The 282,995-nt window shown below is 38.1% G+C and overlaps 3 protein-coding genes across 4 annotated transcripts in view; 2 read left to right on the top strand and 1 right to left on the bottom strand.

The window, feature by feature from the left end:
• Positions 1–7,637: 7,637 nt before the first annotated feature.
• On the bottom strand, positions 7,638–23,074 carry TDRD6 (tudor domain containing 6). Its single transcript, XM_044003414.1, has 6 exons — positions 18,686–23,074; positions 16,810–18,310; positions 15,433–15,557; positions 14,794–14,883; positions 14,108–14,171; positions 7,638–7,768 (listed from the first exon to the last, which is right to left on the bottom strand). Exons 1-6 carry the CDS (start codon positions 23,072–23,074, stop codon positions 7,638–7,640), a joined length of 6,300 nt encoding a protein of 2,099 aa, XP_043859349.1.
• Positions 23,075–55,704: 32,630 nt separating this feature from the next.
• LOC122726734 (24-hydroxycholesterol 7-alpha-hydroxylase) lies at positions 55,705–176,878 on the top strand. 2 transcript variants are annotated; one of them, XM_043964641.1, is made up of 12 exons: positions 55,705–56,071; positions 65,490–65,625; positions 68,947–69,121; positions 85,885–86,034; positions 91,696–91,783; positions 100,443–100,550; positions 104,617–104,707; positions 136,282–136,415; positions 151,459–151,554; positions 152,497–152,585; positions 171,911–171,998; positions 175,202–176,878. In XM_043964641.1, the coding sequence occupies exons 1-12, from the start codon at positions 55,895–55,897 to the stop codon at positions 175,271–175,273; spliced, it is 1,404 nt and encodes a 467-aa protein (XP_043820576.1). In that variant the 5' UTR covers positions 55,705–55,894; the 3' UTR covers positions 175,274–176,878. The 2 variants fall into 2 exon arrangements, with proteins under 2 accessions (XP_043820576.1, XP_043820577.1); XM_043964642.1 differs by lacking the exons at positions 151,459–151,554; positions 152,497–152,585; positions 171,911–171,998; positions 175,202–176,878 and adding an exon at positions 144,192–144,317.
• An 80,034-nt stretch (positions 176,879–256,912) lies between these two features.
• The window catches only part of RCAN2 (regulator of calcineurin 2), a 373,669-nt gene continuing 347,586 nt past the window's right edge, over positions 256,913–282,995 (top strand). The window contains exon 1 of the mRNA XM_044001791.1: positions 256,913–257,266. The gene's annotated coding sequence lies outside the window, so the exon portion shown is untranslated. The remainder of the gene's footprint in view (positions 257,267–282,995) is intronic.

The raw sequence follows: 282,995 nt of genomic DNA, 5'->3' as shown, positions 1-282,995 counted from the left end.
CAGAGGGCAAAGGAACTGGGACTACAGCTAAGAATCATGTACCCAGCAAAACTGAGTATACTCTTTCAGAGAAAAAAGTGGGACTTCAATGAGAAAGAGGACTTTGGGGTATTTGTGATGAAAAGACCCTGGAGAAGCATAAAAAGGTAAATAAGAAAAAGAATTCATGAGGGATATTAAAAGATCAAACTGTTTACATTCCTACATGCAAAGATAATACTTTGAACTCATAAGAACTTTCTCAGTAAGGTATTCACAGAAGACACAGGTCTGAACTGAATATGAAGGGATGCTATCTGTAAAGCATTTATGTTTTGTTCTTTGTGGGGAAAATAGGGTGGGGTGTCTTGTATCTGGGACTGGATTTGGGCTTGGGGCCTCCTGGGTCCAGGGCTGGTGCTTTGTCCACTGTGCCACCTAACTAATCCATGATGGCATCTTTAAAATAGGGTTAAGGTGTAGGAGGAGTAGACTGGGGAAATAGGAAGGGGAGAGATAGCCTGGGGAGAGGTAGTTCACATGAAGGAAACAAGAAAAAAGCTTATAGAGGGGAGGAGAAGAGGGGGAAGGAGTGGGGGAGTGAGTGAACCTTAAGAACATCATAACTGGCTCAAAGAGGGAATAACATACATACCCAAGTAGGTATAGCAATGTATTTTTGCCCTGAGGGAGGGAAGGGAGATGGGGTGGGGAAGAGGGGAAGGATTGAAGGGCACATTTGGGGAGAGAGCAGTAAAAAGCAAGACACTTTTGAGGAAGGTGAAGATGTTCTTCATTACTGCACAAGTATGACATATTGAATTGCTTGATTTCATAGGGAGGGTTGAGGAGGGAGGGAGGAAACAAAAATTAGAATGCAGAGTTAGCTCAAAGACCTTAATCTCATCAGAGTGGGCTCAAGGAAGGAATAACATTCACACCCAATTGGTAGAAATAATCTATTTAACCCTACAGGAAAGTAGGAGGGGAAGAGGATGAGAAGAGACAGTTGAAAAGAGGGAGTGCAGAGTGGGGGAGGGGACAGTCAGGAAGGAATAGGCTAAAAGAAGATAGAAAATAGAGTATCATTGGAAGGGAATAGGATGCAGGAAAATAGTTATGATGATTGATTATAATGGCAAAATGTATGGTACCTACTTTGCTGGGCTAATATGAAGAAAAATCTTTGTCAAGTTTAAGGTACTATTTACAGGTTATGATGAACAGGATACTATCAGAAAAACCTGGAAAGACCCACATGAACTGAAGCAGAGTGAAATGTACTGTATACAAAATAACAGCAATAGTGTAAGATGATCTGTTGGGAAGCATGTGGTTATTTTCAGCAAGGCAATGATCCAGTATAACCCTGAAGGACTTATGAAAATTGCAGTCCATCTACAGAGAAAGAACTGAGTATCTGAAAACAGATGGGAACAATTTAAAAAAAATGTTTTTTGTTTTCAACAATTCCTTAATCTGAAGTTTTGTTTTTTGACTGTTTTCTCTCACAACCTAGCTGAGGGAATGTTTTCCATGACTACTCACATATAACTTATTTTGAATTGCTCGAGTTCTTGTGGATGGGGGGTGGGAAGGGAGGGAAGAAGAGAGGTTGGAACACAAAGTTTTAAAAAATGATGTCAAAATTTGTTTTTTACGTATATTTTGGAAAATAAAATTCTATTCATATAAAAAACAACCCTCTACCACTGCCACATTTTACAAATGAGGAAACACAATGAGAAAGGCTATTCTATCCAGATTTACACAAGTCGGAAGTATGTGAAGCCAGGACTTAAATGTGAATCTAATGTCCTTTATTCCCCAGGCTTTTACAAATGTTATTCTTCAACAAGGTATATTTCCATAGTCCTACAAGGACTATGTCAGAAAGTGACTGAAGGGGTCAGAGAATATAATTTTGTTTGTTATGTAAGAAATTGATGTGGTAAAGCAAAATGCAGTTTTAATGGTTCTTCTCCAACAAGGTATCTCCCAAGTACAAGTGAAAAATTATATAAAATTCCTTGATTAATTCAAGGACAGAGGGAACAAGCATTTAAGTGTTTTACAGATATTACCTCATTTGATCCTCACAACAAACCCAGGAGCCAGGTGCTGTTATCCCACTCCCCCCTCCACTTTACAGTTGAAGAGACTGAGACAGACAGAGGTTAAGTGATGTGCCTGGTATCAGTCAGCCAGGAAATTTTTATCATGCCACCTAGATGTCTCAATATCATCTCACTTAATATTCACAACAACCCTTGAAGGTAGGTAATATTATTATCCTCATCTGTGGCAGACAGAAGATAAATGACTTTCTCAGGGTCATATAGTTAGTTGGTATCTGAAGCAGGATTTGAATTCAGGTCTAATAGATTCTTCTATCTTCTAGGTTCTCTATCCACTGCAATACTTAGTTGATATAGTGGGATGTTGGAAACCAGTGTCCTGCGATTATTTAATGAGTCTGGGAGCCCTTCCCTATTCCTTTATTTAATCCATCCCATTTCTTTTACTCATTTTTTCCTTTTTTTTTGGCAGGGCAATGAGGGTTAAGTGACTTGCCCAGGGTCACACAGCTAGTAAGTGTCAAGTGTCTGAGGCCGCATTTGGACTTAGGTCCTCCTGAATCCAGGGCCAGTGCTTTATCCATTGTGTCACCTAGCTGCCCGCTCTTTTATTCTTTAAAATTTATTTTTAGCATTCTTTTCTTTTAAATTTTGAGTTCCAGATTTTCTCTCTCCCATCCTTTCCTCCACCCACTGAGAAAACAAACAGTATGATATCAATTATACATATGAAATCATGCAAAACATTTTCATATTACTCATGGCAAAATATATATGCTTCAATTTGTACTGAGTTCTTCAGTTTTCTCTATAGAGGTGGATAGCACTTTTAAAAAATCATGCAGCCTTTGGAACTGTCTTTGATCATTGTATTGATCAGATCAGCCAAGTCTCAAAATTGATCATCATTACATTTCTGTTACAATGCACAATGATCTCCTGATTCTTCTCACTTTGCTCTGCATCAGTTCTCTTAGGTATTGCAAAGGGTTTTTCGTTTGTTTGTTTGGTTTTTTCCTGAAACCACCTACCTCATCATTTCTTTTTTTTTCAGGGCAACAAATTTATTTGTTTTTATTTTTTATTGTTTATTATTTTTTCCAGCTACATGTAAGGGTAGATTTCAACATTCATTTTCATAAGATTTAGAGTACCAAATTTTTCTCTCTCCCTCCCTTTCCTCCCCCCTCCACAAGCCATCAACCAATCTGATATAGGTTTTATATGTACAATCCACAAATGCTCTTTTTTTTAGTTCTTTCCATGGGGGTGGATAGTATGCTTCATCATTAGTCCCTTGGGATTGCCTTGATCATTGTATTGCTGAGAGTAGTTAAGTCATTCACAATTGCTCATCAGACAATACTGCTGTCACTATGCACAATGTCCTCCCAGATCTGCTCACTTCACTATACATCAATTAATATAAATTGTTCCAGGTTTTTCTGGTATCATCCTGTTTGTCATTTCCTATAGCACAATACTATTCTATTACAATCATGTACCACAGCTTCTTCAGTCATTCCTCAGTTGATGGACATTATCTTGATTCCCAATTCTTAGTCATCACAAAGAGTTGCTATAAATATTTTTTGTACAATTTCCCCCCTTTTCTCTTTTTCAAAATTACTATTGTTAACAGTTTTCCTCCATCCTATTCCCTTTCCCATGATATTCATTTACTCTATTATCTATCTTCTTTCAGCCTGTCCTTCTTCAAAAGGGATTTGCTTCTGTATGTCCCCTCCCCAAATCTGTCCTCCCTTCTTTTGCCCCTCTCTCTTTATCCCCTTCCCCTCCTGTTTGCCCGCAGGGTTAGATGGATTACTCCACCCAATTAACACACAGACCCAATTGAGTGTGTAGGTTATTCCCTCCTTGAGCCAATTCTGATGAGATTGAGGTCTTTAAGATAATTCTGATGAGTGTAAATTTCATTTACTGCCCTGCTCTTCCCCCATTTCTTTCCCTACTCCATAAGTCCTTTCCTGTTTCTTTCATCTGGGATTTCACCCCATGCTACCTCTGCCCTTCCCTATCCCCCAGTGCATCCCCCTCACCCCTCAATTTTACTCTAAAGATGTCATCATGGGGCAGCTAGGTGACACAGTGGACAAAGCATCCACCCTGGACCCAGGGGGATCCCAGCCAAAACCCTGCCTCAGACACAAGACAATAACCCACTGCATGACCCCAAGTATGTCCCCCAACTCCAATTTTTCATGGTCCTCTAGGGTCTTGTATTTGAAAGTCAAATTTGCTATTCAGTTCAGGTCTTTTCATCACAAATACCTGAAAGTCCTCTTTTTCATTGAGGTCCCATTTTTCCTCTGAAATATTATGCTCAATTTTGCTGGATACGTGATTCTTGGTTATAATCCCAATTCCTTTGCCCTCTAGAATATCATATTCCATGCACTCCGGTCCTTTAATGTAGAAGCTGCTAGATCTTGTGCTATCCTGACTGGGGCTCCACAGTACTTGAATTCTTTATTTTTGGCAGCTTGCAATATTTTCTCCTTGACCTGAGAGCTCTGGAATTTGGCTATAAAATTCCTAGTAGTTTTCCTTTTGGGATCTCTTTAAGGAGGTGATCAGTAGATTCTTTCAATTTCTATTTTACCTTCTGCTGCTAGAATATAAGGGCAATTTTCCCCGACAATTTCTTGGAAGATGATGTCTAAACTCTTTCCTTGATCATGGTTTTCAGGTAGACCAATAATTTTCAAATTATCTCTCCTGGGTTTATGTTCCAGGTTCAGCATTTTTTCCAAGAAAATATGTCACATTGCCCTCTATTTTTTTATTCATTTGGATTTGCTTTATTGTATCTTGGTTTCTCATAAAGTCACTTGCTTCCATTTGTTCAATCCTAATTCTTAGGCAATTACTTTCATCAGAGAGCTTTTGTACCTCCTTTTCCATTTGGCCAATTTGGCTTTTCAAGCTGTTGACTTTTTTCTCATGGCTTTACTGCATCCCCTCATTTCTCTTTCCATTTTTTCCTCTACCTCTCTAACTTTATCTTTAAAGTCCTTTTTGAGCACCTCTATGGCCTGAGACCAATTCATATTTTTCTTGGAAGCTTTAGATATAGGAGCCCAGATGTTGACATCTTCCTCTGAGGGTGCACCTCAATCTTCCTCGTCACTAAAGAAACTTTTTATGGTCCTCACCTTTCTCGGTCTGCTCATCTTGCCTGTCTTTTATTTGACTTTTAGCTCCTTAAAAGTGGGGCACTGTTCCCAGGCTGCACTATCCCCAGCTTCAGAAGGTCCCAGGTGGTATTATTTAAGGAGCATCAGGTTCTTCACTCATCTGGCCTGTTCCTTGGTCTGTAGATGACCTCAGACCAAATTGCTAATCAAGCAGCTTTGTGTGTCGTGGTTGTCAGCTCCAATGAACCTGTGCCCCTCCCCCACCTGGGCCACTGCTCCTCAAGCCTACCTCCTGGTTCCCAGCAGGGGTGAAAAACCCAAGTTCTGCCTCAGTACCAGCATAGACCCCTGTAGTATCCCTTCTTCCAAGGGCTCAGTCTTCTCACCAAAATGTGAGCTTAGCTCCAGACAACATTGGAGCTGCAGCTCATTCAGAGGCTCAGGGGCGGGGGGGTCTCTTTCTCTGGTGAGGCCCTCCTAGGACTGGATTTGTGTCAGGGTGACTGTGGGTTTAGGCTCCACTCCTGTCTCAGCACATCAGTTCCCTCTTTCTGACCTTCAAAGCCATCCTTGTTTGGAAGATGATTTCAGCACATTCTTCTATGGATTTTTCTGTTCTAGGCATTGTCCTATGGCATTATTTGGATGTTTTTTGGAAAGATCGTGTCATGAGTTCGAGAGCTCAGTCCTTTCCTCCACCATTTTGGCTCTGCCCCCTCCCTCATCATTTCTTATTAGCATAATAGTACTCCATCAAAATCACGTGCCACAACTTGTTCAGTCATCCCCCAGTTGATGAGCATCCCTTTAATTTCCAATTCTTTGCCATCACAAAAAGAGCTCCTATAAATATTTTTGTAGATGTGGGTCCTTATTGCTCAATCAAAGGGGGTAGTTCCAAATTGTTCTCCAGAATGGTTGGACCAGTTCACAACTTTATCAACCATGTACTAGTCAATCTATTTTCTTCCCCATTTCCCTATATATTTGAGAAATAAGACTTCTATCAGAGAAACTTGCTGTAAAAGTTTTTAATATTACTTCATTGTCTATGGTACCTTTTAGCAAAATATAGTTTCCCTTATCATCTCTTTCAATTAGATCTATTTTTGCTTTGTCTGAGATCATGATTGCCATCCCTGCCCTCTTCATCTGAAGCATAATAGACTCTGATCCAGTCCTTCATTTCAACTCTGTGTGTCTTTCTGTCCCAAATGTGTCTCTTGTATACAATCCATTCTATCAGCTTATTTTATGGAGTAGCTCATCTCATTCACATACACAATTATTATCACTTACTGTGCATTAACTTCCACCCCATTTTCCTCTGTTTATAATCCTTTTTATCCTGTCCCTCCATGAGAGTCTCTTTTGTTTACAAGCATTGCCTCCCCAATAAGCACTCCCTTTTATCATCCTCCCCTCCATATCTCTTATTCCCTTCTCCTCCTATCTCCCTATTGGGCAAGATATATTTCTAAACCCAACTGAGTGTGTGTATATATACATACACATATAAATACATACTCGTTACTTGATGTCTCATAAAGTCTCTAGTTTCCACTTAACCAATTCTAATTTTTAAGGAATGATTTTCCTCAGTGAGCTTTTGTACCTCCTTTTCCCTTTGGCCTACTTTGCTTTTAAAGGAGTTCTTCAGTGAATTTTTGTGGTTTTTGTCCCATTAATCTAATTCTGTTTTTTAAGGTGTTATTTTCTTCCGTATTTTTTTGTGCCTCTTTTGCCAGGTTGTTAAGTCTTTCATAATTTTCTTGCATCACTCTCATTTCTTTTTCTGAGTTTTCCTCCACCACTCATCTCTTTAACCTGTCTTGGAGTTCTCGTTAGGCTTAGGTCCACTTAGCATTTCTCTATGAGGCTTTGTTAATAGCTATTTTCACATTGTTCTTTTCTTCTGAATTTTTTTCTTGATCTTTCCTGCCACCAGAGTAGTTTTTTATGGTCAAATCCTTTTTTGTTTTTATTTGATCATCATTTCCCCACCATATTTCTTGACTTTGAACTTTATGTTAAAGTTGAGCTCTGCTTATGGGGGTGGAGAGGAATTCTGTCATGCTTCAGGCTTTTTCATACTATTGTTTTCAGAGCTAATTCTAGGGATCTATGAGTTTTTAGTGCTTTCAAGGTGGTATTATCCTGGGAGAAGCATGGTCACTGCTTTCCTCATCTGTGTTCTAGTCTTTACCCAGATAAGGCCCCTGCTCTCCTGAAGCTGCAGGTCCTAGTGCTTCTCTTGGCCCTGAGACTAAGACCAGAGCTCCTACCTCCTTGTGACCAATCACAAGCATTCCTTTCTGCCCTGGAACTATGACCCAGAACTGCATTGGGTGCTAAAACTGTCAATCAGTGCTAGCTGCACCCATTGCCAGCAAAGAGTCCCCTGTAATCTCTTTCTAACCAGTTATCTAAAGCTGTCTTTAAGCTGCGAGCTCCCAAAGCTGCTGCTGTTGTTACTCTGGTGGTTGTCTCTAAGACCCACTGCTGGTGCTCCTAACACTCTGCACTTGTGCCCACCCGTGTTATAGACTGCTTCTATAGAAGCAAAGTCATTGTAGGTTGTAAAAATGTCTCCCTCTGATCTTTTGTTGGCATTGCTGCTCCAACATCTGATGCAAAGCATTATTTTAAAATTATTTGGAGGGAGATGTTGGGAGAGTTCAACTGGGTCTTGGCCTGTATTTTACCATTTTGGCTCCCTAATACCTTTTCTATTGTACCACCCTTTCAAGATCATTTGCTTTTGAAGACAACTTTTCAACATGTTTAAAATGCCCATTGATTCACTCGCATTAATTCTGGGGCCAACCAATAAATCATCTCCAAGAAAAATACTCAGTGCTCAGCAACTAGCAATGGGATTCTTCTTCTTCTTCTTCTTGGTGAGGCAATTGGGGTTACGTGACTTGCCCAGGGTCACACAGCTAGTAAGTGTTAAGTGTCTGAGGCCGGTTTTAAACTCAGGCCTCCTAAATCCAGGGCCAGTATTCTATCCACTGTGCTACCTATCTGCCCCTGCAATGGGATTTTTAAAAAAATCTATTCTAAAGAAACAAAGATTATTGTAAGCTGCTATTGCCTTTTAAAATCAATTGGTAATTTCCACTAGAAAGCACTTTACAAGTGAGAGTCAAAATGTAGTGGAACCTGTCTTTGTTTTGTGGGCTTAAGTATGAGCCTCTTTACATCTCCTCTGTTATAGTAGGTCTAAGGTACCTTTCTAGAAGTTCATGAAAACCATGGGGCATAACAAGATCCTAAATATTCACTTAAGTCAAAGGAAAATCACTTAATGTTAACTATCATATCCTAATTCTTAAAAGGTAATATATGCATAGTAAACCTAATTATTAACAAAATATGATTAACCCACCATAAAGCAGAAAGTCCAATTAATATTTCTGAGCTCCAGCTTGTGGTAAAAATTATTGGAGTTTAGCTGACTCATTTGGGAGGGGCCACACCTAGCCCACCCTGAAGTTACTTATGCTACTGAGGTCAGAAGGAGAAACTTCTCCATAGGCAGTTTTTGAAGGACCTCCCCTTTTGGCGGAGGAAGATTGAACGCTCACTGAGGGGAGGCTGAGTTGCTTCTGGAATGCTGGCTCTGGCTTCTTTCTCTTCTGCCCTTTTGGTGGTATGAGCAACTAACAGACTTCCAAGGTGTGGTGATTGAACACAATAGCCCTGCATTCCTTTTAATTAGCTTAATTGGAAATGAGCTAGGGATTGTATACACTTAGGTTAGAGCTAGGAGAATTTATCTGTATTTCTTTTTCCCTACTTCCTTATCTTTGATTTTTATTAATTTCACCTTTGTTGTTTAATTAATTACTAAGTAATAAAATCTGATCCTTTTGTGGAAAAGAAGCTGTAGGGCTCCTTTCTTATTGGCCTGGAAGAAATATCTAAAAGGGAAGTTTGGAGGGGAGGGAGCTTTGAACCTAGAGGTCCCTCATTATTTCTGGGACCCCAATATTTCGGCAAGTCACCCAATTAACTCTCCATATATTAAATATGACCTCTCCACAAGCTATATTACCATTTTGCCTGGAGCTTTCTCCTAATTACAAGTATATGTGTGACTAAAATGAATTTATACCTGGTAGGTGATCAGAGAGAATCACTATTCACTAAAGGGGACAGAGAAAGGCTTCTTGTAGATGGATATTTAAAGGAAGCCAGGAGATGGAGATGAGTGAGAAGAATCCAGAAATGGGGGAGAACCAAGAAGCAATGAGTCAGGAGATAGAGTGACTTGTGGAACAGGTGTAATGGATCATAAAGAAGGTGGGAGAGTATAAGGTTTAAAAAGACTGGATAGGTAGTGAACTCCTTTCTCTTCCATAGAATCACACCTAAGATCTAATGATCTTGAAGTTGTAGGGGCCCAAACCCCTGCTTCATTCACCACCTAGAGCCTCTCTGAACTTAACTAGACTGGCTCTTAACCTAGTCTATCAGTAGAAAAACCTTTCCAACTTGTTATGGCACCCAACTTGATGTCTAAATTTCAAGAAAGTCATTAGGGAATTGATTGCATGACAGAAGAAGCTGAGCAAAGGACTGCTCAACATTAAAGAAGGCACTCTATGAGCAAAACAGAATTGAAGTAGCTCAAAAGAAACAGGAGATGCACAATTTAGAGAATCCACAACAAATGTTCACATGGATTTCTGGGTCAGAGCCAAGATGGCAGATGAAAGGCAGTAAGCTCTCAGAACTCATGCCACACTCTCTTCAAAAAACCTCAAAATATTGCCATAGGACAATTCCTAGAGGCACAGAACCCACAAAAGAATGGGTTGAGACTATTTTCCAGCCAAAGATGGCTTTGAAGGTCAGCAGGAGGGGGCTGCTGTGCCAGGGCAGGAGTGGAAGCCAACCCCATGGTCATTGCTGACACAGATCCTGTCCCAGGTAGGCCTCACCAGAAAAAGAGACCCCCAGAGCCTCTGAATCAGCTGTAGCACTGGTGTCATCTGAAACTAAGTTCATAGTCTCGTGAGAGGGATCAGCAGTTGGCAGGGGAGGGGAGGGGATTACAGGGGTCTCTGTTGACACTGAGGTGAAATTTGGGTGTTTCACCCCTGCTGGGAACCAGGAAGTAGGCTTCAGTGGTGGTGGTCCAGGTGGGGGAGGGGAGCAGGCTTGTTGGAGCTAATAACCACAGCACACAAAATTTTGCTTCCTGGTTAATTAGCAACTTGGCCTGGGGTTATCTATGAACCAGAGAATAGGCCAGGCAAGTGACAGACCTCTATCCTTAAATACCACCTCAGACCCCCTGAAGCTTGGGACAGTACATCCTGGAAGTAGTGTCCCACTTTAAGAAGGAGTTAAAAATCAAGTAAAAGAGGGAAAAGATGAACAGACAAAAGAAAGATGTAGACCATGGAAGAGTTTCTTTAGTGTCAAGGAAGATCGAGATACACCCTCAGAAGAGGATAGCAATGTCAGGGCTCCTACAGCCAAAGCTTCCAAGAAAAATATGAATTGGTCTCAGGCCATAGAAGTGCTCAAAAAGTACTTTGAAGATAAAGTAAAAGAGGTAGAGGGAAAAGTAAGAGAGGTAGAGGAAAAAGTGGAAAGAGAAATGAGAGTGATGAAGGAGGGTCATTAAAAAAAAAAAAAGTCAACAGAGTGAAAAGCTAAATTAGCCAAATGGAAAAGGAGGTAGAAAAGCTCTCTGAAGAAAATCATTGCTTAAAAATTATGATTGAGCAAAGAGAAGCTAATGACTTTATGAGAAATCTACACACAATAAAGCAAATCCAAATGAAAAAAGAAAATAGAGGGCAATGTGAAATATCTCCTTAGAAAATCAGCTGAACCCAGAAAATAGACCCAGGAGAGATAATTTGAAAATTATTGGATTACCTGAAAATCATGATCAAGGAAAGAGTTTAGATATCATCTTCCAGGAAATTGTCAGGGGAAATTGCCCTGATATTCTAGAAGCAGAAGGTAAAACAGAAATTGAAAGAATCCACTGATCACATCCCAAAAAAGATGCCAAAATGAAAACTCCCAGGAAATATTATAGCCAAATTTCAGAGCTCCCAGGCCAAGGAGAAAATATTGCAAGTAGCAAGAAAGAAACAATTCAAGTACTGTGGAGCCACAGTCAGGATAGCACAAGATCTAGCAGCTTCTACATTAAAGGACCAGAGGGCATAGAATATCATATTCCAGCGGGCAAAGGAATTGGAATTACAACCAAGAATCATCTACCCAGCAAAACTGTTTATAATCTTTTAGGGGGGAAAATGGGACTTCAATGAAAAAGAGGACTTTCAGGCATTTGTGATGAAAAGACCTGAACTTAATGGAAAATTTTACTTTCAAATACAAGACCCTAGAGAAGCATAAAAAGGTAAACAGGAAAAAGAAATTTGGACAGAGGGCACAGGTGGGAATTGATTACGAAGGGATGATATCTGTAAAGCATTTACTTTTTGTTTATCTTTGTGTGTGTGTGTGTGTGTGTGTGTGTGTGTGTGTGTGTGTGTGTGTGTGGAGTGCTCAGAGTTGGGTGACATGCCCAGAGTTGAACAGTGGGTGAGTGTCTTATGACTGAGGCCGGATTTGGGCTTGGGTCCTCCTGGGTCCAGGGTGGGTGCTTTGTCTATTGTGTCACCTAGCTGCCCCATGATGACATCTTTGGGGTAAAATTGAGGGATGAGCAGACTGCACTGGGGGAGGGGGAAGGGGAGAGGTAGAATGGGGTAAAATCCCACATGAAAGGGGAAGCTAGGTGGCACAGTGGATAAAACACTGGCCAGTGCAATTGGGTGGAATAATCTAACCCTGAAGGAAAACAGGAGGGGGAGGGGATAAGAGGGAAGGGTGAAAGAAGGGAGGGCAGATTGGTGGAGGGGGCAGTCAGAAACAAATATACTTTGAGGAGGGATAGGGTGAAAGAAGATAGGTAATAGAGTAAATATCATGCGGAAGGGACTAGGATGGAGGGAAACAGTTAACAATAGAACTGTGAAAAAGAGAAAAGGAAAAAAGTTGTACAAAAAAATATTTATAGCAACTCTTTTTGGTGGCTAAGAATTACAAATCAAAGGAATGCCCATCAAATGGGGAGTGACTAAACAAGCTGTGGTATATGATTGTAAAAAAAATATTATTGTGCTATAAGAAATGACAAGCAGGATGATTTCAAAAAAACCTTGAAAGACTTATATGAATTGATGTATAATGAAGTGAGCAGAACCAGGAGAACATTGTGCACAATGACAACATTAGTGTTCTATGAGCAATTGTGAATGACTTAACTACTCTCAACAATACAATGATCCAAGACAATTCCAAAGGACTAATGATAAAGCATACTATCCACCTCCAGGGAAAGAACTTATATCGATTGACCACAGACTGAAGCATGCTATTTTGAGTGTTTTTTGTTTTTTTTTCCTTGAGTCTTTTTATATAAAATGACTCATATGGTAATGTTTTACATAAAAAAAAGTTCACATGGACTATTTATACCCGACCTGTGGTTGAACCTTCTGTGTTCATATTGATCTGATCAACCACAGTTGGACACACTGTAACTTGACTCTAACATAGTGATGTCATTTTGGTCCTCTTCAATAATGAAGGATAACAACCAACCAACAAAGCTTAGAGATTCTCAAGATTAGCATACCCAGAAGGAAAATTAGTAGCAAAGATACATTTAGCCTGGATGTAAAGAAAAACTTCCTAACAATCAGGTGCATTTTTTTTAATGCAACCTACATAATCACCATCTTTTAAGGGTAAATTTTATTCAGTCTTGTCATGTTATACATACTCAAACTCAAATGTGTGATTAATTATTTATTCACCAGAAAGGAAAGACAAAACTTTCAAACAAAGTAGAGCTATTACTAACAAATGAGACCCTTCTGAAGTAGTGAGCATCACATAATATACACAGGTCAAGTATAACATTTTTCTGTCATAAACATTTTCCCCCTAATTTATATACTATATTTACATATGTTCAGTTTTTTAATTTTGACTACTATGGAAAACACAAATATTCCACGTCAAAGGTAAGAACTGTTATTTAGATTTAAAGAGAGATGTTGCAAATTCTTTATTTACATGGATAGCACCACAAAATACCATAGATATGTTCAACCTGAGATTTGTTAGATTTTTTTAAAAATCATTTTCCAAAATGACAAGTTCTTGAGAATATGAACCCACAATTTTTCTGCCGATCTGAATCTTGTAAACAAGATGCCACACATTCAGGAACTATTTCATGATTTCTGGGCAACATCTAAGGCTCCACATTTAAATCACCTCCAGATCGTTTTTCTAAAACCAGAGGGGTAAAGCCTAAAGCTGAGAGAGCAGAAACAAAGAAAATATTATTTGTACAGATGCTGCTTCATTCAGATCAATAATAGGGACATATTATTTTAACTGCCAAAAATATACAGAACTGATGAATGTTGCATTTGCTTTTAATCTTTGTGGTAAGTTTGGGATGTGAGATAGATAAGGGTCATTAAGATTTATATAAATCTGTCATAGCTATGTCTTTTGAGAATAAACAAGCCAGAATACACAACATTTTTCCAAGGTCAACTACTCAAACTATCTATTCCTTGTTCTCAATCAACTTAATGTTCTATCTCATTTATGCTTAACATTACCAAAAGGAGGTAGACTAAATCAATCTATGAAATTAAAGGGAAAAGAAATCCAGTGGAACATGTACTTGGTTACTACTAAGCCATTTTGGCTAAAGCATTTAGTCTTTATTATTAAGACCAAGAAAACTAACCATTTTACCTTTTCCTTGGAGGCAAGAGTGATATCAGCTGTGTTTAAGACTACCACTCAAAATCTGTGTTTCAAAGTTACCTTTAATTGCAGTGTCATCTGTTGAGTTTAAGGAAAACTCTTTTTCCAATGTTTGATATACACCCTACCAAAAGAAAGTCCAAAGTTATTACCCACACCATCATATATGCAAATTGACTAATAAGATTTGAGGAGGAGGATGGTGTGGAGGGGGAGAAACAAGAAAAATAAAAGGATACAAAACACTTGATTGGATTTAAATGAATTTAAAGAAGGGTGTCCAACGTCTCAGTTTTCTAAATAAACACATAATTTCAATCTAGCAGAATTAAACTGAGTGCCTTTTTTGGTTTAGTTTTAAAGAATTATGATGGTGTTACATGGGGAGAACCATTTATCAAGACATAACTGATTTCAGGATGGTAGGGGAAGATTATTAAATAAAAGTATTACATCCATCTAAAAAAGTGAACTTTAAATTAATGGGTCAATGGAGGTTAGCCAAGTACACGCCCCAGATGAGGCAGACCTGTAAGGACACCCATATATACCCAAATAGGAAATACTAACAAATCTTCCCTATAAGATGATTGCCAAAATATGTTTCATATAGTCCCTTCACTCAATACTAAAGTTTTTTTTATATATGAAAACTGAAGCTTAAGAAAAGGAGAAAAACATGCTTTAATTTATTGATAAGATGCTCCCTGATAATCTTACAATAATCAAATTTTATAATTTCATACCTCAGATGGACTGTTATTCAATTTAGGTATTCCATTCCAGACATTTTCTGGGTTCACTATTTCTTCCATACCATTTGAAAGGTTCAAAACCTTAGAAAGATAATAATTAGCTTTTTCTTAGATGAGACTGTAACCCAAATGAAAATTTAAACAGATCTTATAATACCTAGATTTGATCAGATTCAAACTTTAAAGTATTTATTATTTGCTAATTCATAAGGAATTACCAATTTAATTAAACCTCCAATGTGTTATTAATGTAAAATAAACCATTTCAGAGAGGCTAATAGACTATACTCCAAGCAAAACAAATGAAATGCTCAAGGAAATTTTTTTAGTTGTATTTTTACCATTGTGTGGATATGGCAGACAGTATAAAAACCTTGGAAATTACTTTTTTCTTTTTTCTTTAGTAAGTTTAGCAAGTTTTCCATGCTTCTTCAATATTGGAGAAGAATACAATTAAAAGCAACTTTATTGCTAGAGCAACTTCTTAAAGTCATTTTAGGGTAGTTGTGCCTGAGAAATAAACAGCATCTTGTCTTATTTCTTGTATTATATAACAAAAGAAATTTTCTACTGCAATTTTTCTTAACACTCCAATAATTATTTGACCTGAAACACTTAAATCTAATTTACCTTGGTACCTTCATCGGCTATTTCCAAAATCTGGCATTCAGACCATGTGTTCCTTAGACTTGACCAGACAACACATTTCGAACCAATGGTGAATCCTTCTAGAGTATAGGTATTCTCAATTTGAGCTATAAAATTCAAAAAGAGTTAAGCTTTCTTGTCCATACTTTCCTTCCCAAATTCTTTAGATCCCAGATTTCCAAAGAATTTTCCAAAACTGTCTTTATTCCTTGGAGCTTTTTTTTTTTAATAGAATCAGTGAACTTTGTTTCTATCCCTCCATCTTCTTTTATTCTCCCATCAGCCATTGATACCTTTTCTTCATCTTTTGGTCACAATGGGAAAATTGTCACCAAAAAGCCAATCAGTGAATATACTTGAGTAGGCAGTATGATCTCAGACAAAGTAACCTCAGGACTTCAAAAATCCAAATGACAGTGAAAGTTAGATGCTTGCCATTTTCTATAATGATGCCACAACCCTAATCAGAACAGAAAATGGCAGATTATCTTAAAGGAAAAGATGAAGAGAGTTTTTATATTTCTGATTTTATAAGTCTTCTTTATAATTTTTTTGTATTTATCTTCTTTTATTCAGGACAAATTCTCTAAAATAATTTTGGGTTTTTTAAGTTATAAAGAAAACTAAAAACACAACAGTTTGGCATAATAGTCTTGTATCATAAAATGATAGTGAATGAGGAAAAATGTTTAAATTATCCTTGAATATAAAATGAGGCCATTAGAAATAAATATTTAGGATAGCATAACACTTGAGAAATTTTAAAATCACTGATTCAGGGAATTAAATCTCTGCCCACCAGTGCATAAATACTATAAGCAGTTTTAAAACATCTCTACAAGTAAGCATGACAAATATACATTCTGATATAAGATATTATATCAAGATACGGGAAGTTTATTTATTCTTTTTTTTTTTTTTTGCGAGGCAATGGGGGTTAAGTGACTTGTCCAGGGTCACACAGGTAGTAAGTATCAAGTGTCTGAGGCTGGATTTGAACTCAGGTACTCCTGAATCCAGAGCCGGTGCTTTAACCACTGCGCCATCTAGCTGCCCCCCCCCGGGGGGTTTAATCTTAACAAGACATTTTTAGAAATTAAGATAACTTCAGTTTTATAAAACTCTATAAGTTAACTAATAGATAGCTTAGATAAATCCTGCCCCCCCCAAGCTCAACCTTATAAATCTGCCATTTCTTTGTGTCTTCCACACAAAACAATTAAAAACAAAACAAATAAAAAGCTTTGAGATTCAGCATTTTCTAGTTTAAGAAATTCAGTCTCTGAAAGGATGAATTATATACATCACTAACTTTAACTTCAATTAAAAAAAATAGTGAGGAAGGGGAAAAAATCATACCTGAAGCATGGTCTGTTAAAGCATTCCCATGGTTTTCTTCTGACTTTATTTCTTCTTCAGGAAGCAAGTGAGTCAAAGATTCAGCAGCAAGTCTGTTTTTGAACTCTGTAAACACTTCTTTGTACAAATTATGGGCAGTCTCTGTTTTGGAATGTACTCTGCATCTGTCAAAGGGTTTTAGGTGATTTGGTTCTCCAGGGTCCTCTTGACAGAGAGTTTCCTGGGACTTCTGACTCGTCTTTGAAAAGGGGTGAGTCTCCTTTTCTAGGGACAGAGGTACTATTGGAGGTTCTAGTTCTAGCTGTTCTGATTTAGAATCATTTGAGAGCTGGATCGTAAACTGTTCCAGGGTCAGTTTTGAATCACATCCCTGGGAAAGCTGGGCCACTGGAGGTTCCGGGTCCAGCTCTTTTGCCTCCTCACCAGCTAGGGAAAGCTGTAATTCTATGGACTTTAGTTCCAAGAACTCTTTTGATTCTTCCAGTGAGAGGGGTACTTCGAGGGAATCCAGTTCTAACATTTCCTTGGTCTCAATTTGTGGCAGCAGAGTTTCTAGTCCTGTAATCAGGTTTTTGTTACTATCAAACTTGACCTTTTCAGCCAAAGAGCACTCTACCCTACTGTCTCCATTGTTGTCTTTGCTAGGCTGAACCACTGCAGGCACAAAAGGAGTTATGGCTTCACTTTCAAAAACAGGACTTGGCTTGGTTTCAATATGGTTTAAGCCATCGCTTACATGGAAAATATTTCCTTGTGGTTCCACATAGAGCAAGTCATCTTGTGCAACTTTGTTACGCTTACTTCCAGCATCAAGACTGAGTGGCATGGGAGTATCTGCTTCCCTCAGTTTGTTTTCACGTAAAGTCTTTGGGAATCCCTTATCAGTTGTATAGAACTGCTTGGAAAATTTCAGCATTTTCTCATTAAGGTTTTCACCTTCATACTTTAATTGAACCACTGCCAATGGTATATCACAGACATCCTTTTTGATCTCTAAAATAGTAAGATCTAAAACACCTTCTGTAGCTATTTCATAAAAATAGTCATTTTCTTCAAAAGAACATATACCTTCTAAAACATTATATCCTGACAGACAACAGGGAAAACACTGCATATTAGCATTCAGGAGGTCACCAGGTATATTCCAGAGGGCATTTCTGCCAAAATTTACAGCATTCCCAAAGTCCACAAGCCTGACCGACACAAGGTCTCCCTCCAGCATATCAGTAACAAGTCCCCTATAAAAACGTCCATCTTCACTGTATTTAACAATACAGGCCACACCTGACTGAATAATTGAAATGCAGTCCTCACAGACTGCTGCATGTTCTCCAGCAGCCTGTACCTGGGGGTCCAAGTAATCAAGGACTTTTGTATCAGCAAACTGACACCAAAAATACTCTGGTCCATCAATCACAGTAGCATAGACTTTTATCTTAGTTACTTCTGGAAGGTACCAGTTGAGCAATTTAAAATTTGTTTTGTCAGGATCTTTAAGGGACTGCTCAGGGGGAAGAGGGAGGGGAAGAAGAGGAGGAAATGAAGGGGGAGGGAGAGAGGGAAGGAGAGAGGGAGGGGCAGGGAGAGGGGGAAGGGGAGGGAGAGGGGGAGGCGATGGGAGAGAGGGAGGGAGAGGGGGAGGGGGAGGAGGAGGGAGAGGAGGAGGGGGAGGAGGAGGGGGAGGGAGAGAGGGAGGGAGAGGGGGAGGGGGAGGGGGAGGGAGAGGGACAGGAGGTGGGAGAGGGACAGGGGGAGGGAGAGAGAGAGGGAGAGAGAGAGGGAGAGAGAGAGGGAGAGGAAGAGGGAGAGGGAGAGGAAGAGGGAGAGGGGGAGGGGGAGGGTCTAATAGTGTCTCTGGATTGGTACCTGTATTTACCTGAGGAGAAGTTTCTACTTGTGATTTCGCACTATATATAAACTTGCTTATCATATCTTCTGATATTACACCCTGCTCATCTGTAAGCAAAACATCCCACTTATCTTCAGATTTCATGACAAATTCACAATTTATCTGAGCCTCACCTGTTCTCTCTGAAAAGTAAAGCTCCTGACATTGGTTTTCAGTCGGCAGGATATGAAGCCCACCCAGGGTACAGTGAATGCTCATCCCTGGAACTAAGGTGTTAACTTTCTGAAGCTTGCTTAGTTTGCTAACACTGACCACTGAAGTATTCCCATAGTCAATGAATTGTACAGTAACAAGGTCGCCAGCCTTCTCTTTGACTACAGCTCGATACTTTAAGTCATCCTCTGGAAAGACCGCACATATCAAGTCTCCCTTTTCCAGAGGCTGTCCAGCAAAACATTCACGTCTTATTTTATCATCATTTAATTTCTCTGAAATACTCGCAAGTTCATCCTCATCATCCGCTAATTGAATATAAAAGTCTGTTAGATCATTAATATGGGAAACATATACCTTCGTTTTAAAACCAGGTACAATACTCTTCTGAGGTAGATCACACAATTTAAGAGGTAAGTCCTTATTTCTCTCTAAGACTTGTGCAGAAGATCTGTGAACAAAATTCTCTCTTTTTTTATCAGGTGGGTGGAACACTTGATTATTTTGACTTCCCACAAATTCCTGATAATTAGTTAACAAGCCCATCTTGGTTGAACTTTGTAAGTTTTTTAATTCCTTACATGCTAAACTGATTTTAGGTTTGCATGATTCTCCCTGGATCTCTGATGTGCATAATTTGTTTGCTGTTTTGCTGGAATATCCAGCAAATAATTTCCTATTTTCACTTTTTACTTCTTTAAGGGTTTCAGCTGAAGAGAACAATTCTTCATTTTCTTTCTTTGGTCCTTTGTAACCTAGTAAACCCAACTTCTCATTTATTTTAGCATTAATCTGAATGCTACCATCATATAATTCAATAATCAACCTTCCATCGGGATCTTTTGCTACAACTAAAGCCTTCAGTGATTTGTCTAGTACAGCCTCTTCAAACCAACCTGCAATTTCTTTAGGAGTATTATCATAGACATCAGACAAAGAACATTTCACAGCTTGCATGGGCAAAAGTAAGAGATCATAGGCATCTCCTGGGATGGGAAGCAAGTCTTCATTTGTAACCACATGTACATTCCCAAAATCAACAAAGAAAACTTTGTTTGGTTCTTTGCCTGTAACTATTCCTCTATACCAATTCTGGTCACTATATTTTGCAAGGCACAAGATCCCAGGGCTTAATGAAGATGTTCTTGAATGTTGTAAGACTTTGCTTAATCGACAGATATCACTTGATAGCTGCTCTAGCACACTGGAGCTCCTTGCAAGCTGGCAATAAAAGGTCCAAGGTCCATCAACGTGTGTTACAAAAACAGCCTCTTCACTACCAATTTTGATATCATGTGTGGAATAATAGTAGGAATGGAGTTGCATGGAGGACGCTAGAGGTTTCTGAAGTCTAACTTGTCTTGCAAACCCAATCTCTGTTAGATAGCGGCAAGCACTTTGAAAAGGAGTTAGTAAATCCACCACATTAAATAGTTCTTTATTATTTATTGCTGCAAGGGCAAAAATCGTGCATTTCAACTCCAGATTATCTTCCCAGGCATTATCTACAAATTCTTTAAAAGCTCGAATTGCTCTTTCATCCCAAACAAAAGGATTTTGACCAGCAGGTTGAATTAAATTGTAAAGGCTGCACCTAAAAGCTTGAGCCTTTAACTTTAAAAATTCATCATTGATTGAATAGATATTCTTCATAGAGACTATCTCTTTATTTCCATAGTCAACAAATATTACTTTGGCATGGTCAGCAGAAGGGGTTCCACTAATAATCAAAGCTCTGGACCATTTTCCATTAATAGTACGCTTTGCCAAGCAAGCTGGACTGATTCCCTGGTATAGAGTGGCAGAATTCTTGCAAAATTCCTGAATTTTACCCATTAGGGTTCTGAGACCTTGCAGATTCCTGGTCAGTTGGCACCAGAAATATCCAGGGCTTTCAACATAAGACACTTTGACTTCTACTGTGCTCCCAACTTCTAACTGACCTTTACAGGGAGAGCCTGGCTTAATTTCCAAATAATTTTGTACCAGTGGAGAGTAGATAGGCATATTTCTAGTTTTCTCTGTTGTCTGCACAACTGATTCACCGAAAGAGCTTTTTGTAAAAATTATTCTGTCAGTCACAATCTCTGAAACTGGAGGCTTGTCATCTGTCTTTCCCCACTGTCCTACTCCAACTTTCCTGGCAGAAAATAGTCTGTTACCATCGACACTTAGTTGATTTGGAATTTGCCCTGTGGAGTGGGCAGGTGGCATCTCAAATTCTTGATATTTGGCATATCCAGCCTGGGCAATCAGTTTGCTTACATTTTCTTCCCCCATCCTTGATTCATCAAGAATTTCAATGACATACTGGCTATCCTGCTTATCGAGAACATGAATCACCAGCTCCTTGTGCAGCACTGTTTTTTTGAAATAAGAAATTGCTTCTCGGCTCCAACTTTCCCCTAGGGGCCAGATATCAGCTAGACAGCACTTCAGAGCCACTGCCGGGAGCTGTCTGAACTGGGGAAGCAGCATTTTTACATCATAGCAGCCCACTGTCTCTGTATTCCCCCGATCTACCATGTGCACCTCCACACTTTTGTCCCCTACCAATCTTGTGACTACAGCCCGAAAATACCCATGCTCTTTCCACTTGACGCAGCAGAGGTGATCGGGCACAGGTTGTAACGCTAACCCATCCAGCTTTCTCGATGAGTAGAAGTTACACATACTCCTCGTTAACTTGCCAAAGGGGCTGCTGTGTTTTCTCAATCTGATCCAAAACTCCGAGGGATCTTTAACAAATTCCACCTGTGCATCATAGAAAGAATTAGCCTTCAGGCGCACGGTTTTCAAGGTTGGGGGGGACAGGTCATCTTCCAACCCCTCCTCAGGTTCAGACTCCTCCTTCCCTTCCTCTTCTTCCAGACCCGGGCTCTGGAGAAGTCTGTCGGCCAGACAGCAGGATTGGACCCCGAAAGCACAGTTGAGATTAATCCCATCTTCTCCATATAAGGTTACATAATACACATGTTCAAAGGAACTATAAAATTCAATTTTGGCATTCACAGCCTGACCTAGGATCAGGGCCTTGAGGTCTCCTACTTGGGAACGAGACCAGCCTCGCCCACCATCCCAGAGTCCGTACAAGGCACAAGGATAAGTAACTACTGGCATCCGAAAATATTCAGGAAGCAAATATCTCAAACTACCACAGCTCACTAGCTCTTTCCTCCCATAGTCTACATGCAGAACTTGGGCACAGCGCTGCGGTCGAAAATTCTCCAGCAGTTGAGCGCGGTACCACTGTCCATCCAGGCCACAAGCAGCGCAAGGGGAGCCGGGCTTGTCGGGGCTCTCCTCCCTCTCCTCCCAGGTGCTGCTTCTCCCACTTTCGTCCCCGGTACCTGTTACCCGATAGGCATGGGCCATGCTGTCAGACAGACGGCGGATCTCCTGGGAAAGGCTGCGGAGCTGGCAGTGGATGCGGTGGGGGTGGCACACCTGGGTCACGACCACGGGCTCCGTGACGCCCAGCTGCAGCTGGGGGTAGAAGTAATCCAAGAGCTGGGGGGGCTCCTGCTTGGGCAAGGCCCTCGGGAGAAGCACCGAGGCCCCTGCTGCGTTGATGTAGCGCTTCAGTAAGGATCGGAAGAGGCTGTCAGGCACCTGTCGAGCCAGGCCCAGGTCCTGCATCTGCTGGAACACGGTGGGCACCTCCAGAAGCACTAGGCGCTGGGGAAGCAGCACATCCTGCACTCGGCCTTGTACCTCCTTGCCCTGCAGGTGGCCGAGGAAATCCATCGCGCTGCGGGACCACTGCTGGGGCTCCCCGCCACCACCTCCCCCGAGTGGGACGAGGCCAGTCAGCACGCAGCCCAGCACCTCTGACGGCAGGTGGAAGAACTCGTTGCGGCCGGGGGCCAGGGCTGCAGAGTTGGTCGTGACTGTGCGACCTTCGTCCAAGAGGAAGACCCGGCACTCTTGCGCCTGGCGGCTGACCACGCGGCAGCGATGCCAGCGGGGCCCCAGCTGCACGAGGCATAGCTCGCCAGGGCTGGCAGCCGGCATCGCCCGGGTACGGGCCGCCACCGCTGCCGCGGCCACCTGAATGTCATGGCCCAGCCGCACATACTCCTCTCGCCGGTCTCCCACCAGCCCCCACAGCTGCACAGGGATCACCTCCGGGTGCACGTCCACGAAGGAGACACGCAGCGTGATATGGGCGCCAGGGCTGGGCATGCCGGGTGTGGAGCACATGGTGAAGGCGGGAAGCAAAGGAAACGAGGCGGAGAAGCTGGAGAAGGAAGGTGAAGTAGGTGAGGGCTGAGAGGGAGGGCCTGAGGCAAGGACAGCAGCAGCCAACAGGAGTCACGGAACTGGGAGGCTGGCTTCTCCCCCAGAGGCTTCCCTCAATACTGGCAGCTACTGAACTCTGGTTGGAACACACGCAAAGTTGAGTCCTCTGATGACCAAGTGCCCTGGAAGAACGCGCTGCGAACCTCCACGGCCAGTGGGTGACCTAAAAGTCAAAGCAGAGAAAGGAAAACTTGTTTAAAAACCGACGGGGAACCGCTTCCCTCGCGCCTCACCTCACCTCACCTACTCCCCCGCGCCTGCCCCAGGTAGCCTTTTCGAGAGTCGCCCTCCTGAGCCCCGAGCCCCTAGCCCCCGAGGATGCCCACCTGTTGGAAACTGAACTGCTAGAATGCAGAGTAACCGCTGTGACCCCTGCGGCCCTTTATATAGTGCCCGAGCCTGGGCGTGAATGAGGACCCACTTCCGGTGAGCGCGTGTGCGAAGACCTGATTGGCCCGTGCGCGGGGTGGGGGAGGGGCGATGGCTGGAGAGCTAGATAGGGGGAAGGGAAGTGGAGAATGGAGTTCTGGGGAAGGCGGACTAGACCTGTGTGGTGGTGGTGGGTGGATACAGGCCTAGCGGCTATGGGGCGCTGAAGGCTTATGGGGTCGTCTGATTGAGGAATAACCCACCCAACGATGCACCACCAGCCTACAGAATTGTAGGATGGGCCCAGCACCAGCCATCAGAACATTTGGGTTCTGGTTGGGACTCGTAACTGGTAACCTGGGACAAGCTTTCACCTCTTTTGAGCATCAGTTTTATTATCTGTTAAGGTGGGGATGACAATTCAGTGCATGCAGGTGAACCTGGTTCTGAAAGGCAAGAACTGAAGCTGTGGCAGGTCCTACCAAACATTTGTTATTAAACATTAAGGGTCTGTTACTTGTCGGGCACTAACATATGTGCTAAGTCCTGGGGATACAAAGATTAAAAAGTCGAAATAGTCCCTGTCCTCAAGGAGCTTACATTCACCTAAACAAATACTTGTCGGGAAAGGCTTTTTTTTTTCCTTTCGAATACAGATCTGCACAGATTCAGTCTATTTCTGTTGCCTAGGGAACTGAGATAGAAATGGGGCAAATTTCAAGTCCAGGGGAGAAAAAAAAATGTCATCAAGAATAGGATTATAGGACATGGAGTTTGAAAAAGCCTTACAGGTGGTCATCTAGTCTAAATGTTTCATTTTTCAATGGAGGAAACTGATTTCACCAACAAGCTTTAAGTACCTTGCCCAAGCGTTTCATAGGTAGCCAAGATGTGAACAAGAGGACTACGGACCTCAAAAGTCATTTATTTAATCCAATTCTCCTTCAGCTAGGTGGCATAGTGGATAGAGTCCCGGGCCTGGAGTCAGGAATACTCATGGTGTCATGTTCAAATTTGGCCTCAGTTACTTATTAGCTGTGTGACCCTGAGCAAGTCACTTTACCCTGTTTGTCTTATATTTTTGCCAAGAAAACCCAGAATGGGGACACTTAGAGTCAATAAACTGAGTTCCAGAGTTGTTAAATGGCTTGTCATATGAGTAACAGAGTTTGGATTCCATCCCAAGTCCTATGACTCTAAACCCAGTGGTCTTTCCACCACAAAGTCTGGACACCTGTCAGTAGATTAATATTTTGACCGAAGCAGTTTATTCACAAAGATGTGAAGGGATTATTGTTGTTCAGTCATATCTGACTCTTTGTGACCTCACTGAGAAGTATATACAAAGCCTTCTAGTGCATGCTAAAATAGAAAAGTTGTCTTATCGTTGTTCAGTTGTTTTTCAGTTGTGTCTCACTCTTTGTGACCCCATTCAGAGTTTTCTTGGCAAAAATATTGGAGTGGTTTGCCATTCCCTTCTCCAGCTCATTCTATAGATGAGGAAGCTGAAGTAAACAGGGTTAAGTGTCTTGTCCAGAATCACACAGCTAGTGTCAGAGGTCAGATTTGAATTCAGGAAGATGAGTCTTTCTGACTCGAGGCCTAGTGCTTTATCCATTGCGTCACCAAGCTACCTACTTTTCAGGAATACTACTGTAATATTCTGTAAATATACCTGCATTTTATACACAATTAAATAGTAGCAGACTTAAATTTTCAGTGTGAACACTTACACTTTGGAAATTGGTAAATGCTTCAAATTAGGGCTTGATTTATTTTATTGATTATCTAGATTTTAAAAGTAAATGGAGAAAAATGTTATTAATGTAGATTAAAATTAAAGGTATATCATGGGCACATTTTTTCAGAGTTGGTTATTAAACATTTACCAGCATACCACTGGCTATGTATCATTAAGCTGGTAAATTCCTATTCAGTTTTGTATAAAATTGGGGAAAATTATAAAAGGGTACAGTTTGACTTCATAACAATTTAGCTTTTAACATTGATAAAAACTAATTAGAACACTACATGGCTTGGTAGATCATAACATTTCCTAAATTCCTATAGTAGGCCTTTCAGAAGTATGTGGAAATAGGGCAGCTAGTTGGCACAATGGATACAATACTGGCTCTGGAATCAGAAAGACCTGCTTTCAAATCTGGCTAGACACGTGAGACTTATTGGCTGTATGAGCCTGGGTAAGTCACTTAACCCAAATTGCTTCTTAAAAAAAGAAGTATGTAAAAACTGCATTTCCCATCTCTTCTCCCCAGTGTCAAAGTTGATTAATTGATTTGCTCATTCAGACATTTACTTATTCAGTTAGCATTTATTTAATGATTACCAGGTACAAACCATTCTGCTATACTCTGGGTTTTAGGGGAAAAGCTCCATTAGGTGTTACTATTGTGCTCAAGTAGCTTACTATCTAAGTGAGAATGTTAAAAAAATGTAATAATATGTGTAATATAATTATAAATATAATAATAAATGTAGTATAAATAATTGTAATAATAAAATGTATAATGTGAAAATATCATGAAAGAAGTCCAAACCAGGACTATGGGATTTCAGTTATTGACCTTGGACGGCCCTCAATTTGGGGATTAGATTTTGGGACCTGCATGCTAACCCGCCCCAACCCCTCCGATGCAGATTTTACTTGTAGAAGTATGATCAGGTAAGGATTTTTAGTGGATAATGTAAATTTCCAAAGAGGAATGACTGTTGAAAGATGAACACAGAACACTAAATATGAAATAGTAGTAGGGAATGACAAATATACGGACTCCTTAACCTGGACCTGTAAGTGGGAAGAAGAAGAGATTTCCACACTAGAGGGGTTTTCAAAGGTAGTTTTATGGGTCAAGGAGTAGAGGCAAGCAGGTAGAAGGAGCTCTTGTGAGAAAGGTAAAGAATATAAATAAGGGAGTTTGTTCACAATGGAAAGCAGAGAAGTGATGGGGATTGGAGGGTTAGACCTGATCTGGACAGGGATGAGGTGGAAGAACCCAGAGGGATCTAGTCAATGAGATATTTGTACCTATATGGCTGTTTGTAAATAACAATACTTGATGGATGAATAGATGAATCATTTAATTAATTAATTTAATGAGAAGGGGCAAGACTTTGAGAAGTAGGTTTGAGGGAAATGGATGGGTAATGGAGAGGTGGGATGAAAGAAGTTAAAAGAATTATTGAATAGGGTTAATTTTATTATTGTAAGAGTTTGCAGAACAAATCTGAGTTCCAAGTGGAATGTTAGCTAAGCCTTTAAAAATTTGTGTCTTTAGGTTTTGTACTAAGACATATATGTGTGTATGTATATACATATATACGCATGTTGAAAAGAATTGTTATTTGAGGTTTTTATGCCTCAGTGAGCACTGGCCTGGGGCTCTGCAAACTGCATGGTGCTCCACCCACTGGTTGTAGCCATTGCCAGGGCTCTGGCACCTCATGTCATCACCACTCCCCAATGCCTACATGGGCCTGGCAAAATTATAATGATTGGAAGCCTAGTGAGGGCAGTCATGTGACTGTCAGATCGGCCATCCCATTGGCTGGGGCTGTGTGGGGTGTTTCTAGGTTTGGGGGAGGAGAATTGGGCATTCTAGGTGAAAGCTGGAAAGCAACAGGCTTTCTGCTGCATATTTTCAGCTGATTCCTGGGTGGTGGTATTTTTTCAGGTATTATAATTTCCCTTTCCCCATTTTATTTCCTTTCCCTTGATCCTACTGATCCTGTTTGTATTTTGTTTTTTTAAAGTTCGTTCTTGTTAAAATAAATCTTGTTCTGTTTTGAGGGAGGCTGCTGATCTCCTTCCTTGCCCCAATATTGCGGCGAGCTGCTTAACTAGCACTTCCCAATTAAAAATTGGCCCCCACAATGTGTATATATATATATATATATATATATATATATATATATATATATATGAGCATATATATATGCTCTTAAAATATGTCATTGTTGTTAACAATAGCTAACTCTCTCTAGCTAAGTTTGGTAGTAAGGTAGTGCAGTGGATTGAGTGCTGTGATTCACAGTGCCTGGCATGTGGTAGTGCTTTTTTTTTCTCAGGGCAATGAGGGTTAAGTGACTTGCCCAGGGTCACAGAGCTAGTAAGTGTCAAGTGTCTGAGGCTATATTTGAACTCAGGTCCTCCTGAATCCAGGGCCGGTGCTTTATCCACTGCACCACCTAGCTGCCCCCAGTGGTAGGTGCTTAATAAATATTTATTGAATTGAGTCAGGAAGACCTGAACTCAAATCCTGACTCAGGTTAATAGTTGTCTTTTGTTTGAAAAGAAACAAAATGACATCACTATGATGGGATCAAGGTACGGTGTGTCTGACTGTGGCTGATCAGATCAATATGAGCCAGGAAGGCTCTACCACAGGTTGGGCACGAATAGTCCATGTGAATAATTGGAATGGAGATACCTCTAAATTTGTGCATCTCAAATTTCTTTCCAGCTACTGCAATTCTGCTTTGCTCCTAGAACACATTTTCTTTTATGCAGGCATGCCATCCTGGTTGGTCTCATGCCAGTGTCTCCCATGTCTTGATTCCAGAGTTCTTCAGAGAGACCTTGAGAGTGTCCTTGTATTACTTCTTCTGATCTTCATGGTCATCAATTGCTTTGTGTAAGTTCTCCATCATCTTTAGGCAAATGAACTTTTGGCATTCAAATAATGTGGCCAGACTATCAGAGTTGCACTCTCTGCCATAGAGTTTGAATGTTGGCAGTTTAGCCTAAGAAAGGACCTCAGTGTCTGGTAGCTTATCTTGCCAAGTGATCATCAGAATCTTCCCAAGACAATCCAAATGGAAGTTTCCTGGCATGGCACTGGTATACTCTCTGGGTTTCACAAGCATACAACAATGAGATCAGCACAATGCTTCTGAAGACCTTCAGTTTGGTAGGCAGCCCAATACCTCTTTTCTCCCACATTTTCCTTCTGAGCCTCCCAAAAGCTGAGCTAGCTCTGGCAATGTGTGCATCAACATGATCATCTATGTGTACATTTCTGAAATGTATACTGCCAAAGTAAATGATTATCCACAGCATTCAAAATTTCTCCATTTGCTGTAACCAATGGTTCCACATATGGATGGTGTGGAGCAGGCTGGTGGAGAGCCTGTTTTCTTGTTAATTGTCAGACCAAAATTAACATGAGACAAATGAAAACCCCAAGAGACAGAGTTACTGGGTAATTAATAATCAATTTATTAAGTAGGCTAGCTGGCAATCCATAAACTGATGGTGAGTGGATTCTTTTGGTAACCAAAGACAGCAAGGAAGACCTTGAAATGCAGTAATTATCTTTTTAATGAGGAAGTGTCATGGTTCTCTTTGAGAATGAAGAACAAACAACAACAACTACAACATGGTTCTTATCCATGGCCTTGCCATGATCTTCCTGAGAGGATTTACTCAAAGTGCCAGAGGACTTCCTCTGGGTCTTTTAAAATTTTGTAAATACTAGGACTCCATTATCCCTCACTGGCTCACCTTTTTGAGTCATAGTGTGTTTTTGAAGTGACCTCATGTCTTCTCTTGGGCACAAGTCACTACTGATAAAGTGTTGCTACAGTCCATTCAGTCCCACTTAATTTACTTCTACACAGCTGGTCATGTAAAGCGAGGAGAGGAATATATCCGGAAATGACAGGGTCTTAAAAACAAATGAAGGAAAGAGAGAGGAACTAAAAGAAAAAGAAAATCCAGCTGGAAGGCTTTACAGATCATCAGTACAACTCCATCATTAAGGAGAGTGTGAGAGTGATTGAGGAACTTGCTCCATTCACTTAGTGGGGGATGGTATAGATGAATTCATCTGATTCTCTCAAACATTGCAATTTTAGGAGATGTGGTGACACAATGAACAGAATGCTGCCCTTACAAGATTGGAAAATCTGTTTGTTTTAAATATCACATCAGGTATTACTGGATATGTAATCCTAGCAACCTTTCTTTATGAGATCAAAGAGACTGAGCTGGAAGGGACCTCAAAGGTCATTTGAGTCCAATCTCCTTATTTTACAAACGAACTAAGGTTGAGGATAGTTGTTACATGACACCCAGAGTCACACAACTGGCAAGTGTCTAAGGCAGGCTCTGGACTTAGGTTTTCCTGACACCAAGTCCAGTGCCCTAACCACTATGTTGAACTGCTCTCCCCCTCTATTTCCATATCTATAATACAGGACTGAAGCTGGATTTGAATTCAGGTCTTCCTGACTCCAGGCACAGTGTTTTATCCATTGAGTCATCTAGCTGCCCACTGTGAGATTCAAAATTGGATATATGAGCATTAAACTTCCCCTTTTAACGTTTCCCTTATAGATAGATAGATAGATAGATAGATAGATAGATAGATAGATAGATAGATAGATAGATAGAGATAGAGATAGAGATACAGATATATCCCAAGCCACTAAGAAAAAGAAGCCTCTGAGCTTTAATCTGTGAGGGATTAGTTTTTATTGCTTGGGAATTAGACAACAAAAGGTGATACCAATTAAGGAAATAGGGAAGTAGAAATACAAATGAATAATCTTAGATCTAAACTTAGTCTATTTTCCTTTATAAAACTCACCGAATCCCAAACTGCCCGCCAGGCTGAAAACCAGCACACCCATTGCTGAACACCAACTGCATGCGCTGCCACGACTAAGTTTTAAAAGCCAGAGAGAGCGAACTTTCATTCCTCCCTCAGTTTTAAGCTGGCGTCCGGAAGTTCATCTCGGTCTCCTCCCCAAAAGGGAGGTCCTTCAAAAGCGGCTTTAGTAGCATGCGCTCAACTCTCAAATGAATCAGCTAAAACTTCCGATATATATATCTCTTTACCACAAATAATTTACTACACCACACTTATTATCTATGTGACCTTGGGCAAGTCATTTAACCTGTTTGCTTGGGAGGCAGCTAGGTAGCTCAGTGAATAGAGCTCTGGGCCTAGAGTCAAGAAGATGAGTTCAAATTTGGCCTCAGATATTCACTAGCTGTGTCACTTAACCTCTATTTGTCTTCATCCATTGGAGGAGGAAGTGGCCAACCACTCCAGTATCTTCCATGTATGTTCCATGGGGTCACAAAGAATTGGACATGATTAAATGACTGAACAAATATAGGACTAATACTTCACACTGATCTCACAGGATTGTTGTGAGGATCCAATAAGACGATATCAAGTGAGATGTATGTTTGCTTCACAAATCCTAAAAGTCTATAAAAATGCCAGCTATCACCATTCTATATGTTCCATGGCTGACATGTTCATAAGTTGGTTTCCAGCTTTCTAGAGATGACTTCCTGTACTTACCTGGGTTGATCCCCATGTAAACCCACATTATCTCATAGAAGCATAGTTTTAGAAATGGCATGGACCTTGAAGGCCATCTAATACAGCCTCTTTATTTTATTATTAAGGAAACAGAGGCTCAGAGAAGGGAAAGGACTTGCTCAAGGTCACACAAGAAGAAAGCAAACAGAACCAGATTTTAAACCCAGGTCCCTCTAGCCCCAAATCCAGTGCTCTATGTACAATATCAGTCTACCTAGTCAAAAATGTGTAGTTTAAGACCCTACCGGAGTTGGCCATTGCTAGCATAGCTTTTAAAAATTTTATTTTTCCCAATTACATGTAAAAACAATTTTAACATTCTTTTTTTTCAGATTTTGAGTTTTGAATTCTCTCCCTTCTCTCCCCCTGCCACATTGAGAAGGCAGGCAATTTGATATAGGTTATACATGTGTAGTCATGTAAAACACATTTCCATGTAAGTCATGCTATGAAAGAAAACAGACAAAAACCCCAAAGTATCTTCAATCTGCATTCATGCTCTACCAGTTCTTTCTCTGGAGATGGACAGCACCATTCATATAAAGTCCTTCAGAATTGTCTTAAATTATTGTATTGAGAATAGCTATGTTATTCACAGTAGATCATCATACAATATTGCTCTTACTGTGTAGTGTATTCTCCTGGTTCTGCTCATTTTCACTTAAATCAGTTCATGTAAGTCCAGGTTTTTCTGAGAGCATCCTTCTTGTCATTTCTTATAACACAATAGTATTCCATCAAAATCATATATAACAGCTTGTTTAGCCATTCCCTAATTGATGGGCATCCCTTCAATTTCTAATTCTTTACCACCACTAAAAGAACTGCTATAAATATTTATGTACCTATAGGTTTTTTTTTCTTTTTAATCTCTTTAGGATACAGACCTAGTAGTGGTATTGCTTGATGATCAAAAAGTATACATAGCGTCACTATGGATCTTGTAGCATGTGTATGGTAATTGCTAAACTTCATGCCCTATTAAAATGACACACTGGGACAAGAGCAAGATTAACATAATAAAAACTGATATTTAGGGGGCAGCTAGGTGGTGAGTGGATAAAGCACCGACTCTGGATTCAGGAGGACCTGAGTTCAAATATGACCTCAAACACTTGACATGTACTAGCTGTGTGACCCTCATTGCCCCACAAAAACAAATAAACAAACAAAAACTTGTATTTAAAGAGAGAAAATGAACCTTGAACATGAGATAAACATCCAGCATTCTAATTTTGCACATAAAAGAACCTTAACCAATTTAAATATTTGACCTGATATATATTTGTGTATTATGTGTTATATGTATGTAGACATAGACACATATACATACAAATATGCATATACATACATATGTAAATATGCATATATATTATATCTTTATAAGCCGATCATTTTCCTCATATCATGAAATTAATCAGAACAAATCTTTTTTTTTTTTTTTGTGAGGCAATTAGGGTTAAGTGACTTGCCTAGGGTCACACAGCTAGTAAGTGTCAAGTGTCTGAGGCTGTATTTGAACTCAGGTCCTCCTGATTCCAGGGCCAGTGCTTTATCCACTGTACCACCTAGCTGCCCCTAAAGAAAAATTAATCTTAAACTCCAGGAAAGGAAAGAAGAAAAAGAAATACCCTAAATTCTAATTATAATATCACTATGAAGTGCCTTCCAGTTGTCCTATACATATGTTGTCAATCTGAGCTCTAGTAACCTAATGCTAGGTTATCAATCCAAAGACCTGGATTGGGATCTACTCTCTGACACTTACTTATGACCATGACCAGAGGATCACATAAGTTCTCTGAGCCTCATTCTCCTCTTCTGCAAAATGTGAGATTAGAACTATTTACACTGGTGAAAGTGCTTTCTAAATCTTGAAGGGCTTTAGGGAGAACTGTGGGTTATTATTTTATTCATTTCTGGATTTAATTAATTTTAAATACCAGGAAAAAAATGTAGTTCAGATAGAATGAAGGGGAATTTTAAAAGATCTAGAAGGTAAAAGGGAATACAGTTAAGATTCATACATAAAATAATTCAAATATGAGAAGTATAAAGTGGAAGAAAAACAATTTTTACTATTCACAGCCAAGATGGTAAAAAGCCAGATAGATATAGATTCAGAAATCCTTCACCTTGTACAGTCTGAATCAAGCAAGCAATTAAGTATTTATACAACAGTCCCCTAAAAAGAAAATAAGACTTTTTTTGCTGACGTTCTTCATCAGCAGGATAGAGTCCATGTAATGTAAATTAGAGAACCAACAACTCATAAATGAATGTACGGTTTTTATTTTTCTGCTCAATTCAAACAAATAATCTTTGAGAGAATGTCAATCTAGAATAATAATGGGACCTAGTAGAGTGAGCACTGGATTTAGACTCAGATGACCTGGATTCACATTCCCATCTTTGCTATTTATAATTTATGTTTCTATAAAGGCATAAATTTGTCTATAAATGTAAAATATAAATGTGACCCTGGGCAAATAACAAACTCTCTGGATCTCAGTTTTGTTGTGTGTAAAATGAACAAGTTGGTGCTGAAAATCCCTCCCAGCACTAAGTTATCTGTTCCTAGACAACTACATTTCTCCTTGGTCAAAGTCATACTCAAAATTGCCTATTCTGATTCTTGTCCATACAAACTTCCCTTAGTCCACTAACTACCTGATTAACATAGTGTTTTAGGTCTAAAAAAACCCCTATTTTGCTACTGTTTTTTTTTTTCTTTCAAAGAGCAGGTAGGTAAAATCAAAGTCTATACTTTATGTACCAACAAATATAGCACTCTGTAAATTACTAGGACAGGGTGCTAAAATAAAAAAAAAACAAAAAACAAAAAAACCTCACAACCCCTTAGAAACAAAAGATCGGGGCGGCTAGGTGGCGCAGTGGATAAAGCACCGGCCCTGGATTCAGGAGTACCTGAGTTCAAATCTGGTCTTAGACACTTGACACTTACTAGCTGTGTGACCCTGGGCAAGTCACTTAACCCCCATTGCCCTGCAAAAAAAAACAAAAAACAAAAAACAAACAAAAAAAGAAACAAAAGATCTCAGAGAACAACTAATATGTAGATAACATAAATTGGCATGTTTTCTCTAAAGCTAGGTAATTTCATGTTAAAAATTCCTGAGTTTAATATAATTTATCTCTATCAAAATAACTACATACTGAAAATAAGACTAAAAAGCAATATTTTTACAGATATTGGTATATACAGAGAATAATGACTTTCTACCAACCATCCTTTTTTTATCTGTTCGTTGATTGCTTTTGATGATGTCAGTTGGAGCTTTCAGAAGAGAAACCACTACTTCAGAACATATACTATAAGAATAAACAAGCAAAGTTGAATGAAAATATAATTTAAAAAGAAAACATAATTACAAAGGACATAGAAATCGGATACTTAGGAGAAAGAAACACAATGTGACCACGATACTGTAAATTGCCTCTATTTTGAATGTTATCTCTCAACCTTTAAATTAGACATTTGATTTCTTTTTCTGGATAACAACTTATTCTAAATGAATACAAAAGAATAGCATCAGCATTCTTTTGAAAAATCTGAGTTTTTCCCCATGGAAAAAGTATACACGTAAAAATGGTAGACAGATAACTTTGCTGTGTTTTATTTGAAAATTTTAAAAATGGTATATATTGTTTCACATGATAAGGTCATGGGCATGAGTAGCCTTCGAGTTTGAGAATTGTATTGGCAGATAGTTATTGCTTTTTTGTCTTTTAAAAAAGTTTCATTAATAACTTTTTTGATATTAGACTAATTTCTGAATATTTGCCATTGCCTTTAAAATTGGTTTTGCTCTATTGAATTCAATCACATGATACAGTGAAAAATGGTTAAAACTGGAAGAAAGGTGCTAAGAAGTCACATAACCAAGCTGACCAGGTAATTTTAAGATCAGGTTACCAAAATTCAATTGGGCACTCATTAGAGCAAGATTATCTTTTTATTCTTCCCTGCTTGATTTTATATGCAACTCCCCACAAAAGTTTTCTAAACTTCTTTCCTCCAGCTTTTTATAACTCCCCTCCCCAATCACTCTCAGCTGAGGATATCACCTCTTACTGTCCTAAGAAAATTGAGATAATTTGAAATGAGCTCTTCATCTCAATACTTCTTAAAATCATGCCCCTCCCTCCCACTCTCTTCTCCTTTCCCTCAGTCTCTGAGATTGAAATCACCTTTCTTGCTAAAGCCAACTCCTCTCCATGTGTCCTTGTTCTTATCCCTATCTTCTCCAGCACATTAAAATCTCAATCACCCCCTCTACTTGAATTTTCAACCCCTGCCTTGTCCTGATTCCTTCTCCATCACTTCCAAATATTCCCAAGTCTCTCCATCCTTCAGAATTGGGGGACTGGGGTGAGAGGACAGAAACTTTCACTAAAATCCTCAAGTTATAATCCTATCTTTCCTCCCTTTCTCAGAAAAATTCCTGGGGAACAATGTTCTTACATTTTCTGCCTTGACTAATTCCTCTCCTTTCATTCACTTTTTAACCCTTTACAGTTTCTTTCTGTCTCTCTGTCTCCCCTTCTTTCTTCTTTCTCTTCCTCTTCTTGTCCTTCCTCTCTCCTCCTCCTTTCCCCCCTCTCTCTAGACACATCTCTCTCTCACCTTCCCATTTTCTCTCTCCCCCTTCCCCCTCTTTTCTTCTTCTGTCTCTCCTCTCTCTCATTCCTCCTCTCCATCTGTCTTTTTTCTCCCCTTTTGTTTCCTTTTCTCTCCTCTCTCTCCTCACTTCTTTCTTGTTCTCTCTCTCTTTTCCCCTTTACTCTTTCCCTTCCTTCTTCCCCTTCTCTCTATATCCTTCTCACATCACTCCCTCTTCTTCTATTTCCCCTCTTTCTCCTCTTCCCTCTTCCCCCTCCTTCCATCTCCATCTTTTCCCTTTATGTCTCTTGTTTTCATCGTCGTTGTCATCAGCAGCAGCATAATCATCAACACCAGCATCATCTCTATGAAGATGACATCCAGGACCAGCCCCAGTCTCTTTAAGCTTCAATCTTAAATAATCAATTACCTATTGGGCATTTCAAATCGAATGTCCTAGAGACATCTCAGGCTCAAACATGCTCAAAATAGAACTCATCATCTTTCCCCATAATCCTCTCTTTTTGCAAACTTCCCCATCTCCTTCAATTGAATCATTATTTTTTTTCAGGCTGCCAAGTTTGTGACCTTGGTATTTTCGATGACTTATTCTCCCATACTCACATCAGCTAACAGATCTCAATTTCTATTCACTCAGTATCCCTTACCTTTTACTCCTTTTCTCTATTTACATAATACTTTAGTTCCAGACCTTATCACTTCTCACCCATACTGACATCTATCCAAACCCTCATGTATAGTCCTCATTTGAGACTCAGGTAGACCTTGCTGTAAGTGGCAAAGCTGGGACCCGAACCAAAATGTTTTCACTGTAGATTCATGGCTCTTCCAATTTCTGTGTTTCTATTCATTCCTCTTGAACCCTCCAATTACGCTAATACTGATGAAATGAAGGGAAGTGGTCAGTCACTGAATTAAATAGAGTTTGTGCAGAAGCCAAAAAGCTGATAGTATACCTAGAAGGTTTGAGAGATATAGTTGAAAGATGATGATATAAAGTGGATAAAGCACCAGCCCTGGAGTCAGGAGTACCTGAGTTCATATCTGGCCTCAGACACTTAACACTTACTAGCTGTGTGACCCTGGGCAAGTCACTTAACCCCAATTGCCTCACAAAAAACAAAAAACAAACAAACAAACAAAAAAGACGATGAGATAGAATTAGAATAGTAGCCATGTGATTGGAGAGGGGATATTGTGGAGGAAACATGTAACTGGAATTAAGATCTATAATTTCCTTTTACCATGGTGGTAAATGGGTCAGAGCTACATTATAGAAGAGTCTGAGTGCCAGGTACAATAGAGAGAAAGCAGTGGTCATCTCATAGAAATGAAACCTGATGCAGAAATTCTTAAACAGTCTTATCAACAACTGGACAAAAGAGGAATAAAAAGGGAATGTTTTTCCTTAGAAGTTATTTGAAAATGAGAGATAGGTCAAGTATTGGTGAAAATATGGTAGCATGGCACAGTATTTTGAAGCAGAATGGTCTAAGAGCCTGGTTGCCAACTTCTGGGCCATGGACTGTTGGAGGACTGGCCACAGAGTTTTTATAAAAGGGATACAAATCCAGTTGGAATGTCTGCATTTGTTGCATTGAAATCTAAACAGCAAAACAAGATAGATGATATGTGAGATGTAAGGTTGAAATTCTCATCACTTTAACCAGACTTCTGATCTCTGAAAGCTGCAAAACAACACCATACATAGAAGCTACAAAAATGAAGAAGCAAGTCTATTTTGTGTAGAGTGAATAGTTATGTCTCTGACATGTATGTTTTACTATTTTAAAATGCAGATAGATGCTGTTGTGATGAGCTTTTTGTTATTATGTATTTTCACAACCGATATACTAATAGTACAACTACAAATATTTTTGAACATTACAAATGGATCTTTATACTCAAAAAGCTTGGGAACCAAATGGGATAATGGAAACACTGTCAGGGAACAAGCAGACCGTGTACTGACTCAAGCTCTGCCACTAATAGGCTATTTGACCCTGGCTAAATCACTGAAGTTACCTAGACTTTGTAGCTTCCTATAAAATGAGGCAATTAGACTATATTTAGGCAGCTAGGTGACATTATGGATTTGGGGTCAGGAAGACTCAGAGACTTACTAGCTGTGTAACTCTGGGAAAGGCATTTAAAGGCATAATACACACCTGTCTCAATTCCCTCATCTGTAAAAAGGGGATGATAATAGTGCCTATCTCCCAGGGTTGTTGTGAAGATCAAATCAGATAATATCTGTAAAGCAATCAATACAACAATAATAATTATTATGTAATGTAATATATAACATATTAAAGTATAATTAATATATGACATGACATAACATAACATAATATAATAGGTCAATACTGGCTATTATATGACCTCTAAATTGTTTCCACAATCTAATTTGTCTTATATACCACCACCAGATACTGCTTCATAAAACACACTTCTGCTATTATCACTTTCCTTCCCATTGCCTATGAAATAAAGGTTAATTAAGTTCCTTAGTTTGCCATTCAGGCTTATTCCTAATGTAGTTCCAACCTATTTTCCACTATGATAAAGAGGAAATTACAGATCCTAACTCCAGCTACATGTTTCCTCCAACATCCCCCAACATCTGTCTCTTCTCCAATCACATGGCTATTCTTCTAGTTCTGTCCCTCATTACCTCTCAGCTGAACTAATGGAATATTACCATGTTTTCAGTTTCTTCCATGAGTTCCAAAATAAGTGTTCTAAGGAACAGGTATGACCATGCCACCAGTCTATTTAAGTATCTGTAGTTGTTCTTTAAGCACTTCTTGGATAAAATGACAACTCTTAAGCTTGGCTTAATGTTAGAGGCCTTTACAATGTGGCTCCAACCACCTTTCTAGAGTGTCTTTATTTCTCTTCTAGACAAATCAGGCCTACCTGATCCTCTCTGTCCCTGGTATTCCATATTCCTTCCCCATACTTTTACATAGACTATCTCCTTTACCATCTGGTAACTTCTTTGGGAAGCTTTCCCCAATACCCCAGCTCCCCAGTTGTTAGTGCTCCTTCACACTTCAAATTACCTTGTTTTCACTTATCTGTGTTCATAGTCTATCCTACCTCTTCCCTATGTCCTTACAGAAAAAAAGCTGTTGGAAGGCAAGTACTGTTTGACTTTTGTCTTTATACCTCCAACACTTAGCACAGGGCTTTTTCATGTAGTAAATATTTGATAAATGTTTGTTGAACTCAATTGAATTCTTAAATCCTAGTTATTTATTAAATATATGCTAGAGGGGCAGCTAGGTGGCACAGTGGATAAAGCACTGGTCCTGGATTCAGGAGGACCTGAATTCAAAATGTGGTCTCAGACACTTGACACTTATAAGCTGACCCTGGGCAAGTCACTCATTGTCCTCATTGTCCCACCAAAAACAAACAAACAAACAAACCCACAACAACAACAACAACAACAGAAAACCAAACCAAAACAAAACAAAACAAAAAAAGTATATGCTAGGCCAAGAAGATACAAAGACAAAAGCAAGTTCCTGAGGCCTCCAACATAGGCCATGTTACCCTTGGTAAATAACTTATCTTCTCAGTATCCAAAATAGCTCTCTAAGACAATATTGTCAATCTAGGGGTATCTCATCAGAGGCTCCCCAAAACAATGAAACTAAAAGTATGCTTTTTTAAAATGGAAGAAAAGTTAAAAGGAAATAGTATAAAAATCAGACTAAAATAAGTACCTTTCTAAGCCTTGAGTCAAAATATTGTCTTCAACTGATGTGTTCAAGAATAAGAAGTGCTTCACTGTATCATAAGTGGCTAAATCTGAAAGCACATCAAAAGAAAAAGTAAAAATGAGAATTAAGAGATTAAGAAAACTTTTAGATTTGTATTTTTAAACCATAAGGTTTTGACAATGGGTTTATTTTATCCAATCAAGCCCAAATAATATGAATTTATTAAAAAACACTTGTTGTTTTTATATGTCAGCCCCTGTGCTAAGCACTGGGGTTATAAAAAGAGGCAAAAGACAGTCCCTACCCTCAAGGCACTCACAATCTAATGGACAGAAAGGAAAAAAAAAAAAAAAGAAAACCAGTCCCTGCTCTCAGCATAATGGGGGAGACATCATGCAAACAGCTATGTATAAACAAGAAAAATATGGTATAAACTTTAGATTATCAACAAAAGGGAAGGCATTTGAATTAAGAGGGAAAGGGAAAGGCCTTTTGTAGATGGTGGGATTTTAGCTAGGATAGCAGGAGAAAATGAAATCAATTAATCCATGACTCCACTCACCATCCCTGACCAAAACATTTCTTACTGGCCAGGACTCTCTTATATGTGATTCCTTACACTTTTAGAAGGTAAGGTTTTTGAGAGAAGGGGTGGTTTTTGCTTTGCTATCTTTGTATCCACAGCTGTTTGGGCCTGGCCCAAAGTAATTACTTAACAAATGCTTTATCATTCATTTGTCTGTCTATCCATCCATTCATCCATCCATCCACTAAAAAAACAAATAATAGCACTTGTTTAAAATTATTTTAAATAAAATTCTTTTTGAAGCAACTAAGCCATGAAGATAGGTAAATAATTCCTTGAAGTATACTCCTAGGTACAATAACAATAGATCAGAGAAAGTGGAGAGACGCCTGCATTCCCTTTATTCAATATCAAGAAATAATTATCAATAAGTTCCAGAACTCTGGAAAATAACTACTGTGACTTTAATGTTTTAAAAATTTAAGATTTTTAATGAATTTATTTAGAAAGCAGTTATATAATACTTTGGGATTGGGTGGAGGGTGTTTTATTCTGTTTTAAAAGGCTACAGATCAATTCAATGACCAATCAAGATTCCAAAGAACGAGTGATGAATCATGCTACCTATCGTCTCACTGACAGACACAGAATGAGGCGTTTTCAGATACAGTCAATATAAGATTTTGGCTTGTTTGACAGTATATATGTAAATAAAGCTTTTTACTTTCTTCTTCTCAGTGCGGGGCAGGAGAAAGAGAGAGGGGAGCTAGGGATAGGGAAACCATAAAAAGAGGGTCATTAGAACATGTTTTTGAAATGTCCCAAAGAATAGAAGGAAGGACAAGAATAAAGCAGTATAGCTTTGAAAGTTATATGTTGAATATATTAGATACTTTAAAAGAAAGGCAAGCTCTCTGTAAATAGAGATTTTCAGTTTTATGTATAAGCCTTTTTTTCTGTTCTACATGTATAGATGGGGATGCTTAATTTAATTCATATATAAGTTCAAGATAAAGAATGGGGAAAAAATAAATTGCTAAAGAGGAAAAAAGGGTAAACTGTCTCCCTATATCTAGAACTAGCCACCTCACTTGGGAGCTCTAAGTAAATGCCATTACTAGATAGGATTTGGGTTTTCAAAGGGAAACTCATCTCTTCTCCTCCCCGATAGATCCTTCCCTCCTAACCTTTCTTCAGATTCCACCTAGTATTTTTTCCAAGTTATTCATGCACATACCTCACTTTCTAAGAAGGGTATGACCACAATGAGTCTCATGAATGATGAAGTTTAGACAAGAGGTCAATTTTCGAGACATCTCCCCTACACAAAATGCAATCACCCCTATTTATACAACATTGAGTATAGTGGAAAGACTGCTAAATTGGAAATCTTAGATCTTCCAACTCTAGAACAGCTAAGTTGCACAGTAGATAGAGTATTGGGCCTGGAGTCAATAAGACTCCTATTAGTGAGTTCAAATCTAACTTAAAAAACAAAAACAAAAAAAACAAAAACAAAAACAAGGGGCAGCTAGGTGGCGTAGTGGCTAAAGCAGTGGCCCTGGATTCAGGAGGACCTGAGTTCAAATTAGGCCTCAGACACTTGACACTTACTAGCTGTGTGACCCTGAGCAAGTCACCTAACCCCCATTGCCCCTGCAAAAAACCCAAAAAACAACAACAACAACAACAAACAAACAAACAAACAAAAAATCTAACTTAAGACACTTACTAGCTGTGTGACCCTGGGCAAGTCACTTAACCCTGCTTGCCTCAGTTCCCTCATCTGTAAAATTAGCTGGAAATGGAAATGACAAACCATTCTAACGTAGGAGGCAAAAAAGGGGTTAACAGAAAAACCTAAGACCCAAGCTCTAATTTTGATATGAGCTCTAAAAGGGATTCAGACCCGAGTTAATGGATAACTTAAAACTTGAGTCTTCATTAATACAAGTCAGGGCCTAGGTTCTTGTTACCCACATTAATCGGTACCCATAACAAGAACATAAAGAGGCAGGTCATAGAGATCTTAACTATAACAATGATACACAGACAAGGTATAGATATTCAAACTGATAAATGAAAATATTTTAAAACTAGACATGGGAATGAAAAAATGATGCACAGAAAAGGCCAAATTTGTCCCCAGATTCACCTTATCACATGTAAACCCCCAAAACACACCTCCACAGAAAAAGGTACCCGCCTCGGGGGTTGTCTTAAGCCCCTAGGAACTCCAAATTAGGATAGGCCCTCCCCTGTACCTCCCTAAGGTGAAGATTATTATAATGAATGGGACTGATATTCAATTTATCCATATATCCTGGGTGTGTGACCCTGGGCAAGTCATTTAAACCTCTCAGTGCTCTGGGCAACTCTCTAAGACTATAAGTTGCAGAGGAGGCATTGGCTGGGAGCTTCATATAGCAATGAAAATATAGGTCTTATCCCTATTTCTATTATAGCGATAATGACTTTGTTCTAATAATTTTAACAATTCTTTGAACATCTATGATTTGTGGCACTTTTATGTTACTCCGAAGTCCCCAAAGGCTGTGACTAATTTGTCATGATTTGCCCCTTCAAGCATATCTTTGTCTTGGTTCCCCTTTTGGTTGGATAAGTATTGTTCATGTTTTTTAATGTTAGTGCAAGCTCTGCAGTCTGAAAAAATTCCTTAGAATTATCTTTTTTTTTTTTTTGTGAGGCAGTTGGGGTTAAGTGACTTGCCTAGGGTCACACAGCTAGTAAGTGTCAAATGTCTGAGGTTAGATTTGAACTCAGGTCCTCCTGAATTCAGGACCAGTGCTTTATCCACTGTGCCACCTAGCTGCCCCCTTAGAATTATCTAGAAGCATTTTGGAAAGATAAAAAACCGTTAGATTTTCCTCATCAATTGGGATTCTTGGATGACGAAAGATAATCTATGCCAACAATATTACAAATCATTACTCAATACATGAATAAATATTAATTATTTGATATTAATAGATATATTTATATTAGATTTGATTACCAAATACAAAACAAATTTATTAGCTTCTACATACCTAATATGTCTAAAAACTTCAGGTGTTCCTCCTTGCCTAAGCTGTAGAAATCCTTCCTCTTGTATGATGCCCTTGGTTGTCTTTAGCATGCCCAGGTAGGGGGCACTCTTTTACATAAGGGACAAGCTTCTGGCATCTGGAGTCTAGTTTCTGTGAGATCCAGAGGAAAGGTTTCTAAAGAAAAATAAAACAAAAGAAAAAACACCTAAGACATTCTAAAAGGCATGTTAATACTAGATTATCATGCCAGATAATCAGAAAATAAGCAAGCTTTGATTACATCCAAATCAGTCTTAACAGATTTGGACCATTTATACTGAATTAAGTAATTTTTAATTAAAAAAAATAATGATGGATTCCAATCTAACCTCTGGGATCATTACTTGCATAGCAAGGTTTTATCCATGGTCGCTTGCTACATAAGAAGAAGAAGCCCTAATCTGGAGAATCTGGAGGAAATATCAGTCTTTTGAAACTGTAGGTAAGAAAACCTAACATAAAATGTATGAAACTAATCAACTATAGAAGTAACACTAACAAAGTTCGTAAATGTGTTGCTAATTAGACTAAGGTCTATCCCAATTCTCCCTCAAGGAAACAAGAGTGTTTCCCAAATCTCACTAATCTAAATGTAACTAATATAAGAAATTATAATCTTAGAAATGGTAACATTTAATAATAAAATGAAAAGACGAGGGTAGTAGTCTGTGTGGAGTTGGGGAGGGGACAAAAAAACAGTGAAAAAGTAAGACTTCAATAGGACTGTCTCTAACACTGTCCAGTGAAGGAATGTGATTTGATGTTAGATAGATAGATAGATAGATAGATAGATAGATAGATAGATAGATAGATAGATAGATAGATAGATAGATGGGGATAGGGATAGAGATGATAGAGATAGAGATAGGGAGATAGAAATATAGAGATATAGATAGATATAGGTTATCTTGGACACAGAAGAGCAAATTTTAATGAAAACAAGAATATTCAACTTCCTTTGTTCTAATTTTAGGTCATTAGATAGGGCCTTATCCTACTTCTGTCCCTCAATGTGTTAAAATTGATTATCTGAAATGGAAAATAATTTTGAGGTACAAAGTTTAAATTATGACTTAACACTAACAGTTGACAGGTTACCATTAAGTCAGATCAACCAGTCCCTCAGTAATTAGTGACAAAGGCTTGATTTACAGAGCTTATTTTTTGGGGGGGGGCAGGCAATGGGGGGTTAAAGTGACTTGCCCAGGGTCACACAGCTAGTAAGTGTCAAGCGTCTGAGGCCGGATTTGAACTCAGGTACTCCTGAATCGAGAGCTGGTGCTTTAACCACTGCACCATCTAGCTGCCCACCAGAGCTTATTTTTTATGACAGAAAAGAAGAATAAAAAAAATAGGGAGAAGATTCTGGAGAGGTGGTGGAGTAAGGCAGGAAACACCAGGCTCTCTAAAATTCTCCCACATGCATATTAAAAATACTGTCTCAAAGGGAATTTTGAGTGTCCGAAATAATTAAAAGTTGTGGTAATGCAGTTGTCCTACTAAGATAATTTGGGAGGACCTTAGAAAAACCTGACCTCCCTGGCCTGACTGAAGGGCAAACAGGCACTTCAGGCAGACTGATGAATCAACAAAAAACAAGCCTGGGGCCAGTCAGCAGGGCAGCAGGGCAGCAGAATTCACCCATAAAATGGATAGCAGGATGAATTAAAAATCATAATCTAATATGTTGTTTACAAGAAAACACAATTAAATGGGAGATACACACAGAATTAAAATAAGAGGATGGAGTAGAATGCATTTTGCTTCATCTGATATACAAAAAGGAGGAGCAGCAATTATGATTTCAGACAAAGTTAAAATATATTTAATTAGAAGAGATTGTGAGAGGGTAATGGAATTTGGGATGCCTAGAGGCCCTGTTGGAGAGGATGATATTGGGAATGATTGGATTGACTTTGCTGATTAACTCACTTAAAGTTGACTTGATTGAAACCACACCTACCTGAGAGCCTGGCCATCAGGGGGTGTGTTCTCTGAACTCTGACCTCAGCACATTCTTCTCATGGATCACCCTCAAGTCCAGTAAACCAATAGATTTAAATGATGCTAGCCAGTTAGCTTTGAGCAGTGTGAAAAGGCCGAGTCTACTCCAGACCTATAGGAAGTTTCCACTCTCGGGCTCTCAGACATGCCCGTGGAGAAGAACTTGGAGGAAAGAGCAGGCCAGGCTTAGCTCTAGCTAGATAGGCCTTTGCTTAACTTTCTGAGCCAAGTGTTCTCTCTTTACTAATATTTGGTATGCTTTAATAAATGCCTAATACCCAAAACTGGTGCTAAAGCTTCTAATTTATAAGTAACAAATATATTAGAAACCCGAGCTAATTTTCCCTAAACTTGGGACAGAAATAAGGCAACCACATGTAATTTTAAATGGCATCAGATAAACAGGAAAATTACACTGTGCCACCAATATTATTCAATATCATTTTAGAAATGCTAGCAATAAAAATAAAAGAAAAAAACAATTAAGGAATCAGAATGGGAAATGAGGTAATAAGATATCTCAGATGATTTGGAAAATCCTAAAGATTCAACTAAAAGTTAGTTTAAACAATTAATAACTTTAGTAAAGTAGTAGGATATAAAATAAACCCACATAGATCATCGGAATTTTTATACATGACCAACAAAACCCTGCAAGAAGAGATAGCTAGATGGAATAAACAATTGATAGAGAACACTGTGAAGTATAAAATGGAAAATTTCAATTACATGGAGTTAAAAAAGGTTTGTACAGATAAAACCAAGGTAGCTAAGATTGGAAGGAAAGTAGGAAATTGGGGGGAAATTTTTATAGACAGTCTTTCAAATAAAAGTCTCATTTCTCAACTATATAAACAACTTTGTCAAATTTATAAGACTATGAGTAGGGCAGCTAGATGGTGCAGTGGTTAAAGCACCGGCCCTGGATTCAGGAGTACCTGAGTTCAAATCCGGCCTCAGACACTTGACACTTACTAGCTGTGTGACCCTGGGCAAGTCACTTAACCCCCATTGCCTTAAAAAAAAAAAAAAGACTATGAGTCATTTCCCAATTGATAAACTAGTCAAAGGATATGAACGGTTTTTTGATGAATAAATCAAAACAATAGTTATATGAAAACATTCTTTAAATCATTATTGAGTAGAGAAATGCAAATTAAAACAATTTTGAGATATCATCTTATACGTATCAGATTGGCTAAAATGATAAATGCCCTTTGGAGCAGCTAGGTGGCACAGTGGATAAAGCACTGGCCCTGGATTCAGGCAGACCTGAGTTCAAATCCAGCCTCAGACACTTGACACTTACTAGCTGTGTGACCCTGGGCAAGTCACTTAACCCCCATTGCCTTAAAAAAAAAAAGACTATGAGTCATTTCCCAACTGATAAACTGGTCAAAGGATATGAACGGTTTTTTGATGAATAAATCAAAACAATAGTTATATGAAAACATTCTTTAAATCATTATTGAGTAGAGAAATGCAAATTAAAACAATTTTGAGATATCATCTTATACGTATCAGATTGGCTAAAATGATAAATGCCCTTTGGAGCAGCTAGGTGGCACAGTGGATAAAGCACTGGCCCTGGATTCAGGCAGACCTGAGTTCAAATCCAGCCTCAGATACTTGACACTTATTAGCTGTGTGACCCTGGACAAGTCACTTAACCCTCAATGCCCTACAAAAAACAAAAACAAAAAACAAAAAAAAACATGATAAATGTCCTTCAATTGGGAGTAGCTAAACAAGTTGTGTTATATGATTGTGATGGAATACTATTACACTATAAGAAATGATGAGCTGGTTCATTTTAGAAAAAAAAAAAACACATGGAAAGACTTGCATAAAACAATGAAAAGTGAAATCAGCAGTACCAGGAGAATAATGTACATAGTAACAGAAATATTGTCCTAAGAGCAATTTTGAATAACTAATTCATCTTGACTATCATAAATACTCAAACCAAACTAACTAAAAGGACCTATGAAGGAAGATGCTATCCACCTCCAGAGAAAGAATTGATAAAAAGAAGTATGGACAGTATGTTGTTGTTATTGGTTTTGTGTGTGTGTGTGTGTGTGTGTGTTTAGTTGTAGCCTTCTGTAAGGTGGGTTAGGGAGGGAAGGGAAAAAAAGTGCACAGCAGAGAACAAAAGAAAACTTAGGAGGAAGCACAGAAAAGCAGGATAGCTTTGACAACAATGTGTAGTATTTATTACATAGTGTTTTTTTTTAACATAAAGAGTGAAATGGGAATTCATGGTTTTATATTGAATCCTCTCTGTGTACATGGAAATGTTCTTTTTTTGTCTTTGCATTTAAGTTCAAAATACATAATTTTATTTTTAAAAAATAGGAAACTTGTTTTGAACATAATCCAATTGGACAGGATGGGTCATCTAACTAGTTTGCTTTTCCCAGACTTTCTTAACCCAAATTCAGACTCTTAACAACATTTAGCTGCCAAAGTGAGATTACCCCAGAAATCCTTCTCCAGCAGCTGATGCCTTTTGCAGATGGAAAGCTTACTTTAAAAGAGAACTTGTGGTTTATTGTTAGCAGCCATGTTCACCCCCTTCTCCCCATACTCCAGCTACCAAAAAAGAAAACCCAACCTTAGAAGATTATATTATTCAATTTATACTTAACCTCTAGCTCAAGGGATAAAAAGGAGCTTATCCTCTAAGACTGGAAAGGGGAACTTAATCCTTAGTCAACATCCTGCCCCTAATTTTTCCAGCTTACAGAAAAGGGAACTTAGCCTTTAAAAAGAGTCTTATAATCCTATGATTATTTTATTCCTACAAAGATATGTATTACTCTAAACTGCCTGCTACTAAATGATAAAGTCTTATCAATCTACCTATTCACTAAATCTATAGGTAACCTAGACTTAAGAGAATATCTATATTAGTCTACTCAGCTGTTACCTTTTCCTAAAGAAGGGAACTTAACCCTACAATCAAATTAAAAATAAATAAAAGTAATCTTCCTTTTCAAATGCATCTTGCCTGGACTACTATAGCAGCCTCTGTCAACTCACCTTCTCCATTGACGCAAATTTGATATTCCTAATGCATAGGTCTATACCTCTCCTATGTTCAAGCAGATTCTATGGTCCCCAATGACCTCTGGGATAAAATACAAACTCCTTTGCTATTTAAAGTCCTTCACGATCTGGCTCAAACCTATCTTTTCTAGACAGATTCCACAAAGCTCCTTCCCATTTAATCTAAGTTCTAGCCAAACTGGTCAATTTGTTGTTTCCAATTCATACTCCATTCTATACATTTCCCATATATACATTATAATAGTATTCCATCTCCTGTTTTCATGCCTTTATATAAGATCTTTCCCCATTCCTTCCTCCTCATCTCTGCCTCTTGGAATCCCTTAGCTCCATTTAAGGTTCAACTTCAGTGCTCCCTCCAGCACAAGTCCTTTCTTCATGCACACAACCTCCCCCTTCCATTCCTCCCCTTCCTTGTTAGTGTACTCCCCCTCTCCCAATATTATTTTGTATATAGTTTATTTCCTTATCTGTATATATATATATCTATATATTGTCTCCAGTAGAATGTAAACTACTGGCCTTTGTTTCCTTAGCACCGAATTTAAGGCATTACACATAGTAGGTGCTTGCTGAATTAAAATCATTATCTGATTTAGAATTTTATCTCATCATTTGGATTTACCTATCAAAGAATGCCCTCTGCAAATGTTTGATACTAGCCATCCTGAGAGATACTGGTTTTTTAGTTTATTTTTTTGACACAGAGAAGTGGTTTCCATTAGCATAGGGAACTCCTGGTGAGAATGACCTGGGGGTACTGAAAGGTTAAATGACTAGTCCAGAGTCACACAAGCAGTGGAAAAGACTTGAACACTGTCTTTTTCATCTCTGAGGACTTGATCTCTATTCACTACAACAGAGTACCTTTTCAGATAGTTTCCATAATTATTTCCTAACAGCATTTTGTGAATTTAGTTAAAAGGAATCAATTCCCCAAATAACCCCCTGGGTGAAGTGGTAACATTGATGTCCTGAACCTTCATGGTGGTCTGTGATGACATTATCAAGAGGTAATGCTATGTGCAGCCAAGCCTGAAAGTCATCCAGTACTGCTTTAACAGTGAAAGAACATATAAAAGATGACTAATTTGGGAATGTTTTACATAATTGAACATGTATGACCTATATCTGATTGCGTACTGCCTCAGTAAATGGAGAGGGTAGGGAAGAAAGGATAGATTTTGGAACTCAAAACTTTAAATAAAAATGTTTATTATTTTAAAAAACAGTGAAAAAACACCTAGAAAGTCTTATCCATTTAATTTTGATTCTTAGACTTGTGTCTAAAACCTAGGAGTACACCATTTGTAATTTGTATGGCCCTGTGTCCTGACTATACCATCCAAGACCTAACACATTACTCAATAAATGTCTGTTCTCAGTGATGAAGATGATAAAGTCCACAAATTGGAACAAAATTCATTGATGATGACATTTGCATTATTTCCTGACATATACTTTGGGAGATATGTTATTGAGATTACAGTCTGCTTCTTTCTTTGTGAAAATATTCTACTGACATTGTGCTAATAAGGCAAGACCCTGTTGCTTTCCCAGCCTTGATGACAGTTTTGTATTTATTCACTTTGCTTAGTTAGTTTCCTTAGTAATTGTTATGGGCCCAGGCCACCCCAGACATCAAAGAACCTTCTCCTTCAGAAACTAAACCAAAGGACAGACACACCTAAAGAGATAAGTGGAACCAGATCTGGACTGACCTGGCTCCTGGACCACCACCCTTCATTCCAGTCTCCCTCACCCCTGGGGAGATAAGATTAGGTGTGGCTGCTGCCTTTGTGGCATGAGGAGGAAAGAGATGGCTTGAGAGATCTGCAGCCACCCCTCACCGAATTCCCCTAGCCACCATCAGTGGGGGATGGTCCTCCCTCAATAAGGGAAATTTTTTGTTTCTCTTCTTGTTTCAGACTGGTCTTCCTTTTTCTTTTCTTTTTTTCTTTTTTTTTTTGGCCCTTTCTCTCCCTTCTACACATCAACAGAGGTTTTCTAGAGGGCTCTGCCCATGTTATGCTTTCATTCTCTGATATTTTAATCCATTCCTATGGCTTCAACTATGACCTCTATACAAATGATGACCTCTGAGGTTCCTTCTGCCCTAAATTCTATGAAGAGACAAATCAACACCTTAAGCAAAGGCCACCTTCCCAATCTCTAGTTTCATATTTCCAATTATTTGTTGGGTATCTACATCTGGTAAACTCATTGGCAAATAAATTTTCAACATGCTCCAAACTGAGCTATCTTTTCCTCAAATCAGTTCTTTTTTCCTTCTTTATTCTGGTTAAGGGTTCCACCATACTACTGGTTACCTACCTTTCAAATCTTGGAGCTATCTTTGATAGCTGGAGATACCATTTTTCTTACTCCTCTTGTTTGTACACCCAATTAGTTGCCAAAGTCCTAGTTATTTTCCTTCTGAAATATTTCTTGCACAAAACTGAGAGGAGGGAAGGAGGAAAGGAGAGGGGAAAGGAGAAAGAGGAGATAGAGAGGGAGAGAGGGAGAGAGAAAAAAAGGAGGGAGGGAGGGAAGGAGAGGGAGGGGGAGAAGAGGAGAGGGGAGGAAGGAGAGGGGAAGGATAAACAAGAAAGAAGATAGAAGAAAGGGAAAGGAGTGAGGAAAATAGGGAAACTAAGTGGTGGAGGAAGTCTTCTGTATGCTTTGAGGCATTAAAGTTTACACACCACAGCTTAGTAGGACTTCTGGTTTCCGGGGCATTATTTATTATCTACTGCCTTTATTAACTAAGTATATTCGGGTAGGTGGAGCTCTTTAGCCTTGGCAGGCAACCCGCCTAGGGGGAGGAAAACCCTGATTTTAAACCTCTGCTGCCTTGCAGCTATACCCAAATATGGGAAAATTCAGGAGTCGAGTCCCTTAGGCAGTTAGATGTTGGATATCACATCCCTCTGGCAACTCCTGCCATGGCACTGGGGCCAAACTGTATTGGCTCTGCCTCTCCTTTGGATCCACCAATGTCTCAGAGAGGGAAAACCTGCTGCATGGGCAACAACTTGTTTTCCATATTGATCTGCCCAGGCCAGCGCCCTGGAGAGGACACTCCAGCTACTCCTCATGGGGTAAATAAAACACAGGATGTGGCAGTTACCAGTTATAAGTCACTCAGGAGCTACGGCTCCTGTCAGACTGCACAGCCATGCTGTGGCCTGTGGCTCTAATGGGATAACCAAAGCAACTTATTTGGTGGCTACAGCAGTAGTGACCAGAATAATTATTAACTTGGGGCTTAGATGGAATCAAATTGAGGGCCCTAAATCTTCCTTAGGCACCTTGTATTTAGGCTCTCTCTATATTTATTTTCATCTTTTCACATTACTTTCTCCTCTTCCATTTTATTCTTTCAATCCGGTCTGAAAACAACAATCTTAGTGTTCATCTACATATTTCACTTTTTGATCTGGCTTCATATGCTTGTTTTAATTTAGTTTGGGGAATCTAAAAATATAGAATAACAATATTTCTCAACTAAGTATTCACATGAAAATGAATGATTCTATAGTGATGAGTCAGATGAAAATACATTATGCAAAAATATTTTTCCTAAAATGGAAAAAGAATTAAGTGAAGGCTAACACTAAAGTATCAGAATTGGGACTATGAATATAGGTTTTCAATGAAATAACTTAAAAAAACTATATTGAGGGGCAGCTAGGTGGCGCAGTGGATAGAGCACCGGCCCTGGATTCAGGAGTACCTGAGTTCAAATCCGGCCTCAGACACTTAACACTTACTAGCTGTGTGACCCTGGGCAAGTCACTTAACCCCAATTGCCCAGCCAAAACAACAACAACAAAAAAACTATATTGCTGGATAAATTTGCCTTAGCAAAGTAACATTCAGCCTATCACTGGCAAAACTAAGAACAAACTGACATTCGAAGAAGCTAAAGGTCCTGGGAGCATGCAAGGGACTCTTCTGAAGAGTATACAAGTACGGAGGTACAATCTGCTACACTGAAAGTACCTCGGATATACCTGTTCCTTCCTGAAACACTCATGACAGGACATGGATTCAATCCCTGTCCAGGGCTTTATGTTGCTGATGTCAGCCCTCTCATTTTATTCTATAGACACTCCTGCACTTGAGTTCATCTTAGATAAATTTTCTATAGAGAGTCATATAAAATTAGTAAATCTTGTTAGGTGTACCAACAGGAATTTTCAACAGTTATAACTTACACACATCACTTGGTGCCTGAAAAAAAGATTTATAAGGTCTCAGCACACATGAAATGCCAAAGTTTGGCAAGGTGGGTTTATTGTTAGGCTTTCCAGAAACAAGGAAGGTATGTTTTCAGAGGAAAAAGAAAAAAATAGGGATTTAGGTTCTATGGTTTCAAATAACATCAAATAGGTCCTTCAACCCTGGGGAAGTCTTTCAATAAATCTGTGCCTCTATTTCTTTATTTCAGGGATGGAAGTTCTGTTGTCCCCAAAAGTCTTCCACAGTATCAACATTTTCTGAGATTTTGCCACAAAGCTCAGGGTAAAAGCAAATTCATTACATAATAAATAATGGTTAAGGGAAGTGTGTGAATGAAGCAATAGAAGTACTCATAGTTGGCATAGTCAGAAAGGGAAGATAAATAAGTTGTTAAAGTTAGCAAATGAACATGAATGGACATGGAGTTATTTTGACACTTATTAGTGACACTTACTTAGATATCAAGACAACAGAGAAGCTAAAAAATAGACCATGGCCTGAACCAAGATGGTAACAAAAGAAGTCTTTCCTATATTGTGACACGTTTCTTTTTTAAAAAGTTGTGGAAGGGGCAGCTGGGTGGTACAGTGGATAGAGCATCGGCCCTGGAGTCAGGAGGACCTGAGTTCAAATCCAGCCTCAGACACTTGACACTTACTAGCTGTGTGACCTTGGGCAAGTTACTTAATTGCCCAATTGCCTCACCAAAAAAAAAAAAAATTGTGGGAAAGCAATTTGGGTTTAATGACTTGCCCAGGGCCACACAGCTAATAAGTGTCAAGTGTCCTAGGCCAGATTTGAACTTAGGTCTTCTTGACTCCAGAGTTGGTGCTTCATCCACTGCCACACCTAGCTGCCTCTAACACATTTCATACTTTCCCTAAACAAGTGGCATTTCATATGAGCCCAGTTTGTAAAAGAATCTTGAAAAAAAAAACAAATCAGAGGGACAACTATGGTTAGGTAATTCAGATTATTCCCTGGAACAGAAATCTAGGGAGCTAAAAATCAATATATGAACTCCTTTGATGGAAGTATAATGCCTAGTCAGCAAGAAAAATTAGCTAAAATTGGAAGGAATCAGATGAACCCATCTTTAAGACACCATGCTAACTAAATTTCCACTGCTACTCAACTGAATTTGTTCTTCATTGTTTCTTATATTATTTTCAAATCGTGAAAAATCATGCAAAAAAGAATAAATGACAACAAAAGTGAAAATAGTGTGCTTCAATCTGCATTCAGACTCCATAGTTCTTTTTCTGAATGTGGAGAGCATTTTCCACTATGAATCTTTTGGCATTGTCTTGGGTCATTGTACTGCTGAGAAGAGTTTTCTAACACAGTTGATCATCACACAATGTTGCTGATACTGTGTACAGTGTTCTCTTGGTTCTGCTCATTTCACTCAGCATCAATTCATGTGTTTCCAAGTTTTTCCTGAAATCCATCTGTTTTATCATTTTTTCTTTTTCTTTTTTTTTTGCAGGGCAATGAGGGTTAAGTGACTTGCCCAGGGTCACACAGTTAGTAAGTGTCAAGTGTTTGAGGCCAGATTTGAACTCAGGTCTGCCTGAATCCAGGGTGGGTGCTTTATCCACTGTGCCACCTAGCTACCCCTGCTTGTCATTTTTTACAGCATTCCATTTTACGGTATTCCATTATGTATTATATATTATATATGATATCTGTAGTATATATTCATATACTACAACTTGTTTAGCTATTCCAGAATTTCCAGGTCTTTGCCATACGGTGAATTTTCTGGTCTCTATTTTGGTCAAGCCCATTCCTGCCATACAAGAACCAGCCTTTAAACAATCTCAAAATTTGTCTTTATCACTTCTACTTCTATTTTTATTTTCTCATCCCTTTAGAGTCAATTGAACTATTCTAGGTCTCCTTTGGAAAGCAGTCAATAAAAACTAATTCACACTAAGATGTTTGTTGTGGTTTATTGTAAAAGCTGTTTCAAGTAAATCTAATTTTTAAAAGCAATCTCTATCAAAATGGCTATAGTTCAATATCAAAATTTTAGGACTGAAAGGAATCTTAAAGATCAAGTATGATCCTAGACCCTAACTGTCATAAGATCATAGAATCACAGATTTAGATTTGGAAGGCACTTTAGGGTCCATCTCCAACTTCGTCATTTTACACATAAGGCAAGTGACCTAGGGAGGCTAAGTAACAAATAGTATGTGGAAGACTTGGGATTTGAACTCTGGTCCCGACTGCGAATTCAATGCTCATAAAAGGAAATTAATTTGTTCTTCATCTCATAGTTAGCAGTAGAAGCCATATTCAAATTCAGATGACTTCAACCTTAGAGCTTTCTTCCTTTGCCTCTACTTCATAACAATGAGAACTGAAAGGGATCCCAGAAGTCACCTAGTTCAACACCCTCAATTTACCCAGGCAACTGAAGACTATAGAGCTTAAGTGACTTCCCCAAGGTAACACGGTAGTGTATAGTAGAGGCAGGTTCAGAACCTAAGTCCCCTAATTCTCTTTCTACAGTAAGCAGCCGGAAAATTGAAACTAGGGTCTTCTGATTCCTGGTCCCAATTAGAGAGCCACTATCTCTGAAAGATTCATAAGATTTAGAGCTGGAAGGGCCTTTCCATGTAATGGACTAGCCAGCCCCTTCGTAATACATACAAGAAAAGAGAAACCCAGAAAGGTTAACTGACTAGCTCCAGGGTACACCCACGCTGCCCAAAAGCGGCTGAACTGGAATTTGAACTCGTCTTTTTTGGCTCCAAAACCAGATCTCTTTCTAGCCACACCAAGAACAAGAAATGTTAATGCATCAGGTGGGTGTAGATATCTTTTAATCAAGCCCTGCATCCTTCCCCTCTATGGACTGGCGACAGAACCGTCCACCTCTCTTCTCCCTCTCTCCCGAGTAGTCCCCATCTCAACACCCCTGCGCTAGGCGAGGCCCAGGGAGGAGGGGAAGGAATTGAAGAACTATCTCGGTCCCGATAGCTGAGGAAAATAGCATGAATGTACTTGTGTGGGGCCATTTCTAAGAGAGGGTCAAAGTTCTCTCTTCCTCCACCTGGCGAGGCATTCAGCAGCAGGCCAAGTTTAAACCCAACCCTCCCTTCTCCTCTCCTCCCAGGCCGTCTTCCTTCCTTGACGGGGGCAGTCCTATCTCAACCAGTTAGCGGCCTAGTCGGAACCATCTCCCGCTAAGCTCGGCCCAACGATTCCCCTGGGGTAAGCCTGCCCGCCGGCCCACCCTCCCTGCTTGTCTGCCCTCTGCTCTTAGCTGGACCAGAGAGCCAGCCCAGGTGCTTCCAGCCCGCAGCAGGACGTATCAAAGCCGAGAGGCTACGGAACAGTAGACAAACACAGACGAGGAAACCCTCAGGGACTTCTGGGAAATGTAGTTTTCCCAACCCCGACCCTATACATTCCACTTCACGGCCTTTCAAGTCCAGCCTTCTGATTGGTCCGACAAACGTTCCTCTCCCACCCACCGCCCCCTCCCTTCTCCGAGGCTTCCCCTCACTCTAACTAGCCTGACTTCTTGTCAGTCTCCAAGGCAACGTGCTTTGAAAGTGCTCAAGCTGGGTACCAGCCAGCAAATTGGGCGACGCAAACTATCTTCCAATCATCAATAAAACGATTAAGACAAACACCACGACGACGGTCCTGCTGGTTACTGGACAGAAAAATGGAGATAGTTTTAATGTCTTTGGCCGTAATCCTGTGTTGCACCGCCTTTTATTTATTCCATCAACAAAGGAACCTTCACAGACCCCCTTGCATAAGTGGCTGGATTCCTTGGATTGGAGCTGGGTTGAAGTTTGGAAAAGCCCCTCTGGAATTTATAGAGCAAGCAAGAATCAAGGTAATGGGGAGTGGGAGTGGGAGGGAAGGTTGAAAAACAAGTTTTATTGCCCAAGTTTCTTCTTCTTTTTTCTATTTATCTAGGTAAATATTTTCTCATCTCCCCAATGGCAGTAGAATTTCTTGAAACCAGGGACTTTTCCTTCTTGGTTTTATATCTCTGCTTTCTACCACAATTCCTGATACATGGTGGATGCACAATATATGTTTGTAGAATAGAATTACATTTATTCTTTCTTCTTTCAGTCAAGATTGAGGGGATGCATGTGACATACTTTATATGTATATACAAATATACATATTTGATACTGTGCAGATGATTTGAGCCATAAATTGGACCAGAAAAAGTAAAAATGCAATAAAGATGTTCTAGGAAAAATCTTATCAGTAGTGTAATCATTACTGGTGACAGAATCAAGTATTATTATTTCGTAACCTTAGCTACATTGAGATTTCTTTGTTTAATTGCTTGGCTGGGGGGGGGGCAGTGCTAGTAAATATTTAACAGCCTGGCTCTCCAAAAAAAAAAAAAAAAGAGTTTAAAGGACACACTTTTATGTTTAATCTGCATTATTGACATTTTTCTCTATCACTTTCTTAAGGCTACACAATCAACAAAACCAAAAATTACCCTCTAGCTTGTAGCTTTGCTGCTTTTTTAGGTGTAAATGCTCACATTGAAATTTCGTCAGTTGGTTCTGAACTAGCTCCATACACCATTGTATGATTGTAGAAAATGAGGGAGGAAAAATATTGTCAAATGGAAGCTTTCACAGTTTTCAAAGGTTTGTTATTGCAAAATTTACCAATTATTTAATCTTTCCAACTTGACCAAATACTTTAGCCATTGTTTTATTCTCAAACTAAAATATCACAAATGAGTTAGTGAATTTCACAAATTTACTAAATGTTAGAGCACTGAGATACTTTAGAGAACATTTAACCCAACCTTCTCATTAATACTCCTAGTTTCAGAGGTTCTCTCTTGTACTAAAGAGGTAAGGTACACCGGAATTTCTCCTAAATCATTTGTGACTTATCTGCATCCCCAACCACCCAGTTGAAATGTGTCTGGCTTCTTTCAAAGGTGGCCATCAACTGTATTTTTTTAAAACGTGTCCTAAAATTGTTTTCCAAATTGAAAAAGCTAGTGTCTGTCAATTCTAGTATTCTGGAATTCAATGACCCTGCAGTACACATTCACCCTCTCTGTAGACTCATATTATCTCTACATCTTTGCCTTTTTGAGTTTAAACATTTTCAATTTTATTTAGGATGTTCTCATACCTAAATACCTCTATTTCTTTGATAATTTTAGTTACTCTTGTTTGCACATCTCCCAGAGTTATTCTGTCTTTCTTTGAAGTATGGTGTTCAGAACTAAACTCAGTATTCCAGTTACAGACTCAACTCCCTCTTACCCCATTTTTCAGGTAAAACAAAACTTTCTATTTTGTTTCTGATGTGCTTCATGATGATCCCAGTATTTGTTCGGGCTTTTGAGGTATTCGATTCAGTCATTTATTCAGCCCTTATGATGTACTAGGTATGAGGTGGAGAGATAGGAAGATGACATAAGACACTGATCCTGTCCTCCTGGAGAATACAGTGAGGGAATTAGTTGAGATGTGCCTGAGATGACAGGTTGGTAAGATGCAGGATGTGGAGGGTGATAAATTTCAGACTAAAGAGTGGACATTGAGTAGGTAAAAGGCAGTCACTGAGCGTTGTTGGTTTGAAAAAACAAAAACTAATGGAAGGGAGTTTGTTTTTTCAAATCCAACTACTGCTGTTTCTTCATCACAAAAGAATAGGAACACATTAGCTACTTTTCTTACATTATTCCAAATGGCTTATCAAAACTGGTTTACAGCTGCCAAAATATAAAATTCTGTCAGTGATGACTTTAAACTTCTTTAATCATATATATGTATGTGCATGTGCATGTACATGTGCATATGTATATATAAGCCTTTTAAATTATAGAATTGATAGCTAGAAAACACTTTAGAAATAATCTAATCAGGCCTTTCATATTGCCAATAAGAAAACTCCAGCCTATTTAAATGACTTTCTGACCAAGATATAATACAGTAGGATGCTAACCCCATCTTTTTCATCACTATGCCTCCTTTAATTTTCCCGAGGTCATATTAGGGTTTTTTTTTTATTGGTTTTTTTTTTTGGTTTGTTTTTGCAGCTAAGTTACAGCCTTGTAATCTATTACAATTCCTGAAGCTTTTTAGATGACTTGCTATCCATCCTTAGTTTTCCCCTAGTCAATAAATCAACCAATTAACAAGTACTTATTAAACAGCAACTATATGTGAAGGACTATGCCAGGCTCTGGCATAATGAATGAAATAATCTCTAAGGAGTTTACATTTTAATGGAGGAGACAGCAAGTACTGTACATATATAAGTCTTTCTGGAATAAATACAAAAAGAATAAATGCAAATAAATACAAGATGGTTAAATATAAAATCATTTGAGGTGGAATATCAGAAAAGGCTTTGTGTAGGATGAGGGGCAGCTAAGTGGCACAGTGGATGGAGTGCTGAGCCTGGAGTCAGGAAAACTTATCTTCCTGAATTCAAATCTTGTTTCAGACACTTCCTAGTTATGTGACCTAGCAAATCACCTAACTCTGTTTACCTTAGTTTCCTCATCTGTAAAATGAGCTGGAGAAGGAAATGTCAAATCAGTCCAGTATCTCTGCCAAGAAACCCCAAATGGGGTCACAAAGAGATAGACACAACTGAAACTATTGAACAACAAAAGAATATGGTGATCAAGTTGCATCTTGAAAGAAGAAAGAAATTCTGTGAGGAGGGAATACATTACAGGCATTGGGGACAGCCAATGCTAAGAGAGGAGATGGATTGTCCTGTGTAAGGAACAGAGAGAAGGCTAATTTTGCTGGATTTCTGAGTAAGGGGGTGAATATCTAATGAAGCTGGAAAGAGAAGTTGTGAAGGTACATTAAAAGTCAAGCAGAGGGGCAGCTAGGTGGCATAGTGGATAAAGCACCAGTCCTGGATTCAGGAGGACCTGAGTTCAAATATGGCCTCAGACACTTGACACTTACTAACTGTGTGACCCTGGGCAAGTCACTTAACCTTCATTGCCCTGCCCCCCCCCCAAAAAAAAAGTCAAGCAGAGTAGTTCATATTTTATTTCAGCAGCAACAGGAAGCTGTGGGAATTTACTGAGTGGTGGTGGTGGTGTTGGGAGTGGGGTTTGACAAAATCAAATTTGCACTCAAGTAAAATCAGCAGCTATAAGCATCATTGTGGAGGATGGCTTGAAGTGGGGCGAGACTTGAGTCAGGGAGAGCAATTATGAGGCCCCTGTTTCATTAATCTAGGCAAACAGTGATGAAGACCTGAGCTAAAGTGGTCACTGTATAAATACAAAAGGTATAAGATTCCAGAGATATTGTAGATGTAGCTATAACAAGTTTTGGCAATTAAATGGATATGTGGGATGGGAGAGAATGAGAAGGGTAGTGCAATGCTAATGTTATGAATCTGAGAGATAGAGTGGAATACTTGTTTACAAACACCCTTCAGAAAATTAGACCAGAACTCTTACCACTGCCCCTCCAAGTCTTAGACACTAGGCTTTTCATTGTAGCCTCACCTCTATGACCTCTTCAAACTCTAGCTGTAGCCCTATGATTCTGTGTTCATTTTAGCTTTCTAAAATGCCACATCAAATGTTAACAGACTCTTTTCAGACAAATTGTTACCTGGCTACCTGCCAGCTTCTGTTAACAATTTTTTATACTTATGTGTAATGTTGAATATTTATCAGAATTCTATTTTATCAGGTGAGATCCAGCTCCATGTTCCAGATTGTCAATATCTTTCTGAATCCTTACTATGTTGTCTAGTGTCTTAATTATCTGATCTAGCCTTGTGCCATCTACAAACGTGGTAAGCATGCCATCATTTCTTTATTGAAGTCATTAAGAAAAGTTTAATTTAAATAAACATTTAACAAATTACAAAGGACTAGGCACAGATTTGGCAGCTAGGTGGTGCAGTGTACAGAGTACTTAACTGAAGTCAGAAAGACTCATCTTCCTGAGTTCAAATCTGGCTTCCAGCACTTCCTAGCCATGTGAGTCTAGGCAAGTCACTTAACCCTGTTTGCCTCAGTTTCCTTATCTGTAAAATGAGCTGGAGAAGGAAATGGCAAACCACTCCAGTGTCTTTGCCAAGAAAACCCAAGTGGGGTCACAAAGAGTTAGACACTACTGAAATGACTAAAAAAAAAAAAGGCACAGATTTGTAAGGGACTCCATTGAAGACCTTGAAAGTTGATGTTGAATCATTAATAACTTCTTTTTGTGTCCAAACATTCAACCATAATTGAGTCTATGAACTAGCTCACATCTCTTTATCTTATCCACAAGTATAACATGAATAATTTTACTAAAGGCTAAGTGATATATAAATGCTAGGTATTATTATTTTAAAATTATGATTATTACTATTATTGTTATTTCTTTCCTGAATTCTAGTCCTACATTAAGAACTGCCTAATGGACATGTCTACTTGAATGTCCCATAGCTTTTGTAAAGATATATTTATTTCAATGATATAGTAAGAATCAACATACAAATGTTTTCCTCAAAACCTTAGGGGCCTTCTCTTACCTATATTCTGTTCTCTTGAGTAAGCTCAATTTGGCTCACTTCCTATGTAGTATTGGTCCCACCAATTGTACAACCAGTGGTGGCATCTCTGTTAGAACAGTCAGGTTTCATTGGGCTCCCTGGTCCTTATGGATTAGATGTTGTACTGGTTTTACTTTAGAATATCACTCTGCTCATCAGATAAGATGTTCTAATCTCTTTCACCTAAAACAAGAAGCACAGAGACCATAGGCCAAAACCCTTTCATCGGACCACATGGTCTTAGAGGAAAGGAGGCTCCACAGCTTATTTCCTTATAATATTGTCTCCTTCTAGATGCTGAGATCAGGGAGGCATAAAGGAATCAGAGAGCTGGTATCTCAAATTAAACTTGTCAACAATGTAACAACACGTCATCTCTTCACCTTCCCTTTTTCTGATAAGTCAGACACCCAGTCAGTAAACATTTTAAAAATGGTTACTATTTACCAGGCACTGTGCTAAGCACTTGGAATACAAAAGAAGAAAAAAGATAGCCCTAACTCTCCAGAAACTCAGTCTATTGAGGGAAAACAACACATTAACAAAACAAAACAAAAAATAAAAAGGGGGAAGGGAGAAGAGAGGATACCAGGAGATTGCTAAATTGTTTTTCCTAAATCCCAGGTCTGCTCATCACTCTGTTTTTTCCATAGCTTTCCTATCCTAAACTCCTCTAGAAATATAATCCAGTTCACAATCTAGCCTATTTTGTCCTTCTAGATTTATTTCTCTTTAGTGTTTGTCGCCGTCTATATTCCAGCCAAAATGATCTATTTTTTTCCCCATATATGGTATATTTCATGTCCTTTCTCCTTGTCTTTTCACAGGACTGGAATGCTGTATTTCCTCTTGTGATTCCTCCCTCCATTCAGGCTCAGTTTAAATTTATATTTGATAGGAGACATGTCTTGATCCTCTTGGGGAGGAAGAAGAGTTCAAAAGCACTTCCTCCAAGACAGTGGGAAGGGCAAGGCTTTTTATAGAGGATGGTGTGTGGGGGGAGGAGGGAAGGGGTGGGGTTATGTTTCTGGACTCTAGGGTTGAAGGTTACAGGTTTTGGGGTGGGGATAATCCTGTCCTCAGATTATTTCTGTCTCCTGGCTTCAGTCAGGTAGTAGCACATGTGGTTAACATTTGGCTTCCTGCAATCATTTTTCATGGGAAGAGCTTCCCAGGCCCTGTTGCATCTTTGATTTTGTTTCTCTTATGAAAAACCCCTTCTGATTGATTGGACCTAAGTCCATGCCATCTGCAAGGACTCTTTGCTTCTGTTTTTGTATCCAGGGTATACAGTAGGCATTTATTAAGTTCTCTTTGCATTAATTTCATGTCACAATTTTCTTTAACATAAGACTGCAGACTTAGAAATGGAAGGGACCTTAGAGACCATGTAGTACAACTCTCCTCCCCTGTCTCCTACCAAATTATAGTTGAAAAAAAAAAACCCAAGGTTTGGATAACTTAAGTGATTTACCTAAGGGTGCACTGGTAGCAAATAACAAAGCCAGGTTTACAGCCCAGGGCCTCCAGTGCCCTTTTCACTACATCTTCTTGGCCTGTTTTTTTCTGGGTTAGTTCATTCTTTCTGGGGAGCTGGAGCGGTTTGGGGAGTAAGGGGGTAGGAGTTGTTTTCTCTTTGTTCTGGGTATTACTTTTTTGTTTGCTTGTTTGTTTTCTGGGATTTATTACAAGAAGGCATGAGTTCTGTCAGACTTTTTTTTTGAAAGTGTCATGGGGCGCAGAGCACCCCAGAAGTTCTCTGGAGCACATCAAGGAACCTTCTCCTTGAGAAACTAAACCAGAGGACAGATAACGCCTAGAGAGATAAGATGAACCAAATCAGACTGAGCTAGTTTGGGATTCCTACCCTTCATTCTGGTCTCCCTTACCCTGGGGAGATAAATTTGGGTGTGGCTGCGGCCTTTGTGTTCTGAAGAGGGATCTGTAGCCATCCCTCACCTAATTCCTCTAGTTACTACCAGTGGGGGATGGTCCTCCACTCTTCACCCAATTCCCCCAGCTACCACCAGTGGGGGATGGTCCTCTCTCACTAAAGGAACTTTTCATGGGCAGATGGTCCACCTCCATCAGTCCTCTATAAAAGTACCTTCCAGTCTCCTGTTCGAGGAGATTTGGTACCTCTGAGCCATGTGCTTTGTGCCTGTCTCCCCATGAAAAGTCCAAGGATTTCTTTCATGGTTTCCCTCCCCCCACCCTTCCCTTCCCTTGCTCCTAAATAAACTATCACCTTATTCTAACTACTTTTGTGTGCAAGAGGGTGTAATTCTTTAAAGAGGAATTCCTAAGAACCCCAACTCCCACCAACCCATACCCCATTTCCCACCATATCAAAAGAAAAAAGGTCTTTATTAAGTGTTTCCTGTATACTAGGTACATATATTGAGATTCAGAGTTTTGTGCATAATCTTTTTTATGCTGCTTATATCCAGAAATATTTTGTTTTGGGCATTTGTCAGATTAAAAATATATGAAAATTACAAAATCCTTGTATGTTTTGATAGAGTTATTAGAAATTATTAGCAATTTTGAGTGAGATGAGCAGAACCAGGAGAACATTATACACAGTATCAACAACACTGTGTGTTGATCAACTGTGATAGACTTGACTCTTCTCAGCAATACAAGGGTCCAAGATAGTTCCAAAGGACTCATGACGGAAAATGCTCTCCAAATCCAGGAAAAAAAAAAAGAACTATGGAATCTAGATGCAGATTGAACCATATTATTTCTGTTTTTTTTTCTTTTCTTTTTTGAGGTTTTTTCCCTTTTGCTCTGATTCTTCTTTCACAGCATGACTAATGCAGAAATATGTTTAATGTGATTGTACATATATAACCTATATCAGATTGCTTGCTGTCTTGGGGAGGGGGGAGGGAAGGAAAGGAGGAAGGGAGAAAAATTCAAAACTAGAAATCTTATCAAAACAAATGTTGAAAATTATCCTTACATGTAACTGGAAAATAATAAAATACTTTTATGAAAAAAGAAATTATTAGCAATTTGAAGATGAAAATGAAGAATTAGGATTTGGGTTTTAAAGTATGTATATGTATATGCATATGTGTATGTATATATGTATATGCATATGTGAATGTGTATGTGTGTATATGTATATATATGTAGCTTGAGATTATTGAGTAAAGAAGTGGTTAAAAGGAAAGCTAATACTAATCAACCTGATAATATTAAACAAATATTTTTGACTTATTATTCAGTGAGTGGTGGGGAGGCAGATAGGCATATAAAGATGAATATAACTTTTCAGGCCTTCAAAGCAATTATTATAATCAGGTTTGGGAGATTTTATATATATATATATATATATATATATATATATATATATATATATATATATATATATATATATATATATATACATAAGCTTATGTACATATATACAGACACATATATTTATACAAATGTATATTCATAATACAAAATATAGTAATATAGATAACATCATATTATAATGATAAATCATGTCAGTATATGTTCTATATGTATTCATACACATATATATGCATGTACACATATATGTTTTGGAATCAAGTGCATGACATGGGAGACACTGGCAAGGGAGTGCCCAGAAAGACATGCTGCATCAAAGAAGGTGTTGTGCTATATGAGTGAAGCAGAATTGCAGTAGCTCAAAAGAAACATGAGATACACAAAGTTAGAGACATCTCTACTCCAAAATGTTCACATGCACTATTTGTGCCTGACCTGTGGTAGAGCCTCCCTCACTCATATTGGTCAGATCAGCCACAGTTGGACACACTATACCTTGTCTCCAACATAATGATGTCATTTTGGTCTTCTGAGAACAAAGGACAACAACCAGCCAATATGTTCTTACATAAGTATATGTACAATGAACTATAAAACAAATTAATAATTGATAAGTGCATATAAAAATTCATACATTCTGTTAAGGGGTCCCCTGAACTTGTCTTCTTAAGTTGCCATATTTTCCAGACACACTGGATCTGGAAGGCCCTGAATGTATCAAGGATGAAGCTCAGGGCAGCTAGGTGGCGCAGTGGATAGAGCACTATCCCTGGAGTCAGGAGTACCTGAGTTCAAATCCGGCCTCAGACACTTAACATTTACTAGCTGTGTGACCCTGGGCAAGTCACTTAACCCCAGTTGCCTCACTAAAAAACAAAAAACAAAACAAAAACAAAACAAAACAAAAAAAGGATGAAGCTCCCCCTGAGGTGCCATAATTTGTTATTTGTACCCCAAGATGGACTCTTAGTGTGTCCTTGGGAATCAACAGCTCCAGTTAGTCTGCACCAGATTGAGAAAGTCTTTGTGCAACTGGAACCCTTGTAGATAAACAGACTATTATCAAAGAGCATGATCTTAGAAAGAAGAGGAAAATTGTTCCGTGTGCAATCTAAGGTTGATTGTATCTTAATAATTTATCTTAGTAATGGTTAAGAGAGAATTAATTTGTTAATTAACTCATTTCAAAGTAACTGGTATACACTAACACAGTGATTTACATTTTATAATACAATTATTACTTGTCAAGATCTGCTTTAAATATATAATGAAATATAAAATAAATCAGAATTATTATTTCTATGGAACTGTGCTCTGACACAAAATCTTATGGGACATTTTAAAAAGACATACTTACAAAGTGAATATACTGATAAAATTTGTCTTTCATAAACTATGTTTATAATAAAATTTATTTCTTCCAGTATGGACCAGTATTTACAATTTTTGCTCTGGGTAATCGGATTACCTTTGTAACTGAGGAGGAGGGTTTTGATATATTTTTCAAGTCAAAAGAAATAAATTTTGAACATGCAGTGGAAGACCATGTTTATCGAACAGGTAAAGAATATTTTTTCCTACATTTCACTTGAAATAACAGTATTAAGTATTAGATCTCGTTTACTGTATGCATTGATGGTTGAGTAGTGAGTAATAGAATGATTTAGAGCTGCTCCCCCCCCCCCATGGCTTACTTGAAAGGGAGAATAGTGATAATATGTAACAACGTGAATTTAGATAGTACTTTAAGGTCTACAAAGTGCTTCTCTCGTAATAATTCTGTGAGGTAGATAGTACCTTGTTTTATAGTTGAAGAAACTCAAATTCAAGGAAATTGCCAAGTACCAAATCTAATAAGCATCAGAATCAGAGTTGGGACTTAAACTCAGGTAGATCAGTCATCAGTAAACATTGAGGAAGCACTTTCTATGTTAAAAGCATTTATTAAGTGCCTACTATGTGCCAAGAACAATGTTAAGGACTAGGGATACAAAGAAAGAGAAAAGACCATCTTTGCTCTCAAGGAGTTGACAGTCTAAAGGAGAGATGATGTGAAAACAACTATATACAAACAAGTTACATATATGTGTTGAATTTCTATCTAAAATAGAAAACTTCAGAGGCTTATTATTTCTGAAAGAAAATGATTTAATAGCAATGCCAGCAAATTACCATTAAATCAGGCCAACTAATTCCTCAGTGATTAGTGACAATTTGACAGGTTTACCATTTATCTTTATTTTAAAAAAAAGATAAATGGTAAACCTGATTCATGGGATTTTCAGAGAGGTAGGTAGATTTGTAATATTGGGCTTTCTGGGCATGTTGGGAAAATAACTGGGAATTTCTAGGGTAGGATAACTGCTAGATTCAATATTTTATTGTTTTAGAACTCATGACATCATTCTGTGAATTTTTTTTGAAAAGTATCTTTCAGTGGGCTCTTAAGGATTTCTTGGTGAGCTGATACCCACCCTCTTAGCTATCTGAAAAGGGTGATTTGACCTTTACTAAAAGTCCTGTGATATCTATCTTATGATTATTTTATTTTATTTCTATAAAGATATTTTAGGTTGACTCTAACTTGTCTACTATTAAATCTTTAAAAAATATTAATTCACTAAATCTATAGGTAATTTAGGCTCAAGGGAATATTTATGCTGGCTTAGTTCTTCTTAAGTAAAGGACACCTAATCCTAAAATAAATCAAAGGGATTACTATTAACCAATTTAGAAGCCCCACTTTTTATAGGATAAATTACAGATTTATCTATTAAATTGTAGACAGTAAGGGGGATCAGGAAAGGCTTCCTGTATAAGGGGGGATTTTAAACTAGGATTTTAAGGAAGCCAGATCATGGAGGGAAGGAGGGAGAGAATGCCGTGCATAGAAAGAGACAACCAGTAAAATACCCAGTCAAGAGATGGAGTTATCTTGTATCAAGAACAACAAAGAATCCACTGTCATGGGATCACGGAGTATGGTGGGAGTAAGGAGGTTTTAGATGTGAGAAGATTGAAAAGGTAGGAGGGGACCAGGTTATACAGGGTTTTGCATTACCAAACAGATGATTTTATATTTGATCTTGGAGGTTATATGGAGGGTGTGGGGTTTGTTGAGTAGAAAGGTTTTCTGGTGTTGATAATACTGAGCTACCTTTCAAGTGATTCCAGAATTATTTTGAATATAGTATTAGTTGATATAAGCAGACAGACTATATTGCCAACTATGCCAAATGTAAGGGGGTAATGCCCCAATTATGCTAGTTGTAGGGTGGCATACCCTCTGGGAGAATACTGAGAAAACAAAGAAAGAGGGGCTTGGTTATTAATAGGTTTTCTTGGGGTAAATTGAGTTAATTGGAGGAGTTTACTCATAAGAGGCTGGCTGTGCTAGGGAGCAGCTGGACAAAGTAACATCATGGATCCCCAAAAACAACCCCAGGCCAGGTCAGGTATTATATGGAAACAGAAGAAAGAAGGCCTAAAATAGCCCAGGGTCATGTGCAAATTTTCCATGGGATAGTTGGAGCTTCTTTTGCTGTCTACATTTACTCAAGGTAGTTTACAGTTTTTTTGGGGGGGGGAGGGATGTCATAGGTCATATTCCTACTCTGGCCTACCTCCATATATTGATTTTGCATAGAGTATTATTATAGTTTTGCTAGCCTTAAGCCAGCTCATATAGCGATGGAGAAACTTTTATTAAATCTGAATGCCAAGGCATGGGAATTGAAAGGGGCTTAGAAAATGTATTTTTTGTTTCTCTTAAATCACTATATTTGTTGTTTGCAGAAGTATCCTGTGGATTTTTTCCAATAGACCATCAGCAGGAAATATATTTAAAAATATTACTCCTATCTCCTTTATGTTTTTATCATTTATCTTTTGAAAAAATATCAATACAAGCATATCTCAGAGATATTGCAGGTTTGGTTCCAGACCATGGCAATAAAGTGATTATCACAATAAAGCAAGTTACACGAGTTTTTTGGTTTCCCCAGTGCATCTGAAAGTTATGCGTACACTATACAGTAGTCTATTAAGTGTGCAATAGTATCAAGTCTAAAAAAAAAACAATGTACATACCTTAATTTAAAAATACCAGATTGCTGAAAAATGCTAACCATTCCCCAGGGCACTCCCTTTGTTTGTAGTTTAAGGCTACTATACAAAGAGCTGTTATGAGTATTTTTGTACATATAAGTCCTTTCCCTATTTCTTGATCTCTTTGGGTATATGGGACCAATTCTGGTAGCACTAGCTCACAGGCCAGTTTAATTTTTTGGCATAGTTCCAAATTACTTTCCAGAATTGATGGACAAATTCATAGTTCTACCAACAGTGCATAGAATGTGCCTGTTTTCTCTCAGTTCCTCAATATTTGTTGTTTTCCTCTTTTGTTATCTATATTTATCTGATATATCTATATATAGATATATATGAGGTGAAACCTCATATTTCCCTTTAATTTCTTTTATTATTAGCAATTTGGAGGATTTTTTTCCCCACATGGTTGATGATAACTTGGATTTCTTCCTTTGGAAATTATCTGTTCATGTCTTTTGGGGGAATGCTTTTTAGTTCTATAAATTTGATTATTTAATTTCCTCATTTATTTTAGGTAAGATAATTTTATCAGATGTCTTTTATATATGACACCTACTGTATTTAATATGGTCCTAAACAAAGCATGGTTAGGAAGGTAAGTCTGATGTAAAAGCGATTATATGATACATTCCAAACATTTCTGCATTGTTTTCCAAATATTTAAAATACTGCTTTCTTCCTTACCATGGATAATCCAATTTTAACCATGGAACATATGTTTTATATGTTTAAAACAGACGTTTATGATTGAAAATAATGTTCTGTTTACAGTATCAGTTCCAAAGGACATCTTTTTACAATTCCATGGTCTATTATATGGTTTGATGAAAAACAAAATGAAGATTTCCCATCTACATCAGTTCAGTGAAAAGCTGGTAGAAGGATTACATGAACAACTGGAGAGTTTGGGCACTGATGGAAACAAGGATCTCTACAACTTAGTAAGGTAAATAAAGTAGTTTAATTCCCAGATTTTCTAGTTAAAAATAGGTTTTGGGGGCAGCTAGGTGGCACAGTGGATAGAGAACTGGCCCTAGAGTCAGGAGGACCTGAGTTCAAATCCAGCCTCAGACACTTAACATTTACTAGCTGTGTGACCCTAGGCAAGTCACTTAACCCTAATTGCTTCACCAAAAAAACCCCCAAAAAACCCCAAAAAACGAAACAAATAACAACAAAAAAAGCATAGATTTTTAAGTTTGATATTAAGAAAAACTTCTTTACTGTGACAAGTTGTTTACAGTTACCCATTCCACATTGTGACTTTTCCCCTTTTGGTTTTGATATATCACAGGTCAGCATAAGAAGTTAAATAGGAATTTTTTGAGAGTTTTGCAGAAGCTGCGGATGACACGGAAAAAGTTTAGAAGCACAGAAATGCATAAAATAGATGTATAGTATTGGATATCAACCCAAAGTTTATGATAGAGTACTGTAAAACCCTATAAAAGACAAAGAAAAAATTTAGACTTCTCTGGTAGGACGTGAAGGTCAAAAAATTTTACACAGATTTTCCAAATTGTGGGGCATCGTGCCACTAACGCCCATGCTGTGGAAGGAATATCTTTATGTTGGATATATTGGGTTTTTATTCATTCATTAACCTATGTTTATTACTTATTTATTCATATATTAATGTCTCTATTTTTATTTTACTTTAAAAGAATTAGTTGGGTTTTTTATGTTGTTGTTATATTTCTGGTTCCAAACTGTCTCCCTTCCTCCCTTCCCACCCCACACTAGAGAAGGCCATCATTTCTCTCTTTCTCTCTTTCTCTCTCTCTCTCTCTCTCTCTCTCTCTCTCTCTCTCTCTCTCTCTCTCACACACACACACACACACACACACACACACACACACACACACACACCTATTTATCAGTTCTTTCTCTGAAGGAGAATAGTATCTTCCTTTGTAGTTCCTTTGTAGCTGATTTGAATATAATACTCAGAATAACTTAGATGTTCACAGTAATTCTTCAAACAATAGTGCTGTTACTGTATACAATGTTCTCTTAGTTCTGCTCATTTCACTCTTCATTATTTCATGTAATTATTTTCTAAAACTAGCCAGCTCACCATTTCCTTTATTTAACTATTTTTATTTAGAATTGTTTTTCCCCCAAACCCCCAAATTTTAACATTTATTTTTTTATTTTTTATTTTTTTAGTGAGGCAATTGGGGTTAAGTGACTTGCCCAGGGTCACACAGCTAGTAAGTGTTAAGTGTCTGAGGCCGAATTTGAACTCAGGTACTCCTGAATTCAGGGCCGGTGCTTTATCCACTGCGCCACCTAGCTGCCCCTGTGCCACCTAGCTGCCCCTGCGCCACCTAACTGCCCCTTAACATTTATTTTTAAAACTTTGTGTTCCAAATTCTCTTCCTCCCTCATTCCTCATCCCCCTTAAGAACTCAAGCAATTCAGTATAAGTTATACATGTGTAATCATGCAAAACATTTCCACATTAGTCATGTTGTCAAAGAAAACAGACAAAAAAACTTTAGAAAAAGGAACTAACAAAAAACTTATGCTTCAATCTGTATTCAGATACTATCAATTCTTTCTCTGCAGATGGATTGCATTTTTTATAAGTCTTTCAGAGTTGTCTTGGATCATTGTATTACTGAAAATAATTAAGTCATTCATAGTAGATCGTCTTCCAATATTGCTTTTATTTTATATACAGTATATTTCACTTTGCATCAGCTCATAAAAAGTCTTTCCAGGTTTTTCTGATAGCATCCTGCTTATCATTTTTTATAATAAACTATATTTATGTAGTACTTTAAAGGGAGATTTTCTTACAATAAACCTATATGTTGATTATTGCAACAACAATAATAGATAACATTTATATAGTACCTTATACCTGACAGAGAATTTTCTTCACAATAGCTCAGAAAAGTAAGCACCATATGTTTTATCATCATCCTCATCATTCTCATCAACCTCCTCCTCCTCATCTTACATTGCTCTTGCCTCTGTTTCAAATTTTTTCATAGTTACTATTGATAACTGTGTTTCCCTCCATTCTATTCCCTCCCCATGATATTTACTCTATTTTCTATCTTCTTTCACCTTGTCCCTCCTCAAAACAGCTCACCATTTCTTTTTTTCTTTTTTTGTGGGGCAATGAGGATTAAGTGACTCGCTCAGGGTCACACAGCTAGTAAGTGTCAAGTGTCTGAGGCCACATTTGAACTCAGGTCCTCTTGAATTTAGGGCCGGTGCTTTATCTACTGTGCCACCTAGCTACCCCCTAGCTCAGCATTTCTTTATAGCACAATAGTATTACATCATATTTATTTACTTTGCAGGGAACTTCCCTAACTATAATTTATAGTAATAAAAAGATTGGATATAAACTTATTTATGCATTCATCATGAAGTGTAGCTACCCACAGCCCTCTAGAGGCTTGTCTTGATCCTAATATTTACTGACACGCATATCCAACTGAGAAATAGTTAGTTCTTCCTAGTTCTGCAAATTGGCAGGTCTTTCCCTCCCTCACTCCCCTTCTTTCTAATAGAACATTGCTATTGATATCTGCTTTACTAATGCACCAGTGTAGAATGAGAAAAACCCACGTAGCTATAAATCATAAATAAGCTAGATAACAATGTACTTGATATAATTTATTTGGTGCTCAGTGAATACTCCTCATGGATCCACCATTTATTCTGATTGTTTCTCTTGATTTACCCATTTTTCCTAAAGAAAAGAAGTCAGCAGACAAACCTGATTTATTTGCACATAGTAATTATTTTTTAATAATTACGATCTGATTCACTACCATCCTTATAGCTAAAATACAGTTCTCATAGACTCAATAGGATTTAGAGCAGAAAGGAAGATATAGAAAGTTAGAGACCAGCTTTTTCCAACTCACTCATTTTACAGATGTTTTTGGTGCCCTTCTCCAAATGAATCATTGAAGAGAAGAATTAATCAGCACCTTCTATTCACATTAGTTCTTACATTTAGTTTTGGCTGCACTCTGAAAGAGTGATTTATGATAAACTCACCACATCCAGGGTAAAAATAGGCCACAGACATAAAACTTAATTAATCTATAAGGTTTTGGAAGTATATTCTTTGTAGGCAGTAGAAGTCTCATGACAGGTGTACATAAAATGAGATGCTCAAGTCTGTGTCTTGAACTTGACAGAAATAAAAATACTGGACTTTCCCTTTTGGTGAATATATGAAGGCTTTATTACATTCTTGCAAGAATGGGCCTACACTATAAAGAAAAGTGGCTCACTTTGCCACAGCAAACTTATCTTTTTATCCCTAAATCTAACACAAAGTTCCTCCCCTCTTCGTTTCATTGGTTGAGGATTAAGAGGCATACAATCTTACCAGAACACCTCTACATATTTCCCCTTAACATGTCCCCCCTTCCATTACATATATCCCGTGTTTGAAAATGGTGGCAGTCTCTGCCTTTGGGGTGTTGGCAGTTAATATGCATAAGCTTATTAAGCAAGTGCAGTACAAGCTAGCTTTAACCTTTGGCATACTTGGACTAGCTAGACTACTGACTTTGAAGTTTCTCTTCTATATTTACTTTTAGTTGCCTGCAAGACTCTCTTTTAGCCTTGAGGTCCCTTTTTGCAATTCTCTTTTCCTACCCAGACTCCCTCACTTCTGAGATAACAGCATTTTTCTTGTGTAAAACTTTTTCTCTTTCTCTCAAATTGGATCTCTACCAGCTATCTAAGATTACAGAGGATTGTAGTCTTAATCAACCACAGGGGAAAGGGGAATGGAAGAGATTAGGAGTAATAGCTCTCCCAATTGTTATTGGAGAAGGGATGGACCAACCACAGTTACAGGGGACTGTTCATGATTCATGTTACCCACCTCTTAACAGAGAGAGAATGGGCTCAGGATACAGAATGAGACATGTATTTTTTTTTTTGGCAGGACAATGGGGTTAAGTGACTTGCCCAGGGTCACACAGCTAGTAAGTGTCAAGTGTCTGAGGCCAGATTTGAACTCAGGTCCTCCTGAATCCAGGGCCAGTGCTCTATCCACTGTGCCACCTAGCTGCCCTCCATAACCTTTTCTTTTAAAAGACTTCTTTCTTTGACATACATTAGGAATGTTTCTGTTTTTCTAGTTCCCAAGGATCCTACAGCAATAATCAGTTGAATGGTACGGTGAGAGTAGAATGGAAGCTTAGCCTTTATATTTCTGCTTAGTATGTAGAAATCTGTCATTTTAAGAACTAGAATGCTACCAGAAAAAAAAAAAAAGCCCAAAACTACTACACTTGTACTGATCTGAGCATTATCACAATTTTGGAGGCAGAAAGAGATCTTCCAACCCTTGAAGAGGTAAACTAGTGAAATTACATAAGTATGAAAAAAACAAAAACCATAGTTTGTATTCTTTATAGGAATGATGACATAGATAGAGATTGGGGTGGAAGGTGGGTAAAGGTGAGAGAGAACCTTTCACAAAGATTATAATAAGGAGGAAAAAAAGCCCTCTATTTAACAATATAGATACTATAATGTTTGTGTGTGTGTATTCTAGCAATCAATGTCAATTTATTTACAACTATGGAAGAAGTTTGATATTTAAAATTATAAAAATCCTAAATAGCAGGGCAGCTAGGTGGCACAGTGGATAAAGCACCAGCCCTGGATTCAGGAGGACCTGAGTTCAAATCCGACCTCAGACACTTGACACTTACTAGCTATGTGACCCTGGGCAACTCACTTAACCCTCATTGCCCCACCAAAAAAAAAAAAAAAAAGAAAAGAATTTTATCTCTGTCTTTCTTTGTATCCTGTATTGAGACCATTCTCATCATTCATTGAACATAGAGTATGTATTAGGTTATGGAAGCTTATGCCAAGAACTCTAACACCTAATGTATTCCTTTGGCCTACTTCCTTCTTACCCTTTCACTCTTCTCTGCCTCCCATCCCCACCTGCCTCAAGATTTATAGGCATCAACATAAAGCTGGGAGTTCCAACTGCCAGCTTCATGGGAATCAAGAGAACACTTCTTAGACTCATAGCTAGCTTACACTGTCCTTTGACTTTCAAATAGATGTTAACTAAGCTACTTACATGTTCTAGGGCCTTGAAGAAATGGAATTATTCCAAGCTGAATTCAGTTTGTCTTGATCTTTCCATTAAAAGGAAAGACATGACATTGAATTATGAGCATCTTCTGAATATGGATCAGGCTTATTTATAGGACTATCTGTTATCAGATAGGGAAGTCAAAAGTCTATCCTCTAATTTGGTCTTTAAGGGATGAGTTGAGTCATTTTAAGCTTATTGAATAATACCACTTTCTTTCCTTTCTTTTTCTCTTCTTTTCTCTTTCTTTCTTTCTTTCTTTCTTTTTTGCAGGCAGTGAGGGTTAAGTGACTTTCCTAGGGTCACACAGCTAGTAAGTGTCAAGTGTCTGAGAGCCAGATTTGAACTCAGGTCCTCCTGAATCCAGGGCCGGTGTTTTATCCACTGCGCCACCTAGCTGCCCAATAATACTATTTTCTAAACCAATATAATTCAGGACTCTATGATTATGGTAGTTGGAAAAGCCAAATAACTATCATAGCAATTAAATTTGTTCTCTAGGAAGACCTGACCACATTTTGAAAGTCACCTTTTTTTTTTTCCCTAAATTTTGGTGAAGCAGTTGGGGTTAAGTGACTTGCCCAGGGTCACACAGCTAGTAAGTGTTAAGTGTCTGAGGCCGGATTTGAACTCAGGTCCTCCTGAATCCAGGGCCGGTGCTTTATCCACTGTGCCACCTAGTTGACCCCTGAAAGTCACCTTCTTAAAGGATATAAATGGGAATTCTAAGTTTTGAAATTATGATTGAAGGTGGAAACCAGTTGAAATTACCTAAAATAATATATAATGACATTTGAAAAAAGAACTAAAAGTAAAGAAAGTTGTTAATATATTTAACAAATATTTTTATTGAAAATATTGAAATTATCATAAAAACTGAGAATAAAGAGTTCCATAATGATGATGATGATTGTTGTTATTATTTTTGCAGGGCAATGAGGGTTAAGTGACTTGCCCAGGGTCACCCAGATAGTAAGTGTCAAGTTGCTGAGGCGGGATTTGAACTGTGGTAAAATATGAAAGTTTTTAACAGTCGGTTAGGATAACTGAAAGACGCCAGTTTTTCAAGGACCACCCTTTTGGGGAGGAGATGAACAGTCCGCCTGCTGCGCATGTCAGACTGCCTGCCGGGTACAGTCCGCCTGCTGCGCATGTCAGACTGCCTGCCGGGTACAGTCCGCCTGCTGCGCATGTCAGACTGCCTGCCGGGTACAGTCCGCCTGCTGCGCATGTCAGACTGCCTGCCGGGTTTTTTGACTTCCGGGGTGGAGAGAACGGGAGTAGCCTTTTTTGCCGGCTTGGCGGGACTCCGGGCGGCGCGGCACAGACGGTCTGACTCACTCCAAAGGTGGCCTAAATCGGTTTGGTGAGTTTTTATAAGGAATATAGACTAAGCCTAGATTTAAGACGATTTGTACTGTATTTCTGTTTTCCTATCCTTCTAATCAACAACACCTTATATACAATAAAGGCTCTATCTAGAAAACCAGAAGCTTCTTCCATTTACTAGTCTGGGAGATGAATTAAGGGAAGGGTTAAGTAGGGGAGATTTATGATCTAATATCCAATTTTAAATCACACAGTTTGGCGACCCCGAAGGGACCTTAAGGACCCTCCCACCCTCCCTAGTTTGGCCATAAGCCGGCTAATTCGGTGGATTTTCCAAATACCACCCCCCCCCCCCCCCCGCGGACTTTCCCTTTGTCTAGTCTCCCTTAAAGACTTTAAGCCTCTAAAAGTCTTGCTTTAAACAGAAAAGCCAGCCCAGTTTAAAGGGCAAGATGCTCGAATATTCTACCATCCCTTTGATTTTTCTCATCGGAATGTATTGGGACAGCATAACATCCCGACTTAGAGGAATAGTTTACTCAATGGTCCTTCATAACATTATTGGTTTTTTCCTCATTCAGGCAGCAAAAAGTTTTTTGTATAATAGTATACGTGAGAATCTTTGGGAAAATACGTTTAATATAAGTAGAAATTTTATGCCTGCAATTGAAATACCTTTTAATACCACATCCATAGTTCATACGACTAAGGATTTTATTTTTTTTTGTTGTTTTTTTTTTGTTTTTGTTATTATCATTGTTTTTGTTATTATCATTGTTATGATGTGGGGGAAACTCTCACATATGGAGAGAGACCTCAAAATGGCTGTTTCTACTAGAGATGATCCAAATTCAGAATCAGATCAGCAGAAACTACTCCCTCTGCAGGAAGCTATAGAACATAGTAAGAAGGGAGTGCCAATTCAAGTCAGAAAATATAGCCCCTTTAGACCAAGTGACTTGAGCGCATGGAAATCAATCATCCCTAGTTTTGAGAAAAATCCAAACACTGTAATTTCACAGTTAAGGACTATATTTAATACATATCAACCCAGTTGGGCTGATGTTACTTGCCTTTTGGAAACTTTACTGTCCCCAACTGAGATTACAGATATTATCTCAGCAGGAAATGCCCTTGTTGCGAAAGGTAAGGCCGATGTGGAATGGCCTCTAAAGGATCCAGAGTGGAATTATAATGATGATAGGGATTTCCAAAGATTAAAAGATGCTAGAGAAACACTTCTGAAGGGAATGGAATCTTGCTCTAGAAAACCGGAAAACTGGCAGAAATTTTTAAGCCTACCTCAGGAGGCTAATGAAAGACCAAACAGATTTTATGATAGACTTTGTGAGGCCGCTAGACAGTACACCAGATTGGATCCAGTAGATTTAAGAGATTCCTGTATCATTCTCAACACATTTGTTTATAATTCACTGCCAGAAATACGCAGATACTTTCTGAAACAATGTCCAGACTGGAGAAATCTCTCAGTAGATAGAATTAAGGAACTTGCAAATTATGTCTTTGACTCACGTGAGGAAGATCCAGATCACCCTAAACAGAGCATTCTGGCACCAGCGATTCCTAGTCAGCCATGTGGACACCGGAACAAGGACACTAAGGTGTGTTGTTACTGTCGTAAGGAGGGGCATGAATTGAGAGAATGTAGGACTTGGAGAAGAAATTCTAATTCTAATTACAGGCGAAATCAAAATAGAAATAGATCTTTTTGGAGGAATACAGAAAGGCAGTACCAGAATAATGGTAACCAAGACCCCCCTCAGAAGAGGACACAGGAATGATGGTGTCTTGGGGAGGAATGGAACATAGATAATGAAAGCCATATATTCCCAGATCCAGATTTTTTGAATGCACTTGTGCCAGTCCATTCACCTCCCCAGAGTAATGAACCACATGTCACCTTAAAAGTGGGGGAGACTTATTATGATTGTCTGCTAGACACAGGAGCCTCTAAATCAGTATTAGTAAGCAAACCAGATGCTGGGTGTAGACCTGTAGGATTTTTGAATGTAGTGGGAGTCTCAGGAAAGAGCCAGAGAGTGGCAAAATTGAATCCTCGCATGGTATCTATGGGGCCCTTAACAGTGGAACATTCATTTTTACTCATGCCTGATGCCCCTGTAAATTTATTAGGTCGTGATCTCCTTTGCAAGCTTAGAGCAACCATATCTTGTGCTCCAGATGGGGCTGTCTCCTTACAATTGCCAGAGGATACTGTTCATTTATTACCAATTTTACTTACAGAAGCTCAAGGAACAGCAGGGGAGGTATCCAAAATCCCCTCTGACATTCCTGAGTCTTTATGGGCCTCATCCCCTAATGAGGTGGGGCTCCTTAAGTCTGCCATGCCTGTTACCTTTAAAGTTAAGGGGGGACCACCCCCCTCCATTCCACAGTATCCATTGTCTAGGGAAGCAATAGAAGGGATCACCCCTATAATTGAGGCTTTGAAAAGCCAGGGTATTATTATTCCATGTCATCACTCTCCATGCAATACTCCCATTTTGCCAGTTAAAAAACCCAAGCCTGGGCCAGATGGTAAACCTGTTTATCGTTTTGTGCAAGACCTTAGAGCGATTAATAATTATGTTATTCCTAGACATTCCATAGTTCCAAACCCGGCTACGATAATTTCATCGATTCCCTATGAATCTACATGTTTCACAGTGGTAGACCTTTGCTCTGCCTTTTTCTCCATACCAGTACATGAGGACTTCCAATATTTATTTGCTTTTACCTGGAAAAATAGACAGTGGACCTGGACTAGACTCCCACAGGGATTTGTAGACAGTCCCACATTATTTTCCCAAATTTTACAGCAGGATCTGGCCTCTATTACCTTTAAGGGCTCCATACTAGTACAATATGTTGATGACTTACTTTTGGCCTCTCCTAATGCTGAAATTTGTCAGGAAGATAGCCGTCACTTACTGCTGGAGCTGCACAAGAGAGGACACAAGGTTTCCAAGACAAAGGTACAATGGTGTTTGCCCCAGGTAGAATATTTAGGATTTATTTTGGCTGCTGGAACTCGCTCTGTCTCTTCTAAGAGAGTCCAGGCCATTCAACAACTCTCTGCCCCCACTACTAAGAGGCAGTTGAGAGCCATTCTGGGAGCAGCTGGGTACTGTAGACAATGGATACCCTCTTTTGGTGAAATTACTAAACCCCTCATAGCTCTTACAAAAAGTTCTGTTCCAGACAGTTTACAGTTGGATCCCCAGCATCTCTCAGCCATAAAAGAATTAAAACGGGCCTTGTTATCAGCACCTGCCCTAGGACTGCCAGATTATAGTAAGCCTTTCACTCTCTTTGTGCATGAACAAAGGGGGGTGGCTTCTGGAGTCCTGACTCAGTCACTGGGGCCTAACCAACGTCCTATAGCCTACTATTCAATTCAGCTGGACCCTGTAGCGGCTGGAGCGCCACCTTGCCTTAGAGCAGTGGCGGCCACAGCGCTTTTGGTAGAAAAAGCCTCTGATTTGGTCCTAGGTAACCCTCTAACTGTGCAATGCCCTCACGAAGTGGAGGCTCTCTTACTACGTCACAGGACACAAGCCTTTTCAGATCAAAGGCTGGCTAAGTATGAAATAACCCTGTTAGGTAATGAGAATATCACTTTAAAACGCTGCACAGTTCTTAATCCAGCAACACTACTCCCTAACTTACCATTCTCGGGGGAACCGTTGCATGACTGTGCTTCTTTAGTTGATATGGCTGAAAAACCCCGTGATGATCTTTTTGATACACCTTTAGAAAATCCTGATCTTGTCCTCTATACAGATGGTTCCTCATTTATGAGAGAGGGAACCCGTTTTACTGGAGCTGCTGTAGTTTCTGATTATGACACCCTCTGGGCAGCTTCTCTGCCTTCCCATTTTAGTGCACAGGCTGCTGAACTTGTGGCTCTTACACAGGCCTGTAATATAGCTAAAGATAAGAGTGCCACCATTTTTACTGACTCGAAATATGGCTTTGGCATATGCCACTTTATTGGTATGATTTGGCGTCAACGAGGCTTTCTAACATCCTCGGGCAAGGCTATTGCCAATGGGGACCTTATCAAGGACCTCTTAGATGCCCTAAAACTGCCTTCTTCCCTAGCCGTTGTACATTGCCCTGCCCACACAGGGAATAGTGATCCTGTTTCAAAGGGAAATGCACGAGCCGATTCTGCAGCCAAGCTTGCTGCATTAGAAGCTCCTGAACATGTATTTAACCTTTCACCTTCTGAGGATATTCCTTCCAACCTAACCTATGACGATTCTGAAGTAGAAAAGTGGAAAAAGAAATTTAAGGCGAAACAGATCAATGGCATCTGGGTGTCTCCGGAAGGTAAGCCATTTCTTCCCCGGAAATTCTACCACCAGGTATGCCTCTCTGTTCACAGAAAAGGCCATTTTGGTACACAAGGCATTGTAGACTCTATTAAGAGAACCTGGATAGCACCAGGTGTGACTAATACAGCATCTCGAATCTGCTCGGGCTGCTCCACATGTCAGTCTTATAATCAGTATGCTTTTAAGGTCAAAGCTTATGGAGGGCGTCCTCTAGCATATACACCTTTTGAGCACTTACAAATTGATTATATTACTATGCCAAAAGCAGGACATTATAAATTTTGCCTTGTTATAGTTGATCAGCTCACTCGGTGGGTGGAGGCCTTTCCCAGCCCCCGAGCCACAGCTGCCTTTGTTGCCAAAATTCTTCTTAAAGAGATAGTACCTCGTTTTGGCCCACCAGCCCGCATCGATTCTGACAAAGGCACACATTTCACTGATTCGATTTTATCCCAAATCTACTCTTTCTTGGGAGTGACTCCAAAATTCCACACGCCCTACCATCCACAAAGTTCAGGCCAAGTCGAACGTATGAATAAAGAGCTTAAGAGTATGATTGGCAAATTATGTACTGAAACCCATTTGAAATGGCCTGATGTTCTACCATTGGCATTATTCTATCTACGAAGTAGACCAAGAGGAGAACTTCATATATCTCCTTATGAAATGCTTTTTGGTCACCCTCCTATCCAAGCTAAAACTTTTTCCCCAGTTTATACATCACTGGTGGGAGGTGATACTTCTGTTGCTTCCTATATACAGGAATTACAGACCAGGCTACGTGAACTCCATGAGGCAGGAGCTGTGGTCCAGGCAGGACCATTAGACTTTTCATTGCATAACTTCAACCCAGGAGATAAAATATATGTAAAGAATTTTCAGAAAACCAGTGGAACTCAACCTGCCTGGGAAGGACCTTTTCAGGTATTATTGACAACTCCTACTGCCATTAAAATTGGTGAAAAAGACTCATGGATTCATTGCTCTCATATAAAGCCTGCACCATTCATAGGTGAAGAGATTTCAGATAGACCTGAGGTAGACGCTAAAGAGGTAAAAACCCTAAAGATAGCAACTGTTAAAGAGCAAAGAGAGTTCAGAGGAAAAAGGCAGTTCCCATTTAATAATCCCACTGATCAGTTAAATGCTTTGGGACTCAGTCTTCGTAAAGTATCAGGAGACGGAAATTGCCTTTTTAGGGCTTTAGCAGACCAGCTAGAAGGTCACTGTAGAAATCATCTCAGACACAGACAAGAAGCTGCTTCTTATATGATTAACCATAGACAAGAGTTTGAGTCTTTTATAGTAAATGACTCCCCTTTTGAAGAATATGTTGATGAATTAAAGAAATTTGGAAAGTGGGGAGGAAATGATACAATTGTAGCATTTGCTAAGCAGCATCAGCTGAATGTTGTGGTTCATCAATTAAATCAGCCTTTATTGAAAATCAGTGGCACAGACAAAACTGATGCTAGAGAACTCCACATTTTCTACCATAAAGAACATTATGACAGCATTAGGAAGATCAATGACAATTCAGAAACCCCTGCCACTTTGGCATGCAGAGAATTGGGGAACCAGTTAAAACAATGTGGCATACCCCAAACTCTAGCAGCTTAAATACCTTAAAATTTAACAAGCATTTCCTTCCACAGGCAAAAGCACTGAAGCACATGGCCTAGTTTTCTGGCCCACCTCAATTTCTCCCACCCTTTTCCCTACCCTATACCTATTTTTTTTTTTTTATCCTTTTTGCTTTTTGTTTTGTTTTGACTTTTGAAAGGCACTGAAAAGACCTGGAATTCACCACACCTTTAAATTCTTTAAGAGCACAAAAGGGTGCTTAGCGAATCTTTTGCCTTTTATTTTTGGTTTTTGGTTTTGCTTTTTTTTTTTTTTTTTTTACTTTTGTTTCTTTTGCTTTTCTTTAAAAACCCGATTTTGTAAACTAAGTGACTTTTCAAAGGCATTTTAAGTATATGCTATTGAATATTGAATCTTGCTTATTGAAGTCTTATTTCTTTTTGATGAATTAATCACCACTTTAAGTATCTGCTACTGTTATACTAGAGAATTCATGTATAAGATGATGTGGTCTAATTGCTAAAAGAAGATTATGTAATAATGTCTAAAAGAAGATTATGTAACAATGTCTAATATAATCAGCTATTTACATTCGTTTATTATTTATATGTCATTATACTCTGGGTATGGTTTGGAATTATTGTATATATCACTAATATATTCTCAGTTATGCAGCATAGCACACATTTTTACCATCATATTGTCTTTGGTGAAATTAATGAGATTTCAGAAATATGGAAACTTATCATTTCAGAGACTAACTTGCTGTGAACTCTGATGCAGGCCCTGGAGAGAATATATGTGCAACAAAAGGAGAGACAGGTATACATAAGTCCATGGTTTGCTTATGATGGTGACTATGTAGAGCACAATTACTAGGCACAGTCCAGTATTCATCCTCTCTCCCTCCTAATTTAACCTAATTTAACTGAACTTACTTATCTTTTTATCTCACTCAGTTGAATTCACCTGTGGCCTAGCACAATCACTGGCTGTCTCGGAACCATGAGATATGGTATGATAACCTTTCCATAACATTTTCAGGTGTCATGAACACATACTAAATTTGACTTTGATCCAGACACATGGTGGTAAAAAGTGTTACTGATTGCAAAATGCTATGCTAAGGTTTAGTAAAAAAAAAAAAAAATACAGCAATTCAAACAGTTAAAGAAGAAATCCAGCTTTCCAGACCAGAGTCCAGAATCCAGAATCCAGACCAGAGTCCAGAATCCAGTTTTCCAGACCAGAATCCAGTTTCCTCCTGATGATATCTTACCACTTCAAGAAGACAAGAGAACTCAGAGACTTTATATGAACTGTTTTGCTTTATTAGCTTTTACTATCTCCTTTCTGTTATATACTATCTGTAACATGTACTCTCTGCAGAGGCTCTCCCTTTGCAAGACTAATGTCAAAGCGTCGGTTCATGAGGAAAGAAAAAAATCGCCCCTCTGGACAAAACTTTCCTCTCTTCCTTTTCTGTATTGTTGTTCGCATATTATTAGTCAGCAGAAGTTATTATATTCTTTTTACTGTTCCATCAAGGAAACATTCCATTTCTTGAGGAAGCAAAGGGGGGAAATGTGGTAAAATATGAAAGTTTTTAACAGTCGGTTAGGATAACTGAAAGACGCCAGTTTTTCAAGGACCACCCTTTTGGGGAGGAGATGAACAGTCCGCCTGCTGCGCATGTCAGACTGCCTGCCGGGTACAGTCCGCCTGCTGCGCATGTCAGACTGCCTGCCGGGTACAGTCCGCCTGCTGCGCATGTCAGACTGCCTGCCGGGTTTTTTGACTTCCGGGGTGGAGAGAACGGGAGTAGCCTTTTTTGCCGGCTTGGCGGGACTCCGGGCGGCGCGGCACAGACGGTCTGACTCACTCCAAAGGTGGCCTAAATCGGTTTGGTGAGTTTTTATAAGGAATATAGACTAAGCCTAGATTTAAGACGATTTGTACTGTATTTCTGTTTTCCTATCCTTCTAATCAACAACACCTTATATACAATAAAGGCTCTATCTAGAAAACCAGAAGCTTCTTCCATTTACTAGTCTGGGAGATGAATTAAGGGAAGGGTTAAAAATCACACAGAACTTAGGTCCTCCTGAATCCAGGCCCAGTGCTTTATCCACTGTGCCACCTAGCTGCCCCCCCCCAAGATTATTTTTAACCATGTCTTGGGTTGGGATAAAAAGGTTAGAATTTAATTGCCAATATTTTGATTTTGGTTTTTTAGGCTTGAAAATGTCTCTTGCATCTACTTCCTCCTTTCTTCTGCTACCACCGTAGTTCAGGCCCCTATTAACTAAAGAGTGTGGGTAGAAGGTTTTATCCTTAGAGAGGAAAATGTTAAGCATACTTTCTCCTTTGGCACGAGAGAGAGAGAGAGAGAGAGAGAGAGAGAGAGAGAGAGAGAGAGAAGAGAGAACAGATGGTTGATGGTAATGATATGAATTTTGAAGACTAGGGAGAAGAATATAGACATGGTCTGTGTAAGAGTCTAAATCATCTGTTATAGTGTAGCATTGGGGAGCATGAATAGAAAGAAGGAAGAGGTTGAGATGAAAAGCCAAATATAAGGATTGTGGAACAGAAACCAGGATAGGGAAGGTGGCATATTCTGGGTTTAGAGTCAAATCGCTCTCTTTGCTATTTAGTTTCTTTGTGACCATAGGTAATTTACATAATGTGCCTGGCCTTGGTTTCCTCTATTAAATGAAGCACCTGGATAAGGTGATCTCTAAGATCTCTTCTAGCTTTCCATATGCGATCCTCAAAGATATATATTCAGTTATTTCAGTCATGTCTGACTCTTTGTGACCCTATTTGTTGTTTTCTTGGCAAAGATACTGGAGTGGTTTGCTATTTATTTCTCCAGCTCATTTTACAGATGAGGAAACTGAGGTGAACAGGGCTAAGTGACTTGCCCAAGGTCATACAGCTAATAAGTATCTGAGTCCAGATTTGAACTCAACAGGATGAATCTTCCTGATTCCAGGCCTGCCACTCTATCCATTGTAACACCTACCTGCCTTAGATGTGTGGTAGATACAATTCTAGCTTGGAAACTGATGAGTAAAGGAGAGATGGCCTAGCCACTTTACTGACACCGATGGGGCAAGCCCTCCTATTACTCTCTACAAAGGCAGAAATCATAGCCTCTCTTAGAGATGGGGTGGGCCCTATCTCAGGTAACAGATTTTGTTGTTCAGTCATGTCTAACTCTTCAGGACCCCATTTTAGGGTTTTCTTGGCAAAAATACTGAAGTAGTTTGCCATTTTCTTCTTCAGGTCATTTTATAGATGAGGAACTGAGCAAGTGACTTGCCCACAGTCACACAGCTACTGTCTGAAGGAGGATTTGAACTCAGGAAGGTTAAGTCTTCCTGACTCCAGTTCTGGCACTCTATCCATTTGTACCACCTAGTTACCATTGAAGCCCTTTTTTTCCAATGACTTTTTTATCCTCTAGTTCTAGGATATCAGGGCACTTCTTCCTGATAGTTTCCAGCAATATGGTGTCTAGACTCTTTTTTTTTTTTAATCATGGCTTTCAGGTAGTCCAGTAATTTTTAAATTATCTCTCCTAGATCTATTTTCCAGGCCAATTTTCTTTCTGATGAGGTATTTCACATAATTAAAGCCCTTTTACCTGAGTAAGAAAATGTTAAAGCTACTTGAGGGTGCTTTTCTCTCTCTGCAATTTGTTTTAGGTTTATTATTATTTATAAAAGAATAAAATTATTATAGTGCACATTCTTAATGCAAAGATAAGATTTTTTTTTTTGTCTTTTGGCCTAGAATAGCATTTTGTTTTCTAATAGATTATAAGCTTCTTGAAAGCAGGGGCCATTTCATTTTTGTCTTTCTGTCTTCTATTCTAGCTTAATGCCTAGCATATAGTTGGTGCTGAGAGAATAATAAATACTTATTCAGTAAATAATTGAAGAAATATTTGTTCATTGACTCCTTTGTTGCTTCACCTCAGTGGTCCCTTCCAAATCTGCAACCATGAACTTACTTACTTACTTACTTACTTACTTACTTACTTACTTACTTACTTACTTACTTACTTACTTACTTACTTATTTATTTATTTATTTATTTATTTATTTATTTATTTATTTATTTATTTATTTATTTATTTATTTTGGCAGGGCAGTGAGGGTTAAGTGACTTGACAAGGGTCAAACAGCTAGTAAGTGTTAAGTGTCTGAGGCAAGACTTGAACTAAGGTCTTCCTGAATCCAGGGCCAGTGCTTTATCCACAGCGCCACTTAGCTGCCCTCAACCATGAACTTATGATCCTATGGTTGCTTTTTTTTTTCCTAGGTCTACCCTGTATCCTGTCACTGTGGATATTATTTTTGGCAAAGGCTTATATCCAACAACCCAGAAGAAAATTCAAGAATTTCACGAACATTTTCAGAATTATGATGATGGTTTTCAATATGGGAGTCAGATACCAGAATGTTTCTTAAGGTAGAAAGTCATTTTATCTAATTCTTTCATGGACATAACTCTATTCACTTAGCCATACTAAGGAAAAAAATGAGGGCAGTGAAGAAAAACTTAGAAGCCATATAATATCAAAGACAAGATTTTAAGTGGGTAGAGAACAACAATATTTCCTTGTGATTTTTAACTTTGGGGTGCAAAGAGGAGATGACTATTATTTTTCTTATTTTGGTGAGGAAAGAAGGGGAATGGGATGTTAATATTTTGTTCTCTTTTTCTCCTCTTTGACTTGCGGTTCATTATCAGCTTTAGAGATAAGAATTCTATCATGCTTTGGTTACAGAGACCAACTATTGAAACAAGGAGAACCAGACATTGTCCTTACTCTTTTCTGGGAAATAAAGTGATACATGGGAATGGTAAATTATCTCTCACTGCTAGCTTAGGTTAATGGTTCATTGTTCTCACAAAATAAAGTAGATAAAAGAGAAAATGAAAATGTTTTGACAATTTCTGAATTCAAGACCATCAAGTTTCCTCCATTTCTCCTGTTTCTCTACCCCTAAAGAAAGTAAATATATGGGTTTTTTTCTCCATTAATTTATACAAGATTTTCTTCCCTTCACCTACACTTAGTAGTAGTTGGTCCTTTTGTAGTGGCGCTTGTTCTTGCCTAGTTTGCCAATTATTTTGTGATCTTTTGGAGAATCACAGGATTCAAAAATTTAAAAGCACCTCACCCACTGTGAATTTCAACTCCTATATAGAAGGTATCCCCAAACACCATATTTGAAAAGGGTCATCCAGTCTCTTCTTGAAGACCTCTAAGGAGAGGGAACCCACTACATCCTGAGGTAGCCCTCTTCTGGAGAGCTCAAATTATTAGGAGGGTTTTCTTGACATCAAGTCTAAATTGTCCTCTTGGCAAATTCTACCCATTACTTCTGGCTCCTCCTTTATTCTCCCCTCACCAGACCTCATCTGTAGTATTGAATTTGCATAATTCAAGGAGACTGACAGGCTGGGGAATGTCCTCAATGAGACAACAAGAATGGTAAAGAGTCTTAAATCATATGAAGGTAGGTTGAAGGAACTGGACATGTTTAGCCCAGGAAAGAGAAGACACAGTGGGAACATGATACCTCTCTTTTCAATAATTTGAAGGGCTGTCATGTAAAGGATGAATTAGGCTAGTTTGGTTTGGTTTCTAAAGAACAGAACCAGAAGGGATTGGATCGAATTTGCAAAGAGGGCAATTTAGGCTTAATTGATCATTTGGGATCTTTCAGAGGAGCACAGGATTAGTGATTTCTTTGGCCATTAATTTTAGCCCATATGCCAAAGGTATCCCCAATATGCTATACCCCCCCAAAGGTTATCTGGTTTTCTTGTTGGTGATTTGCAACCCAAGTTTGTATTAGCTTTTTTTTTTCTTTCTGCACTGCTGATTCACTCATATCGAACTTGCAGCACATTAAAATAGTCATATCTTTTTGAGAACAACTCCTTTCTATTCACATCTCCTCATCATATACACATGATGTTGACTTTTGTGCTTAAGAGCAGAACTTTATATTTATCTCTGTTTAAGTTCATCTAATTATTTTTTGCCCAGTCCTCTTAACAGAGGTATCAAACTCATAGCGGGGAGGCCTCGTGGTGCCCTCAAAATTCCTGAATGCAGATTAAATGAGACTGCAATGTAATTGAATAATGTCTAATAAGATAAATAAAACTACAGTAAAATATAGATTGGCTGATAGGTGGCACAGTGGATACAGTGCTGGGCCTGAAGTCAGGAAGACTCTTCTTTCTGAATTAAAATCTAGTCTCAGATACTTATTAGCTGTGTGACGGGCAAAGTCACTTAACCCTGTTTGCTTCAGTTCTTTATTTGTAAAATGAGCTAGAGAAGGAAGTGGCAAACCACTTCAGTATACCTGTCAAGAAAATTTCAAATAAGGTCACAAAGAGTCAAACATGACTGCAAAGATCTAAGGACAACAAAATCTAGGTAGTGCTAATTTGTGGTTTTCTGAGTCAATATGTTGTCGCCCAATATCTGTTTTTGCTTGAGTTTAACACAACTGCTCTAGAATGACAAAATCTTTTTAGATCCCTACTCTGTCATGTCGTCTATCTTATCCTCCTAGCTCTGTGTCATCTGCAAATTTGATGAATGTTCTATGTATTAAACGATTTTACCCAAGTATTTGATAAAAGTGTCAAACAGTTCAAGGCCAAACACAGATCCCTGGGGTCTGTTTGAAACCTTTCCACAGTGATAATGGCACCATTAACCACACTGTCCTTTGAGTCTGCTCATCCCACCAGGTCTGAATTCATCCAATTGTATTATCACCTGATCCATATCTTTTCATACAAATGTTAAAAGCTATTTCAGCCAAAGCTTCAGTAAAATCTTTGTGAATGGGATCTACAGAATTCCTCTCATCTACTGGCTTAATGGTTCTGTTTACAAACAAACAAACAAACAAAAACACCAAATGGGGTTAATCTGGCATGACTTGTTCTTGATGAAGTCATTCAGTCTCTGTGTAATCACCAGGTCCTTTTCTGCATGTCTACCAGCCATCTCTTTAATGGTCTGTTTTTGCATTTCCCCAGGAATGAGAGTCAAGTTCATTGACCTACAGATTATAGACCCAATTATCTTCCCTTTAAAAAAAATTAGGGAAGCATTCCCCCTTATCTGATCTCTTGTAAACACTTGTATTTCCCATCATTTTTCAGATATCACTGCAAGGGTCCTATCAATCACCTCTGCTATCTCTTTCAGGATCTTAAGATGTCATTCATCTGGGCGAGGGAATTTGAATCATCTATGGATGCTAGATTCTCTTTACCATATCCTTACTTATCTCACATATCAACTCCTTGTACATCAGGACACAGTTCATTTCTACTTTGCAGAGAAAAAAAAAGTAAAAATTAAGGTACTTCCCCTCATCTCTGTTTTAATTTATAATCCTATCCACCTAGAGCAAAGGGCTAACCTTTCTAGCATCCTCCTTCCTACACAAGTTAAAAACCTCTTTCCTGGGGCAGCTAGGTGATGCAGTGGATAAAGCACTGGCCTTGTATTCAGGAGGACCTGAGTTCAAATCCAGCCTCAGACACTTGACACTTTGGGCAAGTCACTTAACCCTCATTGCCCTACAAAAAACAGAACAAAACAAAACGAAAAAACTCTCTCCTTTTGATTGGTCTTAGGTTCCCTCTCCATCTTCAGTTCATTTCAAATTTGTATTCCTGACATTTTTTCACAAGACTCCTATTTTTTTTTTTTAAGTGAGGCAATTGGGGTTAAGTGACTTGCCCCAGGGTCACACAGCTAGTAAGTGTTAAGTGTCTGAGGCTGGATTTGAACTCAGGTCCTCCTGACTCCAGGGCCGGTGCTCTATCCACTGCACCACCTAGCTGCCCCCCTATTTATCTTGTTACCTACAAGATTAATCTTCAACCCTTCGTTTCCATCTCCTTCCTTCCTTCCTTCCTTCCTTCCTTCCTTCCTTCCTTCCTTCCTTCCTTCCTTCCTTCCTTCCTTCCTTCCTTCCTTCCTTCCTTCCTTCCTTTTTCTTGTAGGGCAATGAGGGTTAAGTGACTTGCCCAGGGTCACACAGTTAAGAAGTGTCAAGTGTCTGAGCCTAGATTTGAATCCAGGGTTGGTGCTTTATCCGCTGTACCACCTAGCTGCCCCCTCCATTTCTTTTAAAAATCTCAGTTGATTGGTGAGTTCCCTGTGTATCCACCTGAGACCAGACAAATCCTATTTTCCCTCCTCATTAGAATTTGTTCTTCTTTGTTCTTTCAGAATTTCATTCTTGAGAATCTCCTATCTGTTTTGGGCTGCTTTTCCCTGAAGCATGGGATGCCAGCTCTCTTTCCTCTGAACCCTTTGGAATCTGCTTTCCCCAAATCTAGGGTGGGACATTATGGACAGATTTCTTTTCCTTTCTTTTTTTTTTTTTTTTTAAGTGAGGCAATTGGGGTTAAGTGACTTGCCTAGGGTCACACAGCTAGTAAGTGTTAAGTGTCTGAGGCCAGATTTGAACTCAGGTACTCCTGACTCCAGGGCTGGTGCTCTATCCACTGTGCCACCTAGCTGCCCCTTCTTTTCCTTTCTTATCACAAACTCTAAGACAGAGTGGTCACTATCCTGTAGGGGTCCCATCATTTCCACCCTTATCACCAGTTCTTCTCTGGTATTGAGAATCAGTTCTGAAATGGAATGTCCCTTTGCCTATTCCTCCACCTTTTGAAGGATGAAATTTTCACTAAGGCAAGTCAAGCAGTTATTAACTGTTCTAACTGTCCTGCTTTTGGCTGAGAATTCCAGCAGATGTCTAGATAACTGAAGTTTCCCATGACTCTCACATCATGCCTCTGACCTGTGAGGGCCAAAATTGGATATCCTGAGAGCTATTTGGGTGACTTGCCTTAATATTGGGGTCCCGGAAATATGAGGAACCTTTTTTAAGGTTTAATCTCTCATCTGAATTATTCCTTTTAGATACTTCTCCCAGGCCAATAAGAAAGGAGCCTCTAAGCTTTAGTTCAAAAAAGGATCAGATTTTATTACTCAGGAATTGATTAAACAACAAAGGTGAGACAAATAAAAATCAAAGATAAGGAAATGGGAAAATAGACATACAGATAGCTGCTCTTAACTCTAAATTCAGCCTAAGCTGGTTCAAAGGAATTTAGGGTTTTCTGTAAGTAAACTCACCCAAGCTTAAACAGTCCGCCAGTCTGAGGTTGCTCATGCAGAGACAGCCGCTGCCTGAGACAGAGCAGGAACAAGCGCGCTGCCAGGACCACAGTCCCCAGCCAAAGAGACCATTCCCCGTTCCGGAAGTTCCAGAGAGCCTAGCCTACTGGAAGTGCCTCTCCTCCCTTCAGGTTGAGTTCAATCTCTCCTCCCCCAAAAGGGGAGGTTCTTTTTAGTAGCATATGTAATCTCAGGGTGGGCCAGGTGTGGTGGTCCCTCCCAAATGATTCAACTAAAACTTTCGATATTAATCTTTACCACAAATAATTTTTACCACAGTCCCAGGTTTCTGATTTGTTTTCCAAAATCCTTATCTATTTTCTTTTTCTGTCCTGGTGGCCTATAGTGTAGTCCATTGACAAAAATAACGTATTTCTTCCTTCTTCTTCCACTCAAATATTCTTTATTATGTGTTTTCACTCTGGTTCCTGGATTTCCTTATATGTGTATACCTTATTAACATACTTACCCTTTTACCTATCCTGTTTCTTTTGAAAAAGGCATACCTATCCATAGCCATGCTCTAGGCATGGGTTTCATCTCACTAAGTTTCAATGGTACCTACGAGATATAATGTAGACTCTTTCCCAAAAGTCAATGAGTGGAATTGGGCAGGAAACTTTGTAAGAACCTGTTTTCTTCATCAAAGTTATTCTTACAAGGACCTTAATGTTAATTTGCAAAACATACTAAGACAACATCATCCCTCCCCTTCCCTTTCTATTTATGAATGTTTGTGCAAATTCACGGAAGTCTAGCTTGATCTGAAAAAAGAACTCATGGAAATAACTTTCACAGCAATATAGCACCCTATTTTATGCTCTTTGATCATAGTGCTAGCTACATCAAAAGTGCCTTTCAAATAAATTTCTAACTACTCTTATCACCCATAGAAACTGGTCAAAATCCAAAAGGTGGCTTCTAAATCTCTTTGAACAAAGCATTCCTGATTTAGAGAGGGATACGACTTCAGATGATCTGGTAAGTGTTTTCAAGTCTTTGTTAAATATTAAATTTGGTTGAGATATGGATTTATTTTGGCATTTTCAATACTATATAACACATTTTTTAAACACTTTTATATACAAAGCATTGTATTAAGAACAATGAGACATAATGACTATGGGGGAAGTAAGGAAAAATGTTTATCAATAAGTATGATATTGGGCTCCAAGATCATCTCCTGCCTGACATTCTGTGATTTAAATGTATTCCTCTAGAACAATTGCAAAATGTCTTCATTACCCTCTAGTCTTTAAAGAAACCATTGAAAATGAATCAAGGGAATCTATAAAATTCAGTTTTATAGCAAAGATGGCTAGAAATAGGCTTTTCAAACTACTGTTTCCTGCTATTCCTTGGACAGCACCCTGGTGTGAAGAAAGTGAAATTTCCAATAGAGAGTCTTAATTATTCTCCTCTTCACCCAGAAGCAGATTATCCATTTTTTTTTTTTATAGCAGAAAGTTAAAGAAGAAGACAGATCATGGTAGCTACGTTGCTTATGAAGTTGGGAAAATTTTCTGTTTTATATCCACATGGGATTCGCCTAGTTTTATCTGGACCCCAAGTTTTATGCTAAGAACACAGGGAGAAATCCACACACATGGATATAATGTCAAAATTCACAGCCAAGACAGACATAGTTCTGGTTTCAATTGAGATTTCCCTAACTGTAAATTATCTCAGACTAATGTTCTTTTCTGCTTTGGAAGGGTTAGGGCATTACCAATCATTTGAAGTAGACAAAGACAAACTAGGTTTCAATTTGTCACAATGAAATAGGCATTTTTTGCACTTCTCACATTAAGTAATGGCACTGGTGCTTCTGTCTTCTATGAGGAAGACTGTGAAAGTCCCACTGTGATTTTTATGATTTGATTCCATTCAGAATTCATTATTACTTTGTGCAGGGTTCTGTCCTAATTGCTAAGGATGTAGGGAAAAAATAACACAGCACCTGCCCTCAAGGGACTTGGATTCTGCTGTGATGTTTATTGTAATTATCTTTGGAATTTGTTTTGTTTTGGGTCTGGCTGAAAATTTTGACAGGAAACAATCAATATGAAGATAATTCAGTCAATAGACTTAAGGATCAACAAAAAATAGAATTGATAAAATGGTGAATGAGCAAAAAGAGGGGGAAGGGCTGCTGAGGAAAATGGCCACCAACTAAGTTCTGCAGTTTTCTAGGCTCCAGATTATAACTACATCCAACCCTGATACCAAAGTATTGAACATGGACACGGAGCATGCTAAGGTTGTATGTGGGGTTATGGATGGAATTAAGGGGGTAAAAATGATAAAGGAATGGCCTTAATGATTCATTTTACAATTATGTTTTATTTCCCCATAGCTCCTCAAAACCTATATGAATGACACATGCCAATAAACATATTATTTTTTTCTACTCTTATTGGAAGAAATCTGCAGAAGTTTTTTTTTTAATGGAGATTAGTGTCAAAATCAAGAAAATCCATCAGAGTAAAATCTAAACATTCTGACTTGACTTCTGCTAATTTTCCTACTTAATTCTTTTAAATAGAAGTTCAGTTTGGGTCACCATAACACCTCACACTTCTATGACATTTTAAGATTTTTCAGAATGTCTAACATACATTATTTCATTCATTCTGAGGTAGGTATTGTTATTTTCACAGGACAGCTAGATGGTGCAGTGGATAGAATATCAGGCCTGAAGTAAGGAAGAGTCACATCCTCAGTTCAGATATAGCCTCAGACACTAGTTGTGTGTCCTTGGACAAGTCACTTAACCCTGTTTGTCTCAGTTTTCTCATCTTTAAAATGAGCAAGAGAAGGAAATGGCAAACCACTCCATGATCTTTACCAAGAAAACCCCAAATGGGGTTGTGGAGAGTTGGACATGATTAAAAAATGACTGCACAACAATACTATTATTATGCCCACTTAACAGATAGGGGAAACTGAGGATCATTTACTGAAGATTATACTTCAAGTAAGTATAACACTGGATTCAAACCCAACTCTTTTCTTTCTTTCTTTCTTTCTTTCTTTCTTTCTTTCTTTCTTTCTTTCTTTCTTTCTTTCTTTCTTTCTTTCTTTCTTTCTTTCTTTCTTTCTTTCCTTCCTTCCTTCCTTCCTTCCTTCCTTCCTTCCTTCCTTCCTTCCTTCCTTCCTTCCTTCCTTCCTTCCTTCCTTCCTTCCTTCCTTCCTACCTTCCTTCTTTGTTTCTTTCTTTTTTTTCTTTGTTTGTTTGTTTGTTTGTTTGTTTCTTTCTTTCTTTCTTTCTTGTGAACTCAGGTCCTCCTGAATCCAGGGCGATGCTTTATTCACTGAGCCACCTATCTGCCCCCCAACTCCTGTGATCTGTGCACCACTACCCCCAATTCCTGTGATCTGTGTACCATGCCACTGTTTCTCACATAGTGTTCTTATTACATTCTTATATATTATATATATAATTATTATATAAGAAATATGGCCAATCACCAGTTGGAAGCTGAAGAACTCTCTATTCCCATGTGAAAGCCTTTATTTTATGGCCCATTGTGCCTTAAAGACACAGTAAGTTGGAAGTAACCAAGCTCCTTTCCCTCTGCCATCTTTTGTCCCCAAGCTGACTACACCTTGCCTAGTCCTATAGCACTAAACATTCTAAAACTTTGATTTTTTTTCTTCATAGTATTACATTTTATGTATACAATTAGGTTAAAGTAGGCATTCTTGTTGAAGTAGCTCATAAGGTATCATCGATTAGATTAAAGAAATACTCCATCAGGAGCAGCTAGGTGGCACAGAGGATAAAGCACCGACCCTGGATTCAGGAGGACCTGAGTTCAAATCTGGCTTCAGACACTTGACACTTACTAGCTATGTGACCCTAGGCAAGTTACTTAACCCCAATTGCCTCACCAAAAAAAACAAGAAAGAAAGAAAGAAAAAGAAAGGAGTTGGGTTCGAATCTAGTGTTATACTTACTTGAAGTATAATCTTCAGTAAGTGATCCTCAGTTTCCCCTATCTGTCAAATGGGGATAATAATAGTATTGTTTTGCAGTCATTTTTTAATCATGTCCAACTCTCCACAACCCCATTTGGGGTTTTTTTGGTAAAGATTATGGAGTGGTTTGCCATTTCCTTCTCTTGCTCATTTTAAAGATGAGAAAAGGAGCAGGGAGGGAGACTGTATTTGTGTTTTCATTGGTATCTGAAATTCAAACTCATTCTCCTACAGGAAGTTGTCACCTTTTTTCTATAACTTCTATTCTTAGAATATTACCTGGGGCACTGAAAGGTTGGATGAGTTACCCAAGGCCACCCCATTAGTATCTCTGAGGCAAGACTTGAACCTAGGCTTTTAGTGACTCTAAGACTGGATCTCTATTGACTATATCATATTGCCTTTCTAAATTTTATTTTAAATAGAGATTAGATATAGCAAACAACTTAAGTTCTTGGAAATTTTAAAATTCATAGACTCAATGCAGATCCTGTATACTGCTCATTGAAGATCAAAGGTTTTAGCATTAAATTAAAAGGGACATCTAGAGATCATTTCATCCAGTCCCCTCATTTTACAGGAGAATAGGCAGGAGCCAAGAGAGGAGAAATTGTCCAAGGTCACTCATGTAGTAAGTGTTAGCATATTCAGAATTTGCAACCAGATCTTCAGACTCCAAATCCTATATTCTTTCCTTGAAACCAGAAGTTCTTAAACCTTTTGGCCTTGGGACCCCTTCAAACTCTTAAACATTATTGAAAACCCTGAAGAATTTTTCTATATATGGGTTAAAGCTATTGATAAGTTTAAAAATACCAATTTATTGATTTATTTAAAATTAGTAGTAATAAACCCATTATATATTAACATAAAATATTTATATGAAATAATAACTATTTTTCAAAACAAAAAATATTGGAGAGTAGTGACCATTGTTTTAAAATATTTTTGCAAAGTTCTTGATGTCTGGCTTAATAGTAGACAGTTGGCTTTTTAATCTCTGCTTCTACAATTCATTCTGTTGTTGTTTAGTCATTTCAATTGTATCTGACTCTTAGTGACCCCATTTGGGGTTTTCTTGGCAAAGATACTGGAGTGGTTTGCCATTTCTTTCTCCTACTCATTTGACAGATAAGAAAACTGAGGCAAACAGGGTAAAGTGACTTGCCCACGGTCACACAGCCAGTAAGTATCTGAGGCCAAATTTGAACTCAGGAAGATGTCTGACTCCAGGCCTAGCACTCTATTCACCATACCAAATAGTGGCCCCACAATCTGCTGTGATATATCATTTTGGTTGAAGTATGTAAAATAAGTAAAAAAAAATCCAGCCTCACTCAGATAACACTTGGAAAGGAAAAAAGGATCTTAATTGCCTTTCCCGAGAATTATTGATCATTTTCTTTGATACTACACTAAAACTCCCCAAGTGATAGTTCGTTAAGGTTAGTTGCAATGTGGACTCTGAATCTACATTAATGAATTTTTCTTTTCTTTTCTTTTCTTTTCTTTTCTTTTCTTTTCTTTTCTTTTCTTTTCTTTTCTTTTCTTTTCTTTTCTTTTCTTTTCTTTTCTTTTCTTTTCTTTTCTTTCCTTTCCTTTTCTTTCTTTCTTTCTTTCTTTCTTTCTTTCTTTCTTTCTTTCTTTCTTTCTTTCTTTCTTTCTTTCTTTCTTTCTTTCTTTCTTCCTTCCTTCCTTCCTTCCTTCCTTCCTTCCTTCCTTCCTTCCTTCCTTCCTTCCTTCCTTTCTTTCTTTCTTTCTTTCTTTCTTTCTTTCTTTCTGTGGGACAATAAGGGTTAAGTGACTTGCCCAGGGTCACACAGCTAGTAATTGTCAAGTGTCCGAGGCTGGATTTGAATGCAGGTCCTCCTGAATCCAGGGCACGTGCTTTATCCACTGTGCCACCTAGCGGCCCCCTTAGTGAATTTTTTTATTCCTTGCTACAATAAAATCCATTGGTCTATCCTGTATTCAAAATGGGTCTTTAACCCATGCCTGATGTTGTAACATCATTGATAATTTGGAAAATATTTGTTCAATGAGTTATGCAGATCTTACAAATGTTGACACGTTTCATTAAATAGTATCAAAATTTTCATTTGTTAGTGTGATTTTGTTTGAGTGTTAAGAAAAAATAGTATTGGGAAGCTGTCAGGCTTACAGTGTGGCTTACATAAGTTTTCCAAAATTCTAATTTTCACCTGAAAGCTCAAATTTCATTATTGGCAACAAATACTCTCATTTGTTTTTCTTTATGTGACAGGCTTACTTTGTTGATTTTAGAAAAAAAAATGTCTGCCAAATACCTGTCTGAATAATCATGATTTGTCTCTCACTTATTCTTTCAAGTAAAAATGGAAAAAGTGGTCAGTTCAGCTTTCAAGTCAGTCCCAGAGATGCTTTTCCTTAAGACAGCCATGTGCAGCTAACTGGCACCACCATGCACATAGTGCTGGGCCTAGAGTCAGGAAGAATTACAATCTTCCTGAGTTCAAATCTGGCCTTGGACACATACTAGCCGTGTGACCCTGGGCAAGTCACTTTGACCCTACTTGCCTCAATTTCCTGATTTGTAAAATGATCTAGGGAAGGAAATGGCAAACCACTCCAGTATCTTTGCCCAAGAAAACCCCAAATGGAATCATGAAGAGTTTGATATGACTAAAAAACAACTGAACAACAAGACAAACCTCTACTTCAGTATGCAGCAAAGGGCTTTGTATATACTCAGTTTGACGCACAGAATATGAAAAAGACAAATACTTAAGTGTTTAGATTTAATAAAAAGAATAATTTTTATTGCTTCATCAAGGATATTCTTAAGTGAAACTGGAATTTTTTTAAACAGCAAGTGGTCATGAAGAATACAATGATTACTAGTAGTCATGGGGACAGCTAGGTGGCACAGTGGATAGAGCTCCAGGCCTGGAATCAGGAAGACATGAGTTTAAATACAGCCTGTGATACTTACTAGCTGTGTGACCCTAGGCAAGTCACTTTACCCTATCTGCCTCTGTTTCCTCATCTGTAAAATAAGCCAGAGTAAAAAATGGCAAACCACTACAGTATCTTTGCTAAGAAAAATCCAAATGGGGTCATGGAAAGTCAAAAATGTTTGAAAACAACTAAACAACAAGTCATTTGTTTGGTACCCCTACCTTGATCCATGTGAAGGCACCAGTAGCTGTACCTACCATTGCTTTTACTCTGTCAGCACAAATGTCAATACAGTTGTTACAGGATACATAAAATAAAATATTCAACACTTTGAATATTTCAGTGCCACTTGTATGTATTGTCAGGCATTTCATGGAAAAGATCTTTGTTGGTGAGATTGTGTTGATACTAGACTAATACAAGCAAAACAGCGAGACTAGCCACATCTATAGATTCATCCATTTGTAAGACAAAAATGCAGTTCTGCCGACAAGATATTAACTCAATCTCCATGTTTGTAGCTAAGTTTTTAATTCACAAGTCATGTGGCCTATGGAAAATTCCACTGTACACTCATGAAAGAGAGTGAAAAAGTCAAATAGCATATTAATATTATTATGGAAATAGTTTCGACTTCACAGAACCCTTGATGAAAGGGTCTTAGGAACCCCAAAGTGTCCATGTACCACACTTTGAGAAGGACTGCTTTAAACCATGGTACTGTTCCACTTAATAACTTATGCAGGGTGTGTGTGTGTGTGTGTGTGTGTGTGTGTGTGTGTGTGTGTGTGCATATTAGTAATATAACCATCCATGAATACATTCAAATATATAAACGAAATTTTTTTTTAAATGAAAGAACTTTTGATTTGGAAACAGAGATATGGATTGATCTATCTCTGTGATGTTCAGTAAGTTTTAAACTTTATCTCTAAAATGAGATGATTTGGTTAGATAAGCTTTGTGTTCCTTTATAATTCTTTTTTTGGGGGGGGGGCAGGGGCAATGAGGGTTAAGTGACTTGCCCAGGGTCACACAGATAGTAAGTGTTAAGTGTCTGAGGCCTCATTTGAATTCAGGTCCTCCTGAATCCAGGGCGTGCCACCTAGCTGCTCTCCTTTACATTTCTTACTCTGTGATCCTACATGAAATTTCAAACTTGTTATTTGTACTTTGTTAAAAATTTTTAAGTACATATTTACTTTAACAAAATAGTAACATAATCATCCTCTTTGTCTTGTCTTTTCCAGATCTTTTTTCCTTCTATTAATTTTCCCAGATTTTTTAGCCTGTTTGATTGTTATACTCTCTATATATTGTTTTGTTTCTGCTTTCATGATTCTGCACCACTTCATATAAGTCATTCCATATTTCTTTATATTCATCATATTTTCCTTTTCTTGTGACACGGTAATGATCCATGGCATTAATACATTATACTTATTTAGCTATTTATCAATTATTAAAATGCACATGAGTTGTTTTCAGCATCTTTTCCGATGTTGTTGTTGCTATGATGAATCATGTTACTAGAAATTTTTCAGTACAAATAATCTCTGTTGGGGGCAGCTAGGTGGTGCAGTGGATAAAGCACCGGTCCTGGATTCAGGAGGACCTGAGTTCAAATTTGGTCTCAGACACTTGACACTTACTAGCTGTGTGACTCTGGGCAAGTCACTTAACCCTCATTGCCCTGCAAAAAACAAAACAAAAAACAAATAAGCTTTGTTTTCTTGTTAGTAAGACGCATAGGGTATAGTCCCAGCATCTAGTGGGATGACATGAATAGTTTTGTGAATGATTCATATTTGCATAAGATGTTGTGAAAAGAGTACAGAGTCAGGGGATATCTGGGTTGGACTCTGCCTTTAACATTTATTGACTTTGATTATAGCTGGTGCCTTTCCTTCCAAGGCTACCTTCCATCTACTCTGTCTTGTACATACCAATTTATATATGCTTTCTCTTCCCCTGTTAGAATGTAAGGTGTGGTTTTGCTTTTTTATTTGTATACTCAGCTTTTAGCACAGCATCTGTCGCATAATAGTCTTTAATAGACTCTTCTTGATTGATTGGTCATGGATAAGTCACATCCTCTCAGAATCTTTAGATTCCTCATCTGTAAAATGGTGATAATAAATCCTACCATTCCTGCCTCACGGTACTATTGTATTAAACGAGTTATTATATGCAAAATACTCTGGAAGCTGAAATTATGGCAAAAGTATAATCTATTAGAGTTATTGTTGGTAATAATAATTCATTTGAGACCAAGTGCATTTCTACATATAATGCCTGGATCTCTTGATCTCTATCATGAGGAGCTCTAGTGTTCCCAATCACTTTCACTTTTTGGTTTTATGATCTACTTCAGTAGAGTAACTTTAGTATATCATCTTGGAAAGAAACTTTCTGCCGAGCATAGCAGGCAACATTCAGGGTCAGCACAGCTTTTAGGACATTGCTGGGAATAGAGACACTGGCATAACATCCAAGTAGAGAGCCTGGGATGTTGGTAGGGACTGGGCTTTCTTTTTTATGTTTACCAGTTTGTTCCATGTTTTTTCCTGTCTGAGAAGAAAAAAACTGTGCCAATCATGCTTAGTAATAGTTTTTAAAATATGGTTTTTTGTGTGTCTTGAATGCTGAAGGTAATATGTACAGTTATTCAGTTTGCAGCAATCTTTGATATCTGAAGTTTTCATCTGTTTCTTTTGAACAGACAATGCTGCAATTGATTACCGGTGCCTTAAGGCAGGGAACAAAAGGACATAAGGCTCCCAGTTATGCTGTTTTAATGCTTTGGGCTTCTCTGTCTAATGCTATTCCTGTAAGTACATGTGTATATATGTATATATATATATATATATATATATATATGTGTGTGTGTGTGTGTGTGTGTGTGTGTATATATTTAAAGAATAATCATTTAGGGGGCAGCTGGGTGGAACAGTGGATAAAGCACCGGCCCTGGATTCAAGAGGACCTGAGTTCAAATCTGGATTCAGACACTTAACACTTACTAGCTGTGTGACTCTGGGCAAGTCACTTAACCCTCATTGTCCCCACCAAAAAAAAAAAAAGAATAATCATTTGTTGAATGAATGAACGAACATTTATTGTTGAAGTAAGAGAAATGTTTCTCCTCTTCCCACTCCACCTTGAATTTGCTGTCATCTTGCTTTACTTTTCTTCTTACCAATAGTTTTGGTTTATCAAAAAGGCTGCAACAACAAAACTCTTTTAGTTGCATAAGTAACAACAAACTATAGGGAAAGAGGGAGAAGGATCTGTGAGTAGGGGCTGATGAGAGAGGGGAGACAGACTATTCTCCTGTGTTTAATATGCAAATAGTACTTCCAAAATGCAAGGAACTGATGCTTCTTGCCAGAGAAATAACAATGATAACAACAACAATAACAACTGACACTTAAAAACCACTTACTATGTGCCAGGCATTGTGCTAAGCCCTTTATAATGATTATCTCATCTGATCCTTACAACAACTCCCAAAGGTAGATACTACTATTATCCCCATATTACAAATAATGAATTGAGACTGAGAGATGCTAAGTGACTCGCTTAGACTCATACAGCTGAATCCATATTTGAAGCAGGAATTGAGCTTAGATATTTCTGTTTTCAAGCTCAATACTCAATTCTGTATGCCCGCTAACTGCCTCAAAGTCCTTCAGACTGGATCCATGGGTCTTAGTTTCCTCATTTGTGAAATAATCATGGTGATCACTTAATCCCTTGCCAACTCTATATTTTTTTCTAATCCATAAAATGCATATAAAGACCCTTAATTATATTTTATCAGTTGCCTTAATTATCTGTAAAATTGCCTCTATTTCCCCACCTCTCACTTTGTATAAATAGGACCAATGCCCACTGTTCCCGGTCTTAGAATCCTGAAGAAAAAAGAATGTGGGAAAATACTCAGATGTCATTAATGCAGAACTTTTCCATGCGTCTCTTTAGATATGATCATAGAATAATAGCTGTTCCTCTTTTGACCACAGAGGGGAGTACTGGACTCAATTAAAATTGTATATTTCAGCCCCATAAAGGAAAAAAAAAAGTGCAACTCTGGATATCTTCATCTGAGCCTTTTCCAGAATGATTTCTCATGGAAATGAAGACCACTTCTGCCTTCCTAGATTATGCTTTCATTCCTCCTTTCATGAGGAATGTAAAAGACAAAACACTATATATATATATATATATATATATATATATATATATATATATATATATATATATATATAAATAGCTGATAAAGTTTTCAGAAGGTTTTTTGTTTTTGTTTTTTAAACACATAGCAAAAAAGAGCGCTGGACTTAACACTTGGAAAACCTGGATTTGAGCCTTACCTTCTGACACTTAGGCTAGATAGTCATAGGCATAATATAAACTCATAGTATTATAGTTATCATATGCCTTTGAGGACATCTAGCTCAACTTATGCTCGAACAGGAACCTTGACAACATTCCTGGCAAATGGTCATCCAGTCTGTATGTAAAGACCTCCCAATAAATAGAACTGACTGACTTCTGAGATACTTCTGGATGATTATGTTGTTAGGATGTTGTTCCTTAAATAAAACCAAAATTTTGCCCTCTGTATTTTATACTCAGTAGTCATAGCTCTATCCTCGGTGGCCAAGGAAAACAAGTAAAATCCCTCTTTCATGTAACCCTTTAACTACTTGAAGATGACAATATTGCCCTCCACCCCCAAGTCTTCTTTTCTCCAAACTAAGCACCCCCGGTTGTTTTAACCAATTCTCAATTGCCATACTTTAATGTCTCCTCATCAACTTTCTTATCTTCAGGATATAATTCTGCTTGTCAATGTCCTTCCTAAAATAAGGTACCTAAAACTGTATGCACTTCAGATATCTTATGATCATGGATAAATTCAGCAAGATTATGTTTTCCCTTATTCTAGATTTTGGGTAGGGGGAGGGCAATGGTCCAGACTTGTGATTTCATTGGGACAAAAAACTCCCAGGTGAGAAAATTTGGGGTGCCTATTCTGCAACTCGTGGTGTTAAAGAGTTAACACTGATTGAGCCCTTAAGTGACTTGCCCAGTAAGTTGGTTTTTGTCCTCCATTTTTGAAGAGGACCAATGACATCATGGGGTAATGTCTTGACTCCTGTGTGAACTGGATTTAAGGGAGGTATAGATGCACAAAGTTGTCAGCATCACTTTCCCTTACAGAGTCATTGAAGTCCCATGGCAAGACAAAAATCAGGATGACTGGTGAAGGCCCAGGATCTAGTGCATAATTTTGGCGTCTTTGATGTCTGACCAAGCTCTAAGTGTTTCACAGTGTCTGCTTCAGTTTCCTTCATGACTGTTGGAATAAATTGTCCTCATCTGTCCATTCTGCAAGGGGAAGTCTTCACAGGCTTTTAGTAGCCATCACCCTTACTCACCAACAGGTTTGAAGCCTGTTCATTACCCTCAACCTGGTTTAAACCATTTCCCAAGATGGTTTTACTTGGCCACTGTGCCTGCTGCACTTTCTTAGAGCCACAGGGGAGAGTTGGGTGTATCCAGTAGACACCAAAGGAGGAGTACATAGTCATTATTTTTCAGAGGAAAGACGTAAACATGGATTCTCCTTGACTCTGAGATCTGCTCTCTATCTACTGTCCCAACCTGGCTATTTCATTCAAGACACTCGGATTCTATTAATACAACTTAGGAGCCCCACACTTCCATGTCTCTTCCTGGTGTGGGGGCGACTCTGGTTCTTGAAGGCCATGGCAGGAGAATACATGTTTAGTCAGGTCGTACTAAGCTGGAAAGACTTTGTGTCCAGACCCAGTGACAAGCCATATTTCTTTCATCTGAGGATCAGCTTGGCTACATTCAGACATATTTTTAACTATTCTGAGTTTCAGTTTCTTCATCTGTGAAATGGGGATAATAGCTATAGCAGTCCATAAGTAAATGTGAGCCATTATATCTAAATACTATGATTATAACAAAGTATATCAATATAAATTATAACAAAGTATTATATAACATCATAATTTATATAAAGCATAACAAAGATTATAACAAAGTATATCATACACAATACTAATATTTTATCAAGGAAGAAGTTATAGTGGACATTAAAATTAAAATAAATAATCTTTCCAATTATAATAATAACATGCTGTGATGGTCATAGTTTTGGAAAAATATTGGGAAATTCCATTTTCAGGCCTTAAAAAATAGTGTAGTTTCTAGGGCATTATGTTAAAATGTGTTTGTGGTATCTGAAATATATGTGGTTTGTTAATTGTGTCTATATATTACATTTAAGCCTTGAAAAATAAGGTTTTTCCCCTCCAGAGTATGTTATATAACTATGTCTTATGATTTTCTATTTTTGAATGTGTAAGTTGTAGCCCATAGAATTTAAAGATTAAAGGGACCTTAGAAACCATCTAGTTCAACTTTCTCACTTTACAGAAGAGGAAACAAATATAAAGGGTTGAGTGACTTGGCTAAGGTCACACAGGGAATAAGTATAAGAGCCCAGAATTTGAAACAATGTTCTGTAACCCTAAATCTGATTCTCTTTCTACCATGATATGAATTTCTTCCATGGCTTATGGAAGCCATTCTTATTATTACTCCTAATATTAGAATATGTACTTTGTGGTACAATGGATAGATGGCTGGTCAGGAAGACCTGAGTTTGAATCTAACCCTAGACATTTTCTAGCTGTGTAAACCTAGGCAAATCACTTAACCTTAGTTTGCCTCAGTTTCCTCATATATAAAATGCTCTTAATAATAATAATGGTTCCATGCTGTATATTAAATCTCCCCCCGCAGTAGCCATAGCAATTTAAGTCTTCAACCTACTTTTTTTTTCTCTTTTTAAGGTTGCATATTGGACAATTGTTTTTGTTCTTTATCATCCTTCTATTTACAAGAATATTATGGAAGACATATCTTCTGTGTTTGGTGAAGCAGGTACAAAACTATAACTAGATAACAATTGAAGACTTGGTGGTTGGTGGTTTTTTAAAATCAACATTTTAATTTAGTTTTGAGTTCCAAATTCCTTATTCCCATAGCCTCAAATCAATGCCTAAGAAAATCTCCGTTCTTTACATGGCTCTGGTATGTAAGCCTAAGCCTGGGTTGGACACAATTGCCATTATATCAGTTTAAGAAAAGATATTTTAAGTTTAAATGATCAATTTATAAGTTCACGTTGGGAGTAAATGACAATTGCTTGGTTCACATTTGAAACAAAGTAACCTATGCTATGAAAACAATATATGACAAAGAGAGATGTGATGACCCAAATTATTCCTTAAAGAATTTCATTCAGATTATCTTTTAAAATTTTTTATTCATTTCTATTAATTAAAAATAAGAATTTATTGACTTATTGACTGAACTGTCCTTCTTGCTCTTCATACACAAAACTTCTTATGCAGAGTTTAGGCACTTCCTTTGACCATTCCCAAAATAGGGTATATGCTTCCTGCCCTCCTCACCTGCACCTCCCAGAATTCCTTGTTTCCTTCAAAACTGTTCTGGTGATGCAGTTTACCTGAGGCCTTTGCTAATTTCCCGTCTCATTTACCTTGTATTTTTAAATGTATTTTTCATATGTTTATTTATGCATATGTTGTGTTCCCCAATAGAATGTAAGCTCCTTGAGGGCTTGTATTCCCAATACTTAACACAGTGCCTGACACAGAGCCAAATTTAATAAGAGCCTGCTGATTAAGTATATATTACTTTACTAAATAACACTTTCTTTTTTGTTTTTTGTTTTTTTGGGTGTTTTTAGTGAGGCAATTGGGGTTAAGTGACTTGCCCAGGGTCACACAGCTAGTAAGTGTTAAGTGTCTGAGGCCGGATTTGAACTCAGGTACTCCTGACTCCAGGGCCGGTGCTCTATCCACTGCGCCACCTAGCTGCCCCTAAATAACACTTTTTTAAACCCTGGAGATGCAAAGATAACAAAGAAGCAATACCTGACCTAAAGGAACTTACATTCTATTGTGGAAGCAACATGTATGTACATCTATAAATATACATAAAATAGACACAAAGAATAAGGTAATTTGGAGGAGAGGCATTACAGTTGGAATGATTAAAGGGAGCATCTGAGCTGAGCTTTGAAGAGAGCTAGAAAATCTAAAAGGTAGAGGTGAGGAAGGAGCACATTCCAGGTATGGGGAACAGCCTGTGCAAAGGCATGGAGATGGGAGATGGAAGAGGCTTATGATTTATCAAGATCAACTGAAAAAAGGAAGTGACAAGATGATCTCTAAGGTTCATTCTTATAGTTTATAACTGACCTTAGGATTTAGAGCAGGAAGGGATCTTATGGATTAAGTTGCACCCCACTGTTTGACATAAGAAGAAATTGATGCCTAGAGAGCAGAAGTGATTTGCCTGAGATCATGGTGGAAGTAATTGGTAGTCATAATTCAAATACATTGTCTTGGTTGCTTTCCATTATACCACAGACTGGAGTGTGAAACAAGTGTACAGTCTTTGGGATAAAGGATATTCATTTTTTAGGTTGAATTAGATGCCATTTCTTCTAAATGAATGAAAAAAATTAAAGCATTTATTAAGTACCTGCTGTATGCCCAGCATTTTGTTAAACCCTGGCAATACAAATATCAAGGTAAATCAGTTCCAGCCCCTAGTGGGGGGCCCAGGGAAGAAAACTTTGGTCTGAGAGTTATAGTCATAGTGAGAGAAGCTATAGGGGAGTCAATTGACTTAATCCTACAATAGTAATACTAATTTTACAATGGTTCCCAGAGCAAGAAGTAGAAAGATGCCGTAGTGTTAAAGACCCACAATGAATGGCTGATTGGGATTTGAACCTTGGTCTGAGATCATATACATTTAATAAGTTTAGATGAGTTTTCATTTGCTAATTGAACAATATTAAAGGCTTTAAGATTACATAAGTATTTCATGTACATTATCACATTTAATGTTCACAAAAATCATGGTTGAATTCAAGAAATGGCTGGACTCCTTTTTTTTACAAGAGTGAGAAGGACTGCCAAGGATTCATGACTGTATTCCCACACTACACAACTATAGAAAGACTGCAAGAACTTTAAAGAAACTTCTGCAATCCTCAACCATGGGGGTTGGGAGGGGAAATTCTAGTTTCTGTTTATATGTTGTAAAGCTCCAAGGAGAAAAACAAAACTGGAAATATGAGAAATATTTCTCTCTTCTGGTTAGGTTTTTTTTTTTAGTCTATCATTCCCATCATCAAAAGAGGAGAAATAGGGGGCAGCTAGGTGGCACAGGGGATAAAGCACTGGCCCTGGATTCAGGAGGACCTGAGTTCAAATCCGGCCTCAGATAATTGACACTTACTAGCTATGTGACCTTGGGCAAGTCACTTAACCCTCATTGCCCTGCCCCCCCCCAAAAGAGGGGAAATAGAAAATAATGCTACTTCTAAAAGCCATTAGAATTTATTGCAAATAGAATTTATTATTGTCTTCCAGTCAGTGCATTGTGGGATTGGAGATCAATTTTTAAGAAGTTGTAAATATTTTTGCCCCTTCAATTATTGGATCTTAGAATTGAAGGAATAATAAAAAAGTTCAGATAAATTCCTAGATGGCAGATCTGCACCAGATTTTTAAGGGAAACTGAAGTGGTTGGGGTTATGCTCCTAATTTCTGGAGTGTAACTAACAATGTGAATGATAAGTGACGTGCTATGTCAGAGGCAATATGGGACTGGTCAGATGGCATGACTAAACTGGTATGCTAGTTCTTCATTTTGTAGGCTACATCTATCAAATACCTAGTCTATCAAATTCTTAGCTATCATCTGGGGGTGGGATAATTCTTGCTGAATTTATAATACATCATTTTATTATATAACAATAATATATGTATATGCATGTGTGTGTGGTTACATACACATCTACATGTATGTATATATTTATACATGTGTGGATATGTGTGGGTATATAAAATCGCTCCTGAAATTTCCTTTGGTTATAAATTGGTTGGTAGGTAGTTGGCTTTGCTATAAGATGTTAAACATTCAACTTGAATTTAATATGCTATCCTCTGAATGCTACTTTTTGGTAGATTAAGGAATAAGATCATTTAAAAATTTTATTTCTTTGCTATGAATGTTAAAGTGAAAATGTACTTTATCTTCTTCTTACCAATCTGAGCAATGAATATCAGTAACTTATTTTTATCTTTTTTTTGTGGGGCACTGAGGGTTAAGTGACTTGCCCTGGGTTACACAGTGAGTAAGTATCAAGTGTTTGAGGCTGCAATTGAACTCAGGTCCTCCTAAATACAGGACTGGTGCTTTATCCACTGCACCATCTAGCTGTCCCCAGTAAAATGTTTGTGTTTTTTTTTTTGGGGGGGGGGGGATGAGGCAGTGAGGGTTAAGTGACTTGCACAGGGTCACACAGCTAATAAGTGTCAAGTGTCTGAGGCCAGATTTGAACTCAGGTCCTCCTGAATCCAGGGCCGGTGTTTTATATACTGCTCCACCTAGCTGCCCCTCGGTAAATTATTTTTAAAGCTGCTATTTACATTTACTGGTGCCATGAATGTATAGCTTTAAAAAAAAAAAAGGTAGCAGGATTAAAAGTAGTCAGCAGAAGTTAAATAAACAAAAACAATTCACTTTCATAGCTTTTCCTTGGAAGGATGTTCTGGTTAGTAAATCATGTCAATATTTGTATATAGGCTTATATGCCATAGCTGATAGACCTAAAGTGGTGAGTATAGGAAAGGCCCCATAGGGGCTGCAAAATATATGACAATACTTCCCCCTCAGAGCTGTTGACAGGACAGTTAGAGTAAACACCATATATATATATATATATATATACATATATATATATATATACATATATATATATATATATATACATATATATATACACACACACACAGAGAGAGAATACATATATGTACACATATATGTGTGTATGTATATATGTATATATGTATGTGTACACACACAGATATATATTCTATAAAATCATCCTCTAACTTGAGATTTCTGGAAGCTGCAATGTTTTAGAAATAACAAAAGTTCCTACCCCACAAATGAGAGTTTGTCAATAAAAAGACTCATCCATAATCAGAATACTAAGATCACAAGCTTTCAGAATTGGTGGCAGAGTTAACAGTAACCAATGAACAACAAAATCTAGAAACTAAGTCTATGATGATAGCTTTGGAAATTGTGACTTTTTTCCCCCCAAAACGCACTTGCGGTTTTAAAGTGACCAGGAACATCCTGTGATCTGCAAATATAAAAGAAGGAGGAAAAAAACTTCAGTTATTTGAATTATAAACCACAATTTGAGAATCCATTCATTAACATCTGCATGCAAAGTACTGTGCTAGGTTCTAGGGAAGCCACAAGATATAAACCCAATGCAAACTATCCCCTGATGGAGCTTACAGTCTAAAGGGGGTTGACATTAGGTAGCTAGATGGTATGGTGCATAGAGCACTGGACCTAGTTTCTGGATTGTTCCCTCCTGAATTTCATGATGTCCAGAAACTCATCCTCCTGCAGGACAAAATCAACTCTGGAACTCATACTTCCTCAGTTTCCTATCCTCCTTCATCATTTCATCATATCCCTAGGCCAGATGCCCTTCCTCCAACCTTTCTGGGGCACCCACCCCCAACTTTCAACTTTTTTAATGGCTTGTCTTCCCACCTTATAATTGGAAGCTTCTTGAGGGCAGAGACCATCTTATGTCTTTCTTTGTATCCCCAGCACTTGGCACTATGCCTTGTGCATAGTAGGTAACACAGCAGATGATTATTGATTCTGACAAATTTTGTAAGACATTTTGAAAACCTTAAGGTGCTATATAAATATTAGTTATTATCATTAATTATTATCATCACAGATGACTCAAGCACCCATGTACGCATGCATGTATGATCCCATTAGTGGGGGTCTTCCTTCTTCTAATGCAGATCAGAATCCATCCATACCTTCCCATACTATGCTACCATTCTCCACTTCCTCTAATAAATTCACTCGAATGAGGTTCACTGAATATGTTGTCCATTGTTACTCCCTTATTATAGCAATAGCAGTGGTACATGTCTTTTCATCAGTTATCCCTTGCTCTCTCTATGGGACCAGCCCATCTTTTTCACTAATAGTTTTTCACTAATGATTAACTTGACACAAAACAGGAGGGAGCAAGGTGTATTGGAAAAAACAGTGGCTTAAAAGTGAGAGTTTCTACCACATAGACCAAGTCATGTCACCTCCTTTTCTGGAGATTCCTCATCTGTAAAATGAGAGAGTTGGACTGGATGACCTAGCTCTAAGGTCTCTTCCAGCTCTAAACCTATAATCATTCACCTTGCCCTTCGAAGGTTTCCCTTCCATAATGTCTATTTGCAGTGTTAAAGCTACCTCTTGGCCATCATGAACCTTTCTATTGCCCTTTATGCGAGCCTTGGTTTCAATACTTTGGAGATTATTGTTTTCTATGATTAACAGCTGGGGGTGTGATACTGAATATTTAACAACCAGCTCTGGGGAAAAATAGTCTGCATGACACACTTGTAAGTTTAACCTGCTTTATTAACATTTTCTCCATCAATTTCTTGAGTCTAGACAATCAACAAAATAAATCAAGCCCGTTTTTAGTATTTGCCATTTTCTGAGATATAAGTGCTTACACTGAAATTTTTTCACATTTTTCAATTTTATTTGTAATTTATGGAATAAAATAAGCATTTCCATAACATAGTATAATAAAAAGAGATGATTCCATGTGAAACTGCAAATCTATTATATGGGACTTATAATTTTTTTTAAATATATGAGAAATTTCTTTTTTTCCCTTTTTTCCTTTTTTCTTCCTTCCTCTCCCCCTGCCATAGAGATGACTACCATTAGACACAACAGGTGTGTCTAATGTGTCTATCTATATGTGTGTGCGTATACACACATGTGTGTGTTTGTATGTATATATATGTATATATACATATATATAATTATTCTATACATACTTCTATTTATTACTTCTTTCTGTGGATTCAGATAGTGTCTTTCTTAATATGTCTTTTAGGGTTAATTTGGATATTCACAAGTCAAAATATACAGTGTTCTCAATGTACACTGAAAATTGAACACTTGGCTCTCATGAGCCAGTATAAGCTGGCTCCAGTATTCCCCTGTACAGCCACATAACAGAACCGGTAGAACATTGTAATAAGAAGCTGGGATTTTGTTTCATGGAGCTGCTTGGACCATTAAAAGAGCTTCACTGTTTCCTAAAGACGATCCAGCCTACTCACCTGTTAATTTATGGAATGTGGGGAGCAGCGAGCAGCAATGCCAGTGAAAAAGGAGCAGGTCAGGGGTGAGAAAGGAACTAGATTTTGGATAGATTGAGTCTAAGGGTCCTGTGAGACAAGGGAAAGCTATCCTTTAGGCAATTTGAGATATAGGTCTATACTAAGTGATCGAGATGTTTATGACATTTATCCAGGAAGTCAGAAACGGCCCTGTCCTTAACAACACCTCTTGAGTCCTTTCACATTTTCTTAGGTGTTCTCTTTTGGTGCTAAGACCATGGTAGTCACTGGTTGCCAGAGCCTAAATTACATTATATCTCTGAATATACAAATTAATTGTGATCTGTACAGTTTAAAAAGGCATATGGTTTGGGAATTTTTGTTTGTTTGTTTGTTTGTTTGGTGGGGCAATGAGTGTTAGGGTCACACAGCTAGTAAGTGTCAGGTGTCTGAGGCCAGATTTGAACTCAGGTCTTCCTGAATCCAAGGCTGGTGCTTTATCCATTGCACCACCTAGCTGCCCCCCAGAAGGCATATGTTTTGAGACTATATTGACCCTTCCCCTCCCTGTACTTCCAACATTCCCCTTTCATGTTCCACAAGTTAGATTTTTATTTGTAGCAGTATTGTGTGTATAAATGTCTCTCAAATTGTTCCGCAGTTATCCTTTGTTGAGTTAGCAGAACCATAGCATATAACTCCTGATTAGTGTCTAGGGACCCTAAGCATTTCAGGTGTTACTTGCCTGTGCAGCTTAGAGCTAGTGAATCTAGCTAATTGGTGATGATTCCTTAAAGGGATATAGTACTTTTACCTCTGTAAAATTAACTTTGATTAGAGTGGGAAGGACATTTTGAGGGTCATTGAGCATAAAGGATGATTTAGTTTATTATGGATGGTTATATTTGAGAATTTGTAGGTACTTGCCATACAGGTTTTACCTTTAATTGGTAAGCCAGTCACGTATCACCTAGAATTCTGTTTCTGAAACAATCTGATAGCCAGAGGCATTTTATCATCTTCTTATATCATGAAGTGAATTATATACTCAGGTTAGGTTTTTACCTTTAAATATGTGCCAGTGCTATTTTTTCTTATTTAAAAAGATTCTGAACAAACATCAACAAAATAAATGCTGTTCTATAGAGTGGTGTTGTTTGTCCTTTCTTCTCGGAGAGGACCATGACATTGGGAGGTGATGTCATGACTTGCAGTGAATTGAATTAGGGTGGGCTGTGCCAAGTCACCAGCCTCACTCTTTCCTCCAGGTGGCAAGATATACAATCAGTTTGACTAGAGATGGCCCCTCATATAGAATATAACACAAAGAAAGATGTGCCTAAAACTACCCATCTCTATTATACACAGCTTTTCTTTTCTTTTTTGTATATAAAATAAATTTGACATTTTATTTTCAAAGCTGTCCTAGTGCCTGTGATTCCTTCTGGCCTTCCTTGTGTTCTCTTCTGTACATTTCAAAAATATGCTCCAGTGACTTTATTTTCTTTTTCTTTCCTCTTCTTTTTTTTCCAACCCTATACCTAGCTCCCTTATCCTTCATTATCTCCCTGCTCTCCCACCCCAATTGAAAACAAGAAAAAGGAAATCAAATAACTTCTAACAGATAACCTCATGCCCAGATTATTGCAGTGGGCTGCTGGTGGATCTGACTGCCCCAAGTTTCTCCCCACTCCAATCCATCTTCCTTTCAGAAGCCAAAATGATTTTTCCTAAAGTGCAAGCCTGACCATATCGCCCCAAGCTACTTATTAAACTCCATTTGTTCTCTGTTGCCTCCAGGATCAAATACAAAATCCTCTGTCATTCAAAGCCCTTCATAACCCAGTCCGCTCCTACATTCCCACTCTTCTTACACTTTACTCCCCACCACATCACATTGACCTCCTGGCTATTCATAAACAAGACACTGTGTCTCCAAACTGGACATTTTCTCTGGTTGTTCCTCATTCCAAGAATGATCTACCTCCTCATCTCTGCCTCTTGGCTTCTCTGACTTCAAGTCCCAACTGAAATCCCATATTTTACAGGAAGCCTTTCCATTCTCATGCCTCCCCCTCTTTTAATTATTTTCTATTTATCCCGTATCTGTCCTTGTTTGTTAATACTTGTTTGCTTGTTCTCTCCCCCATTAAATTGTGAACTCCTTATGAGCACTGACTGTCTTTTTTCCCCTTATTTATATCTCTGACACTTAGTACAGTGCCAGACACATAGTAGGCACTCACATGTTTATTTACTGACTCCTGTTTCTGTATCAGTTTATAAAAGTCTTCCCATGGTTCTTAGAAATCATTCCTTTTGTAATTTCTTATGGTTCAATAATATTCCTTTATATTCATATGTCAAAATTTGTTGTCATTCCCCAAATTGCACACCCTTAGCCTCTGGTTTTTTGCTATAATATGGGAAGCTGCTATAAATATTTTATATATTCAGTTTCTTTGATCTCTTTGGGGTATACATAGGCTTAATGTTGCTAGGTCAAAGCTTATGCCCAAGTTACTGACTTTGGGGGCGTATTTCCAAATTATTGTTTCTATAATGAATGGAATATTTCACAGCTCCACTAACAGTGCATTAATGTACTTGTTCTTTCCCCATAGCCCCTCCTAGCTTTTTAATTTTCTTTTAAAATTAATTTTAGCCAATCAGATGGGTATGAAGTCAAACCTTAGAATTATTTTGAGTTTTCATTTCTCTACTTATGAGTGATTTGGAGCATCTTTTCTAACGCTTTTTGATAGATTTAAAAACTGTCCCTTAAAAACTGCCTGTCCATACCCTTTGACTCTTTATCTATTGCCAATTCACTCTTATTCTTCTAAATATAAATCCATTTCTAGATATTTAGATCTTGATCAGAAAAACTTAGTGTCAACATTCCAACAATTAGCCATTTCTGTTCTGATTTTAGCTGTATTTATTTTGTTTGTTCAGTTGCCTTAACATTTTTCATAATCAAAATTTTCTATTTTAAATCCTAAAATCTTCTCTGTACCCTGTTTGGTCAAGAATCTTTCCTATTCATATGTTTTCCTATTTATCATTGCAAAAGGTGTCTCTTTCCCCATTTCTCTAATTTGTAACAGTCTTGTGTTCATTCAGAGCTTATTTTGGTAAATAAAAAAATGTTGGTCTAAACTAGTTTTGGGCAGACTGCTTTGTAATTTTTTAAGTGGTTAAAAGTTTTTTTTGTGAATAGTGAATCCATTCTCCAGGATTTGGGAGTCCATGAATTTAATAAATACTTTATTCATATGTTTGTTTGCTTCTGTATCCTGTGTACTTAATCCACTTATCTGTTTTTTTAATGTTCCAAATAGTTCTAATGATTGCTGCTTATTTACATAGTTTGAGATCTTTCCTGCTAAATTTCCTGCCTTCCCACTTCTTTTCATTATTTCTTTTGAGATTCTTGACCTTTTTTGTTCCAAATTAGTTTCTTTTCTTTTTTTAAAGTTAACTAACCAGTCAACAAGCATTTGTTATATGCTTAGATATGGGAATATAAAGAAAAGCGAAAAATTAAAAAAAAAAACATTCAGCCCTCAAGGCCACTGTAATGGAGGAAATAACATCTAATTAACTAAATGTAGAAGAGAGCAGAGGAAAGAAATCTGGGAAAAAAATAAGGCAGTGGCATTTTGGAGGGTTGAGGATGTGATCAGGAGAGGCCTCCTTCAGAAGTTGGAAATTTTGAAGAAAGCCAGAGGTACTAAAACATGGAAATGGGAGTGAAAGCATTAAGGGCATATGGGGACAGCCAGGGCAAAGCACAGGAAGAGATGAGTGTTTTGCTTGAGGAATTATGAGTAGTAAGTAGCCAGTACAGCTGGATTGGAGTGAGGGGAATAAGATATGAGAAGGCTGAAGAGATAAAAGGAGGCCTGGCCATTTGAGTCTTAAATTCCACAAAGAGTATGTTATATGTCAAGTTCATGTGGGGAGGGGGGCAGGAGATGGTCTCTAGAACTCATCAAACAGTGGAGGTGACAATGTCAGACCTATGGTTTAGAAAAAAATCGCCTTGGCAGCTGAATGGAAGATGAATTAGACTCAGGAGACTCGAGGCAAGGACACCTGTTAGAAGGCTATTGTGGCAGTATAATAAAGAAGGAGATAGATGAAAGATGCTGTAGAAATATGCACAGGATTTAGCAGTGGGTTTGATGTGGGATGAGTGAGAATGAGGAGTTAAGGATAACACCACAATAGTGAGTTTTGGTAACTGGGAAAAATTGGGAAAGATAATGAGTTCTGATTTGGACGTGTTGAGTTTGAAATGCCTACAGGATATCCACTTTGAGATGTCCAAGAGGCCATTGGAAATGCATGACTATAGCTCAACAAAGAGAGTAGGACTGTATATACAGGTCTGGGAATGATCTACATAGGAACACTATTGATCATTGTCAAGTGCTGCATCAAGGTCAAGGAGGGTTAGGATTAAGAAAAGGTCATTAGATTTGGTAGTTAAAAGATTGTTTTAAACTTTGATTTCAGTTGAACAGTGAAGTCAGAAGCCACATTGCATAGGGTTTAGAACTGAGTAAGAGGAAAAGAATTAGAGGCATTTATCATAACTGGTTTCTCAAAGAGTTTAGCCATGGAGGAGAGTAGAGATACAGGATGATCGCTAGCAGGAATAGTGGAATCAAATGAAATTTTTAAGGATGGGGGTGACATTGGGTATGTTTGTAAGTAGCAGAGCAAGAACCAGTAGGTAGAGATTGAAGTAGAGAAAGAAAGAGGATAGGGGGAAATGATAGTGTTTGATAACTTGCTCGAAAAGTAAGGAGGGAAAAGATCAAGGATACCGTAATGAGATTTACTTTGGCAAGGGGAAGGGCTGCTTCTTCATCTGAGCTTGGAGTGAAGGAAGAGATACTACAGGAAGATATCTGAATGATGTGAGGTGATGAAATGGGAAGCATGTGGAACTTTTGGTGAATGGTTTCATTTTTTTCAGTAAAGCATGAAACAAATTCCTCTGCTGAGGGGGTGGGGGTTGGGGTTGCTATGGGAAGTTTGAGGAGGTATGAGAAAGTTTGGAACCACAGGTGGGAAAAGTGGAAACGTTAACGAATTAAGCAGAAATAGAATATTAGCTTTGTTTCAGTGAAGGCCCAGTTGAAATTAAATAACATAATTTTTTAGTGAACCCAATTAACATGGTTTCGTGATTTCCTCCAAATCTATTCAGCAACACACGAATAATAGTGAAAGAGGGGGTTGTTGAGAGTAATCCAGAATTTGGCAGGCAAGGGGAGGGAATTGATAGTGGAGGAAAGTGTAGATGGAAAGTTGGAATGCTAAGAGGTTAGAGTCAGATAAAGGAATTCTGGAGTTGATGAAAATAGAAGTAGAACACTTGTGGGTGATGACACACCATCCTCTATGTAGCTGAGGAGGAGTGAAGAAGTAGGTTATGCAAATAGATTGAAGAACTTGGACATTAGCATTTTCTAGGGACGGTCAGTATGTATTTATGTATGGATGTTGAAGTCCTCTAATATTAGGGCAGTCAGTGGGGAGGAAAGATTGTGAGTCAGGCACTGAACCCATTGGGGGAGAAAGAATAATGTCCTGGGGGAGGGACGAGTGTCCATACACAACAGTGACCAGGATCTATCTGGGTTGATAAATTTCAATAACACAAACCTTAAAAGAGGAGAGGTTGCTTATAGAAGGTGTACGTGGGATGGTCTGGAAGTGGAAATGGGGAGCCAGAAATGTTTGAACTCAATGTGATATTAAACTCTTATAGATTTTCATTCTGATCTCATTCCACATCCCCTAGCACCAGATGCCTCATCCTCATCCCCCTCTCACTGCAGTTTCAACCTAACTCCACCCAGCACTTGCACTGTGCCCTCAAAACTCTCTTCATCTTCAAACTTTTCCTCTCCCACTTCTTTTTATCTATTAGCTCTTACTGAAACCTATTTTCTCCATGATAACAGCCTCCCTGACTATTCTTTCTACTACTGGTTGCCCCTTCAATTATTCTCTTCAATCCACTACTTGAGGTGAAGGAGTTGGAATGCTCCTTGCTCCCTATTGTCACTTCTAGGTTCTCCCCCTTCCTTCATCACTCAGTAATCTCTCTTTCTTTGAGGTCCATGTTATTCATATCTACCACTCACTCAAAATCTTGGTAGCTGCTGTCTGCAGACCCCCAGGCCACTCCTGTTCCTTTTTCTTTCTTTTTTTTTTTTTAGGCAGGGCAATGAGGGTCAAGTGACTTGCCCAGGGTCACACAGCTAGTTAAGTGTCAAGTGTCTGAGGCCGGATTTGAACTCAGGGAGTCCTGAATCCAGGGTCAGTGCTTTATCCACTGCACCACCTAGCTGCCCCCCTCCTGTTCCTTTTTCAATGAGTTCCATACCTGGTTAACAATTTTTCTCTCTTGTTCAATCCGTACCCTCATACTTGGAGACTTCAATGTATCGATTTTCCCTCAAATACCTACCACTAAATTCTTTAACCTACTCACCTCCCATTAGCCACACACAAAGATGGTCATACCTTTGACCTTGCCATCACCCACAAATGTATCATCTCTATTTTCAAGAATTCTGAAATCCCCATATGTGATCATAACCTAGTGGCTTTTCATCTCTCCCTCTGCCTTACCTTACAAAACCCTCCGTTTCACCTATGCCATGGCCTTTAACCCTGTGGGTAGCTAAAATTAGCCTCAGGAGCCCCTAATGGAGCCACCCCTCCCCCTCTGTTTCAGCTGTAGGGGCCTTGGAACTGGGCTAAGCGGAAACCCTGAGCCCCAGGCATGGCAGTAGCCCATGTGGGCGGCCCTGGGGCACACAGCAGGGTGGGGCATGGCTCCCTTGAGTCTGGTTGTGGTATGCATGACTCCCTCAAGCCCCCCCCCATCCCCCAGCTGTGGCCCTAGGGCTACCAACCAATTAGCTTGGTGGTTGTGGGCGGTCTGGTGCCAGGGTCTGGTGAGAAAGAAGGGTTTTATATTTAGGAGCAGGGTAGTGAAAGAGGGACGTAGTGGAGACTGAGAAAGAGGGGGTCAGTTGTTAGTGAAAGCGAGCATGGTAGGAGAAGAAGCAGAGGAGTGAAGCAGTGAAAGGAGAAGACTGAGAAAGAAGACTAAGAGGAGGCTAGTGAGAGAGGGCATGGCTGACGGTGAAAGGAGACTACTGGAGGAGAGAGGTGTGGCTGCAAGTGGTGGCAGCAGCAAGTAGCCACAGGCAAGAGGAGAGAGGAAAAATTCTGTCCAGAGAGAAAGTTAAAATGCAGTCAGGTTGTATATTTCTTTTCTTTGTATTTAACTCTAAGTTTATTTTCATAAATAAACCCTGTGCTTAAAGGATTAAAAAAAACAAAACAAACAAAAAAAACTTTTGCTTATCAGTCTGAGAGGCAGTGGGGGAAGGGGCAGGCCCTTACAGGTTGGGTCCCCTAAGGGGCTTAATGAACCTGGGGGATTTTTTTAAACCCCCAGGCAGATAGGAAGCTTAGACAGCTAATAGCAGTCAGATAGCCAGCCAGCCAGGAGTTCACAGATTAGCAAGCAGTTAATATAATTTTTACAACCCCCTGACTTCTTAACTTACCTTCTGCCATCTCTTTTATATTAGCTAATTTCTCCTCTTCTCCCCATCTTGACTCCTTGGTCCTCATTTCTTGAATCCCTAGCCCCCTTATTATATTGCCAATTATACCTAGTCAAGCCTCAGCTTTGGATCACTCCCACAATTTGCCATCTTCCCTCCTACATACATGCTATTGAGCATTCATACCGGATCTACTGTAAATTTATGTTACACAACTTCAACTGGGCCCTCGCTGCTGCTAGGTAGCTATATTTCCTCTATCATCTCACTATTACACTTTCTACAGCAGCTCTTCCAAATCTTTTCTTCCCTCCTTAACCCCTATGAGTCCCCCTTCCCCCACCTTTTTATCTGAGGACCTTGCCTCATATTTTACAGGAAGAAAAAATGAGGATGTTCACTGAACGCTTTCTTTTTTCCTCTCTTCCTCATCTCTTGTCACTCAGGTGCCTTCTGCCACTCTCTCCTCCTTCACCCTTGTCTCAAATGATGAAGTGGCCTTATTCCTTACCAGGGCTGACACTTCTACTTGCTTAAGTGATCCCATTGCATCTTGTCTTCTCCAAAAAATTGCCCTCCTCTATCATCTCCCCTCTTTCACTTACTTTCAGTGTCCCTGTCTTATGGCTAATTTCTTACTATTTATAAACATGCCCATATCTCTGCATCCTGAAAAAAAAAAAAACACCTTTCACTTCATCCTTCCCTCTCCACTATCATCCTATATTTCTTTTGCCTTTGTATCTAAACTCTTCCAAAAAAGATCATTTACAATAGGTGCCTCCACTTTTTTTTCTCTAGCTCTTTTGTTAAAAATTCAGCTTCTGACCTTATTATTTCACCAAAACTGCTCTCTCCAAAGTGACTACTGATCTCTTAGTTGCTAAATCCAATGGCCTTTTCTCAGTTCCCATTCTCCTTGACCTCTCTGTAGTTATTGATGTTGCTGATCACTCATTCCTCCATACTGTCTTCTCTCTAGTTTTTCAGGACAACATTCCCTCCTGGTTCTCCTCTAACCTATAGCCCTTCCTTTTATGTCTCTTGATGAATGCTCTTTTGATTTTTTAACACACACACACACACATATGCACATACATACACTTTGCTTTTTTTTGGAGTAAGAATGTGAATCTTTAAAAATTAAATTTTATTTTCAGATCCACATTCTATCCTTCCCATTTTTCTTCTTCCACTTGCCATCACTCTAATGCTAACTGAGAAAGATAAACAAAACCCATATTACAAATCTCAAAGTTACAAAGTCGAACAAAACAAATTCTTGCATTGGATATGTCTAAAAGAAGAGTCTCAGTCTGTCCTCTTGAGTCTATCTATCACTTCTCAGTTGGGGGTCACTTTGATTTTTTAACATATATATATATATATATATATATATATATATATACACATACATGTGATTTCCCTGATTTTCTCTTCTAATTAGGTCTATTTTTGCTTTTGCTTTGTCTGAGATCATGATTGCTGCTAACTGTATTTTTTACTTTAGCAAATATCTAATAGATTCTGCCCTAGCCCTGTGTGTACACATACATACACATGTATGCTATATATGTATACACATATATTAATTATTTATTTTTAGCATTGTTTTTCTTTTAAAATTTTGAGTTCCAAATTCTCCCCTACCCCTTCTAGCCTTCTCTCACCCACTGAGAAGGCAAGCAAAATTATATCAATAATACATATGAAATCATGTAAAATATTTTCATGGGAGCCATATAATAAAAAAGCAAGAAAAAGAAAGTCAGAGAATTATACTTCAGTTTGGACTCAGAGTTTGTCATCAGTTATCTCTTTTTGGAGGTAGATAACATTTTTTTTTTCACCATGACTCCTTTGGGATTATCTTGGATCTATTAAGGACTGTTAAGTGGATCCTCTGAAATTTTCTTTTTTGAGTTGCCATATTTTTCAGAAAGACTGGATTCAGAACATGCATGAAGCCCTGAGTGTGTCAAGGATGAAGCTCTCCCTGAGCTAAAATAATTTGCTGTTGTACCCCAAGCTGTGTGTCCTTGGGAGGCAAGACAGGTGCCAGCTGTCTGTGCCAGGCTGGGATACAGCTTGTATAGCTGGGGTCTTCCACATATAAAGGGACCTTCCAATCTTCATAGTTTAGCAGTTTCTAAGGGAAAAGAGCCTGACTTTTGCCATCTCCCTGCTTTTCCTTGTGGGAAGTGGTTTTGGTGTCCTACGCCTTTGATGCACTGTCTCCTTACCATGTTATGCCCCTTCCTAATATCCTCTCCTCCCTTTGCCATGCTAAATTTTTTTACATAAAAATATAAACTTCTATAAAAACTTCAAGCTCATTGGGTTCTCATGCATACTTATTTCTCTTGTAATGAACCTGGTTTTCACATATGTCTCATGACATTGTGATTGCCTGTTGACAGATCATTGTATTGATCAGAGTAGCCAAGTCTTTCACAGTTGATCATCATTACAACAATTCTGTTACTGTACACATTGATCTTCCTATCCTTCTCACTTCACTTTGCATCAGTTCATATAGGTCTTACTATGTTTTTTCTGAAACTATCCCCCTCATTATTTATTATAGCAAACAATCCGCCATCGCAATTTTATGTCACAGCTTCTTGAGCCATTGTCTAGTTGATGAGCATCCCCTCAATTTCCAATACTTTGCCACTGCCTAAAGAGCTACTATAAATATTTTTATGCATAAAAGCCCTTTTTCCTTTTCCTTTGATCTCTTTTGAGTACAGATCTATTAGTGGTCTTGCTGGACCAAAGGGTATACACAGTTTTATAACTCTTTGGACATAATTCCAAATTGTTCTTCAGAATGATTGGGCCAGTTTACAGATCCACTGATTGTTAATAGTCCACATGTTTTCTCTCATTCCTTCCAGCATTTATCATTTCCAAGAGGTGTGAGATGGTAACTCAAGTTGTTTTAATTTGCATTTCTCTAATCAATAGTGTTTTAGAACATTTTTCATATGACCATGGATAGCTTTCTTCTTTTGAGAAACTATTCACACACACATACATATAACCATTTATCAATTGGGAATGGCTCTTATTTTTTATAAATTCGACTCATTTCCCTCTATTTGGAAAATTAGGCATTTGTCAGAAATATTTTTCCTTAAATTTTTACTTTCCTTGTCTATAGTACCTTTTAGCAAAATGTGATTTCCCTGATTTTCTCTTCTAATTAGGTCTATTTTTGCTTTTGCTTTGTCTGAGATCATGATTGCTGCTAACTGTATTTTTTACTTTAGCAAATATCTAATAGATTCTTCCCTAGCCCTTTATTTTAACCCTGTGTGTATCTTTTTCTTTCAAGTATTACTTTTGCAAATAACCTATTATTGGATTCTGGCTCCTAATTCCTTCTGCTGTCTGCTTTCATTTCATAGGTAAGCTCTTTCCATTTACATTCAGTTGTTTATTTTTCTCCATCCTATTTTCTTCTGTTTATCCTTCTTTTTATCCTCTTCCTCCTAGAAGTCTGTTCTGCTTCTGATCACTACTTCCCTTAATCCACCCTCACTTTTATCAAACTTTTCCAATATCTCTTGTCCTTTCCCCCTCCTGTTTCCCTACTGGACAAGATAGATTTCTATACCTAACTGAGTATGTATATGTGTGTATATATATATATGTGTGTGTGTGTGTGTGTGTGTGTGTGTGTGTGTGTGTGTATGTATATGTATATGTATATATATGTGTGTGTATATGTGTATATATATATTCTTCCCTCTTAGAACCAATTCCCATGAAAGTAAAGTTCCACTCCAACCCCTCCATTTTTCTCTCCACTATAAAAGTTCTTCCTTACATATCTCTTTTATGTGAAGAAAATTCACCCATTCTACTACTTCCTTTCCCCTTCTTCCCATACTTTTGTTCTTTCTTCTTCATTTGTATTTTAGAGATCATCCCAACATAATTGACTCACACTTATGCCCTCTATGTAAACTCCTTTTAACTAACCTAATAATGATAAAGTCCTTAGGAATTATACATATCATATTCCCATATAGGCATGTAAACAGTTTAATTTTAGAGTCCCTTATGATTAGTCTTTCATGTTTACCACTTTATACTCCTCTTGAGTCTTGTGTTTGAATGTCAGGTTTTCTTTCAGCTCTGATCTTTTCTTTTTGTTTTTTAATCCATCTAGTTATTCATTCATTCATTCATTTATCTACTTATTCATTTATCAATTTATTTATTTATTCATTTATTTGTTTATTTTTGGCACTATGAAACTTATTCATTCATTTGTTTATTTATTTTATCATGAAAGTACTTTATTATTTTCCAGTTACATTCAGACAGCCTTCAACATTTGTTCTTATAAGATTTCTAATTCCAAATTTTCCTCCCTCCCTTTCTTCCCTCCCCCCTCCCCAAGACAGCCAGAAATCTGATATAGGTTATATGTGTGTAATCACATTAAACATATTTCTGCATTAGTCATGCTGTGAAAGAAGAATCAGAACAAAAGGGACAAACCTTAAAAGCAAAAAAAGTAGAAGCAGTATGGTTCAATCTGCATCTAGATTCCACGGTTGGTTTTTTTTTGGATGTGGAGAACATTTTCCATCATGAGTGCTTTGCTGCAGCTCTGACCTTTTCATCAGGAGTACTTGAAAGTCCTATTTCATTTAAATGACCATTTCCTCCCAAAGGATAACATTCAGTTTTGCTAGGTAGATTATTCTTGTATATAATCCTAGTTTATTTATGTTCAGGAATATATTCCAAGCCCTCTACTCCTTTAACATGGAAGCTGCTTTTTAGTAAAGCTCTAGGTTTGGTACCGCTAACCCAAAACTGGAGCTTTACTATAAAGCGGCAGTCATCAAAACTATCTGGTACTGGCTAAAAAATAGAGTGGTAGATCAATGGAATAGGCTAGGCTCAGGAAATGCAGTAGTAAATGACACTAGTAATGTAGTGTTTGATAAACCCAAAGACTCCAGCTTCTGGGATAGGAACTCAGTATTTGACAAAAACTGCTGGGAAAACTGGAAGATAGTATGGCAGAAATTAGGCATAGACCAACATCTTACACCTTATACTAAAATAAGGTCAAAATGGATACATGATTTAGACATAAGAGGTGATACCATAGGAAAATTAGGAGAGAAAGGAATAGTCTACCTATCAGATCTTTGGAAAGGAAAACAGTTTTTGACCAAACAAGAGATAGAGTATATTATAAAATGCAAAATGGATGATTTTGATTATATTAAATTAAAAAATTGTTGTACAAACAGAAGCAATGCATCCAAAATTAGAAGGGAGGCAGAAAGCTGGGAAACAATTTTTGAGGCCAGTACTTCTGATAAAGGCCTCATCTCTAAAATATATAGGGAATTAAATCAAATTTATAAGAATCCAAGTCATTCCCCAATTGAGAAATGGTCAAAGGATATGAACAGGCAGTTTTCTGATGAAGAAACCAAAGCTATCTATTCCCATATGAAAAAGTGCTCTAAATCTCTAATGATTAGAGAGATGCAAATTAAAACAACTCTGAGGTACCACCTGACACCTATCAGATTGGCTAAAATGACAAAAAAGGAAGATAATAAATGTTGGAGAAGCTGTGGGAAAATTGGAACACTAATCCATTGTTGGTGGAGCTGTGAACTGATCCAACCATTCTGGAGAGCAATTTGGAATTATGCCCAAAGGGTGATAAAGCTGTGCATACCCTTTGACCCAGCAATTCCAATTTTAGGTCTTTTTTCCAAAGAAATCATGGAAGGGGGAAAGGGACCCACATGTACAAAAATATTTATAGCTGCTCTTTACGTGGTAGCAAGGAACTGGAAGTTGAGGGGGTGCCCATCAATTGGGGAATGGCTGGACAAGTTGTGGTATATGAATACAATGGAATACTATTGTGCTGTAAGAAATGATGAGCAGGAGGAGTTCAGAGAAACCTGGAGGGTCTTATGTGAGCTAATGATGAGTGAGATGAGCAGAACCAGAAGAACACTGTACACAGTATCATCAACATTGAGTGTTGACCTACTGTGATGGACTATATTCTTCTCACCAGTGCAATGGTACAGAAGAGTTCCAGGGAACTCATGATAGAAGAGGATCTCCAAATCCAAGAAAAAAAAAAAACTGTGGAGTATAGATGCTGATTGAACCATACTATTTTTTTTTGTTTTGGGTGCTGTTTTTTTTTTTATTTTGAGGTTTTGCATCACTGCTCTGATTTTTTCTCTTGTAACATGATTAATGCAGAAATAGGATTAATGTTATTATGTGTGTATATGTGTGTGTATATATATATATCTATATGTATATGTATAGAGATATAGAGATATAACCTATATCAGATTACCTGCTGTCTAGGGGAGGGGGAAGGGAGGGGAAGGAGGGAGGGAGAAAAATCTGAAATTGTAAAGCTTGTATAAACAAAAGTTGAGAACTATCTTTACATGTAATGGAAAAAAAATACCTTATATGTAAAAAAACCAAACAAACAAAAAACAAAAACATGGAAGCTGCTAAGTCTTGTGGGATACTTACTTGTGAGCCTATGATATTTTAATTCTTTCTGGCTGCTTGTAATATTTCTCCTTGAACTGGGAGCTCTGAAATTTGACTATAATATTTCTGGGAGTTTTCATTTTTGGATCTCTTTCAGGAGACGATTGGTAGATTCGTTCAATTTTGGTTTTACTTTTAAGATCTAAGATACCAGGGCAGTTTTCCTTTATAATTTCTTGAAATATGATGTCTAGGTTCTTTTTTTCAAAATCATGGCTTTCAGGTAGTCCAACAATTTAAAAAATTACCTCTCCTTGATCTGTTTTCTAGGTGAATAGTTTTCCCTATGAGATATTTCACATTTTCTTCAATTTTTTTCCATCCTTTTGACTTTGTTTTATTGTTTCATGGAGTCATTAGGTTCTATTTGCCCAATTCTGATTTTTAAGGAATTATTTTCTTCAGTGAGCTTTTTTACCTCTTTTTTTCATTTGGTCTATTCTGCTTTTAGGGGAGTTCTTTTCTTCAATGAATTTTTGTGCTCCTTTATTAGGCTTCTTCTGTTGGTTTTTTTTAAGGTGTTATTTCTTCATTATTTTTATTCTTTTATACTCTATGCACTGGAATTATGACCCAGAATTACATTTGCCAGGTAATACCAGCTGCACCCAGTGCCAGCATACAGTCCCCTGTAATCTGTTTCTGACAAGTTGTCCAATCCCCTTAACTGTTTTTGCATCCACTTCTGAGGTCCATGACCTGTGTGCTGCTGTACTCTGAGCTGACTCCCACCCTGATGTTATAGATCCCTCTCGCCAACCCCTTCAGTTGACTTAAGCTGGAAAAATGTCTCACTCTGACCTTTTGTTGGCTTTGTTGCTACAAAATTTGATTTGAGGGGTTATTTTAAAGGTTTTTGGAGGGGAATTCTGGAAGAGATGAGATGGGTCTGTCATCTTGTCTCCACAGTTGGGATCCTCTTCTAGATCATTCACTCTAACAATAGCTATCCCCCAGAGTTCTTAGGCCCTTTTCTTTTATCCCTCTTTACCACTTCACTTGGTGAGCTCAACTCACTTGGATTTAATTGTCACTGTTTTCTGGATGTTTCTCAGATCTACCGATCTCCAGTTTCATATCTCTAACTGCCTTTCAGACATCTTGAATTAGATATCCAGTGGACATCTTAAACTATATATGTCCAAAGCAGAACTTATTATCTTTCCCTCTAAACCCTCCCTGTCTCCTACCTTCCCCATTACCATAGAGGGCAATGTTATCTTCCCAGTCCCTTGGGCTCACAATCTAGGAGTGCTGGATTCCTCACTATCTCTCATCCCTCCACATCCAATGTATTGTCAACACCTGCTGATTTTACCATTGCAATTTCTGTTATGCCACCTTCTCTTCTGACAGTGCCACTCCTCTAGTACTAGTTATCTTTATCTAGTCCTTGTTATCCTTCTCCTGGATTATTACAATAACTTGCTGAAGGGTCTGCCTGACTCAAGTCTCTTCCTACTCCAATCCCTCTTCCCTTTAGCCCTCAAAGTGATTTCCCGAAAATACAGGTCTGTTCATGTCACTCCCCTACTCAATAAACTCCAGTACCTTCTTACTGACTCCAGGAAAAAAATACAAAATGACACTGTCCTACTGGCTATACATGAAGAAGACACTTGATCTCTCAGCTCTGGGTGTTTTCTCTGACTGTTCCCCAACCTTTTGCCTGAAGACTTCTGTACATTTATTTTTTTATTCTACAGCTTTACTTAAACTATTAATTTTTTCAATTAATTTTGGACTATCATAGCATATCCAAAAAGTGATAGTTTTGTTTATTTCATTTCCCATGCTGATTGCCTTGCTTTCTTTTTTATTTTTCAAGTTGTTATAGCTAGAATTTCTTAAACCATATCAAATGGTAATGATTATAATGGACACCCTCACCTTATCCAAGATTTTACTGGAAAGGCAGCAGTATTCTTTTTAAAAGTAATTTTCAAGTAACCTTTGAGGGCTTGTTTTTTGTTTTTAGCCAGTTACAGAAGAGCCATTATTTCCATTAGTTGTGCCAGATTGAAGGATGATTGTTCACTATAGCTAATCTTCTTGTTTTATACTTTAGTCATAGTCATAGTACCTCATATATTAATTTTGTCATTATCGCCTATTGTACCAATAAGCCCTTTTTGCTAACAGCCACAATTGTAATTTATATGTGTATGTATTTATGTATGTGTGTATATGTATATATGTGCGTGTGTTTATGTGTTTTATTATACACTAATAAAGCAATCAGCATTTATTAAACACCTACTGCATGCCAAGTACTTTGCTTGAAGATGATAGTACAAAGAAAAAAACAAGAATCCCCACCCTGAAGGAATCAGCATTCTAAAAAGGAAGAAAATATATGTGTATGTGTGTGTGTATATATATGTGTGTGTGTATGTATATATAGAGACATACATGTATATGTATATACTAATGCTGTTGCCATCAAGCTTACCTTGTATTGGTTTGAACAAATACATATGTGTGTATGTGTACATGTATATACACGTGTATGTATGTGTGTTTATATATGCATACACGTATTTGTTTATAAAAATATATGTTTGTATGAATATTTATTCATATATTTATACATACACACATATTGGTTTATACAAATATATGTATTAATATGTTCATATATATGTTTATACATATATATGTATATATTCATACAAACCAATACAATATAATCTTTACAGGAACAGCATTAGTATATACATATATATACTGTGTATATATATATCTTATAACTTGTTGTACTACATATATATGTATTACTAACCATCTCTATAATGTGTATCAATGTAAATATGTGTATATGTATGAATATATATAGTATAAACCACATGTATCACATATATTATAATGTAAAAAGTAGGACTTGAGCTGAATCTTGAAGGAAGCCAGGGCTTCCAGGAGATAGACACGAGGAGGAAGAGTATTCCAGGCATGAGGCAAAGCCAGTGCCAAGGTACAGAGATGAGAGATTGAGTTTTCACAAATCTGAAGGGGAGAGACCTTGGATTTTAGTGTGACCCCATCCCTTACTAACTGTGTGATTTTAGGAAAAGTCACAACACCTCTGAGTTTCATTTTTCCTGTTTGTAAAATGGATGATAATACCTGCCCTCTCTACCTTAAAGCATTATTAAAAGGATCAAATGAGATGATATATTTTTTAAAAAGCTTTGAAAAACTGTCAAATGCTATACAAAGGTAAGGTATTATTTTTATAAGCTCTGATTATGAGAATTGTTCATAATATTCTAGGTGTGATATTTTTTATTATTCCTAATGCCACAGTCTCATTTTGTTTTCTACTATATACTTCTTCTTCCAGCGTAAGACTTTGAGCTTTATTGTATTTCTGCCAGGAGTTAAACAGATGGTTTCTTTACCCATACTCATCATCCACAGTTTCTTTTCCTGGTCTGTATTCCATCCTGGGCCTGATCTCCTTTAGGCTATAGCTCTTTTCATGATTACCTTGGCACTCTTTCAAGCTCAGTATTCTAATTTTAGGCACAAAACATTAGAGGTCCAGACCGCAGATGTGCATTGAAATATGCACAGTGTAGTTACCAAGCCATTTCTAAAAGTCATAATAAAAAGAAGCATTCACTCAAAGATATTTGGAAAATCTGCCACAATTTCACATCAGGATTTTTCCCCCTCAGCTTTTTATTCTTTAATAAAATTGCACTCTTTCCCATAGCATTCGATTTTGAAGAGACAATGTATTTTATTTTTCAACATGTTCAGTCTTTAATTTATACAGTTTTCTACATAAATCCTTTAGCTTTTTATTACATAGTATCTTGAACACAATATTTATTATATAATACACAATATTGATTTAATTCACATGATTCTAATAGTCAATGAGAGTCCTTGAAAAATCCTTCAAAGGGAAGATGACATTTTTTTAATGATTATATTTATCTAAGCTTTTTTTTTTTTTTTGGCACAGAAAGGCCATTTTTGTGCCCCAAGTGTGCATCAACAGGGGCAAGATTTAATGAAGACTGAGTAATTATTTGGTGAATCTGATTAATGTACAGATATGCCCTATAGAACATCACTCAGCTAGTGTCATTTCATGGTAATATTAATAATGTATTGTATGTACTCTCCTTTCCATATTTTAATCCTTTTATCTCATCTCCTTTCACTTGTTTCTGCTGCCTCCTATGCCCACCATGAACTTCTTCCCAATAGTTATCCATTTCAGTAATTTCTTCCTTCCTTTGAGGCTGAACTTAGGTGGTATCTCCTTCATAAAACCTCCTCTTACTGTCCTTCCCCCACTCCATCAAAACTGGGAGTGATGTCTCCCTGAACTTTCTCATAGTGCTATACTACATAGTCCTTTGTAACTTTGTGTCCCTGTCTTCTCCATCCCTACTCCCTATTAGATTGCAAGCTTCTTGAGAGCATCCTATGTTAAACTGTTTCTGCACTCCTAGCTACTAACCCCATTCCTTACACAGTAGGTGCTCGTTAAGTGTTTGTTAAAAGGATGACACTGCCTGGGTCTTGGTAAGTGACTAAGAACATATATGAGGGATCTTGTTATTCATAATATCACAGCTAAATTAGAATGATGTGAAATATACTGGGGGATTTTTTGATCCTTATTGAGTCCCTAAGCTTCCTTCAGAGCAGAACAAAGTTCTCACATCCTCCACAAAGCTTTTTCTGATGTCACCAATTTTTTAGTGTCCTCCCTCAGAATATTTTGTATTTAGTCTGTTTATGTTTTATTTTTCCTTATCTGTGGACATATTGTTCCCTACCCACAGTAGAAAGAGGGACCCTTAAAAGGAAGGAGAGTTTCATTTTTGTCTTTTTAATTGGCATTCAATAAATACTCATTAAATAGAATCAAATTATATTGAATTGTAGTCAGCCTTAAGTTAATAATATTCTGTTAATATATAAAATACTCTAGAATCACAAGAAAACTATATATTTTTCTTGAGTATTTCTATAAAAATGTGGTGAATATATAAGAAATATAAATCAAATTGTTTACTAATATTGACTGCTAGTAAGTGCTAGCATGTAGAAAGAGATACAAGAAGTAGGAAGACCTGAGTTCAAATCTAGCCTCATGACACTTATTAGCTGTGTGTCCCAGGTAAGTCACTTGGCCTCTCTTTGCCTCAGTTTCCTCATGTGTAAAACAATAGAACTTACGTCACCTAGTTGTTGTATGGATCATATGAGTCAACATGTATGTATAAAGTTCTTTGTAAGCCTTAAAGTGCTATATATTCCAAAGAATATATGAATGAAATAGAAATGTTATTTCTTTTGTATTTTAAACAAAATATAATCAGCCAATACCTTTTTATCAAGTCAGGACCTAGAGGAAAATCATCTTGTCATTTTACAATATAATGCATAAAACATTTATTTTTGTGGGGTTTTGTTTTTTTTTTGGCTTGGATATGTATTTCACATGTTCTAGTCTCTTTTTGATCCAGTTTTTAGTTGTTTCTCAGACACAATCTCTTTCTTTTCTCTTTTTTATGTATATTTTCCCAATTACATGGAAAAACAATTTTAACATTCTGTTTATCAACATTTTGAGTTCTCTCCTCCCCCTTAATTATAATTATAAATTTGACTCCGTTTTCTACATATTTGAGAGATTAGATTTTTATCAGAGAAACTTGTGAATGTTTTTTTCATGGTAATGATTACCAATTACATGTTTCCCTCCATCCCATTTTCCCCATTTATTCTCTCCGCCCCCCTCCCCTTTAACCCTGTCCATTCAAAAAAATGTTTTGTTTATGACTTTTGCCTCCCCTAATCTGCCCTTCCTTCTATCAGCACCCTCTCCCTCATCACCTCTCCCTCCCACTTTTCTGTATGGTAAAATAGATTTCTACATCCAAATGACTGTGTATGTTATTCCCTCTTTGAACCAATTCTGATGAGAGTAAGGTTCACATGCTTCCCTCTTCCCTTCTTCCATCTTCACCTCTACTGTAGAATCTCTTTTGGATCTTTTATGTTAGATAATTTACTCCATTCTAGCTCTCCCTTTCCCCTTCTGCCAGTGCATTCTTTTTTCTCAACCCTTAATTTTACTTTTTAAAAAATAATCATTCTATTACATTTAACTCACACTTGTGCTTTCTGTCTATGTATATGCCTTTTTAACTCCCCTAATAATGGGAAAGTTTCTAGGAGTTATAATGATAATTTTCCCATTTAGTAATGTAAACAGTTTAACCTTATTGAATCCCTTATGATTTCTCTATCCTTTTTTTTTTTGGAGGGGCAAGGAGTGTTAAGTGACTTGCCCAGGATCACACAGCTAGTAAGTGTCAAGTGTCTGAGGCCTCATTTGAACTCTGGTCCTCCTGAATCCAGGGCTGGTGCTTTATCCACTGCACCACCTAGTTGCCCCCACACCACCTAGCTAGCTGCCCCCTCCTATTTACCTTTTTAAGCTTCTTTTGAGTCTTGTATTTTACAGTCACATGTTATATTCAGCTCTGATTTTTCATCACAAATACTTGAAAGTCCTCTATTTCATTAATTGTCCATTTTTTCCCCCGGAAGGATTAAACTTAGTTTTGCTGGATAGGTGATTCTTGGTTGTTATCATAACTCTTTTGACCTCTGGAATGTTGTATTCCAAGTCCTCTAGTCCTTTAATGTATATGCTGATAAATTTTGTGCTATCCTGACTGTCACTCCATGATATCTGAATTATTTTTTTGGCTGCTTGCAGTCTGTTCTCCATGATCTGGGAGCTCTGGAATTTGGCCATAATATTCCTGGGAGTCTTCATTTTGGGATCTCTTTCAGAAGGTGATTGGTGTGGGGCAGCTAGGTGGTTAAGTGGATAAAGCACCAGTCCTGGATTCAGGAGGACCTGAGTTCAAACCTGGCCTCAGATACTTGATACTTACTAGCTATGTGACACTGAGCAAGTCACTTAACCCTCATTGCCCCACCCTACCCCATCATCCCCCCCCCAAATAAGGTGATTGGTGAATTCTTTCTCTTTCTAATTCATCCTCTCATTCTAGAATATCAGGGCAGTTTTCCTTGATGATTTTTTTTAAAGATGATGTCTAGGCTCTTTTTTTGACCATGGCTTTCAGGGAGTCCAAAGTTTTTAAAATTATCTCTCCTGGATCTATTTTCCAGGTCAGTTGTTTTTCCAGTGAGATATTTCACATTTTCTTGTTTCCTGATGTCTCATAGTCATTACCTTCCACTTGCCCAATTCTAATTTTTAAGGAATTATTTTCTTTAGTATGCTTTTGTACCTCCTTTTCAATTTGGCCAGTTCTTTTCAAAGCATTCTTCTCTTCATTGGATTTTTGTGCCTCTTTTACCATTTGGCCTAATCTGGTTTTTAAGGTGTTATTTTCTTCATGTTTTTTTTTAGTCTCCTTTATCAAACTTTTGACTTTTTTTCCCCCCATGATTTTCTTGAATCACTATAATTTCTCTTTCTAGTTTTTTTCCTACCTCTCTTGATTTTCAAAATTTTGGAAACCTGTAAATTTTTTGGTTCTTTCAAGGTGGTATGATCTAGGGAGAGGTGTGTTTACTACTCTCGTGGCCTGTGCTTAGGTCTGTGAGTGAGCACACACACCTGGAACTCTGACCAGGGTCCTCATTTCCCTGTGGCTGCAAACTCTTGTGTGCTAGTGCTCTTCCTTGTTCTGGTACTGCCAGCCAGAACTGAAATCCAGATCCAAATATGAGCAATGCAACAGAATCCTTCCCCTGATATCAGCAAATATATCCCTGTAATCTCCTTCTGTCCAGTTGTCTGACCCCTTTTACCATTCATGGGCTGAGGGGTCTGGAAACACCTTGCTGCTACCATTGATTCAGACACCCCCAAGACCTGCTCCTGGTGTGCTGGGACCTGTCTGTCCTGGCATGGCCTGTGCTCCACTGTGCTCCACTCTCACCCTGGTACAACAGACCTTTCTTGCCGATCTTCCAAGTTGTTTGGGACTAGAAAAAAATTTGACCACATCTTTTTGTGGGTTCAGCTGCTCTGGAATTTATTTTAAGTCATTATTTAAAGGCATTTGGAGGGGTCTTGGGGAGAATCAGGATTTCATGATTTTACCAGTGTACTATTTATGAAATTGTGAATTGTGAATTGGTCCAACCATTCTGTAAAACAATTTGGAACTATACCTCTTTAAGGGGCTATAAAACTCTGCATGCCCTTTGACTCAACAATACCACTACTAGGTCCGTATCCCAAAGAGATAATAAAGGGGGGAAAGACCTATTTATACAAAATATTCACGGCAGCTCTTTTTGTTGTGGCAAAGTTTGGAAATTGAAAGGACCCTCATCAGTTAAGGAATTGCTGAACAAATCATGCGGTATATGATATGATAGAATACTATTGTACTCCAAGAAATTCTGAGCAGGATAGTTTCAGAAAATCCTGGGAAGTCTTATATGAATTGATGCAAAGTGAAATTAGTGGAACCAGGAGAACATTTTACCCAGAAACAGTAATGTTTTAAGGATGATCAACAGTGAAAGACTTAGCTACTCTGATCAAGACAATGATCCAAGAAAATTCCAAAAGACCCATGATGAAAAATATTATCCAATGCCAGAAAGAAAACTGGTGAACTCTGAATACAAATTGAAGAATACTTTAAAAGTTTTTTTAAATTTTTTCATCTGTGTTTTCTTTTGCAACATGGCTAATATGGAACTATATCTTTCTTAAATTCATTTATATAAATGATACTTATTGCTTGCCTTTCCAGGGAGTGGAGAATCATAGGAGAAAGCAAATTTAGAACGCAAAAGAATTTTAAATGACTATTAAAAATGTACATATAATTAGGAAATATTAAAACATGTGCATATATGTACATGTGTGTACATTTATACACACATATACAATTTACATATATGTGTGTATATCTATATCTATATCTATTTATCTACCTATCTATATCACATTCTGTTTTAAAGCAAATGAGGTGAAGACTAAAGCATCAGAAATGGAATCTATATCTGCAGCTAAAGAAATGAATGGATTAGGTATCCTGTGATATTGAGATTACTATGTATCCCTCAGTGGATATAACCAGTGCCTCTGGGGTTATTCTGATAGGAACATAAATCCCTATGCTCAGGTTTACCAAGCGATCTAAGTTGTTCTGTACCAGTAGGAACTGTGTGCCTATTCACAGTCAGGAACTCCCAGGAAATATTCTCCCACCCTACCCCACCCTTTGTGGTGGTGGTGGTAGTGGTGATGAAATGCAGCTAGGTGGACTTGGAATCAGGAAGACCTGAGTTTGAATCCTCCCTCAGATACTACCTGTGTGACTCTGAACAAATTACTTAACCTCTCTGGGCCTCAGTTTTCACTTTTGTGAAGTGAGAAGGCTGGACTCCATGTCCTCTAAAGTCCCTTCTATCTGCAATTCTTTGATCCTGTGAACCTGCCCACTTAAACAGAGTGAAGTTATAGAGCCCCACACATGGGCAACATGCCTTCTTTTTAAAAACTAAAGGAGGGGCAGCTAGGTGGCACAGTGGATAGAGCACCGGCCCAGGAGTCAGGAGTCTGAGTTCAAATCCTGTCTCAGACACTTAACACTTACTAGCTGAGTGACCCTAGGCAAGTCACTTAACCCCAATTGCCTCACTAAAAAAAAACACACACAACAAAAAACCCCAAAAAAACTAAAGGAAAATATGATCCTATTCCCACCCCACCTCCTACTCCCCCATTTGTAATTACTAAATCCCAACATTGTTGACTAGTGAGGATAAAAGTAAAACTGGTAGTTCTTATTTAACAAATACAATTATTTAGCATTTGCTGAACTTCTGTGACCAAAATAAGATCAAAAGCTAAGGCAGCTGTCCAAATAATTCAGGTCAGAAGCCCCAGCCTTTTTGCCTGTTACCTGCATCATTGCCCCAGATTTCCATTTTATTTTGACTGAAGGGACCTGAGGGTTTGGGGAGGCTTGATTCAAATCTTTCTTTCAAGTAGCTGACATTATAAGTATTAAATAATACATGGGCCCCAAGTCAAGAAAGCATCGAAGTACCTTCATTCAAAGGTGACATTCCAGATGGAATGAATGTGTCACTTAATGATTTCTTGGTGCTATTTTTGGACCTTCTGAAAGGGATGATAGAGTATTCAGGGACAAAGCAGGGTGGAGTGGTGACAAGAGAGAGGCAGGAGTCTTCTCACCCTCTTCATGCTGCTGTTGCCAATCCCATTAACCCTTCCTAGGATGGTGTGAGAAGCTAGAATGAGGAGAAGAAATAATTCACCACTGAACACATTTCTAACTGGCTACATTCTGGTGACCTTATAGCACAGAGACTGAGTCATACTAAAGATAACCAGTACAGCTTATGGTATGATTTTATAAGGCTAGGCCCAGTATTTGTTTTGTTTCTATTATGACCAGTCAACTCTTTTGTACCTTGTTTAGAATAATTATTACATTATTTTTTCTGACCGGCATGTTGGATAGAAGGCCAGTCTTGAAATCAGGAAGACCTGGATTCAAAATCTGCCTTAGCACTTATGACCTATGTAACTCTGGGCAATTTACTTAAATTCTCCAAGCTCCAATTTCCTCATCTGTAAAATAAGGACATTAATAGCCTTTACCTCCTTGGGGTGTTGTCAGGATCAAATGAGATAATGTATGTAAATTGCTTTCCAGATCTTTAGGCAATTTTTGATTGTGAACTACTTGAGAAAATGAATAAAGAAAAGGCTGAATTCTTATTTGATTTGGCATGTAGCCAGTATGAAAATCAGGAGAAGGGAATGACAAACCACTCCACTGGTTTTTTTTCCAAGAAAACTCCAAATGGGATCACAAAGAGTAGGCTATGACTGAAAATGACATAACAACAACAATAACACCAGTGTTAAAATATAGTTATTTGAAGTAGGATTTACCCTTCAGTGTTGTTAAGCTCATAGAAATTTGCTTTCCTAAATCTTTTTCATTCCACTGTGATCTTTTTACTTTTTTTTCCACAGGTAAAAATAAAATGGAAATTTCAGAAAATGACCTGAAGAAACTTCCACTAATTAAACGGTGTGTTTTGGAAACCATTCGCTTAGTTGCCCCTGGCATAATCATAAGGAAAGTGATAGGGCCAGTGAAGATTTTGGTGAGTTTTTATTTGATCTAATAGTAACTAGTATTCTAGAAGAAAACATGTCAGATTTTATATTTGTAGCATCTCACGTATTCTTATGTTCTGTGATGTATAAAAATGTTTAAGAGACATTATTTCTGGGTAATTAATCATTTTATTAATTATGACTCATGAGTAATTAATAAAATGATGGTCATTTTTTATGTCTCTCATAAAACAACCTCATCCAACCCACTTAATGCTTATGTGCCCTTGGAAGAGTGGGTATTCCTGAGGGTAGAAATCAATTCTGATTGGTTAATGAGAAAATGAATATTACAATGAGAGGTGGGCTTATTGCAATGAGGGTGTAGGGGATGTGGCTCTGATCATTCATTCTTGGACAGAGATACTTACCTGTACCACACTACCTGCCCTGTCTATGTCAATCCAGACAAAAGTGGAAATCCACTTCTACCCAGAAATGTCTAACTAAAACACAATGGTCTAGAATTCACCACTTTCTATACCTTTTGATGAAATCAAAAATCAAAAAGGTTCTGGGGGCAGCTAGATGGTGCAGTAGATAGAGTACCGGCCTGGAGGAGGACCTGAGTTCAAATCCGGCCTCAGACACTTGACACTTACTAGCTGTGTGACCCTGGGCAAGTCACTTAACCCTCATTGCCCTGCAAAAAAGAAAACAAAACAAAACAAAAGGAAAGAAAAGAAATCTAAGGTTCCTCAGTTGGGTGCATCTCCCCAATATTTTATCTTATCATCAGCCCTGCCCTTCAAAGCCTTGCTGGATAAACTATGGGAGCCAATTTCTGAATGAGGAAATAGGAAAGGGAAAACCCTTACTCTTAATTCAATAACTGTTTATTAATATAAGAGAGAAATAATGATTTCTTACAGTTCTAAAATGAATAGAGAGAGAAGCTGGAATGAATTAATAAATATAATTGATTGCAGAATGATTTACATACATTATCTAATTTGATCCTTACTACAGTCTCTGTGGTAGCTAGTATTATCTCTGTTTTACTGATGAGGAAACTGAGGGTGATCATCAACTCGCAAGTCCCCCAACCCCATTCCACAATCATACCACTATAGTAAATTTCTAGAACAGATGCTCAATAAATAGTGGCTGAATCAATATCTGAATGAAACTGCCATTAAGAATTTCTTTGGGATATGAGGCTTATCCATATGGCTTGAAATGGGTGAAGTCTTAATTTTTCTTTTTTTTTTTGTTTTTTTTTTTGCATTTTTTTTTGTGGGGCAATGGGGGTTAAGTGACTTGCACAGGGTCACATAGCTAGTAAGTGTCAAGTGTCTGAGGCTGGATTTGAACTCAGGTACTCTTGAATCCAGGGCCAGTGCTTTATCCACTGCACCACCTAGCTGTCCCTTCTTTGTTTCTTTTTAAGCATCACTTAAGAGAAGTGGAATTTCAAGTAGGAAAATTTCATAGTAGCAAAAAGAAAAAAGGATGCAGATGAAAAATTGAAATTAGTAAAAGCTCACTACTTAATAAATCTGAAAGGAGAAGATAAAACTCCATGCAGTTTTGTTTTAATCTATGCATGTCATTTGATGAATTAGAAAGAACATTGGACTTAGAGTTAGAAACAGTGTTTTCTCAGAGAAATCAATTAGCTTCTTGGAGTTTTAATTTCCTTATCTGTAAAATGAGGAAAATAATATTGGCACTACCTATTTTAGGTTTGCCTAAATTTAAGCAACGTTAAATTGCTAAGAAGGTATTTGAAAAAGTGTAAAGTGCTATATTAATGGAAATCATCATTATTAACATTTATTGTTACAATTATTAGATGCAATACCTAATCTCTGTTATTAAGAGTAATTGAAAGATAGGTTTTTAAGATGGAATAATAAATGTTTGGGGCAGAGTTTTCCAGCTAAGCCTACATAAATACTAGTGCTTATTTTTCATGTGATTTTAAACAATTAATTTTCTCTTTTTTATTATTGACTAAAGAAAATTATTTGGATATAAAGAACCTACCTTGAAAAAAATGGGGAGCTGGAGGCTCTGTGCAAATAGTAGAACATTATTAATGAAAATTATTATACTGCAAAACATTCATAAATTTATTTTTATGGATATGTATAAAAGTACATGTCATAGCAGATTGCTGTCTCTTTATGCCTCCGTAGATAGTTTCATGCATTGCCAAAACAAGCAAATAAACAAACCTATATCCCCAGGTGACCAGGCTTTGAGGAGGCTGCATTCTTAGCTACCCCTGGCAATACTGGCAATGTTGGCACTGTCAACTGAGACCTCACCACCCTCTGTATGTTGGTAGAAAGGGGAGAAAAATAATATTGCCTCCTTATCCCTCAGTTCTCATCAGATCTTGGGAAAGCGATCAGCAATGTATGTAACATTGGATTGAGCTGATATCTTTTTTGTAAGCAATAGGGTAGAATTCTATTTAAAATGCCCTGATTTATGTACTACTCTCCAGGCCTGCCTTCCAACTCTGACCTCCACTGGCAGGCCAGGGCCCTAGAGAGTCGTTAAATACTTCTCCCCTCAGAGATCTAAGGGGTCCCCCTGAGTGGTGCTATCACTCAAAAATCCCTCATTGCTATATTCCTCATTGATTATCACTTGACATCAATTAGTCAGCTAGAATTAACTAGCTTTTTTAAGAAACAGATTTTTACCAAAGTGAAATAGTAAAAAATAGTTGGTGTAGATTTTTTTCCCCAAAAAGTCTGAAATATACATTCCCACAGTTAAATTCAGTGTCCAGAGGAAAATGAGTCCAAGCTTACAAAGCTGATGCAGATATTCAAAGAGGTAACTGACCGTTCTTGGTTAGATGGAAATCTTTTTCTCCTTTTTTTTTTGGGGGGGGGGCAGGGCAATGGGGGATAAGTGACTTGCCCAGGGTCACACAGCTAGTAAGTGTCAAGTGTCTGAGCCAGATTTGAACTCAGGTACTCCTGAATCCAGGGCCAATGCTTTATCCACTGCACCACCTAGCTGCACCCCCCCCCCTTTTTCTCCTTTTGTGGAGTATCATGAGATTCTCCCGAGATGTGTGTAGTTTCCAGTGGGGGTTCAAAATTTAGAGTCCTTTTAGCATCTTGAATCTGAACCTTTCTCTCAATGTCTAATTTGTTCTCTCTTAGCTTCAGGCTGGATGCATTGTTTAATAGAGGATGATAAGAATAACAATAACCAGCATTCATATAGGACTTTAAGGTTTGTAATTTGTAGACACTGAATCATTTTATCCTCAAAACAACCCTGGGAAGTAGGTGCTTTTGTTATCCTCATTTAACAGATGAGGAAACTGAGGCAATTAGAGGTTAAACAACTTTCCTATTATCACTCAGCTAGTAAGTTTTTGAGGCAGGATTTGAACTCAGGTCTTCCTTACTCAATGTCCATCTCTCTCTCTCTCTCCATTGAGCTACCTAGATAACTGAGGATTTGTTACTGTGTCACTAGTCGATTTTCTCCAATGATATGGTCAATGTTAGGGATGGGGGGTGGGTGACTTAGGGGAGTTTTATACTCACTTTGGGCTCATTCTGCTCCCTCTTGCTTCCCTCTAGTACAAATAAAAGGATTCTATCTCCTCAAAGCACCCCCAGAACTTTACTATCAGAGCAGTTTCCAGAATGGTTCTGATGAGTATCTCTTCTTATGTACTTAGGCACTCTCAAGGTCTCTCTTAAGAACTTGATTGCATGACATGGGAGACACTGGCACAGGACCACCCAGCATGGTGTTCCCACATCAAAGAAGGTGCTGTGCTCTATGAGCAAAGCAGAACTGAAGTAGCTCAAAAGAAATGCAAGATGCTCAAATTTAGAGAATCCAACCCGAATGTTTACATGGATTATTTGTGCCCAACCTGTGGTAGAACATTCTGAGTTTGTATTGGATTGATCAACCACAAGTCGGACACACTGTAACTTGACTCTAACATAGTGATGTCATTTTGGTCCTCTTCAAGAATGAAGGACAACAACCACCAGGCCCAGAATCAAAGCTAATTCTTTCAGTCAATCTCATTACACTTTATCATCAGATTTAATACAATGAGTGAAGCATTTATTTAATTCCCAATTTGATTAACTAAGTTGTTCACATTTAGTTTATACCTTTGTTTGATTTACTATACATGTCTAAGAATTGTTCACACCAATTTTATAGATTTGATGCTCTAACTCAATCAGAGACTTTCTCACCTAAAGGTTTTGTTGTTGTTCAGTTGTTTTTCAGTCATGGCTGACTCTCTGTGACCCAATTTGGACTTTTCTTGGCAAAGATGCTAAAATGGTTTGCCATTTCCTCCTCTAGCTCATTTTACAAATGAGTAAACTGAGGCAAATAGAGTTAAGTGACTTGAGTTAAGGGTCTGAGACCAGATTTTAACTCAAGAAGATGAATCTTCCTGACTCTAAGCCATGTAATCCATCCACTGTGCCCCCTAGCTGAGCACAGTAAAGGTATCAGGTCTTAGGGTAACTTGTTAGTTACATTAATTGGGGTTAAAGGATGGGACATGCCTATCTTAAACATATAAAAAGTGGGTAGCACACCCCAAATGGAGCATATGATATGCAATAAAACTGAATGTATAAGATGAATTTTTTATCTAAGTCCCAGGGGGAGCTGAGGAGTCATCTATAGTAACTGTGAGAAAATAATTATTAATAATGAATTTCTTGGGGGGACCCAGAGATCAGTTTGTCTTTTCTCTCCCCCCAACTCCAGAATGTTCATCTCTTGTCTGGGACAAACCCAAGGGAACAAAAGAAATGGAGATTGATTCTTTTGTCTAGTTCAGTGAATTGATGAGATTAAACCACACCTTAGATACTGGACTTCCCCTTTGCCCTTCAGCAAGGGTCTCTTCCATTATGTCATTGGGTAGAGTTTATTTTAATTTGGACCACCCTCAAGTCATGTCAACCAATGGAATTGAATGATGCTAACCAATTAGCTTTGATCAATGTATAATGACCCACTTCTATCAAAAGAGGATAAAACCCTTGGCCATTCAAGGCTTCTGCTGTCTTGGCTCCCTTGACCTGCTCCCTTGACTCTGAATGCTGTCTCTTGATGTGGAATCTTCCTCTTAGGACTATGTAGGTATGAAGGCCTGAGACTATGAGAAGTTAGGGAGACACACAGTCATTACTTTACTAATATTTTGCTGATATATATTCATTAATAATAAATGCTTACTGCCAAAATGGGCACAATAGCAATTAATATATAAATAACAATCTATAATTTTAGAAAATACAGTAGTAGCAAATAATTTTTTTTTAAAAGCACATAACCTTAGTAAAGGAGACCATTCATTTTTTCATATATTTATATGTTTGTTGATTTATTTGCCTATTTTTTTTTAGATTAGGTCTCCCTATCTCTTTCATTCTGGCAGTGCCATAGCCATTCATGGGTCAGATCCCACTGCTGATTGCCCAAGAAACTTTGATCTGCTCAGTTTCCTGCCTGGACCTGTTGATCCCTCCTTAGGCAGCCTGGTGACTTCCCACTCCCCAGGCCACCATATTGATGCTGACTTTAGTGAAGCTCTCTGATCAGCTTTAGCCCAATGCAACTCAGAACCCTTGACATCAAGAGAGTCATCAGCCTCTCTCTGTAACAACAGGGATTACAGGTGCATGTCATCCTGCCTGGTCTGCTTTATGGTTAAAAATTATATTTTCAACAGTAAGCGCCAAATTTATTATGGGGAGAGTTAATTGGGTGGCTTGCCGCAATATTGGGCTTCAGAAAATAATGAGAGACCTCTGGGCCCAAAGTTTCCTCCCTTCCAAACTGCCTTTTTTTTAGTTTTTTCTCCCAGGCTAATAAGAAAGGAGATTAACAGCCTCTTTTCCACAAACAAACCAGGTTTTATTAATGGGAACAAAATTTACAACAAAGGTAAAGTTGATAAAGCCAGGGACGAGGGAATAAGGGAAGAGAAAACTAATAAGATCCCTAGCTCTATCAAAGACTGACTCAAACCCTGAAGTTGCTTCCAGTTCAGCCAGCTCAAAGAGCTGGCCTCGCTTCCACAAACTCACCACCTGGGGCCCGTAGTTTCAGTGAGAGTCAGCTGTGCAGTCCTTCTCCGGTATGCTTCTGAAGCTCACCAAAAGGAAAAAGAGCCTTTATGAGCCAGCAGTCACTTCTTACTTTCTCTCTCCCTCCCTCAAAGGGGAGGTCCTTCAGGCTGCTTGGTTGAGAATGGTCCCCTGCCAACGTCAGTAGTACACCATCATGTCACTCAAGGCCGACCAGGTGTGGCCTTCATCCAATCATCCCCAAGTAGGAATTTAGTCAGTTTCTTATTCTCACTCAATTCACTCAGGTGGAGCCCCTTTTTTTAAATCACACAATACATATAAATATGTATACATATATGAGAGAGGAAGATATGTTTGTGTGTATGTATAATTTTGACAAATTTGCATATTTATCTTGATCTAGAAGTTTTTGTACAAGTTATGAACTGACTAGTCTTTATTAAATACATATCCCACTGGGAAAAAAAAATTCATCTGTTTGAGTGAGATTCAGCTCCTCTTACAGCTCCATTTGTCAAATACTCAGGAAACTAGTTGTTGTCGCCGGGAAGGGCTTCCCGAAGTAGCTGTGCCTGAGCTGGAGTTCCCTTTCTGAAGGACTGTTCATAACCCAAATCTTTTAGGGAGTTAACATTTCCAACCTTAGCTGAATTATTCTTTGGATGACAGTTGGTAGCTGGGCCCATAATCAAAGCTTCTCTCCCTTGGTAAGGACTGCCAGAGTTTACGGGCACAACCTCTGAAAAATCTAGACTAGAGGTTCTTAATCTGGAATCCCCAGTGGGCCATGGATACATTTCAAGGAGTCTCTGAATTTGGATGGGGAAAAATAGACCTTTATTTTCACTAATCCCTTAACTGAAATGAAAGCAAGACAAGAGGTCCATAGACTTCACCACACTTCCAAGGGGGTCCATGACACAAAAGAAGGTCAAAGACCTCCAGCTCTAGGGTCACTTTCATGCTATGATAAGGCATCAGAGTAGAATTTTAGTGGAGGATTAAGAATTATTACTGTAATTTACCATATTTTTGAAGCCCTTGAATGTTCTTATGACTGTTATAATTTTGGTTAAACTGGAGGAAACTAAAACTGATAAAAAATGATGATGATGATGCTTTGAAATTAATTATTTTGAGAAATTGTGTCACCTTTGAGTTGAGATGCTGTGAACTCAGTGAATGCTATATGATGCCTTTACAAAATTTATGTGGAGCAAGTTTTTTGAGACTGGCACTGTGTTAAAGCTGTGAATCATTTTGTCATTTCAACCAAAGTGGAACAATCACAGCAACCGACACTGAGACTTTTTATATTATGGAGTAATTATACTACTTTTTTACTGCTAAAGTGCTTTTAGTTTTTTCCTGGGTTTATATACTTATCTCATTTCATACTCATAGTTTTAAAATAATAACCATACATTGTAGATTTTTAAAATTCTTTCCCACCACCAAGCAAAAAGATCTCTACAAATTCTACATATAAATTTCTCATAAGCTCAAGGCTAAATGATGTGGTGTAGTAGATGACTCCCAAGTTAGGGAATCAAAAGATATGAATCCTAGCTTCTGGCTATGACTTGTGGCCTTAGGTAATAATAATAATAACTATAACTTGAATTAGTATAACTAAAGTTTGCTAATCATGTTCTACTCATTTTATTTTCCTCGTGATTCATTTTTATTATTAATCCCATTTTACAGATGAGAAAATTGTGGCTTAGAGATCAAGTTGTCCAGCACCTATCAGAAATAGGAGTATTTAAATTCAGGTCTTCATAACTACAGGGCAGCCAGATGGCGCAGTGGATAGAGTGCCAGTCCTGGAGTCAAGAAGACACATTTTCCTAAGTTTAAATCCATGCTCAGACACTTACTAGTTGTGTGACCCTAGGTAAGTCACTTCACCCTCTTTGCCTCAGTTTCCTCATCTGTAAAATAAGCTAGAAAAGGAAATGGAAAACCAGTTATCCTTGCCATGAAAAGCCTAGATAGGGTCATGAAGAGTCAGACATGACTGAAAAATGACTGACTGAACTTTCTGACTCTGGTGTCTTCTCATCAATCCTCCCCAGAAAGGCTTCTTTCTCCTACCCTTCCCTTATAGAACCATTCTTCCTTGTATAGCAAATCTTTTTAAACTGTGGGTCACAACCCCATATGGGGTTGCATAACTGAATTGGGGGTCATGAAGTAAGAGGTTATGTATACCTATTTTATATACCTATATACCTGGGGTTGTGTAAAAATTTCTTGAGGGAAAATCGGTCATGAGTAGAAAAAGTTAAGAAGTCCTATTCTTTAGGGCTCCTTCTACCCCGCCCCTCTTTAAAATTTTTTTGTCTTCTTTTGTGATTTCATGAGTATAGGAGGATCTACAGTAGGGAAATGCCCTCTACTAATCTGGATAGGCAGTTTAGGCCTTGATACATGCCTGAATGCATTAAGAAAGGGAATGACTTGTTCAGGGCCACAAAGCCTATATGTGTCAAAGGTAAGACTTGAACTCAGTCCTGACCCAGAGTCCAGCCAGATGGGCCCATTAAACCATACTGCCTCTAATACTGTAGTCTTTAGTGAAGGTGGAGTAGACATGGTGATAGCATCTTATTTCTTTCTTTTTCCTTATCCTTTCTTTACCTTATTTTTGGCTATTTTGCGCCCCCCTCTTTATTTTTTTTTTAATTTTGGGACCTTGAACAAGTCACTTTCTCTAAGCCTCAGTTTACTCACCTGTAAAATGAGAGGGTTGGACTCGGTGACCTTATGGGTCTCTTCAAACCAAGACCTATGATCTCTTCATTTCCTGTTTGCAGCTAACAGCCAGGCCTCTGGCAAAAACCAGCAGCAGAAAAAAAAAAAAAAAAAAAACCAGCAGCAGAATGATCTCTTGTCTTCTGCACAGCCAAACTTTCATAGACCTACTGGTGCTGTTGACCTTGTAGCTGTTCTCATTGCACCTCCAGCTCCCACGTGGCTTTTGCTGACAGTGTGCTTTCACTGCTGTCCACTGTTTGACTTTAGGAGTTTCTGCAAAAAGGCCCAGAGCCAACTACTGCCCTTCCTCTTCACCCCTGCCTTTGACACTCACAGCATTCCTGTGAAGTAAGTTGTGCAATTATTATTACCCAATAGACAGGAGAAAACTGAGGTACAGATATTAAGTGACTTCTTTAAGGTTAATATAATGTTTCTCTTATTGTTCCCTCCTTTCTTGGGCCCTTAGTTGTGCCATCCATCCAAGATTATGAGGACAAGTACTGTTTAAGTTTGAGACCAGTTAGCTGAAAGAGGAGTCTTTCACCTAAGCAGTTTCAACATTGCTTTATTCCATTTATCAACTCTTAACTAGATTTGGTTTAGAGAAAAGAAGACGGCAGTGGGGAATATGATTGTTGCCTTCAATTATTTCAAGGTCCATTGTGTGGAATGCCTTTTCTAGCTATGGCCAAGGAGATCAGGATGCCAGAATTGGATACTGATCTCCCAGAATTCTCTTCTTCATTTCTTCCCTTGTCCGTTTTCCACATTCTGCCTAGAGACTGAAATACAGGATTGCAAATCTTTTGCTTCCCCAGGCTATGGAAGACATAATCTATTTTAAAAGTCTGGTTATCCCTTTTGAGTTAGTTTAATTTATTTTCTTGACCTGGTAAATGGGATAAAACTATTTGTCAACAAATTGTAGTTAATGTAAGTGCTATTGCTTGCATTTATTTTCTTGACTTGATAAATGGGATAAAGATGTTCGTCAACAAATTGCAGTTTATCTGTGTGCCATTGCTTTCATGTAGCTTGACTTGGGTGATTGGAAGCAGCCGGAGAAGGGAAAGACATAGATGTCAAAGTCTGATATTTATCAACGTGTGACTTCTAGAGCAGAAAAAGTTATTGACTTTTAAATAACTTCATAGGGTAGAAAGAATACATTTTCTGGAACATCCCTGAGTAAATGAGTAAACAACAGGGGCTGGGCAGCTAACTGTCTTAACTGGCATTGAGGAGACATTATACAATACAGGATTAGAAAGTTATGCCTCAAGAGAGGAGTAGTTCAGTCCACAAAAAGGTAATAGGGGACAAGGGGGATTGGGGAGGGAAGAGGAGTAAGATTCATTACTATCTGGAAAATATGACAACAAAGGAAAATATTTCATGTTGTAGGGGATGTGGGAAAGCTGGGACACTAATCCCACTCTTGGTGGAGTTATGAAAAGATCCAACCATTCTGGAGAGCTATTTGGAACTAAGCCCAAAGGGATATAGAACTGTGCATACCCTTTGATTCAGCAATACCACTGCTAGGTTTATATCCCAAAGACATCCCCCAAAAGAGAAAAAGACATATTTGTACAAAAATATTTATAAAAGCTCTTGTTGTAGAAGCCAAGAATTGGGAATCAAAGGAATGTCCATCACTTGGGGAATGGCTGAACAAGTTGTGGTATATGATGGTGATGGAATATTATTGTGCTATAAGAATCATTAAGCAGGATGATTTCAGAAAAGCCTGGAAAGACTTGTATGAACTGATGTATAGTGAAGTCAGCAGAACCAAGAGAACATTGTGCACAGAGACAGCAATATTGTTGGATGAAGAACGGTGAATGACATGACTATTCTCAGGAATACAATGATCTAAGACAATTCCAAAGGATTATTGATGAAACATACTATCCACCTCCAAAGAAAGAACTGATATTGATTGAACACATACTGAATCATGCTATTTTTTACTTTCATTTTTTTCCTTTCAAGTTATCTTGTACAATATGGTAATGTTTTACATAGTTGTACATGTATAGCCCATGTCTGACTGCTTACTGCCTCAGGGAGGTGAAAGAGGAGGGAAGAAAGGAGGTATAGAATTTGGAACTCAAAACTATAAATAAAAATCTTTATTATTAAAAAAAAGATTCACTACTACTAGCTAGCCCTTATTGCTTGCTCATCACAAGGAACACTGTTTCTATAGGAAGAGTTGGATTTTCTCAGGACGTGGCAGTGAGTCACTCAATTGTCAGTAAGCATTTGTCAAGTGCCTACTATATGCCAAGCACTGTGCTAAGCTCTGAAGATACAAAGAATGGCCAATAAACAGTCCTTATTCTCAGGAAGCTGATAGTCTATGGAAGGAATTTATCCCCATAAAAAGTGTCTTGGTATTATATTTATTATATAATACCAATATATAATATTATATATAATATATATTATATGGTATTAATTTTATAATTGTTACTATCCCAAAAAACGTAATGGCCTACCTTGTGAACTTTTAAAGCCCCTCCCTTCCAACTCTAAGATATTATTATTTCATTTTGTGTTTAACCAACAACATAGCAACAAAAAAGGATTTTGGTGAGACTGATGCTTATGGCTGGAGTGGTGGCTATGGCTACCACCAAGGCCAATCTCCTGCTGGCCTCATGATACTCTGTATGAAGATAAAGTAAGCAGCTGCCATCACAATAAATAAAATCACTGATTACTAAAATAAATGAACAAACGAATGAATGAATAGATAAATAAATAGATGAATAAATGAACAAAGAAATGAATAAATAGACAAATAAACAGATAGATGAATGAATGAATAAACGAATGAATGAATGAATGAGCAAATGGACAGACAGAAGTCAAAAGATTTTCTCCACTCCTGGATAATCTTGTGTTATAGGACTGTCCTACGATCCTTTCCCAATAGTACATAAGCATGGAATACTTTATTGAACTGGCCTTGTCATTCCAGCCCTGAAAGAATAAGATAGAGAACAAGCCCACATTTGGATTTGGGGAGGGAGACTATTAAGTACCACTGTGGGGACACGATAAAGGAGAAATAGGCAAGGGAGAGAAATAGGATGCTGTGTTGTGGGAGACATGGTGTAATGTGGGAGGTACCAGCCTTTTATTGTGTTACAGACCCCTCTGGCCACCTGGTGAAACCTTTGGGCCCCACCTCAGAATAATGTCTTTAAATTAATAAAACAAATTATATTGGGTTAAAAAGGAAATGAATTTTATTGAAATGAAGATATATTTTTTTTCTTAACTGAGTTCACAGACCCTGTAAAATCTATCTCCAGTATCTTTGGAGGTCAGTGGACTGCAGGGTAAGAATTCCTATGCATATAATGGTGAACTTGGGAGTCAGAAAGACCTGGGTTCGACTACCACCTCAATCAGACACTTATTAGCTGTATAACCATTGGCAAATCGGGCTTGGGTTCCTCATCTCTTAAAAAAATAAGGTTGGGGGACGGCTAGGTGGTGCAGTGGATAAAGCACCGGCCCTGGATTCAGGAGGACCTGAGTTCAAATCCGGCCTCAGACACTTGACACTTACTAGCTGTGTGACCCTGGGCAAGTCACTTAACCCCCATTGCCCTGCAAAAAAAAAAAAAAAATTGGGTTGGAATAAATGAACTCTTAGGTTCCTTCCAGATCTATACCCTGTTATACACTAGACACTAGACTCTATACCCTGTTAAACACTTAGTGTTATACACTAAGACACTAGTGGGTAGGAGATACCAGCACAGACTCGATCCTTGTTAAAATTTTGCCTAGGAACATCCCTGAGTATTCCACTTCTGAAATTGTGAAACATGATGTAACAAGTGTTAAGTATTTTATTCTATAGGAGAAATTACCTCCAGCTGGGGTTACTAGGACCTTTCCAGGGGCTAGAAATGGTGAACTTCCCTTTTAAAATAGGAATATTTGTAGCCATAGGCTGCTGGTACTAGGTATTGATGAATTGCAAGCAATATTATTATATAACACAAGTATTTTTTTTGGTAAGGTATACTTATGGTCAACACCTTCATGGAGGGCACTAATAGATTGCATAGGTTTGAAAGAATGTTGCTTTAAAGACTAATCATGGGGCAGCTAGGTGGCACAGTGGATAGAGCACTGGCCCAAGAGTCAGGAGTACCTGAGTTCAAATCCGGCCTCAGACACTTAACACTTACTAGCTGTGTGACCCTGGGCAAGTCACTTAACCCCAATTGCCTCACTAAAAAAGAAAAATAAAGACTAATCATGATAGTTGTGTAAGAAATATTTTCCCTTCAGGGAGGTTAATATATTTCTTTTTTTTCCTATTTTTTATTTTTTGAGGTAAGTATTTTTCTATTTTTTAAAAAAAATTTAACCAGGATCAAACAGAACACACAAAAACAAGGGCTCTAATTGTCCTTCAGTTCTAGAAAAGTCTTTTATAAAACATAACTAAGTTAGGGGGCAGCTAGGTGGCACAGTGGATAAAGCACTGGCCCTGGATTCAGGAGGACCTGAGTTCAAATCCAGCTTCAGACACTTGACACTTACTAGCTGTGTGACCTTGGGCAAGTCACTTAACCCTCATTGCCCCGAAGAAAAAAACAAAAAACAAAAAACCCATAACTAAGTTAAAAGCTCTTTCTGTTGTCCTGTGTGGTAGCATACCTGCAGTCCCTGTTGCTGGAGAGACTGAGACTGATCTCTTGAATTCAGGAATTTTAAGCTCCAGTGGGGCTAAGCAAATGAGGTGTCTGTACCAAGTTCAATATCAGTGAGGTAGGCACCCAAGATTAAGGTTCTGCTAATACTTAAGGAGGAATGAACTGATCCAGGTCAAATATTGTTGTTGTTCAGTCATGTCCAACTCTTAGTGACCCTGTTTGGAATTTTCTTGGCAAAGATACTGGAGTGGTTTGCCATTTTCTTCTCCAGTTCATTTTACAGATGAGGAAACTGAGACAGATGGGGTAAAGTGACTTGGCCAGGTTCACATCGGTAGAAAGTGGCAGAGGCCATATCAGAATTCAGGAAAATGCATCTTTCTGACGTCAGGCCTGGCACTCTATCCACCGTGACACCTAGCTACCCAAGGTCAAATATGAAGCAGATCAAAACTTCCATGCCAATTAGGAGTGGGATAAGGCCCGTGAATAGTCACTTCACTTCCAATCTAGGTGAGATAGGAATTTAGTTTCAAAAAAGGAAAATAAAAGCCCTTTATAATGCCACTGTTGAAGTTTTTTGGGTTTTTTTTTTGGCAGGGCAATGAGGGTTAAGTGACTTGCCCAGGGTCACACAGCTAGTAAGTGTCAAGTGTCTGAGGTCAAATTTGAACTCAGGTCCTCCTGAATCCAGGGCCGGTCCTTTATCCACTATGCCACCTAGCTGCTCCCCCCTGTTTTTTTGGTAGACGAAGTTTAATTAAAAAAAAAATACCTACAATCTCAGTAGGCTTCCTGGATTAGGAAGCTTTCTTATAGAAAAGCTTAGCCTCATTCTTACTTCTGGAGGAGACACTACTTCTGTCCATCCTTCATACCTCTGTAATGAAAAAACAAATAAACAAATAGATAAATAAGTGAATGAATGAATGAATGAAGTATGTGTGTATAGACACACACACACACACATACACACAAATAATCCTCCACTCTCTTATTTATTCTCTTGTTTGTCCTGCTTTTGACAAAGCTCCTTTTTCCTGTCTGACTGCTGCTATTTAAGTAGAGAAAGAATTTGCTGCTGCTTCCCAGTGCCATTACCAAGCACCCCTAGAGACAATATTTCTCTACCCCACAGCTTTTATATCTATTACTGATGACTTTGTTACTTCTAAAGCAGACCTAAAACCGATTTATAGTGGCTTTAACTTTGGCTTTTGGATTTATTTACACTGTTCTTCATTGACATCGATAGGGCATTTTTAGATAATAAATATTTTTTGGTAGGTGCTAGGCATTTGGGTGTATTTGTATGGTTTGCTGTTATTTAGATGACTTAATTGTGAAAAAGGTGATACAATGTGAAAAGCGTAATATCTTCTTGGGCTATTAAGAAAATGATTAGCTTGTCATCCCCCACAATAGAATTATATTGTTATTTTATAATTAACCAAGATCTCTTTAAAGTAAATGCTTTCATCACAATTAGTTTGATAATTTATAATTTTTTTCTATTTTAGGATTATACTATTCCTTCTGGAGACACATTAATGATGTCTCCTTTTTGGTTCCATAGAAATCCAAAGTATTTTCCAGAACCCGAATTGTTCAAACCCGTAAGTTACCTTTTTTATTATCTCTTATTGCTTCAGCCATAGTTTCTATCCTGCATTATCCACATGTATGATTGATCCAGGAATTATGTCATGGACTTGCTCTATTATTTCAACTCCCCAGGACATTATAATAAGGTCACTCATCCCACAAAGGTGTTTTTGGAAAATGGTATCAAGCTAGTCAAATAATAGAGATTGGCCATAAAATTAAGAATGGGCAATATGTACAAATTGGAGAGGAGCTTTCCCTAACTCAAAAATGAATATTAACCTATATTTGGGAGTAGAAATGAAAACAGATATACCTAGTTCTGTGTTCTCCAACCTAAATTCTTTAGTCTTTGTGCTTAAGTTGAGTATCAGCATACATAAGTAAACACACTCACAAACACACACAAATTCTATTTGGGAAAATTGTAGTCCAATTAAAAATTCTGCCCTCTCCCCCTCAGAATTGTCTAATTTTAGGTCAGGAAAGAACCTCAAAGTGTCATTTAGTCCATCCCCTGCCTCTCAGGACAACTTGCTTAAATGACATCCAAATTGACTCAGTTCCCTTGACTCAAATTAATTCAAATTTCCTTGTTTTGACCACCTCCACTGTCTTATTTACCAAGCTTATAATGGAGGATGATTTTAGTTTGGGTTCCAAGACTTTATTTTAAATGCTCCTACTTTTATGAGGTTAATTCTTTAGTTGATTTACATTATCATTTACATTTACCACTTAAGAGGATTCTTTTTAAAACCGTTTTTATTTATAAACTTATTCTCTAGAAACATAATTGTGTCTGATATTAATAACAGGTTGGAAAAAATTACTAGCAACACTGCAACTTTATATGCAAGGATTAGCTGTACAAGGTCATTTTTAGCCTGGAGAAATAAAGTTAAGCTTATTTATACAAGGCTGACTTGGAAAAAAATGTTTTCTTCCCACAGGAACGTTGGGAAAAGGCAAATTTAGAGAAGAATGCTTTCTTGGACTGGTTTGTGGCATTTGGAGGAGGAAAGTACCCATGTCCAGGAAGGTCAGTGAGACAGCTGGATTGGATTTATTCAGAAATTATGTTGACAATAACTCAGCTGAGGAGAGCATTTTCTTAATCTTCTTTTACTTGAAGTCTAAATAGATTGTGATTACTTCATTTCTTATGAAAGTGTTTAAAACAACACTTTTGTTTTCTGGCACTGGCCAAAGTTTATTCTGATAAAAGGATCTTATTACTTCTAGTCAGAATTGATGTGCAAGATTCATATACCAGGCTTTCATTCAAAAGGAATTCATTCATTCATTCATCCATCCTTTCATTCATCAAACTTATTAAATACTTATTATGTGTAGTGCACTGTGTTAGGTGTTGAGGGAAATAAAAAGATAAATTAGATTTGGTCTCTTCCTTCAATGACCTTGCAATTCATTAATAAGTTTAGCTATACTTTTTTTTAAAGGAAAGAGAAGAATCTTTCCGTAAACATGAGATTATCTCAGAGATTTTTCCAAGATCACTGAACATTTCAGCTTGGTGAATCTCTTTTGACTCCTTTTTTTGTAACAAAATTAGTTCAGTCTCTAGAGCTCCTCTTCATTGAAGTACATTATTGATGGTCTAGGACCTCACTTAATGACCTTGAAATAGTAAAACAATGTAGCCAGAGAATTTAGCACAGATTTTCAAATCATATATTTAAATCAAAATGTTTTTTAAAAAAGGAACAATATCATGCAAAGAATTGATGATAATATTATATTGTACTCAAAATAAGTAGCCTTTTGGTTTTCCTTTCCTCACTCTCAACACCCAATAATGAATGTGAAAATAAAAGACAAAAACAGAGACTCTGGTCACATGGAACCTGCTTCATTGGGTACCTCATGTTATTCCCACTGTGGTCATAGCAATCCTTAAAGTTTTCACAATTTGGTTTGGGTTTTCCACAAACCTCAAAGTAGACTTTTTCCCATTGCTTAACTCATTCTCCTCTTTCTGGATATTTTTAATTAATAACAAGTGAAAACTCCTTGACAATTTCTTTGGCTGGAAAATGGGACATTTGACTAAAGATCAAAATACCCAATCCTCACTTTTAAATTACACATGAAATTGTCCAATGTCCAATAACTATCAATAAATTAGTAGACTGCTGTTTATTTATAACTTAAGATCTGATTAGGTACCATTAGCACATCAAAATGATATTTTTGGAGACTGACAAAGTTGTAATTATTGTCAGATTGCCTGAATTTGTCAATATATCATAATGTAGAAAGAGCTGAGGCAACTTGACTCAGTAGCAGTAGGGACAAGGTACCTTAATGGTAAAGGAACCCTAAATTCTGCAAGTTCAAGAGTGGCTGTTACTTTGAGTAAAGTGGTGACAATTCATGTGTTTTTGCAGTTCAAGATTTCATGAAGTGAAAGGATAGCCCTGTAAGACTACTATCCACTTACACTTTAAATAACCAACCCATGGGAGAATTCATTCTTGGAGACAGGCAAAGAAAATTAAACTTGTTTAGGAAAGAAAGTGACCTCACTTGGACTAAGTATGGAAAGACAAATCTTTCCACTAAATATGCAAAACAAACTACCCCTTCTTATAATCTCCAGAAAATTGTACCCATTTGTCTTTTGTCCATTAGAAGCTGATTCATTATCTCACGCACAAAATACTTAGTGAGTCAGAAGATACTGCCTATGGTATATCCGGCAAGCAAATTTTGCTCTGAAAAGTACTGATATGGACTTGCAGCTGTTGTAAGTTGGGCACCAGGGCACAGTGGGAGTAAGAATGATTTTCATAAGCTTGCTTAGAAATGTTTGTCAGATAAAAACCTTGTTATTTTTCCAGTGTGCTGGGAGCCAAGGATTTGAATTTAAGTGCTAACAGGAACTTTGAAAATAAGTTTTGGTCAAAAAGAGAGACTGCTCTCTTCCTTCATTCTCTTCAAAGAAGAGTACCCAGACACACTCTCGAAGTGACTCTTTCCAAAAAGAGAATGATGTGATTTTCTCCCTTTGCAAGAAGAAAGGAGCAGAACTAAGAATCAAACTTCTTGAAATGAGAATAGAAAATAATGACAAGGTTTTGTTGACAACTTCCATAGGCATATAGAAAGAGGGAGACCTGGTACATTTACAATAATACTTGGACATTTAGAAAAAAAAAGAAAATGTTATGATCCATTTTTTAAAAATTAAGTATTTATTTTCTCTCCTACCTACCCTTCCCAATTTAAAAGAAAAACAAAACCCTTATAACACATACACATACACATACACACATATGTATACACATATGAACACACATATATACATGTACGTGCATTTTCTATATGTGTATTTAAGTATGTATGTATATATTCACATACATATACATAGTCAAGCAAAACAAATTTCCACATTGGCCATGTCCAGAATCATGTCTTATTCTACACACTGAATCCATATTCTCTGTTAGGGCATAAGTAGTGGCATGAATCAGTCCCCTGGAATCATGATTGGTCATCATATTGATCAGAATCCTTAAGTCTTTCAAAGGCGTTTGTCTTTACAGCATCTTTATTCCATAAGTTGTTCTCTTGGTTCTGCTCAGTTCACTCTGCATCAGTTCATACAAGTTTTCCCAGGTTTCTCTGAACCTATTCCTTTCACCATTTCTTATAGCACAATAAAATTTGGGGTGGCTAGGTGGCGCAGTGGATAAAGCATCGGCCCTGGATTCAGGAGTACCTGAGTTCAAATCTAGCCTCAGACACTTGACACTTACCAGCTGTGTGACCTGGGCAAGTCACTTAACCCCCATTGCCCTGCAAAAAAATAAAGTAAAATAAAATAAAACCTCATTGCATTCATGTACCATAATCTATTTGGCACTTCCTCAATTGATGGACACTACTTTAATTTCCAGTTCTTTGCTACCATAAAACAGCTTCTATAAAAACATTTTGACATATACATCCTTTTCCTCTTTCTTTGATCTCTTTGGAGTTTAGACCTAGTAGCAATACTGCTGGGTCAAAGAGTATGGACTGTTTAATAGCTTTTTGGGCATAGTTCCAAATGGTCCTTGAGAATGGCTTCATTAACAATGTATTGATGGGGGGCGGCTAGGTGGCGCAGTGGATAAAGCACCGGCCCTGGATTCAGGAGTACCTGAGTTCAAATCCAGCCTCAGACACTTGACACTTACTAGCTGTGTGACCCTGGGCAAGTCACTTAACCCCCATTGCCCTGCAAAAAAAAAAAAAAAAACCCAAAAAAACCCAATGTATTGATGGGAGAATTTTCCTGCTACTCCTCCAACATTTGTCTTTCTGTTTTTGCCATATATGCTCATTGAATTTGGTGGGTTTGAGGGAGGTTGCTTTAATTTGCCTTTTGCTAATTAGTATTGATTTTGAGTATTTTTTTCATACTGATAGTATGGATGTCTTCCTTTGAGAACTACCTGTTATAGCCTTTAAGCATTGACCAAATGGGGAATGGCCCTTGTTCTTAATAAATTTTAATCTTTTTTTGTATATCATGGAAATAAGGCCTCTACATTATGACCCATTTGTATAGGCTTTCAACTTCTCATACCTACCAAGAGTTGTATAATGTTTATTTTTCCTTTTATGCTCAATTAATCCAGATGCTATGCCACTGAATGGAGGAGTGAGAAGGGAACAAGCATTATATTAAGGATCTACTACATGCCAGGTCTTGTGCTAAGCATTTTCTAAATATTATCTTCTTTGATCTTCATAACAATCCTGTGTAGTAAGTGCCTTTATGATTTGAGGAAGTTGAGACAGAAAGAAATAGAATGACTTGTATAAGGTCATATATTTAGTAAGTACTTATGGACAGAGTTGAACTCTGATCTTCCTTATCCAGACACAGCACTTTATCCACTGAACCATGTAGCTCCTGTGCAATTATTTTGTATTCATCTGTAGTTACTTGGGCTTGTTTCTATTAGTCTTATGCACCTTTGAAAAAATCCGTTTAGGTCATAGTGATCCCTGACAAGCTAAACCAATCTTTCTGCATAGGCCCAACTTTTTTTTTTTTATCAGAACAATGTATACTTGTGTCTTCAAAACTCCATTCTTGAGAACTTCTCATACCTTTAAAAATGTTAGACTGGGGGGCAGCTAGGTGGCACAGTGGATAAAGCACCGGCTCAGAATTCAGGAAGACCTGAGTTCAAATCTGGTCTCAGACACTTGACACTTACTACCTCTGTGACCCTGGGCAAGTCACTTAACCCTCATTGCCCCGCTCCCCCAAAAATGTTAGACTGTTAGATCCCATTCGTCCTTTCTCTAAACCATTTGGAAACTACTTTTCCCAAATCTAGAGTACACATCAAGCTTTCCATTCCTCTGTATTGAATTCCATTTTGAAGTTGTCCCTTACTGTTGATTTTCACTGTTTTCACCTCTAGATGAATAAACTTAGGCCCATGAAGTTTAATTGGTTTGTCTAAGTCCACCTAGATAATTATCAGAAGAACCAGAACTACAACCCAGGGATCTTGACTTATTCCAATCTTCTCTCCAATACCCCATACTATCCCAACACATCCTGAGCATTTCTGTATTCAAACCCTTGCTCATACTGTTCCTTATAACTCAAATGTCCTTCCATCTCTACTTGTTGCAATCCCATCCATCATTCAGGATCTAACTTAAGTGCCTCTCCCTCCATGAAACTATAGACTACCTCCTCCATCAAAAAACAAAACAAAACACACTCTAGAAGTTATTTCTCTACCTTAATACGACATGACATTTTGTGCTTTCTCTAGAATCTTAGAATTTTAGAGATTTTGGAAATAGTCTATTCTAGCCTCTTTACTTCATAGAATCTGAAACCAAGGCTGAAAGAAATTAAGTTATATTTTTTAGCTGACCTAGCTAGTTAGTGGAGGGGCCAGAACTAGAATCCAGGTCACCTTACTTATGCAGAAAAAAGATATCGCATTGTTATTATAACTATTTCTATATACATGTTATATTTAATGACAGGAAATTACCTTATTTGTCTTTATATCTGTTACAACATTTAGCACAATGCCTTGTACTTAGTAGGAATGCAGTAAGTATTTATTGAATTGAATCCATTAAAGATTAGTGATTCACTTAAACTCACTAAAGAATGACATAAAATGCACTGATCTATCCTATACCTGAAGAGGAATCTCCTTGACAATATTCCAGAAAAGTCCTCCTCTAGCCTCTGCTTGTGGATTTCTAAGAAGGAGAATCCCACCATCTTGAGAGGTAGTCCATTCTGCTTTGGGATATCTCAATTAGTTGGAAGTGTTTCTTTACATCTACCTAAACTGGCTGCTCTTCAATATCTACCCATTGTGCTCTGGACTCAATGAGAAAAAATCTATTCCTTCTTCTCTGTTAGCCTTTCATATACTTGAAGAAAGCTATCTCATGTAAGACTTCTGTCCTATAGCTTAAATATCTCTGGTTCCTTCAGCCAATCTTCATATGGCATATTCCCTTATCATCTTGGTCACCCTACTCTAGATGCATTCTAGCTTGTCAATGTCCTTTCTAAAATGTGGAACCCATATCTGAATATAATACTCCATATATTGTCTGGCCAGGGTAGAATGCATCATATTCCTCATTCTGGACACCATAGTTGTCTTAACACTGTTAGTGTTAAGATGTTTCAGCTGTGACCCCATTTGGGGTTTTCTTGGCAAATACGCTAGAGTGGTTTTCCATTTCATTCTCCAGGTCATTTGGCAGACGAGGAAACTGAGGCAAACAGGGTTAAGTGACTTGTCCAGGGTCACCCAGCTAGTAATTGTCTGAGGCCAGATTTGAACTCAGGAAGATGAGTCTTCCTCACTCTAGGCCTGGGGCTCTATCCACCGTCCCACCTACATGCCTATTTCTTCATACCTCCTAAGAACAATTTCACTTTTTGCCTGCTGTTTCATATTGATGACATTGAATTTAGAATCTATTAATATTGCCACATCTTTTTCTCATAGATTGTTGTCTACCCATGTCTCCTTTACATTGTTTTTCTGAAGTTAACTCCTTGAATTCAGCTGTATCCTTGTCAGATTTTATCTTATTAGCTTCCTCACTTCTACTATCACCACCTCCACTACCATCACCACCACTTCAGTGTTCTGGTATAGAGCAGTCAGTAAAAACATTAATTAGACAATACAATTAATTAGATAATTAATTAGCCAAGTAAATATTTATTATTAGATATTAGATTATTATTAATCATTACTGAATTTTATTTAGTCCAGTTCCCCACACAATTGCAGATATCAGTTCTACAGCATCCCTAGCAGATGATTTTTTCATTCATTGTTTGAATGCTTGAATATCATGAGATCAATACCTAAAAAGGCAGCCTGTTCCATTCTTCTCTTCTATTTCCTTCCTCCTCTCTGTGATCACTGTATAGTATATAACTGTAAAAATCTTATATTATATATAGACATGTAAATTTTAATCACACAGATCTTCCTTTGACTTCTTTTTTTGTTTGTTTTGTTTTGTTTTGCGGGGCAATGGGAGTTAAGTGACTCGCCCAGGGTCACACAGCTGGTAAGTGTCAAGTGTCTGAGGCCGGATTTGAACTCAGGTACTCCTGAATCCAGGGCTGGTGCTTTATCCACTTCCTTTGACTTCTTTACCAGAATATAAACTTTTACTTTCCAAAATAATATTTTTTCTAGGTTACTTCCTTTAATTAGCCCCATAGTGGTTTTTTGGTTTGTTTGTTTTTTAAGTGAGGCAATTGGGGTTAAGTGACTTGCCCAGGGTCACACAGCTAGTAAGTGTTAAGTGTCTGAGGCCAGATTTGAACTCAGGTACTCCTGACTCCAGGGTCAGTACTCTATCCCCTGAGCCATCTAGCTGCCCGTCCCCCCCCCCATAGTGTTTTATAAAAGATGGAGACAATCTAGAAGTGTGTCCAAATCAAAAGGGTTGGGAAAAGATTTTTCAAAACACTTCTGGATTGGCAGTGCAGAGTAAACAAAAGTGTGCTGAGAGTGGGGCCAAGTCCTAGCTCTGACATTTAATAGTGGTTTGACCTTGTACAAACCACTCTCTGAGCCTCTGAGGTTAAATAATATATTGCCTACTTCACTGGGTTGTTGTGAAAAAACATCACACAACATAAATGTGAGCTATAATTCTTCTTCCTTTCTTCCAGTCAAATACTCTTACCTAGCCCACTCTGCTTGCAACCATGAAACTGATTTGTTTTCTTAAATGATTTGTGGAAGGAGGGAAGGTGTCACTTCCCCTTTAACTATAATAGTTATGTCCCAATATATAATGTTTGTGATAAATATGCATGTACACTGCCTCCTCTGAACTCCAGGAAGAGATGATTCTATTTTCATAAGCTGCAGCTGTTGGCAACTAGGAATTTTGCCTCAGGGTTTCTGCTCTTGGCAGCATCGGGAAGCTTTCCAAAGGATGTCATGTTTGCCAGCAGAAGCAGAAAAAAAAAATGATCATGGGATCACACAGGGGTAAGAGGTGGATGATGGTGGGGGGAGTATGTGAGAGAAATATTTTTTCTTTATTTTCTTTTCAAAAGGGAGAGCTGAGATTCAATCTCGAATTAAAATTATCTAAAACCAAAATAATTATTCTAGGCTTATTTTCCATGCCTGTCCCACGTGAACATCCTCAAGCCACATTATGCAACTCACTGTCCCCTTCCTTTGATCATGAAAAAAATAAGGTGATCCATGGTGACTTCCCTCTCCCCATCAATTCCACATTGCAAATCACCTCAGCTTTCTGTCTTAGGCTTTCCTGCTTTGCTCAGGATCCAGAAGATGAGGCAGACCTTTTCCTTGGCAAGAGCAATGGCTTAAATGGTGCCCTTGATCCTATCCCCTCCCATCTCTCCCAGGAGCTTTCCCTTGTAATCAAGCCCTCTTTCTCTCTAATTTTCTTCCTTTCTTTTCCCACTGGCACCTTCTCTGCTGTTTTCAAGCATGTCTAGATCCCTCCAACCTTAAAAAAACAAACAAAAAACCCTTGACTTGACACATCCTCTCAAACTGTTGCCCTGTATTCAAACTTCTAGCTACTTTCTTACCTCCTACTTCAACTCTCATCTCTCTATAGTGTTTGTATTTAGCCATTTTCAGTCCTGTCTGAATCTTTGGGACCCCAATGGGGTTGTCTTGGTAGTAATACTGAAATGGTTTGCCATTTTCTTCTCCAGCTCATTTTACAGATGAGGAAATTGAAGCAAAAAATTAAGTGACTTGCTCAGGGTCACATGACGAGTGTCTGAGGTCAGATTTGAACTCAGAAAGATGATGCCAGGCCTGGTATTTGGTACACTATGGTGCCACCTAGCTACTTCTCTCTATTAATGACTCGTAAATCTGCATATTTACCCATCATCTCTATCCTAAGTTCAAGTTCTACACCTCCAACTGATATTTGAATGTCTCCACCTTGATGTAGGCATCTAAAACTCATTGGATTAAAAACAATCCTCATGATGGTTCCCTTTAAACCGACCCCATAACTGTGATGCTCTCTATCACCACCTCTTCTTGAAAGCCCTAGTCCTTCCCAGGGTCAGCTCAAGAATCACCTCTTTTTTGCGGGGCAATGGGGGTTAAGTGACTTGCCCAGGGTCACACAGCTAGTAAGTGTCAAGTGTCTGAGGCCAGATTTGAACTCAGGTACTCCTGAATCCAGGGCCAGTGGTATATCCACTGTGCCACTTAGCTGCCCCCAAGGACTACCTCTTTTTATAAAATACATTTTCTATTTTTCCCCAATTACATGTTAAAACAATTTTTAACATTTGTTTTTTTCTAAAGTTTTAAGTTCCAAATTCTATCTCTCCCTTCCTTCTGCACTCCCTGACATAGTAAGCAATCAGATACATGTGCAATCATGTAATACATTTCCATATCAGTCATTTTTTGCAAGAAGCCTTGAATAAAAGAAAAAGAATGTAAGAAAGAAAGTGAAAAACAGCATGCTTCAGTCTGTATTCAAACAATATCCTTTCTTTCTCTGGAGGCAAATAGTGTGCTTCATCATTGGTTTTGGGGGGATTGTCTTAGATCATTGTATTGCTGAGAATAGCTAAGTCATCCACAATTCTTCATTGAGAAATATTGCTGTTACTGTGTACAATGTTCTGGTTCTGTTCACTTTACTTTGTATCAGTTCCTGTAAATCTTTCCAGGTTTTTCTGGAATCATCCTGCTTGTCATTTCTTACAGCATCATAGTATTCCATTGTAATCATATACCACAGCTTGTTTGGCCATTCCCCAATTGATGGGCATCCCTTTGATTTCCACTTCTTAGCCTCACAAAAAGGGCTGCTATAAATATTTTTTTACAAATAGGACTTTTTCTTTTTGGGGGGATGTCTTTGGGATATAGATCTAGCAGTGGTATTGCTGGATCAAAAGGTATGCAGTTTTATAGCCCTTTGGGTATAGTTCCAAATTGCTCTCTGGAATGGTTGAATGAGTTCACAGCTCCATTGACAACATACCACCTCTTTTAAGAAGCCTTATGAATGTCTCCCTACTGTATTTTTATATGGTATATATCCTGTGTTCAGACTTGTTGCTGATCTGCATTTATTAAGGGGATTTTCTGAAAGGTCTGGACAAAAACAGATCCCGTTTTTCATTCATATATGGATGTGTTTAATTTGTAATGTAAGCTCTTTGAGGGAGGGAATGGTCTTGTTTTGATATTTGTATCTTCAGTGCTCTGTGCAGTGGCTAGAATATGCATGCTTAATAAATGCCTGTTAGTTATCTCAGTACTACTTTTCCTTCAAGGGATAGCCCAAGTCCTATATCCTAAGTAAAGCCTTGTCTGACTGCCATAGTCTTCAGTAACCTATCCCTTCTCTAAACTTCATAATTTATCTTCTCTACTACTCATTTCACATTTAGCACATGGTGACTTGACTCTCAAAGAATGCAGTGTAATGTTCAGTCATTCAGAAAATGCTTATTAGGTGCCTACTATGTGCAAGACACTTTGCTGGTCGCTAATAATGCAAAGAGGAAAAATGACCAAATCCCTGCACTCAAGGTTTTTAAATTATTCTGTGGAGATAAATTAAAAAAAACATGTATAGATAAATAAATACACATGAGAAAGTGTTGGGGCAAAGGAGAAAGCCACGCTCCCCACTTTGGAAAAGGGAAGGAGAGATAGAACATTTTCACCATAGAGGAGATACTACCTAAGCTTAGCCTTGCAGAAGAATTCTGAAAGGCAGAGGCAATGTGTGAGAGCAGTCCAACCATGTGGGAAGACCTGAAGGCAAGAGATGGCATATGGGGTTTAAGGAACAGTTAGTATTCTAATTTATAACAGAGGACACAAAGGGGAGTGATGTGAAACAAGTAAGAACAGGCAGGATAGAGTCATATTGTGTAGGTGCTTATGTGTCAATCAAGAGTTTGTATTTTTTATCATAAAAGTATTTTATTATTTTCTAGTTACATATAGAAATAGTTTTCAACATTTGTTTTTATAAGGTTTCTAGTTTCAAATTTTTCTCCCTCCCCCCCTCCTCCTGCCCCCTTCCCCAAGACAGCAAGCAATCTGATATAGGTTATACATGTACAATCAAATTAAACATATTTCTGCATTAGTCATGCTGTGAAAGACGAGTCAGAGCAAAAGGGGAAAACCTCAAAAAAGAAAAAAAAAGGTTCAATCTTCATCTAGATTACATAGTTCTTTTGTTTCTGGATTTGGAGAGGATTTTCCATCATGAGTTCTTTGGAACTATCTTGTACCATTGTATTGCTGAGAAGAATCAAGTCTATCACAGTTGATCAATGCATGATGTTGTTGACACTGTGTACAATGTTCTCCTGGATCTGCTCATCTCAAGAGTTTGTATTTTATTGTAAAGGGAATAAAGAGTGACTCTTTTAAAAGAGTGATAGGGTCTGATCTGTGTGTTAAGATTACTTTGATGGGGGATAGATTGAAGAGAGGGAAAAACATTAGATAGTGAAATCAGGGTGCATTATAGTAATCTGGGTGAGAAGTAAGGAGGGCCTTTACCAGGCTGGTGACAATTTCATTGGCTCTTCTTGTAGTCTGCCATCTTTGCTCTGGCCTCATTCCCTCCTCTCCATATTCTTCACCTCATAGTTAACCAGTTCAACAAAGCATTGCCCTTCACCCTAGAATCCTTGCCTCTATATGTTTCTTTTGTTCATATCTTGCTAAGCTTTAGCTCTCTACTACCCCTACCAGATGGAATCCCTGAAAGGGATAGATGTGAGAAATATTGTGATGGTAGAATCAACAGGACTTAATACCTGATTGGATGTACAAAGTTGAAGAAGAGGGAAGACCCAGAGATAAAAATCAAGGGTTTTTTGGGTTTTTTTAATAGAATTTTATTTTCCAAAATATTTGTAAAAACAAAATTTTAACATCAATTTTTTAAACACTTTGTGTTCCAACTTCTCTTCCCCCCCTCCATTCACACCCCCACCCACAAGAACTCAAGCAATTCAAAATAAGTTATACATGAGTAGTCATGGAAAAATTCCCATATTAGCTAGTTGTGAGAGAAAACAGTCAAAGAACTGATAGTATCTGAAAACAGATGAAAACACATTTTAAAATTTATTTTTCTTTTCCTCTTTGACAAAATCAAGTTTTTATGCTTAGATGACCAGGAAGTACTAGGATGCTAACATCAATAGAAAGAGCAAAATTAGGAGAAGGGGCAGGATGAGAAGGGAAGCTATTCATTTCAATGTTGGATATGTTGAGTATGAGAGACTGGCAAGAAATTCAGGTGGAAGAATTTGGACCAAGAGGACCAGTGAATTTTTTTACATCTGTCTTTGTATCCCCAGAACTTAGAAGAGTTTTAACCCATGTCTGACACTTAATAAATGTTCATTTATTTATTGATTACAGGATAGTCAGCATAAGTTTATAAGGGTGAAGGCAGGTAGAGTGCAAGTTAGGTAGAATGGAAAACTGTGAACCAAGTACTGAACTCATTAAGGGAGGAGAGAAGTCAATAGGTGATAGGAAAAACGATCTGGATTAGGTGATATAATCAGGTGCAATGAACTTCAAAGGACTACAACTGAGATTAGCTGAAAGAGTTTCCAGAAAATCTTCTGGATCTATAAATCAAATGACAGAGGAGAAGGAGGAGTCAGCCTTGGCTAGAGAGGAGGATTAAGGATAAGATGTGTTCAGGAATAAACCAAGTTTTAGTGAGAACCAGAAGATGGAAAGAGATGAAGAAAGATGAAAGGAAGAAATCTAAGGTTCTTAACAATAAAGTTCTGGAGGAAACAATGAAAGGGGACATAGATGGAGTAGGATACTGCTGGAAATAGGGATAAGATATGAGAAGTATATGGCAATATTGATTCAAAATTAGAAGAGGTGAGATTTTGCTAGCCAGAGTACAGGAGGAGCATTGCACTTGGAGAAGCTCATAGATTTAACAAACCCAAATTCCAATATAGTATAATGACCTGGATTCTTGTCCCAGTTCTACCATTTACTATATTGACTATGAAGAGGTGATTTTATCTCTCTGGGACTCAGTTTCCTCATTTGGAAAATGGGTAGCTGGATTAGGTGATTGCTAAGGTTTCTCTCCGCTATAAATTAATGATTATTCTATAAATATGTCTTATAAGATTCTTGAAGGTATGACTTGTTTCTTCTTTCCCTTACAAATAATTATAGCAGGTGCTCACTAAATATATGATGTTGAATTCAACAAATATTTATTATGCATCTTCATAGGAAAAACAAACAAATGTTATTTACAAAACATTAACATTTATATTTTCATCAGCTTTGTAATTATATAATATTTATCTTATAAGTTATGATAAATAAATCTGGTATGAATAATAACTTTATATTATTTTTAATTTTTCTGACATTAGAAATTATTGAAAAATTCTAAAATAACTGATTCACTGTGCTTCTGAATAGTGAAGATATCTCTCCTTTTCTTCTTTCTTTTGTCCCTTCCTCCTTTCTCTCCTCCCTTCCTTTCTTGCCTTCCTTCTCTTCTTTCCTTCTTCCCTTCCTAACCCTTTCTTTCTTCCCTCCCTAACCATTTCCTTCAATGTAGGAAAACAGAATGTTATCTATTAGAGGTTCTATGGGGACCTGCCTTAATGAATGAATGGAAATGAGTTGAAATTAGCATCTCAATTTGTTTTGTAAATAGGTGCTTCTAAAATTTTTTAAAATATTAGTATGCCCATAAATAGCTTGTTACATCTCTCCTTCCAATCTTAATTATGTTATTAGTTGCTTGGCAATATATATTTTTTATATATTCAAATAGAACTCTACATTCAGAAATAATACAACATAAGAGCTGGTATGATGTATGCAGCAAAATTAATATTGACTCTTGGGCTTCTTTCTCGCTTGATTGTTCTGTTTCCCAGGGCACATTCTAGATCCATATCTAAAAAATACGTTGATTCAACTAGAATCATAGAATTTTAGAGTTGAAAATTTGGAGATCATCTATTCTCATTCCTTCATTTTACAAATAGGAAAACTGAAAACAGAGGAATTTTAAATGACTTTCTGTGGTCGCATTAGAAGAGCTCTGAAGATTTTTATTTTTAGTGCCTACCTTCTATTACAGAGATTTGCAAGGAATTTCAGAAGCCATCTGGTTCAACATCAAGAATATACCCAACACCACTAGAATATTCCCAACAAGGGGGCAGCTAGGTTGTGCAGTGGATAAAGCACCCACCCTGGATTCAGAAGGGCCTGAGTTCAAATCCAGCCTCAGACACTTGACACTCACTAGCTATGTGACCCTGGGCAAGTCACTTAACCCTCATTGCCCTGCAAAAAAAAAAAAAAAAAAGAATATACCTAACAAGTGGTTGTCTAGCCTCTCCCAGAAGACCAGCCTATTTCACTTTGAGAGGCTCTGACAGTTAGACAAGTTGGGTTTGGGGGGAGGTTGTTTGTTTGTTTTTGTTTTGTTTTGTTTTTGACATCAGGTCTAATTTACATCTTTGCAACTTTCACCCAGTGCTTCTGGTTCTGCCCTCAGGAGCTAATTGCTCTTGCATAGGACAGCCCTTCAAATAATTGAAAGCAGTTATCTTGTCCACCTTGTGTCTTCTCCAGGGTAAGTAACCCTAGTTCCTTCAACCTTTCTCATACAGACTTACAATCCACGACCATCCTGGAGATCTTCTTCTGGATGCCCTCCAGCTTGTTAATGTCTTTCTTCAACTCTTTTGCCCTGAACTGAACAAAGTACTCCAGAGGGACTATCATTTCCTTATTTCTGGAAGCCCCACCTCTCAGTGTAACTCAAGATTGCATGAAGGTTTTTGGCTACCACATTATCCTGTGATACCACTAAAACCGCCAGATCTTTTTTCTGACAAACTACTGTCTTAATAAGGCCTACATCATCCTGTGTTTGTGAAATTTTGTTTGTTTGTGGGTTGGGTTTGTTTGTTTGTTTTTTGGTAACTCAAGGGTAGAATTTCACATTGCTCCTTTGGGCTTTTTTTTTTTTTTTTTTTTGGTGGGGCAGTGGGGGTTAAGTGACTTGCCCAAGGTCACATAGCTAGTAAGTGTCAAGTGTCTGAGGCCAGATTTGAACTCAGGAACTCCTGAATCCAGGGCCAGTGCTTTATCCACTGCACCACCTAGCCGCCCCTCCTTTGGGCTTTTGTATTATTAGATATCATTCAATTTTTTTTTTTTAGCTTGTCAAGATCTTTTTGGATCCTAATTCTGAGATTCCAGCTTTGCATAATTATCTCAGAATCATAGAATTGCAGAGTTGGAAGGGCACTTAGAGATCAAGTCATTCAACACCCTCCTTTTGCTTTTGAGGAAACCAAAGCCCAGAGAATCACAGAGACTAGTGCATTTTAGAACTGAAGTCATCCTCCATGCTCTTCTGTTTCCAAATCCAGTATTCCTTCCACATTGCCAGTTGAAGCTTTAAAAGGTTTTGCTCAGTAGGTTGACATTAGCTATGTATTACCATGTGTTCTAAAAACTGCCTGATGGGGAGCTAAGATGGCCGAGGAAAGGCAGGAAGCTCTTGAACTCATGACACGATTGCTCAAAAAAACATTCAAATAATGCCATAGGACAATTCCTGGAGCAGCAAAATCCACAGAAGAATGTGCTGAGATAATTTTCCAACCAAGGACAGCTTGGAAGGTCAGAAGGAGGGAACTGCTGTACCGAGACAGGAGTGAAGCCCAACCCCACAGTCACCCTGATACAGATCCAGTCCCAGGAAGTCCTCACCAGAGAAAGAGACCCCCAGAGCCTCTGAATCAGCTGCAGCACCAGTGTCATTTGGAACTAAGCTCACAGTCTGGTGAGAGGGCTGAGCCCTTGAAAGGGGGGAGATGACAGGGGTCTATGCTGGTACTAAGGCAGAACTTAGGTTTTTCACCCCTGCTGGGAACCAAGAGGTAGGTTTGAGTAGCAGTGGCCCAGGTGGGGGAGGGGCACAGGTTTGTTGGAGCTGACAACCACAACACACAAAGCTGGTTGATTAGCAAGTTGGTCTGGGGTCATCTACAGAGCAGGGAACAGGCCAGGTGAGTGAAAAAACTGCTCCTCCTTAAATCATACCATTTGGGATACTGTAGCCTGGAAACAGTGCCCCACTTTAAGGAGCTAAAAGTTAAGTAAAAGAAAGGCAAGATGAGCAGACAGAGAAAGGTGAGGACCATAGAAAGTTTCTTTAGTGACAAGGAAGATCAAGGTGCACCCTCAGAGGAAGATGTCAGTGTCAGGGCCCCTATATCTAAAGCTTCCAAGAAAAATATTAATTGGTCTCAGGCCATAGAGGTGCTCAAAAAGGACTTTGAAGATAAAGTTAGAAAGGTAGAGGAAAAAATGGAAAGAAAAATGAGGGTGATGCAGGAAAGATATGAGAAAAAAGTCGACAGCTTAAAAAGCCAAATTGGCCAAATGGAAAAGGAGGTACAAAAGCTCACTGATGAAAATAATTGCCTAAGAATTAAGATTGAATAAATGGAAGCTAGTGATTTTATGAGAAACCAAGACACGATAAAGCAAATCCAAATTAATTTTTTAAAAAATAGAGGGCAATGTGAAATATCTTCTTGGAAAAACTGCTGACCTGGACAATAGGTCCAGGAGAGATAATTTGAAAATTATTGGTCCACCAGAAAACCATGATCAAGGAAAGAACTTAGACATCATCTTCCAAGAAATTGTCAGGGGAAATTGCCCTGATATTCTATAAGAAGGTAAAATAGAAATTGAAAGAATCCACTGATCACCTCCTGAAAGAGATACTGAAAGGAAAACTCCTGGGAATATTATAGCCAAATTCCACAGCTCTCAGGTCAAGGAGAAAATATTGCAAGCTGCCAAAAAGAAATAATTCAAGTACTATGGAGTCCCAGTCAGAATTGCACAAGATCTAGCAGCTTCTACATTAAAGGACCAGAGGGCATGGAATATGATATTCCAGAGGGCAAAGGAATTGGGATTACAACCAAGAATCACATATCCATCAAAACTGATCATATCTTTCAGAGGAAAAAACTGGGACTTCAATGAAAAAGAGGACTTTCAGGTATTTGTGATGAAAAGACCTGAACTGAATGGCAAATTTGACTTTCAAATACAAGACCCTACAGAACCATAAAAAATTGGAGTTGGGGCACATACCTGGGGTCATGCAGTGGGTGACTGTCTTGTGTCTGAGGCAGGGTTTTGACTGGGATCCCCCTGGGTCCAGGGTGGATGTGTGGTCCACTGTGTCACCTAGCTGCCCCATGATGATATCTTTAGGGTAAAATTGAGGGGTAAAATCCCCACATGAAAGAAATAGGAAAGGGTTTATGGAGTGGGGGAAGACATGGGGGAGGAACAGGGCAGTAAATACATTTTACACTCATCAGAATTGGCTCAAAGACCTTAGTCTCATCAGAGTTGCCTCAAGGAGGGATTAACACACACACACCCAATTGAGTGGAGTAATCTATTTAATGTTCATGGTAAATGAGCCTATCACTCATCAGAATTGGCTTAAGGAGGGAATAATATACACACTCAATTGGGTGTGTATGTTAATTGGATGGAGTAATCTATCTAACCCTGCAGGAAAATAGGAGGGGAAGGAGATAAAGAGAGAGGGTCAGAAGAAGGGAAGGCAGATTGGGGGAGGGGGCAGATAGAAGCAAATTCCTTTTGAAGAGGGATAGGGTGAAAGAAAATAGATAATAGAGTAAATATCATGGGGAAGAGAATAGAGTGGAAGGAAACCGTTGACAATAGTAATCATGAAAAAAGAGAAAAGGGAGGAAAATTGTACAAAAAAGTATTTAAAGCAACTCTTTGTGGTGACTGAGAACTGGGAATCAAGGGAATATGCATCAATTGAGGAATGACTGAAGAAGCTGTGGTATATGATTGTAGTGGAATGGTATTATGCTATAGGGAATGACAAACAGAATGATACCAGAAAAAGCTGGAAAGACTAATATGAGCTGATGTATAGTGAAGCAAGCAGAACTGGGAGGACATTGTGCACAGTGACAGCAGTATTGTTCAATGAGCAATTGTGAATGACTTAACTACTCTCAGCAAAACATTGATCCAAGACAATCCCAAGGAACTAATGATGAAGCATATTATCCACCCCCATAGAAAGAACTGATAAAAAAAAAAAAGCCCTTGTGGATTGTTCATATATAACCTGGTTGATGTCTTGTGGAGGGAGGAGGAAAGGGACAGAGGGAGACAAATTTGGAACTCTAAATCTTATGAAATTGAATGTTGAAAACTATCCTTACATGTAACTGGAAAAAATAAAATAAATGTTTGTTGCAAAGAAAAAAAAATAAAATAAAAACTGTCTGATGTTTGGAGATGGCTTAATTCTAAAATAAACCAACAATAAATATATAAATGAAATTGGTCAATGAGATGACTGAGGATAATAGACATGGCTATGTCCTGAAACATTTACCAGCTCTGTGATCCTGGGTAAGTCACTTAACCTCTGCCTCAGTTTCCTCATCTTTAAAATGAGGTGGAGAAGGAAATGGCATCTCTGCCAAGAAAACACAAAATGGGAGGGCAAAGAATAGGACAAGACTGAATTGACTAAACAACAACAATGTTCTGCAGACATACTTGTCTTATTGTAGTCACTGAGGACTTCAGTTTCTTATACAAATGAGAGGATTGAACTGTGTTATCTTTACTGTGAAACGTACTTGATTCTGTGATTGTTCCAGTTGAAATGAGTTGCTCCTTTGTCAGATACAGTTCTGCTAGGTACTAACTCCAAGGAAAATGGAGAATTAATTATCTCACAAGAAGTGAAATACATAAACATACTCCAAGAAGGCTTCCTGGGAAATTCAACAGTAGCACACTTTATTGCAAATTGTTAGTAAAAGTAATTTTGATACACTGTAGTCAGGAGAAATTTTGAGACTTGAGAGGAATAAGTAAGAATTCTCTGTCCTGGAACTGCTTAATTTAGACCTCATCATTAAGAAAGGTTTTATTTTCTGGGATTTGAGAAACAGTGGTAATGTAGTAGAGAGAATACTGTTTTGGGGGTAAAAGGATCTGGGTTCAAATCCTACCTTGGGCTTTGCTTTTCTGAGTCTCCCCTTCTCATCTGGAAAACAAGTCAGACTAGATGATCTCCAAAGGTCTTTTCCAACTCCAAATCTTTTAATTTTGTGATTAACATTGTCTTCAGTACTTATTATTATACAGGACATTTGTGATGGGAAGATTATGGAAAATTGAAATAGTATTCATCTGTATCATATAATACTTAGATTTCTCAATCTTCTGACTTTTTTGTGTGTGTTCATGTGAAAGAACAGTTTACATTCACAGTTTCATTAGTCTTTGGAATTCCCAATATGGAAACTCCTTCCACAAATACAGACCAGCAATGTCTAAATTTAGACATTTGCCTGGGATCACTGATTAGTTAAGTGATTTGCTCATTGTCATATAAGTAATAGTCTACCAGACCCAGGACCTGAATACAGGTCTACCTGATTCCAAAGGCAACCCAATCTCAGATATTGATTAACCTAGAATGTTTCCCATATGGTTTTAGGGGATGAATAAAAATGTCTAATTCTCTGGCCTCAGACTAGGTCATTCATATATTTAATGTTGCTTTTACCTCAGTGATGCGAATTTATTTATAACTGAAAATAATGGAAGACAAAATGTAAAACAGATTTATATATTTTCTAGGTATTCTCTGTGAATTATATGCATCATATTATCCTGACTATATTGCTATCTTTTTTCCTTTTAGGTGGTTTGCTCTACTGGAGATTGAACTCTTTGTTGCCTTAATACTTTATAAGTATCAATTTAATCTGCTGGATCCATTTCCAAAACAGGTAAAAAAAATCTGTTTTTATTTAATTTTTATTTATTTTAAAACATTTTATTACTACCATATTTGTAACATTTATAACAAATGTTAATTAACCTACATTCGAACCAACTATAGAATAAATCTCCAACCAAAACGCCAAAATCTGGACCATTTCCATGTGAATCATATGGAAAGGAAAAGAACAATTTATTTTTTGTGTGTGTGTGGGGCAATGAGGGTTAAATGACTTTCCCAGGGTCACACAGCTAAGTAAGCGTCAAGTGTCTGAGGCTGGCTTTGAACTCAGGTCCTCCTGAATCCAGGGCTGGTGCTTTATCCACTGCGCCACCTAGCTGCCCCGAAAAGAACCAATATTACTGGCATGATTTAAGCAAATAAAATAATAAATACTTAATTAAATAACAAATATAATTTAATGCATATTCTCTGTGTCTCCTTCCAAATCTGTAGGCACATTTTATTTATTTTATTTTATTTTGTGAGGCAATGAGGGTTAAGTGACCTGCCCAGGGTCACGCAGGTAGTGTCAAATGTCTGAGGCTGGATTTGAACTCAGGTCCTCCTGAATCCAGGGCCAGTGCTTTATCCACTGTGCCACCTAGCTGCCCCCTGTAGGCACATTTTTGTTTTGTTTTGTTTTGTTTTTTTTTAGTGAGGCAATTGGGGTTAAGTGACTTGCCCAGGGTCACAGAGCTAGTATCTGAGGCCAGATTTGAACTCAGGTAGTCCTGACTCCAGGGCTGGTGCTCTATCCACTGCACCATCTAACTGACCCTATTTTTTTAAAAATTTTTTTGCAGGGCAATTGGGGTTAAGTGACTTGCCCAGGGTCACACAGCTAGTGTCAAGTGTCTGAAGCCGGATTTGAACTCAGGTCCTCCTGAATCCAGGGCCAGTGCTTTATCCACTGCGCCACCTAGATGCCCCCTGTAGGCACATTTTTTTGTTTGTTTGTTTGTTTGTTTTTTACGGGGCAATGGGGTTAAGTGACTTGCCCAGGGTCACACAGCTAGTAAGTGTCAAGTGTCTGAGGCCGGATTTGAACTCAGGAACTCCTGAATCCAGGGCCGGTGCTTTATCCACTGCGCCACCTAGCTGCCCCCTGTAGGCACATTTTAATAGTGCTTTTCACCTTTGCTTTTGAAATCAGGAAAACCCTAGCATCTACCCCTCTGGGTTGTAATTATGTATCACAGTGCCTGGTACATAATAGCTGTTTAATAAATGCTTATTTCCCTCCTTCTAAGGCCAGTCCTTTAGCCAACTTGCAAAGATTCATGCTTGAGTATCTGGCCAGAGAATCCTGCTATGGGCTACCCTGTAAATGTATGTGTATGAACAAAGAATGTAGTAGAAAAAAGGGGTGGGGGGTCCCTAGCTCCCTTCAAGACTCAGCTCAAGTACCACTTCCTAAATGAGACCCCTCTGACCTTTTCTCATTCTCTCTCCTCTTCCATCTCACCCCCAATGTTACCTTTACTTATCTGTATAGAGACAGGAGGGGGTAGAGAGCTGGCTTTGAAACCAAAAAGATCCAGGTTCTGGTCCTGCTTCTCACAAATCCTAATGTGTATAAAAAGTCCTAGACATATCACTCAAGCTCTCAGTGCTCCCAGGCAATTCTGTAAGACCACTTACAGAACCATTGCTGATTTCAATTGATAGGGTAAGTTTCCTCATCCAGGGAATCTCTACACCAGTGAAATCACAGGATCCATCCTGAGCTTATCTGTGTGAATGTTATTTTCCTTCAGTAAAATATAAACTCCTTAAGGGGGGGGGGAGATGTTTCATTTTTTTTCTTTGTGTTTCTTTAATCCTTTAAAGTGTTTACAGTAGTCCTTTTATCCTTTACAATACTTTCACAAAGTAAGTACTTAATAAGTGCTTATTAAATGACATTGGAAGTTGCTGAGCAATAGAAAACAACTCTACTAGCCTTAAAATAACTTTGACTTCCAAGTACCCTGAAGAGTTTTCAGCTGCATAGGATTTTTACTGGAAACATTAGGGGAAGGGCCAACTTTTACATCAGCAAGCTACCCATGTGATATAAGGGGCACTAAAAAAGCCTCAGTGGCCAAAACAAGACTCTTTCCTTGTCTGATAAGGTCTGAAATTCCCACCATTAGAATTATCAAGAAGTCAAATATAAAAGGCAGAATCATTGTCCTTTGAAGGCCACAGTTAAAATGTTCATGGATATGTTACCAGGAGAATGTCTAATTGTTTGCTCTTAGCACAGATTAATTTATTAGATTAACTACCACCCAGCTTATAAAAAGGTACAGTGCATGCTTACACAAACTTGGGCTCTCCTACACCAAAGGCAACACCTGATGAGATGACAATAGTATAGGGAAAAAGGATAGAGAGTACGTGATGAAACCTGGATATCTGGGGAAAGCCTAAGGTTGGTAGGTCAGAGAGGGCAGACCCATGATGTTGGAATATGTGAGGTGAACCAAAGATCCTTATTATTAATTATAAAGATTGTGAAATCTTTGTAAAAAAACCTGAATACCTATAGGGCATAGGTGGTGTTTTCCTCTCTGCTTCCAATCAAAGGTAAAGGCTTCAGATGAGAAATTCAATTTATTAAGATGAATATAGATGCTTTAAGAAGAAGGGATTTGGATTTCTGGACCATGGCTCAATATTTAGAAATGATAGACTCTTTACCAGGAAGGGAGTATATTTAATAAGAGTTGGTTTTTTTAAATGCATTTTCTTGAAGTCCTCATATAAATCTTACCAAAAGAGAAGAGAGAGGGAGAAAACTGCCTATTATCTATCCATAGACCTATCTATCTATCAATTTCTGAGTGAGAACAAAGGAGCAAGAGAGAGAGAGAGAGAGAAAGATGGAGACAGACATACTTCATGTCTTTCATATGAGGATCAGACGACTCAACTTAAAGAGGCCCATAAACCTGGGGACTGGCCCTAGACATACATTAAATTTTCCACCAAGGCCCCAAGGTGGTTTTGCAATCTAAATCTTGATTAATCTCACCTTACAACTACCAAAACCAGCCTAACATTGACGCTAGACTTAAAAAACAAAACAACAACAAAACAAAACAACAACAAAAAAGACAATCAAGTCAAAGAAAATAGAAAACAAATCAAGTTAGGGTTATTTGAATCATTTTTTCCCCATATTGACTTGTTTTAATAATTCTACTCAATTTCTCTTTTCAGAATTTTAACCAGTTAGTGGGTGTGCAGAAGCCATCAGGACCATGCCGGGTGGAATATAAATGCAGAAAATAAAAGCTATTTGATAAAAGCTTTATGGGCCAATACCTAAGCAGACAGATTCCTGAAGTGTCATAATTCCCGTGTTGCTGGACTTGCTGAACTAATGTACTATACATCAGGGTATCTTAGTTAACTATGTCTAACTAGGTGAATTTTTTTGTTTTATCCATAATTGAGTCTCATTAATTATTAATCAAATTATTATTAATTATATTGCATCTCAATACCAGATAAAGTAAATTATAAATGTAAAAGTAAATGTGGTACCAGTTCTACCAACAAAACTGAAAGTGGTAAATTGTAAATATTAATTAATTAAAAATAACTTTTAAAAGCAGCTTTTTCCCCTATCTACAACATGATACAATATTGTTTTAGATTATTATTTTTTTTACTTAAATTCCCTGGGACCCTTGAGAAAAACACACAAATTATGTTTGCTATGAAGAAACTTACCTCATGTTGTATTCTGAATAACTGTCAAGTAATAGAAAAGTCGCAGAAGCTGTATGGCATAATAGAAAAGCCTGATCTTGGATTCAGTAAGACCTAGGTTTAAAACTTGCCTCTGACTCATACTAGCTATGTGACTAGGACCCAGTGCCTTATCCTTTCTGTGCCACAGACAGCTTTCTTAGACTATAAGAGTCTGCATCAGTGAAAGGAATTTCCATACTGGAAATTTCCTATACTATTGAAATACTAAATTTGGACACATTCTGCTCCTGCCCTCAAAATGGATGGGAATGCTGATTTGGGTGGTATTATTCTGGATTTATGTAGCACTTGCACTGTTAGATTAATCATAATTATTAATATATCTACAATTTTAAGTGCATCTATTACTAAATCATATGAAGATATATTTCATATGACAGGTGCCACAATGATTAGAGTGCTAGACTGTGGAGAGACCTGAGTTCAAATGCTGCTTCAGACATTTATTAGCTCTGTGACCCTGGGCAAGTCACTTACCTCTTTGCCTCAATTTCCTCATCTGTAAAATGGGGAAAATAACAGTACCTATTTCACAATGTTGTTGGAAAGATAAAATGAGATCCTATCTCTAAAATGCTAAGCACAGTGCCCAATAGACCCTTAATGTATGTTTATTCTTTTCCCTAGTAGATTATTTATAAAAGTTATTAGTCTAATTGAATTGAATCAGTGATAGATTGCAACTTCTTTTTGTCCCTTAGAGTTCTTTTCATAGTGCCTTACCCATAGTGGGTGATCAATAAAAAAATCATTATGTATCAATTGATAGTTAAACTGAAATCAGTCTTTCAGTCTTTTGCAGCATAGAATGTTACTTATACCTGGAAGATATGATTATGATAACCTAACAAGAATAAATTGCTTTTGAATGTAATTATTTATATTATAAGCGTCTTGAATGTACTCTGTGAATCAATGGAAAAGATTATATTTTGTATGGGGGAAAATGTAACAGCAATCTCAAAGAAAAACTTGACTTGGCCATGTTAATGTTAATGCCTTGGGGGCAGCTAGGTGGTACAGTGGGTAAAGCACTGGCCCTGGATTCAGGAAGACCTGAGTTCAAATCTGGCCTCAGACACTTGGCACTTACTAGCAATGTGACCCTGGGCAAGTCACTTAACCCTCATTGGCCCCCAAAATAAAAAAAATTAAAAATAATAATGTTAATGCACTATTCATTTCATAATAAATACATTTTCTTTTGAGCGTACTTTTCTTTGATCTTTTTTTGTTTTGCTTTGCCACACTAACCCCATTTAGTAGAAAAATTATTATTTATTAAACTATATAATATAGCCATGAGCAAATTACTTCCTGTGAGACCCACTATTAGGAGGAACCCTTGTAACGGCCTGGGGCCCAGGGACTAAAGGAGCCTAAAAATCCAAAATATACATGTAGAGCTGGAAAAGAACTTAGTGGATCACCTAGTTCATTTTACAGATGAGAAGACTAGGCCCAGAAAGGCCTAACTTAAGTGACAAAAATTTTCAAGGTCATACAGATTAGAAGGGCAGGAGCTGGAATTTGAAGCCAGGTTTTGCAATTCCAAATCTAACCCTCATGCTATTGTAGGCAGATAAGTGTCACAGTGGATAGAGCTCTGGATTTGGAGTCAGAAAGACCTGAATTCAAATCCCACCTTAGATAATTACTAGCGATTTGATTCTTGGAAAAATCTTTTAACCACTATGTGTCTCAGTTTCCCTAGCGGTAAAATGGATATGCTATTAGCTCTTACTTCACAGGGTTGTGGTGAGGTTTAAATGAGATAACATACAGAGTTTTTGTAAACCTTAAAGTTCTATGTTCATGCTTATTATTGTTGTTGTTGTTGTTATTATTATTATCATAATATTGTTCTATCTACATGGGACAGCTATGTGGCACAGTGGATAGAGTACCAGGCTTAGAGTCACAAAGATTCAGATATTCCAGTCTCAGACAGTTACTAGCTGTGTGACCCTAGACAAGTCACTTAGCCCCATTTGTCTCAGTTTCCTCATCCGTAAAATGAGCTGGGGAAGGAAATGAGAAACCACTCTAGTATCTTTGCCAAGAAAATGCCCAGTGAAGTCATAAAGAGTTGGACAATAGCTGTTTACATGAGTTTAGAGACTTCATCTAATTCTGAAGTTATTGTGTTCTATGCCCTTCTTCAACCAACCTGGAAATCAGACCATCCTTTGAGGTGATAGACTTTACCTGTCAGGTTCTGCCAGATAAAGAAAGGATATTTATGAGTGTTCTCAGCAACTTTTTTTTAAAACTCTAGCAAAACTCTGCATTTGCATTTGATGGATACCCACTTCAACTAAACTTACAAGAGTTAACCACTTCCTGATAATCACACAGTTCATGTGAGTAGTTGAAATGAGAGAAAATTAAAAGTCCATTGAGAGGCATCAAGGGTCATAAGAGAAATGGTTTGCCTACTTTTTTTTTTTGGTACGAATAGACATTGAGTAGACTTTGCACTTCAGTGAGAGAAAGGGACCGCTTAGAAAACCTGTTCCTTTGTGTGTGTGTGTGGGGGGGGGGTGGGCAGTGAGGGTTAAGTGATTTGCCCAGAGTCACACAACTAGTAAGTAACCTGTTCCTTTTGTATTTGACAAAGAATAAGGGAACTCTTTCTGAAATTGCTTCCATTGGCCAGAAGCCATGATTTCTGCTTAGAAGGCAACATACAATTTAAAATTGTTTGTTTGTTTTTTTTATTCCTAACTTAATATGGATTTGAATTCACTGGAATCTTTTTTGGAAACAGATAGTATGATAATTTCCTCTGATGTTTAAATCAAACCCTTTTACCTGACTTCTGAATTAATTCTTCAAAATTTGGAAACAATTGCACAGGCTATGACTTTGACTGCTTCTCCTGGACAGCTTGCTTCCAAATGATAGCTTGGTAGCTAGAAACCATGTTGTAAGAGTATTCACCCGAATATGAATTGTACTTCCCCTCCAAATGAAGTTTTTGTAAAACTTAAGCATGACCTATAATGACTGCTGTTTTTTCCACCATATTCCTGAACATAGGAGAAGCAGCATAGTACAGTGGATATGGGGCTGGCCTTAAAGTTCAAAAGACATGCAGCAAGACCTGCCTCTGACAGTATTATCTGGGGGCTCTCAGGTAAATCACCTGAGCTGGGCAACTCCCTAAGATTGTAAGCTATAGGTGAGTTTCTGATTGGTGTAGGGAAGAGATCTTTCTGCCTTAGGTATTCTTTACAAATAGGAAATCATAGATCTGGATCAAATAATAAAAACAAAATGTGTATGTGTGTATATATATTCATATATGTATATATATGTGTGTGTATGAATATATATGTATATAAAACATGTATATATTATGAATATTGTTTTTTGTAGTTCAGTAGTTTTCAGTCATGTCTGATTCTTCATGACCCCATTTGGGGTTTTCTTGGTAGAGATATTGGAATGGTTTGCCATTTCTTTCTCCAACTCATTTTAGAGATGAGGAAACTGAAGCAAATAGTTAGGGGACTTGCCCAGGATCACAAAGCTAGTAAATTTCTGAGGCCTGATTTAAACTTGCATTTTCCTTACTCCAGGCCTGGTGCTATATCCACTGTGCCACCCAGCTGCCTCTTAAAGTAGACTACATGATGTCTGAGGTCTCCTCTAGCTTTAATTCCAGTAAGCTTTGAGAGCTAGATTTGGAGTTAAGAGACCTGGATTTAAATTTTTCTGGTACATAGATACTAATTAGATGACCATGGTCCAATCATTTAACCTCTTGGAAATTCAGTTTTTCCACCTCTCAATTGGAATGGTGATATTTATACTAATCCCCACAAGGTAACTGTGAGTAAACCCCCATATCTGAAATGGATAAATATCTACAAAAATATAAATTACCCAGATTATCAGAAGAAGAAATAAAATATCTAGATAACCCAATTTTAGAAAAAGTAATTGAACAATCCATCAATGAACTTCTTAAGAAAAAGTCCCAGGGGCAGCTAGGTGGCTCAGTGGATAAAGCGCTGGCCCTGGAGTCAGGAGTACCTGAGTTCAAATCCGGCATCAGACAGTTAACACTTACTATCTGTGTGACCCTGGGCAAGTCACTTAACCCTAATTGCCTCACTAAAAAAAAAAAAAAGAAGAAGAAGAAAAGAAGAAAAAGTCCCTAGGACCAGATGGATTCACAAGTGAGTTTACCAAACATTTAAAGAACAATTTATCCCAGTGCTATATAAATTATTTGAAAAAATAGGTGGAATCCAACCAAATTCTTTTTATGAGACAAATATGGTGCTGATACCCAAACCAGGAAGAGCCAAAACAGAGAAATAAAATTCTACACTAATCTCACTAATGACTATTGATGCAAAAATTTTAAATAAAATACTAGCAAAAAGATTACAGCAATACATCAATAGGATCATATGCTATGACCAGGTGGGATTTATACCAGGAATGCAGGGCTGGTTCAATATTAGGAAAATTATCCGCATAATTGACCATATCAATAACAAAAGCAACAGAAATCATATGATTATCTCAATAGATTCAGAAAAGGCTTTTGGCAAAATACAGCACCCATTTCTATCAAAAACACTAGAGAGCATAGGAATAAAAGGAGCTCACCTTAAAATGATAAGTACTTTTTATCTAAAACCATCAGCAAGCATTATCTGTAATGGGGATAAGCTAAACGCTTTCCTAATACAATCAGGGGTGAAGTAAGAATGCCCATTATAACCTCTATTATTTAACACTGTACTAGAAATCTTAGCTATAGCAATAAGAGAAGAAAAAGAAATTAAAGGAATTAGAATAGGTAATGAGGAAACAAAACTATCACTCTTTGCAGATGATATGATGTTATACTTGGAAAATTCTAGAGAATCAACTAAAAAGCTATTTGAAATAATTAACAACTCTAGCAAAGTTGCAGGATACAGTAAAGCCTAAAATTTTAGCTGTGATATTTAAAATCTAATGTGTGGTCACCTGACCTGACCCCAGTGTGGGAGAGAAACTAGCTAAGATTTACTGATCATTCAGCAAGAGTATAGGCTTTTAAGTATTTATTAAAGTATATTAGAAGTTAGTGAAGAGGGGCCAGCTAGGTGGTGCAGTGGATAAAGCACCGGCCCTGGATTCAGGAGGACCTGAGTTCAAATCTGGCCTCAGACACTTGACACTTACTAGCTGTGTAACCTTGGGCAAGTCACTTAACCCTCATTGCCCCACCAAAAAAAAAAAAAAAAGTTAGTGAAGAGAGAGAGAGAGAGAGTAAAAGCTCTCTTATAGAATGGAAAATCCTACCTTAGATCTATTCGGGATAGCCAGAGAGCAAACCTCCCTTTACTTAGCAGCCCACATGAAGTTTCTGCCACCACAAGCCAGTTCTTGATGAAAAGAGACTGCTTCTCAGCAGCTTACCCCAGAATCCCTCTCTGAAACAGGAAGTAGGGCTGTCCACACACACACAGCTCCAAGCTAATTGGCTGGTAGCACTTATTGACACGACTAACAGGCAGTAACTTGTGGAAGCCAGGCTACTTCCAGAGGCCAGGCCGCTTCCAGATGCTTAGTCACATGTTTTCTTTTCAGGCCTGGTTCTCACAATGTCCTGATCAGCAGGGGGGTGGCATTCCAATTCTCACAATACCAAATAAACACATATAAATCATCAGCATTTCTATATATTACCAATAAAGTCCAGCAAAAATAGACAGAGAAATTCCATTTAAAATAAATGTGGCCAATATAAAATACCCTGGAGTCTACCTGCCAAAACAAACATAGCTACTATATTACCAGAACTATAAAACACTTTTCACAGAAATAAAGTCAGATGTAAACAATTGGAAAAATATTAATTGGTCATGGGTAGGCAGAGCTGATATAATAAAAATTACAATCCTACATTCATTTATTTATTTAGTGCTATACCAATCAAAGTCTCAAAAATATTTTACAGAACTAGAAAAAATAACAAAATTCATCTGGAAAAATAAAAGTTCGAGCATATCATAGAATGAATGGGAAAAAAATACAAAAGGAGATGGTCTAGCAGTACCAGACAATCCCAAAGGACTATTGATGAAACATACTATCCACCTCTAAAGAAAACTGAAATTGATCAAACAGACTGAAGCATGCTATTTTTCACTTTCATTTTTTCTTTTAATCAAGTTTTCTTGTACAAAATGACAAATATGGTAATGTTTTACATAATCATACCTGTATAACCCATATCTGATTGCATGCTGCCTCAAGGAGGTGGGAGGGGAGGGATGGAAGGAGGGATAAAAATTGGAACCCCAAACTATAAATAAAAATGTTTATTGCATTAAAAAAAGAAGGAAAGCAGAAAGCTGGGAAACAACTTTTACAGCCAGTATTCCTTATAAACGCCTCATTTCTCAAATATATAGAGAACTGAATCAAATTTGTAAGAATACAAGTCATTCCCCAATTGAAAAATGGTCAAAGAATATGAAGAGGCAGTTTTCAGATGAAGAAATTAAAGCTATCTAGAGCCATATGAAAAAAAGTTTTCAATCACTATTGATTACTGAAGTGCAAATTAAAACAACTCTAAGGTACCACCTCACACCTATCAGATTGGCTAATATGACAGAAAAGGAAAATGATAAATATTGAAGAAGTTTTGGGAAAATTGGGACACTAATGCTTTGTTGGTCGGGTTGTAAACTGATCCAACCATTCTAGAGAGGAATTTGGAACTATACCCAAAGGACTATAAAACTATGCATACCCTTTGACCCAGCAATACCACTACTAGGGGTGTATCCCAAAGAGATCACAAAAAGGAGAAAAGACCCACATGTATAAAAATATTTATAGTTGCTCCTTTTATGGTAGCAAAGAATTGGAAATTGAGAGGATGCCCATCAGTTAGGGGATGGCTGAACAAGTTGTCATATACGAATGTAATTGAATACTATTATGCTACAAGAAATGATGAGCAGGCAGATTTGAGAAAAACCTGGAAAGTCTTATATGAACTGAAGCTGAGTGAAATGAGCAGAACCAGGAGAACATTATACAAAGTAACAGCAACATTATGTGTTGATCAACTGTGACAGACGACTCTTCTCAGCAATACAATGATCCAAGACAATTCCAAAAGACTCATGATGGAAAATGTTCTCCACATCCAGAAAAAACACCGATGGAGTCTGAAGGCAGATTAAAGCATACTATTTTCACTTTTGTTGTTGTTAGGGTTTTTTGTATGTTTGTTTCTTCTTTCTTGTGGTTTATCCCTTTTGTTCTGATTCTTTTCTCACAACATGACTAATGTGGAAATACGCTTAACACGCTTGTATTGTATAACCTATATCTTGCTATCTTAGGGAGAGGTGAGGGAAGGGAAAGAAGGAGAAAAATTTGGAACTCAAAATGTATGTTTAAAACTATCTTTAAAAGTAATTGGATGGGGCAGCTAGATGGCACAGTAGATAAAGCACCAGCTCTGGATTCAGGAGGACCTGAGTTCAAATCTGGCCTCAGACACTTGACACTTACTAGCTGTGTGACCCTGGGCAAGTCACTTAACACTCATTGCCCCGCCAAAAAAAAGTAATTGGAAAAAATAAAATAATATTTAAAAAACCTCAAAAAAAGAAAGAGAATTCCCTCGGTAGCATAACCCAATAACTGAGCATCTTTGTTCAAGTGACAGGACACTCACTGACTCCTGAGGCAACTCATTTCACTGTTGAATGGCTCTAGTTGTTACAGATCTGTTTCTGCTATCAAACCTAAATTTACCTTGTTACATCCTGAATGCATACCCCACCTTAGTGGACAAATAGAACAAATCTCTTCCATATTAATTTGATTCTACTGCAATTCTTCATGTGTGGTAGATTTCAATAGTCATTTAGATTTGTGGGGGCATGGCAAAGAAAATTTTTATCATGCCAAGCACCAAGACTGGAAGTGTGCATGTGCCACAATATAGTTAGGGTGATTCAGGCCAAATCTTAAATAAGTTACAGAACATAGCCTAGAGCTGACATATCAAAATGGTACAAGAATGCAATGTGGTTTTAAAAATGTTATCACTTAGAAGGCTGCTAGGTGGCGCAATGGATAAAGCACTGGCCCTGAATTCAGGAGGACCTGAGTTCAAATCCAGTCTCAGACACTTGACACTTACTAGCTGTGTGACCCTGGGCAAGTCACTTAACCCTCATTGCCCAGATGAAAAAAACATTTTTTCACTTATACCTACTGATAATTGACCATCTAAGAAAAAAAATGGATGTGCTCAATGAAAAAATGAATTTCTTATACCAGAATTTTTTTTCAGATAATCAAAATTACCAAAATATAAAATATTATTCTAGCCAAGCATTTTTTTATCTTGCTGGTTTTATTTATTCACTAATGAAATATCTCTTATAATCATATTATTAATCAACTTCTGCAGAGATGCATCTTGCCTTAAACATTTTAGAAGATCAAGGAGTGTCTTGGATGAAGATATAGAAGATCATTTAAAAATGCAATATAATGCAACAAATACAAATTAAATTCATTTGATCATTTATCTGTGAACCACATCATTGCTTAAAATCCGATGAGTCCAACTTGGTTTGATTGACCTGTTTGTCACTAAATATCTCTATTCTGTTTTATTTTATGCAGGGCAATGAGGGTTAAGTGACTTGCCCAGGGTCACATTGCTAGTAAGTGTCAAGTGTTGAGGCCAAATTTGAAGTCCTCCTGAATCCAGGGCCAATGCTTTATCCACTGCACCACCTAGCTGCCCCCACTAAATCTCTTAATGGAACACTATGAGCAGAAGGAAGAGTAGGAATAAGGAAGCCTGGATTCTCCTGGTCTAACCATTTACTGATTGTGTTACTTTGAGTAAATCACCTCTCTTCTCTTGGTTTCATTTTCATCCTCTGTAAAGTGAATAGGTTGAATTAAATGATTCCAATGGTAACTCTTATCTTTGACCTTCTGATTCTGTTTGTCATTCACTTAGTCTACAAAAGGCATGGAACATTTTTTTTTTCAATCAGACCTAATGTTATATTCCTGGTCTGTTCATTAACAATGAAGACAAGTTCTGGCAGAACTGATTTCCTGGGGCTTGTTTTCCCTGCTTCTAAAAGTAAAGAAAACAAAGGCCCAAAATAATATTCTCCAAAAAAACATCACTGATTTCCAAAGAAGCTCTGCGTATTGAATAAAGAGGATATGAATGGCATAAAACAACCTTGCTCTATAAATAAATATGAATTACAGCTCACATTTTCGAGAAAGAGGAGAAGGAAATAGAGACACATCGTCAAGAATCCTGGTTTCTTGGCCTGCTGCTAATGTAATTGATTGCATGGCCCAAGGCAAGAAACAGAAACGTTGACTTTATGGTTGCCCTCTTGCTGGTAATCAGCAAGTGGGGTTTTCTTCCATTTCTGACTGTTTGCTTCAGAGAAGGGGTGGGGCAGAGTCTAAATGGAAGATTAACCCCTGGGTGATATCTTTCTTCTACAACAGGCGATTAAAATAGTATCTTTGGCTCAGCTGGAATGAAAAAAAAAATCTTAATTTTTCATTCCCATTGCACTTCTTAGTAACGTCTACTGCTTATAAAAGCATCTTGCACATCTGTCTTGTGCATTAACTAGGAAAGATAATGATGATGGAGGTGGCCTGTTTTTAAAGCTAGAAGCCTGTGTATGAAAGAAGCCCTCCCCCCAACCCCCCTCCCCCAGGGTGCAGACTTAAATGAAATGGAAACATTATGATGAACATAGATGATGAACAAATATCTACATCCAGCCTGGATCTCTCTCCTGAGTTCCAGTTGTGTATCTCCAACTGCTTATTAGGAATAATAATGATAATTATAATAATAGCTCTTTAAGGTTTGCAAAACACTTTACCCTTGTTCATCTCATTTGATCCTCACAACAACCCTGGGAGGTAGGTGCTAATATTATCCCCATTTTACAGATGGGGAAACAGAGAGATATTTGTTAAGTTTGGGGTTTTTGCTTGTTTTTTGTTTTGCCAAGAATCATATAGCTAGTCGTTATCTAAAGTGTGATTTGAACTCAGGTCTTTCTGAGAAGACTTCAAGTCTAGCACTCTATATGCTGCTTGATATTTCAAACTGGATATCCCATAAACATCTCAAAGTCAATGTTTACAAAACTAAACTTAGTATCTTTTTTTTTCCCCAAACCCACACTGTCTCTTACATCTCTCTTTTTCTCTACTCACATGGCCATCCCCAGTCTCATCCCTCAGCCTAGATTATTACCACAGCATTCTAAGTGATGTCCCTGACCTGAAGAAGCTTACATTCTATTGAGAGAGACAACACACACATATTTTATACTTATATGTATATATGGTGTCTCTCATTATAGATTATAAGTTCTCTGAGAAGAGGGACTATTTCATCATTGTCTTTGTATAGCTAATACTTCCTGGAATATATTCAGTTCATTCCAGTCATTTTTCAGTCATGTCAGACTATTCCTGATCCCATTTGAATTTTCTTGGCAAAGACACTAAGTTGTTTGCTACTTCCTTCTCCAGTTTATTTTACAGGTGAGGAAACTGAGGCAAACAGGGTTAAGTGACTTGCCCAGGGTCATACAGCCAATAAGTATCTGAGGCCAGATTTTAATGCAGGGAGATGAGTCTACCTTTCTCCAGGCCAGGCACTATACACTGAGTCACCTAGCTCCCCCCAACATATATTAGGCAGTTAATAAATGTTTAGCAATTGATTGATGAACAATCTCTGGATAGACTACATCCCAAAGTGTTTAGCTTTTTAACACAAACATTTTTGAAGCCCAACTACAGAGTCATTAGAACTTTTTCACTTGAAATGATTATGGCATGGATGATAATCCTCTCTCCCCCGAAATCCAGTAGTTTTGGAAGAGGCATCAGTCCATCTTCCAGAGAGTCTAGTCTTGCCCTTTTGGAAACCTGGGGAGGGGGGAAGAAAAGTAAGTCTTGGGGAAGTATCTGATATGTCAATGGCACCATGAGGATGGTTATCATTTGGTAAGCAGGTGAGGAAAAAGGGGTCACAGTGAGGAGGCCCACAATGTATATAGTTTGAGTACTGCAGTGCAGTGTCCAGACTGCCAGGAGAAAGTGTGACCCCGCCCCCCCCCACTAGGTGCTGGTACCCTGGCGAATTGTCTTGTATGGTCCTTCCCTTTTTTTTCTTTCTTTCTTTCCTTTTTTTTTTTTTTTTTTTGTGAGGCAATTGGGGTTAAGTGACTTACCCAGGGTCACACAGCTAGTGTTAAGTGTCTGAGGCCGGATTTGAACTCAGGTCCTCCTGAATCCAGGGCCAGTGCTCTATCCACTGTGCCACCTAGCTGCCCCAGGTCCTTCCCTTTTATAGTCTTGAAAATCTTTTCAACAGGCAACTCTAAGCATGAGACTCTTTATTTCTTTCACAATGTTTCAGACATAAATGGAAGTCATTTTCTCACTGAACTCTCTGTTAATTCTGATTCCCCCACTTATTGCTACAGAAGACAAAGAGGAAACTGATATTTCTCCTTTCAGGAAGGAGTTTTTGAAGGATAAAAATCAATGACAAATGTTGCTTGGGTGCCAGGTTACATTTTCAACATTCTTTTCCCACACTGTGTACATTTGATATATGGCCAAAAAAAAAAATCCGAGCTCTTAGATATGGAACAGAGGCTTACAAAAATGGAACTAGATTAGAAAAATGTCATTTTTTAAAAGGAAAAAAGATAGAACAATGCCAATCTCACATGGGAACACTTGCAATATTTTATCAAATTGATTTGGTAGAAATATAGAGGCAATTAAAGCAGCCATAACAAAAAAGCTGCCCATGCAGTCTCTAGCATGGACTTGGAATCTTAGTTCTTACTGGAAATAACAGAGAAAGAGAAAGAGAGAGAGAGAGAGAGAGAGAGAGACAGAGAGACAGAGAGAGAGAGAGAGAGAGAGAGAGAGAGAGAGAGAGAGAGAGAGAGAGAGAGTTCCTATAATGAGATCATCTGGGAAAAATGCTTTCAATGGACAAGATTCTCCTACATCTCCCCAGAGAACTTAATGGAAAAGAATCTTAGTTAAAAAACCTAAGTGATGTCTCTGTTTAAAAGGCTGTATTTTTTAAAATCATTTATGTTGTTATCCTTTGCATTTTTTTCTGAGTATGCAGACAATGCTCAGTGCACTTCAACAGAATGTTCTCCTTTTACATGAAAAATGTATATGGAGTTGCTTAGTAATGTCAAGGTTTCAAAATGGTTTAGATCTGGTTGCTGAATAAAGATGTGTCATTTTGCTTCCTTATTCTGTCTGCAATATCAAATGAAAGCAACTATTTTAGACATAAAGAACTTGGATGGTACAATTGCTACACAGGTCAATGCACTTCAGTGGTTAAAAACATGAAAACTTAGAAAAAATTATGTGATTTTGAAATAGAAAAATAATTTGCCCTCAATCTAAGAATGGGTCATTAGATTTGCATTCAAAATAAACAAGATTGCTCAACCTGGGACTTTAGAGGTCTTCTAATCCAAGTGCCTTTTTTTTGTAGAAAACTGGTTACTTACTTTGTGGTTTACTTTGAGTGATGAGTTAGTAGCAAAGCTGAGGCTTGAACCTACAACTTTTAACCCCAAGACTAGTATGTGCCATGCCTTGAGCCTTCTGTTCTTATTCCTGGGCTTCCAAATGGTACTGACTCTAACACACATTTAAAAAAAAAAAACTATCAAACAGGGCTTTGCTCCTGCAAAGAGATACTTCTATTCATCTTTTTTCCCCCTTTGTTCAATCATTTTCAATTGTGTCTGACTCTTCATGACCCCACTTGGGGTCTTCTTGGCAAAGATACTGGAGTGGTTTGCAATATCCTTCTCCAGCCTTTTTTGCAGATGAGAAACTGAGGCAAACAGGCTTAAGTGACTTTGCTCAGGGGCACACAGCTAGTAAGTGTCTAGATTTGAATTCATAAAGATGAGTCTTGCTGGTTTCAAGCTCAGTGCTCTATCCACTCTACTACCTAGCTGCCCTTTTCCTTGCTATCATGTTTCCTACAATGACTTTTCCAAACCTCTTCTCTTCTCAAACTCCCAATTTATCTGTTCCCTCCTTCTTCCTAACAGATAATCTTTGTTCCTACTCTACTGAGATTGAGCTCATCCCACATGAACTCTCTCTACATCTAAACTTCTCACCAGCCTCCCCCACAAAGAACACTGCAGTATTATTTATCATCATTTATAATTATAACTTTTAATGCTATTCTTAGATTCATAAAATTTTCTACCTGGAAAAGACTTTAGAAATCTAATCCAACTCTCTCATTTGACATTTGAGTAACCTGAAGCCAACAGAAGTACAAATGATTTGCTCAAGGTCACCAAGTCCCTTTTGTATCTCATAACTCACTGTCCACTTTTTATCTGTGATCTGTTCCTCCCTGAAATTAGAGTGAGGGAGGAGGAGTTTGGAAATGACAGAGGGATGTGGCTGTCTGCTCACTAGTCTCTCCTAGAGGCAGCCTCAAGTACCATCCTAACTCTTATGGCAGACTTAGCCCAACTTACTAGGCTTTAAAAAATGGAAACTTTCACAAAGCAACACGGATATAAGAGAATGAGTTCATAAGATCATATATGTTATAACCCTTAATCAAGTTCTTTTCCTGGGTTGTTCTGTGATGAGTGAAGGGGACAAGTCTCTATGTTGCTCATGTATCTAATGGTAGCCATCTCTAGGGTGAGGGGGGGAGAGAAGAAAAAAAAATTACATGATAATTTTGTTATATACTTAAAGGCATAGCAAGTTATACATAATAGATTTGAAGTTTCATGTGCAATCATCTTTTTATTGTACTGTGTTATGAAAATGCTTGTTTTTCCATCAATTAAAAATAAAATTTAATAATAAAAAAGTTATATGAGGAAAGTGAGGGGGAAGGAGCAAAGAAGATGTGAAATGGGAGGAGAGGAATAAATGAGTATACATGTGGAGCTAAATACTTAACAACTGGCCTTCAAAGAAAAAAATGTAAACATGACATGTTATTAAGTTTAATTTGGATTATTAATGTTAATTTATGGCTTTCTTAAGTCTAGAAATAAACAAAATAATAAATCAAACTCCTGATTTGTAGTTTTCTGATATCTGACATGTAAATGCTTACACTGGACAGTTAATAATCGGCTTCAGAAAACAACTACAATTTAAAATAGTTGGGGATAGGGTGGGAGAAGGAGATTTGTGAATAAATATGGTATCCATAGCTTGCAAATAGCAATGAGACTGACAGTTCTGATGCATAGGGAAGATTAAACTATCATAGCACTTACTTTTTTAAAAAAGTCTTTAAAATTTTTGTTTTTGTTGTTGTTGCTATTATTAGTGGTATCTTTTGTTTTGCTATTTCCAGAAATCAGGTGGTACAGTGGAAAGAGTATGGAATTTGGATTCATGGGACCTGAGTTTGAATTTCAGATCTGTCTCTTACTATCTGTGTGACCTTAGGCAGGTCACTTCATGTCTCTGGGCTTCAGTTTCCTCATTTGTAAAATGAAAAGATTGAACTAGATGACCATTGAAGTCTCTTCCAGCTTTAGAGCCAATGATCCTATTATCTATCTATCTGAATGCATCCCTCCTCCCTTCTCTCCCCAGCCAGATATCCCTTGTAGCAAAAAATAAAAAAGAAAGAAAATAGAAGTTCAACAAAACTAAGCACCATATTAAGTGAATCTGAAGGCATATGCAATGTTCCACACCCATAGTTCCCCACCCTCAGTTTCCTAGAATGAAGGGAGGAACTGTATTTTCTCATCTCTTATCCAGGGCCAAGTTTGGTCATTGTAATTAGTATATAGTTTCATTTTCTCCTTCCCTGCCCCCCAAAACCCCCCACCTCAGCATTAACTCAAGGAAAATATTTTTTAGTCTTGTCTGTATTTATTTGTCTGTGAGTTCTACGTGTATGTTTCTTTTATACTGTCAGCTCCCACGGGTCAGGGAAGTAGACTCTGGGTGGTTATTATTTTAAGAGCACTGTGATAGGACAAAGTTGCCCCCAAGGACCTGATTGAACTCATCTTTATTGAAACAGCCTCATTCCCCATCTCCATTCCCCAGCCAACATGGGGTAGGATAGAACAAAGCTTCCCCTGAGACCTGATTGCCCCAGACTTCCTCGAATATCTTTCTGGTCATCTAGAGACATAAAAAGTCTCAACCACATAAAGTCTGTATCTCTCATACTTAGTGGGTGTCTAAGACTGAGCAGACAAGTTTCCAAATGGGGATTAGGGGGACTGTGTCCAGAAAAGCTAAGTGTCATTGTATCTTTGTTGCAAATTCTGGCTGCATTAGGACAAAGTAAACCTCCTTTGTAAAATGACTATCTAACGTCTAATATATAATATTATCTTATTTATATAATATCAATGACTATCTAATATCTCATTGCATTCTAACTTTCGATTTGAATTAGTAGGGGGCTGGCATTAAGCACCTAACCTCATCTCATTTGAAATTAGATTGTGACAAGTGCTACTTGGTTGCATACTTAAGGCAACAGTGATGATGGCGATCCATAGAATCATTGCTTTAGAGATGGAAGGGATTCCTTAGGTCATCTAGAATCCACCCCCTTCATTTCACAGATGAAGAAACTGAGACCTACAGATGTTAAGTGACTTGTCCAGGATTTTACAGCTGGTCAAGTGACAGAGCCAAGATTTTGAACACACATCCTTTTCCCCTAAATTCATTCTCTATTCCAGTGCATGAATTTGTTCAGGACAGATGAGGTTGCAAACTCGTTGTAATTCTGTCCTTTTCAGACCACACCTGGGTGTTCTATGTTCAGTTGTTGGTACTGCATTTTAGGAAAAACCCTGATAAGTTCCAGCTTACTCCAAGGATAGGATGACCAGATCTTATCCAGAAGAGAGTCACTAAAATGGGAAGAAGATGGGAAACCATGCCCCAGGAAGATCTGCTGAAAAAAGAGGGCATGATTAGCCTAGAGAGAAGAAGACTCAGGGAGGGTATGATAGCTCTTTCCAATATTTGAAGAGTTGATTTGTGTAAGAGAGATTAGTAAAGTGATGGTGGTGATGATGATGATGAAAGGAATAGTGATAATGAAAGAAGTGCTAATGACTGTGAAGGTGGAAATCTCAATTTAATTCAATTCAATGTAAATTGATTAAATCAACATTTATTAAGCATCAACTTTGTACAAGGCATTATGCTAATATAAACTCCTATTCTGGGTATACACACATAGGGAACTGAATTTTGACCATCAAGCTCCCTCTCCCCCAATCCATGAAGCCCATTATTAAATGGTAAAAATGCTTCGAGGCCCTGTTCCCTTTATGGGATATAAATATCTTTCTCTGAATGAATCAGAGGGGACAATCCCATTATCTCAAAGAATATAAGTGTAAGCAAGTGATCTTTAAAAGACAGTTCAGGGAACTACAGACTTTTTTTTGTTTGTTTCTTTTGTTATGTTTTTTGTTTGTTTTTATTTTGCAGGGCAATGAGGGTTAAGTGACTTGCCCAGGGTCACACAGCTTGTAAGTGTCAAATGTCTGAGGCTGGATTTGAACTCAGGTCCTCCTGAATCCAGGGTCAGTGCTTTATCCACCGTGCTACCTAGCTGCCCCCTACAGACTTACATTTTTTTTTTTTTAGTGAGGCAATTGGGGTTAAGTGACTTGCCCAGGGTCACACAGCTAGTAAGTGTTAAGTGTCTGAGGCCAGATTTGAACTCAGGTACTCCTGACTCCAGGGCCAGTGCTCTATCCACTGTGCCACCTAGCCGCCCCCAGACTTAGTTTTTAGAGGAAATTGACTGCAGGGTGTGAGGTGGATGTTTTTGTCTTCTTCCAGCATGGCTATGGCATCTAGCAGCAATTTGCCCAGCTGGACATTCATCAGTTCATAAGAGTTCCAGGCACAGTTTTGGGACATACTCCAGAGAGCTAGGCAATCGCTTGAGAAAGGGAGCATTGTCAAAGTATGGTCTCCTGGAAGTAGAGAAGAGAGCTAGCTATGGATTCAAGAGAGCCAACCTTGACCATGGAGAGTTGAACTATGGAGAAGGGCAGACCTTGAAACACAACTGAACTAACCTTTCAAAAGAGAAGCTGTGCTTAAGGAGGAGACTTCAAGAGGATTCATAAAGAGATAAAAGACTTAGGGCAGCTAAGTGGCACAGTGGATAAAGCACTGGCCCTGAATTCAGGAGGACCTGAGTTCAAATCCTGCTTCAGGCACTTGACACTTACTAGCTGTGTGACCCTGGGCAAGTCATTTAACCCTCATTGCCCTGCAAAAAAATTTAAAAAAAAATAATTTAATTTAATTTAATTTAAAAAGAGAGAAAGATAAAGGACTTCCAGGCTCCGGAGTTGTAAGTTTCATTGTAGGGCAACTAGGTGATGTAGTGAATAAAATGCCCGGCCTGGAGTCAGAAAGACTCATCTTCCTGAGTTCAAATCTGGCCTCAGACACTCATTAGCTGTGTGACCCTCAGTAAGTCACTTAGTCCTGTTTCCCTCAGTTCCTCATCTGTAAAATGAGCTGGAGGAGGAAATGGCAAAGCACTCCAGTATTTTTGCAAACTTATTGTAATTCCCAAAAAAGTCCAAATGGGGTCACAAAGAATCAGAAACAACTAGACAACAAAAAATTCATTCGGCATATATGAATATACATTCATGCCCCATTACTATTGTACTCTAAAATTATGCTAACTCTCTTCCCATCAGTACTGTATTTGTGGGAGAGTGCACATCAGGTTTATGTGGGAGAATATTTTGTAGTTACTTACTATGCCATTTTAATAAATTCCTTTGCTAAGAGTCAGGTGTGTCTACTGGCAAACTATTAAGAGAAAGCAAAATGGTGAAAGCTCACAAGATATATATTATTAGGAATGAATACAAAGCATCTCCTTGAACCTCAAGATAGCAACATTTGAGGGAATATCCCAGAGGGACCACTACAAAAACACAAATGAAAGAGACCCTGTCTTCAAGAAGCTTATAATTTTCTATTTATAAACAGCATATACACAAGTAAGGATTAACAGAAAGAAAACCAAAAGGAGAACACCCAAAACTGGGGGTGGATCTTTGAAGGCTTCCTGAAGGAAAACAAGTTTTCTAAGAGGCAGAAATGAGGAAAGAGCACATTGATTATGATATCAGAATTTACAGATGGAAGGCAATTTTGGCACAATTTGGTCTAACTCACTCCTTTTATAGATGAGGAAGTAGTGACCCAGAGAAGTTAAGGAGCTTGCCCCCATGTAATACAGTTGGTATTTAGGGAGCTGGGATTTGAAAGCAGTTCATTTCACTCCAAAACCAATGTCCTTTCCACTATTATCACATTCATTGCCTTTATTGTTCATCTATTCCCCTCTGGGGGCTACATTTCCAAGAGAGTAATTAAATGAAAGAAAAGAATTGGAAGCCAAGTGAGGTTAGATTGCTTGCCTGAGGCTACATGGCTAATTAGCCAAAAGATGGAAGACTAAGATCCAAAACTCCTGATGGGTCAATGCTTTTTCCACCACACCATCTAGGAATTCAATTAGAGATTGTAGGGTTATAGAGAAGTCAGATGTGTACATGTAACTGTACCCTTCCTCTTCACTTCTCACTCCTTCCCTCTCTACGTTGCTGTCACTGGGAGAGGATGGACGTTGCTTTTGATTTCAGTCTTTATTACTGGTATTTCCTGAATAGAACTGAATTGATATAACTAGATTAGATTCACTTATTAATATACAAGTAACTTAAGGTTACTCTTAGACCATTTGTACCAGACAGTGACTTAAAGAACAGTGGTATTTTGGGCTGGTATAGAAATATTTTCAGGGCAGTCTCATCAATTTAATTCTTTCCTGTGAATAAAGGGAAACCCTCAAAATAATTGAGAAAAGCACATTATCACAGTGCTCTAGGCCAGTCATATTCAGGCTTGCCCAAGAGTTCAAACACAGCCTACTAATGATGGGTTATTGTTCTTGTTATTATCATTCATGCTTTGCTCTGAAAGCGCACCAATAACATCATGAAGATGATGTCTTGACTTACAAGTGAATTGGATTTAAGTAAGGCAGAATGGTATCAAGTCATCAGCCTCACTCTCTCCTCCAGATACCTTGGAGTCCAGTGGCAAGACAAAAGTCAAAAGTCAAGACAACAGTGATGGGGTTAACTGATGAGGAGGAGGAGAACAAGCAAAATATGTGAAGTCCAGGTCCCAATCCAACCAGGAAATTGCTAGAAAGGGAATGAGGGTGAGAGTACATAAGAACAAAGTCCTAAGGAAAGAGCAGAATTGGGTTTTATTAATTCAATCATTCAATAATCATTTGAGAAGGGCCTTCTATATGTGCTTCACTGTGCTAAATGTTGGGGATGCAAGGGAAGACAAAAATACAGTCCCTGTACTCTAGAAACTCATAGTCCAATGGAGGAGACAATCTGTACATACAGGTTATATACCAAGTAGATGGGAGGTGATCTCAGAGGGAAGGCAGCAGCAATTGGGGTTGGGGGGGATAGACATCCTATAGAAGGTGGGGTTTGAGTTAAATCTTGAAGGAAACCAGGGAAGCTAGGAATTGGAAGTGAAGGAGAGCATTTCTATGAATGGATAGCCATTAAAAAAGGAAAAGATTCAGGAAATGGCGAGTATGAGGGAAAGCAAAAAGACAAGGGTTGGTGAATTATAAAGTATAGAATAGAGTTTAGGGAGACTGGAAAGCTAGGAAAGAGCCAAGTCATAAGAGCTTTAAATGTCAAACATTTTAAATCTAAACCTGGAGCTAATAGGGAGCCACTTGGAAATTATTGAGTAGGAGAATGTCATGGTATCATCAGATGTCTGCTTTAGGAAAATCACTCTGGTGGATCAGTGGAGAATAGATTAGAGTCAAGAAGTCTCCACCAACCAAAAGGCTATTACAATAGTTCAGGCATAAGACAATGAGAGGATGCACCAGGGTGGTGGCAGTGTCAGAACACAATGTTCAGGTTTATTGTTGTTCTTCTCATTTGTTTTGTTCTTGTTGTGTATTATGTTTTATTGGGGGGAAAGTACCCCTGGTGGTAGTGGGTCTACATGTTTCCTGACCATCCAGCATGGCTTCTTGGGCAGACCAGACTGGAGAAGGGAGAAGAGGGAAAGAAGAAAGGGAAGAGCACCCCTGGTGGTGGAGGGTATTATTTAGGTCTAAGCAGAACAAGATGCCTTCAAATACTTTGAAGATAGTTTCTATCCCAATCTCTCTTATCCCAAGGATTCTCTATTCTAAACTAAAAAATGCCTATTTTCTGTAATGAATCCTCTCATAGTATGATCTCTTCTGGATGTTCTTCAGCATATGAATGTCTTTCCAAATATATGGCACCCACAGCCTAACCCAAAAACTCAGATATGACATGACTAGGGTGCATTCACTTCTCTCATTTTGGATGCTATGCCTTCAAGAATTCATATTTTGTTGCTTGTCACCATCATCATTTAGCTGCTATAGTATACTGTAGGCTTATATTAAGCTGAGTCCACTAAAAGTCCAAGATCTATTTCAGATCTCCCTTCATACTGTATTTTGTGAAGTTGACTTTTTTGAACCCAAGTATAAAACTCCACTCCCTTATAAATGTTGTCTTATTTTATTATAGCCTGTCAATTTCTTTTTGGACCATGACTCAGTCATACGATCTGTTAGTTATTCTTCTTAGCTTTGTGTTGTCTGAAAATCTGATATTCATGTAAACCATTCCATAATTCAGGAGATAAGTAAGCATGTTAAACAGCATGGGGCCAAGAATATACACCTGGAGCACTCTAAATGGGTTAGGCTTCCAGGTTGACATTGACTTATTGATGATAATTCTGTCCATTCCACCACTTCTGAATCCACTTACTTGTATTATTGTGTAATGTACATTTTTCCAACTTTTTCACTAGAATAGCAAGAGAAGCATCAGATGGTTGTCTAAAAAGTAGGATAACCTAGAACATTTCTCTGATAGACCAGACTTAACCTATCAGAAAAGGAAATATGGCTAACCTGCTGTGGTGCAATAGAAAGAACATTAGATTTTCAATCAGAAAATCTGGGCTCAAATCCTGCCTTTGCCACTAACTACCCATTTGACCTTGGGCAAGTAATTTCTAGGGGGCCTCAGTGTCCTTATCTGTAAAATAGGTTTAGACTAAAAAACTTCCAAGGTCCTTTCAAATCTTAAATGCATGATCCTATGATTAATTCTTGAATTCATGGTCACTCTGTATCATTGTCATTTCCCTTATTAGATGGTCACTAACTCAAAATGTATCCAGGAATTTTGACAAGAATTGAAGTCAAGTTCCCTGACCTACAGTTGGCAGGTCCCATTTTGTTTTCCCTTTGAGGAACATCAGGATAACATTCACTTGTCTCCAGGGCTGTGGTACTTCTTCTTTTTTCTCTTTCTTTCAAATATCATTGAAAATGCCTTGAAGGGAACAGCTAGGTGGCACAGTGTATAAAACACTGCCCCTGGATTCAGGAGGACCTGAGTTCAAATCCAGCCTAAGACACTTGACACTTTCTAGCTGTGTGACCCTGAACAAGTCATTTAACCCTCTGACCCACAAAAAAAAAAAAGAAAAGAAAATGCCTTGATTACCACATCTGCCAGTTATTGCAGTCCCTAAGGATATAGTTATCTGGGCCTAGTAACTTGAACTCATTAACAACTTGTTCAGTCATTTTTCAGTTGTGTCTGACGTTTCATTATGCCATTTGGGGTTTTCTTGGCAAAGGTACTGAAGTACTTTGCTATTTATTTTTCTGGCTCATTTTACAGATGAGGAAGCTAAGGCAAACATGGTTCAGTGACTTGCCCAGGGTGACACAGCTAGTAAGTGTCTTTTGCCAGATTTAAACTCACAAAAATAAGTCTTCCAGATTTCAGGTCTGGTGTTCTATTCTCTGTGTCACCTACCTACACCTCATCAACAGCAGCACTGTAACTTCCTACTTACCTTGGGTGTTAACTTCCTATTAGCCTTTATTACTTTGTCTTTTCCCAGTACAAAAATTGTTCCCTTTCGTAAGAAAAAAGAAGAAGAAAAGATGTGGGTAGTTTTTATTTTTCTCATCTGTATGTTATCATCCCATCCCATTTCCCCCATATAGAAGTGATCTTATCCTATTCTTGATTCTCCTCCCTAAGTTCAAACAATACACTCCAAACCTTTTTGTTATCCTTAGCTTTCTCACCACCTTCAGCTCATTCTGAATTTATTATTTCTGATGCTATTCTTAGAGTACCATGTCATACTTTTATATCCATCCACTGTTAACCTGGCCTTGCTTCCATCTACTGTACACATCTTAAATGCATCTCTTGAAACAATTTCCCCATCAACTAGTGATAAGAGAATTGTTTCTCTTTGCGTCTTCAGGATATAATTCGTGAGAGATTCCCACCTTTCCAGGGCTGACTTCCCTTATAGAATGTTAGGTAATCTTCCCTAGCTGTCCTTTCTCTGAACTTTTTGAAATGGATTCTCCAAAAATCTAGGGTACATGTGTGACTTTTCTCTCCTCTAGAACAAATTAAGATGGAAAAGTCACTCCCAACCCTCTGGAAGCTGTTTCTCTTTTTTTAGTGAGAATTCTTTCCAGAATAGAAATTCCCTTTTTCAGTTCCACCACATTTTAAAGGATAAAATTATCATTAAGCCAAGGCAAGAAATGAACTTATTTGATTTTGACAAAGAGAAAGGTCCAGCACATGTCTAGATAATTTAAATCTTCTACCACTACTATGCCATATATCTGGGATTGGCTTCTTATCTTTTTCTCTGATCTCTTAGCTCCCTTTTCTGCACAGGTGCTCTGTAATATAATCTAATTACAACATCACTTTTGTTCATCTTTACTCAACTACTCTCCACTATGTTTCTCCCTCTGGTTCCTAGATTTCCTCATATGGATATAACTTTTTAAACACAATGGTATCTTACTCTTTACTCTGCCCTCCCCACCTTCTCATTTAACTTGTTTCTATTGAGTAAGATATCTCCTTCTAGAGCCATATTCAAATCATGAATTTCCTTTTCCCTTCCATGACACCCCAGGCTGAACTTTCCTTTATGCATTAGGATGTTTCTTTCTCCTTGCCTGTGTTAAGGGCTAAAATTCTGGCTAAACTGTCTAAAATATTTAATGAGTGGTCGCCAATAAATTATAAGCTTTAGCCATAGTGAGACTTTTAAGCATTTATTAAGGAGAATAAGAATTTGGTAAAGAGAGAGAGAAAGGCCTAGATTCCTATCTATTAAGGGGAGAGCACATTTCTAGCTCCGCTCTCTACCAGAGTCCAGAGGAAAGAGCGCGAGACCGAGTGCCAGTCTCTTCCTTCCTCCTCCCACTAGCCTGCGTCACTTCCTGACGCCAAAGAAAAGACTCCTGGTCTTGCCCTCAAAGACCTTCGCTTCATGGGCGGAACTCTTCTACAGTAAGTCTCCAGCAGGTGGCGTCATTCCAATCGTTACACCTGTTAGCCATGCTTGCTGTGTTCATATATAGACATCTGAGGCTACAAATTTGATATCTGGGTTCCTTTCCTGTTAATTTCTGGGAACTCTACTGTTCATTCACCTACATTGTAGTCCCTCTTGATGGAATACACACATACATACACACATATACACATATATGCTGTTCTGTCATTGTGACATCATAAACATGCATATATACACATACACATACATGTGTACATACACACATGTGTGTATCTGTATATGTGTGTGTGTCATTTTTGTTCAGTCATTTTTCAGTTGTATTTGACTTTCCATGATCCCATTTGGGGTTTTCTTGGCAAAGATACTGGCTTACCATTTCCTTCTTGAGGTCATTTTAAAGATGATGAATCTGAGGCAAATAGAATTAAGTGACTTGTCCAGAGTCACACAGCTACTCAGTGTCTGAGGCCAGATTTGAATTCAGGAAGATAAGTCTTTCTGATTCCAGGCCTGGTACCCTATCCACTGCTCCACCTACCTTAAATATGAATATGTGTGTGGGTGTGCATGTATACACATATACATATACATACTTATCCCTTTCACATTGTGATTTTCTCCATCTTAGTTTTGATATATTGCAAGTTGGCATAAGAAATTAAATGGGAATTTGGGGGGACTTTAACAGAAGCTTCAAATGGCATGCAAAGGGGGGCAGCTAGGTGGCACAGTGGATAAAGCACCAGCCCTGGATTCAGGAGGATCTGAGTTCAAATCCGACCTCAGAAACTTGACACTCACTAACTGTGTGACCCTGGGAAAATCACTTAACCCTTATTGCCCCTACAAAAAATAAATGACATGCAAAGGCCAGCAGAGGACACAGAAAATAGTTTAGAAACTCAGAAATGCATAAAATATATGTATAATATTATATAATATAGCTTATGACCAAATACTTAGCCAAATTTCCTAATGGGGTACTGTAAACACCCCACAAAAGAAAAAGAAAAAAAAATCAAACTTCTTCTATGGTATGAAAGGAAAGCCAAAATATTTTATGTGGATTTTCCAGATTGTGGGGGGCATTCACCTAACCCCCATAATATGATATGGAAGTGATAACTATAAATGTGTATACATGTGTGTATATATACACACATATACATATACTCAAAAGTATGTATATATTTTAATCAGATATATGATTTAAATAGCTGACAGTTGTTCACATTGTTTATAGGATCCACAATTACTTAAATTCATATATATACACACACACACACATATATATATACATTATATATGTATATACGTATATATATACACAATGCATATGCAGACATTTTTTTCTCTATCCTCTTTCATTTGTCATTTAAAGCCCTTTTGATTAGATTTGTAAGACTCTAGGCAATTTTTTTAAAGCAATAAGCACATGAGGATTTTGTTGTAGTACTCTGTCTGGCTTGATAAGCTGACCTACATTGCTGAAACTATAAAAACATGGATTTGTCTTCCTGCTGTTCCCCCTCCTCCAATTTATACATTTTATTTATGTTTTCCTTTTTATTTTTTTAAACATCAGAATCATTCTCATATGTTCCATTTCCCCATTCAATTCTCTCTTGTAACAAAGAAAATCCAAAGCAAAACCAGCCAACCCACCAATGGAGGCTTATTGTCCCTAGTTAATGTACACCCTGGACTCCTTTCTTTTAAGTCTTGGTCAACAAATGCAAATCCCACACAGCATCTTCTGGAACACAATTTTACCTCCTCAATACGCCTTTCTTTTTGGAATACTTTGTGTTCACTTCTAAGCAAGGATTAAATCACTCCCTGTGCCTGTAAGATCTTCACTTATTGTTCAAGACTTTCTAATCTTAATCTTTGCATTCTAGATCCCTTGTTGCAATATTATTTGTACCCATGTGAACCAAAATAACATCAGCATGCACTTGAAAAGTAGCAATACATGAAGATTCATCTTCTTGAGTTCAAATCTGGCCTCAGACACTTACTAGCTGTGTGACATTAGGCAAGTCACTTAACCTTGTTTGCCTCAGTTTCCTTATCTGTAAAATGAGCTGGAGAAGAAAATGTCAAACCACTGCAGTATCTTTTCCAAGAAAATTCCAAACACTGTCATAACATGTCAGACATGATGAACAACAAATGAACAATACATAAATATGCAAGACATAGTCTTTAATCCATAGAAGAATTTACACATTCATATATGGATTCATGCACCTCTTAGCAATTACTTTATAGCACCATTCCTATCCCTCCACCTTGATATAAAGGTTGGGTGGGGTACCACTTATCTAGTTCAATCCTTACATTGTCATTGTATTGTTGAGGAAATGAGGTTCAAAAGAGGATATGTGACTTGTCCAAGCTTAAACAGGTAACTATATGGTACAGTGAATAGGGCACTCGGTCTGGACTCAAGAAGACCTGAGTTCAAATTCTTCCTCAGACACTTATTAATTATATGACCCTGAGCAAGTCACTTAACCTCTCTCAGCCTTGGTTTTCTCATCTATAAAATGGAGATAATAATAGCACCTATCTTCCACGGTTGTTGTGAGGATAAAATGAGGTAATATTTGTAAACTGCTTTGCAAACTTCAAAGCACTATATAAATGTTATTGATGATGATAATAGTAACCTGATGACAGCAACAAAGAATAAGAAGAAGATGACGACAATAAAGAAGACGATGACAATGACGATGAAGAAGATGATGACAAAGAATATGAAGAAGAAGACCAACCTCTAAATCCATAATTAGTTTTTTGTTCAGATTAAAGCCAACAGAGGTGGGGGCAGGGATGGTGGTGATGGTGGTGGAGGGAGTCTGTATGTGACATTGTGACATTTCAAGAGGAGAAGGGGAATCTTGAGATTAGTAAGAATAAGATCATGGACCTTTTTTTTTTTTATTAGGGGGAGTAATCCTGTGCAATATCAGCATTACAGGAGATGTTTATTTGTCCAACAGTTGCCAGAAACTATCTGCCTTATTAGCTCACCTTGCCCAGACAGAACTGATGGATCTCAGCTGGCCTTGATAGCCTGTTTGCTATTTAAAGTAAATATCTTGGCTGTTGAGGGGAAAAAAAAACAACCTGTTTTTATGAAGTAATATGCCCCAACCTCAAATACTTTTCTTTCTTTTTTCCAAAAAGCTAAAATTTATATTTTATTGTCATTTGGATTTACCACTATTTGGATATATGCTTTTGCTACCTTTGAATTTTTTCAGAATTAGAAAAAAATGATAGGCTATATAATTTAGACAGGTGACAGTCATTCACATTGTTTACATGATTCACGACTGTTTCAGTTCATTAATGGTTGACTTAAGCTCTTTCTTATTGGTTCCAGAAAATTCACCTACCTTTTGTCCACTTTTATAGATCAGAAATGTTCACTTCACACTGTGTAGCAATATCCTGACAGCTGTCTACATCCTTTTCTATGAAAACCATATCTGGGTATTTTTCACAAAGTGAATAAAAGAAAGGTTGGTTCATTTTTCATGGTCCACAATATGTGACAAGTCAACTACTACTAATTTTTCTTTAGCTTCTTGCAATTCTGAGTCAGAGTTTTCTTTGTTTGAGAATCTGTTTCACCATTTTTGCAAGAGAGGGTGAGACACTTGTCAGGGAGGCTGGGAGTAAGAGGGTGATCTGAGTGATCTGGGAGCTACAGCCTTTCCAGAAGGTGCTTTGGTCTGTGGGAGATGCAAGACCTCCCAAACACTTTTCAAGGTATTTTCTAAATATTGTACCAAATGGCCCTGAGGTTTGGGGAATTAAGAAGCTTGAGCATCCTCAAGCTGCTTAAAACACTGTGTACATACATACACATGTGTGTTTGCATTTGTATGTACGTGTATATGTGTATATATGCATACACTCACATTTATAATATACACACCACACACATGCAGTATATAGTATATATACCACATATGTGTGTATATACATATATACACATAAATCTAGAAGTAGCTATCTGCCAAGTCATTGAAGGGCCTGCATTAAACAAAGGATATTTATCTCATATTACTAGAGACCTCTAAAGAAAGACAGGTGTTATAGCAGTGTCATGAGCACTAGCTCTGGTGGGGTAGAAGACCTGACTTCAAATTCTACATATGATACTATCTGTATGACAGTGGACAAGTCACTTAATCTCATTTGGCCAAAGTTCTGTCATCTGTAACATGAGGGTGTAATGATTGGAATGACGCCACCTGCTGGAGACTTACTGTAGAAAAGTTCTGCCATGAAAGGAAGGTCTTTGAGGGCAAGAACATGCATCTTTTCTTTGGCGTCAGGAAGTGACGTTTGCTAGTGGAAAGAAGAAGGAAGAGCTGGGCGCTCTGACTTGCTCTCTTTCCTTTTGTCTCTGGTGGAGAGCGGAGCTAGAAATGTGCTCTCCCTTGAATAGATAAATGAATGTAGGCCTTTCTCTCTCTCTTTACCAAATTCTTATTCTCCTTAATAAATGCTTAAAAGCCTAACTCTTGCTAAAGCTTATAATTTATTGGCAACCGCTCATTAGATATTTTAGACACACGAGCTAGAATTTTAGCCCTTAACAAGGGAATTGGACCAGATGACCTCTAGAGTCCTGAAAATTCTAGCTCTCTGATCCATAAAATACTATCTTTACATATAATAAATGCCAACTTCACCTTAATTCTCTAAACTATTAGGACCTTGCTAAAGGTCAGCTAATTGGGGGCAGCTAGGTGGCACAGTGGATAAAGCACTGGCCCTGAATTCAGGAGTACCTGAGTTCAAATCTGGCCTCAGACACTTGAGACTTACTAGCTGTGTGACCCTGGGCAAGTCACTTAACCCCTCATTGCCTTGCAAAAACAAAAAAGAAAAAGAAAAAAGTGGGGCAGCTAGGTGGTACAGTGGATAGAGCACTGGCCCTGGATTCAGGAGGACCTGAGTTCAAATTTGGCCTCAGACACTTAACACTTACTAGCTGGGTGACCCTGGGCAAGTCACTTAACCCCAATTGCCTCACCAAAAAAAAAAAAAAAAGTAGAGGAAAAGCCTGTCACCACGTCTTCAAAAACATAAAAGGAAATATATGAATTTGTCGATAATAAAGGTCAGCTAATTAGCTTGAATAGGTTTTAATATGGCTATAATCTGCATGAAAAATAAATCTTAAAACCCTTTTTATTTTCAAAGACGTAAATACTATTTAAATAGTCTCCTACCCTACACAGGAGGATTTGGAGTTTGTTTTCCTTTTTTTCTTTATTCTTTTTGTGGGGTAATGAGGGTTAAGTGACTTGCCCAGAGTCACACAACTAGTAAATGTCAAGTGTCTGAGGCCAGATTTGAACTCAGGTCCTCCTGAATCCAGGGCTTTATCCACTGAACCACCTAGCTACCCCTCTGGTTTGTCTTTGTTTGGGGTCAACTAACCAAGGGTAGTGAAGCTCTTTCTGAATTTTTTGTTGGGAGACCTCAAACCTCTAGTTATAGCATTGAATGAAAGGGTACTTTTATTAAATCAATTTGTTTTTTTTTTTCAGTTGAACACCAACTACTTTAATTGATTACACTATGAAGTATACAAAAGTGAAGAAGATATTTTTCCTTCTGCCCTCAGTGAGTTTACAGTCTAGTTGAGGAGATAGTAAAAAGCCACAAGTATGGAGTATGATTTTTTAAAAAATAACATTAAAAGAGTCACAAATCTAGTGCTCTGGGCATTCGAATGATGCCCAGGAAGAGCTAAGCTACTTAGTTCTTGCCTTCTTGGGGCCATGTTCTCAGTCTTCACCCTGACCATTTTCTACTCTGTCATTCCAGCAAGTCCCCCCACCCCACCCCAATTTCTACATCTTACTTTGAGAACTGTAATCAAATTATTATCACCATTGCCTGTTGAGAGGGCATGTCATTGGACTGGCCTATTAACCTTCTTACCATAGAGCTAACTTTCCAGGCAAACACACCCACTTCTGGCCACCATTCCACTAGATATGTTGTCTCCCCTAATGGAATGTAAGGTTTTTGAGGACAAGGCATGTCTCACTTTTGAATTTGTATCTCCAATGTTTAGCACAGTATATGGTACATAGTAAGTACTTAATGAATGCATTTCCTTCCTTTGTTCTTCCCTTCCTCCTTTTCCTTCTTCTCCCCTTCCTCTTTCCCTTCTTACAGAAAAGATATCACTTTTCATTAGTAAAATCAAAAGGTGACTAATGAAGAATATGACATTCCATCTGAGGTCCCCATGAAAAATAGCAAAATATTAGATGTTGAACAATAAAAAGGTGGGTGAGGATACTTTCCGATTTCTGCTGGTTCCTCAAATGTGGGTGACTCATGGTGTGATGACTTATTGAATCACTTAGCAAAGAAAGGAAAGTGGTGTTCCAGTTTATAGGTGTAAAATAGAATATTCATTAAGATGTAGGACATGCAATATTCAGCGCTGACTATGTAGCCCTTGGGGCTCTTCTAGATTGTTACCTTAGTTTAGACCTCAGCTGACAAGAATGTTATGTTAGAGTCTGTTCTTCCTTTAGTGGAATCATCACCATCCTCTTAATTAATGACCATTGATACCATTCTTGACAATGGGTTCATATTGTGCTGCCCTGGTACCACGAAGACATGTCAGCCTGCATATATTTTCTGAATTACAAAGTCTTAAATGCATTATATACCACCAAGAATAGCCCACATGAAATTTATTTAAACTTTATCTTTTACAATGACTTATTAAATGGAAAAAAAGTTTAAATTTTAAAAAAAATGCCCAGGTTAAACTCTCCCTTCATTCCGTCTCTGTCTCCTGTCTCTCTATTTCTCTGTTTTTCTATCTTTGCCTCTCTTTGTCTGTCTGTCTCATAAAACACATATATCAAGAATTTTAAGGACAATATCTTGTGTGCCACATATAGCTTGATTCAGAGAATTTCTGAATCACTTTACAAGTTAACTCAAATTGATTTGGTTGATTTCAGAATTTCAGAATATCTTGGGGGGGGAGGAATGTAATGTTCTGGATAAGAATAGGAATAGCAGGGGAGTACCATCTGCCTCTGTGGGCCTCAATGCCTCCCTTCTGTACAATGGTCATAGTCACATTTTTCCTTTCTTGCTGACACAGGAAGCTATTATAATAATAATTCATAAAGTACTTACTATTGCCAGGCACTATGCTAAGCACTTTATAATTATTATTGATCCTTACAAAACCCCTGGGAGGTAAATGCTATTATTATCCCTATTTTAAAGATAAGGAAACTGAGGCAAACAGGGAGTAAGTGACTTGCCCAGGGTCACACAGCTATTAAGGTTGGATTTGAACTCAGGTCTCCATACCGAGCACTTTAACCACTGTGTCATCTAGCTGCTATTGTTTGTGATATCCTCTTAGATAATAAGTGTTTGATGAGTGAAACAATGAATACATGTGATCAGCAGCTACCAATTCATCCAAATTCCAGTAACCACCGATTCATAGAGCAACCAATTGACAGGCATTTATTAATCAACTTCCATATTAAAGAAGTACAAGAAATGGTCAATATTTTCAGGAAGCTTACATTTCTAATTAGAGAGGCCAAATTTACATAGAAGAAACCATTAGAGAAAGATTCAAGGCAGCATAATTGCTGGATTATATAGTAAAAATAAGAATTGTGTGAATTGTGAGAAGAGAGAAATGGAGAACAGTTGAGGAAAGAATCAAAGAGGTTCATGGGATCATGGATATAAGTCTGGAAATGTCCTTAGAGGCCAACTAGACTATGTCCTTCATTTTAGTGATGAAGAAATTGAGATTTGGAGAAGTAAAGTGACTTAGGCAAGATCATACAGGTAGTAAATGACAGACACAGAATGTGAAGGTTAAACTGGACTTGGAAGGAAGGGAGAATTTTTGATAAGTTGAGTTTAGATATAATACTTATTAGGGGAGCTCATGGAGATGGGGAAAGGGAAGGGAAAACACTTATGCACTAAGTATAGAATATATCACCTAGCCTGAGAGGTCCTTTTAATCTTTTCTTCTTTCAATTTCTATTTTATCTTCTGTTTCTAGAATATCAGGGCAATTTCCCTGACAATTTCTTGGAAGATGATGTCTAAGCTCTTTTTTTGATCATGGCTTTCAGGTAGTCCAATAATTTTCAAATTATCTCTCTTGGCCCTATTTTCCAGGTCAACTATTTTTCCAAGGAGATATTTCACTTGCCCTCTATTTTTTCATTCATTTGGATTTGCTTTATTGTGTCTTGATTTCTCATAAAGCCATGAGCTTACATTTACTCAATCCTAATTCTTAAGCAAGTATTTTCTTCAGAGAGATTTTTTATCTCCTTTTCCATTTTGCTTTTCAAGCTGTTGACTTTTTTTCCCTTGACTTTCCTGCATAACTCTCATTTCTCTTTACATTTTTTCCTCTACCTCTATTACCTTATCTTCAAAGTCCTTTTTGAGTTCTTCTATGGCCTGAGACCAATTCATATTTTTCTTGGAAACTTTGGATGTAGGACCTTTGACTTTGTTATCTTCTTCTGAAGGTGTATTTTGATCTTCCTTGTCACCAAAGAAACTTTCTAGGGTCAGCATCTTTTTCTGTCTGTTCATTTTGCCAGCCTATTTCTTGACTTTTAACTCCTTCTTAAAGTGGAGCACTGCTTCCAGTGTGCACTGTCCCAACCTTCAGAGGGTCCCACGTGGTATGATTTAAGAAGAGGCATGTTCTGTACTTCACTGGCCTGTGCTCTGGTCTGTAAGCAACCACAGGTATGCTTGCTCTTTAACCCAGGAACAGATTTCTGTTTCACTGTGGTTGCAAGCTTTGTCTATGCCTGTGCCCCTCTCCCACCTGAGCCACCACTCAGGACTACTTCCTGGGTCTGAGCACGGGCAACACAACAGAGTTCTGCCTCAGTGCCAGCAGAGACTCCTGCAATCTCCCCCTGGCCAGTCACTCAAATCCCCTCACTGGACCATGAGATAAATTCCAGAAGTAGCTGCTGCTGCAGAAAATTCAGAGGCTCCCTCTGGCATGGCCTGCCTGGGGCTGGATCTGTGTCGGTGTGACCCAGTCTGGGTTCCACTCTCACCCCAGTACAACAGACCTTTGCTGCTGACCTTCTAAGTTGTCTTTGGAAAATGATCTCAGCCCATCCTTTTGTGGGTTCTGCTACTCCAGCAATTGTCTTATGGCATTATTTGGAGCTATTTGGAGGAGTCATGGGAAGAGATCCAGAAAGGTATTTCTTTTCCTCTTGGTTCTGCCCTGATCTTTTCTTGACATGGTTAAAACTGTGGCCAAAACAGAGTTTTAAAGATAATAGCATTCAATGGAACAAAATTTCTGCAGATTTTGAAGCTCCTTATTGGAATAGCAAAGATGAGAAATGCATAAAGGGATGCATATATTCTGAGGTCTGATAATCCAGTTATTAAGAGTCCATCCTTTCCCAATCCCTAATTTCCCTGGAAACTCTAATTTAGTAAAGATTGTGCTATTGTGGAAGTAGTGTGGAAACTACTTCTGTGGTTACAAATTGGGCTATGGTAATTGCCCCTGCCCACCCCATTTAGAACTCTGTTAGGAAACAGCTTTGCCTTTAACCTTGTCAGTAACAGAAGAAAGCAACTGGCAGCCAGGGACAGAACTGAAAGAAAAGAACAATTGAAAAGAGAATCTTGAAATCAGGTCATTCCTATTGTTAGAAGGGACATGAGGAAGAAAATTCCGTGACATGCTAGAGCTGGAAGGGACCTTAATGAACACTGACTCCAATGTCCTCTTCTTAAAGATGAGAAAAATCAAGTCCAGAAGGATTATAACTTACCCATGATCTCACATTGAGTTACTTGATGATCTATGACTATAACCCTGGTCTTCTGACTCTCAGATCAGTGGGGTTTTTTTCTTTTTGTTTTTGGGTTTGGTTTTTTTTTTTTTTGTTCTCACCACACCACAGTGCCTGGCACTACTTATACTTAATAAGTGCTCAATAAATTCTTGTTTTTTGCTTACTTGATTGATTGGTATGATAAATACCCCAGGGCAGCCAGACTTGGAAATCTGCCATATGAAAACCAAACTAATGTGTCTTTCCACAGAGACAGAGAAGTAATTGCTAAGCTTTTGGATAGAGCATCACTATAAGTAAAATAAAATAGCATACACCTCTAACATGCACTTATGTATAACTTCTATTATGAAACTTACCCAAGAAATAGAAAATTTGACTTGGAGTCAAGGATTCAATTCCAGCCTGAGATACTTTTGGGTTGAATGACCCTGGGCAAGTCACTCAATCTCTCTGGGCCTCAGTTTCCTTAATTAAAAAATGAGCAGGTTGGACCATCTAGCCTTCAAGTTTCCTTCTGACTCTAAATCTATGATCCTATGATGAGATAAAGATGAAATCATATTTGATCCTAGAGTTAATAGTGGGCCACTGGAGTTTATTGACTAGGGGCATATGACCAGACCAGTGGCACACTGGATAAAGCACTGGCCCTGGATTCAGAAGAACCTGAGTTCAAATCTGGTCTCAGACACTTGACACTTACTAGCTGTGTGGTCCTGGGAAAGTCAATTAACTCCAACTGCCTCAAACATCCAGAGCCATCTCCAGGCATCTGGATATATGTCTTACCACTCTACCCAGATGGATGTGGAGGAGAGAGTGAGATTGTTGATTTTTGCACAGCCCTCCCTCACTTAAATCCAATTCACTGCAAGCTACGGCATCACCTCCTAATGTCATGGTCCTCTTTGAGAATGAAGGACAAACAACACTGAAATTAATTGAATTGCTGAAAATCAAATCTATTTCTTCTCCTCCAATGAATAGTTCTTTCCTTCTAGCTATCCTACCACTAGATGTGATCTTCTGAGGCACTGAATTTGTACATAGGACACCTTTCAGATATTATCCTTGTTGAAGTAGCTACAGCCATCCCATGTTAATGTTTCAGAGCCATGTTATACAATGCAATGTTTTACCAAGACCATTGACCTTGCTTAAAGATCCCACTCTGGCTGGAGAGGCTCAGAAATGGGAACCTCTTTCCCTGTTTAAATCTGATGGTATTATCATCGCCTATTTTAAGGTTGTTTACAGAACTAGAATAATACTGTACATAGATATATAAAGGTGATTACAACAGGGGAAATGTGACCTTTGAAAATCCTTGCCTGTATAAACAAAATCAGGAATGTTTTAATAACTCAAAGTTATTCAGTGACTTTTTAAAAAATCATAAAATAAATGTCCATTTTGTTTAAAGTCTACTTAAAATTTCCGTTAGCTCATAGGCATACAAGAAGCAAGCCAAAGGAGGTTATCTCTATGAATATTCCACCAGTCTGTAAGCTACTAAAGGGTGAGTATTGTATTTTATTTATTCTTGTATCTCCCCTTGTACCCAAAGTAGTATGCGTTGCACAAGAGATTTTTTTTTCAGAGCAATGAGGTTTAAGTGACTTGCCTAGGGTCACACAGCTAGTAAGTGTCAAGTGTCCGAGGCAGGATTTGAACTCAGGTCCTCCTGAATCTAGGGCCCATGCTTTATCCACTGCGCCACCTAGCTACCCCCACAAGAGATATTCTTAATAAATGTTTATGGAATGAATGAATGAATAAATGAATGGATGATGTCTGGATTTATTTGAGCATTGGCTTTAGTACATCTGGGTCAAACTCATTTGCTGTGCTTACAAGATTTTCAATGGCACAGTGAGTGAATCCTGGCACTAGAATTAGGAGACAAGTGTTCAAATTCTACCCTGATACTTTCTGTCTATGTGAACTTGGGCAAGTCATAACCTGCTTGGGATTTAATTTCCTCTAAAAAGATGGGGTGGGGGTGTAGGGACCACTGAGGTCCCTCCTAGATCTATAATTCTTAATCTGGTTTTAACCTTCTCTTTTGATTATTCCTTTGCTTTTTAGTTAGATTCATTATCTTTGTTTTCCCTTTGCCATCCTATCTGGTGTTTTTGTTAATGTGGTTCCCACCACCTCTCACGTGCCTCTGTGACCTACCAATTCTCTGTGACCCTGACTCTGTGACTTTAGCAAGTCATTTAACCTATGTGGGATTCAATTTTCTCAGCTGTAAAGGAGAGATTGGAATAAGTAATCTGAGAGATCCCTTCCAGCTAGAAATCTTTTATCTCATGATCCTCTTTGGCACTAGGCTTTCTTCTATTAATCTGTCCCCCAATGAGCTCTGCATTCTTTGTATTCCTTCAGCATAGACAATCAACCCTATAGGACTTAATTGTTCTCTGTTTCTAGGGGCAGCTAGGAGAGAGGACTGGGCTTGGAGTCAGGAAGATTCATCTTTGTGAGAAATGGGTAGTTGTCTCCTCTCAATGTGGATATAACAGTCAGTCATAGTCCCCCTGACCTGTTTGTAGGACAAAGGTCTCAGATCCCCTCCTCCCCCTCAGGTTAGCAAGGCCACACGGTTCAAGGAGCCCTGGTCTCAAGAAGGTCCGCTCCAGAGTTGTGTCCATATAAGGAAGTATAAGGTCCACTCCTGAGTTATGCCCATACAAGGAAGAGGGGTGGAAATACTGCGTTCCAATTAGCTAGTTTTTGCGTGTAGATTGTAACCCCACCAGTGATGAAAAAGGGGAGGGTCCATTCGCGTTAGAGACTAGGGTATAAAACAGGGCCTGCGAGCCCCCTTTCTGGGCACCCACTAGCTGCACACTAGGGTGCCTCTGTCTCATGAGAAGAAAATAAAGCCTTTGTCACTTCGCTGCTGAGTTCCTGAGAATTATTGAAAAGAGGATGGGTTTTTCCCTCACAATCATTATAACTTCTTTTTTGCGGGGTAATAAGGGTTAAGTGACTTGCTCAGGGTCAGATTAATTCTTAATAGACCTCTTCCTTTAATTCCGGGGGCTCTTAAACTGGCATCTGCAGAGTCTGTGAACCTGAATTGAAAGAAAATTGTATCTTTATTTCACTGTAGATGACTTTCCTTTGTAATCCTACACATTTTATTTTATGCTTTTAAAAACATTATTCTGAAATGGGGCTCATAGTCTTCACCAAACTGGCTAAGGAGTTTATATCTCAAAAAAAGGTTAAAAAAACCTGCTTTAGTCCCAACAAAAGGTGAAGCAAACTGGGAGTTTTGCCTGGGTAAGGAGCAGAACATCGAACTAAAACCATTTTCTAATAGGAATTCTTATTACTGGAAAATGTTTCACATCTTTTCCAGAATATGCTCAAACAGGGAAATATAATCTCATGGTAATTCAATTATGCCCTTACAGTTTGCTGTAGAAAAGACAATTCCCAAGTATGGAAATAATTTATTCTCTTAGGATTTTAGCAGCTGTTCTTTTGTTTTGTCCCCCTGATACCTCCATGTACACATATGTATGCAGATATCACAAGATTCAGAACTCCAAGAGAATTTAGTGATCATTTATTGGAACTCCTGAAGTTTTATGAATGAGAAAACTGAAGCCTAGTCCCCCTAAAGGGACTTGTCTAAGACCACAGGTAATAATCGTTGCTATGTCATCATTCAAATATTCTATGCATGAATGTAGTCCAGGATTCCATCCTCTCTCCATACTTTCTCTCTTGGTGAAATCATTCGTTTTCATGGGTTAAATTATCATATATTTACATATGACCCCTCTCTCCTTCTCTCCCGCTGCCCCCCCCTTGGTGTCTCTTCCCTCCTCTCTCTCTCTCCTCCCTTTCTCTTTATACACATATGTATATGTATGTACATGTATGTATATTTTTTCTAATATCCATCTATCATCTATCTACCTATCTCTATCTCTATCCATTTATCTCTATTTTTCTATCTATCTATCTATCTGTCTATCTATCTCTCATTTCTCTCCTGAAAATCACTAACTGCTTCATGGTCATATTCACCTGGAAGGCCCATGGGCATTGCAAACTCAACATGTACCAAAACGAACTCATTTTTCCACCCCATCCCCCCATCACCACCCTTTTTCTCAGCCTGCTTATTTCAGTCTAGAGTAGCACCATTCTTTAGTCACTGAAGTTCACAACCTTGGTGTCATACTAGACTCCTCATTTACACTCACAGTACATATCCAGTCAGATATTCCAAGTCTAATTGACTGTAACTCCATGACACCATCTATTGCATCTGTCTACTTGCAAGACCACCTAGTTCATGTCCTCATCACCTCTGGTCTGGGCTATTGCAGCTTCCTGATGAATTTCCTTGTTTTAGTTTTCTCCCCTCTTCAAAACATACTCCACATAGCTGCCAAAATGATAGTCCTAAAGCATAGACCAGACTATGTTATTCTCCTTCTCAAGAAGTTCCAGTTCTTGATTCTAAGGTAAAACACAAACTTCTCTCCTTATCATATTCACAGAGGCAGCTAGGTGGTGCAGTGGATAAAGCACCGGGTGCTCAGGTGGACCTGAGTTCAAATTCAACTTCAGACACTTGACACTTACTAGCTGTGTGATCCTGGGCAAGTCACTTAGCCCTCATTGCCTCATATCTATATCTATATCTATATCTATATCTATATCTATATCTATATCTATATCTATATCTATATCTATATATGTGTGTGTGTGTGGTGTGTGTGTGTGGTGTGTGTGTGTGTGTGTGTATGTGTGTATGTATATATCTATATATCTATATATTCTCACAGTCTAGTTCCAAACTATCTTTCTAGACTGATTTTTATTTTATTTATCCTCATGCACTTTACACTTTTGCTTAATTATTCCCTGTGCCCAACATTCCACTGTCCACTTCCATGCTCAGGTTGTCTTCCATCCTTGAAAGACCCTCCCCCCCCCCCAACTACATTTCTGTCTCTTGGAATTTCCTTGAATGGAGCTTTAAGGCTCGGTTCAAATGACACATCCTACGGGATGCCTTTTCTGATCTCAATTATTACTGTCTTTCCCTGCCCTTTTATCACTTTCTGATCACTTTGAATTTACTTATCTGGATATATGTGGTTTATCTTCAGCAACATATAAGCTTTTTGAGAGCAGGGACTATTTGTTTTTTATTTCCTCAGCACTTATCATAGTATATTATATGTGTATGCATATTTGTACACACATATATACGTGTATTTTTGTACATGTGTGTATACACACAGCCGCATACACACACGCACACACATGTACAATGCATGTGTGTATATACCTATATACACATACACACACACACACACGTTTACGTAGGTGATTTTTTTCCCCCAGGACCAGGCATATTTTCATTGGTGAACAGAACTCTCAGTGAAGAAACTCTCCACAAACAAAGATTAGCACTTGCTCTGAAAGTGAAAGTCTTACAGAGTGGAATGCTGAAATTCTAGGTGACTTGCCCAGGGTCCCACAGTCAATATGTACCAAAAGTGGCAGACAGACTCTCATTAATCATGCCTTTGCAACATAGTAAGTATTTGTAGACTGAATGAATTTTGTATCTGTGGCTGAGTGAAGTTTAAAACTTGGGTCTTCTAACTCAAAATCCAGTGTTTCTTGCAACAGACTGCTTATATATGCATAAATGCCTGTGTATATATTTAGCAAATATGTATCTTTGTAATTATCTCTGCTAACATAAGGCTGATAGATCCTGTGCTTGACAATATTAGCATAAATCTCCAAGAGAGCATAGTCCTGGTGAATATGAGAATTTTAGTATAAATTAGACATTTGTCAAAATAATAATGGCAACATGAGAATCTCAAAATGATCTTTTAGTTGTGAACATATGCTCCTTTCCCATTATCCCCACTTCTCCTATGTAAGTCATGAGTCATGATACCCCATAGAGAAGGAGCATGCCAACACTCTCTTCTTCTGTCACTTATTTTGAATGCATACTTTTCCAATTAAGGATGTTCTTAAGGCATTTCCTTAAGAATGACACACAGTATATACTAATAGTGTCTTTTCTAATCATCCTAACTGCCCCGGGGCTAAGAACTTTCTTCTAGCAAGGAATAGAAGTCAACCAAACCCAAAGCATAGTAGAGCTGTTTTAAACCTAAACGTCTTTTAAAATTATAAATCATCATTCAAGAAATCAGTTTGAGGAAAGAAATTAGTTGGGGGTAGCAGGAGTGATGGGAGTCTTATGGATGTCCTAAAGAAGGGATAGGTTGGGGCCTCTGCTCTCCCTCATGCCAGTCCCCTCTCCCCATCTGTAACCTAGTCTCTCTACTCAGAGCCACAGTCATCTTGGATCTTGAAGTGCCCAGCCTTGGCCAAGGAATTCATTGACACTCACCCAGTAGCTGTTTGCCATTGTCTATAGAGACACTAGCTCCTATCCTTTGTTGTCAAACAACTAGAAATTCTCTTCTCCATTTTCCCCTTTGTCTTCTCTATAATTGGTTGCCTTTACTATTTTAGAGGGACCAATTACTAGCACCTCCATTCCATTTAACCACTTAAAATGAGGCAGTTTTTATAAAGGGATATTTACTTTACAGATACAGAAAGACCAAATGTATAAACCATACCCCACTGGGGGGGGGGACATAATCCCCCTCACACATCTTTAGTCTCTGATAGGAGGCACAGTTCTTGAGGTTTGTGCCAATAGAACCGACAGGGCTTAGGTGGTTTCTACAAGGATGGAAAGACAGTCTACTGTTTATAAATATGGCCATCTAAATTCAGAGTATCCCATCCCCAGAAAGTTAACCATTAAATTCTGATGAGAGAAAGGAACATAAGTGTGGTATTTCTTGAGTTTTGTAGCCATATAGCATTACATAGCATTATTGAAAGAATAACTAGGTTGAGGAGACCATATAACTGTGGTAAATACATACATAAACTCACATGTGTGTGTATACACACACACACACACACACACACACACATAAGATCTTTGAGAGTATGGAGTATTTCACTCTTTGTATTCATAGAGATACATCTTATATATAGGATAGATACATATCTATAGATAGATAATAGACACTAGACATACTTTTAATTATATGCTATAGGATAGATATTTATAGAAATAGATCGTATATGCATATGCATTATATAAAGAAAGAGAGAGAGAAAAATCCTACATGTAGGATCTATCTCTATTTCTACATCCACCTATATGGCTGCCTATCTATTTCTATAGATATGGCTATAGGATAGGAATTGACCTGTGATTTCTTTGGGATAATACTATTTGGTATAACCTATATCTGATTGCTTGTTGTCTTGGGGAGCGGGGAGGGCAGGGAGAGAGGCAGAAAAATTTAGAACTTAAAATCTTACAAAAATGAATGTTGGAAACAATCTTTACATGTAATTGGAAAATAAAATAAAATACAAACAAAAAAAAGAAGAGGCTCTTCTATCTGCTATGTGGTTTCAACCTAAGGACCAGGGGACCTATCCTGGCTTGTGCTAAAGACAGATTGAATTGGCTCATGAAAGAGAGTTGGTTGTTCAGGTTTCAGTGTGAGCATTGACACTTTCAAAATCACCAGAAACTATAAACCAGATCATGATTTATTGGTTTTTTTACCATCTAGATTTAAGAAAGTTATGGAGAAAATGATAATAAGGCAGATTAAACATAAAAGTGTTTCATGCACACTTTTTTGGGGGAGAATAAGTTGTAAACATTTACCAGAACATCCCTGGGCCTTTCTATCTGTCTTTCAGCTCAAACCTTCTTTATGTATTGTTGCTCACACCCCTTTTAGAATGTAAGTTCCTTGATATTGAGGACTATCTAACTTTTCTATTTGTAGCTTTGATATTTTCTTTCCTCTCCCCCCTTCCCTCCCTTTCTCCCTTCCCTTCCCTTCCTTCCTTCCTTCTTAATACACTCTTGGTAAAGTTGTAAACTGATTCAAACATTCTGTAAAACAATTTGGAACTATGGCCAAGGGGCTATAAAACCATACGTACTCTTCAACCTAGAAATACCACTACTAGGTTGGTATCCTAAAATAGATTTTTTTTTAAGTTGAATTTGAAATTGGGGTGATGTCCATCAGTTAGGGAAAGGCTGAACAAATTGTGGGTTGAGATTAGGATGGAACACTATTGTGCTGTAAGAAATGAAGAGCAGGATGCTATCAGAAGGACTTATGAAAAAATGTGATCCATCTACAAAAAATCTGAATACAGATTGAAGTATAATTTTTTGTTAGTTCCTCTTTCTAAAGTTTTTTTGTCTGTTTTCTTTCACAACTTGACTAATGTGGAAATGTTTTGCATGAATTCACATGTATAACTTAGATTGAATTGCTTGAGTTCTTGAGGGGGGTGGGGAGGGAAGGAGGAAGAGAATTTGGCACACAAAGTTTAAAAAATCCAAGTGAAAATTTCTTTATACATGTAACTTGGGGAAAATTCTAAACAAATAAATAAGAATAGAAAAAATACTAGAAACATCTCACATAACCAAATACCTCCTGGTACTATAACTTTGCTTCATGCCAATACTTAGCTGAGAATTAAACAAATTTATTTCTATATGTCAGAGAATCTGGTATAAGAAGAAACTTCAAGGTTCCATTTTATTCAACAGTCAAGGGTTTTTTGTAGAGATATACAGTATATTAAGTTTGCATGTTCTCTACACCCCTCAGTCAGTTATATAATCATAAAAATGTGGACTTTTCTGGAAAAGTCCTCCCTTCCCTTCTGATATATCCATTAAGGATACTTTTGGTGTGTGCATGTAAAATTTTCTTAAAGATTTTAAATAGATAAAAAAGTCAGCATCATGGTTGTTAAACATCATCTTAGTTGCCTTTTTTTCTTGGTAAAAGCACCACTGGCAGCCTTTTTCATTTTTTTGAAATTGTCTACTCTTTGAAATATCTTGAAAACTGCTTCTTAAATAGTTTTAAAACTTATGCTGTCTCCAGCAAGAACTTCTTCTCTATGCATGTAGTTATTTATGTACAGTCATTCTTTCCTTTTTCATTTACTTAAATGCCGCTAACATTTCATCACATAGTATGTGTAGTAAGTTAATAGAATTCAAATGAAGTGGTTCCATTGTCACTGATAATGATAACAAATCACCATGGAAACACTAGCAGAGCTGTTCCATTTTGGTTCTCTTTGTTGTCTTCCTGGTTTCACCTACAGACATATTTGGCTTAGCTGAATCTCAGACCATGCTCTCTGCAAGCTCAAGTTTTGTAATAAAATATTATGCATAGTCTTCCATCCTCTTCTTTCCCTTCCTTTCTCCTTATCTTCCTTCTCCTCTGTAACATTTTGCAAATGAACTTGTATTCTAAACAGGTGCCTATCTTGGCTGCCAGGTCTTTTGGCTTGGCAAGTACTTTAAATGTTTGGCGCCTGAGGGAATTTCAATAGCAGTCATGCCAAGAATAAGACATAAATCTATAGTAAAAGCACTTTGAACTTCACATAAACTAGATAATGTATAGGCATTTTAAAGTATTGGAATACTTATTATTTATAGAGTAGCTTAGTTATTGTAAATGCTCATTTATCACTAACTTATTATAAAAAGTTTGGACTATTGTTTTGCATTTTGTCATAAATTGAATGCTACTTTTTATAGTCACTTCACTCAAACTCCCTGGAGTGCAATCAGTATCAGAACTTGGGAGGTAGAAGAGACATAAAAACTAAAAAGAAAAAAATTAATTCTTGTTATTGTCATCATTATTACTCTGGTCAGTTAAATAGTACAATGGATAGAATACTGGGGTTAGAGAGGGGAAGATCTGAGTTAAAAAAATCAGACACCTACTAGCTGTATGACCCTGGCCAGGTCACTTAACACTTATTTGCTTCAGTTCCTCATCTGTAAAATGGCCACGCACTGGAAAAGGAAATGGCAAACCACTCTAGTATCTTTGCCAAGAAACCACCATGGGCTTTGTCAGTGGGGTCATGTAGAGTCAGGCACAAATGAATAACTGAACAATATCATTATTGCTGATGTTTATATGGTGCTTACTATGTGCCAGGAAGTATGCTAAGCACTTGACAATTATTACATCATTTGATTCTCACAACAACCCTAGTAGATGGGTGCTACTATTTACCCCCATTTTACAGATGAGAAAACTAAGGTCTAGATAGATGAAATGGCTTGAAAAAGTTTCATATTATGAAGATTTATCTTTTCTCCCTTCTACTTCTTCCCACTAAGGAGGGGAAATAATGATAAATATGCAAAGTCAATCAAAGTAATTTCCCATATTGGCTATATCCAAAAATATGTTTCTCTTTCTAAATATTAGTCCATCATTTCTTTGTTGGGAAATGGGTAGTATTATTTATCATTGGACCTCTGATATTATGGTTGATCATTGTATTGATTAGAGTTTTAAAGTCTTTCAAAATTATTCATTTTCACAAGATCGTTATAGTAAAAATTGTTCTGATTCTGTTCACTTTACTGTGCATCAGTTCATTCAAGTCTTCTCAGGTTTCTCTTCAAGTGCCTCTTTCACCATTTCTTACAGGACAAAAGTATTCCATTGCTTTCATATACTGCAATTTGTTCAACCATTCCCTAACTGATTGACACTACCTTAATTTACAATTCTTTGACACTGAAAAAAGTTGTCATAAGCATTTTTGTATGCATAAAACCTTTTCCTCTTTCTTTAATTTCTTTGCAAGTTTGGGCATATTAACATAGTTGTGGTATTGTTGAGTTCAAGAATGTGCACAATTTAATATGATTCTGAAATTCTTAATGGCAGAATTTTGTTTGAGAGACTGAAAAATAGAAAAATATAATTGTCACAAATAGAATACATGTAACAATTTCAGACTTCGTTTATATAGTCCCCAACTTGGGGCAAGTGTTGTGACAATTTTTGGAAATGGTAAAAAAAAAAAAGATTCTAGAAACTGTAGACAAGTGATTTTAATCATTAGAAAAAATTGAAAATGGATTATTTACTGGGTGATGTGTGATGATGTAGAAATTCAAGTGGTAACTATTAGTGTTCACTAAATACATATGCACTAAGAAAATGTAAGACTAATATCATTTGACTTTTTTGGACAAAGTTATTAGACTGATAGAGGAAGGGAATATGATGTTCAATTTATTCTGTTCAACTCATTTCAATTAAAAATCAAGCAGAGTTTTGCTTCAGTAAGAAATTTGATTTCACATCCCATTACTAGGTAAAGGGAAGTCAAACCACCAAACTCAGTAGGTAAACTTGGGGAAGGGGAGGGTCTTATATCCAGTCCTATTTATTTATTTTAAAAATCAAATCAGATATCATTGAGATATCATTTTGCACCTATCAGATTGGCTAGAATGATTGAAAGGGAAAGCAACAAATGTTAGAGGGTATGTGGAAAAATTGGAACACTAACATTGCGTTGGTGGATTGTGACCTGATCTAACCATTTTGGATAGCAATTGGTAATTATACCCAAAGAGTTATTTAACTACCTAAATCCTTTGATCCAGCAACACGACTACTATGTCTATTTCCAAAGATGATTGTGGAAAAAGGAAAAGAACCAATATGTTATAAAAATGTTTATAGTAGGTCTCATTGTGGTGGCAAAGAAATGGAAATTTCAGGGATGACCATCAATTGGGGAATGGCCAAAAAAGTTGTGATATATGACTTTTAATGGAATACTACTCTGCTATAAGAAATGATAAGCTCAGTGATCTTAGAAAAACTTGCAAAGACTTGTACAAATTAATGAAGAACATAATGAACAGAACCAAGAAACATTGTATACAGTAATGGAAATATTATTTTTAAAGTGACTTGGAGTGAATAATTATTTTGACTATTATAAATACCCAAATTAACTATAAAGGACATATGGAGAAAGGTGTTGTCTGTATCCAGAGAAAGAACTGATAAATAGAAGTATGTATAGAAAAATTTTACAATCACACACACATACACCTATACCTATTTGTGTCTAATAGTAGCCATCTCTAGGGTGGGAGTGAATAGGGAAGAATGAAAGGGAAAAAATAAATTTACATGATAATTTCATTGTATATGTGAAAGGAATAGCAAGTTGTGTATAGTAGATTTGCAGTTTCATGTGCAATCATCTCCTTAATTGTACTATGTTATGGAAATGTTTGTTTTATTCCATAATTTAAAAATCAAATAAATTTTTAAAAATCAAATAAGAGCAACAGAATCAAAGTTGGGAAAATAAATTAGAGCAACACAAGAAACATATGAAAAGATAATTGGTAGGTTGCTTGCTTGTCCTTTGTTGAAGAGAACAAATGATTTGGCCATGAATTGGATTTAAGTGAGGCAAAATTGCACTGTTGTCAGTCTCAATCTCTTTTCCAAAGTCATTGAAGCCCAGTGTCAAGACAAAAGTCATGGCAACTGTTGATGACTTGGGATGCAGTGGATCACCTTGGCATCTTTGATATCTGACCAAGCTCTAAGCTCTCCATAGTGCCTGCTTCAACTGCCTTCATGGCCATTGGAACAAATTGTTATCCACCCATTCCACTGGGGAAAGTTTTCACATGCTTGGGGTAGACATCCCCCTAACTCACTGATGGGTTTAAAACCTGTTGGTTACCTGCAACCTGCTTTAGCCCGTCTGCCAAAACAGTTTTTTATCAATTTATGATCTCTATTCATGCTACAGCTTCTTGGAGCTACAGATGAGAGTTGGGTGGCTGGTTGGACATCAAAAGTGGATGAGAAGTCCTGAGAAGGGCTCATTAAGCCCTCATACTAGGCAACACTTGAACTTCATTTTCATCTAAACTAGTTCAAAGAACAAAAATACATACATGTATGCACATATATCTATCTCTATCTCTAGTTTTATCTATCTATCTATCTATCTATCTATCTATCTATCTATCTATCTATCTATCTATCTATCTATCTATCATTGTTCAGTCATTACAGTAATGTCCAAATCTTCATGACCCAAATTGGGGTTTTCCTGTTAAAAATATTAGGATGGTTTGCCATTTCCTTTTCCAGTTCATTTTATTGATGAAGAAACTGGCAAACAGGATTAAGTGACTTGCTCAGGGTCACATAGCTAGTATATGTCTGAAGCTGGATTTCAACTCAGAAAGATGGATTTTCCTGACTCTAGGCCCAGCACTCACTCTATTCACTGAGCCACCTCCTTGAAAGAAGCAACATTTTACTAAACTGTACCATAGATGATTAAGGAACAATAATATTGAACATATATGTACCAAATTGTATAGTATTTAAATTCTTGAAGAAAATGTTAATTTTAGGAGGAATTAGACAACAAAACTATACTTCTAGGGGACCTAAATTTTCCCCTGTCAGCCTTCAATGAATTTAACTATAAAATAAATAAGAAAGAAGTTAAGGAGATAAAGAGAATTTTAGAAAAGTTAGATATAACAGACCTTTGGAAAATACTGAATGGTAATAAAAAAGAGTATACCTTTCTCAGTTGTATCTAGCACCTTCAAAAATTGAGTATAACGTATTAGAGCATAAAACCTCAAAAACAAATGCAGAAAAGCAGAAATAGTAAATGTACCCCTTTATAGCCATAATGCAGTAAAAATTGAATTTACTAGAGGATCTTGGAAGCATATATCAAAAATTAATTTGAAAATAAATAATTTTATCCTAAAGGATGAGTGGGTCAAAGAACAAATCATGGAAGCAATCAATAATTTCATGAAAAGTAATCTACAATAATGCAATAAAATACCAAATTTTGTGGGATGCAGCCAAAACAGTACCTAGGGCAAAAATGATATCTCTAAAAGCTTCCATCAAGAAAAGAAAGAAGGAGCAGGTCAATGAATTGGGCATTCAAAAAATGGAAAAGGAACAAATGAAAAATCCCCAACTATCTATCAGACTAGAAATCCTGAAAATCAAAGGAGATTAATACAATTTAAAGTTTAAAAAAGCAATTAGATAATAAAACTATGAGCTGGTTTTATGAAAAAATTAAAATAAGACATTGGTTTACTTAACAAAAGAAAGAAAAAAATTACTAATATCAAAAGTCAAAAGAGTGAATGTACCAACAAAGAATATTAAATTAAAGCAATTACTAGGAACTACTAATAATCTAAATGAAATGGATGACTGTTTTCAAAAATATAAATCACTCAAATGAAAAAGAAATAGAATACTTAAATAACCTTATCTTAGAAAAAGAAATTGAATAAGCTATAAGTGAGCTCCCTGAGGAAAAAATAAAACTTTCAGAACTAGATGGATTTACAAGTGAACTCTACCAAACATTTAGAGCAAAATTAATTCCAATATTATATAGACAGTTTGAAAAAAATAGCTAAAGATGAAATCCTACCAAATTCCTTCTATTGAATAAATATGGTTTTGATAACTAAACCAGGGAGAGCAAAAACAGAGAAAGGAAACTATAGATTAATTGCCCTAATTAATATTGATGCAAAATTTTAAATAAAAAACTAGGAAGAATGTTACAGTGACATATCACAATCATCATACATTATGACCAGACTGGAATGCAGGGCTGATTCAAATTTTAAAATCTGTTAGCATAAGCAATCATATTAATAATAAAAATTATATATATGTATATAAATAAAATAGAAATAGAAAATCTTTTGACTAAATACCTATTTAAAACAAGAGAAAGCAAAAGATTAAATGAAGCTTTTAAAAAATAATAAGTGGCAATAAGAACAAGTATTATCTATGACAGATAAATAAGACACCTTTCCAACAACATTAAGGGTAAATCAAGAATGCTCATTATCATTATTACTATTGAATATTGTACTAGAAATGCTAACTGTAGCAATAAGATAAGAAAAAAATTGAAGAAATAAACATAGACAGTGAGGAAACAGATCTTTTACTGTTCCAGATGATATGATGAGAGAGAGTCAACAACAACGACAAAAAATCTAGTCAAAACAATGCACAACTTTAGCAAAGTTGCAGGATAAAAAATAAACCTACAGAAATCATCAGCATTTCCATATACTACCACCGATCCACAATAATCCACCACCAACAAAACCCAGCATGAAGAAACAGAAAGACTAATTCCATTTAAAATATCTTCAGACAGCACAAAGTCTTTGGAAGTCTACTTACTATGATATGCACTGGAAGTATATGAACTTAATTATAAAACACTACCAATAACCAAATGAAAATCACTAAATACTAATTTAAAAATCTCTAAGATACCATTCCCACCCACCCATCAGATTGACTAACATGAGAGAAAAGGAAAATGATAAATGCTGGAAAAGGTGTGGAAAAATAGGAACAATAATACACTGTTGGTGGAGTTGAGAACTGGTATAGTGATTCTGAAGAACAATTTGTGACTTTGACCAAAGGTCTATAAAACTGTGCATACCATTTGACCTGGAAATTCTGCTGCTACTTCTATACCCTAAGGAGATCAATGAAAAAGGAAAAGCACCCACATGTACAAAAATAAGTATAGCAGGGGGGCAGCTAGGTGGCACAGTAGATAAAGCACCAGCATGGTTTCAGGAGTACCTGAGTTCAAATCCAACATCAGACACTTTACACTTACTAGCTGTGTGACCCTGGGCAAGTCACTTAACTCCCATTGCCCCGCAAAAAATTAATTAATTAATTTTTAAAAATAAGTATAGCCGCTCTTTTTGTGGTGGCAAAGAATTGGATACTGTCATGTTAGCCAATTGGATAAGTGAGAGTTGGTACCTCAGAACTATTTTAGATTCTATTTCTCTAATTATCAGTGATTTGGCACTTTTTTTCATGTGAGAGGATGCCCATCAATTGGAGAATGCCTGAATATGAATGTGATAGAATACTATTATGCTGGAGAAATTACTACGGGGATGGCTTCAGCAAAATCTGAGAAGACTTATATGAACTAATGCAAAGTGAAGTGAACAGAATCTGAACAATCTACACCACAATAGTAACATTATAAACACAATCAGCTATGAAAGACTTAATAACTCTGATTAACATTCTGACCCACTAAAAATCCAAAATCATGATATAAAGAAGCTATCTACCTCTAACTAGAGATGTGATGGACTCAGAGTGCAGATTGAAACATAATCTTTTTCCTTTTTTTTTGTTGTTGTTGTTGGGGATGGAGGGAACATGGTTAATGCAAGAATGTTTTGAATGACTTCATATATATAATGGGCAAGATATTTCTTGCTTTCTAATAATATTAGGAGAAACTGGAGGGAAGGAGAGAATTTGGAAGTGAAATTAAAAAAAAATTTTTAAAAAGAGATGACTATTAACAGTTATTAAGTAAGAAAGAATTATTAAGTGGAATTCCAAAATGTTCAGTCTCAGGTATATGGCCAGAGTGTAGGAGAGTGCAGCTCATGTTCTCCTTTTAATCAGTGAATGGCATGATGGAGTAGACAACAGTGTTATAAAGTTGGCAAAATCCATCAAGCTGGCAGTAGCTGCCAGAAATTTGGAAGGGCAGGATCCAAGACAATCTTGGCAGATTAAAGGAATTGTCTAAATGACTTAGGAGGGAATAACAAATCCTATTAATCCAAGGAGACAAAAGAGACAGAATGAGTCAGATCACAACTGTGTAGCATGGCTGTAAAGAACCAAAACAAGTCTTTCATTCAAATTGCCCAGAAGGGGAGAGTAGGAGTGCCTCACTTCACAATGTCTGGATCCTCTGGGACTTTTCCAGTCCAAATGGAAATTTGTAAGAATGACCAACTAGGACATACAAAATCATGTACAGATGTAAAATTATTTTTCTTTTGCTCAAATTTCTTCTGTATGTATTTCATTCAGGTACAATGGATAGAGTTCTATAAAATGGGGATAATAGCACCAGTGTTGTGGTGAGGATCAAATGAAAAAATAATTGTAAAGGACTTAGTGTCTGGATCTTTATAAATATTGCTGTTGTTCAGTCATATCCAGCTCTTTGTAATCCTGCTTTGGGCTTTCTTGGCAAAGATATGGGAGTAGTTTGCCATTTCCTTCTCCAGCTCATTTTACATATGAAGAAACTGAGGCAAACAGGGTGAAGTGACTTGCCCAGGGTCATGCAGCTAGTAAGTGTCTGAGGCCAGATTTGAACTCAGGAACAGGAGTCTTTCTGACTCAAGGCCTGGCCCTCTATTCACCGCACATCTTAGCTACCACATAGAAATGTTAGCTAGCTATTATTATCTCATTTCAAGTTCATTTCCCTCTCAAATGTTCTTCAGTAAATGGTGAAATCATACTACACAAAATGTCTCATCATCCTAATTTTTTTTAAATGAGTTTGTTAAGAGTACCAAGTTAAGGTAAAACTTTTAGTCCAAAAAATTTCCCACTACTCTTGTACCCTAATTACAAAAGCAGAAATGGGCTACATAGGGTTGAATGTTATATAATTTGTCTATTTCATGGGTTGCTGTGGTCATAAAAATTTGCCATTTGTTAGTCAATATTCACATAATGAATCAAAGTCCCAGTCAGGTAGATACTTGGGCAGCTGTGTTCTTATCTGAAGAACCTGTTAGAGCTTATACTTTGTTGGCACATTTTGAGAATCCAGGTTCCAAAGAACCTTACAATAGGTAGTTGGAAGAGGACTCATATAAATATTATTCATGTGGCTGAAGACAAGATGGTAAAGTATCAGGAAGAAGTGCAGCTGAGCTTTCTGCTACAACTCCACAAAGATTTATAAAATTAATCTGACTCCTGTTAGAAAAAAAAAATCATGGCAAGTCATTTTTTTCCACACACATTGCCATAGGGACATAGACAGCAGCCATGAAGTCTGTCTTAGGAAATGAACATTCTAGACAAGTGCTAAGGCCCTGTGCCTGGTAAGAAGGGGTCCTAAAACCACCCAGGATTCTGACCTGGTGCAAGGCACAATAACAGATGCCAATGGGAAGCTCTATTATTAGCTATCCAATTCTAGGTTACAAATCCAGGGTGGACTGAGGAGAAGACCCGTGTCCTGAGGTGACATTCAAAGGTAAGGAATGGTCATGGTCCCTTATCTGTATGCTGAACAGGGAACAAGTTCATAAAAAGCAGCAGTTACGTGGCTTCGAATCTGGAAATGGAGTGGGATATCAGTTCCAGTCCTTGAGCCAATCTAAAACCTGTATCTGAATAACAAGAAAAAACATCCCAAACAGAATGAGAGTCTATAGTACAATCATTCTGAATCTGTAGTTTTCCAACTGGTTAGTCCAGTGGAATTCCAACCAGGGGTAAGTCCATAGGTGTGTTGCTCAGATCCAAATTCAGGTTTTCAACTTCCTGAACTCAGACAAGAAGGAGAATGATCAGATTTCTCCTAGATTAGTTCACTTCGGGAGCACTGCAAGCTTTTAGGTCCCTATCCTGAGTTGTTCCTGAGACCCTGGGATAACACAACACTCCACACCCCAGAAAAGCAGCAGCAGGACTTAAAAGGACACAACCTCGTCCCAGACATTTCTTCCAGAAGTATGCAGATTTCAGCCCTAACATAAAGTCTAAAGTCTGGAAAGGGATTGGAAGAATGAGCAAATGAACAAACAGAAAGAATCTTATACTAAAGAATTATTATAATGACAGGGATGTTGAAGACACAAAATGAGAGAAAGAGAATAATTCCAAAACATGTACAAACAAAACCTTAAAGCAAAACAGAGCTTGGGCACAAACTCAACTAGAAATTATAATCAGTAAAGCAAGAGATACAAAGAGAAATTCCATTCAAAATAACTATAAACAACATAAAATACTTGGGAGTCTACTGTCAATACAAACCCAAGAACTAAATGAACACAATTATAAAACACATTTCATACAAATAAAGTCCAATTTACACAACTGTAAAAATATCAGTTGCTCATGGATAAGCCAAGCCAATATAATAAAGATGACAATTCTGCCTAAACTAATTTACTTATTCAGTGCCATACCAGTCAAACTACTAAAAAATTATTTGATAGAGTTAGAAGAAAATAACAACAAAATTCCTGGTCAAGAATATCAAGGGAATTAATGAAAAATGCAAAGGAAGATACTTTAGCAATACTACATCTCAAACTATATTATAAAGCAGTAATCATCAAGACTAGAAGGGCAGCTAGCTGGCGCAGTGGATAGAACACCGGCCCTGGATTCTGGATTCCTGGATTCAGGAGTACCGGAGTTCAAATCCGACCTCAGACACTTACTAGCTGTGTGACCCTGGGCAAGTCACTTAATCCCAATTGCCTCACAAAAAAAAAAAATCATTAAGACTATCTGGTTTTGGTTAAGAAATAGAATGGTGGATCAGTGAAATAGATTAAGCACACAAAACACAGTAGTAAATGACCATAGTGACTTAGTGCTTGATAAATCCAAAGACCCCAGCCTCTGGAATAAGAACTTACTATTTGACAAAAATTGCTGGGAAAACTGAAAAAAACAACATGGCAGAAACTAGGTATAGACCAATATCTCACACCATATAGCAAAATAAGGTAAAAATGGGCACATGGTTTAAACATAAAAGTTGATACATAAGCAAATTAGAAGAGTAAGGAATAGTGTACCTGTCAGATATGTAGAGAAGGGAAGAATTTATGACCAAACTAGAGAGCATTATGAAATCTAAAATAGATTATTTTGGTTATATTAAAATGTTTTTGCATAAACAAAGCCAATATCACCAAGATTAGAAGGAAAGCAGAAAGCTGGGAAACAATTTTTATAAACAGTATATCTAATAAAGGCCTCATTTCTAAAACATATCGAGAACCGAATCAAATTTGTAAGAATACAAGTCATTCCCTAAGTGAGAAGTGGTCAAAGGATATGAACAGGCAATTTACAGATGAAGAAATTAAAGCTATCTATAGTCATATGAAAAAAATGTTGTAAATCACTATTGATTAGATAAATCCAAATTAAAACAACTATCAAATTGGCTAATATGACAAAAAAGGAAAATTATAAATGTTGAAGTAGGTGTGGGAAAATTTGAACACTTAATGCATTGTTGGTGGAGTTGTGAACTGATCCAGCCATTCTGGAGAGCAATTTGAAAATATGTCCAAAGGGTTATGACACTATACATACACTTTGATCTAACAATATCACTAGTAGATCTGTATCCAAAAAAGATCATTGAAAAGGAAAATGGATCTACATGTACAAAAATATTTATAGCAGCTTTTTTTTTGTGGTGGCAAAAAATTGGAAATCAAGAGGGTATCCATCAATTGGGGGATGGCTGAACAAGCTGTGGTATATAAAAGTAATGTTATACTATTGTACAATAATAAGTCTGGAAAGACTTACATAACTGATGAAAAGTGAAATTAGCAGAACCAGAAAATATTGAGCACAGTAATAGTAATATTGTGTGATGATCAACTATGAATAACTTAGCTCTTCTCAGCAATACTATTGTAAGGGGCTAAAATTCTAGCTATACCATTTAAAATCTAATGAGTGGTCACCAATAAATTATAAGCTTTAGCAAGAGTATTTAAGTGTTTAAGTATTTATTAAAGAGCATTAGGATCAGAGAGATAGGTAAAAATCTAACTATTTCTAAGAGACCCTATCATCTGACCCACCATGGCAAGGTCAGGAACCAAAAGAGACAGAACCCCTCCATCAGCATCTGCTTCCTACTTTGTGTCCTCCTCCCAGAAATGGGAGGCTCCTCAAGTTGACTGGCTGGTAGCCTTGATAGACAGTACCCATGAGCAAACGTCACTTCCTGACACCAAGGACCTTGACCACTTGGCTTGCTCTCAGAGGCCTTCTCCTCATGGCAGAGCTTTTCTACAGTAAGTCTCCAGCAAGTGGCATCATTCCAATCATTACACTATTCAGTACAGTTACAAAGGACTCATGTTGAAAAGTTCTATCCACATCCAGTAAAAGAACTGAAAGATTACACACTACATTTACTCTAATGTTTTTCATGGTTTTTTTTTCCTTTGGGTCTGTTTCTTCTTTTACAACTGTAATTAATATGGAAAGTTGTTTTACATGATTGCACATATATAACCTATATCAAACTGCTTACTGTTTTACGAAAAGGGAAGGGGAAATGTGGGAGAAAAGTTTGTAACAAAATTTCATAAAGATGAATGCTAAAAATAGTTCATATAATTGGAAAAATATTCTTAAAATTCAACTAGAATTCTTGGAATAGATGAAACAAGATTTTTTTCAAAAGACTGAAAATAATTTTATTAAGAAAATGAAAGCATTAGAAGGAAAATCAAACAATTATATGTGTATATGTGTGTAGAAACATAGATGAGAGAGACAGACAGACATAAGAAAAAATTAGAAAGAGAATTAATATCTTGGCCCAAGATGTACAAAACCTTACTCAAGCCACAAAGTCCCTGAAAATTACAAAGGACCAAATAAATAGAAGATAGTGACTCTGTGAGAAAACAAGAAACTTAAAGCAAATCCAAAAGCACAAGAAAAAGATAAAATGTAAGTTGTCTCTAAGAAAAAGCAAATAAACAAAAAAGCCATCATATTTCAAGAAATCACAAAAGAAAACTGTCTTGATCTCATAGGGATGGAGAAATATAGAAATAAGAAGAATCTACCAATCATCTCATAGAAGCATAAAAAATTATAGCTCCTACAACTGAATTGCCTTGAATGACTACCATTTCGTCTGCCCAAGCAATTTTTCCAAATTCTCCCATGAAAGTAATTACCACTTATTAGTCATCTTGTTATTCTGCTCAGACCTGCATGGAGAGAAGCTACATTTAGAAGGGGACAGGTAGGTGGTAATATTGTACACCTGGAGTCAGAAAGACCTGAGTTCAAATCCAGCCTCAAATACTTTCTAGCTGTGTGACCCTGGACAAATCACTTCACCCGGCTCAGTTTCCTGATCTGTAAAATGAGCTGGAGAAGGAAATAGCAAACCACTCCAGTATCTTTGCCAAGAAAACCCCAAGTGGAATCACAAAGAGTCAGACACAACTAAAAAGACTAACAGCAACAAGAAATTAAGGACTAATGGCTATATACCAATGAACTTTATGCCTGTCTCTACTTTTGCAAAGTGGAAAATTGACAAACCTACCCAGATTACCAAGCCTTAAATCCCTATTTTTGCTCCAGATTTTCACATAACAGTGATATCCCCCTCCCCCCCCCGCAAAAAAGTAATAAGTTGTTTAACTATTAGAGCTGGCATTAACCTTAGAAATCCAACCAGCTCCCATTTAACAAATAAAGAAACTGAGCCCAGAGAAAACAAATGACTTTTCCCAGGTTACAAAGATAGTTAGTAGCAAAGCTGGGCCTCAAACTTCTGATGCCAAATCTATCACTTTTTATATTACATTACACTGTTTCTCCATCTAGTTCTACATTTTGTTTTAATATAGTCATAGTTTAAGAATACAATGACAGACAAGTTTGTCCCAGCCCTGTAATTTTACTGGTAGGAACTCAGCACTCTTTAGTATTTTAAAGGCATAGAAAAGAAGCAAAAGAATGATCATATTTCAAGAAAGCATGACCTCTGAGGTGAACTTGGAAAATGAGACTTGTTCAACATAAGGGAGAAAAAAATGAAAAGGGAGAATAATTGCAGTCCTTAGTTCCTGAGAGACAGAAAAGGAGTAATGCTTGGAATTTCATTCCTCTTCAAATCTCTTAGAATCCCTAGCTTCTTTCAAAACTCCATCCAAAGGTTGCATCCCATGAAAAACCTGTCCAGATTCCTAAATTTGCTAAATATTTCAAAATATTTTTGTACACATTTTGTACTTTTCTATCAGGTACTGATTTTTCCCTTTTGTATTTTTATCTATCTGGGAATTAGAGACTATTTCATTTTTATGTCTCCAGTCCCTAGCACAGCATTCTACACATAGTAGGTGCTTAATAAATGTTTGTCGAATGGATGGTTCCAAAATTTAACACATGATATTCAACTAACATTTTAAAATTAAGGAAAAAGTATTAGATCGATGACATATCAGACTATTTCACATTTGTTAAGGAATTTCTCCCATTGCGGGGGGGAGAGAAAGAAAGGGAGAGAGAGAAGGGAGAAAAGGGAGGAGAGAAGAGGAGACAGAGACAGAGACTGAGAGATAAGAGAGACAGAGAATAAGACAGAGACAGAGAGACAGATGTGATCTCAAGGGAATAATTTTGGATAGTTCATTTTATGATGTGCTACCATAAAGGAACAAACCAGATGACCTTCATTTTCTTTCCAGACTTATTTGTCTGTACTTCTGTGGTACCATTTTATAAATGAGCAAACAGTCCCACGTGGGGTCTACATAGCAATTCCCAAAATACAGCTTAAGACTCTCTATACCTAGTCCCATTGCCCTAATTTCATATGGTCGGGCTTTGGACATCTAGGATTAGGTAATAAAGGAAAAGTGAAGGTGGCTGTTTCTCATTTTTCCACATCACCAATCACCATATCAAGACGTTCAGCATGGAATAACAGAGGTGATGAGAGAAAGAATGGAGGTGAATTGGCAGAACACCACAGGGAAACCTTAAATAGCAGCCTGCTATCTCTTTCCATAAGCCACTTTTAATTGAGTCTTGCTTCCAAATACCTCTATTCCACCTTAGGAGTGACTATTAAAAAAAAAGACAAAACCAATCATATGTGTGTGCATACACATACATACATACAGATGTACATTCATACAAACACATACACACATATATGTATCAGATGGACTATCTGCATTTTCTTGCTAACATATATGTATGTGTACACATATACACATATACTCACATACACTCATTATGCACATATATGTACACATATGTATGTGTATGCACATGCATATACATATACATGTTGTTGTTTGTCCTTCATTCTTGAAGAGGACCATGACATTAGGGTGATGTCATGACTTGCAGTGAATTGGGTTAAATGGGGGAGGGCTGTGCAAGGTCACCAACCTCACTCTCTCCTACAGAGCCATCTGAGTTCAGTGGCAAGATATATATCAGGACGACTGGAGATGGCCCCAGATGTTTAAGGCAATGGGAGTTAAGTGACTTGCCCAGGATCACATAGTGTCTGAAGTTACATTTTATTTATTTATTTATTTTTTTTACGGGGCAATGAGGGTTAAATGACTTGCCTAGAGTCACACAGCTAATAAGTGTCAAGTGTCTGAGGTCAGATTTGAACTCAGGTCCTCCTGAATCCAGGGCTGGTGCTTTATCCACTGAAGTTACATTTGAACTCATATCCTCCCAACTTCAGGTCCAGTACTCTATCCACTGTGCCACCTAGCTGCCATACACACACACACACACACACACACACACACACACACACACACACACACACACACACATAATCTCATATACAGGAATGCACTAAAAATGATGACTGTCTTAGCTGATCTTGGAATTTCTTCCCTTCTATTTTCCTTCCCACCCCACCAGTAATTAGTGTTAGATTCAGCTTGTAAGAGCTCTTTTCAGGTGGAAATTCCCTTTTATTCTTAATCTATCAAGGTGAATATTATATCCTACTTGCTGAATGTTAAGTGATTCTTTTCCCACTTGGCCTCCCCACCTCCCAGCAAGTCAGAAGAGAGTGAAAGTTTCTTTTATATTCTTTTTCCAACCATTGAATTTTGTTAAAAATACATGTGTTTTTATATGTACATATGTACCCATACACATAAGACGCATACACATATACACATTATATACAATCCGTATGTATACATACTTATATTCATACATGCAGGCATACATACATACATGCTTACATGCATATGCTAAAGCTAATTGGATCTTCTTGCTGTCCCCTATACCAAATCTAGGCACGTCCCCAGCATATCACAGAAATACATCATGCTGACAAGCTGACAGCTGAAATGGAGTTCCTGGACTGGTATTGTATCAGATAACACCAATCCAAGAACAGGAACTGGTTGTTAATAGATACTTTACCCCCACTGCTTTTCCCCCAGACGGTATTGCTATTGATGGGTCCTATTATCCAACAGACAATACATGTTCTGTTTACTCTGAGTCAAGTTCAATGCTATGGTACACCTAGGGATGCACTAAACTGCTTATTTTCTTGTAATAGTTCTTTTTCTAAGTCAGTTCAAAATTTGATAGTTTTCCTTTTTTTCTCTTTTAGGTCTAAAGCTTGATAGCCAGAGTCAGAGTCAGAGTCTCTCTCTCTCTCTCTCTCTCTCTCTCTCTCTCTCTCTCTCTCTCTCTCTCTCTCTCTCTCTCTCTCTTTCTCTCTCTGTTTGTGTGTGTGTGTGTCTGTCGCTCTCTCTGTCTCTGACCTTCACCTCTCTCAATTTGTCACTTCCTCCTTTCCCCTCTTCTGTGTCTTTTACTTCCTCCAGACCTTTTCCTTAACTTTGCTGTTACATTAAAAATGGCATTTCTTAAAACCCTATATGTATAGATCCCAAAAGAAAGGAGATTTTCTTTAAGTGGAGTATGGCTATGGGTAGGAATTTGGATTTTAGCAGAAAACATAACTCCATCATGTTGGTGGCATGTTTCCATGGGCCACCAAGGTCAAATATGGCTTCAGTATGATTCTGCCAAGTAGGGGAAAGGCTGGGCAACATTCAACATGATAGTCAATGTTTTTGCAAGATGGTACAAGATTTTTTTTATAAAATGTTAGAGCTGGAAAAGATCTCTGAGGCCATTTAAATCAGCCTCCTTATTTTACAAATGTGGAAACTGAGACCCAGGGAGATAAAGGGATTGGATCCAGGATATACAAGTGCTTCATAAAGGAAGGAAGGAAAATAAATGCATAAATAAGTAAATGAATGAATAAACAAACAACTAAGTAACTAAATGAATAAATAAATAAATAAATGGATAAATGAATGAATGAATAAATAAATTAACAAGCCAATTATGGAAAGAAGGCAGATCTACTGACTTCTACTTCAGTGACTTTCCACTGTATCATTCATGATTCGGCCTCTGATGCTTACTACCTGTATAACTTCGGACAAAGCCTTTCTGGCCTTCTCACCTCATCTGCTAAACAAGGGACTTGGACTAGATAGCCCCTAATGTCCCTTTTGGCTCTAGATCTATAATTATATAATCCTAATTCAGCTTCTTTAAAATACATGTGTATACAAAAATATTTATATATGTATGTGGATATTCTTATGTGTGCATATGTATTTGTATGTGTTTATGATTCTAAGAATTTTTTAAAGTTCTCTTTTGGGATCAGCTAGGTGGCACAGTTGATAAAGCACCAGCCCAGGATTCAGGAGGACCTGAGTTCAAATCTGGCCTCAGACACTTGATACTTACTATCTGTGTGACCCTGGGCAAGTCACTTAATCCCCACTGCCCTGCAAAAAGAAGAAGGAGGAGGAGGAGGAGGAGGAGGAGGAGGAGGAGGAGGAGGAGGAGGAGGAGGAGGAGGAAGAGGAGGAGGAGAAGAAGAAGAAAGAGGAGGAGGAGAAGAAGAAGAAGAAGAAGAAGAAGAAGAAGAAGAAGAAGAAGAAGAAGAAGAAGAAGAAGAAGAAGAAGAAGAAGAAGAAGAGGAGGAGGAGGAGGAGGAGGAGGAGGAGGAGAGGAAGAAGAGGAAGAAGAGGAGGAGGAGGAGGAGGAGGAGGAGGAGGAGAAGGAGGAGGAGAAGGAGGAGGAGAAGGAGAAGGAGAAGGAGAAGAAGGGAGTTCAGGTTTGGAAATTTGAATTTGTTTTCTGAAAGAAATATAATATACAATAAAAAAATTGTCCTTGGTCCCAGGCATGGCATGGTATTTGGATTCTTATAGATTTTTGCCTTGTAGATTTATCCTAGAGTTCTGCTATATTTTGCCCTGACCAGAACAATTAGGAGTATTGTCCTCAGTTCTAAATTTCACATTTTATATCATGAAGGAAGGCTTTAAATTATTTATCATTCACTTCAATAAATTATTAAATGTCTTCTTTGTTCAGAATACTGTGCTAAGCACTGGGGAAAGGAACAAATTTTAGCTAAGATATGTTCCTCTATCTCATGGGGCTTACATTCCATTGTGACTTTTTTTGTGCCACGTCCCTCTTTGGGAGTATGGTGGATCCTGTGGAGTCATCAGAATAATGGTGTACACATACACATATGCACACACATATACATATGTGTGTGCATGCATGTAAAACAAGGGGATAACGTATATTTTATTACACACGTACATATTACATGTGTATACATTATATATATGAACATTTATGTATACATATATATACATATACATACACACATACTTTCTATATATGTATATATGTGTGTATATTCATTCATACATTCATACACATACACATACATATCTCTACATGTTTGTTGATTACTTTATTATTTTACCTGATGCAGATCTTCCCCTTCTATGATTATTTCGTTGGTGTGCAAATCTTTACCTTTACCTTTCTATAAAAATTCCACTTGTATCCATCCTTCTATAATCTACATAAGATTTTTAAAAGCACTACTTGGGATCAATTGGGTTTTGTATATTATGAGACCATGTTGAGCATAGAATAAACCAGCTATTAAAATATCTCTACATGTCAATAAGCATCATTGTCAGTGATACCTATGAATGAACCTTGAATATCTTTATATCAAATATGTGTGTGTGTATATATGTATATGTATATATATATATATATGGGTATGTGTAAACACTCAGAGAAATAGATGCATATACACATGCATGCACATATGTTTGTGCATACATATATAATACACACATACATACCTACATCTCCATTCTCCCCCTAAACCCTGGTCAGATCTGGATGAAAGGGAAGTCACTTCCATCGAAAGACAGTTTGTGTTTATAGGAGAGGTGTCAAACATGTATGAACTACAACTCTCAGTATAACTAGATCCAAATTAAATTATAATTGTGAAATAAAATAAATAAAAATAAAAGTAAGATAAGATTACATTTTAAAACGAAGTCACTCGATAGCCTGAAGCGATCCTTAGGTAGCAGCTAGTAGCTGTGCTTCTATTTGATACCACTGGTTTAAAGAAGATAAAGACAATGTGGGATGGGGAATCCTAAACCCAGGAGTGCTTAAGATTCAGACAGACAGTACATATCTTTTATCTCATCACATGGGATCCATGTGTTGCCCTTCCTTTAGCATGTTCCAGAAACCTCTTTATCTTGGAAGCTCCCTTTAGCCCTGGAATTCACACATTGGTAGTAACCTCTAATTCTCTGGCCCCTGGGTCTCATTAGATGGCTCCTCCCAGAACCTCCAAGGTGCCCAGGTCAGCTAGATTTCATTCCTGTGTGGTCAGCTTTTTTTTTCTATTGTCTTTCCCTATGTCCATCTCCCCCCTCTTCCTTTTCAGCTTCCTTTTAGGTGTTAACCCCACACACACACACACACACACACACTGGAATGTAAGCCCCTTGAGAGCAACAACTGTCTTTCTTCAGGTTTGTATTTGTATTTCCTGCTGTGAGAATGATTACTTCTCTCATATTAATAGCCAATTAAAACTGCTGTTCTTCCCCATTTCTACTTCCTTATCCAGAAATCTGCCCTGTTAGGTTATTCAGGCAGATTTTGTAGTACAAGGCTGATAATGAGAGTGAAAACTCAGATCTGTTCAAAAAGTAAAGACATTTTAGTTTAAGCAAATTGATGGTTTCTGGCCCAGATATGGGAAAAAGTGAATCATTCCTTTTGTCTAGATTACTCTAAATGGGGTAATATGGGTATAGATAAATCTCATTGACCAAGACAGACTGATCAGAGTCAAGTCCCCCAGCCCCTCATTAGAATAGGTCCACCTCTCATTATAATATTCATTCTCATTAATCAGAGCCATTGTCATCTTCAAGAATACCCATTCTTCCAAGGGTGTATAAGCATTTATTGGGTTCCATGAGGGGTCTTCAGCATTTGAGAATGTCACTGACCTCTTTATTAATTGTATGCTAGCATGATTAATAAAATGATTAATTTCCTAGAAACTCCATCTCTTGAACTTTTTATATGTCACACAATACTTAGCACAATGCCAGCACATAGTAAGCTATTAATAAATGCTTGTTCACCAACTGACTGATGGGAGTGGAAAAAAGCCCACAAAGAGCCTACTGTGACTTGCCCAAGGACAAAAAGGTAGTAAATAGCAATGATCAAAGGAGGACTTTGAATATCAGGGAAAGGAGTTTCCTTGATAGACAATGGGGACTATGTATCATCTTGGGGAGTGAGGAAAGCACCGGTAGAAGACAGTTCAGGTAAAAAGGAGGATTGGTTTTTTTTTTTTAAGCAGCTACCAGCTTAGTATGAGTCAACATGATGGAATACAAAGAGGAAGCAAATGAACCCTCCCCTTCCCACTCCATTTGCCCTTAGGCTATATTAATAGAAATAACCAACCAGAATAAGATAAGTTATATTGCCCTGGTCAGAACAAATCTGCAGTGGTGCCTTCAGTTCTGTGTGTCATATATTAGGAAAGATATTGACAAGCTGGAGTGTGTCCAAAGGCAGGCAGCCAACATGTTGAAAGGACTCAAAACCATGCCATACAAGAATTGGTTGAAAGGACTAGTAATGTTTTTAGCTCTGGGAAGAGTAATCTTAGAAAGGAGGGAGATTGACATGATAGTTATCTTCAAATTTTGGATCAGTCATGTGGAAGAGGGATTAATCTCAATTTGCTTGGTTGCAAAGAAACCATTAGGATTGATGTATGGGAACTCCAAGGTGTCAGTTTTCAGCTGAGCATAAGAGATAAGTTCCTAATGAGTCCTATCCAAAAGTCCATTCGTTGGGTTGCATTGGAAGGTCAGAATTCTCTAATGTTGGAAGTTTTGATGTAGAGGATTGAGGACTCCTTTTTGTAGAAGGGATATACATTCCAGGTGGATAGTGCTAAGATTGGCTTTGAAATCTTTGGGAAGACACTGCTTGGGTAGATGTTCCAGGCATGGAGGCAGAGGAAAGAATTATATGACCTCTGAAGTTTCATGTAACACTAATATACTAAGATTCTGTGGGTACATTATTTACACATAAAGAGTGATACCCATAATCAAATTAAGAAAACATGGAAGAGTTTATCTGTCAGATTTATGGACAGAGGTAGAATTTAGGACCAAAGAAGATATAGAGAGCATTACAAAATGGAAAATAGATAATTTAATTATATAACATTAAAAAGCTTTTGCACAAACAAAACTAATGTAACCAAGATTTTATGGAAAGCAGAAAACTGGGAAAGAATTGGTAGTTAAATCTCTGACTTAGAAAGGACCTTGGCAATCTCCTTGGCAGAAAACTGGGAAACAAGTATCTCTGATAAAGGCCTCATTTTCCAAATATGTAAAGAACAGAGTCAAATTTATAAAAATACAAGTCATTTCCCAATTAATAAATGGTGAAAGGATATGAATAGGCAGTTTTCAGACAAATAAATCAAAGCTATCTATAGTCAGATAAAAAAAATATTCTAAATCACCAAAATTAAAACAACTCTGAGGTACCACCTCACAACTATCAGAGTGGAAATGCAACAAAAAAGGAAAATATTGGATGTTCGAGGGAATGTGGGAAAACTGTGATGCTAATCCATTGTTGGTGGAGTTGTGAGCTGATCCAAACATTCTGGAGAGCAATTTGGAACTATGCCCAAAGGGTTATAAAACTGTGCATACCCTTTGATCCAACAATACCACTGCTAGGTTTATATCCCAAAGATATCACAAAAAAGAGAAAAAGACCGATTTGTGCAAAAATATTGCTAGCAGCTCTTTTTGTGCTGGCTAAGAAGTGGAAATCAAAGGAATACCCATCAATTGGGGAATGGCTAAACAAGCTGTGGAATATGATTGTGAAGGAATATTATTGTTCTATAAGAAATGATAGTCAGGCCGATTTCAGAAAGGCCTGGAAAAACTTATATGAACTGATGTATAGTGAAGTAAGCAGAACCAGGAGAACATTGTGCGCAGTGACTTGTTTGATGAAGAACTGTGAATGACTTAACTATTCTCAGCAATTCAATGATCCAAGACAATCCCAAAGGATTGAAGATAAATCATACAATCCATCTCCAAAGAGAGAACTGATATTGATTGAACACAGACTGAAGCATGCTATTTTTTTTTACTTTCTTTAATTTTTTTCTCTTATTCAAATTTTCTTACACAAAATGACTAATATGGAAATATTTTACATAATTGCATATGTATAATCTATCTCTGCTTGCTTACCACCTGAAGGAGAGGGGTGGGAGGAGAGAAGGATGGAGAGATAGAATTTGGAACTCAAAACTTTAATTAAAAATGTTAATTATTATTATTTTTTAAAGATTCTATGGCGGGGACAGCTAGGTGGCACAGTAGATAAAGCACAGGCCCTCATTTGTGAAATCAAGGTGTAAGAAAAGGAGATTGCCAAGGTCCTTTCTAAGTCAGAGATTTAACTACCAACTCTGATGCCCAGGGCAAGTTCCATATATGTGCGGGTTGGAAAATTGAAAGGTTGCCTGGGAAGTCTGGAGGTCATTGTTGGGCAGGTGTCCAGTGAGAGAAAAAAAATATGGTTGTTGAGAAACACCCCTGGGGTGCAACTTCTGGGGAGAGGAAGTGTGCCATTTGTTTACTTCCTATTTTAACATTATTTTTCCAAACTAGGTGATAAGCTGAACTTCTGAAGGAATTCAAATGCTGTAAAAGTCCTCTAAATATTGGCACCCCATTCAAAGTTCCAGTCATCACAAGGTTCACTCTACCTTCTGTCATTTCATTACAGGTCCACTTAGAAAAGCAATAGGGAAATACTGGGTACTTTGGGATTTCCAAAGAAAGGAAAGAGCAGAAATGCCAAACTATCCCAGATTTTTGTTCAGGAAAAATAATAAAATTATTTATTGAGACATTATTATTATTATTATTATTAACCTATAATGAAAATAGAAGGAAGGAAAAGTAATATTTATATAAAACCTTTATATGCTAGGCAATGTGCTAAGTCTTTTACAAATATCTCATTTGATGTAACACATAAAAGTCTAGGTGTTGGGGCAGCTAGATGGCGCAGTGGATAGAGCACTGGCCTTGGAGTCAGGAGTACCTGAGTTCAAATCCGGCCTCAGACACTTAACACTTACTAGCTGTGTGACCCTGGGCAAGTCACTTAACCCCAATTGCCTCACAAAAAAAAAAAAAAGGTCTAGGTGTTACTGTTGTTTGTCCTTCGCTCTTGAAGAGGACCATGGCATCAGGGTGATGTCATGACTTGCACTGAATTGGATTTTAAGTGAGGGAGGGATTTGCAAGGTCACCAACCTCACTCTCTCCTCCAAAGCTATCTGGGTCTGATGGCAAGATATATATCAGTGCGATTGGAGTTGGCCCTGGAGGTTCAAGGCAATTGGGGTTAAGTGACTTGTCCAGGGTCACACAGCTAATCAGTGTCTGAACTGAGATTTGAACTCAAGTCCTCTTGCCTCCAGGGCCAGTGCTCTAAACCCTGGACCACCTAGCTGCCCCTAAAAGTCTAAGTAGGATACAAACAGCCCCATTTTATATACCATATTGACTAATATAATTATACTACCCTACCATCTTTTCTACTATCTAAACTGAATGAATGAATAAACGAAAAACATTTATATAGTATAGCATTTATAGATAAGGCATTATGCTTAGTGTTCAAGCTGCTAAGTGGCACAGTGGATAGAACCCTGTGTTTGGAACTGGGATGATCTGTCTTCATGAGTTCAAATCTGACCTCAGACACCTAACCTAGCTGGGTGACCATTCACAAGTCATTTAACCCTGTTTGTCTCAGTTTCTCACCTGTAAGATGAGCTGCAGAAGGAAATGACAAACCACTTCAGTATCTTTGCCAAGAAAACATCAAAATGGAGTTACAAAGAGCCTGAAAAGACTAAACATAAACAAATGTTTTAGTGTTTAGCACATAAATTGCAAAACAGTCTTTAGCTTCAAGGATGTTATTTTTTCACTAGGGGAAGACAACACCTATAGGGACTGAGGGAGTAGTGCAACAGGGCAATTAATTTGCAATTTTGATTCTATCTAAACCCTGATTGGAGAAATGGTGTCAGGAAAACATTCATGTTATAACTCAGCAACTTTTCTTTTTCACTTATATGTATATGTGCACCTAGCTAGTAAGTGTCTGAGGCCAGATTTGAACTCAGGAAATCTTCCTGATTCCAGCCCCAGCACTCTATCTACTGTACCACCTAGCTGCTTTCAAGGTGTAACAGAGCTGCTACTCAAACCTGGGTTTTCCGACTCCAAGTTTAAAGGTCCATATACCACAATATACCACACTGCCTTTCTATACCAGGAAATTTTTTTTCAAAGTTACTATTATTTTTCCTTTCTCTTGACTCTCCCAATCCATACATTTTGATGTAACAGAATATTCCCCTGATACGTCCTTCTGCCCAGTCCTCTCCCCACCACCATGAAGGAGACAGCGATTAGCTTAGCTGCTGGATAGCTGCTTCTCTTGTGTATGTCGTTTGCTGACACTTAAACTGCACAGCTCCAACACACTCCAGACACTCAGACACAGCTCTATGAGATCTAAAGCCAGCAACTGTTACTTTCATCCTGGCATGCTGAATGTGGTACACTCGTGAAGGTTGACAAGAGCTATTTTGGGCACAGTGTGCAGTAAGAGGTGCAAAAGGGAAGATGGCAGACAGGTCGTTTTCAGGTACCATCTGAGCAGCAGTACAGATGTGTCATGCTAAAGTAAAGAGGGAGGAAAGATATGGAGGAAAAATGTCTTATTGTCAACTGGAAGATAGGAAAGTATCTCTGCCCTATTCAATTGAATAGGTTTTTGTTTGGGTTTTTCTTTCTTTGTTTCTGTAGTCAACAAGCAATAAACAGAGTGATCTGGTCTTTGCTATGTAGTCAATTGTATTCAGTCAATTGAAGGAGAGTTAAAGAAGCAGGCTACTGTAGACTTGCTTGAGAAAGCCCACCTGGTCCCTTTGATGACATTAATCAAAGATGCTCTCCTTGCATATGTTGATTATATGCATAAAAATATTCATGTTGTCTGGTTATAAGTCATGGAACACTGGTTTCCAAAGAAATGAAAATTAATATCATACCTGAATGCAATGGAATATTGCTGTGTTGTAAGAAACAATGGAGTTGAGAAATACAGAAAAGTATGGGGAAGACATGAAAACTGATACAAAGAAAATTAAGCAGAGCCCAGAAGATAATAAACCCAACGACTACAATGATGGGAATGGAAAGGACAATATGAAAACAATGGAAACTGAAAGCTACAAAATTATGACCAAAATTATCCCCAAAGAAAAAATAGGAGAAGGTGCCTCCCCTAGCTTCTTTGTAGAGATGGGTAACAATTGACATGGAACACTGTACATATCATCAGGCTTTTTTGATATTCTTTTTGATACTTTTTTTATTCTAAACTTAACAAACATCAAATAAGTGGGCATTTCCATAAACAGAGAAGAGAAAAAATAGGATTGCTTATGAAATTGCACATCTCCATTATGTAGTTTGCTTCTCTTTTTAAATATAATGACTTCATAAGTTGATTAGTTTTGATGAACTGTTTTTTTCCCTTTTTTTCTTTTTAAAGAGAGAACTCTCTGGGAGAGGGATGGAAGACATATTAGGAAATATAGGTGATATAACAAAAAAGATATCAATAAAATGTGTGAAAATCAAAAGATAATAAACATCACACAGAGGGCAAAGTACAGCAAACAAGGATTTGCCAAGGAGAATTAGAGGAGCATAGATCATAGAGTTATAAATTTAGAGCTGGGAGGGGATCTTAAAAGCCTTCTAATCCAACCCTCTCATTTTACAGATGAGGAAGCTTAGTGTGAGAATGGTGGTTAAGTGACTTGCTCAAGGTCACACAGACAGTAAATTATAGAGGCAGGATTCCAAATTATTGCACTTTCCACTTCAGCAGAAATATATTTGGGGTGAAAAAAAAAGAAAATAGGCTGGTCAAGTGGGGAGAACAGGGGCTAATATGTGTGGATTGCTCATTTATCCAATTAGCCTAGAAGAAAGTTCCCAACATAGTGGACAAACTCCTACGACAAACTTTACAATCATTAAGCATTTATTAAGCACCTACTATGTGTGATGGGCAAGTAGGTGGCTCAGTGGCTAGAGAGCTGGGCCTGGAATTAGGAAAACCTAAATTCAAATCCAGCCTTAGGCACTTACTAGCTATGTGACCCTGGGCAAGTCACTTCACCCTGTTGCCTCAGTTTCCTCATCTGTAAAATGAGCTGGAGAAAGAAATGGCAAACCATTCCAGTAACCTTGCAAAGGAAACTGGCATGCTATGGTCCACAGGGTGAGGAAGAGTTGGACATAATTGAACAACAACATGTCATACACTGAACAAGGCCCTGGGGACAAAAGAGATATAACCCCTACTCTCAAAGAGCTTATAATTCTGCTGAGTGGTAAACAGCACATGTGCAGATGGTAGTAGAGAATATACTGAAAGTAAACATAAAGTCATTTTGTTTTTCTTCTTAGGGGTAGAAGGGAGGCACTATAACAACTACTGAGTGGGATCTGAAGTCCTCTTGAAACTCATAGGAGGACATAGACTAGAGTTGCCCATAATGGACAAGTTGTGATCTGTATGAGTGAAGGGAATGCAACATTGATAAGTTTCATGGCCCGGTCCTATTTGAGGCAGTGCAGCACAGTGAGAAGAGTGTTGGATTGGTAGACCTTTTTTCCTAACGAGTTTCTTTCCTGGGAAATAATGCAATAAGGGGAAAAGCCTCAGTATAAGAGTTTGTTAGAGCCAACTCAAATGGACTAGAACCCAGTGCTGAATTTTCAGTTTGGCCTTTTACATTTTGGAAATAAAAGAATGCTACAGATTAGGACTTGGTATATTATTTTGTGGATTGTCTAGATCAGAGATGTCAAAAGGCCCAGCCCAAACCAGATTAAAATGTAATTGGGAACTATTTAACCAAATAAACACAAATATAACAAAACCTAGATTATAGTACATTTTAAAATTAAGTAAATATATGACCAGCATAGATCCTTGTATATGGGTTAGTAGTCTTTGTTTCTATTTGAGCTTAATATCACTGGTCTAGACATCAGAAAGTGATGGAGAAAAAAAAAATATATATATATATATATAAATAATGTTAATTATATATTAAACTTGAAAGTGTTGTTTACATACACAACCCCCTCCAAGGAGCCAATTGTTAAACATTTCTGACTATGCCACTGTCTCAGACCCTCCCCTTCCAAAGGCTGGAAGATTCTGTGCTTGTTCTTGCCTCTTTCAGGTGAAGGACACTGGCACAGGCTATGACCTTGTGAATTCCATGCCGGGATTTGCTGGAAGCCAGATGGTGAGTATCAAAGTCCTCAGTGACTTGCCAGGCCCCAGTCCAGCAGTAGCAGAGATGCAGACTGATCCAGCCCTCCACCATAGAGCATTTGGAAGTGAATTAGTAAATTATTTGGAAGTGAATGTTATATTAAAATTGCAGGGTCTGAACCCACTCTCCCCAGGGACAAAGGTGATATAGGGGAGAGTATACCATATAGGTGTGGCCAGGGAGAAATGTTTATAATTCTGTTTTTGTTACATCTTGAAATTTAGATGTCCTTTTGCTTTTTTATTTGTTTTTAAAGCACAGAGTAAATAGATGGGTTAGTGTAGTATGTGAGGGATAGAAAGAAGAACAGTTTGGTTGGATTACTGAGTGCAGGAGACAGATACACAATAAGCCTAGAAACATATGTTGGGACAAGGCCCTATATGGTTTAAAAATATAAACAGGGGTGTTTATATTTTGTGTTAGAGGCAATGGGGAGTCATTGAAGTTTACTGAGTAAGAGAGATCTGATTCATCTGTGCTTAAGGAAAATGATTTTGGGATCAATGTGAAGGATACACTGAAATGGTAAATCATTTGAGACATAGAGACCAGTTAGGAGGTTATTGCAATAATCTAGGTGAGAGGTGAGAAGGGCCTGAATTAAGGTGGCACTAGTTGTGGAAGTAGAGAGAAGGGATGGGATATGAGAGATGTTGCAGAGGTAGAAACCAGGGTCACAAACCTAGGAAACTTGAAGAATGGTGATGTCTTTGTACAGTCTGTACAAAGTTTTGTACAGAGATGCAGACTGTACAAAGAAACAGGGAAATTAAAAAGAGGGATGATTTTAGGGGAAAGGTAGTAAGAATAAACTCTGTTTTGGACATGTAGAGTTTAGGATGTCTCCGAAACACCCTGAAATATCCAATAGGCAATTGTTCATGTGGGATTGCAGTTGAGGGAGAAATGTTTGCTGAATATGTAAATCTGAGAATCCTTGGCTTAAAGATGATAATTAAACCCATGGGAGCTATGAGGTTGCCAAGAGAAAGAGTATATATAGAGAAGAGCAGAAATCCTAGGACATTCACAGTTAAGGGGGTATAATCTGTGTGATGAACTGGCAAAGAAGAAAGAGAAGAAGTTAGGTAAGAGAATCAGGAGAGGGTAGTATCACAAGAGCTTAGAAAGGTTAGACTATACAAGATGTGAGGTGGTCACCATTACCAAATACAGTGCATTGATTGAGAAGGATTAGGACTGAGAAAGTGCTATCAGATTTGAAGATTTAAAGACCAGCACCATTTGGGGAGATAGCAGTTACAAGTAAGTAATGAAGTCAGAAGCCAGATTACAAAGGAGTGACAGGAAAGGAAGTCCAAGGTACCAAGTTCATATAGCTTCCAGGAATTCGAATGAGAAAGGGAGGAGAAACATAGGCTGGTGATGTGAAAGGATTATAGAGTCTAGTGTTTTGGGGTTTTGAGGATGGGTATACTTGGGCATATTTGAAGGCAGTAGGGAAGGAACCAGTACATAGAAAAAGGTCGAAGATTAGTGAGAAAGAGGGAGTCAGTGTGGACAATCAAGTGGAGAAGATGAGAAGTGATAGAATTAATGGACATATTCAGAGGAGTTGGTTTTAGAAAGGAGAAAGGCTCTGCCTCATTGCAAGTGATTGTGGAAAAGGAAGAGTGAGTGGGGGATGATATCAAGGAGTTTTATTATGAAGAGATAAAGCAGTATCAGCTGTCTCCACATTCTAGAACACTAAGATATCTAATGAAGTAAAAACTCAATGAAGTAATAAAAGCTAAGGTAAATCCCTAATTCCTAACACAACTTACTCAGCAACCCCTTCCAACACTAGCTGCCACCACAACATGTTAGAGCCTGTACCAGCTGGCCTATGATGGACTTGCAACACAACTCGGTAATAAGCACAGAGAAAGGGGCAGCTAGGTGGCGCAGTGGATAGAGCACCGGCCCTGAATTCAGGAGGACCTGAGTTCAAATCCCTGCTCAGACACTTAACACTTACTAGCTGTGTGACCCTGGGCAAGTCACTTAACCCCAATTGCCTTACAAAAACAAAACAAAACAACCCCCCCCCAAACAAAACAAAACAAAACAAAAAAAACCAATAAGCACAGAGAAGGCACTTAAAAATATGTATTGATTGATTGAACTTGATTCTTTCCCTCACCTTTATCCCTCCCTCTCAGGAAAACAAAAGGCAATGAAACTTGCTCTGGCTGGGACTGCAGCAGGTCAGGATTTGCACTGTTGTAACAGTACCCAGTTAGGGACCTGAGGACTTTAGGGAAGTAGAGGCAGGATTCGAGAATGAGCACATTCATCATGATGCAAAAGGGACTGGCATCTAGCTAGAGCCAGTCTTGTGCCCTCTAAAGTCACTTGGGACAGAGACCCAAGTGCATTGCTCAGTGTGGGAGGAGACTGTGGCAGCTTTTAGGCCTAACCCCCAAGGGAGCTGACATCACAGGGGAAAGACTCTGAAAGTGAGTTATCAGGGTATATAAGGAGAAAAAAAGTCTGAAATGACCAAAGATCAAAGATGAAGAAAACTCAATTAAAGACCCTGAGCACAAGCAAATAAATCAGCAGAGAAGATATTAATAGAAGAGAATATGGCCTCCAGATCAGGTAAAAGAGTCCAGATATCTATAAATTAATATTGGAAGACAAAGGAAAATGAACCAAAACCTAAGAGGCAAAGGACCCTGTGAATTCTCAAGAGAGCCCAACATCACAGCAGATTGTTTCTGTTTGGTTTGTTTGTGTGGGGCAATGAGGGTTAAGTGACTTGCCCAGGGTCACACAGCTAGTAAGTGTCAAGTGTCTGAGGCTGGATTTGAACTCAGGTCCTCCTGAATCCAGGGCTGGTGCTTTATCTACTGCACCAGCTTGCTGCCCCCAATGGCAAATTGTTTCTAAATAGTTTAAGAAAAAAATAATAAAATCAGAATTTATGACTAGAACAACAGAAATAATTAAAAGAATAGAAAAACCTGAATCCATTGTGGCAAATCTCACCCAAGAAACAAAAGATAAAACAATGGATTGGGAGTGCAAATACATAGAAGGGAAGAATGATCTAGAAACAGAGAAGCAAAATGCAATAAAATCAAAAGAAAACACGATCTCTATACAAAAAAAAATTCCTATTAATCTTGAGGATGGGAGGACTGATCCAAGATGCAATGAGAACCAACAATATACCTCTTCTGCAACAACCTAGAAAATGGGGCAAACCAAATTAGCATAGGGAAAGCCAAGAAAAAGTCACAGTGAGTAATTTTGTCAGCCCAGGGCACCTTAGAAAAAATAGAGGGTCTGCTAACACTGGGGTGGTGACTCGTTGGGAGCACTACAGAGCAGCAGCAGCAGACCCAAAACAGGCAAAAGGAGTAGGGGTTTGTGTTGATAGCAGCAGCAGTGGGAAGCAGCTTAGCACTCAAAGCCAGTGAGGAGACGGAATACCTGGGTAGAGAGAGATACACCGTTTAACAATTTATTACATAGTCACAAAAGGTGTCCCAAAAGTCTTAGTGCAATTTAAAGTTTATGCTATTAAAGTTAAACTACTAAAGTTTAACTCACTATGGGATGAAGAATCCAGGATGATAACCATGTTGTAAACCAGGGTGACTAGAAAAGGTGGTGTCACACTTAGTAATAATATGTTTTGGGGGCAGCTAGGTGGCACAGTGGATAAAGCACCAACACTGGATTCAGGAGGACCTGAGTTCAGACACTTGATACTTAGTAGCTGTGTGACCTTGGGCAAGACACTTAACCTTCATTACCCCTGCCCCAACGTAATTGTATGTTTTCAAGAGGGTAAGGGGAAAGATTGAGTTCTATATTAAACATGGTCAGTTTGAGATGATTTGGGGATATCCTGCTTGAGATGTCCAATAGCAGAATGTGAAATGTGAGAGTAGATTTCGAGGGAGGAGAAGACTAGAGAAATAGATATGAGAATAAGCTCTATTAAGATGATAATGGTGGGGCAGCTAGGTGGCGCAGTGGATAAAGCACCGGCCCTGGATTCAGGAGTACCTGAGTTCAAATCTGGCCTCAGACAATTGACACTTACTAGCTGTGTGACCCTGGGCAAGTAACTTAACCCCCATTGCCCCGCAAAAAAATAAAACAAAACCAAAAAAAAGATGATAATTGAATTCATGAGAATTGATAAAATCACCAAGTAGAGAGGGCCAAGAGAAGAGGGCCGAGGACGGAGCCTTGATGGACAATCACAGAGCTGGGCATGACCTGAATGCATGCAACACGGAGCAGTCAGACAGGTCTGAGGAGTACCAGGATAAAAGATTGTCAAGAAAATCTGGAGAAAACCATTTCTAGAAGGGTGTTCTATAATGCCCAAGGTCAGAAATGTCAAGAAGAATGAGTATTGAGAGATAGCATCAGATTTGTCAATGGAGAAATCACTGTTAACTTTGGAGAGAGAAGTTTCTGTTGAATGATGAAGACAAAAGCCATACTGCAGAAACATAAGAAGGGAGTGAGAGAAAAGGAAATGAAGATACCCATTGTATATAGCCTCAAGGAGTTTAGCCATGAAAAGAGGAAGATGGAAAAGCTTTGTTTAACTGCAAATCTCTAGGGTAACAGGCTACCAGAGAAACTCCTGTCTATAACCAGTCACTTTACTCACTCTGCATCTCAGGAAAAAAGAAAAATGCTAAACAAATCTGAAATTTTATCTGAAATTCTCCGAGATCCATTTCCTCCTTCATTAAAGCTCTGACTCTATTTACCATGATTTAACATGAAATATCATATGCTAAAATAGGTTTTACTCATAGCAGGATCCATTTCATGGGTAGTGATCTGTCCATTTCAGCTTCTTTTCTCCTCATCCAGTTCATTCATTAATGGATGTATGACATTGATTTCTAACTGTAGGAATATGCATTTTTACACATGGATTCATAACTAATCCAAATCTATAGGGATTATTCTGCAATTTGAGATGTTTTAGAATGTACTGTTTCCTAAAATAAATAAAATGTCTTCCTCCTCTGAGGCCCAATAACATGTTTACCTTTCTTCGAGCACGTATTCTGATTTGTTCTATATTTAGTGGTGTTCTTGCCTTATTTCTCCCACTAGAATATAAGAAGCCTGAAAGCAGACAGCTTGACTTGCCTTTGTATTCCCTTTAGTGCCTAGCCCACTTCTTTGTACATAGTAGGTATTCAATAAATATATATTGACTAAATTATAGAAATATGTCCTGTGAATATCTTCAAGACATTACATTTGTTTAATGGTTCCATTAACCAAATGTCAATATTTAAATGTTATTATCATGAGACAATGCAGTAAGAATGTGAAAAGGAGACAAGAGAACATTTATCAAATACCAACTATATGCATTGTGTTATCTACTAGACTTGGAGTCAGGAGGTCCATTAACCAGATTTTTATGGCAAAGAGGGTGGAGTAGTTTGCTATGTCCTTCTTCAGCTCATTTTACAGATGAGGAAACTGAGACAAACAGGGTTAAGTGACTTGCCCAGGATCTCACAGCTAGTAAGCATCTGAGGCTGGATTTGAACTTAGGAAGATAGATTTTCCTGACTTCAGGCCTAGCACTCTATCCAATGTGCCACCTAGCTGCCCAAAACTATTTTCTTCATCTTTCATTCTCAAAGATGACCAGTGACATTGTGAGAGTGATGTCTTGACTTGCAAATGAATTGAATTTAAGTGAGGCAGAGCTGTACAAAGTTCTCAGCCTCACTCCCTTCTCCAGAGTCACCAGGATGCAGTAGGTGATCTTAGCCTTTCTAAATTAAGGTCTTTCCCAGGTATCAGTTTGTCTGAGTCAAGGCTCCTTCAATGACTACGGGCTAGGTAAGAATTGAGACAAAAGATGGCCTAGTTTACCATCACAAAAATATCAGTCTCTGAGGGGAAGACTATCAAAGTTTCTGGCAAGAACAGAAAACAATCTCTATTTACACTCATTCTAAGCCATTAAAACACAAACTATGAGTAATAGAGGCTTGAGCTGAGGCCTATTTTTGACCATTCAATGAAAGCCAGAGTGTTCTGGGTTTAAAGGCACAGTTAAGTACTTGACTTAAAATGAAATGCAGTGGAAAGAGTCTGAGTTTTAATTCTGGTTCTGGTACTATGTAGCTATGTAACAGGCCTGTTTCCTCATCTGTAGAATTAAGGGACTAGGCTGAATTATTTTTCAAAAGTCTTTCCCAGTGCTAAAAATTCTACAGTTTTATGACTATATAGGAAAACAGGAAGAAGATTGAGGTCTTTTTGTCATAGAACCATAGAAATTAATAGCTGGAAGGGTCCTTGAAGATCATCTAATCCAGCCCCCTCATTTTTTGTTAACAATGAGAAATACATTATGGAAATCTGTTCTATGAATTGCTTCAAGGCATTGAATTTGTTTTATTGTGCTATTAGCCAAGTGCCAATATATAAACTTTATTATCATGAGACAGTGCAGTAAGAATGTGAAAAAGAGACAAAAGAGGGGCATTTTGAACTCTCAGAAAGATGAGACCATTAGTTTAAAAAAAAATTAATCTGCTAATACAGTTGCTTACACTGGGCCTGCATTCTTGTCCTAAAATACAGCCTTCACTTTAGTGTTTACAGCATTCTCCTAAATCAGGGTCAATGATATCCTTTCCTTTTATGCAGAGCCTGTCTTAACCAGTTACCCTAAGGCAGAGTTTTTTCTATGGCTTCAGTAACTTCTTTTCCAAGGCAGAAAAACTTACAGGCATCATGTAGTGGAAAGATTACTGAGAGGGCCAGGGATACAAGTCCAGTTCTGTTACTTACTTCTTTTGTCAATTTGTGCATGCTACTTAACATCTCTTAGCCTCAGTTTCCTCACAGATAAAATAATTCCATGGGTTAGAATCAAGTACCTTCTCTTGCACTAGGCATTTCTTGATGCCCTCTCTGTTACTTTTATTGCTGCTGCCCTAGAAATTACTCCCTATTTACTTTTCGGGATAATGAGGGTTAATTGACTTGCCCAGGGTCACACAGCTAGTAAGTGTCGAGTGTCTGAGGCTGGATTTGAACTCAGGTCCTCCTAAATCCAGGGCTGGCTCTTTAGCCACCTAGATGCCCCCTACTTTGTTGTTGTTGGTTTTTAAATTTCTGCACCTTTATCTAAAAAGTATTTCTTTCCCTCATTCTCTTCAATTAATTTTCTTCTCTTATCATCTATTCTAGACATTTATTATTATTTGATGCACAATCCTTCTACTTATTTATTCTTTTTTTAGTCTATTCCTCGTGGAATTAAGGGTTCTAAGAAACTTTTTTTTAAACTTATTTTTTACTTCCCTCTTTTAAAGTTTCTATGTTATTGTTGATGAGTGAGCCAGGTGGCACAGTGTACTGAATCTGGAGTCTGGAAGACTTGAGTTCAAATCAGGCCTCAGACACTTACTAGTTGTGTGATCCTGGGCAAATCAATTCTTTCCCCGCTTTTGCCTCAGTTTTTTCAACTGTAAAATGGAGATAGTAAGAGCACCTTCTTCTCATGGTTATTGTAACAGTCTAATAAGATAATATTGTAAAAAAACAACACCACCACAAAAAACACCTTAGTACAGTTCCAGGCACATAGTAGAAGATACTTAAATGCTTTCCTGCTTAACTTATTGTCTTGTAGATCTTACCCCCTCCTTTTTTTTTCTGTTGTGCTTCTCTGTCTCTGTCTTTGTCTCTGTCTCTGTCTCTCTGTCTCTCTGTCTCTGTCTCTCAGCAATGAGGTTTAAGTGACTTGCCCAGGGTCACACAGCTACTAAGTGTCAAGTGTCTGAAGCCAGATTTTGAACTCAGGTCCTCCTGAATCCAGGGATGGTGCTTTATCCACTGCACCACCTAGCTGCCCCAGTGCTTCTCTCTTAGAAGTAACAGTACTTACTGGAGACAGAATGGAGACTATAGAAAAGAACTAATTAAGAGGGAACTAGGAGAAAGTACCAGTGTTTGGAGAAAAGGTCCACTACACCTAAAGAAAAGGGGACTGGCATCCAGCTGGAACTGTGTTTATCCCATTCCCCCAGAAGTTACTTGGGGCAGTGACTAAGGACAGTGAAAAGTAAATTCCCCAGATTAGGAGAAGACTGAAGCAAGCATTGAAGTCTAGCCCTTGGGGGAATCTGACATCAAAGGGGAAGGAAAGTGAGTGAAAGTAGAATGTAAAGAGAGAAGATAGAAATTACCAAAGATTTGGAAGGAAGAAAACTCAAAGCATAAGCAGCCCCGTGGGAGAAATTTTCCTGGCTATCTGATTGTGCTATGCTTTACTACCTCCTGTCTTGCCCATGATCATTTTTTTTCTCCAATTGTCATGAAATCTCATCCCCTCCCACCCTTCTGAATGAAAGTTGCCCTCAGGAGCACTGATTCTCCTGAGGAAGGCTGCTGTCCATGGGGCATAGCATTCTCTTAGAAATAGTGATCTCTCTAAATACCAAATTCCTGCAGATTTTACTCATTACAAGGTCCCCATAATCCATTATACAATCTCTTGCCTCCCATGGGAGTATTCTTCTGGAAGACCTCTAACCAGTGGGTTTTTTTTATGCATCCTGCCCTCAAGGTCAATATATGTTGCTTGTATAGAACTCATATTTTCTTTTAACATTATTGCTTTTTGCTTCTCTTCTTGCAGATTGATCTTCTAGAAGTACTTCTGTGTATTTGTATTCATAATCCATTGTTTGGTCTCTGGTTTCTTTGGTGAGGTTTGCCACTGTGGATTCAAGTTTTTCTGTTCGGTTGATTATTTCCGTTATGGTCATAAATTTGGATTTCACAGCTCCTACTTCTTTCTTAAACCATTCAAGAATATCCTGCTGTGGTTCTATGACCTCTTGAGAATCTACAGAATTCTTTATCTCATCAGGTATTGATTCATTTTCCTTTCTTTTGCAATATAGATTCAGAGATATTTGGTGTTATACAGATGTCCGGGAGGGTATCTTCTCTTCTCTAATAAATGTATTTCATGCTTGTTTATCTGCTTATGCTTTGAGTTTTCTTCCTCTTGAATCTTTGGCAATATCTGTCTCTCAACTTCCACTCACTTTTCCCCAAAAGGCTAGACCTCAAAGCTGTTTCAACTTCCTCCTAATCTGGGGAATTTGTTTTTCATTGGCCTCAGTCTTTGCACCAAGTGACTTCTGGGAGGATGGAAAAATGAACAAAACTGACGTCAGGAGGATTTCGGTCCCTTTTCCTTCTGGCTTGCTGGAGTTCTCCTCACCCCCACCCCAAGCGCCAGTCCCCTCCCCCAGTCCCCTCTCTTCATTAGTTCTTTGGCACCTCATTGGTACTAGCACAGCATGCTGTCCGAGCAGCGCAATCTGTCCACCTTCCCATACCTTTACTTCTTCCATATGAGATAAGGGGAGCAGAGTTGAGTTCTGTTGCTTATTGACTCAGAATGGTGAAGTGAGGTCAAGGTTAAAAGTATAGTGGTAGAGACTACAGCAGCAGCAAAGGGATTGCTGAGTGGATTCCAGAGCACAGCTGTTTGGATCTTGTTGTACAGTCCTGCCAGAGTATAAGAGATGGTGTAGAAAGTGTTGAGTTGCTTTGTTCAGGATTTGACATTAGCCTTCTCTGTAGTTATTTGAACAGGTTGTTACTTTATTAGAGATCTTGCTGTCTTAGACTTAGAGGAGAACTGTAACTGCTTTACCAGTTGTGAGTAATTCATATTTTGGAGAGAAGTTTGAGAAATCATGAGGATTGAAGAGGTGTATTGGTCACATGACCCAGTCGCCTCTATCTATTCTTTATATGTTGTGTGTGAACTTATCTGGGTATACTTTCTTTTCTCCCATGAGAATGTAAACTAATTGAAGTCAGGGAGTCTTTTGTTTTCATCCCTTCCCTCTACTTTCCTGCCCCTCCTCCAACCAGCAAAGTGCCAGTATACATCAGGTGCTTAATAATGCTCATTAAATGAAGAGTCCTAGACCTGATTTCCATAGAGGCCCCACCGCCCCCTAGAGATCCGATTTCAGTGGGTTCTGTGAACTTCGATGGGAGGGGGAGGGGGGGGATACAGCTTTATTTCCCCTAACTTCTAACTGAAATTTAGCAGTTTCTTAAATTATAAAAAGAGGAAACAAATCATTTTTTTTCTGAGAAGTTTATGAGTTTTACTAAACTGCCGAAAGGCTCCATGATACAAAAAAGGTTAAGATCCTTTCCAGTTCTATATCCTATGGGTCTGCTTCAGTATGGATTAAAACTGCCTTTCTCTCTCTGTCTCTCTCTGTATGTCTCTTTCTCTGTCTCTCCTGTTGACTTGACTTTATACCTTCAAACAAACCCCTCTCCAGTCAATTTGGCCTTTTCTATAACACACAAGTTTTCCTATCTCCGTCATTGCCTCTCAGTTAGTCATAACTGTCTCAATCATCTTTTCTCTGTCTGTCATAAAGTCACAGGCTCTGCGTGCCTCTTTATCACTTTCCCTTCTCAAGCCTGTGCCTTCTTTCTCACTAATATCCAAGTACTTCTCTTCACCACTACCTGTCCCTATGTTAGTTTCTCTCTGACTCCTCCATCCAGACCTTTGTTACCAACCTAAACCATCACCTATTCCCGGTCCCTCCCCTGCCCCCGCCCCCCGCATTTGTTGTCATTTAAGCCAGAGTCCTCTCCTCTCTATGCCAATGACATCCAAGCTGAAGTCAATCTTTTCTGCATCTTTTTCGGGGGCAAACCAGGGCAACAAATATTGAGGGTCTCTGAGGGGTGAGAGGAGTGTGGGGAGGCGTGTTTGGGGTGGGGTAACGTATGTACCGGCATGTTGAGGAGGGTGGTGGTACTCGGGGCGGATCGGAGGTTGTGGTGTGTGTATGGGGCGGGGGGGATGGGGGCGGAGAACAAGTAAAGGTGGGGAGACCGAAAGGAGAGCCGAGCCCTGAAGCTCTGGATTTCCTCCGGTATGATTGGCGTTTGGCTTGATGAGTTGGTGCCCAAGAGTCGCCCATCGCGGCTCTTCTGTGTCCTGCTGTGCCCCTCCCTGGAACAGCTTTGTCCCGGGTGACAGCAGTGGAGGTTGGGGCGGGGGGGGGGGGAGACAAGGGAGGGAGAAAGAAGAAGAGAGAGGGAGGGAGGGAGGAGGGAGAGCGAGGAAGAGAGCTAGGCAGCCTTTCAGTTGCTGCGGGCCAAGAAGGCAGGTTGGGCGCTGTGGACACTCTTTAAACACACCTCCGCAACCGGCACTTACACCCCTTTGCACACTTCCAACCACGCGGACACTCGTTAGCAGGGGCAGGTGAGGAAGACCCTGAGCACGGTCCGGAGGAGTCCAACCCCCACCATCCATTTCGTGGCGTCCGGGGCAACTGCAGATTGCCCTACCCTGCCCTGCCCTGCCCTGCCGCGCTCTGCCCAGCCCAACTAAGCCGAGCCACTCTCTGGACCCCGACCCGCCGCCCTCCTCGGGGGCATCTCGGACACCCGGCAGGTCAGTTACGTAACAGCTCCAGTCCCTGGATCACCCCACCTAACACATGCGCCTGACCGGCGGCGGGGAAGGTGGGGGAGAGCGCTCCGTCCGCCTTGGTCCCCTAAGGTTGGGAGGTGGTCAGGTTTGGGACTGAGCGTCTTCCCAGTTTTTTTGTGGGGAGAGGGGGTTAAGTGGGGGAAGGGTTCATTGTGTATATTGAGACGGGAAGGAAGGATGGGGGGACAGCACCCGCTATGTTTAGTCGGGCAGTGGAGCAGCAGTGTGTACTGGGGGCTGTTCCCCTCCTTTCCCCCTCCCCCTTCACTCCAGATGAGGCGTTTCCGCAGGGACCCTGTGGGTTGGACCTCCGTGGCGGCGAGGGTTCGAATGAAGCAGGTCTCAAGAATTCCGCTTTACCGAAAAATGGGTTTCGCGTTAAGTGGCTGAGGTCAAGCAACAGCAGCAGGTGGATAAGTGGAGTAGAGGAAGAAAAATAATGCATCCGGGACTGGGGATCCGCAAAGGGGGCTTGAGATGGGGGCACCTAGAAGAAAGAAATTAGGAGAACCCCTCCCCAGGCCCAGGGGTAGGAAGATGTGGGTGTTGGGGAAGGGGGCGACTTGTTGCCTGATGGCTGAGCTAGCTGGGAAATTGCCCTGAAGGGAATTAGCTAGCTTGGGTCATCTAAAAATAACTTCACGTTTGTAAAGTGAAAGAACTAGACTGTTCTGTGTCTGCTTGGCCCAGGATTGTGGGATGCTTCGCTTTAGAAGTCACAGGAGGGAACAGGAAAATCTCAACTTGCCCGAGAGATACCATCACTTTCTTACAACGCTTTGGTTTCCAGGGCAGCTCTGTTGGACTTTGAGTTAATGATTCATTTTCCAAGGCATGCAGTTTCTTTTCTTCATCTGCAAAAGAATAAAGCCAGAGTTCCTGGAGCCTGCTGGTTTGGACCTTTTCTGATGCGCTGCACTGGGCAGTTCAAGCATCAGCTGCAGTGCGGGGTGGGGGGTGGGGGGAGATAGAGAAGGGGTTAAATATGCATTTTATGTTTTTGCCAGCAAGGATTTTTTAAAAAGCTGTCCTGTTATGTTAGTTTGCTGAACGGGGAAAAAAAAGACTTTTGGTATCTACTCAAAACATAAAGCATAAAAACAGCATCCCATTCCTGTGGTACTGGAAGATTAATAGAGATCAGAGGATTTCGACCTGGAAAGGACTTTAAAGATCATCCAGACCAAATATCTCTTTTTTACAGATGAGGAAACTGACGTTGAGAGAGGTTTGGTGACTTTCCTAAAGACCCACATCTAATAGATATCAGAGGCTTTGGAAGACACCAGGTCTAAACCTCTCTATCTGCAGCCAGGACTTTAACTGAAATGAACCTATCAGAAGGTTAAACACCATTTAGGAAAGGTAGGATATTGTTAGCAACAGCATAATCCAGCAACTCCATCCTTTTCTTTAATATCCAATCCAAAATTATGGAACAAAAAAAGGCAAAAGATACTTCATGCTGACTTGCTAAACAGCCCCAGCTTAAGGGTATTATGAAGTTAGAGATTCTTGGGGCTTGGAAATATGCTTGAGGGAGAAACACATTGACAATGGCTCTCCAGTGGTGGTGGATACTTGGCAGGATTTCACACTCTATTTATTGATTGTCTTTACCTTAAAGCCGTTGTATCAAACATTGCCAGTCACTGGGCCCTGTTAGCTCATGTTTTGCACTGTATATGAGTTTCATATTGAAAGCAGATCAAATCAAGATATATTTACCAGGAACCCACTGTACAATGCACTGTTTGTGTATATGGGGGCTATTTGAGGCAAACATTTCTAGCATCAGACAGGATTGTTCTAGATGGACTTTCTGAGCTTTTGCTCCATTGGTTCTTTCAAAGCTTAATTCCCTGCCTTAGATTATGGGAGAATTTGGTGATTTATCTTGTGAATAAAATTTGACTAGCATAAATGATGCCTTGGGAACACTGTCATTTACAAGTACTCATCCCACTCCTTTTAAAAACACCTGCCTAATCAGGCAAAGAGATGCGGATGCATTGCAAATCTATCTGTTCTCATTATTTAGGCCAATTTTTGCTCTTCTCAAAGTTGTCATTTTCTTATTCTTCTCTTTTCTCTGTTCCTCTATTCTTTGTCCCCCCTTTTGAACAAAGCAAATTTTGGGGGACTTGGCATTCCTGAGTCCTATTTTATCTTCCAATTGGAAAGCGTTTGTTGGAACACTAAAGTGTTCCTGAGCAGGAGTGACCTAGCTCCTAAATATGAATCCCACCTGGTAACTATATTGTCTCTTTAGTCAGTCTACCTTGAGCAAGTCATGCCTTTGAGTTACTCTAAAGTCCCCACTCTTCCTTTTTAAAATGCAAACTCAGGGGAAGAACGATCTACGAAGCTGTCATCAGTCCTGAACAACTTAGTGTGATTTAGTTTTTCACATATATTTTTTCAAGGATGTTGTTTCTCCTTTGTTCTCAAAGATGGCCTGATAAATGAAGAAGGTTCAGGCAATGACTATCTTACGGAGGGAAGAGGAGAGAGGGGTGATTTTGGAGGGCTGGCTGATGATTAGGGAAAATGGGCCTCAGTGGTGTCCAGCAGTAAGGAGTTTTGGGCAGCCAGATAAGTATAAGGTATATGATGCTTATGATACAGATATAGAAAGAAGATTTTGGAAGTAACTAATATTCCTTTAAAGTGCTGCCAAGGGTCATCTCTGCTATTGAAATGAAAGTTGTATTGATGCAGCAGGCACTTGGGTGCTTTGGAAAGAGTACTCAACTTGGACTTCAGCTCTGTCTCCAAGCACTTACTTAACCTTGGACAAATGACTTAAGCATCTCAATTTCCTCATATGCAAAACGAAGGGGTTGAAATAAATGACCTCTATAGACTCTTCCAACCCTAGGTCTGTTATTTCAGCATCCCAGAAAGAGCACCAGAGTTTGAAGTCACAAGACCTGAGGTCTCCAATTGTGATTCTGCCATTTAATGACCTTTTGCAAGTCACTTAACCTCTTCTATGCCTCAGTTTCTCAGTCTATTAAATGGAAAGATATTGAAACTTGCACTGTCTTTCTCAGGATTGTTTTCAGGATGGAACAAGGGAATATAATTTGAAAGTACCATATAAATGTGAGCTATCCCACTGACTACAGAATATTTCATGCACTCTGTGTTTGTATGCATAAATACACACATATGCCTTGAGTGCTTTTAGTTTAGTTTAGTGTAGTACTTGGTCAAAAACACAGTAGAACAACGATGTTGTCTAAAGTCAATGGTTCTAATTGGGTTTATCATGGCTAGAATTATAGAAGATGGAATAAAATATTGGGGTTTTGTTGTTGTTTTTCTGTTCCATGCCTCCCCCAAACCTGGTACATTTTATATCTTTATGAAAAGTCTTCTCTTTTATGCCTGTCAAATTCTAAGTATTTTTTACCTTCTCAACTTATCTTACTGGCCATGAGGTACCCCCTGGAATGATCTGAATGATCTAAGATGGGTCATTTTTGTTTTTACACATGGAAGCAGCCTGAAACTGAATAGAAGCTATTTTTCAATGTCTTAAAAAAAAATAACCAAAGTGAGTGACTGTGAAGGGTACTCTCTAGAGGTTAAAAAAGTTGGGGGGGGGGAGGGCATTTCCCAAAATAGCTTACACTCAACTTCCCGAACTTCAAAATGTTCACACACACACACACACACACACACACACACACACACACACACACACACATCTTTCCTCATCAGAAAAAGGAGTTATGCCAGAGAGTTCATTAGGCAATTCATGACAATAATTCATATTTCTATACCATCTATACATTTACAAGGTGCCTTTTGTGTACTATAAGATAGTAATAACAATATTAATAGCTAATATGGCTACAACTCTTTGAAATGTGTAAGCCATTTTATGTACAAGTTGTCTCCAAAGTTTTAGTTCACAAAGATTTTTGGGACATTCTGTATATTACGTATTTGACAACACAATCACCCTTGGACATAAGTACCATTGGTGGTGTTATCCCCCAGTGTATACATGAGGAAATTGAGTTTCAGAGAAGTTTAATGACATGTGTGAGTCAGAGATCACAGATTTTTAGAGCTTTAAGAGACCTTGGTCTAGTCTAACTTCATTTTATAGATAGAGGTGAATTAATCTGCCCAAGGTCACTCAGGTAGGATCTGGAATTTGAACACAGGTTCCCCAATTCCAAATCTAACACAAAATCACTGAACTGGTTGGTGTTAGAATCAGGATTGGAACTCTGATCCCTGCTGATTCAGCATCTGTCCCTTTTCTCAATTTTACCTCACCCTCACTACTTAATAAATTCCTATGGCTTCATATCATTTCCATGATCAACTGCAAAATCCTCTGTTTGGTATTCAAAGACTTTCATAATCTAGTCACCTCCCTACTCCCCTCAATCTTTCTGATCTTTTTATACTGTCCCATCATCATGACAGTGGCCTCCTGGCTGACACTCCATCTCTCAACTCCAGGCATTTTCTCAGGCTGATTCCATGCCTGGAATGTTCTCCCTTCTCAATTCTACCTCCTGGCTTCCTTGGCTTTAAGTCTCAACTCAAATCCCATAGTCTACAAAGAGCCTATCCCAATTCCTGTTCATTCTAGCACCTTCCCTCTCTTATTTTCTATTTATCCTGTATATAATTTGTTTGTACTTATTTGTTTGTCTGTTGTCTCCTCAGAATTGTCTTTATGGCTTCTTTTCTTTTTAATCTCTAGCATTTTGCATAGTGCCTGACATATAGTATTCAATCCTTTTTTCAGGCATGCCCTACTTTTTGTGATCCCATTTGGGGTTTTCCTTGACAAAGATACTGGAGTTATTCAGCATTTCCTTCTCCTGCTCATTTTGCAGATGAGGAAACAAACTGAGGTAAATAGGGTTAAGTGACTTGCCCAAGGTCACACTGTTAGTAAGTGGCTGAAGCCAGATTTGAACTCAGGAAGATGAGTCTTCCTCATTCTAAACCCAGTGCTCTATCCACTTTGCCAGCTAGCTGCCCTTGGCATATAATAGGCACTTAATAAATGATTGACTGGCTGACTAAATAGTGCTTTTCCTCATAATCCCTCATTTTCCTCACACATAAAAGGAGATTGTAGCACTATGCTCCAGTTAGGCTGGGTCTGGCTAGAATGTCTGGTAGTAAAAATAAGGTCAGAGCATTAAAATGTGCTGAACAGCTTGGTATACTGGCAAGAGAGGGGTCATGACCTGAGGGGTTAGTGAGTGAGTAGAGAAAAATGGGATGTGAACAGGGTTGTGCTGGTAATGTTTAACAATTGGCTCTTTGGAAAAGAAAAACAAACAAACAAACAAAAATGGAATTTGTAAATCTTACCTGTATTATTAGCATTGTCTTGTGGATTTCTGACATGTAAATGACCACACTTCAAGAACAGTGACTCTTTCAGGGTTTGAGTTGGCCCCAGCACATCCTTGATGTGAGGACAGAGTGAATTCAGAAGACTGAACAGGTCAGGGCATCATATTGGATCAAACCAGAGGGAAAAAGTAAGGCTTGGGGTCTAGGTGGGTAAACTTAGGTCAGTTTTCACAGAACTAGACCAGAAGAAAAGTATATAGATAGGCAAAACATCTAGGCAGGTTAAATCAGGTAGGGAAAAAAGATCTGATGAGTATTGTCTCAAAGTGTCTCAGACTCTGAGTCGGTTGAAGGGGGTCCACATCACAGTGTTCCTGGGACAGAGGTGACCCTAATTCTTCCCTGGTTCTGAAACCCCTTTATATGTGTGTGTGTGTGTATGTATATATGTTTATATATGCATGTATATATGTATGTGTGTATCATGTAGATGTTTTCATTTTCCATTTCAAAGATCAACTGACCCTATAATCAGTCAACTAAATTTTTTAATACTTATCCTTAACAGAAATGTAAGCATATATTGCTCTTCAGAGCAAGCTAAGGCTCTGGAGTTGTCCCTAGCAGGTGATGAAAATCTGGGCAGAAAACAAGGACCCTGGAAGATTTCTCCGAGTTCTAGAAAGTCCGAATTGAGGTATTCAGCATTGTTTGTTGTTGTTATTGTTGTTATCAATATCATTATCAATAATGATGGTGGTGGTGGTGGTGGTTATGGTAATGACTCATCTTCTATTCTTCTTGACCCCAGGGACCGAGGCATTCAGTAGCCATTGCCTACTGATTTTATTACCATATTCCAGAGCTCATTAATATCGAAGGGTCTATTCAGAAGCTTGCAGATTGGCTGACAAGTAATTGGCAAATGGCCAGAGTAGATCTGCCCAAATTCACAGAGCCAGTTAAGTACACTTGAACTATTAGGACCATTAGCTGTGATTTGAGATGCAAAGTATAAAGCCCTGCCTAAGTGGAATGCAGGAATGAAATGAATGAAAAATATATATATTAAGCACCCATTTAGTACCAGACACAGTGGTATATAATCTGGGGACAGAAATACAAAAGTGAGACAATCCCTATCTTTAAGACATTTGTATTCTAATATAGGAAAGTGAGGGGATGGTGGGCAGGGAAGGGACTTTTGAGAAGTCTTAGGAATGGACTGTCCAATGGTGCCATGCTGCAGTCAGATTAGCACTCTCTTCAGAAGCATTGGTCCTGTTGATTTGTTAATTGTTCCCAGACCTGGAGATGAAACTCATCTCCAGGGCTGGGTGGTGGTGGAGGGGTGGGGTGGTGGCAAAATGTTCATGGTGTATGAATATATGGGCATTAGTTCTACCTTTTTCATCATTTCAGATGTATCAAAGCACACTAATCAATGTACTGGATTTGAAGTCAGAGAACCTGAATTTGAATCCCAACTCATTCACAAATTGGGACAAGCCAGTTAACCCTCTCTAGGTCTCTGCATTCTCATTTGTAAAATGAGGGGGTTGGAGTTTCCTCATAGCGTTAAATTGTTCTTCCTGTGAAATATTTCATAAGTACTCCACCCACCCACCCCCACCTCCTGTAGGGTCACTCTTATTTATCCTATCACCTGTTTAACTCAAAATTTGTAATACTTGGTTCTGACTGACTGTAATTGGTTCTGTACAGCTGCATAGGGCTTATAATATTAGACAGAATTTCATCTATCTACAAACATATATAGGATCAAAGTATTTTCTTTATGTTTATTCTCTATATGCTTATTATATATGTCACAGTTGTCTCTCCCATGAGAATGTAAACTTTTTAAGTAGAGATGGTTTTATTTGCTCTATTTGTATCTGCAGCAACCTAGCCATGTTCCTGGTATGTAACAGGCATTTCATAAATGTTCATTGATTGAGTGAAAGGGATCCAGTCCAACCCCTTCATTTTACAGGGGAGAGAACAGAGGCCCAGAGAAGTAGAATAATATGTTCCAAGTCTCACAACAAGGAAATAACAAAACTAAAGTTTAAACCCTTTCCCTATAACTCTAAAGTGAGTGATCCTTTTATTTGGACATGTTCCTCTTCTGCAAATAAGCTGTTTCTAACTTGGATGAAACTGTCTTAGTTAAAGTATTACTTTAGTGCTCAGTCTATGACTTTCTGAGGATCATTATACAAAGTGATAACTCTAATTTGTAGACTAAAGTGGGGATTACTTTCAGGATAACTGCTTGCTTTTATCATATACTATGAGGCTAAAAGACAGACCATTTTTATTAAATTGACCTGTCAATTCAGACCAAAAATAAATAAATAAGTAAACAAACGAACGAATGAATGAATGAATAAATAAATAAATAAATAATAAAACCCCACCTTATTTGAATGTTAATTTATTCTACACTAAACCAGCTAGCTATTAGATTAAATCGATTGAATCAATCATCTGTCATGATTGTGAATGTTAAATAAAATGTAAACTTCTTAAGTTTTGTTTTTGTCCTTCTTCCTCCCTCTGTTCCTCCCCTCTGACCTCAGTACCTACCACAGTGCCAGGAACAGCATTGGTGTTTAATAAATGTTAGTTAATTGAAACCAAGGAACAATCATTATCGGTTAATGTTTGTAATAGTGTCACCATCCTGAGATTTCTGAGAAAAATCCTGAGATGGAGCCTCTAGACCCTAACCCAACATGCCCTAGGAGAATGAATGCCTTAGAAAATTTTGCCAGAAAATCCAGGCTTCACTGACCTTGTGCCAAGGATTCATCACAATAAAATTTCTTTGCTGTTCTCTGTGCTCAAGACCTCAGCTGGTTTGGCAACTCAGGATGGCCCACAAGATCCTCCAAGGGAACACTCCCCCCTCCCCCGCCCCCCCCCGCCCCCCCCCGCCCCCCCCCCCGCCCCCCCCCCGCCCCCCCCCCCCCCCCCCCCCCCCCCCCCCCGCCAATTACAGCACAAACACACTCATAGTCACAAAGACAATCAACACAGGGACAGACACCTAATCTACGCAGCCTCACTATTCATGAATCAAGGTTCTGTTTACATTTCTGTTAAGGATAAATATTAAGAAAATTTAGTTGACTGATTACAGGGTCAGTTGATCTTTGAAATGGAAAATGAAAACATCTACATGTATGACCTCAAAAACATCTTCATTTACTGGAGAGAACTAATAACTAGAACAAATAATCTTTTCGCCTTGACAAGGTAAGTGCAAACAGGGCCACGTTTCATGAATATGCTAAATGTGTTTCCTGCTGAAGACACTAATAGTATTCAGACTTTTACTGTGACAAAGTCACAACCTTAGGCAGACTATTTACATTTTAGCCTGGAATGATATTCAATAGCACTCACTCTTACTACCTGGTCTATTTTTCAATATTTAATTTTGTTCAACAGTCGTCCTCAGAGGCGTTGTTTAGAATGAGAGACACTGTAGTTTGACAAGGTGGTGGCCTGGACTAAGGAAACTAGGACAGGATTTGGGGTGATGAAGATCTGGGCTTACTGTACCTTAAGCACTAGCTATGTCCCTCTCTCTGAGCCTCACTTTCCTCATCTGAAAAATAGGGATAATAACACCCAATTCATAGGATTTTTGTGAGGCTGAAATGATATAGTGAAGATAAAATATTTTGTAAACCTTAAAACTTTTTATAAATGTGAGTTTTTATAATCTGTCAGTTTTTAACTTTGGTAGACAAGTCAATAAACACTTGCTGAGCACATACTGTTGCCATGCATTGTGCTAAGCTCTAGGGATACAAACAGAAGCAAAAAGAAGGGTTCTTCCTGCCCTCTAAGAGCTTACATTCAAACAGGAACTGGAAAGTGAGGGATGAGTATTTCCTCATTGGGACATCTGAAGAATGGATAGCTGCTCTGGGACCTTCCTCAAAATGGAGGAACTGGTGGCAAAGGGTGGGGGGACAGCAATGGCAGAAGGAGCAGGCAGCCATGGCATGGTATCAAAGTCTGGAGGATGAAGGTATATCCACTTGTAGATACTTTGGTAACACACTTCTTTGGATTACTTGTCAGGTTCAGTTTTATTTGTCCCAGGAGATACAGGTGTCAAGGTTTCATTCTGATCTGGTGTCATTGTGGGAAGTTCCATTCCAGTCCTGGCAAGATCCAACAATGATGTTGAAATCTACTTTGGGAATATTGACCCTAGAAGATGAAGGGAAACTGAGGCTGGTTCTTTGGCATATCTCACTTTCATGGTCCAAATCAGAATCCCCAAAATTGCTCTGATATTAGAAGAGATATAGGTTAGAAGCTCATCATATGCCCAGAGGGATTTATAGTATATTTCATTTATGTCAGACATAGATTCTAGCCCCCTCCCCCCTTGGGACCATATGGCCTTGGGCAAGTCATTCTGGGATTGTTTCATCTATCAAATGAGGAACTTGGACAAGATGATCTTTAAGGTCCCTTGCACCTCTAAAATCTAGTGGTTCTGTAATATATTCCTGTTTGGACCTATCAATCATCCTTGCTTTTGGCTTTGCCTTGGAAACAGATGCAAACTCCCTCTGCTGACTATCATAGCTCACATTCTACCTGTATATTTAGAGCCATATTTTACATGAGCTGTTTTGAAAATGTGCAATCGGCAAGCAGTCAGGTGATCCTATCCTGGACTGTGCTAGTTTTACATTTTGCAGGCATGGTGGGAGACATAGAGGAGGGAGGGAGCGGGACAGACTTGTAATTATATTGGTTTAGAGAATTCCCTTCGAAGATGTTCTCTCTTCCATGCAGATCATCATCTACTCTACAATTTGTGCTCTAGAGATTTGTCTGGACCACAGAGAAGTGTCTAGAATAAGTATGTATGGGACTGGACCCAAGCCTTCCTGACTCTGAGGCTGACTTTTTTGTCCATTATAACAAGCTGTGGCTCAGCTTAGTACCCTCCAAATTCCTTGATGGTGCTAGACTGTCTAATAGAACAATGGCCTGGAACCAGGTAAGAGAGTGAATGAATTCCTGGTCACTGGAGAACTTCAAACAAGTCTTTTGTTGGAGAAGTTGTTGAGGATTCATTCTTTGGGTAGTGGTAGGGCAAGATGATATCTGTGTTTTTTTCCATCTTGAATTCTGTGAATAAAAGGTTAGGCAGCCACTAAGTAGATTGATTTCAACAACCCTTCTGTCCCACCACGTCCCCAATCTCTTTCTCACTACCTTTCCAGTAATTCCTACATGAGTCATTCCATTAGTATTAGGTTCTTGTGTTCAGGGACTTTTGTTATTCTTTATATCTCCAGCTTAATAAGGTTCCTGAGACAAAGCAAGCACTTTTAAAATGCTTGTTGACTGACCTGCTGACTATCAAATTAAATAAGCTTACTTTCCATTTATTCTTTATATATCTTGTATGTACCTATTTATTAATAGGAAATCTCTTCATTAGAATAGAAGTTTCTTGAAGGCAAGAACTGGTTTTGCTTTCCTCAGCATCTCTAGGAATTAGCACAGTGTAATATGTTAGAAACACCCAGCAACTGCTTATTGTTGATTGGTGGTTAAAATTCTTACGTGTGTGAAGACTTTGAGCAGAGCTTAGGGTTTTTTGTTTTGTTTTGTTTTGGTTTTTTTGCGTGTGTGTGTTGTTGTTTTTTCACCTTGGTAATTTTTTTGGAGATTCCAGTTCCTTCTTGAGAATGACAGTGGGTAGTGTTGGTGGTATTGGGGAGGTTGGGGAAAGGGGAGATGTGGATTAACTCCCTGGGCTTTCTGCTTACTAATTATACTAAACTATCCTCATTTCTAAATCCCAGTTTGAGGCACTGCACTCCCTGCCTCTTTTAGTCCTTGAGTCTGCTTGACTGCCTGAGTTCAGAGATATGTGGCACTGGAATCTTAATCACCTTTCTTCTTTCAGCTGCTTCCACTGTGATCAGATGCCCGAGTCTAGCATCTGCTTTTTTTTTTCCTTTTTGTCCTTGTATGCTGCACACTCCAGATGGCAAGAGAATATACCCATCTAGAAAAAAAAAAAGAAAAGAAAAAGTTTAAGATAATTGGAAAAAGGGGCACTAGGTGGCGAAGTGGATAGAGCATTGGCCCTGGGGTCAGGAGTACCTGAGTTCAAATTTGGCCTCAGACACTTAACACTTAATAGCTGTGTGACCCTGGGCAATTCACTTAACCCCAATTGCCTCACTTAAAAAAAAAAAAAAGATAATTGGAAAAATATATAGGGGAAGACCAGTCAGTCCCAAACTTGGTGGTAGATAAACTTTTTAAAGCTGTTGAACCTGATTTCCCCAAGGCCAACTAAGTTTTCATGATTCTTTTTAGACTAAGAGCCAGCCCAGCCCAGATTGTTCTATCCAATTCCTGATCTCCAGGACATTAGAGGCTACTTACTGCCTCAGCATGCCCTCAGGCCAATTGAGGATTCACCCAATGGACATTCTGGATGGAGGTAGTTCATTGCTTCTCTAACCCTAGGCTTACTTGAATCAACCTCGAAGAATTACAATTTCATAGAGGATTTGGGGTCTGTTTCACTCATACACTTCTGGGCTATCTCTTTTTTTAATGGAATGTTTCATTTTGCTTAGCAGTTGAAATCAGATTAATTGATTTTAATTTACAGGGTATAAACAATTTTTCAGATATTTACTCATTTCTCTTCCCTTTTGATTCTTTGGTTTATTTATTCATCCTTATTTGAAGTTCTTCTTATATGTTCATAGTTGTTTCTACTTTTTCTTTCCATTATATCATAAAGGTCTTTCCAGGTTTCTTTTTATTACTTAACACTTAGGAATCTTAATCACATTATATCATTCCAGCACATTAATGTACTACAATTCAATGAACTATTCCTCTACTGTTGTACAGTAGATTGCTTCCATATTTTAAATATTATTGTGAACATCTCTGAACAAGTGGCTCTTTTTGATAATACATACAATGTTTATTTCCAACATTGGACTAATTCAGTAAAAAAAAACTATGATAATTTTTTTTTTCAATTATGAGGTTTTTTTTTTTGAAGTATCAAGTATTTATTCATTTTCTCTCTCCTGGGACATGGGGTTGGAGGTGGGAGTGTTGTTTTGGGGAGTGATGATAGGATAGAGAAACCTTGTAACAAGTATAACAAAGCAAGACCAGTTCCCATATTGGCCATGTCCAAATTGGTGTTGGCATTTTTCTTGTTAGTCCATCACTGCTCTGTATGATGAATCTTATAAAATTTACTACATACTTTTAGAACTAGCAGTGAATGACTCTACTTGTTTTTCCACAACCTGGACAGAATTGGTTGCTTTTATTTATTTTTAAAATGAGTCATCTGTAGTGCAGTGGAATGAGTACTGGATTTTTTACTTAGAAGACTTGGGCATTTGAATCTCAGCTGTGTTTCTTAATTACCTGTGTGAACCTGGGCAAATCATTTGACCTTCCTGGGCCTGTAAAATGAGGACTTTGGACTTGATGATTTCTGTGGTCCCTCCCAGTTCCAAATTTATTATTCTAACCTAACTTTACAATACAGTAAAGCCAACATTCCCATTGCCTCAAATAGCAGAAGAAATTCAATTCAGGTTGCATAATGGATAGAGTATGGGCCCCGGAGTCAGGAAGACTCTTCTGGAAGGGATTTTTAGCTATTCCCCAATCGCTTAACTCTGTTTGCCTCAGTTTCCTCATCTGTAACCACTCCCGTATTTCTTCCAAGAAAACCCCGAATGGGGTCATGAAGAGTCTGACTCAATTGAAAAACAACTGAACAATAAAATATGCAATTCATTTCTCCTCCCCCACCTCCAATCCCAGGGTATACTGGAATCAGCTAGAAACAATTATTCAAATGACAATGTGAGCATTTATATCTTGGAAATCTGCAAATGCTACAAATCAGGGCTTGACTGGTCTTATTGATTTCTAGACTTCCGAAAGTGATGGAGAAAATGTTAATTATTCATATTAAATTTAAAAGTGTGTCCCACCCCTAGTTGGTTAGTAAATATTTATCAGCATATGCCTCTAGGGCCCTGCTCCCTAGAAAGAGGATCCCTTTCCTTAATGTCTAGGACAGCTAGGTGGCACAGTAGATAGAGTGCTGGGCCTGGAGTCAGGAAGACTCATTTTCCTTAGTTCAAATCTGGCCTCAGACACTTACTAGCTGTGGGACACTGGGCAAGTCATTTAACCTTGTTTGCCTCAGTTTCCTCATCTGTAAAATGAGCCAGAGAAGGAAATGGCAAACCACTCCAGTATCTTTGCCAAGAAAACCCCAAATGGGGTCACGAAGAGTCAGACACGAGTGAAACAACTGAACAACAACTAAGCTCCAGAGGGAAAGGGCTATAAGGCAAAAAAATTTCCTGGGGGAAAAAGGAAAGAGGCAGAGATATTGAATGGGATAGAGGTTAAAAAAAAAGAAAAGACAAGAAAAGACAAGAAAAGAAAAGAAAAGATAGAGAGATACCTTAAAGGATTAAAGGAGGAGGTCTTGATTCTGAAGCTCAATGTACTAGCCACTTCTGTTTTCAAGCTTCAATAGATTTCCCCATGAAAGGCTGAACCTATTAGGATTCAGTGCAATAACATGAATTACAGCATTCATGCATCTTGTCTATCATTAAAGAGAATGACCACTGTTGAAGTTCCATCTCTCCGACTATAGGACTATTCTTAGCCAAGGGGTCAGGGAAATTTTGCTTTCATCATCTCTAATGATAGTGGCATTTGGCTCCCAAATCCCTCCCATGGCACTTAGCCTTTCAAGTGTGTCACTGGAAAAAGGCTTGAACAGAAAGTCCAGTGTCAGAATTATCAGTATTCTAGATCTTCCCATACACTTAGAGTTTGTCATTCTAGGGTGGAAATTGCAGTTGCTGATGGTTTTCCTGAACGTGGTCAAGGAGGAAAGCATTCTCATCAGCCAACAGGCACTTACACCCACCCCAATCTTTAACTGACTTAGTGGAAAGATGCCCAGCAGTGACTTCAGAGTCATGATTAATATTATCAGGCACTTTCTATTTCACTAAAATTCTGGGTTGTTTTCTTGGAAAACATTTTTTTTCTTTAGACTGTGGAGCCTTATGAAGGTGCTATAGAGAATAATTCTCATAAATAGTCCATGTGTGGACTATTGTGTGTGGAAAATCCATTAATAATTTTGTTTTCTTCTTTCTATCCCTCATTGTGCCTTTTATATGGTAGATACTCAATAAATATATTTTTTTTAATTGAAGAACTAAGGATTTTAGTGGACATCAAAATCAAAAGGTATCATGGTATAACACGGCAACCCAAAACCCCAATTTCAACTCAGGACACTTGCTTGGATCCCTATGCCTACTTTCTTGTCTCTATAAAACCTTTGTGATGATGGTCCAGCCCATTTTTGAGGAAAAAATGAGTAGAGAGGGTCAACTAGGTGGTGTAGTGGATAAAGCACCAGCCCTGGATTCAGGAGGACCTGAGTTCAAATCCAGCCTCATACACTTGATACTTACCAGCTGTGTGACCCTGGGCAAGTCACTTAACCCTCATTACCTTGCAAAAAAACCCAAAAACCAAAACAACAAAACAAAACCCCCCCAAATGAGTAAAAAGTAGGCAGGCTTTGTAGGCAATCCTATGCAGAGAATTGCGCACATCTTTAAGATCACATAAGCGACAGAAAATTACAAAAGATAGAAGATCCTCTGTATTTACTATTTATTAATTTCAAAAAAGTGTTTGGCTTGGTAGACAAAAATGAAGTCTCTGATATTCTCCTTAGGCAAGGTGTCTCTGATGTATGTATAAAAATTACATAAACTACAGTAGACAAGAGTATGGAGATTACTTTGTTCAGTAAGTTACTGAATACTGATTGACATCAAGGGAGGCCTTAAGCCAGGAGATATATTGATAGCCTTCCTCCAGAAGGTTTATCTTTGAAGACTTTTTCTATTTACTTACTTCCAGAAGGTCTCTCTTGATGTCAATCAGTATTCAGTAACTTATGTACCAAAGTAAGAATATTTGGCTAGACTGAGTCTGAGAAATTGTGCAATGCTTTCAATGGCCCCAAACCATCTGTCACTGATGCAATATTGCTCTTGGGGAATACAACGTGACTGTAAAGGATGGAAACAATAATAATAGAATTCGAAATGCCACTTTAGGGTGAACCGTGGCATCCAGAATAAGGGAGGTGATGGTTGTACTTGATCTTGGTCAGTCTCTATTTGGAATATAGTATGTAGTTTGGATCTCACTCATATAGTTTTGGGTATCAAGAGGGGTTATGGAAAAATTTGTGCAGTATAGGGCAGGGGTCCTTTAATCTTGTTTGTGTCATAGACCTCTTTGGTTCTGGTGAAGTCTATGGACCCCCTTCTCAGAGGAACACATAGGATAATAAAAGCAACCAATTATAGTGAAATGCAGCTCTCGAGGGGGCAGCTAGGTGGCATGGTGGATAGAGTGTTAGGCCTGCAGTCATGAAGACTCATCTTCCTGAGTTCAAATCTGGCCTCAGATACTTATTAGCTGGGTGACCCTGGGCAAGTCACTTAACCCTATTTGCCTCAGTTTCCTCATCTGTAAAATGAGCTGGAGAAGGAAATGGCAAACCACTCTAGCACTGTTGCCAAGAAAACCCCAAATGAGGCCCCAAAGAGCCAGATATTACTGAAACAACTGAACAATAACAATTAAGATGTTAAAAAAAATGTTCATGGACTCTAGGTTACCTTGAAGGTGACTAGAAAGGTGAAAGAGACTAAAAAATATGCTTTTTGAGGATTGATTTAAGGAATTTAGGATATTTACTTTGGAAAAGGAAAGCCTTAGGAACACATTAATAGCTGTCTTCAACTATTTAAATGGTTGTCATTTAGAATCCAAACAATTAAGGGACCTCAGTACCAGCCAGAATCTGATCAGACCCGGTTGAACCATTTAACTGAAATTATTAATTCTTCCAGCTACCAGAAATTTCCTCCAGCAGCCAGCCATGTTTTAAAAACTGAAATGATTCACAAGGGTAGGCCAGGGCAAGGGCTATTTTAGGTCAATTAATGAACAAAAATCTAGGAAATTCCTACCTTGTACTAGGCACTGGGGGAGCTACTGGGGATAGAAAGACAGAATTGAGATAATCCCCTGTCCTTGAAGGGATTTGATCTCTTCCCTACAGTGATAGGAGTGATATTCCATTGCTTCAGGGACCTTTCCCAACTACTTGACCAAAATCAGTCTAATAGGAGAAAACCACTATCACTTTCTGCAGTTGAACAGGGAATTTCAATTCCTATTCCATAGTGGTTGAGGACCCTCCTTTTCATTCCATGGTGAAATAAAAACCTCTAATTAGAACGTATAGTGAAGCAATGTTGCAGTACTTTTTGGGCAACTGGGTACCAGAGGGGATAGAGTGCTAGTCCTGGAGTTAGGAAGACTGAAGTCTACACATGGTCTCAGACACTTAGCAACTATATGACTTTGGACAAGTCACTTACTTAACTTACCCAACTGTTAAATGGCGATGATAATAATACTACACAGGATAGTTATGAGAATAAAATTAGATAATATTTATTTGTAATAATTTTATATTTATATTATAATTTAAACATAATATATACTTATTTATAATAATTTATAAAACACTTATCACTTAGTGTCTGACATTTAGTAGACACTCTATAAATATTAGTTATTATTCTTATCATTAATATTAGACTAAACTAGTTGAGAAGTAATGATGATGAATTGAACCATTCTGGAAAATAATTTGGAATTATATCTAAAAAGTCACTAAACTGTACATACCCTTTAACCCAATAAGACTACCACCAGGCGCATATCTAATACTAGGTCAGAGGGAAAGGACCCATATGTGCAAGAATATTTATAGCAACACTTTTGTTGTAGCAAAGAAGTAGAAACAAAATAGGTGCCCAACAGTTGGAAAATGACAGAACAAACTGTGGTATGTTCATGTAATGGAATTTTATTACTCCATGAACAACAAGGAATACAGGGAATTTAGAGAAAGATGGAGATGTTTGTACAAACTGATGTACAGTGAAGTTAGCACATCACTGGGGATGACCACAATAATAATGTGGGAGGATACAATTCTGAAATAACTCTGAACTTTACTGAGAGCAATAGCTGATCATGAAATAAAAATACTTTTGATGAAACCAATCCTCCGGCCCCTGGAAGTGTGGTGATAGAGTAGAGATACAGGATCAGATGTGTATTTTCTGATATGAATAATGCACTGGTTTGTTTTACATGACTATACATATTTGTTACTTTAAGAGAATGCTTCTACTAGGGAGAGTGGGAAAGAGGAGGTGGGCTGTTGGGTAATTATGTTGTTGTTTAGTTGTTTTCAGTCATGTCCAACTCTTCATGACCCCATTTTTTTTGTTTTGTTTTGGCAGAGATGCTAGTGTGCCATTTTCTTCTATGGCTCATTTTTTAGATGAGGAAACTGAGGCAAACAGGGCTAAATGACTTGCCCAGAGTCACACAGCTAGTAAGTGTCTGGGGTCAGTTTTGAACTCAGGAGATGAGTCTTCCTGATTCCAGGGCCAGCACTCTATCCACTGGGTCACCTAGCTCCTCCATAATACACATGAAAAATTATTTTTGGAATTATGACCTTTTATTCATTGAAATGAATTTAGATGGTTATTAAACACATTAAGTGATTGTATTAATATTCTGTATTATTTTCATTAAAATATTTACATTTAAAAGAAAGATCATGATAATAGGCATATTTTTTAGATCTCCCATAATTAATATCAAAACTTGACTGAGTTGGAAGTAGTTCAACCCTGGTGAATACACATTTTTATTAGGGCCTTCTGTAAAATTTCCAAACATTTAAAAAATTTGAACCACAAGGGAAAGAAAAAAATCACTTTCATATTTTTATCTGAGCATATAGGAAATCTCTGTCTAAGGAGTAATCTCTGTATAACAGGAAGTCAAAGAAACCACTTCAAATACATAGTGTTAAAACTGCAGCACCAGGGCAGCTAGGTGTCACAGTGGCACCGGCCATCGATTCAAGAGGACCTGAGTTCAAATCTAGCCTCAGATGCTTGACACTTACTAGCTGTGTGACCCTGGGCAGGTCACTTAACCCCAATTGCCTCACCAAAACACACACACACACACACACACACACACACACACACACACACACACACCAACAATAACAATAACAAAACAACAAAAAACCTGCAGCACTGACTTTGGAACACCTTATGTAGTATTTAGCAGAAACTGAATAAATATCTGATAGTCAACAGACAGACAATGAAAGTTTCTGAGTAGAGATGAAACATAATCAGAATAGTATATCAGGAAGGTCACCTAGGAAGTAATGAGAAGTAGAATTAGAAGGGGGAGACTGGAGGCAAGGAGATTTTGGTGGAAGCTATGAGAAGACATCTTCCCCATCCCTACTCTACTCCCAGATCAGTACCTAGAAGGAGCTGCTTCCTCATCTATTCTTATTGAAATCATTCTCATTAAGGAGCACTTTGTAGTTGGATTTATATAGCTGTAGGAATATTCAGTGCTCCTGGCTGGGCCATGCCAACATTATAAAAATGACAATATTGCCCAAGTTAATTTATAGTATTATTGCTATGCCAATCAAGTTATTCCACCTCTAGGAAAATACTCTACAGAATTCATTGATAAGAAGAAAGTCCCCATTTACATGAGAATATTTACAATAGCACTTTTTTGTGGTAGCAAACAAAAGGAAACTAAATACCCACCAACTAAGAAATGACTAAACAAATTGTGATTTAAAAAAAATAAAGATTGTAATGGAATATTATTCTACTATAAGAAAGGAAGACTAACTACAGATTAATTATGTAAAGTGATGCAGAGTGAAGTAAGCAGAGCCAAAAACAAACAAATCCAACCCAGTATACACAATGACTATGGTGATGTTAGAAAAAACAACCAAATACACATGTAGAAAAAAGTCAAATGTGAATGCTGCAGAATTATAAAGAACAAGCAATAATCAACAGAAGAGAAATAAGAAGACATTCCCACCTCTTTGCAGAAGAAATCCACAAGTGTTGCGCATTGCACAAAATTTCAGTCATGCTGATTATTTTTTCCTCTTATTTTTCAGTCTTTAAAAAATATTATTTAGTATATAGGATGTCCCCCTGGAAGGGGAGTAAGAGGAAAAACTGGGGGAAATGTTGGTAATATAAAAAACAAAAGACATCACTAAAGACATTTTAAAAAAAGAAAGTGAATGTTGCAGAAATACAAAGAACAATCATAGGACCAAAGAAAAGATATGAGAAGACATCCCACTCTTTTTCAAAGGTGTTGGGTCCACATGAATGGTATATGTTTTCAGGTTTTTTTCAATGTATTGAGTCATTTTTTAAACTGATATTTCCCTTTTATTTCTCTTTTTCCTTTTTTCTTCAAAAATATCTTTTGTTATATGACTTGGCTTTCTAGAAAGGGGGAAGGATAGTGAGAGAAATGTAGATGATGTCAATAAACCAAAAATATCAATAAAATGTATTTTTCTTTTTTTTGATGATGCAATTTGGGTTAAGTGACTTGCCCAGGGTCACACAGCTATTAAGTGTCAAGGTTCTGAGGCCTGATTTGAACCCAGGTCCTCCTGAATCCAGGTTCAGTGCTTTATCCACTGAGCCACCTACCTGCCCCCAAATGTATTCTTTTTTAAAGATTACAAACTCCTTGAGGTTAGGAACTGTGTACTTTTTCACCTTTGTATCTCTATTGCATAATACACTGTCATGCACACTAGATCCTTAACAAATGCTTTTTAAATTATTGTTAAGTAGGCAGATAACAAGAGATACTGAGAAGTAGAATCTAAAGCACTCAGAAATTGATTAGCAAAAGAAAGTGAAGAAAAGGGAAGAGTTAAAGAAAGATTAATGAGATTTAAACCCTAGTCCCTTGGAGGATGGCAGTCATCATTAGAAAGGTAGATGTTAGGAAGTGACGATTTTGCCAGGTAAATTGATGAATTCAGTTTGGGGTGTGTTGAGTTCAAGGAATTAGGTGGAGATATCCAGCAGAGAATTGTAATGGTAGGAATGAAGCTTTGGTGGAAGCCTTCTTAGTTCTGAAAATTCTAATAATCTTCTACAGTATTAAATCTGTACCATGATTTGATCTCTGATTTAGGAGCCAATCAGTTTTCCCAAATGCTTTTTCAATCAGCAGAAAATTCCTTTATTAGTTTCCTTCATTTTTTTTTTTTACTCTGTGGTTAAAAACAAACACATCTTTCCAAATTCTTGGATTTTTTTCTACATTTCCACATTCATAAAATTTCTGAGACTAGTTCATTTTTAAAGCATTTTTAATTGAGTTACAATGTGAGGAGCATATCATTTTATGGGGCTAGCAAATAATAGATTGTAACTGGAAGGGATCTTGGAGGTTATCTAGCCCAACTGTCTCATTTTATAGATGTGTAAAGTAAGGCCCAAGGAAACGAAGTGATTTTCCCAAGGGCACAAAGGTAGTAAGAATCAGGGACAAGATTTGAACCTATTGTTCAAATAGAACCACAGAACCACTCTTCTTTTGTACTTTACCACGATGCCTCATTGTCTGTCCACTCTGGGTAGATTTAAGAAAAAAAAAATCTCCTTTTTGCTTTTTTTCCCATGTTGCCTGAAAGCCATAGTTTAGGACAATCCAAAATTAATCTTCCACTTCTGGTGCCACATGTTGTTTACAAGAGAAAGAAAGGACTGACCCAGATTCTACATGAGCTAAAACCACTGAAACCTTTAATTACAATAAGGTGGTTGCTAGGATTGAAATCCATGATTCTTTGGGATCAAATCCCTACACACTCAACTTTTTCAGTTTCTCAAGGAAATGCCAGAGGACATGTGGATCATCATAACTATGGGAGGGAGTACCAGATTTCAAAGATACCAACAGAACTTAACACCTAGTTAGTGACAATAATTAATTAAAACAGCATCTGATTTTTTTCTTATAAAATTATGATACATCTTCTTATGATAGGAATTGTACATATCTAGATCCTCATTTTATGTTACAAATATTATAATAATTATTATTATCCCTATTTTATAGATGAAGCTCAGAAAGGTTGCAAGCCTTGTTCATGGCCACAGAGTCAATAAATGCTAAAATTGAGAATCAAATCCAGTTTTTTCCTGTCTCCAAATCCAAAGTTCTTTGTGTCATCATACTGGTGTATTTAAACAAATTCAACTTTACAAATAATGATTAGTAACTGTATTACAATGGACACAGATCTTCCATATTACCCACTAATCTGAAATCAACACCATCAACTCATACAATAGAGTATTAGATACATGGTAGCCCCAGCCATTTGTACCCTCAATGGTGTTCATCATAGATAAAACCAAGTGCTCTGAGTCAAAACTAACTTCAAGTTTTTAGGTTTGTTATTGTCAGATGAATCACTTAGATCTTTAAAGAGGATATTTTTAAAAGTGTACTGACTACTGTTCTGTTAGGAATAATTAGGTAAAATTATCTGTGGGGATCAAAAAGACTGCTTTTGTGGGTTTCATTCTTCAAGAGGATTTTTGGAATTTTGCCATTGTTGGCAGATAGGTGGCATAATGGATAGAGCCCTGGTCCTACAGTTAGGACAGACTGAGTTCAAATCCAACCTCAGAGGTGAACTATCTGTGTGGCAAGTTCCTTAACTTATGTCAGCCTGAGATTTCTCAGCTGTGAAATGGGGATCCTAATGATAGCACCCACCTCCTAGATTTGCCATGAGGATGAAGTGAAATTGTGTTTGTAAAGCACTATGTATTATCAACATAATCCCTCAAGAAAAGAATGAGGAAGACTGTCATTATTTAAGAAGATAACATAGAAACTATAATGGCAAGTCTCACTTATATATAGCCTTCAAATATACCATGTTAATAAGCATCCCCTTCCCCATTCCATAGTCCTTCCTATACCCTTCTCTGCTCCCTGTTTATTCTAGTTGTTGATTGCCAGTCTCATTACTTCAATTCCCACAGAGCTTTCCCAATCTAGCCTCTTTGTTTTGATCATGGTTTTCAGGTAGTCCAATATTTTTCAAATGATCTCTCCTGAATCTATTTTCTAGGTCAGTTGTTTTTTCCAATGAGGTATTTCACATTGCCTTCTATTTTTTCATTCTTTTGGTTTTGTTTTGTTTCTTCTGTACACTCACAAGGATTTCCAGTGATTAGCCTATTGTGTCAACCTCTTTCAGCAAATCTCCCTGCCCCCAGTGTGCCCTGCTTCTAATCAACTTCCTGGGTCATCTTCCTGATGGACTGTTCTGATTATGTTTCCATTCTACTCAGAAGCTTTCAATGTCAGTGTAATGACAATAGGATAAACTAATTGACCAACTGATCAGCAAGCATTCATTAATCACCTACTACATGCCAGAAACTTGTATTGAACACTGGATATAAAAAAACCAGAAAGAATGGAACAGCTTCTAAACTGAAGGGGTTTACATTCTAATGAAATACATGCCAATACAACATAGAATTACATTCTAATTCCTTATCTTACCTTTGAGGCCCTCCTAATCTGGCTGCAGTCTACCTTTTCCAGTCTTATTTTGCAGATTTTCCCTTCATATACATTATCTTCTGTGCCAAAATAAGTGACTTACAATCTCCTTTGCATGCCTTGCCTTTTCTTATCTCCATGTCTTTGCTCATGTTGTTCCCTTGTTTGGCACATACTCCCCACAATCTGTGCTTTTTGAAATCCTCCCTTACCTTCAATGCCCATATCAGGGGCCACCTTCTCCAGGAAGTCTTCCCAGATGAAAGTCATCACTCCCTCCTGAAATTTTTCATCCACTTTTTCTGAATCTCTTCTTTGCATTTCATCATATTCCGGATAAAGCGTTGGGCCAGGAATCAAGAAATTCTGAGTTCAAATACAGCCTCAGACACTTACTACCTGTGTGACCCTGGGCAAGTCACTTAACCCAGTTTGCCTCAGTTTCCTCATTTATAAAATGAGTGGGAGAAGAAAATGGCAAACCCAAAGGAGGTCGTGATGAGTTAGATACAACTGAAATGACTGAACAACAACAATAACAATAATTATAATCACTTGCACACGTTTTATGTTTTTGTGTTCCCTCCCCATTAGACTATACATGCTTTAATTGCAGGTTCTGTCTCATCCCATTCCTGTATTTCCCTTATGCCTTATACACAATAAGGATTTAATGCATGTTTTCTGAATCCAGTGAAGTGTCTTAGTTCAGAATTTAAGTAAAGTAAACAAAGCGGTAGAAGAGGATATGGTCTTGGGGAGGGGGCAGAAAATACATTCAAATTTGGATGCTACTTTCTCTTTTTTTCTCATAAACACCACACATTCAGGAACCACAGGGTGTGCCAGCTATTACAGGCAACAACAAAAATGCCCTACCATATGGAAGAAGATGTTAAAATTGCACCAAGCTTACTCATTTTGCCAACTGTTGTAAATAACAACATATGTATGATCTGGACAAAGCATGGAGGAGATATGCAAGACACCTTTCCCTCATCCCTCATCCCTCATCCCTCTCTGCCTCCCCCCCTCCTTCACCCCCTCCCCCTGCCCTGCCCCCACACATACACAGACGAGCAATTCTTCACTGGGGTCTTGAATGATGCTCTTCCAGAGAAGAATGGGACATCGCATTAGAAGCCAAGTCAAATCTCAATTGAATGCTGGAGCTCAGGTTCCTGTGATTCCAGCATTTGTTAAACAGCCTCTGAAATATCAGCTAGCTGTAGTGCATTGGAAAGCTGGTTCTAGTGTTGGTGGATGTGGGTTCAAATCCTCATTCTTTTTCTTTATTTCCTGCTTGATCTTGGTCAACTTACTGTATTTCGGGGTCTCAGTTTCACAAAATGAGAGGGTTTGGACTACCTGACCTCTGTGATCCCTTCCAACACTAAATCTATGATTCTAATTATTTTTTAAACCCTTGAAATTAGGAGCATAAAAATCAACAAATGTTTTCCCATTCTATATAAAAATGAGCTTATTGAAGCAAAAGAATTGCATACAGAATGGTCAAACTAACAAATCCCCAAACAGGGTACAGGTCTCAGGAGAGCAAATCCCTGTTCTTCTACACAAACATAAACATTGTCCAGAAGTGTGATTTCAGTGGCGTGGGCAATTCTTGTTTTGGGGACTCCCTCCACTGATCATCAGACATTTTCCTTGGGCACTTGGATGTGAAGTGACTTGCCCAGGGTCACAAAATTAGTACATACATAGTCCTCTATCCACCATTCCATGGGACCTGTCAAGGACAAATAAAACCCAGGATTTTGTTTTATTTTGTTTTTCAGGAGTGGGAATATAGGTAGAGAGGACTTTGAAAAAAATAAAACAATACAGAAAGATACAGTAACACAGAGTCTTTTAAAGTTTAAACAGTATTTACAGGACATGCTAGAAGCACCTAGGTGGTGCAGTGATAGAGAGAATGACCTGGAATCAGGAAGACCTAAGTTCAGATAGAGCTTGAGAAACTCAACTAGTTGTGTGATCCTGGGCAAGTCACTTAACTTCTGTCTGCCTCAGTTTCCTCAGTTATAAAATGGGAATAATAATAATAATAACATCTACCTCACACAGTTGTTATGATGGTCAAATGAAGTAATATTTGTAAAATGCTATACAAATGCTAGTTATTGTTACTATGGTATACTGAAAAATTGTTTAAGGTAGAATGAATAATCAAACATATCTTTGTAAAGAGTGGTAGATGTGGGACACAAATTCCTTTAAGGCTTGTTGTTGTTTGTTTGTCCTTCCTTTTGAAGAGAACCAATGACATCATGGCGTGATGTCTTGACTTATAGATGAATTGGATTTAATTGAGGCAGAGTTGCACAAAGTGATAAGCATTTCTCTTTTAGAGTCATTAAAGTCCAATGGCAAGAGCAAAGTCAGGATAACTGGTGATGGCCCAGGATGTAGTATATGACCTTGGTGTCTTTGATGTCTGGCTAAGCTCTAAGTGCTCTGTAGCACATGTTTCTACCACCTTCATGGTGGTTGCAACAATCAGTGATGGGTTTGAGGCCTGTGGGCTACCCTCAGCTTGGCTTATCCTTTCTACCAAGATGCTTTACTGGAGTGTGACCACTGAGCATACTACAGCTTCTTGGAGCCACAAGTGAGTGTTGGGTGAAGGTGGACATCAATAATGGATGAGCAACCCTGAAAAGGGCTT

Source organism: Dromiciops gliroides, chromosome 4 (genome assembly GCF_019393635.1).
Source record: "Dromiciops gliroides isolate mDroGli1 chromosome 4, mDroGli1.pri, whole genome shotgun sequence".
In the NCBI taxonomy this organism is placed as follows: Eukaryota; Metazoa; Chordata; class Mammalia; order Microbiotheria; family Microbiotheriidae; genus Dromiciops; species Dromiciops gliroides.
Note: the sequence above shows the minus strand (reverse complement) of the source record. Positions and strands in the feature narration are given on the sequence as shown.

Excerpts from the sequence above, each read along its gene's own strand:
- LOC122726734 (XM_043964641.1), top strand. The coding sequence starts at position 55,895 with ATGGAGATAGTTTTAATGTCTTTGGCCGTAATCCTGTGTTGCACCGCC. Across the intron at positions 56,072-65,489 it reads TAGAGCAAGCAAGAATCAAG|TATGGACCAGTATTTACAAT; the intron begins GTAATGGGGAGT and ends TATTTCTTCCAG. Across the intron at positions 100,551-104,616 it reads CTCTGTCTAATGCTATTCCT|GTTGCATATTGGACAATTGT; the intron begins GTAAGTACATGT and ends TCTCTTTTTAAG.
- TDRD6 (XM_044003414.1), bottom strand. The coding sequence starts at position 23,074 with ATGTGCTCCACACCCGGCATGCCCAGCCCTGGCGCCCATATCACGCTG. Across the intron at positions 18,311-18,685 it reads AAGTAGAAACTTCTCCTCAG|TCCCTTAAAGATCCTGACAA; the intron begins GTAAATACAGGT and ends CCCCCTGAGCAG. Across the intron at positions 7,769-14,107 it reads AGATGACACTGCAATTAAAG|AAGCAGTCTATAACACGGGT; the intron begins GTAACTTTGAAA and ends TTGCTTCTATAG.